This window comes from Melospiza georgiana, chromosome 3 (assembly GCF_028018845.1).
Source record: "Melospiza georgiana isolate bMelGeo1 chromosome 3, bMelGeo1.pri, whole genome shotgun sequence".
NCBI classification, from domain to species: Eukaryota; Metazoa; Chordata; class Aves; order Passeriformes; family Passerellidae; genus Melospiza; species Melospiza georgiana.
The window spans coordinates 53,062,043-53,350,400 of record NC_080432.1 but is presented as its reverse complement, the minus strand read 5'-3'; the positions used below and the strand labels follow the sequence as shown (position 1 = coordinate 53,350,400).

Sequence of the window (288,358 nt, the reverse complement as noted above, 5' to 3'; positions counted from 1 at the left end):
TCAGTCATTATTGACAGAGCCTGAGCAAGGCTGGCTGGGGAGCAAGCACAGCATCCGTCCTGCCTCTGCCCTGGAGGGAGGGATGCTCTGCAGGGAAGGTGGGAGCAGGCAGCTGAAGCCAGGGCAGCTTCAACAGGGGACATTGAGCTCTCCCTCGTGCACAAGGGAGTGACGAGTTTGGGCTCCCAAGGTCAGACCCAGCCCAGATATCACAGAGGGGACTGCTGGCTCTGTGATTGCAGCAGATTGTTTCTCTTGGCACAGCAGTGTGCTGGCTCTCCTGTCTAATCTTTTCCATTGTTTTTCTTAAAGTTTGCTACTGGAATAGGAAAGGTCACAATGTACTATCAGACACAAACGGGACATTATGAGTGTTTATATGTAAGCTGGAGAATGTATTCTGTGTTCATCTAGGAGAAATCTGAGACTGTGTCTATTCAATGTCTCCTTTTTGTAATTAATTTTTTTTTGTCTTGAAGTATATACATGTTTGGTCTCAAAGGCTGACAAACATTGGTCTCAGTCTGCTTATAACTCTGTTCTTTGCCAGCATGCCAACATCATCACAGAATCCTTCATCCTAACCTCCTGCTGCTTAGAGTATTGTTGGAAATATATGGCTACAAAGTCACCCTAGAGACATATATTACTGCCTAGCCAGGTTCAGTTTGTGTTTTAATACAGATAGTTTAGTTCTGCTTTTAAGAGCTGATTTCAAATTAAGACTTTAGTTCCCTAACTAACTATTTCAGTTTAAGTCTCTCCAAGGGATCCATCATTGTGAGAAAACTGCTTAAAGTATTTAAAGATAAGATTTATTGTACCCAAGGCAGCTACGCTTTCCTTGTTCTCTTTCTGTACTGTGCCTGTCTGGCATTTTATTACACTTCTTTATTCCTTTTTATCTTCTTCCTTTGCTCCATCTCCAGTAACAGAAATGGATATCAGATACAGCACAAACACCACAGCAACACAGAGTAGTTGGAATTTCTGGGATTTCCTCTTGCCCGTCCACCAGCTATTTCAACATGGAGCAGTGTTCAGAGTGCCACTGAGAGGCAAGTTTGCTCCAGTGCTCATCCTCATGGGCCCCAGCTGTGCAATGCTCATTGCCTAGGCTGGAGCACAGCTTCAGGACACTCTCCCACTCCAGCACTGCAGCACAGCCCATCTGCCTAGGGCTCATTCAAAGCTGGGAAGTTTGTTGTGAACAGGGCTGCTGAGATGGAGCTGGGCTGTCAGTCCCATAGATGAATGGGTTAAGCGGCTCCAAATCTTCCTTGTTTTCAAGTTTTCCTCTTCTCTTTTTTCCTGAGATATTGCAGGTAGTACAGATACATTTGAGAGGTGATGTGATAAAAATACTAATAAGATAAACCCACTGAACAATATCGTCCTGAGTGGAAAACAACTGGCCATTGTTTCAGCCTCCTCCTCTGCTTTCTTATCTTGTGTGAAAAATACCTGTGGTTCTCAGAGCACAAACATGCAGGATAGAGTGGGGCCAGGTCTGCAGCACAGGCTTCTGCTTGGCAATGATACATCTGCCAAAGGTGTGAAGAGCAGTGTTCCCTGACAGACACAACCCTGCTGGTCAGGAGCTCCTCCACACGTATGGCTATATCAACAAATCTGCACTTTCCTTGATTTTAACCACAGAGTTTCTGACCAAATCTGGTGTGTATTAGTCTGGTGTTATGACTGGATTTACCAGGACTGCATGGGAAGCTGTCACCCCAGTGCAGTGCCACCAGAGCATGAGGCTCTTGACTCCCACACCAGGCCTGGGAACGGGCTTGGAGGGAAGGTGGTGTCCTCCTCTCCCCTACTGCTCTCTTTGAGTCTTTGGAGGGAAAGCATTTGTGTCTGTCCTGTGTAAACATCTGCAGGAGTGACGACAGACGAGACCTGTGTGAGAAACTGGGATGGCAGCAAAACCAGGGTGTGATTCTGAGTCTGTACATCCTCCTCCCTGCCAGAGTGCACAGGCACATGTGTGGGGTCACACACTCACATTGGGGTGACTGTCTGCCTCACAGGTTTACAAAGCCTAGTCCTTGCTCTCACAGATCTCACCAGCTGCCAGCAATGCCCCTTCATGCCGCAGAAGCTAAGTTTTTTTCTCTCCTTCTCTTCCACTGCAGCCCAAGAGAATGTTGTTCGGCATGAAATGCATCAGCCTCGTGCCAGGCACAAATCCCAGACATCTGTGGAGAGGAGCAGAACAGAAAAGCCTTCAGTGAAGGCACTGGCAAAATATTTGTATCTTTAGCTGTACTGTAAAAAAAAGAGGAAACAAAAGGAAAATTACAGTTTTGACAAAATTCAGGTCTGAGCTTCTTGCTCAGACTTCTTGCACATTTTTCTGAGCTCCTAGGACTATAGTTGAGGTCTGTGAGAGAACACATCTTACACATGTAAGACTCCCAGGCAGATTTGGTAACAGTTACCTCAGCAGCCAAAAATGAAAGAGCCCTATCCCTTGCTTGTAAATTGTGTCATTTTCATAATATCTTTAAACATAATATTGTTAAGTTACTTTTATGTCAGTTATGTCCTGCAGCCGCATTTGGGAAGAGGCCATGTGTAAGCAAGGAGGGAATGTATAGGGAATAGAAATATATGGAGAATTCATTTACACCTGTACACAGCATACACCCTGTACATTCACAATGTACACAGATGGGAGAACTGTGTATGCTGAAGGGGTGCTATAAGGTGTAACCTGGAGCCCCTGCCATGACCATTGCAATGGTTTTTCAGTGTTTTCTTCACCACCTGTCAGGAGGACTGAGGGGTGCTGCTCTCAGGGATGCAGGGCTGTAGCACTGCCAGTTGTGCCTGTCCCAGTCAGATCCCATTTCAGCCTCCCCAGAGCTTCCCACTCTGCCCCTGGCACAGGATCCCATGTCAGTGAGTCCCTGGCAGTCCCTGCAGCAGCACTGGTCTCCAGTTCCCCTCGGTCCTGCCTGCCTGGCCAAGCACCTCAGACATCCCTAGATATAACAGCACAGTTAAAACTCAAAGCCAAGTTTCACACCTCGTTTCACTGCTGTTGACAAGCACATTCACATTCTGGTCTCATCCTCCTCTTACTCCCAACTGAGCGTCTGCACCACCTCAAATGCTGGATTCACAGCATGTGGTGCACCAGCCCTGGAACTTAACTGGCTCAGAAACTGTTCTGGCTGCAGCCTTATTATTTTTATACTGTTTGGTGTCTGAAAAGTTATAACAATGTGGCTAACAGGAGCTTCCACACCTCTCAGATGACAAAGAGCTGAGATAACCCCAATCCAAATAATTGTCCAATAATTTTAACAAATATGTAAATTCAGTGAGGCTCAAAGGATTTAGATTTAAATAGCCAGAGGATTGAAAATTGTGTGCTTCAATACACTGTGTAGGTCTGGGAAGGCTCCTCAGAAGCATCACAGATAACAAGAGTTCAGTTCTAGGCAAAGAGAACCAAAGTTTCAGTATCACAAATTAGTCATCTTGTGTATTATTTTATAATCTCCAAAGAAAATTGGAAAGTTCTTGGGATCTTTTTATTCCACATAGTTTTGTTTGCTTTGTTATGAAATTTCAGCTTCAATTGTGCTACATCAACACTGGTGCAGAGCTTCAGCTCAGCTGCCTGCACAGTGAGCCTATGAGCACTCTCCCAGACAAGTTCTGAACCCAGCATGTATGGATTTGAGCAGCTGGGTATCTCCAGACTGTGCCAGGCAGTTCCAGGGCAGAAAACAGCCCTGAGCATCCCTCATTTGCAAGAAAAACTATAGCCCTCGAGTCTTCATTGGCCTGTCTGCCACCAGCAAGATTTTCCAGAGGCTGAGAAAGGCAGGGTTTCACCCATGGTTTCACCCACAGTTGTGCCAAAGGCTCTCACACTCACTTGGGATGTATCTGTTCCCACTGGCAGAACATCAGTGCCAAGAGCGCTGCTCCTGACGCACGTAGCCCTGACCTCACCAAACAGGTACCAGGGCTGTGCACAGCAGCAAACTGCACTGGAGGCTTTTGCCTTGGGCTTTCAAGAACAAACAAAAGAAGGGGAACAGAAAACTGTGAAACTTCTCCATTGCATAGGATCCATATAGCTTCAGACTTATCTTTTGTTGCAAGGAAGGAGGGGTTGACTTCAGTGTTGAATGCAAAGAGGGTTTGGGACAGGAGTGTTGTTTACAGATATTTGCCATGCTCCCAGTGGTCAACATGTTGCCCGATTGATAAATGACACAAAACTCGGATAAGTTTTGTGGGTGCTTTATTAAGGGCCCGGGGAACTGGGGGACTCACGTCCCTAAAGTCCGAGCCCCCAAATTCACGTATGGGTGCTTCCCTCTTATACATGCGATTCACAACAAAGTCTCCAAGGAACAGTTTCCCCGTTCCCCTTGCCTAGCCTCCAAGGAACAGTTCCCCGTTCCCCTTGCCTGGTCACAGACCCCTTGTGATACATTCCTTGGTTCACAAACAAGATCATTAATCCTCTGCTTATCTTATTCTAAGAGCATTGTATGCTGCCTCTAGACAGGTTAGCATTCTTACTTTCTTGCACTAGTTTAATTATTTATTAAATCCCTAAGACTACCTGCTAGGTTACACACAAAACTCAACACACTTTTCAACGGCTACAAAACTGCTTTTTAACAAACCAGTTCACACACAACTCACTATAATTAAATATTTTGCTAAATTTCATTTCTTTTCCAACATTTCCCCCCTTTTGAGCATCCTTCAGTCCTGCTGCAAGGATGCTCAATCAACAGTATTGACAGTAACATCTTCATAACGAGGTGGGGAATGTTCTTCATTCTGCCGCCCACGGGTCATCGCCTTCAGCAACCGGAGAGATCGCCTCCTTTCCTTTTCGATCACACCTAAGAGGCATCTATATACAATCCATATAGTCACTAGAAATACTAAAAACATTAGTACATACTGTATAGCAGACGTAATCCAGCCAGACAGGTGAAGCCCCAAAGAATCAAATACTGCTCCTATCCAATTATGCTGTGCTTCCCTTTCAATTTCCTTGGTTTTTGTTTCCACTTCTGCCAGTTGAGAAATATCTTTCTCAACTTCAAGTGTAACATTTGGAATGTGTACACAGCAATGATCTATTCTCCTACTCAGGTAACCACAAACTCCATGTTCCTTTAACAGTAGCAAATCCAATGCCATTCTGTTTTGTAGGGTCATTCTTGATGTAGCTTGCAATTGCAAATTTAGATCCTTAAATCCCTTCTTAGTAACTGCTGCCAACCTTTCTGTCTGTCCTAACAAATTGTTGAGCATTTCCCTGTTTCGATATGTCGCTACTGGAGGGAATAATGACTCCAATATCCATCCAAATTGCACTCCTGAGCCAGGTTCATGCCACTGCTCCTCTAGGGATTCTTCCCTCTTTCTGAGTCCTTTCCTTTGGATCAATCTGTTCTGTTTCCAGTATGGACACAATGTGGGAACCCCTAGGGTGATTTGTGTTACTGATCCATCTAGAGGTAAATGTGTGGTCCACTGTCTGTGTCCCAACACCCAGACTAGATTTCCAGGGCTATGCACAGTAGTATATCTGCAATCTATAGGTCCATCCATGGACTCTCTGCTAACCGTGTGATCATACCCCCTACACTCGCATCCCCACTTTAATGCCATTTTCACCAGTACCAATCCAATTCAGTCTTCCGGTGTATCACATGTAAAAACCTCAGTACAATTCCAATCCTCTTTCTGCGGTCTGAACTCTCGGGAAGATGTAGACGTGATAAGGGCCCTATAATGTGACTGATTCTTTACTCCTGACCATTGGATGCACCATTGTACTTCCCCAAGGTAATTATAGTGTTCCAAAACACTAGGTCCCCATAATGTCTTCCAAATATTCCAGGTGTCAAAATTCTATGTGACATTCTGACAACTCATCTCATTTTGTTGGGATTTCGTTCTATTGTATCATTAACCTCTCGTCTACTCCTACCGTGTCTCTGTAAGGATAACATCATTCTGTCATGCCTCCACCATGCATTTCCTATTCTAGGATTAGTGACACTCGACCACCCACAACCTTTGTCTTCCTTTCCCCACCAATTGGTCCCGTCCTCTATTCTGTCCCAGGTCAGTTCCCTATTTTGCTTCCACCATTTGACCCAAAGGTTCCTTTGATATCTTGATCTTACTAGGAAGGAACAATTTATTCTGAGAGGTGGCCCATCCCACATGTCCACTGCCATTGATACTGGATTAACCTTTATGTTTTCAGCACAATCCCCTGTCCATGGCAAAACCCTCATACTCACTCTTTTGTAATCAAAACTATCCCGTATTTTGACCAAACATGTATATTCTCCCGTATCGTTTGTGGTTACCTTGGTAAGATTCAGTACCGTGTTTCCTTGTTGTTTATCCTGATCCCAACCGACTCCTATCTTGCCTCGGCTTCTTTCAGCCCCCCGTTGCCATATTGCAATAACTTCACCGGCCTCAACTCTCTGGCTGTCAAAGATAACACAAGTTAATTGAACATCCATCCCTTCCATGACTGTAACCTTTGTTTCTTCAACCTGTACTAGAGTAGACCCTTGAACGGGTAATAGTCTCATGATCACTAGCAGTAATATAATTAAGAAGGCGGCTTTGCGCGGAAGATCATCCGGGTTGGAGACACTATCTGGGTTTCCCACTGGAACGGTGCCTTCTTTACCCTGGTGTAATGGATCCAAGCATCCATCCCCTGGACCTTCACCGCCGTGTAGGTCGTCATCATCACCTGGTGGGGTCCGCTCCATGATTCCCGTAGCGGATCCGTGATCCACTTCTTGACGTACACCTGGTCCCCAGGCTGGATGTCGTGGACAGAATTCTCCAGCGTGAGCGGTCTATTCCACTGTAACGTATTTCTTAAAGAATTCAAGATCTTATTAAGTGACATAACATACTCTGCAATCGCCTGGTCCCCACTCACATGTACCTCCCCTTTTAATACAGTTGCATGATATGGTTTGCCATATAATATCTCATATGGACTTACGCCTACCTTTTCCCTTGGTTTAATTCGAATCCTGAGTAGGGCCAAAGGCAAAGCTTGAGGCCAGTGCAGTTTATCTTCCTGGCAAATCTTTTTGATTTGTCCTTTCAGGGTTTGATTCATCCTTTCCACCTGCCCACTAGACTGAGGTCTCCAGGGGGTATGCAAATTCCAGGTTATATCTAACATTCGTGCTAATTCCTGCACTACCCCGGCTATAAAATGTGGACCCCTATCTGATGACAATCCTAAAGGTACTCCAAATCTTGATATTATTTCTTTTAACAAGGTTTTTACCTCCTCCTTAGCATGATTAGTTCTACATGGAAAAGCTTCCGGCCACCCTGAGAACGTACATACGTACACTAACAAGTATCTGTATCTCTGTGCCCTAGGCAATTCAGAAAAATCAACTTGCCAGTAATCTCCTGGTTGTGGCCCGACTTGCAACTTTCCCATTTGTATTTGTCTCCTAACTACTGGCTTATTTTTCAAACATACTGGGCACATTGCATTAACTCTCTTTGCCATTGTTAACATCTGATTAGAGATTATCTCATTCTTCAAAAATTTTACCAATACTTCTGCCCCCCAATGACATTTATTATGTTCTGATTCCAAAATAAATTTCATTATGCGGGTAGGTACCACTATTTGTCCCATTGGTGTAACGTACCACCCAAGTTGATTCCTCTGTGCCCCTAGCAAGTTTATTAGTTTTCCATCTTCTATTGAATATTTGGGCTCCTGATTCAGGTATGGGGTAGCCGGATTTGTTCTTACCGGTACCAATGCCATTCGAGTCCATACTTCCCGTGCCACTTGCCGAGCTGTAACATCAGCAAATCGATTTCCTCTGTAAACGTCTCCTTCCGCAGTCTGATGTCCTCTAACATGCATTACTGCAACTGCTTTGGGACTGTGTACCGCATCCAGTAGCTGTAGCACTTCTTCCCGGTGCTTGATGTTGGTTCCCTGTGAATTCAAAAGCCCCCTTTCCTTCCACAACGCCCCATGTACATGAACCACACCAAAGGCATATTTAGAATCTGTCCAGATATTAACCCTTTTGTCCTTGCTGAAATACAGGGCTCTGGTGAGTCCAATCACCTCTGCCTTCTGGGCCGAAGTTCCAGGTAACAAAGCCTTTGCCTCTATTACCCGATCCAATGTTACCACTGCATACCCGGCATAGCGAGTCCCATTCTCGACAAAACTGGATCCATCAGTGTATAGTTCCCATTCAGGTTCTTCCAATGGTTCATCCTTTAAGTCGGGTCTGCTGGCATATACTTGTTCAATTACCTCTACGCAATCATGCACCAGTCCCCCAGCTTCCTGGTCACTGCGTAAAAACTCTGCTGGATTAACATGATTAGTAGTCCTTATTTCAATATCATCCTGTTCTCTCAGGATGGCCTGGTATTGCAACATTCGACTGGATGATAGCCAGTGACCCCCCTTTTGCTCCAGAACGGCCATGACCATATGGGGAACAAACACTTTCATTTTTGCCCCCAAAGTCAATTTCCGGGCCTCTTGAATAAGAATTATTGTTGCCGCCACGGCTCGTAAACACGAGGGCCACCCGGAACTTACCGAATCCAGTTGTTTAGAGAAGTATCCCACTGGCCTCTTCCAGGATCCCACCTTCTGGGTGAGGACCCCCAATGCCAGTTTTTGCCTCTCATTCACGTACAACTGGAATTCCTTGGTCACGTCAGGGAGTCCTAGGGCTGGGGCCTCTTTTAGTGCCTGCTTCAATTCCTGGAAGGCCTTCTTTTGCTGTGTCGTCCACTCCAACCGATGCTGCTTCAAGGCCTCATATAGTGGCTTGGCTAGGAGACCGAAATTCATGATCCACAGTCGACACCATCCCACCATTCCTAGAAAAGATCTCAATTCCTGATGGTTACGAGGCAAAGGAATAGCACATATTGCCTCTATTCGGTTTACTCCCAAACGTCTCTGCCCTTGTGTGATCTCACAACCGAGGTAAATAACGCTATTTTTGACCAATTGAGCTTTTTCCTTAGAAACCCGATACCCTGCTTGGCCAAGCATGTTGAGTAATTTAATTGTTAATTCCACGCACATTTCCCTTTCCTTAGTAGCCAGAAAAATGTCGTCCACATACTGCAGGACTACATACAAGGATGGGGATATTGTTACCTGGATTATCTTCCATTCCTCCAGCTCTTTGGCCTGCTGGCTTCCAAAAATAGTAGGGGAGCATTTAAATCCCTGTTGGAGTCTCGTCCACATAAGCTGCTTCTTTCTCCCAAAATCAGGACTCTCCCACTCGAAGGCAAAATATTTCCTACTCTCTATTGCCAGTGGGATGCAGAAGAAGGCATCTTTAAGGTCAATCACTGAGAACCATTTAAACTCCTCCGATACAGATGTTAACAAAGTATAAGGATTAGCAACAACTGGATGTATGTCTTTCACTATTTCATTAATAGCCCTTAAGTCCTGTACCAAACTTACCATTAGGTTTCTTTACTGGAAAAATTGGAGTATTATACTCCGATTCACATTCCTGTAATATTCCTTGAGCCAAAAATTGTTTAATTAACGGGGCTACTCCCCTCCTTGCCTCAAGCTTCAAGGGGTATTGCTTTATCCTCACTGGTCGGGCCCCTTCCTTTAGTTCCACCTTTACTGGCTGCGCAGCTTTAGATTTTCCGGGGACCCCTGACTCCCATACCCAGGGTACTACAGCCTGCTCAATTTCTTCTGGAATAGGAGAGGCATCCACTTCCTTGATTACAAAAATGCCTGCTATATGTTCCTCAGGTATTTCCAATTTCACCCTTCCCCCTTCAAATATTATTTTCACATTAAGTCGGGACAACAGATCTCTGCCAAGAAGGGGTGTGGGGCAGTTTGGCATATACAAAAATTGGTGATCTAATTCCTTCCCCCCAAACCTAAGATTTAAAGGTTGTAAAAATGGTTGTTCCTCTAGCTTCCCTGTTGCCCCCACCACCTGTACCATTGTGTCACTCAAAGGTCCCAATCGTCTATTGAATACAAAATAAGTAGCTCCAGTGTCTACCATAAATTCTTGATCCTTTCCATCTATTTCTAAACTACCCTTAAATCCTTTTCTAGTCAGCTTTGATTCTGATAGTTTCCCAAAACTAGTGCTTGAGCAACTTCTGCTGGTCCTCCCGTGAATCCTCCCACAGGGGCATTTTCAATTGGGGCTGTCCTTAATCCCATGTTTCCCATGCCCATACCTCCTCTAACCGGGCATTCATTTTTCCAGTGTCCCAATTGTCGGCAAAACGCACACTGGTTTGGATCCAACCTCCCCATGTTAAGTGCAAACCCAAATCCTCCCCGACCTCTTGGCAACTCCCTCTGTCCGTGATTAGCTCCTCCTCGACCCCTAATGGGTCTTCCTCCTGCCCCTGTCTGTTGCATTACAGCCAGAATACTAGCTTGTTGTCTTTTTGCAGTTTCTTTTTCCCTGTTGTTGTATACCTTCTTTTCACCATCACCACCATCACTATCACTCTCACTAGATCCCGTTTTTATAGCTATATCTGCAGGGGGAGCAGGGGGCACATTAGGAGCAACCGGAACCCTCGGAGGTGCTATACAATAAGACAAATCTTCCTCGACTGAAGGATACAAATTACGCTCCTTTCTTTCTTTACATCCCACACACTCCCTTTCATCATTCACTTCTAAAACCAAAATACCACATTCCTTTTGCCATTCCTCTTTCCGATATAAAACGAAAAACAAATCCAAATATGGTATTTCATCCCATTTCTCATTCCTCCTTAAAAATTGCATCAAAGATTCCATTATCCCCAATTCCAGTGTACCATTCACCAGCCATCCCGCTTCCCCAATCTCATATTCAGGCCACCAATGATGACAATAATCTATCATTTTGCTTTTATCCAATTCTTGATAATACCCCTCACTTTTCCACCGTTTCAATATACAACCTAATGGTGTATTTCCAGGTATTTTACCATTGGCTTGCACTAAGGTTTTAAAAGTTTTAAAAGACATCATATTACAACGTTTAATTCCACTATTAATCCCAATAAACCAATATACCTTAAACCAATATACCTTCTCGCCGTCCTTCCCTAAAACAAACAGGAGGCGAGTTCCGGTCCTGCGTCCTTAGACGTCTTATGGCCGGAGCCTAGGCTTTTTTTACCAACCACCAAATCCAAATCCAATTATCACCTTTTTCCAATATAAAGCACCTTCGGGCTTACCTTAATGCAGTTTGTCCGACAGGCGCGGGGGGTCGGGCACGACCGATGACTCCCCGAGAAGTGCTCGGTGCCGGCTTGGAGTGGATCGGGACGCGAACCGCCCCAGCAGCCCTCGGAGTCCTGCCGCGGTCGCCAGAAAACTGTTGCCCGATTGATAAATGACACAAAACTCGGATAAGTTTTGTGGGTGCTTTATTAAGGGCCCGGGGAACTGGGGGACTCACGTCCCTAAAGTCCGAGCCCCCAAATTCACGTATGGGTGCTTCCCTCTTATACATGCGATTCACAACAAAGTCTCCAAGGAACAGTTTCCCCGTTCCCCTTGCCTAGCCTCCAAGGAACAGTTCCCCGTTCCCCTTGCCTGGTCACAGACCCCTTGTGATACATTCCTTGGTTCACAAACAAGATCATTAATCCTCTGCTTATCTTATTCTAAGAGCATTGTATGCTGCCTCTAGACAGGTTAGCATTCTTACTTTCTTGCACTAGTTTAATTATTTATTAAATCCCTAAGACTACCTGCTAGGTTACACACAAAACTCAACACACTTTTCAACGGCTACAAAACTGCTTTTTAACAAACCAGTTCACACACAACTCACTATAATTAAATATTTTGCTAAATTTCATTTCTTTTCCAACAAACACACAGGTATTTCTTTAATTCTATAGAGCTTGCTTACAACTCTACTTAAGTATGTGAATATATAAATAGCAGACTGTAGCCTGGGCTCAGCAAAACAGATATTCCCTGCAGCACAGCTAAAACCAGTTGTGACTCTCTTCAGCTCCACTGATAAAGTATGAATCACAATGAAGCAGCACAAAATACCTACCTTGCTGGTTTTGAGGTTTGTGACTATAAAAAGAAATGTTTTATTCCACATCTGCAGAACCTAAACTTTATGCAAAAATCTTTAAAAAGCAACTGAGTGACCCAGCATTTAAAACTTCATAAAAAATTTGAAAACATAACTTGATAAAGTTTTCAAAAATACTAAACACGAGGGGTAAAAGAAATATTTTATATAAGGTGAAATCCTTGGTTTAAAGTGCTACCATGTCCCCAGGCATCCTTCAGCTCCAGGCCAGTAACAATTGCTCCACATATCTTATCTTCCACACATTTCCTTCCTGGACTACAGCAGAGCAGCATCCCTGGACTGATTGTGTGGAACAGGGCCTGATTGTCATCCTCTTGCACCTCACTTTTCATATTCATTCAGCCCTCCAGTCTGGCATATGATGGAATACTCATTTTGTACTACCATCCCTGTGTCATGAGAGACCCAGACACTGCCTGAGCCTGAAGATGCCTAACACTGGACTGTGGAACTGGTCGGGCTCCTGGAAAGCCTTCCACCTTCCCTGCAACTTTCCTTCTGCCCTCACAAAAGCCCAGGAAAGTGTTATGTACAAAACATCTGAAGGACAGTCCTGTTGCTTTCTCAATCAGTAAAAAGAAAGCAGCTTTATCCATTCTCTAGGCATCAACACTTCTTTAGCCATCTAAAAAGGTGTTAATGTAGTTACCGGAGTTTCACCTACAGTCAGTGGAGACAACATTAAAAGCACCTCGAAAGGACAGTTCTTCCCATATTTACTAGACATCTGTTTTAACAGGATCAGTTGCCCTCTGGAGAAGGTTTTTGTCTTCATTGATTAAAAAGACAGACAAGTAGCACAGACCAAGTGCTTGACTTTTAGAGGACAAAAGCTAAGCAGATCTTATCCCTGATCACATATTTTCCTACCTAAAGGGAGATGCAGCAGAGGGATAGATTAAAACTCTGAGGTATAAAAAAACAAAATCCAAAGATAAATCTGTTTGATGCCAGTGGTGGACCAATCAAATCACTAGCAGGCATAGCTAGGTTGTACCAGGTGGGGATTGAGCAAGTCCAGGCCCTGTGATTGTATCAGGAACGCTGGAAGGGAAGTTGGAGAGGTAGGTGATTACATCAGGATGGTTGGGATGATTTACAGCCAAGGTAACAAGAGCTCATTCTCATTATGTCATTTTTTATGGCAATCATAGACAACTTATTATATTAATCATTAATAGAAATTGGAAAAGCAATTCTGTGATGTAGGAAAGGCTTTTAAGCTGGCACAGAAAATTCATGAGAAACTGGTATGACAGCAGTGAAATGGGAGAAGCAGGACAGAGATCACTACAAGTCTTATTAAAAGAGTCCACTACCACATCAGCTGGGATTGCTGCAGCCACTACGTTGTCAATATTCTGACTTTGGTGATGATGGCCTCTCATGCATGGATGAGGATGTGTAAGAACAAATTTTGCTTTCTAGAGCTATGTTGAGGACAGATCTGGTCAGATCTGGTCAGATGTTCCTCCTCCAGGAGGGAAATCTTCCTGTGCCAACGAACCCTACAGGTATTACACTCCCAGAGAGAAATTCTAGACTGCAGAATAAGGACTTTGGCAATAATCACAAAATCTACCACTCATGTAGGACATTTGCTAAGAGGACAGGTCAAGCTTGTTCACTCAGGTGAGGAGCTAATAGTCTGAAACCAGCCTGTGATGGATCCCCACTCTGCTTCTCCCCAGGGCCATGAGAACCCCTGGCAATCTCTTCACAAAAGCTAGTTACTGGAGAAGGGATGCCTGGAATTCCTGCAGCAGGGCCAAGGTGTTCTTTGGCTTTTTATCCCTTGCAGGAGATAAACATAAATGGGATATGACAGTAGAATAATTATGACAGTAGAATCATTTGCAGACCTTGGTGTTTGAACCAATATAGCAAATTCACTGAAAATAAAAATTGGCAAGAGAAAGAGGGTCCATCACTGGCAGGAGAAGCTCTCTTTCCTACTCTTTACTGTTCCCAAATACCTCATAAGCTTTTTACTCTACAGTAGAAACTCTGGAGTAACCTTTTCAAAGTGCTGCTTTGCCATTTTCCTGAGTATTCTTGTGTCATACAAGGAGGAGTAAATGCTTGTCTGGAGATGAATTTCAGCTATACCTTTGCTCTTCCCATGCCTTCCTTGCATGCTGCATTCCTTTCCCACTGTCTGGCCATTCCCTGGAAAAGATTCATTTCTTTATCTCTCAGTTTCACTTCAGATGGGTTTCCCCATGCATGGTTTGATTTCAGCAGGGGGGACCTGTGTGCTGGGGACCTGTGTGCCAGTCACAGCTGGGCTCAGCCATTTGTGACACCAGTCTGTGCAATCACCACCCACCAGAGCTGCAGCCAGGCAGGCAGGGGATCCCCAGCATCCCAGCTCAGATAATCTCAGGAAGATGAGCAGCCATTGCAAGCAGGAGATACACAGATAACACTTTTAGGGAGACAAATGAAGACAGAGATAATTGTGGAGACACTCTTGGAACGAGGAGCTCCACGCTAAAGGGAGGCAGCCTGTGGCTTATAGGCAACCCAGAGTGGGCAGGGACAAGCCTGTGGGACTGTGGCAATGGGGGATCAACACCAGGGAAAGGACAGCTCTGAGGGACTGTGGCCAACATGCAAAACTGTAAGAGGCAAGAGGGACAGAGAAAAATCAGTAAGAATGACAGATGGCCAAAGGAATACCAGTAAGGAGTGTGGGAAGGTAGCAAGCCTACTGTGTATAAGGCCCCAGCCTCTGGGATTATTCAGTGTAATCCACATCAAAAACAGAGGGGGGTGACACTAGGAAGGAGGAAAGGTGTTTTGCTGAATAGTGTCTGGGGAAGAAGAGTCAAGAAAGATGCTTGCCCAAGTGTTTGCTTAATTGTTCATGGTTTCTTTTTCTCAATACCCAAATCAGTGATTAGAAGCTTCAGTTCATTGGCAATAAACTGAAGCAAGTAAAAATTCTCTGAGTTGAGCCTGTTTTGCCAGTAACATCACACATGCAGAATTTTCTTCCCTTTGCCTCTTTCACCTTTGGCAGATAATCTTGCTCACACTGCCCTGGTGACACCAGAGGACCAGTTTTTCCACAGACCCGCCTTTTTTCTACCCTCTCTTGCATCTGACCACTTCATCCATGTTTAGTCTTTGTTCCACCTGGCCTGATCAGCTCAGCCTTGTGAAAGCCTGTGCTTCCAGCTAACAAAAGACAAAGTCACAGCAGGAGTCTGGTGAGCAAAGAGCACCTGGACACGCTCAGCAAAAGAGGGTAGCTTCATCTCTGTGCCCGTGTTGTGAACTCAGCCAGCTCCAACAAAGGACAGTTTGGGACTGAGAGCAGCTTGTGGCTTCCTTGTCATGAGTGACAAGCTGTTGGAGCCCATGATGCTTTCTCCTGAACTGAAGCGTTACATTTAAGTAATACAAACAGTATTAAATACAAATAGGAAGGAAGTGGTTTGCAATACTCTGTTTGCCTGCGGCATCTCTTCTTACATTTTTCACAAACAATTTCAGTATATTAGACTCCTGCTGACCTTTAGAGACTCCTGAACAATTTTGGTCCCTCTGCTCCAGAAATATTTGATAGCTTTACCTGAAGGTGCTTGAACATTCAAACATGCTCTTTATTTCCCATTTGAATTTATCTGCCTGCCTTTTCCATTGCTGCTCACCTACCACTCTGTTCAGAAACTGGGGAAGAAATTTCACGTAGTGTAAAATGCAGCATTGTCTCCTTACTGTTTAGCCAGAGAAAATCACAACACTGCACTGCTGTTATTCAGACAAGAAACAGAACAAGCAAGAAGCAGAGGGTTGGAATAAAGGGCAAGCAATGGATTTCACTAATATGCAGAAGGCCAGCACAAGTCTTATATATTAATTACATGCAGGTTGAGAAAGAGTCTGAAATCTGTTTGGGATCCAGGCAGTATTCAGCTTTGCACTGGCTGTTACTCTAGACGGTGAGTTTCACCCTTGCAGCCCCTGCCCTTCCCTGTGAAAGCCCACGGGTTCCCCCTGTCTGGTGAGGGTGGTGGGTGCCCAGCCCTGCTGGGATCTGCATGGAAAGGCAGGCAACGAGGAGCTGCTGAGTCCAGTAGTGAGATCTGTTGAAAGATATGAGCAGCCCGAGGGTAAGGAGACGCTGGGAGAGACAAGAAAACTCCTAGGGAGTGGTCGAACTAAACTAACAAAATTCTTTCCCATGCACATGCCTAATACTTAAAATAATAAAAACACCTTTTGGGGACTACTGAGCCATGGGAAAGCCAAACAAAATCTGTTTTGGCTTTACTTTAGTCAGCAGCTCAGGAATATCAGAGACCCTGCTACATGAACTGGATATTTAAATACTACAAAATTCCAGAGAGTGCGATAAAGATGGGCTTTTATTTGGCAAGAGGGGATGTGCTTGTGCAATGTTCTCAGCAGCAGTGCATTTACCCTCACCAATGGAGTAGTCCTTATCCCAGAACTGGTGGGATTGCCTGCTTTACTCAGGCATTCAGCCCAGTGCTGAATCCCTTTGCAATAACTTGGCCATAAAGCAAACAGCTCAGCTATGGCCCGGCCCAATCTCTGCCATATTTACACACACAGCAAAGCAGCTTCTAAATTTTGCATTAAATCTTGCTTCTAAATTTTGATGGGTTTTCTCCAGGCTGTCCCTACTCCCTGCAGCACTGCAGTCACAGCTGGACACCAGAAATGCAGCAGCTGCAGCTGCCAGCAGCTGCCACTCCAGGGTGGGCTGCATGGTTGGGTCAGCTCTGAACAGTGGTAGCTGTTTTTGCAGCAGTGCACAGGCAAAAAGGCCATGGGGAGCAGAAGGGCCTCGAGCTGAAAACCCGGTGTGGTCTCCCAGTCACTGGGGAGGATTGCTCATCAGAAGGGTACTTTGTGTAGAAAAGGTGTTCTTCAATATCTTTGCCTCTCATTTGGCCTAGATTAGATTTTGCCTGATGGTAACATCCAGGCAGATGTCTTCAGGCATTCATTTTTCTCAATTCAAATATATGCTGGCTCTTTGAAAGACTCCACATTTTTGCTGATTGTGGCTTAGGTGGTGGCATGGAGACATCCCTGTGGAGACACGGTGTGGGACTGGCAGATGGACACTTTGGTCTCTACCTGCACTTTGAACAGGATAAATTCTTGAGGGTAAAGGTGATTGGGGGCAGACAATCTGGAGGACTGACTCCCCTTCTATGCTCCTCCTTTTGCATTGGGGAATGCTGTGCACACTGCAAGGTGCTCTTTGTGTCTGCCACCACCCATGGGAACAGAATCAGACACAGTGGGGAACACGATATGGTGACATCTGAAACTGTTAACTCAAATTCTGTGCAGTGTAAATATTGCTGGGCTGCTTCCAGACTGGTTGCAGGACATCTGTGTACGGCTGCACCCAGCCAGGCTTGGCCTCTCACTGCTCACCAATCTTTCTGTCTCGGGGAAGGCAGCCTGCAAAGATGTGCAACCGCTCAGCTGAGGATCAACTGGATGAAGAGATGTGTCAGAAGGCAAGGGACAATAGCAGTTTTCAGTCATGAGCAACATGGTTTGAAAGCACTGAACTAGAGATTTAAGGGATTTGCTACAGATGTGTCCCCAGATTCTTTGGGGCCACAGGAAGGATCCAGGCCATAGCTTGATGATGTTGTAAATACAGCTTTAGCGCTTTGATTAGGTCCAAAATGCTGCATCCTCAAGCCAAAAAAGTTCTTTTAAAAAAAGGGCGAAGTAAAAGCAAGCCTTGTATCTACTATCCAGCCTACTTATTGAGTGTAACAGTTTTACAGACATATGGCACAGCAATTTCTCTCCTCAGATGCTGTGTGAAAGCAAGATATAAAGAATCTCAGAAGACTGCAGGGGGAGGAAATAGCTGAACTGACAGTGCATAACATCATGTTTACAAAGTAAACAAACTGGGTAGACAAAAGCAAGGCTTCTCTCAAATCTTTAGTTGAAAGAGCCTTGTGTAGAGCATGCAGGTATTAGCACCAGCACAGCACAGATGAGACAGAGAGATTTGAAACTGATGTTCCTTTAAAGAGCTTGCCATGTGGTGCTGCAGAATTAGCTGTCTCTTAAAATCCTGATTTAGGAACAGACACTATTTACTGGATTATCACCAAGCAAAGGCCTGTCACCAAATTTATTTCCAGTAGTTGCATCAATGGGCACTGATTTGCAGGATCCAAGAACCACTGTCAGTGGTAGATTGAACCTGCATCCCCAACAGCCATCAACTGCAAACCAGCTACACAAACCCTGCCCATCACTTCTCCTGAAGGTGCTTTTTGAACCAGCCATGGAGGGGATTTGGAATATTTCAGTGCAAAAGGACGAGAGCTGCCTTGTGCAACTGCAGTTTGCCTTACACAGGGGATGTTGCGAGTTTTTCTGTGTGTAGAAGAAAAAATCCACAAGTAACTGCTGCACATGGATGCCTTGAATAATTAGAGGTCCATGAACAGTGTAAAAACTGGGCTCACTAATGCATCCTGCTAAGAGGATCTCCGCATCACTGTTCCTTCTGTTACACCAAAATGCTACAGAGACACAGAGGCTGTGCCTTGAATTACTTACTCAACAAAGTTACTGTTTAGCTTTTTCTTAAACAAAGATGAGTCAGGTTTGCCTTTGCTGAAGCCAGCTCTGCCCATAAGAGGGGGCTGAGGTGAGAACTCCACGCAGCCCTGTACTGATGCACTCTCACTTAGTGAATCCTGAAGTAGGAAATGGCCCTCAGTGCCTTCCTTGGTCTCACTCTTTTTTTTCCCCACAAAAGCCTTGTGGTGATACCCAGAGCTACTACCTTCTGGTAAATACCCACTGTTTTGCTCTGGGTACAGATTCTGGGGGCAGCCAAGCCATGTGCTCTTATTGCAGGTGATAATCTGCAGGAAAAACAAAAAGGAGGCTTGAGAAAGGCAGGTGGCTGATCATGGTCAGTCAGTGTCCCTGCTGTCCCAGGTGTTAACCTTCCACAGGAGGACCTGGCCAAGGATGCCCGGGTGCCCTGGTCTGAGAGACTGTAGGAAATTACTCTATTCAACACTAAGGCCATTCTTCTGCCAAGACGTGGAAAATTCACTCCTGGATCAGAACATATCCTTGGTTCGTTTTATTGGCAAAATACCCTGGAAATGAACCTCCTAGCTCTCACACAAAGGCCCCGAGAGCTTTGGTTTCAGAGGGGGGGTGAAGGCGGTGGGGAGAGGGGTGGGGGGGATTATGCCTGGCTGTTGTTCTGTTGAAAGTCGGTTTGTTTCTGTCTCATAAAGTATGCAAGAATGTTCCCATGCTCTGCCCGGGCCAGCCCCCAGCAGCATGCTTTGCACATTAGCAGCTGATGCTGGAATGCGGCGTTCCCAGGGCAACTGGGAGCCCCCCATGGGGCACAGCCAGCCCCCAGCATTGTGCGGCCCCGGCTGACGCGGCTTTGTTGGGTGAGGTAATGCCGTGTGTATGCAAACCAAGCCAGGGGCACAAATGGCGCTTGGAAACTGTTCCAGGACTTCAAAGGGCGGGCTGCCTGGCCCCCAGGAAGGCTGCCTCACTCCAACCTGCACCTCCACTACTGAATTTCACCTCCTCTCCAGCCCTGCTGCTGCTGTCACAGTGACAGAATCCTGGGCTGCATCATTTGCACAAACCTTTGTGGCGTGGTTTACTGGGCACATTGGAATTCGGTCGAAGGCTGAGCTTAATGATCTTGGACGTCTTTTCCACCTTTGACAATTCTATGATCCTATGAAAAGAAGAGTAACCAACAAGTTGAGGGAGTGGTGTCTACTCCACTCTGGTGAGAGCCTGCCTGGAGTGCTGCATCCACCTCTGGGGCCCCCAAATGTAAGAAGGACATGGATTTGCTGGAGAGAGCCCAGAGAAGGGTTGTTGTGGTTTAACCCCTGTCAGCAACCAAGCTGTACTAACCACTCTGAAGAAAATTAACTCTATCCCAGCTGAATCCAGCACATTGGGCCACTAAGTTGGTCACAGGGCTGGAGCATCTCTCCTATGAAGACAGGATCAGAGAGCTGGAGTTGCTCAGCATGGAGAAGGGAACCCTTCCAATACCAAAATTATTGGAACATGAATTCTGGAGAGGCACTTTTTTACAAGGGCATGTAATGATAGGCCAAGGGGGAATGACTTTAAACTGAAAGAAGGTATATTAGATAAGATCTTTTATTTACAAAGCTGGTGGTAAAACACTGGGACAGGTTGTCCAGAGAGGTGGCAGATGCCCCATCCCTGGAAACGTCCAGAGTCAGACTGGATGCAGTTCTGTGCAACCTGGTGTAGTTGAAGATGCCCTTGCTCATTGCAGGGTTGTTGGACTAGATGTGCTATAAACCTTTCCAACCCAAAATATTCTGTTCTATGACAGGCCTATCAGAAGTGTGGCAGGAGCTCTGCAGTGGACAGGACTCAGGTGCTGCTATCAGTTTGTCAGCCCCAACTTGCTCACCCATGTCTCCCCACATGGATCTCTAGCACACAGCCAGAAGGCTTTTTTCAGAATAGTTTTATTTCTAGATGCTGGAATCCCCTTCAGTGTGGGACTGAAAAGAGTGCTGCACAGTAAGGAAGAAGAGCTGTCCTCTCACATCCATATTCCAGCCATGGACACAGCTGAATTCCTGCTCACCGCCTTCAATAATTCAGCTAATTCTACTACATTGTATCCTCAAGAGATACAGCTTCATATTGATTAGAGGCTTAGGCTCCAGTAAGCAGTGACTTGATGTATATCTAATGCTGTGTAAACGTTAAGACATTATTCTTGTCCCCAAAACTTTGCTGTATTCTACAGGTAATGAATATTGAGAGAGGAATTGGAGGTTTGCCACCAGATACAAAAAGAGAGAACAATGTTATTGTTACACATAAAACTCTTTTACTAGATAGCTGTCTAAATTACATGCAGAAACAGAACACATCAGGCCATTAAAGGGACAAATCAATTCCTTAACACCACCCTGAGCTTAACGAAAATGTTGGCATCAGACCATGCACCTGCCAGATTGATTGAGAAACAACAAAAATCTGCCTGTTCCGTGAGCCTGGTTTCTGTTCTCAACAAGAAAGTGGAGGAGACATTTCAAAGGATATTTTAAAAACTCCAAGTGGAAAATATGCAGTGATCAAAACAATCTTTATGGTATTCTTTGGTTGTGCAACAGCAAACCAATATGTAACTACAACTAGGACTGAGAAAACTCCTGCCTAGGAACCAAAGGCATCCCAGTTCCACACCTATTTGCAGACTGCAGAGTGCTTTAGCACTGACATTGTGTCCTAGTACATTTTGGCCCAGTTTTTCAAATATGCATAGGGTGTCAGAACATGCACATATGCATCAGTGAATTAAGTGTCTAAGACCATGTGTCTTTTACTACTTTGACTTTGTCAAATTCTCAGACATTTCTGTAGCACTTCTGAGAGGCAGGCAAGTCAAGTGCACCAAGGATGTTTTTTACACAGTGCAAAATCAGTAAGTGAAATGGCTAGGACTTTGTCAGTGACAAAAAAGAGACAAGAAATCCTCTTGATTCCAGGAGGGTGAGGGCCAACATTGCTCCCTCAGCTTTCTAGCTCACCTGGCATGCATTGAGGTGATTTCATGATCACACAGTGCTTCTGATGGGAGTGAAAACTGAATTACAATGTTCTCTGTAGTAAAGATAAAGCAAAATCAAACAAAACTACATTCTTGAAAGCCAAGAAATTCAAAGATACTCTTAGAGCAAACTTATAAAGGAGGGCTTCTGCATCAGTTATTCGGCTCCCTGAAAATAAAGCTGAGTAGAGAAGTTTCCTGACCTGCTCTAGTGGGACTCAATTCTGCTTCTCTTCAGCTTATACAAAGCTTCCATTACTTTCAGTGGGAACAGCTTAGCAGTTCTAGTAGAGTGAATGGATGCATTATAATGTCAGTAATAACAAATGTCATGCACATTCCATGATTAGCTAGAAAAATGATTCCAGGGTTAAATAGGCATGTCTTATTCAGATGCATGTCACTGAGCTGGGCCCATCACCTAGGTACTGGATGCCATCTCTATTTTTCCTTCTCCTATTGCTAAACATGCTAATCCTGGGCAGCAACCAAACATCACTATTGCAGGCTTGTCCAAAAACTGTGCAGGGACAATTAGCCTCATTGAAAAAAGGTATCAAAGACCTCACAGTATCAATTATCTGTTTCCCAGTGCACACGCACACACACAGGCATCCAAGGGATTTTAACCATAGCTAAAGACAGTTCACTGTGAATGGCAGTGACTTCATGCATTAAAAACTCTGCATCTCCCCCTGTGATGTAATGCCTGTGCCCTGAGATGAATGGCTTTGCTGCAGCTTTTTGTCCTGAAAGGCCAGGAGAGAGATACTCGCAGTCCCAAGGGACACTGCAGCTGACCGTGCCCTGTTACAATCACCCTGGCAGCATCTGTCGATTGCAAAAAGCAGGTGGCAGCATCCTCATCAAAATAAACACAGGGATGAATCAAACACCTCAAAGTGGACAGCATGGAAACTGGGAAAGGAGAACTTAGAGGAATACCACTGTTTTAGTAGTCTGCAGCAGTAGGAGTTTGTACTTGCAGACTGCTTTAGTAGTATGAGCATCCACAGTGCTCCTGAAAAGAAGAAATGACATCCTGTGTCTATTTCCTTTATGTTATAAAGGTAAGAAGCAGGATGTTCCCAAATGTAACTCTCAGCATCCACAGAGCCTGAGGGGTCAGAAAGATGAAGTTAGGCAAGGGGGTGCAATAAGGATCCAGATGTTTGCAGAAAACTCCAAGTGATCTGATGTGGCTATACAGTTGTGCAGCAGTTTCCACATAAAATTATAATATTAAAGGAGTATTTCTTCCTTAAAAATGCTTTTAATGTATTTTGAAACTGTTTTTTATGACCACAATGAATATATTCTGCGGCATAAATTATTTATTTTCTTGTTCAGTGTATGTTTATTACAAGCATATGCTGTAACACAGTTGTGACAAAATGCCTGAACCACCAGAGTAAAACTGAGTGAATCAGCCAACTGAACAAAGCACTAAATCACTTCACACTTTTTCTTGGCAAGAACTTGTCAACAGAGAATGTGAAAAAATCCCACAACTACGGGGAACTATGACAACTGTAATTTTTGTTGAGGACTTGGCAGAGCAGTCACACATCCACAAAAGTCACAGAAGCTGAGCACTCAGGAGTAGGTTACTCTCTGCAAACCTGCTGAAGAGCCTCTGGGCCTAAAAGCTCACTCACTTTTTACAACTATATGAGCTCTTAATGCCACATAATAGCCTTTCTCTGGACCACCGAGGCTGCAATAGTCTCAATGCTGCAGCTCTTCAAACAGGTGCCTTTCACAGGATGATCCGAAATTGATGGCCATAAATAGGCACAGCCATTCTAAAAACTTAACTCTTAAGTCTGCTTGAAAATAACAAAACCAAATTATCCTAATTTCCTTTAATAAAAATATTTACATGCTCTGAAATAATTTACAGACTACTACCAGCCCTGTAGAAAATCACTGCTCTTCCAGATAAGTACGTTTTTACATCGAGCAGCTTTTTAAGGGCAAATTAAACCACACTGAAGAGGCTGTCCACAGCCTTTAGGAATCTGCTGTTGTTAATAATTAAACTACACACCATTTCCTAAAGGTGGTGCTGCAGCCAAAATGCAGTTCATAGGTGGGCAGCAGAAACCAGGCAAAGTAACTGTTCTTCTAATAAGGAACGATTACTGCCTTCAGGCATAATGCTTTTGACAGGCTGCTGTAAACTCTTGTCGGGGTCACAAGGTTAATCTCACAGCAGCCACAGGCCCCCTCGCTGCTGAGCGTGAACAATATGGTTAACATTTCTGGAATGGAGTTAAATTTCTTTGTCATTCCTAGCCCACACCTGACAGGCACAGCCCTCTTCTCTGCTTTCATAACCTGCCATCTGGAAGATAACAAATCCTTATCTAGCCGGTTGATCTCTCCTTCAATCGCTATGAATGTTTCCCACCACCGACCAAAAGGCCAGAAAACAGGGTTTACCCACCTGAAATAAACTCTGAGCTTTCCTGAGGCTAATTCCTTCAGATCCTGCCAAATACAGGAATGTGTGACACAGCAAAGAGCTCTTAATACCAGCAGCATTCCTCCGGCTCATCACCACAACCACCACAGCTCTCATTCCTGGGCTACTGACTAAACACAAATAAATTTTGACATTGTTTTTTGTCCACTATCTCATTGTATTTGGCTTCATTCACCAGTTTATCCCATGAAAGGCTAAGGGTAAGTTAATACAGGATGGATGATGCTACTTATTTTACATCCTAACAAAGAAGAGGTTGCACTTTGCTTGAGCTCCTGCAGTGACAGTACAATATTTGCCTTTAGTAAATAGCATGTAAACAACCAGTTACTGACAATTTCAGTGAGGGAATACACCTGTCCTCATAAAGACTTGTGTCCCAGGCAGGGGGAATTCTGTGGATCAAGTCCTTGCAAATCTCTGCAAGTGTTATTTACAGACACAAGTTTTACCCAAATGTATACATGGCTCATCGTATCTTGCATTTGGGCAAGCTTCTAGTCCCCAGAACTGAAAGTGTCACAGACAGTGTTTCATATCCCAACCTCTCTCATGCCACCTACAATTAACCAAAAAATTCCAAATTTTCTTTGCTAGCAGTGCAATCAAGTAATTAAGGTCCAGACAACTGTGGTCTTATTTACATGTCCAAATATATTCAGGTGTTTGACATCAAGTGCCTATGCAGACCTGGAGAGCTATTATGCTGCCCAATTTTAGGTGAGATGATCTGCACAGTAACAGAAGAGAAAGGGGCCCCTCATGGGCAGTCAGAGATTGGGGTTTTTGTTTCTTTATTAGAATGGCTGATGTGCCCCATCCAGAGAAGAGGGGAAGAGAATGTACACTGGGAAAGGCAGGTACATGTGAAACCCCAAAACTCCTCCAGAAGAGGCATGGTATGAAAAGCTGGAGAATTCCCTCTGCTAAATATCTTCTCTGTTAGAAACATGGATAGACTAGCTCCCAGTTGCAACTGCCCCAGCAATCCATTCCTCTTCTTCTGCTTCACATTGGATCTAGAAAGCAGGAAATTTTAAGATTTAGTCCTTTTCTTTCTATGAGTTAGGTGCCACTTGACATTTCAATAAACCCTAGTAAGCAGTGGGTTTCTGCTGAAAAGAGAGAAAACCACAAACTGCAACTTCAACTGCAGTTCCTGCCATCCCTCCCTGCATCTTGTTGGAGTAAAGTTCTTCAATTCAGCGCAGAGTTAGAAAAATAGATCAGTTTTTCTAGGGTAGGCCAAATGGACCAATTCACCCTGCAGCTGTGCCATCACTAGAGTCCACTCCAAAGAAGCAGCAGAAGAGGACAGAGAGAGGGAGAGGAGCAGAACATTGGTTTTGGCTGGACCAGCTTAGCTGTAACCTGAGACCGTATCACAAGTTAGGTGCCTTAATAACAGAGAGCAGGAATTTGCCCCTTCCCACCCAGGAGCTTAGACCACAAGGCAGGGACACAGTCAGTCATGAGTCTGCCCTCCTTGCTTCCTCAGCAGGTCATGACATCCCTGCTTTCAGGCTCTGTGTGGGCACACAGAAGAGCCATCTTTACCATGGGCATCCACCATGCATCAGTGCCAATGATGCTCCCCTCCTTTGAAATGGAGGATAGGCCTGGATGCACACATATGGATATTTATGGATGAAGTAAACTGCTCAAGTTCAAATACTTTTGGGAATACTGTTTTCTGTTTCAGAGAGGTGAGCTTGCAGGGGAGAGAGGGGCTAGAGAGCAAGAATGCTGTATATATGTGAAATGACCTTATGCCTGTCAGTCCAGGGACACTGGACTGGCTTTCTACACCTGATATGTGACTGAAAGCATGACAAAGGTATCTCTATTTACTTAAAAGTACTTACCCTACTTATTTTTACCCCTGTAGAGTCACAGTAAAGTAAAAACCAAAAAAAAGATGAGCATAGATGGCCATGTAACTGGTACGTGCATGGTGATTGCCAATTACTATCTTTTTCTAATTTTCTTATAATTCTTTTCAACAAAAAAACTGAAGAAAAAATGTATTTATCACCTGAAAGGAAGTTAAAAACTGAAAGCAATATGGGATGGGCATTATAAAGTGCTATGTACCTTAACATGAAATTTCTCAGTGGCCTGAAATGGAAGATACTACAGCACAGGATGCCTGGTTGAAATGTTTTGGCCTCTTCAGAAAAGGCCTCTTGCAGCAGCTTGCTCATGTCTACATGACCAAGAGCCACTGCACCCCCTGAGCATGAGACCCACCCCCAAGGAACTTTGTGCCAGCAGGATTTCCCTCTGCTAGAGCTCAGCTTTACCACTGGGGATGGCAAGGGTAACTCCAGAAGCTGCTTTTAATGCTACTGAGATGAGTATTTCTTCTGTCATTTTAATGGAAGGAGGAGAAACAGCTATTTTTAAAAAGTAGGACTCCTCTGTGGGATCATTTCCAAGAGGCTGTGGACATCGTCCCCATGGAAAAAACAAACAGTCACACAAACCCCCAAAGCTCAATCCTCAACCTTGAATGAAAAGATTTCAAGAATCATTAACAGTAACAGTATTTATGGGATATACAGAGAATTAGAGAGTACTTCCTATCTTTTACAGATTTTGAACAATTTTACATTTTGGAAGTAACTTTAAGTGAACCAGGCTGACTTCTGTTTCTCATCTTTACTTGATGTATGATGACAAAAGGAGATAACCTTGGTATAGATAGCATGATTTATTCAGAACTGAAGTCAGTGAGACATGCTTACCGTCATTGCAGATTAGCAACCCCTGTGTGTACATTTTTTATTACTTTCGCCTTTTCTCCACTTCCCAGCCATCATCTCCAGCTTTTACTTTGTCTTTGCCTGTCTCAAAGTAATGTCCTTTCTAAAGGACAGAAACCAATCCCACCAGGGATTATATTTCACAGCCACATTCTTTATTTACAAGGGGGTTTCAGTGTTCCAGACTTTTTATACTTACAAGATACCTAAGTTGTTTTTATAACTTGATGAAATGTTTATAATGTGATGAAATAGCTTTCAATACAGAAATAATTTAATAAGATGAGTTCCAGAAGACATTTAACACTTCCAGGCAGCCTCTAGAACTACTGAAGTTTGGTGAAATGCGATTATTATTTCTTGATATAAGCTTTCATATCAGCTCTGTTTATTTTCAGGAAGAAGACTTTTTTTTCTTCCTGAAGAATGACGGGTTGAAACACTCAATTCCAGGTAAATTGTTTCATTCTGGCAGTAGAAGAACCACCTCCCCCTGCTGAGACAAGAAAAACATTAAAATAGGCAGGAGCTCTTATGGCAGGTGAGTAAGGCTCTGCCCAGAGTGGTGCTGGTGTGAAGGGAAGGGGCAGAGCCCTCTCTGACAGAAAAAGGAGGGCTGTGTGGAGGTTGTGGAGCACCTTTAAACCTGAGCCCATTTTCAGAAACAAGAGCAAATCCGGACTAACTCCACCCTTGGGCACCCACCCAACCACTCAGCAGGAATTTCTCAGGAATGAGGGGAGATCTAGATGCCTCTTTTTCTACTATACTTAAAAGTATACTCTGTGGGTGAAATAAACCCCATACTTGAGGCACTTTTCCTAATCTCACCTCCTGTACGGACAGATATCATAGCACTCTTCCCAGTCATGTCTTGCCTTTGCACAGGAGCTGGGAATTCATTCAGACCCCTTACTCAGTGCCAGGTAAGGTAATGAGGAAGAAAGGAGGCAGGACCTACACATTTAGTAATTTTATCCAGAACATGATGGAGAGAAGAGCATTTATGGAATGTGTCTGTGCAGGAGATTCACACTGTGCCGCTGAAGATAATGTTTTGTGAATTTCAACAGCATTTCAAGTCAGGTACAGGCAATGATTTTCCTTCATGTTTGGATCTGTTTTGCCCCAAGTAATGCAAAAATTGGATTTTTTGGCATTTTAGCTAAATGTACCACATTTGACTTCCATTTTCATTGACATAGTTGTAAATTCAAATTATTTCATTCTAAGATCTTAATTTGTTAGAACATACCTGACTTCTAACGACCATTTTTACGACCCTTTGTTTACAGATTTCACTGGTTCTTTCCTGTCATATAATATTCTGCTTCTGCTGCCTAATTTCAAAGCCCTTGCTGCTTTGACACAGCATACCAGTGTTAATACATAACTGATGCATTTACTAAATGGGCAGGAGGGAAAAACAGATGAGCAAGAGCACGGTAAGCACTTGACTGTAATTATCTGTGAATAGGCTTAGGTTAGCAGTGATAATGGCAGAAATAGATTTTACACGTCAGGCTAAATTCATCCTGTGGGTAATTCAAATGATCTTAGTGCCATTACTTCATGGAAATTTTCAGCCTAAATGTGCCCCTTCTCTTTTCTCCTTTCATCCCCCATTTCTCATTAAAGAAGCAGGATGACACAGCACACAAGGGTATCCCTTTGCTTCCCTTTAACTTGCAGGATTGTATGCTTATTTTTGGCTTTCTCTCCATTTCCCCCCCAGTATTTTCTTTCCTAGGCACAAGATTTCCCAAGGTAGGGAAATCTGCAGCATGCCTGGTAGCAGAAGGCAGAGAAAGGGCCGCCGGGGCATTTGCAAGCGGTGTCCCCTGTTCAGCCAATTGTTTCCGGCACGCAGGATTTGGAGCTGGTGGAGCTGCTCCCAGGCACGTTTCCCTTGCCCTGCGCTCCAGCCCCCTCCCCATTCCCCCTCCAGAAGCACCAGCTCTCCTTTGTGTGCCCGGGCAAGGTGCTCCCCAGGCAGGACCCCAGCAGCCAAGATTACATTTCTTCCACATCCCACTTTGCTGGGGGGTGGGGATCAGAGGGAACATGCAGGATTTTCAAAAAAAGAGGAAAGGCCAATGCCTTGGGCATGAAAAAATCTGTGGTTTTGTAGAAAACCCTTTCCTGGCCCTACTGCCTTTGTAGCTGGATCCTTCCTGACTCTACTGCTTTTTTATTAATACTCTAACACTTTATAATTGCAGAAATTTCTATTATTAGAACTAGGGAAGAGCAGATAAAAACAGATTTAAAAAAAAAAGAAAACCTCCATTTAGTATTAGAAAAAAGCTTAACTGTGGAATATTCTTCCAAATATTTCCAAAGCTGATTAGTTTATGGAAAAAATTCCACCCTTCCCTATCATCTACTGGTGTTATTCTTCCTTTTGTACCAAGAATATATAACTCAGCTAGAGAGAAAAAGTTAAAAATAGGAAAACAATATTACAGACAGTATATCTAATCAAAACAAAAAGCAAAACACATAGCTGAAAGGAAGTAAAATGAAGTGAAAAGCTTTTGTGAAACCCACGTTTTTTCAGGGACAGCAGAAGCCATTTACTCCTTTGCAAGGTATGCTTTGGCAGGATTGATGTCTTTAGGGGTCAAGAGAGGAAAACTTGCAGGGAACAGACAGCCAGAAAGAATTCTTTATTAAGCAGTGAATGACAATGTGTGTCACATGTTTTCCACGCCGAGGACATGAAATTATTTTAGCATTGTGATGGAAGCCTATCAGAGACCTGATAAGCACTGTGAAACCCTGGGCAGGGATTTAACAGCTCTGGCATGGTTTCAAAGTCGTCAGAAAGTAACCAAAACTTCACAGTTTGAGTTTCAGTGTATGGTGAAATCAGCAGACAATTCCTGTCCCCAAAAAGGAATTTGTACCAGCAGCTTATGTGCTTTGTGTGTATTTAGCTGCAGATACCAACTTGCCAGAGCACCTGTAGAGGCAAAGATACATCAAATGGGTTCTGTCAGAGAAAACGTGACAAACTCACTTGGTGGCTGTGCCACCACCAGCTGGGATCTCAGGAGGCTGTGTAATGAACACAGGTTTGGGCTTGATTCGAGCTTGGGTTAGGAAATCTTGAAACCAAGGGCCCTGGGAATTTGGTCAGAGTTAGAATAAAACCATAAGCCTATAATGATGTTAAATGATTTTGTGTTACTGAAAGATTCTTTCTCTTTAGAATGAAATGTTGCTTGTGACCATTTTAGTAAATACAGTCCCACAGAGACTCTGTCAAAGGTAAGAGTTACAATCTCTGTGCTCTAGGGCCAAATTTGATTTATGAACCCATTCTCCCTACCCAGATTACCCACCTGGTTTTCAAAGGTTGCTGACGGAGCAACATTATGCAGCTGTTCCCTCACTACCTGACGGCGTCTCTGTTGAAATGTCAAATGAAAAACTTACTGAAGAAGAACATCAGCATCCTCTGGGATGAAAGATGCAATGCACAGTGACATATATGGCACCAGAGACAACAGGGTATAAAGTAAAATCTCCCACGCCCTCCCCAGTCACATGGCACATCCCTGGCACAGGAGCCAACCTTCAAGTGCCCACAAGCAGTTTATGGCTCCAGACCTGTACCTTTGGCCTCACTTGCAGAGTAATGTGGTCAATGATCAGCACAGCAGCATTTGACTTTTATTTAATACAAACTGGTGTCTTATACCTCCCCAGTTATACCTATACCTTGTATATGGTGTTTGGTATAAGGACTAATTGTTATCAATAATGTAACCAATACTGTATCAGCAGATAAGCCACACTGCAACTTTATTTTTACTGTTTACATGCTATTTTAGATAAATTTGATATTTCATACGTTAAAAAATAATCAAAAAAATCCTGACTCTGGGGCTCAGAATTAAACTGATTTTGCAACATGTTAATCATGAAAGCCACAGCATGATGAATAGTCCCACTGAAGCTATTGATTATTTTCTAGGAATAAGGCTAGAGCCAGCAAAATCAAGCTGTAACATGCGCTGAGAACATCACCAAATACGATTTTGCTCCAGCATGTATGCTAACAGAAAGCAGATTGTTACAATTAAACGTCTAATACCTATGATGACTGTATATGCAATGAAAAATACACAATTATTATTCCTGCAAGAGCTGCAATATGGCTGGAAAGTGTCTGTATGCAGCTGATTAAATCTGACTCTGAGAATGCAGTTCTGCAAATAGCCTTTCATGCAAGACATTCAAGTAATTTTTTAGGGCTCCCTGTCTGCCAGCTCGCTGCAGACACAGTTAGCTCAAACTTTTCTTTAGGATTCATTTCATGCCCTCCTTTCTGCTAATATCCCTGAGATCAGTCCTTTCTCTAATGAATAGCTGACCTATTCTTCTTTGATTTGCCATTGATTTCCTCCGCTCACCTCCCAATGCTTTGCCTGTTGATTAAACGCTAGACATAGGAATGCCTCAAATTTCTGACTTCTGAGTCATCCTCTCATGACTTGAACAGCTTGAAGCCAGCTTCAGCTCCCCGACATCATTAGTGAAAACTCCTTTTGTTTTTAAACTCTACAAGCAACCCATTTCTCTCCAAGCTGAGGTGCTGCTTGTGAACTGGACAATAAATAGTGGCAACAAAATTATCTCCTACATGCACTGTGATAATTATCGTAAGAAAAGGAAAGGGATAGTTTTTCTGAGACAGAGGAGGCAAGCCGCAGCTTTCCCTTTTGCACTAGAAGATCTCTTTGCCTACATGCAATGCAGACAAGACCATGAGTAAAGACACCTGCTTATGCAAACTTTTATTTTTGCATGGGGTCCCTCTGACTCCAGTATGACTCTGCATGAGGCATTGGCTTATAAAAGCTGCTCTTTTTTTCTGAAGACATCAGCTTTTAAGAAGCAATCCACAAATCCCCCTCTCCTGCTTCCACTTTACAGAGCAAGCTGGATGAAACTGCTTATCAGCACTGCAAGAAGGAGACCTGGAGTTGATGCTTTGAAAACTTGCAGTGGTATTTCCTTGGAACACAGATATCTTCAACACTTTGATGTCTCCTTCAAAAACAAACAGGCTGACACTATCTCAGTTTTGCTGCAGTCCTGATGTTTCTCAAAACGCAGCTTGTTTTCTCTAGGGTGCCACACAATCCTAGAAGACCAGCTATGTGCGATAATTGCTATACTTCCAATTAAGGTAATGCTACCTGACATTCTGTGCTAAATTCCATTTCAATCATGGCTACATTGAGAACACCACCTGCACATGACCCATGCTTTTCTCACTCTCCTACTCAGATTCTGTGGGAAGGAAATAGCCTTCAGGATTCTAGTGCAAATGATGAGGAGAGCAGGTTAAGGTGGTGTGCCACAGAGCACACCCCTGTCTCAACAGCCTAGGCACAGTGCTGGCCTCCTGTGATAGCTAAAGCACCTTCTCACAGAAACTGGAGCCATGAGTTTGTAAGGTACTGTAACATTTTATTTTTCAAACTATCAAAACCCATAAGAATGCAGCAGAGCTGTTTGCTAACATTTCAAGCTCTCCACTAGCTGTCAGAGTATGGCAGCAAGTCCCACTGTGACTGTGCTGGCTCTGCTGCAGGCTTCATGCATGGTACAGGGCAGGATAAACAAGAACAGGTTCAACAACAGAGCCTACACTTGGGCACTAGGTCCTGTGCCCTTGCATTCAGTCCTGCAAATTCATGCTGGAAAATATATGACGAAGAGTAGGTGATCTTACAAGATATCCAGCACTGGCTGGACCAGTCCGTGAGACAATCAAATCCACCAATACAGCAGACCACTCTTCCAGCAAAAAAACCCAAAAAACAACAAAAAGCTGGAATTTTCTGTCCATTTAGTGAGACTGACCAGTTAACAATCTGAAGTGCTCCAGTGCTGGCTTAAGGAAAGTGCTACAACCATGAGCAAAGGGAGTGAAGGAGACAGAAGATGGTACAGAATAAAAATGGACAGTGTGACATGTTTCTGTGGACAGAAGGAAGATGTCATGCCAAGTCAGCTGCCCGTGCAAACATGCATTAGGCACCTCAGAACAGCATTAGAAACAGCTGGCATGCTGAGAGGGCAACTACATAGATCAGTCTTGGCTTAACAAAAGGACAAGCCATGAAAGATTTCACCTCAGCCATTGGGAGTTGCCTCTATTCAGTTAGGACCCACAGCCCTGGAGCCACTCCTGAAATGAGGTGCCTGTCCATTTGCAGTGTTAATGAGTATGACAACAATGTTTTCTCTCAGAAGATTGTTGTGGGATGAGATGTTCCCTCTGCTCACAGAGCAGCCTTACTGTTACAGTCCAGCTGGGAAGAGGCAAAAGTAAGCTGTCCTCTTTATTATCCATCCTGGCAGGGCTCAGATGTTAGCTAGTCTTGTGTCCAATCTCAAATGCAAGATTAAAACCTGGGGGTCATTACAGGTGACCTGGTGCCCTGCTCACATCACCCTGTCAGGTGGCCATGCCAGACCAGCAAGTCAGGCTCATTCTTGAGGTTCCTCCCGGGCAAATCTCCTTTTTTTTTTTGCTATACAGTTGAGCAACACTGTGCAAAAGCCTTTCCACCTGCTCCCCTTACAGCATGCTGCCAGCCCAGCTCCCGTGCCGGCTGCAGCCTCACATGGAACTGGATATGTGGGGAAATTGAGTAACAACCTGCTCGTGAGGGAGCAACTCAACAGAACTTGAGATGATGTCCGCCTTCTTTCAGAAAATTACTACATCAAAAAGCAGATTATAACACAGATGAGGAGGGAAACAAGAGGGTTTATGCCATGCGTGCAGCACAGCACCTCCCTCTCGAGCACTGTGGCTCCCAGCGCCCGAAACTCCAGGCGCGGAGTTCCCAGATGCGATCCCGACTCTTACACGGCACCTCTTTACGCTTTGAGCCATCTCCCCCTGCCAGCATCGCCGGGCGGCACAGCCACCCGGACCGAGTTCCCGTGACTTGCTGTGGTCATTCTCAGCTGCAATTTCCCCTAGGCAAACTTCATTGCTGCCCGTACGACGGACTGAGTGCCCACCAAACCAGAACGGCCCGGCAGCCCCGCCGGCAGCCCCCCATCACCGCGGGCAGGGCACACACCGCCCGGCCCGTCCGTCCGTCCCGCCCCCGCGGCTCCCCCTCCCGTGTGCGGCCCCGCCTGGCCCCGCCCCAGCGCCGCTCCCGCCCGGGGCTCCGGCGTGCGCCCGCCGCCCGCCCCGCTGCTGCCGGCGCTGCATGCTGCACCGAGAGGCCGCAGGAGCTCCGCGGCCGGGGCGCCCCCGGTGAGTCCGCGGGCTCCGCTGCGGGGACAGCGGCCAGGGGTGTCCCAGGGCTCCCGCGGCACCGGGGGGAGGCGGCGCGGTGCCGGTGCGCTGCCGGGGGACAAAGGCGAGCGGGACGGGTCCCGGGTGGGAGCGGTGCCGGTGCGGCTGCGGGCGGCGCTGGGAGCGGAGGGACCCGCGGGGCTCCGGCTGCGCCCGGGGCAGGGAATGGCGGGGCCGGGACGCGGAGCGCTGCCCGCCGGGCCGGGAGGGCTCCGTGCTGCGGCCGCCGGTCCCACGGCGCGGCTGCGGCTGCGAAAGTCTATTTACAACTTTGTGGCTGGATGGGCGGTGCGAGCGCCGGCCGGAGCGATCTCCGGCTCTGTCACGTTGTCAGGGGGTTTTCCCGTCGGAGCCGCCGCCGTGGGTGTCCCTGCGCGGTCTCGGGCGGAGGCAGCGGGAGCGGGCAGGCACAAGGTGGGAGCAGGAGGGAATGGGGCTCTGGAGGAGCCTGGGGTCGTGGTGATTTATCCGTCCCTCGGTGTCGTGGCCCGGGCCCCGCCGGTGGGTCTCGCTGACGCTGGATGATGGGGTGATGCTGGGGCGGGATCAGCCGCGCACCGGCTGCGCTCGGGAGACACCCGAGGCGGCTGGCCGTGTCCCAGAGAGCCCCGTGGGGCCCTACGGCGGCACGAGTGTGGGACGCGTCCCAGCTGGTGCTCGGCTGGCTGCCACCTGCCCCGCAGGTGCCGAGGGACGCTGGCAGGGACGCGGCCCCGCGGGTCCAGCCTGTGGGGCAGCCCCTGGGCCGCCTCTTTCCGTGGGGCAGCCTCGGGCCGAGGGGCTGCAGGCATCCCGTGGGGCTGCAGGATCCCGTGGGGCTGGTCTGGGTGGTCCGACTGCCCCGAGGGACTCGGATGCACCGCACGGGGCGGGACGGGACGGGAGCAGAGTGTCCCCGCAGGTTGTGCTTGCGGGAGAGGCGGTGGGCGTCAGCAAGGCAGAAATCCCCGTACCTCGTTGTTCCTCCGCCTCTTGGAGTTGTTTTTTGGTAACGATTTCCAGGGAAAGGCTGTGGGTTTCCTGTGCTGAGAAGTCGTCATCGTCCGCATCGAGAGATGTTTCTCCTGCTGTTCGGCAGTGACAGGCTCTCAGGTTAACTCCCCTGTGGCATTTAAAATGCACATCTGTGTTTTTCCACCCCACCAGAAAACTAGCACACTGTCTGAACCTTGTCCCCTCTTCAGAGTACGGCTGTGATGCTCGGGCCCTGACAATAAGTGCTTACTTCAAAAATGTTTTAAAAAACCCAAACCAACAAACCACAACTGTTTGAACATTGGTGGCCCATTAATTTGTGTAGCGTTTTTAATTTTTATTTTGTTCCTGGAAAATTTCTAATGACAACAGAATGCCTTGGCCTCGCTGTTGTTTATTCCTCCCATTTAAATGTACAATTAAACACTCTTAATCTAAGTGTTCTGCTTTCAGCACTGGTGGTGGTGGGAGTCTGTGTAGTAGCCAGTGTTTTGGCTTCAGATAAGAAGTGTCAAATCAGAAAAAAATGGGATCTAAGAGGTGAGTGGGGGTTGTGTTTCTTGTAGAGATCACCTTGAGGAAGAAAAGAGGGGAGGAAACAAAAAAGAGTAAGACAAAAATAAGTCTACACAATACTGTTGAAGAACATGAGTTTTAGTGATTATTTGCAGTGGTGTACCGAAAAATGTGTCTGCTTTTTGGGCAGTTTTTTTTCCCTTCCTTAGAATTTTTGTTGTTGTTAACTGGATTTTTTAATAGAAACTTGATAAAATGGGTTAAATACCAGTAACACCAAAATGGTTTGGATTTACATGTGGTTTTCTCATCTTTTTCTGATAGAAGGTTTTAGACCCAGGGCTATATAATTTAGATTTTTTTTAATGGGTGAATTTTTATAGGGTTTTGGGGTTTTTTTTCTTTGTTATATTTTAGGTTTTTTAAAAAAAAAATCAAAGCTAATAGTACTTTAAAGCTACAGACTTTTGTCTTCCCAACACTGCAGGTAAAAAACATATGAATCCAATGATTGGCTCTCTATCAGTTGGCTTTTGTAGTAAAGTCGTTGCCCTACTGTTCCTCCAAAGTGAGACAATGAAAATGGCTTGCATGCTTACTGTGCTCCAGGGTTACACTTCTTTTCTTGCAGAAAGTCCCCTGTTACTGCGCTGCTGCTCGATTATCTCGCTGGTGTTAAGCAGTGGTACCTTAATTCCTCGTGTGGTTAGTAACTCTGCACAGACAAACGGTGGGCTTGGCCCAAACGAGATCCTCTGGCAAGGAGGAGCTGCTCCCTGGAGAATCACAGAAGATAATTTGCTTCTTGTTTAACCATTTCTTATGTTTGCCTTTTCCTTTTTCCCCTCTATTTCCTCTTTTTGCACAATTCAGCATCACCTCAAAAGTGCAGCACTCTGTAAGGCTGGGGGATTTTTGTTCTGTTTCTTTTTTTGTCTGTGTCTTCCCCATTGCTTTGCTAAAGCTGATGTCTGACAGTGCTGTGTGCAGTCTCTGAAACTGCATCTAATCATAAAGACCCTGCTGTTTGTGTTAATTTTATCAAGGTATTGGCAGATTGGCATTTTCACACTAGTAACAGAGGCAAGCTGTGTTCCAGGTGGAGTTTTATCTATTCTTTTTGTCCACTTCACATAAATCTGAATATTTTCAAGATTAGCTGTACACTTTAGGGGGGGAAAAAGTTAGAAGCAAACTGATGCAGAAACTGCCTGGTTGGTCTGGATATTTAGATAGTGATTCAAATGCAATGAGATCAGCAGTGGACTTTCCCCTTCCTCAGGGGAAGCAAGCCAATTTATTTTTTTACATGGTTATTACTGGTGGCGAAGCTATTCCTACTCAGAAGAATTTGTTACATAGTTTAAAAAAAATACCAACCCATGTCTCTCCTTATTTGTCCTGCAGCTCAAGGTATTGCTTGTGAAATTATAATTACGCTTTGCTCTTTCTTTATTTATTTAATAAAGACTTTGTAGTCTGCTGCTTCTGTAATTGTTACAAGATCTTGGTGAGAATAGCAATGAAGAAATTTTTGGACAGTTCTGCAACAGACTTCTGGAGTCTTAGGGATATATTCCAAATCAGTCCAGTGTAGCTCAAGTGAAAAAATATTATCCCTGTAAAATAACTTGTGCAAAGACAGACTTGTAGAAGAGTATCTCTCATCTGTTGTGCTTGAGGCAAGACTATAATGGATCCCCTTGGGAGAAATCCTGTTTATAGCCTTGGCAGACTAAAAATGGAATATGTTTCCAGTTGGAGAATTAACTGATAGGCTTTTGGGTCAGGACGTGTCGTGCATTTGCAATTTGCACAGTATAGGAAGGTGCTTCTCTTCTGAGTTGCCAGTAGAGAATCCATGTCTAGCTGCTGCTCTCCTGCTCCTCTGAAGTTTCCTGGCAGTTGCTGTGCCTGTGAAGGAAGCCTGGCTTTCCCTTATTGTAAAGAACTTGCTGCCTGTACTTTGCCTCTCCCGTTTCCCATAGATAGAAAAGATGAATGGTCTTTAGTAAAGAGCTGCAATTTACAAGGTAGAATTGCCAGGCACTGGAGTGCTAAATTGAGGTATCTCAGTTCTTGTTCTTATGCAGATTCTGGACCAGCATTGTCTTTGCTGCACTCCTAGCTGTGCACTTGTATGCCCATAAATGAGATTTCCCTAAGGATCCATCTCAAAAGGGACATGTTGGTGTGTTTGAGGGGTGACAAGGTTGCTGTTACTGAACGGTTATTCCAGCAATTCACTTCTTTTAATTTTGCAAGGCCTCATGTGATGTGTGTTGGAGATCCAGCTGAGAAAATGGAGCTTGGCATTTCTGGCCAGGCTTCCTTTGCAGCTGCTCTGTGTGAGGTGTAATGGATACTGAGGCTGGCTCATGCCCAATGCCATATTTTGCTGGTTCTTTCTCATGCTTCTGCAGTTGTCTAGGCCAATTGATACCTTAAATTGCCACTTACTCTTAAACTTTAATTAATGTGCCTGATTTATGAAATATGAGAAAGACTTATAAGTGATTGGTATTCAATAAACAAGTCCATTAGTAGATTATGCAGCAGTAATGAAATTCGTTGCGATAGAAACTGTTTGTCAATACTCAGATGCTATAGGGTACAAAAAAGTACTGTATGTACTACAAAAATAGTAGTACATACTACTACATTTACCATTCAGGGAAAAGGAAGGATCAATTGATCCATTTATCTTCCCACAAGAAGACTGTCTTCCCAGGTAAATAAGCGTTCTAGAAAGGAATTGCATGCTCTAGATGCAGACTTTACACTTTGGGTGTTCTTTAAAATGTGTACATTGCTAAGTTTTGCACGTAGTACTGATAAAATAATGTATTTTAAAAGGCTGCCTGTTTTTGTGTACAAAAATTCAAAGCCACTTTCCATCACTTAAAAATAATGGAAAAACATTATCCCTGTGAGATCCTAATTCATCCCTTTTTGCCTCAAGCCTTTAATACTCATTGTCTGTGTCTTTCAAAGAGCTCCTGAACTCAGTTTTGCTTCAGCTAAATATTAAGCTCATGAAGTGATTCATGTTGTGCTGTCCTCAAAGGGAGCAAACTGCCGGGGAGCTTTCTTCTTCCCATGGGAGAGGTGGATGGAAGCGTGGCAGGTACCCTGCGTGGTCCTGCCATTGCTGCCCTGCCCTCGCGCTTCCATGTGCTGCAGGAGCACCTCCTTTGGTGCTCTGTCCTTTGTTGGGCATTTTTTCCTTTCCTTCAAGGACTACTTTGTGCACCCAAAACCATGAGTCACTTTGATTTGGCTGCAAGAGAATGCCAGCATCCCTGGGTTAGGAGAGTTGTCCCTATCTTTGAGTTTAAGGACGAGGGCAGCCAACAGTGTCATAGCAGCACGGCCCCAGGTTAGGAAGGGGTGCCCATAGAATTTTGGGAGATCCCTTCTTCTTAAACTCATTGTGTGTGGCTGCAGAGCCGAAGAGTTACAAGTACTAGAGCATGTTTTCTGTTCCAGGATTCACTTGTACTGCTTGATGTGGGACAGGAAGACTGTATAGCGCAAAGGTGGGGAGCCTGAGCAGTCAGGCCTAAGAACTGCATCTAATCCTGCAATGAAGACTAGTGAGAAAGCATTTTCCTTGCTACTGTTAAAGCTTAGTGTCACCAAGGAGTGCTGCTTGTACAGGAAAAAAGGATGTTGGCTGGTATCTAAGACCAATGCTCAGTGATTTCCCCATCACATCTGCTTGGGTTCACAGCCCTGGAGCTTTTGAGGGCATCTTGCATTGCACCTCTTGAGGAATCCTAAAGGAAAGGTGGGGGTCAGGCCCACACTTCTGTCCTGTGAGAGGACTGTGGTCACACCTGAGCAGGTGCAGAAAGCCTGCTGAAGTTGATCTCCCAGTTCCATGGGCTGAAGCCAGCTGTCTCTGCTGTCAGTGTTGCATCTGTCAGCCAAGCTGCACCAGTTCTGGAATCCAGTTCTTCAGAGCACCCGAGTGACTGGGAGGTGTCCTGGTGTTCCTTGTTCAATGGCTGTGAATAGGGATTTCCTACAAAGCAGTGTGCAGTGTTTGAAGAAAGGTGTGTATTTTACCCAAAGAGCAGTGTGTGGATACCAAATTTGGTACCTTACCTCCCTGTGGCATCTTTGCCCTTGGATGTGTTGTGCTAGTCCTGTAATGATGCTGAGGTAGACACATTTGAAAAGTCCATGTGCTCCTGGGAGTTTGCTGCAGGATGTGACCTAGTTGTCCTGACTGCTGGTCACAGGTGGCCCTTTTCACATCATTTTACAGCCATGACATAAAGCTATTTAGCTTCAATCTTGTTTTCTGCCCTGACAAGCAACTTTGTTTCCGCTCCTTCCTGGCTGATGCATCTTCTCAGAGAAATTTTCATCATTGCAGGGGTTAGTCAAAGGAGGTGGGTGGAGTTTTTTAAAATTGCTGAGAAAGGCTTATACATGCCATCATGACATCTTTTACTTGCTCAGGCTCTTTATTACTCTCTTTTGCAGATAGTACTGGTGCCCTACACTGTGCATCTGAGGGGGCAAAATACCTGGAAGGTGAGGGGGGTTTTCAGTTCTATGTCTGTGTTTCATCATGAGTACGAGGCAGCCCAGGTGTGGGTTGCTGCCAAAGGCAGATTTGTTTCCAGGCAGTTGTCTGTCTGTCTTGCTGCAGGACTGCCTTGATTAAAGCTGCTTAAGCTGTTTGTGAAACTGCAGCCTAAGAGTCTAGTGTTCTTAGAAGCCTAAGAGATCTCTGGATGGTGTCTGGAAAATATTAAGAAGAGTCTTAATGTTTCTGGACAATTTTTGATGGGAGGCTGTAGGGCCACTGTGGTAAGGTTTCATCAGGAAGATGCTCAGTGCTCATTCTCTATCAGCTCTAGCAAAAGCAGATGTTTTACTGTAATAAACCTTAAAAAGCATGCTTCCAGGTGTTTGTAAGAGAAGCACAGAATTACCTGTGCTTTTTTTCTTGCTAGATAAGAACTTTGTTCTGCTTTGCTGCTCTGAGTTGGTAAATTATGGCTCGTTCATCTGTTCCCTTTATCCCCCTTGAGATGAGGGTTGTAGCTGTACCTAGAGGCTGAAATGAGACTTAGGACTCAATTTGCTGTGGTGTTATGAACTAGTGTGTAAAACAAATGGTTCATTGCAAGTACCCACATGGTGTCTGGATGAGACCTTCTCCCTGACAGGCTGGCAGCGGCATGGCCCCAAATTCAGTGGTGGCAGGACATCCCTGTGCCATTGGGTGTATGCTGGGTGGTGTTTCAGTGAGCCATCCTGCTGATCCCTGAAGCAAATGGCTCCTTCCTTCTCATTCAACTCCTCTTCCTCCCAAGGGGGGCTCTGCTGCTCTTTTCTGCCTTGCTGGGGCAAACCTCATCCATTCCTGCTTGGATCCAGCAAGTGCTGAGGTTCTGGTCCTGTGCTGGGAGGCAACTTGAGGGTCTGTGGAGAGGGGAGGGGAAGATTTAATTGAGTTTTAATGACCATGTTTGAGCTGCTTAGTGAGAGAAGACTTGAAGTTAATGACAGGCATGTTTTCCAAAGATCCTCTGCATGTGTGTTTAGGTAAAATAAACACTGCTAAATAAGCTGTGCCACCACTCTGGGCACTAATAAGCCTCCTGTCTGATACCAGAAGAATACAAACAAATAGTGCCTTTGACTGTTTTAATTGATAGACTTGCTGGGCCTTTGACCAAGCAATTGCATCTCAAAATGCACTTCTTCAGGAGCTAAAACATGAATGTTAGTTAAAAAAAAGCAGCACAACAAAAACAAACAACCTGTAGAGTGTCCCAGAGGCTGATGATTGACTTCAGCTTTTATTAATTCATCTGCAGGGCATTTGCTGGAGCTTTTATGGTTTAATTGAGGTTAAGAGGTTGGAATTTGTGGTAAACAAAGGAATGGCATATGGGCAGTCTGAAATTGTGTATGTTTAAGTAAGAGCATTCCTTCTGGTCACTTGTTTTCATTGGGCAGTTACTCCTGACTCACAACTTTGTCAAAAAAAAAGGAAAGGTGTAAACATGCATTGCTAGCAAGTTAATGATTCATTATGTTTTATCACATCCTAACATACCTCTAAAGAAGAGAAGGTTGAGCTGAGCTTGTGTTTGACCTCCCCCTTCAGATTAAGGACATTTTTTTCTTTAATCCCTTACCTGTTGTGGGATGGTCTACAAGCTCATTTCTTATTTGAATCATAATAAGAAAAACACTTTCTCTTCTGCCTTTCTCACTTCCCTCCTCCAAGGGTCCACAGCTGTTCTCTTAAAAATTCAAATGGAAAAAGCAGGTGTGGGGAAAAACTCTCCAGAAACTTTTTATTGTAGAGGCTACAGAGAAGTGGGAGTCAGTTTCTTCAGCTGTCCAAAGGAATCTGTGTGCCTGTGTTTGTGTTTTATGGTAACTTTTTTGTCCTACTTTCAGTTCTGTTTTGAGCCCTATGAGTGTCTTCACTGGCTGTGATATCCCTTGTGAGAGGGAACGTCCAGTGCAACCGTTTGACAATTAAGATAAGTTCATACTTGAGGTCTTTATGCTGTTGATAAAGTTTATGGCATGAATTACATCAGCTGGCAATAATAGTGGTGACCTGTTGCCCTCAAGTCATTCTGTAGACATCTGTAATTTATATACATCTGTTAATAGTGTGTAGTCTGGACCCTAAGAGAGCATGTGAGTATAATTATTTCAATGAGAGAAGATAAATCAGAATTTTTCTCTTAATATTTCAGTTAATAGCAGCTTTCACATGTCCCATAAAGTCAAATGCCTTTTCTCACTTGCTTTAGAGCAATCTTTTAAAAACTCCTAGGTCTTGTTAAACTAAATACTTGTTCTGAAAAAATACTTTAATAACTCCCTTGTCAGCATTTTTTGGTGCACTTCTGTCTTATAAGGAATGCTCTACACAGATTGAATCAAAAATTGCTTTGTTAAGAAGCATTGTATATGCTGGCTCTGGGAAGGTGGTGCACGGAACAGCTTCTGTATTTGCAAGAAAACACTCTTGGATCTATCTTGTATTTGCTTTAAAAATAATTTTTAAAAATTGATGCTTGAGCACAGAGTTGAAAGGAGAGGGATAGATCCAAGTTCTATTTGCTGTACTCTACATTATTGTTTGCTTTTCCCGTCTCCCACACAAGAATTTGATTCTGCCATAATTTTCTCCTGAACCTGGACAAACATGATTTTAAACACAAAACAATGCTTTTAAAACTTATTTGTAGTGCACAGGCACACGAGTACATGCATATATGTGTATGTGTATACAGGCAGGTATAAGCAGGCATAACATGGCCTGCTTCCCTGCTGCTTGTGATCCCTCATCTTTTATGCGTTGTGGAGGGTGAAGGAAAAACCCATGGATCCCTTCATAGCCTGTCCCCTGAAGGTGTGCTGGGCTCTGGGTGTGGGAGAGGGTGGCACTGCCACAACCAGTGCATTGGGCTGCCCTTGCTGGGGTCTGCACCTGTCCCCAGGTGTGCGGGGACTTTGGGGACAGGCATCAGCCAGCAGCACCTCTGTTGCTGTGCTGCAGGTGACTGCTCAGGTGCTGCTGGTGGGAGGGAGTCAGCCTGTTTGTTTCAGGGCAATTGGGGGTTGACTTACGTCAAAACTTGTACTGGGATGGACTGGACCCCATGGCTGGTACCTTGCTGGTTTAGGTCTCTGCTGGCATCGCCTTGAGGAGCCTCTCCCCTTCCTGATGGATTCATCAGGTGCCACAGGATCCTTCCTGAGAGGAATGCTGAGAGCATTGGAGAGGAGAGGGCTATACATAAAATGGTACAAGTTGCTGAGGAAACTAGCTGTAAAGTCAAGATGATGTTGGCTTCTCTGCATTTGGCTGCAAAGAAAACTTCCATCTCTTATTTCTGTTAATATCTGAACTTCAGCTGTAAGGTGCTTGTGCAGCCTGTGCTCAGTGCTCGAGAGGAGGGCAGTGCTTACCTCACAAAAGGTGTTATATGGTGGCTGAGTTTGTGTTCCACCTCCTCCTTTGAGTGAAGTGTAGAGGATTTCAGGCAGTGGTTTCCCAGGGAGCAGGGATGGAGTGAGGGGGAGGACAGCACAGATGAACTCCTGTGCACTGACATGTGCCTGTTGACAGCCCATTGAACTCTCTGCTTTGGGAGTGAGCGAGGTGCCTGGCTGAAGGATGGGCGCTCCCCCATGTCACGGGTGTTCTCAGGCAGCAGCCCAAGGTGGCACCTGCCTTATCGCTTACACGAGTCTGGAAACCTTGAGCCTGGTTTGTTATTCCAGGGAGACCTCATTGCTTTATGGCACTCTCATGGGACTTTCGAGCAGTTTAAAAGGTTGACACTGCCTGGTGTGTGCTGTGATGCTGGTGGAAACATTGACTGGCCCTGGAAAATGGATGACTGTTGGGAGTGGTTTTGTTTTTAAACATTTCACCACACTCATGCTGTGAGCTGCTCCCAGTGCCAACAGAAGCACAGCACTGATGCTCTCGCCTTTTCAACAGGTACATGGGATGAAGGGAGCCTGACACCAGTCTGGAGAGGAGAGCCCAGCCCCCGTGGAGCTGCCCACCATGAGCAGGACACTGCTGGCAGGCAGGATGCAGCCAGAGATCCGCAGCGTCTGCGTCTTCCTGCCCACCCGCGAGCAGCTCAGCCTGGCCGTCGGGGTGAGTGCTGGCAGGTCGCTGCATCGCGGCCGCGGTTCAGATTTGTTAGCTCCCATTGTTCTCCCAAAAGCCTGGTGCTGGTCTGCTGACCAAAAGGCTATTAGCCAGCTTAGGGTAATTGGTGCTCCATTTTCTAATTGGGCAGCTTCAACTCATTCGCAGAGTTTGTTGGAAGTCAGGGCTGTGTTTGCAGGGTGGGGGTCTCCTCTGCTCTTTTTCTGTTGTTATTTACATTTTTTTATCTCTGAATGGTTTTGCTGCTTGTAATAATCCAACAATTTTTAAAAAATTGGACTTGAAATACCTTGATTACTTAGCAAGTGTACCCAACATATGGCTGTTTACTCTTGTAAAGAGTCCAGCTGTCCCTGGTTTTGACAGCCTGCAGATCCCTTCAAAGAGTCTAAGGCAAACAGCCATTGAGGCTAGGTTTTTTCCCTCCTCTTGAGTACTCGTACACACAGAAAATCGAGGCAAGTCGCTTCATTTCTTTGATTGCTGCCTCGAATGTCTCGAAATGTGTGTGAGTGACAGCAGGGCCAGCTCAGCTGGCAGCCCAGGGTGGCACGGTGTCTGCACAGCACGGTGCCTCTTTGTGCAGTGCCGGCTGCTCCTTGAACTTGTGAGAAACTGAGCTGACAAGAGGCACTTGGTGTTCAGAGGACCAGCGAGTTTCAAAGATAAGTGCTCTCTTGTGAGCGTGTGTGTGCACTCGTGTGGGCTGGGGAGATTTGCCTTTGTTTTGGGTAGGTTTTTTTCCCCTGCTTTGGGATGAGGAGGGGGAGAAGACAGTTGAGGTGAACTGTTATTTTAAGTACTTGAGTGAAACTGTGGCTTTTGAAACTATGCGTGCTAATCTTCAAAATCCATGTCGGAATTTTCCTACCTGCTATGTGTAAGTGTAGCGTCCTTAACTGAAACAGCCTCGAGGGCTGGATGGAATAAAGCTTTAACAGAAAAATCTGGGACACTCTGCTTCTAGGTTACTGGTTCAAACCCAGCCCATCCACTGCCCCAGAAGGCTTCTGCAATCTGCTGGCTTTTGTGCAAGGCAGAAAACGATGATTTAATTAAGTTCTTGGCAGCAGGTGTACGGGCCTGGGTAATGGTCTGTTGCAGTTGACCCTAAATCTCACCTTCTTATAGCTCTTATCAGGGAGGCTAAAGATGGGAGATAGCAGAGCTGCTGGCCATGGGGAAGGTGCAGGAGGGCAGTGCACCAGCCAGGGCTGACACTATCACTGCTACTCACTCTGCCTGTGTCTAAATGGAGCACACAGCTGTTCCTTCACCACTAGATCATGCTCTGGTAAATCACAAAAACCTGCAGTTTATTGTAAAAAAATTTGGGGTGAGAAAGACTCTTAAGACTGAGTCCAGCCATAAACATGATGCTGCCAAGTCCACCACTAAACCAGGTTCCTAAATGCTACATCTGCATGTCGTTTTTATTGCCTCTAAAATATTTAATAAGCATAAGAAATAGTCTTGTGCATTGAGTGCTGACAGGAACAGAGGAAAAGTGCTGTGTCCCATCCTGTTTCCCTGTCCTGTCCCAGCCTGCTGCCCCTCCAAAAAGCTGGGGTGCCTTGTGCATCACTAGGTTGTCCTGCAGAGGAATCCCCCACAGCAGCCCTCTGTATTCCTGTTAAAGACATTTGCCCTTGTCATTTCTGATACCCCTTTCTTTCGTGTCTGGGAAATTGGGAAAGTATGTACTTGGAGATGCCTGTGTGTGAAAGGGAATAGCTGCCTGGGCCAAAACATGAGACCTCGACACATGGTTGTGTCCTAATTGCATAGAGAGTGAAACATGACCTGTTACAGCTGGGCAAGTCACCAGAAACAGCTTTTCATTTGGCTTCGGACTTTACCACAACACTCATTCAAAACAGCAACAAAAATTAAGATTTCACAGCTGGAGAGATCTTTCTTTTTTAAAGAAACATCAAGGCAATTTTCTAGTGATGTTGGTAGAACCCAAATGTAATTAGCACAACCACAGATGATACTTTGTGCATTTATTAGAATAATAATGCTACTACTAAAGATTTCCAAAGCCTTTTAACCTCTTCAGTGTGGAATGCAAATACTAAACAAGCTTGCAGCTCATTGAGGTAGGTAGGAATAGTTATCTTTCCAGCAGAATAAATTATAGATCCTTCCCATGATAAGCACAGTGTTTATGCAGGTAAGTCCTCCCTCTCCCCTCCCATATAAATTCCACCCTTCCAGATAAGAGTTTACCTATATGTGTTTTATGTGGTCACATACAGATTGAAGCTTGCTCTTTAAAATGTGTTTGTCTTACACCATTCAGAGATAGTGCAGTTGAAGAGGGAAGAGCAGGAGCCATTTTAATTTCTCTTCCCCCACAGTCAAGTAGCTCTTAATTAGCTTCAATGTCTGCCTTTCTGAATGTACAGTGAATCTGGGGAGTGGTGCACAATAAATCTGCCTTCTTGGGACTAGCTGTGGATGTGAGGAGAAGCAGAGCTGTGAGGGGAACTAGGGGTGCTGCAGCTCACCAGCTGCCCTGAGGAGGGCAAGGCAAAGTTGGAGAAACTTTTGGAGTGGAGGAAGTCTGGTGAGGGCATGTGGGTTGGTGAATGGCAAGCATAGGTCTGAAGTCTTTCAGTTGTTCTGTGAACAGGGGAGCCAATGTTTCAAAACATGCATATCAAGAAAAGCAGATATAGGCAACTAATGCACGTGAATATCTGTACGCAGAATGACCTTGAAGTAGCAGTTACCGTCTGTAAACCTGCACTTGATTTCATTTGGACTAAATTTCACGTGTAAAGAAGCCCTGAGCCCGACGTGGGACAAAGCTAAATATCAATGGAAGGAATGAGTCATAACATTTCTGAGATCAATCTTGGCACAGGAACCGTATGCATAGGGAGGAAAGTCCAAAGATGAAAAATGCAAAGGAAAGTATTGGTTGCTTTGAGCAGAGGGGAAAGTAGGAGGGAAGAGCAGTTGCAAATGTAATTGGTATTGCATAGCCTTTAAGGCTGGGAGTAGAACTTGATACAGAAGGGAAGTGCTAAGAGGAGAATGGACAAGGTTGGGAGTAGAACTTGATACAGAAGGGAAGTGCTAAGAGGAGAATGGACAAGGTGCTAGTAACATACCTGCTGTGCTAGAACTCTGCCTAAATCACTGTTGAGAGCTGTGTGCCACAAAACTGTCACTTGAAGTACTCAGTTCCCTAGAATTAAGTATCTTAAAGCAGGTTTTTCTTCCCTTAGGTATGAAAGCTTGCCACTTAGAAAATTCATTTCATTGTGTAGCATTTACAGAGAGCCCTGTGCTGCCAGTGACTCTTGCATGCCCATAACCATTCTGGCTAGAGGTAGGTCCCATCTTTCTTAGCAAATCTTTCCCAGGTAGGAGGACATGCTCAGAGCTTGCTTCTTTGGCAAAGGAGATTGCTCTGTGCCCAACTTTCCCTTCCAAGTGTGTGTTCTGAGTGTCTGACCAAACACTGCATCTAGATGTGAGACTGAAAGGGTGCAGTCTTACATGGAGACTCATTATAATAAGACCCAGATGTGGTTTGGGTCTTATCAGACCTGTACACTACCTCCTCCCTGCTCAAAGCTTACACGTGTTTGCATTGGTGTAGTGCAGGCTTCAAAGCTCCTGATAAAGCAGCAGTGAGTGTCTGGCTACTGATGCCTTGTCAAGTAGAAGAAAATGAGTACTTAAATGACCTCCTGTTTCCCATTGTCCATGTCTAGTGACATGGTACGGCCTGGGGCAGGGAGGTGAATGCAAGCCAGTTTCTGGGGTGTGTGGCATGCCTACACTATAAGAGCTTTAAAAATTAGGATGGTGATTGGTTTGTAGCAGTTAAACAGTCGACTTCTGCCCTGTCCTCTCTGTTGCTCGGCAGAGAGCACTGCACTGTACCCCTGCAGGCAGCTGCTCCTGGCACTGCCAATCTGCATGGTCCAGCACTGGGGTAATGAAATTCCAAGGTCTTGGCCCATTTTGCAGCTGCAGCTGGCTGCACCATGGCCTGAGCTGAGGTTGTCTGTGTCAGTCCTGTTCTGTTCTCCCCACCTGCTCTTTCTCTGGACTCCTTCCCCTGTGTCTCTGTGGGCTGGGGGGATTTCTGTGTTTGTCTGTCAGTACTCCTGGAATGGTGCAGTGGGACAGGGGGAAATGAGGCTATGGATGGGGAGATGTTTAGTGGGGGAATCTTCCTATCATAGTACACATCCAGGTCTGCACATGTAGTTAACCAGAACCATGCTCCTTCTGGGGCAGTCTGTGCATTACAGGAGGCAGGGATATTGGAAGGTCTCAGTGTGCAGGGAAACAGGCAAGGTCTCACAGGCTTTTGGCTGCAGCTGCCAAAGATAGAGATGTTAATGGCTGTGTGACTAGAAGTCAGCAGGAGACAGAAGGAGCTCCTCTCTGTGGGGTACAGAAAAACCACATCTCTAACCTATGAGCTACTCAGAGTCTTTGTGTTTGTTTGGGTACTTTTGTTCCTGGTTCTCCAGAATGAAACTTTTGAGTTTGGTTTTTTTATTTTCTCAAAAAATTGTAAGGGAGTGGTATTTTCGTTTCTGTAAATATTAATGATTATTATTCTATGATAATAGCAATAATACTGAAAACAAAGGATGTTCTCTGGTGTGGTTGTGTTTGGGTATTTTACTTTGGTACCCAAAGATGTATTGGCCTGCAACTCTTCTTTAGATCTCCTCTTTAGAAGAGTTGCTCCATCCAAGTGCATGAGACATCTGTAATGTTGGATTGGTTGTGTCTTTCAGGTCAAAGCCACTGGACAAGAGCTCTTTCAGCAAGTTTGTGATTTAGTGAAGATTAAAGAGCCTCACTTCTTTGGCCTCAGCATTGTTAAAAGTAAGCAAACTCAATGCAGGAGCAAGTGACTTGGCAAACATCCACAGACCCGCTTGTGTATTTACAGTGTGTGCATATATACACAGTGGCTGTGCCTGCAGGGGGAATTTGATTGTAATAAGGTCACAAAGTATGTAGATTATGCAGAGCCTTCCCAGAGCTCTTTTGATCTTTGGTATGTGGACAGACAAATTGACTAAAGGGGGGGCTTTTGTTCTCCACCTTTGTTCTGGGATTCCACCTCTTTGTGGGGCTTTCTTTCTCTCCTGTAGTGGGAGTTGCTAGTCAACATATTTGTTACTATATTCAAAACTATAGGTATTGAACAGGAGGTGGATTTTAAAAGGATTTTGGGGCTGAAAGTGTTACTTATATTCTGAAGTCACATGTGAAGAATGTGGCACTGGGGAGGAAACTCAAATGATTGTAAGGGACTGAATGCATGCATGGGACACATTGGGTTTTGAAATATCACATGGGAAATACAAAACTTCTAGTCCATGAGGTAAAATCCAGTTTGCTTGGTCCTATGGCTTAGTATTGGCCAGGAAATGGTGTTAAGATGATGCCTTAAAGAAGCAAATTGATATGAGAGATCACATTTCTGGTATGGTGTAAACATTGACATTCCCTCCCACACCCCAACTCTTAGTAATTAGAAATGGATCTGTTGCCTTGTTTATCTTGCCTTGCCATATTTCCAAAAGCACTGAAAGACTTGTCTCTCCTCCAAAAACTGTGTTATTTACTACTGCAATTCTAGATATTTCATTGAAATTATAGTAGTCTTATAGAAGCCCTTCTAAATAAGGTTGCTTTTGCCTCTTTGTAAATATGTAGGATAAAATAAGGTGGTTTTTTAAAGTTTGTCTCATTGCTTTTATGCACTCATTCTGTAAGAACTGCTTTTTTTGAGTGCAGCGTTTAATCTGAGAGGAGCACAAGCTTTTTATCCTCCATAAGGTTTGTAGAGTCTCCAAAAGATTCCTTAAACCTAATACAGCTGTGCTTTAAACCAGAATAGTTTTTTTAATGTGAGGAGACCTGAATGCTCTTAACTTTTCACACAAATCATCTCTGATTCTGAGGCCTCCCCTTTGCAACATTTTTTAACACCAGGTTTTGCTTATTCCACTTGCAGGACATCTTGGCTGAAATTGGAACCCTTGTCCTCTCCTGTAAGACAGGGCAATTTCATTCCTATTTTCTCTGAATTCTTCTGTTTTTCTCATGTTCTTTCACTTTTTCCCCCCCCTTCACATGTTTTTTGTTTCATATTTACCATACCCTGCTTTTGCCTTCCTTCACACCTTTTCTGTGAAGCAGTTTCCTTCACCCTATCAAGCACAGGGCTTCTGGTCCCAGAATACCCAGTAGTGGCAGCTATCTTTCAGCCTGTTGGAAATGTATTGTAACCACTGCATACCAAAGAGCATAATAAAGCTGTTCTGACTAGACTTCAGAGTATATTGTCCACATCTTTAAGTGGAAACAGTCTTCTCACTTCATGAAAGTATTCTTCCTTTTTATAGCAGCTAATTCTTCTAGAAAAAGTGCTTTAAAAATTAAGGAAAAGAGTTACAGGCGTCCAGTAGCCTGAATTAACATCTCTTTTTTGTTTGTTTTGGAGGCTGGTTATTTGCTTTCCTGAAAGGAAATACTTTTTCTGTTCTACAACTTGGTTTCTCTCCACCTTGATTTGGTCAGCAGACTCGATCATCTCCCTCGCTGCCTGTGGCAGCTGAGATCTTGCCTCTAGAGCAAATGTAGCACTGAGTGTGGCATTTGGAAGTAGCCTTTAAGGTATTGTCTGCTTTTCAGGGATTTTTGAATTCACAACAGGCTCTCATCTCAAAAAAGGGAAGTGCTCAGGTCAGGTAGTGGGGAGGGCTGGATAAGTGTTGCATTCCCAGGTTGCCTTGTGGATGCTGAAGTCGACTGCCTTGGCTGAGTAGTTAGTCAGTGTACATCCCACAGAGGCTGGGAATGGGGGAAGCTTGGGCCTGGTCCCTCAGGAAAGGCTGAGCTAGGTGTCCAAAAAATGGAGAGGAGGCATCTGCATTTTTCAACAAGGTAATCCTCTCCTTCATCATGCTTTCACCTCTGTGCTGCAGCTTCAAAGAGACATTTTTTTAAAAAACAGCCACCCTGTTTTAGTAATGATATCTTTCCCACTTTCTTAATGTGTATTTATTTTTGGTGGTCTGATACTGCCACATGCAAAACAAGGTATTCTAATCCACCTGCATCCATTACTTTGCTGCTAATTTGTCAACAAAACCCTGACTGTCAGCAGTAGCAAGAGAATGAAAATTAAAGGATTTCTTCAGAACTGTAGCCAATCACACTGCATGGATTATCTGGATTAGGAGCCCATTTGACCTGCAGACGTTGTGCAGATACACTAATGCTCAGTTGGTCTCATACTAAGTATGTGTGTGGGGGGAGAGGTTGGGGTCCTTAATCATAAACAGAAGTTTAACCCCTAAATGTGGCGAAAAGGGAAATGGCACCACAAAGCACCATGCAAGCTGCAAACCATGAATGCTGTAAGATCTAAGCTGTAGGTCTTGGAGCATGTTTCCCAGCATTTGATACCTAAATATGTTGCCTTCTCATCTGGCTGTTGTAGATGCTGAGGGCAAGCTTCAGGATTAAGGGTAGCAGTTACATTGTCAGGATAGCATTTTTCATCCCTTCTGCTCTTAAACTGTTTTTTTTATTCTCAAGAGGAAAACCGCTTGGACCCAATATATCTGAGAGGAAAAAAACTTGTTTCTATAAGAAGTTGATCCCTTTGAAAATCAGGTTCAGGAATGTGCATTAATGGGAGGTCCTACAAACCTTGGGACATGTTGCTCTTCTAGTTTTGTCATGGATCATCAGGCAGGCTATACCTTGTGTGCTCCTGCTGCTGAAGTGCTTGGTTTTTAATTTTATTTTTTTTTTTAACTTGTAGTTTGCTCAGTGAAAGATCCTGCGACCCTGCCAGGTTCAATCTGGTTCCATAGGCTTCAGCAGCTGGGTCTTATATGGCAAATCCTCCTGTGGGGTCAACCTTATCTAGTTCCCTGCGGGAGGTTTCCCTCTTGTTATCGGAAAGTGTGTGCAGAGACACATTCAGTCTTCTAAAACAAAACTAAATGTCAGCAGACAAAGAACAGTCAGGCTTCCTTTGTTGTTATAACCCAGATCCCTTCGATCCTGAGTTTTGGGCCATGTCTTTATAGGAGCAAGCCTTGCTTGACCTAAGCAGATGTAAGCCTTCAACTGGGAAGGAGCAAGACTGCAGCTCCTATACCTTGCCACTGTCTCTGTGTCCTCTTATGAATTTGTCAGGCTGGCTTTCTTACAAATCAAATCCCTCTGCTTCAGCTCCCCTGCCTCAAGAATAATACTCTGTTTTTTTAAAGCAATGGCTGTTCACCTTGCCAAGCATATGCTTCCCAGCACATGCTTACCAAGGAGCTCAGTGATTAACTCTGCCAAAACCACTCTGCCTCCAGTTAACTCTTCTGCATCTGTATATCCGCCAGTACTGAAGTTCATGGACAGAATTTGCTAACAGGTTATCTTTGTATTACCTGAGTGTGTCTTATAACAAAGGGTCTCTTAGGAGACAAATAACAAAAGTTCTCTGAAATACCTTATGCTGATTTCTACATACCTTGCTCACTACACAGTCCTTCCTCACTATCCATGCTTCTTGCCTGTCCTCTCTTAAATCTGCTTACATAATTGAATCTTTGTTAGGAATTTCTCCTGAATTCTAACCTGAGGTACAGCTCTATTGCACTTACTTTGGTACCTCAGATGAGTTAAATGCAATATAAGAAACACACGTGCAGAAATATACCACCTAGAGGGAGTTGCAGGGGTTCAGATGTCCAGAGAGTACAAAGTACTCCTTGAAAGGACCTACATGGTCTCTTCCTATGAAGACAATTTTTTGCCTGTACCTGCTGCCAGTTGTTTCTCCTTTGATATCAGTATAACATCCAGCCAAGTGCTCTCTTGCCTGAGAATTGCTAAGGGTTTGTTCGCCCCTGAATGAGCAGTGCTGGAAATGGCTCTGCAGCTTTTCTTGTGCAGAAGAATCCCCTGTGACACTGCTGAAGTCTGGAGATCTCTGCCTGGGGATGCCTTGTTGCTAAATGTAAGATGCCAATGTAAAATTCTGGCAGTACCTATCCATTACCAGGAATGACTGAACCTTTATCTCAGTGTTCAGATCTCGACAGTTCCTAATACCGCAAGATCTCAGGCTTCTTGATATTGTCTCCTTTCATACTACCCTCCATAGCCTTGTGTCCATCCCAGGACACTTTAGTGACCTCAGCCAGGACCTCCCTTGCTTTACTCCCAGCCTGGGTTGTGATTCTTCCCTTCATTGGGATACATGTACTTTCCAGCTAAAGCTAAAAACACAAGGTTTTCCTGAACCAAGTTCTTTTAGACCCTTTAGTAAACTGATCAGAAAGTGAACAACATTTCTTTCTATTGGCTGGAAAGGTAACACCAGGAGCATTGAGAAGCTCTGCAGAGGTGGTGGGAGCAGGTGCCATGTGGGTAGTGATTTTCCCAAATCACTAATGCTTGGAAGCTTGGGGAGATCCACATGCAAAAGGGGGTGTGTAGCCAGCTCTTCTTCAGTAATCAAACAAAAAAATCCAGGCTGGTGTTCAGGTTATGTGAGGGCTACAGCATGTGTTGTGAGGTATATTTTAGTGTGGGTTTTTGTTGTTTTTTTGGTTTTTTTAAGCTTCGGCTCTCCCCTAACCCTAGCATCCCTCTGTTCTGCTCCTGCTCTCTTTCCTGTTGCACCTCAGGGGACATAGTGGTGTTGCCACAAAGCTTCTTGAAGCATCTGGGAAAAGTTAAGCGCAATAGCCATGGATAATTTTTTTCCTTGTCTTTTACGCAGAAAATGCTTGCTATGTGGAAATTTGGCTTCACACTAATTCATATATTATTTGAATCCTATTCTTCTGGACTGTCTAGTTGCATTGCTAAAATATACATGACTCAGCCAAATTTGTTAATGGGATCTTCCTGGCTGCCTGTGGGGCTAAGCACCGACTCTTGGTAGGACACTTTTGTGGAATTAGTTAGTGCTCCTAGCCCACACTGGACACAGGAGGAGAACAAGTTTTTGGCATCACCATTACTTAGCTTTTATGTAGAGAACTTACTTTTCATAAAAAATGAGATGAGGAGGAACTGGTTAATGCAAAATAATGGCCTTTAGGTTAACAATGATTCAAAATTATTTGACCCTGTATTACAGCTTTAATTTTCCATTCCCATTTTTCCTGCAGTGTAAATAATGCCTATTGTAAGTCTGCATCACTCACTGGAACTGTGTCATTTTTTTCTAACTGGGGACCTGACACATTATTTTTTGCAACAATGCGTGTCCTATGTTTTTTTAAATACATAAAATGTGCTCAGCTAATTTTGCAGAGTAGAAGTGTTTTACATTTCTGGTAACTGCTTATTTTGAGATGTGATTTTTACAGCATGAACTTTCAATCTCATTTGAGAATTCTTAAAGGTGAAATTGGGAGAAGTGTGTAAATTTCTCTACTGCAAAGGAGCTAGCTATCCAGATGCATTTCTTGGGATTGCAGTGCAGTGCACTGGTGGGTTGTGCCGGGTCTGGTATCTGTATATATGTACATAGGGGAACCTTTCAAGAGAAGCAGATGCATTTGTAAGATCACCTGCAGTGCTGAGATGAGATTCATGAACTGAGTCAGTAGCTGCAGGTGGATGAGAGTGTATTTTTATGTGAGCATGCTTCTCAGTCAGCTTCCTATTACCTTTCACTTGTCCTTCAAGTGAGACCAGTGTAGCAATGACAGTTTGTACCTGCTGAGTATCCAGCCCTGTTTGGATCCACAGATCAAATTTATTCTTCCCTGGAAAGGGGGCCATCTGTGCATTTCTATATTGTCCTTTACAGCACTGCTCAGAGATGCTGCAGTTTGGTGCCCTCATATCTGTTAAAGATGCTTATTTTCAAATAGGATCTGGCAAAAGATCTCTTAGGGTTTCATCACTAATCCAGTGTGAGGAAAAATAAAACAAAGCCATCCACAAAGAAGTAGGGCTGTGGAGGGAAATACCTCCTTGTTTTTGTGGATGGAGGCTTCCATTGCAGGTTGACATTCCAGCCATATTAACTTCATTAAGGCAGGAATGCAGTGCTGCATTCTTGCACAGGAGGGAGGATGCTGAGCTGGAGGACCCCAAGAAGAGATGTACATTGGGGTGTCCTCCTGTAGCCTGGCTTATTCTTGTGGTTTATGTGTATCTCCCAGTAGGCCTGATAATAACCTGGAATCCTCAGGTGTGACATCTGTGCCCTCACAAAATCATCTCTGACCTAATTAACATGACAGATAAAGAGGGGCTCTGGGGTGTGGGTGACAAATTGCTTTACTGTGGTGTAACTGTTCTGTCACACTTTTCCCTTTCTGACGTACTATTCAGGGGTGATGGGATGCTTTGGGGTATGTCACTGTGCTTGCTATTGAAATTTCCCCTCTTGTTTGAGGAATAATTAATGTGTTTCTCTAAATGCCTCTGGGCATGGGATCATTGTTGAAGTAGAAAGGAAAACTGACCCTTCAACTTGTTATAGCCACTTAACAAGGTGTCAGCTGAAGACCACAGTGCTGGCAGAGCTGATACAGGGTTTACCCATCATTGCTGTGCCATCAGGACCAGCCCCATGGCATGTGGGGAGCCCATAGTGGAGGGCAGGCCCTGCTGCAGGACTGCCAAAGCCCAGGGAGGGACTGGGTGGTGTGCTCATGTTATCTCACTCCAGTCACTTGCTGTGCATTGATTCCCTAAATGAGCTTTTACTTACTTTTTAATAAAAGCTTTATGGAGTGATGCTTACCAGCTTGGTAGCTGATTAGGGACAGAGACAAGCCTAACATGAGCAAACCCTTCTCTCACTCACTGACTAGGACTTCTATCAGCCTCTTCTAGGCAGTGTTATCTGATCTTAATGGACCTAGAGAAGGAAGGGCTGGGGCCAGTGTAGCCCCCAGCCACCCTATCTTAGACAGAAGCAAAGAGGCAGGTACAAGATGCAATCTCTGTGATGATAAAAACTTCCTCTCCTTGTCAAAGCAGCAGAAATAACTTCCATATCATCCTGTGTGCTACAGCAGTTAAATTGGCCACCACAGACACTTTCAGAAATTCTATACAGCCACTTCGATGGTGCAGTTAAATATTGGTTTGTTTCTGTATGTGATATGTCAAGTAATGTGATAAACAGAAGTGTAGGTATATTAAAAGTACAGCTGCAAGTACTACAATGCAGGAAAGAGCATGGAGAGGGAAACACGACTTTTTGGGCATTGTACTTTTTGTATCCAGTGTTAGTGCTGTTTTACAGGAGGTTTCCTAGTAGGGTGATGTGTGGGCCAGTTCTGGATAGCACCAGATGTGGTTTCTTGAGGTGGGAGCTGAAGGAGATGGCGATAGGAGGTTGTTTTGCTTGCTTGTTTTTTGAAAGCTAGCAAAGAAAGTATTTGTATCTGCCCCTGTAAGGATCTGCAATGCTTTGGAAGGGGTGTGAGGTAGCTTAGAGCCCCCTTCAATGCCTACTGTAACACTGACCATGCCAGGCCTGCTTCTGCCATAATACAGACATGAGTGCAGGCTCTCATTTGGAAGTCTGGGCTGGTCTTAAGGGGCAGGAGTTTGTTTTGTGAAGGGTTCTTTTTTCTTTTTTTTTTTTTCCTCTCCTTTTTACTCCTGCTCCTTTCATATTTAAGGAGCAAGCTCTTCATCTTGGCACTTGTGTCACCTGTCAAAACACTGTCCTAAGCAAGATCAAAGTGTGGAGAGACTGGTCAGGTGAATGTGCTCAGCTGGCATTGCTACTGCAGCCTGAAACACCTGTCAGGTCTTGTCTTTTATTTTTTTCTTAAGAGACTTGAAGACTCAGGAAAAAAATCTTTCACTGGCTGAGTTGTTTGTATTTGATAATTGGTAAGCAGTGTTATGAAACATCAGCTTTGAAAGCAGCACAAACCTCTTTCAAGATGATGTGCCATTCAGGCTGTGTCTTGTTCACTCTCTCTAGGGTGGAGAGCAAGTCCTGGTCCTTTAGTGTTTTGAGGCAGGCCAGGTTTCCCTTCCTTTCATTCATCCTTTCTCTATATGAAAAAAGTTGGGTGTGAGCAGGACACACCAGACCTTCTGAGAAAGGTGTTTGTGTTTGGTCCTCTTGTTTCTCACCCTTTCAGAGGATCCCCTTCACATGCAGAAGATATTGGGTACTGTTAAGTACCCAGCTCTCTTTACTTACTTTTGCCATGTTGGACCATGGTGCTACATGATGGCAGAATACAAGCTTGGGGAGGGCTTGCTTGTTTAATAATAAAAAACTGCCTCTGGTAAGCTGCCAGTACAATTAGCTGGGTAAGATGATGTTTCTCTTTTTGGAAATGGCTTCTTGATTATAAAGCAGGAATTCTGCATTTCTGGCTAAGATGTTTGGGAACCTTTAGCTCAGGATCTCTTGAAGAAGTGAATGACCTTCCTTCCATGCTGTCTGGAATTGCACATGTACTTAAGAGTACTGTTTTTTTTTCCTCCCCTGCCCTGTCTATTTCCTGGTCAGCAAATGTATTGCTTGGAAATAACTTGTAGAGTGACCTAAATGTTTAGTGACTAAACATTTCCAATTATTTTATATTGAATTCCTTTTTTCTTATCTTTCAGATAATGAATATGTTTTTATAGACCTGGAGCAGAAGCTTAGCAAATACTTTTCAAAGGAATGGAAGAAAGAGACCACCAAAGTAAGAGAGGTGTTTAACTTTGGAAGCTGCTGCTTTTTTATTGGACTGCACAGTGAAATGAAAACTCTTAAACTAAGGTCCATAAAGCATCTTTTGAAGATGGTCTGCAGAATACTTTTCATTAGCAGGATGCAGTGACTTTTGCATAGTTGTACAATTAGTTAAACCAGCCCCTTATGCACCTTTAGCTGAGCCATAGTAACCACATGGTTGCTGCTTGGCTGCTGCAGAAGTGGAGAAAGTCAGTTGGTCAGTTTTCCATTTGAATTTAGCCTGGAGACCTCATTTTTATCCTTAAGCAAAACAGCCTAAAATAACCTTTTGTGACTTGAATCTGGTACATGGGAAATGACTGGAGCTGTGACTCTTCCCAGAGCACGTACAAAAGGACACTGGAGGGAGAGGAAGGATATTTTGTTTGAGACAAGTCCTAGTTCTTAAGGCTAGCTAGCCCTGATAAGGGAGGGAAAAACTACATGAAATAAAGACAAGCTTACGTAATTGTTTAATACTGTTCATTCAGACATGATAATGCCTGTTTGTGTGTGCCATTAATAGAGGAGCCATAGTCTAGAACAAAGTATAGCATGCAATTGCTTCAGATATCTTAATTGGGTTGTTGTAAAAGTTGTCAATTACTTTTATCCACCTTGCCTAAGCATTTTCTTTTGCAGAATAGGCACCCTTGCCATTTCCGCTGCTAAGTTTGTAGATAACTAGTGAGGTTTGGACATGTCTCTTATCCCCAGGCATGTGCTCTGCTTTTCCCAAACAAGAGTTACTTCAGAAACAGCCAGAGTCATGTGAAGGGGCTGTCTGTCCAGCCAGCGAGAGCTCCCCAAAGCAGGTGTTTCTGGTCACCTCAGGATGGGCTATGCTTTGAGGTCTCTCTGTGATTGGATTCTTGCTACACTTTCCTGGTCAGGATAAGTGTTGAACCTCTGGTGTGATGTGAATCACAAAAGACTCAATGAGTTGCTACTGGCAGTACTACAGTCTGAGATGAGTTAGCCTTTTGGACTGGGTTAGTTGACAAGGTTACTTTCTATGAAGAGGTTTCAGGCGGAAAGCCCAGTCCAGCTGATAAAATAGGGTGGCTATGAACAACTTCCAGAAATGAAATGGAGATATTTGCATGGTCAAGAAGCTGTCTGCCTCAGATGTGGAGGGCGTGGACCTTGTCCCAGTGAGATGGATCTGACCAGTAAAGCCTTGGAATTGCCTGTGGGAGCAAAGTTACCTGTGTGAACATGAAAGTGACAAAGTAGGAAAGATGAGAGAGTGAGTTAGTAAGATGTTCCTTTATTCTTTTTCCCTTTTTTTCTTTTTTGTTCCGTTCAAACAAGCCTGTAAGTCTGAAGGATAGGCTGTAGCTAAAACAACAGGCCTCATGCTGGCTTTCTTCTAGCAGCACTCCTCAGTATGAAGCAGACACCACCACTGCCTTTTGCTCTATGGCTGCAGGAACGTGTGAATAACTAAGCAGGAGCCCTGCCAAACAAAAGGCATGGAGCTGATACCAGGCTGGTGCTCCTGAGCCCCAGGCAGTGAGTGCTGAACATGGCAGTGTGTCTGTCCGTGCTGGGTGATGTGGTGTGGAGCAGGGATGGATGGTTGCTCCTATGAGTGCCCTGGAAATGCCATGGCCATGCCAGGGCGGCACACTGCGCTGCTGCCTTGCCTGGCGCTGTGAGGGAGGCTGGGTTAAACTTGCTGCGTTCAGCACGAATGTGTTTGTGGTGCTGCCAGGTGCTGAGCTAGGTAATTCTGGGCCAGCCTGGGTGTCCCCAGGCTACTCTGGGACTCTTACACCAGCACATCCCTCCTATCCAAAAATCTTCTGCTCTTCCTAGGAGATTTTGTCATTCAACCTGTCTGATTGTTTTGTGATGCCTCATTGTCATGAGCCTCCAAGACAGTCAGACTCCCTCCTAAAACTTGCCAAGAGCTAAGAGTAGAAAATGAAAAGCAGTATGGGAAGTAAATTTCAGAGGAGAGAACATTACCAGATAGGGTAACAGGAATTTTGGATGCTGATCATAATTTAACTCGTCTTCTGTCTTTGCTCTAGGGGACAGAGAAATTCAGCCCTCCATTTGTTGCATTCTTTAGAGTACAATACTATGTAGAAAATGGAAGAGTAATAGGGTAAGTTCTCTTCTGTGGTAATGACTGTGTTTTGAATTATTCAGTGTGTTCTTAAAATGAAAGAAAAAGAATGTTTCTTTGTTAAGCTCATCTCTGTGAACTCATTGAAATAAGCTTTAAAAATCAGCTTGGATTTTTTTTAAGACTTTCACAGATGTCCTCACTCAGCTATGAATGTTTTCTGCCTGAATCATACTCCATATCCCTAGGAAAATTGTGACTGCTTTTCCATCTGTGTTGAAAATGCAGGTTGAATGATGACATTAGCAAAACACTCTTTTGCTCATGTCTTTTGGTTGTATGAAAGGCACTGGATGCATATACCAAAAATAGTTATTTATACTCCAAAGCACGTGCTTTGGATCTATTTTTTGTATTTGAGCAGTGCTCTGTGCAGTCTAATCCTGGAAATGGACTTTCATACATGGACAAAACAAATTACTTCATAAGTTAGACTTTTTCATTTGTAGTCCATTCACATGGAATATGGGCTGCACTCAAAACAGCACCACCCTCACCCATGGTACAGAACAAAGGATGAGGTAGTTAAAAATGAACAACTGACAGAGTTAATTTACATCAATGCTTCTGGTGTGGCTCTGTCCCTGGGGGAAGCCAGGAGCTGGGATCATTTAGGTGGATTAAAATCTTTACCAAATTTTTGGCATTTGTTCTTGTCTTGAGCAAAGCTTGTGGTTTTCTATGTTTTCTCTCTCCATAGTCTTTCACTTTTGGATACAGGGGACTCTTTCTTATGGAGTCTGTCTGGCTGATAAGTGTTTTTTGTTTCATTTTGCCTTTTTTGTACAGAGAGAGATTACATATCATTCTGCCACTCCCAAGTTACATATCCTACACCATCACAGGCATATTTCTCTTGCACTAGTAGTTTAATTGGAGAGGTTTGTAGAGCCATGCAGAGGTAGTCATCTGGCCCCTTCAAACTATACTTGCACACTTTTACAAGCAGACTGTAGTGTCCAGCACCTCATCTACATGCACATGTCAGCAGCCTGCTTCCCATGATCTCTGAGGGCAGGGGGTGTGTGGGTTATCAAGGCTATGCTATAGTAATTCCTTATCAGACAAACCCTGTTTAGCAGCTTGAGGAAGAAGACAAAAACAAGCCCAGGGCTCCCATGTCTTTTGATCTACCTTGCAGGGAATTAGCTGTTAAGAACTATCATGAGCCTAAGGCAAGGTGAAACAAAAAGCAGCGCCAAGTTTAGAGGGAAAAGGAGGACAGGTGTGCAAGAAACAGGACTGGGAGTCCAAGGGAGTTGACTATCCTGGCTGCTACAGGCTTTCCAGGGAAACAGAAGTGCTTGATTGTAGTCAGTCTCCAAAACAGGTGTGATGTGATTTTTCTTTCATCTACCTTCTGCCCTAACTTCTTAGATCTCATGCTCCTCAAGGTAGAAGCTACCATTTCTTGTGTTTGTACAACACTTAGTGGGAGAAGACCTTGATCTTGGTTTGGTGCTCCTTATACACACAACTGTATCAGGGTGGCATTGGCACACATCAGGCATGTCAAAGTTTAATCCCTCTTCTCAGCAGGATGATGTTTTTGAGGGTCCTTATCTGAACTTTGTTCTTGAAGTAAATTTGCCCTTGTCTTGCAGCGATAAGGTGGCACGGCAGCTCTACTACTGCCATCTCAAAGAGCAAGTGCTTATGTCTCATTGCAACCACAAAGAAGAAATCTACTTCTTGCTGGCTGCCTACAGCTTACAGGCAGACTTGGGCAACTACAGAGAGAAGGTCCACGCTGGCAAATATTTTGAACCTCAGGCTTATTTCCCACAATGGGTAAGTTTGGGGGGGTACCTTTCTGTCAACAGATCATGCCTGCAGCAGGAGCTATGCCAAGGTGATACCTAACTGCAGCCATGCAACTTCCCCCTCTCCTGCTGCAATGATCAGGCAGATGGGTAGAGTATCACCCTGAAGGTCCCTCAGGGAATATCTCTTGTCTTTCCACTCGATGTAGATGCACGTTCCTGGGATACATCCTTCTTTGGTGATGGCATGTGTTGGTGTCACATGAATAACTCTGACAGTGCAGATGTCCTTGTTTAATTCTTCTATGGCTTAAAGGGTTGTGTGTTTCCAGAGGTACATCAGCAAGATCTCCACAACCCAAGCTCTCCAGAAAACCTCAGGGCTGCAAAGCCAAGTCTAAGTCCCTTTGTTCTCCTCTCTGTAATGCTTGCCTCAGGGTTGGATAGATCCAAACCTACGGGGTAATACTGCTGTGCAGTGCCTCTGGTGCTTGCTTTGTCATTAATCTCTGCCTCAAGTGCAGTAAGAGGAAAGAGAAAGCGTTTGCATGTTTGTTTATAAGCATGTGACTTGTGCCCTTCAGGACTTTCAACCAAGAATTGATTTAATTGTCAAATGAAGGCAAATTAGCTAAGACTTTGTTAGTTGGCTGCTTGTCCCCGGCAAGTTGCATCTCCCCTGTAAGATGGCACTGTCCTCTGCTTTGGGGAGAAGGTTCAGATCAGTGACAGGACTTGTCTTGACTGGTAGTCTCTTTTATGCACAAATCCTAGCCTGCCTGCCTTACTGTGCAGCAGTGTGCCTTTCTCCCAGACAACAGGCCCTCATCCCATGCCATTCCTTGTTACTGGGTGCCTGTCAGGAGGTAGCTAACAAAGGGCTGGAAATGGTGGGTCTTCTGTGCTGTTTCTGAGGCAGCTAAAGGGCTTATCACAGACTGTTGCTTACCTGCACTGAGCCACAACCCCAAGCAAGTATGTGGGTGATTTATTACATCATTACAAACAGCAAAATCTGGCAGGCATGGGGACGCTTCTCTCCCTGCCCCTGGGGAGATAGTGAGTAATCTCCTCCTCCAACACAATCACTTCCTTCAACACGTGCTTCATATCATTTGGCCAAGGGCTGCCCAAGTCTCGTGCCAGTGAGGAGAGGCACTGCTGCCCTGGGCTGACCCACCCAGCTTTGAACTGTGGAGCTGGCACCTCTCTTTCTGCTGACACTGCACAGCTGATGGCATCAATATTGTCCTCCACCAAGGCCAGCCTTCCTCGTGGGAGGGCAGCCAATCTGGCAGGGCATGCAGAGGTGTTAGCAAACAGAGTAAGCAAGGGCTTTAATATTAAATGTAAGTGGGAGCTGGGTGGTGATGGGGTCTGGTTGGTTTGAGCCAGGACAGGTTGTTTCTGGCAGGATGTTCTCAGGTACCTGGTGCAATCTAGTTTTAAATGCTCCTGGTGATGGGGGATGTTGGGAAGTGAATTCAGCCAATCATCCCTCTTACCTGTCACTGCCACTCACAGCCTGAAAGGAACCAGCTGAGTATGGGAGAGGGCTGAGCTGCCCAGTAGCCTTGTATGGAGAGGGCATGTGGGTAAACGTGGGAACTGGGCACTTGCAGGGCAGGAGCAAAAGGCCCAGGGCAGGTTTTTCCTACTGCTTAGTGAAGCCACGTGCCTGCCAGCCACTCCTAATAGATAAAAAATACCTTGAGATAGTGTTATCCACCGTTTGAGAATGGAAATGCTAAGTAAGCCTAATGTGTAGTTTCTGCTCTTAAAAGGAAAACCTAGTATTTCTGCCTCTTCAGAGATGTTGCTGCTGATTGTGCTGGCATGCAGAGGAGTATTTGTTATCTGCCCATAAACATTTATGGATGCCAAGAGTTAGGAAAACTAATTCCAATACTTAAAAGTGAAAAGAGCTGACAAGACCTCTGTAGTCTTGGTCTGTTACAGTTTTGCCACTAGGATCTGTTTGGAGACATCAGTGTCATCTGGGCTGCTTTAAATGCTTATCCTCCAGGGAGGCAGAGGCAAACACAGACCAACATCTTGAGGGAATATATGAACCTCCTCCACCTCCAGCCACTGCTTTGCTGTTGATCACAGCTGCCTCTCATGGGGATTGCTGAAGAGTTGCTGACCTGTTTGTTTTCTTTGCGGTTTAGATAATTGCAAAGAGGGGGAGCGACTACATCTTGAGACATGCCCCAGAGATGCACCGGGAACAGCAAGGGCTGAGCGCTAAGGAAGCGGTGCTGAAGTTCATTAAGGAGTCCTGCCTGCTGGAAGATGTGCCCGTCCACTTCTACAGGCTGCAGAAGGTTAAACAAAGAGCTTCTTATTTTGAACTTTTCTCCCATCATTAATTGAGTGCACCATGGCATTTTTCTCCTTCTGTTTGTTTGAGGGACAGTTGCCTCTGATTCAGGGAGGCCAAACAAATCTAAAATGCTCAGCCAAACGACGGCTGTCCCCACAAACAAATCCGTCGCCAATGTACAGATGTAGCTGGAATTTAGTTGTGTTCCTTAGCCAAGAAACTGGCCACAGGAATGGCAAAACTTCATATTTGTTCCTGCCTGTCAGTAGAATTGCACCAGGGAAATCAATAAAGCTGCTTTTTTTCCCATTGTAGTTCATTGAAATTATGACAAGAGGTCAGCCAGCTTTCACACAAATGTCATGTAACAACTGAAGGTGACACTGAGTCATTCCAACTTTCGTATCCCATTCATTCTCCAACCTTGCCAGAGCATTTGGTGTTTTTTCAGTTACATGCTTTTCTTGGCAGTTTTGGATTCCTACACTGTTGCTTGTTAGACTCTTTACCCAAACCTGCTTAAACAGAGGATGCTTCATTTTCACATGCTGAGTGCTTAGATCTAGAAATGAGAAGTTTTCTGTTCCACTTAGGTGAGTGAAACCTGCCTATGCAATTAGGAATGGCTTGGGTTTTTTTTCCAAATGGAGATACATTCCTCTGTCAGACTCTAATTAAACTTTTTGGGTTTTTGTGCTCAGTGGCAATTATATCTGAGAAGTATACATGTCCTCTGAACGTATCTAAGAGCTCTAGTTACTGAAGAAACGTGCATTTTCTAGAGAAAATAAGTTTTGATCAGTAGTCCAGGCTTAGTTGTTTGCAAACCAAAGATGCTTGCCTACCTTTCTTCTGTTCTCTGTTTTTTTATTCTTAATGCTGTTAGTGCTGTTAGTGATGCAGTCATGAGAGAGTTAGTTACACTTGAATGCCATAAGAAGTCCAGCAGGCAGGACATGATACATTTTATATCCAAAAGCATCAAGACTGTGAAATTGCTTGTTCTTAATATTTAAATTCCTTGTTGACTTGGAATTTAGGCACCATGTACTCTTCCATGTGTCGTTTGATTCTTAATAGAGTCTTATTCCTGCTGTGTGACACAGTTACCTCATTTTGTGGTGAGAGATGCTCCTCCTTAGGTGATGCTTGGGTCACCGATTGCCTGAGCCAAGTGCAGAGGAGTTGGTGAAGGTGTTGGTGGGTTGGTTGCCCTGAGATTTCAAAAGCAGTCACTTTCATCTTAAGGTGGCTTCTACTGAATTTGGGAGCTAAGGAAAACACAACACCCCCCCTATCTCTCATTCAGACCAATACTGATTTACGAAGCTCTTTGTCCTTAGGAGGCAGAAAATATTTCTTATTATTTCTTAATATTTCTTACTTTGAGCTGAAGACAGGGATGGTACCAGGGATAAAGGGTGGGGTAATGTGATGGCATAAGGCTTGTATCTTGTAAGCCAGATGAGGAGAGACATGAATAAAGATGAGTTGTGACATAAAGTTTGAGCTTTGTGAGCCCATACATTTTTACCTCCAAATTTTCTTTCTCCTTTTCTTCCTAATAAAAAAAAATGCATGCATTCCACTCCCTAACTCTGTTGTGTTAGGAGAGGCTGAAAGAACTAGCTTATGATGTTTTTGGTCTTCAAGCAAAAAAATATGAATAGAGACCAAGTATGTCATACCAAGATGCAGCAGGAGTTAAAAGACAGTATTTCAACCCAGGTAATAAAACTCATGTAAAACCACCTACTCCCAACACCAGGATAGAATGTTAGAATGAAAGTCCTAATAATTGGGCATCGATTAGCTCCCCTCCAGCCAAAAGCTACCTAAGATCTAGCAAATCCCTGGATGGGAATAGCAGTGCTGTGGCAAGGAGAGGGAAATGGGTTCCCCTTCTGTTTTGGGCTCTCTGTCACCTGGAGAGCAAGAGTGGTGCATGTTCATGGGGACAGCAGAGACAGCATGTGGTTATAAGAGAGGTTACAAGGTACCCCTGAGAACAGTAATTGTCCATATTCTCAAATCACTAAAGCTACAGGATTCCCTGTCCAGGACAGCTAGGACACATGCTGGTGAAATGCCTGAGCTCCCAGCATGAAGGGATTTTAGGTGTAGGTATTTCAGGGGTCAACAAGGCAAGGTGCACTTTACAAACATAATAAAAACCAAATGAGCTGATGGCATCTGTGTGATGAGGAGTCCTGCTACCTCTCCTGCAGTAGGTGCCAGAACAAGAGCGTGGTCTTTGTAGATTAACCTTTGACTCTTCTGTTCTTTTAGGATAAGAAGGAGGATCGACCGACAGTTATCCTGGGCCTGACCCTGAGAGGAATGCACATCTATCAGGTAACAGACTGCTGTGAAAGCCTTCTGGTGTAGCATTAACTCTGCCCAGTTCCCTGTCCTCCCCCCTCACCGTGGCTCCTCTGCCTCCCCTGCAAACCCCAGGCTCCACATATCTCAAATTCTTGGTTGTTTGCAAATTCTTTGCACATCGCTGATTCCACCCTGTACCTGCCAGTCCCTGTGTCACTGTGGGTTTGATGTGTTGCAGGAGGTGAATCACGTTCGCCAGCTCCTCTACGACTTTCCCTGGTCACACATTGGGAAGCTGGCCTTCCTGGTGAGTATGAGGGAATGGAGGCCATCTGCCAGTGGCTGCCAGCCTGGGATGTGGCAAAGCTGTCGGCCTGCCTGTGCTGCTGCGTCACGTCCTGTCACTTGCACGCACGAGACCACAGCTATCTCTGGTAGCTGTGTGGCTGAAAACGTGCTCCTGCTCATCTCTTTGGCATCTCTCCTCTTTGTGCAGGGGAAAAAATTTGAAATCCAGCCAGATGGTTTGCCCTCTGCACGGAAACTGGTTTACTACACGGGTTGCCCCTTCAGGTCACGCCATTTGCTGCAGCTACTCAGCAACAGCCACCGGCTCTTTCTGAATATTCAGCCAGTTTTGAAGCAGATCCAAAAACTGGAGGAGGCTGAAGGTATGTTAAGGAACACCCTAGTGAGTTTAGTAAGAGGAAGAGTACAGTGTGTTAGTCTCTTCTGTTGTTTCATGGTGCCTACTCTCATCTAATTAATGGTGTTTCTGCCTTATTGGGGAGCCAGTGATAGAAGCAGAGGTGTTAGGTACCTTTCAAGTCCATTCCTAAGAAGTAATTGTGGCTCCCATATTGTTGACTGTGATCAGGAAGAATGTTTGTGTGAGAGCAGTAGAGGGATATCTCCTCTCAAGTGGTTTCTGTCTTTCCCTTCAGTGGGGTTACAGCAGTGGCCTTGAGCAGTGTGGGTGCAACCAGTGGCATGTGCCAGTCACTTGTAGAAAGGCTGACTGATCAAGTGCCTGTGGGCAAAAAGCCCTTGGTTGTTTTGTGTCTGTTAGTGTCACATAGATTTCTCAACCACCCTTAGCACATACATGCCATGGGAGAAATAATAAATCATTACTAAATACCAGCCACAGAAATCTTGTTCTTAGCTGACTTCACGTAGTGGTGGGTATTTCAAGAACCAATCAGCACATCTGATTTAAAGATTGAGCACCAAATTTCATTAAGTAATTCCCTTTTTTTGTTTGCTTTTGTTTTGCTTTATTGTTATTGACCTTCACTCTGAAACCTACTGTTTTCTGTATCATAACTGCCTCTACCTGCCTGTTCTAATTTAGGAGATGCTGGGTTTACTGCGAGTATGAGTAATTCTTTTACAACCACCTGAGCATCCATCTGTTGAGCAAACAAAAGACAAAGCTGTCCCTGTATTTGTTCAGTAGCTGCAGCGGTTGTTTCTTAGCTGTTGGCTGATGCCAGCAGAACTTCCTGAATATATTTTGTTACCCTTTCTTAAAGTTCTCGCTGGTTTCTCCCTCAGAGAAGAAGCGCTACCGGGAGTCCTACATCAGTGACACTCTGGACATGGACCTGGACCCGTGTGACAAGAACTCCCGTGGCAGCGGGAGCAGCGGGGGCAGCCGCAGGGATAACCGCCTGTCGCGCCAGTCCACCGGGAGCCACGGCAGCTCCCACACCTCGGGCATCGAGGCTGACTCCCGGCACCGCGTGTCCGTGGAGATGTCGGTGGATGAGCCCTTCGGCATTGACCGCGTGCACAGGAAAGAGCAATCCTGCAGCTCAACCATCAGCTACGGGAGCTCTGGCATTGACAGCGGCAGCAAAGGGCGGGCTGAGGATGACGCGCAGGATGATGGTAAAGAATTTGGATGTGTGGAGCAACTTCTAAGCCAACTTTTGTCTTCTCCTGCAGGAGAGCAGGGAGTAAGAGACTGTACAGCAGCTTGGAGCACAAGTGTAATGCTAACCATTCTCCTGCTGCTCTCTTCCTCCTAGAGCTTGAGCTGGCAGTAGATGAGCCAGAGGAAATGCCTGTAGATGAGCCTTTAGAGGGAGACCAGTTAGAGGAGGCCACTGTGGGAGAATCTGTTGAATCCCTGCCTCTAGATGCTGCTAGCTGCCAAGGTGAGATGGCTTTCTGCTGCTGCTCAATGCTGTTCTTTAAGGCTCTAGCAACAGGCATGATCTGAGGGATCTACAAGAATTCCAATCTCCTTCTAAACAGCTGCCAGTACTATTTACTGCCCTACTGCAACAGGATTTGCAGGCAGCTCATCTAGAATTTACAGGCCAGCCTTCTGTATTGTATGTACAGTGCTGCTCTCCTCTGTGCTCCTCAAAGTCTCCCTTCTCTAAATGTGCCAAGCTTATATTCAGTTAATGACAAAAAGATAACTGAGGTAAACTTTATGTAGGGAAGGAATATGCTTTAATATCTTGTATGCCACAAAACAGCCAAGGGGCTCAACCACAGAATAATGGGATGGTTACAGGAATTCTTAAGTAAAGTTTTGTGGCTTGTGATACAGGGGATGCTAGGCAACAGGGTTATGCAGGAGCTGTCTGGCCTTAATATATACATCCTTTATAGGAAAGCAAGAAGGGTAAAAAAATGGGACAAGTTGGCAAGAAACTGTTTGCTTGAAAGTTTTCAAATGTTGATCTTCAGGGCCAAAAATGAGTACTTGGGAGCAAAACTCCTGGAGCATTGAGGGTGCTTAGTGATGTACATTTGTCTTAAGAGGACACTGTTTGTCACTGTTTGAATGTGGCCTGTGAGAACAACTTCCCTTTTCTATTGCCCACAAAACCTCAAACTTGCAATGCTTTTCACTTCATGCTTCTCCTTTCCAGCTGTAAATCAGGAATCTCTGTCTGTGGTGCAAGTCACACTAATCAAAATGAGAGGCCAAAGTGTGGAATCCCTTCACCAGGTAAGGGAGAGGTTGCTCAGCAGGAAGGTCTGTGTGTGGGCATTGAACCGAGGTCCAGTGTAATGGAGACGGCTGTAAATCAGGACACATGGATTAGTTTGGATTTGACTGATTTTTACATGGTGTAATCAAAACCAGCTGCTGCTCAGCTACTGCTCTCAGGAATAGGATAAGAGCAGCATTTGGGGTCAGAATAGTATAGAAAGGTTTGGAGCAATCAGCAGGGAGATCATGCAAACCAGTTATTATCTACCTTAGTCTTCTGGATGAGACATGGAAGATCAACCACATCAAAATTTTTGGTGCAATACAGAGCAAAAACCATCTATGCAGTTTGGATGTAAGTTGCAAACTTGATCATCTTGAAGCCAGAAGTAGCTTACATCAGAGCAAAACCAGATGCTCAAGCTCTAGTTGTTATATCATTTGTGTGATTATAGTCTGTGTGTACGGAAGTCTTTGTTGTCAAGATTTTCTTTTCACCAGACACTTGAGAAAGGGAAACTATATATGGTAAAGTACGTCAGAGAAGAAGATATATTTGGAAGAAGCTCATTAAAATGGCTTTTTAAGACTTCTTTTCAAAGTATTGCTGTACTCAGTGGGGTAAAAATGTGGTTTTTGAAAAAACCCAACCAAACAAAACAAAAATCCCAAAAAAGCACCTCTACCCTTTCTTCCCTCTCTTAATCCAAAATTACCTTATCTGCTGAGAGAATTCTAAAACTCTTAGCAAGGTTTTCAGTCACTTCTTAGGACTTTGTTTTTAATTTTCCATGTTTCTTTCTGGACCCAGTCAAAAATGATAAGAAATTTTCATTTATCAGCAAAATAGTCCATAAAGTGCTGTAGGAGATTTGAACAGAAGCTAAAGACCATACAGCTAAGGACCATAGAGTACAAATCATAATTAATTTATTCCTCTATTGGAGTGGAAGACTTAAGAGCTCATGGCTGGAAGTGGGCATCTTGCTTAAAGCTGTAATGTTTTTAGTTACTGCTGTTATCGTGCTTACACTGTTAAATGATCATGAGACATCTGTTTTATACAGGACTGTTAGGAGTGTCTATATGATAGCAAAGACCTGGCTGCCACTTTATTGCATCACATACTTGGTGGCTCCTTAGAAAACTGTCAAAATATTCCTTACAAGGCCATGTAACTAAATGCTGCAGGGTTTCATTAGCATTGACCAGACAGTGCAACATATTCATGTTTCTGGGAGTACAGCTGAGCCAGAACAGGATTTCCTCAGGGTAGTTTTTTAATTCTTCTCCCATGGCAGTGAGTGAAATTATACTGGGAATAAGATTTTTGTAGTGCCAACAGAAGTGTCTTGGTTTCAAAATTATATTCCTGAAATTGGCCTTAATATTAGCATTTAACAGGTAATTATTAAAGAGGCAGAGCAAGAAAAAAATACAAGTGTTGAAGCTGGAAATACTCTCAAATGGTCAATAACTCTCAAATGGTCAATAACTCCTTCACAGAGGCTTGTGTAGCGAGATGGTGCCTCTGGGAATTACTGCTGATTTGTTGCTACTCTTTATGGAACAGTGCTATGTAGATGAAACTGTTTGTGGCAATTACTGGACACTGTAACCCATTAGTTTGCATGGTTGCCTTCTGAACCTTCCTTTCAGCTCATTAGACTTAATGTGTTCGAGCACTTGGGGTAGTTTTTTGTTAAGGGCACTTCGTCCATTTGAGGACAACTGCTTGGGTCTGCCAAGAAGTGTGAGGTCATTCAGGTGTCAGTATCTGTCAAGTGTTTCATCCATTGTACTGGACACTTGAGGACACAGGGCACACAGATCAGGATCCATCTCAACATGGCATGGCAGCTTAATGCACTTGTATTTTCTGAATTGTTCACAGCTCCTTGTTTAAGCCAACATCCTTCAGAAGGGTGGTGGGGCTCTTTTGAAAGTGGGGAAGAACAACTCTGAGAAACTTCTGGCATGCCTAGCCAGAATCCTTAGGCTGTGTCTGAGCTCTTTGTTTTTATTCACGCTGAACTGGCAGGTCAGATCGCCCAAAAGCCGGAGCTGCATGGAGCAGCACAGCCAGAGTTTGGATGACATCCGCCTGTACAAGCGCCGGCACCCGTCGCTAAGTGCCACGCTGTCTTCAGACACGTCCCACAGCTACACCTTCGGCTGCAGCCTCGAGGACAAGCTGTCTGTCTACGGCTGCGTCTACTCCACAGCGGACTGCAAAACCAAGTCTGCCCTTTACGGGAAGCGATCCATGAACTGCCTCTCCTTGGATCTTCTGGGAGAGGACCAGCTCCCAGAGGAGTTTGTGGTGTAATGAGATTGGAGCTCTTCCATACCAGGAAGCAGCTCATCATGGCAATATATACCTCATTAACACGTGTGATGTCACTCTGGTTCTTGCAGGAGATGGTGAGCAGCTTTGTTATTCAGCTCTGTATCAGTAAGTGGCATCACTTCTGCAGAGCTGGCTACAGGGCAGATCAACTGGAGTGTAGCACTTAACACTGGCATTGGTAGTGTCTATCTGAGCAGAAAGTGGAAGTGGCCTGCACCCTTGGAAGGGACACAATCAACATAAAAACCAAAAAACAGTGGACCAAAACTGACACTGAGCTAGTAAAGCAAACTTTGTCAATATGGATTAATCAGAAATTTAAAGTTTGTCATGTTCCCGCCTTTCTGTTGTGGTCCATGTCTCTTAATTTTAGTGTACAGATAGTTTGTCTTCAGTTTGTGCTGCTGCAACATTGCCAACAGCTGTCAGGCCAGGATATACTCTAAGCACATTTGGAGGGCTGTGTATGGAAGTGTCTGGCCTGTTTCAGTTGTAATGAACACAAGTTGCTTCTTCACTGCCCTGGGAACAAGACCTGCTCTGCCAGGAGTTTCTTCTTCTTTTGTTGTTGTTATTTTGTTGTAAGCATCCAGCCAAATACAATGTGTGGTCTTTTTTTTTTTTTTAATGGCAACAAATGGAGCTGACTGTCAGCTGTCTACCACTGCTGTGATGCAGACTGGCATTATATCCTTGGGGAGATAGGGAGGAGATAAAGCAAATGACTTGGCTGCTTCTGAGAGTATAGAGGGCAAGAGCATTAATTGACAGGCTTTTGAAGAGAGGAGTGTGACTGGAGAATTTGTCCAGGCATGATCACCCCTTACATTGATTCATACTTTAATGCTGTTCTTTTATTTGTTTTTAATAAATCTGTTCCTTAGATTTTTTTTTCCCTTCTGCTTAGGAGGCAAGTAAAATTGGAGAAAGTCACTTTGCAAGGACAGACAGAGTGACTCTGTCCTACTTAGTCATGGATAGGTCATGCAAATATGTGTGTGTGGTGCTGCAGGGCTGATGATGGTGCAGGTGTAGGGTGTTTGTGTGCCAGACCAAGGGTACTTGTTTTGGTGATCTTGAGAGTGGTGGATCTGGCTGTACTGGCTCTCACTAGGGAAATAATCATAATTATGCTGTTTCATTCAAGCATTTGGTGTGGAAAACATCCTGCTACCTTGTTACATGCAAATGAATATGTGTTTGGTTTCCTTCCTTCATCAATTGCCAGCATTGGGAAGCTTGTACTTGAAGGCCCAGCTTTGTGCCCAGCTTTTGACAGCCATCTAGGTGTGTTCTGGCAAACTAGAAGGGAAGGAATACTGTTCTGCTGGCTGGGGAAGTGTGTGTTGTGCAGTGTTGGTCATCAAAAGCTAAAGATAGCCTTATTCAGAAAAGAAAGGAAGCCAGCCTATGACAAGGAAGGTTTGAGCTGCTGTGTTGATGGTGGGCATGCAAGCTCAGTAGTTGTCTGGTAAATTGCATTCCCATAAGTCATTAAATAGCAAATCCTTGAAGTCCATCATCTTGCTACTTGTGTGTGAATGCCATGTAGAGGCAGGCCATGCAAGTGCATCTGCACTCACTGAAGTGGGACCAGCTGCTCTACATCCTCTGAGATGAATCCAGCACCAAACCCAGGCTGTGTGTACTGTAGCCACGACTTAATTGACTGTGCCCTCTTTGATCACACTGTTTTTCCTTGTTGTAATGAACAATTAGAAGCTGTGTGTTCACTGTAGCCTCTTTTCTTTTGTTCCAAACAAAGCCAAAATGCCTTTGCAAAGTACTTGAGGTATGTTTACTGCATCCAAAATAAATTCTTCTAAATGGATTTGAATGGGTAAAGGAAATCTAGTTGGCTGCTCTTGATCAGTCCAGCCAAGCCTCCCTCTGTCAGTCACTCCCTGTCACCTGGGTCCTGTTTGGCCATAAGCCACAGGGCATGGCCAGGATCCAGGAGGCCAGTGGCTGTACAGCAGGCAGCAGCCTTGCAGCAATGCAGGAGCCTTGCTCTTGCAGCTACCACAGAGCTGGAGGGATGGCTCTTACTGCAGCAGTGCCTGTCCATGCAAAACATGAGGGAGGTCTGGAGGGAGGGCCCCACTAACCTGTTGCTCTCCCACCCATGTAGATGTACAGTTACTTGTGGTTCTGGGAATGGTTGTTAACAGGAAAAAAGGTCAAAATTCAGCGGGTATAGTCGTTTGGAAAAGGGTCATAAAATGTGTGTGCAGCATGTGCACACTTCTCTCAAAGACAATCACATCCTTATCTGCTGCAGCCTAACCACATCACAGAAGTGTTTATTGCCACCAGGCAGCTCAGTGTGCTGGTTTTGCAGTTAGCAGGCATCCAAAGGATTTGGTGAAGCACTACAATCCTGTAATCCTGCTGCTGCTGGTTACAAAATGCACCAATGCCTGAAAACAGCGTAACTGACTCTTGCATGAGCATCCACTGCCTTGTACGTTCCTGAGGAGTTCTTGTATTTATTCATGGCTGGTAGGGAAGGCAAACTCTGCAGGTCTGACTGTCTTCTCTCTGTGGTCTGTGCAGCTCCCTCCAGTACTGTAAGTGACGTATGCATATGAAGGGGAGACCAGACACTTTGTGTATACACTGAGAATGAATCCGTATCTTATGAGCACTGTGAATATCTATTATGCAACTTTTGTATTCATATTAAAAAAAAACACACCTGTTTCTGCTAGTAATACATTTATTTTTTGTTTGGATTTAGAAGATTTATTATTTTTGGGTTTGATAGTTTGGTAGATGTTAGTGTGTAAGCATTTATCAGCTGATGTTAGAAACTAGCTGCCAATATTTGTACATATTTGTAAAATACTCGTGTTATAATCACTCTATTTTAATGGTAAAAGTTTCTCCTTTCCATGAAAGGATTTTCTTGTTTAAAATAAAACATAAATAATTATATATACACCTGCAATAAAGAATGGATAGAAAAAAGGTAACTGTGTGGCTATTTTTGTGTCCAAGGAAGACTGTTTTTTCCATTTGAGATGGGTTGTGGAACTTAATTTGCTGCCAGACTAATCCATACGAGCTCAGCTTGTGATGACGAACCCAGAGGCACTGCAGTCGCTGGAACAGCTCCTTTTCCTCCTTGCTATTCTCACTAGCACAATGCCAGAGGGTCTTTGTCAGGTATTAAGAACACAGCTGAGCAGGTTGGAGTCAGCAGGACACTCAGGGGGGCTGAATCTGACTGAAGAGACAAGTTAAGCTGCTCCTGGTGGTTAGTCAAGAAAACCAAGCATGAACTCCCAAGGAGGTACAGAGATCCTGTCAGCATCCTCTGGGGGCTGCATCCAAGGACAGCTGCCAGCCCGCAGGATGCAAGGCGCTGCTGAAGAGCACTCCACCAAAGTCACCTAACCTGCTGGCCTGGAGTCTGGCATGGATAAAGGAAAGGATTCTTTCCTTGGGTCATAAATCTATGAAGGACTGCTGCTGAGCTATCTGGATCTCTTCTTGAAGAAGCTTGCTCACTGAGAGCCTCTTATAAATGTGTTTTGTTTTTTTTTTACCTTTTCTCTGGAAAAAAAATTACTTTTTATGTACTTTGGTAGGGTAGTATTGCCTCTATTCTTAATATATCCTTTCTTGTACTTCATATTTTTGTCCAGTACCTGCTGTGTTTCCAGTACACAAATTTTCAAGGACTTTGGAAACTCATCCAACTTTGGCTTGGGGATCCTGAGAGAGGATGATTTAATTGCACATGGAGCTTTGTATGGAGATAAAACCAAGTAGCAGATCGACATCAGGTCACCCAAATTTGAAGGACATGGTCACTTCTCTTTGTTTTGTTGTTTGGCAAGTAATAGCACTCTCTTGCCCTCTAGGGTGGAGTCCTGCTGGCCAAGGAGTCTGTCTCAGAAGGTGGGGCTTCTCGTGGTACCAGCAAATCCTGTGTGGGTTCAGTCAAGTGCTGCAGTGTGAGATGGGGACAATGTGGTTACTGCACTGCATCTGTTATGAGGCATGCCACCTGTGGGAGCTGCATGGAGGTAAAGCCTGAGGTTTGTGTAAAGCTGATGGGTAAAACAAGCCAGGTGTTTTGGGTGAGCTGAGAGCAGTTCTTCAATGGATTTCTTGGCGGCAAATTCTGAGTCACTGGAGGCTGATAGCGTATTTTAAAAGTCCGAACATTTTTGAGCAAGAACTGGTCCTAAAGCCTCTCATTGTAAAGCTGTAGCTCCTTGTTCCTCAGCAAGGTGCTTCCTCTGTCTGAGTCGGCTGGCTCCTAGTTGCTTTGCCCAGGCTTCTCGTGGCAGCTCTCTTCCCTCATCCCCACCCTCGTCTGCTCTGCCTCCACCTCGGAGCCTCCCCTATGACGCCTCCCCTTTCTTAGAGCGTATTCCTGGGCTCGTGGTGCCCAAGGCCTGGCTCCTGCCTTCATGTCTCTCCTGGACGCCCACCAGTTGTGGCGCGAGGAGGAGGAAGGGACCCATTGTGTCCCCTGGCGGTTCTGCCCGGCCCGTGGCGGCAGCGGCACGCCATCCATGGCGCATCAAGAGCCAGCGCGGCGGCCGCCGGGCTGGGGTGTGCGGCAGGGCAGGGCCGGGGTGTGAGGCAGGGCCGGGGTGTGAGGCAGGGCCAGGCCGGGGTGCGAGGAAGGGCCGGGGTGTGCAGCAGGGCCGGGGTGTGAGGAAGGGCCGGGGTGCGAGGAAGGGCCGGGGTGTGCGGCAGGGTCGGTGCGAGGAAGGGCCGGGGTGTGCAGCAGGGCCGGGGTGCGAGGCAGGGCCGGGGTGTGCGGCAGGGCCGGGGTGCGAGGAAGGGCCGGGGTGTGCGGCAGGGCCGGGGTGTAAGGAAGGGCCGGGGTGCGAGGAAGGGCCGGGCAGGGCCGGGGTGTGAGGAAGGGCCGGGGTGTGAAGCAGGGCCGGGGTGTGAGGAAGGGCCGGGCCGGGCCGCGCGGGGGCGCCCAAGGAGCGCGGCGGCCTCAGGGCCGGGCCGGGGCCGGGGGCTCCGGGCAAGTCGTGCCGATTCCCCTCGGGCAGCTTCCGTCAGCATTCTGCGGGGTCCAGGCTGACCGTCTCCCCCGGGACAGTGCAGCCCAGGGTGATCTGTACTTGAGTGAGCAGAGCCCAAAGCCAGCGGTGGCCATTCCTCACTGAATGCCGCACAAAAAGCCTGTGGAGCGGTTCCAGGTCTCAGTGGTCCAGCTCCTGCAAGGAGGGGTGTGTACCCGAACTGCACTGGGGAGAAAGCTGATGCCCTTTCGCCTCTGGTCACCCTTAGCCGGGCATAATTTAGCCGTGAAACGCTGATACAAGTTGAGAACCTTCCCTCCCTCTGTCAAGTTGGTTTAAAAAAGGCAGAAAAGTTTAAAAAGGTGAGAAGTCCCAGGGGCCCAGGAGCTGCACCCTGAGATGCTGTAGCTGGGACAGCATGGAGGTGTGTGTGTGCTGAGCCAGCTCTGCGCCTTCTGTGTCACACATGGTCCCTGAATCATGCTTCTGCATAAGGCTTACAGCTTGTAAGAAGGAAAACAAGGAAAGCTTTGCAGCATACCTGGCTGATGGGAAAATTTGGCAATAGGAGTGCTTAAGGGGCCCATGCCAGAAGGGCAATAGAGAGCCTTGAGTACAGGTATGTTTTGGAACATCCAGATCCAAGCCCACACTTACACAATGCCTTGAGACTGGAGTGGGGACAGCTCCCCTGGAGCAGCTGTGCCCCCAGCCTGTCCCAGCCCAGCCTGGCTGGCATTCAGCTATAGCCACATCCTGCAGTGGGATGAGCAGCAGGGTTTGCTGTGAGAGCAGCTGGGTATAACTTTGCTTAACATGTGCTCTGCAAATAACAGAGAGGGTACAAACCATTGCTTTTCGGTCTGCTTCAGCATAAACTCATTTGAGCTCCAAAATTTTCAGCATTACTACTGAAAGACATAAGGCAGCTTAGGCAAACTTAGGGAGAGCTCCACAGCCATAATGTCAACTTTAACTTGTTTTCAGGAAAAAGAGGCAGATAGGAGCTCTTACAGACTTCTTTTTCCCAAGGACACAGCTGAGCTTTTGGACAACCCAGTATCTTTAAGTTTAACAAACTTTAGAGACTCCTCAAAGCTGCTGCCTCAGACTGCTAGTGCCACCACTCTGGCCCTGCTTCATCGAGGCCATCTTTAGCTCAGAGCTGCCTCTCTGACTCCAGGCAGGTGCCTACAAAGCTCCAAGTACAATTTCTTCCCATTGCAGGATGAATGGTTAAAACAGAGATCCCCACAAGGCATGGTGACAGCAGGGACAGTGAAGTGGTGACATCCCAGGTGTGGAGGAGCATGAAGTGGTTTCTGGCATTTCTAAGCCACTCTCCTACACCTGACAGCAGGAACCACAGAGTGTTCCTAGTGGCTCAGGCATTTAACTTGCTGCAGCTGGTGGCAGGTCCAGGAGGAGGGTGCTCCAGAGGAAGGCAGTCAAGGCACAGGAAATCAGCTGTCTTTCTGAGGCAAACAGCCAAGTAAGAGAGAAGGGCTCAGCAGAAGCTCTGGGAGAAGTGACCAGAAGGCTCCATAGTTGTGGTCCTGTGGATGAGCTGCCCAGGAGAGAAGTAAGGAGAGACTTGCTGGGGTAATGGGGTAGGGCTTGTTTGCTTCCTAGTATTTTCCAAATGTTGTTCACTCTAAGAGCCATATTAGTTGCTGGGATGTGTCCTGCAAACTGTTTCTACCTTCCTCCTATCTGGTGTTTCCTAATGGTGAAACTGCTGACTCTTCCCTGGGATGTGGTGGTGTAAGGAATAACTTGCAAAGACTACAGGCAGCAATGGCATGGGTGAGGGCAGCAGTAAGTTGGCAGGACCTTGATAGGCCTTCTGTGCTCACTGCATCATTAGGCCAGGGCCTGTTTTACTCCTGACTGCCCTTTTGTGGCTCTTGTGTTTCCTGGAGCTTGGGATTCTCGTGTGAGAGCAGCTCTGCCGTCCTGGTCTTTTGGGCTGCAAGAGGACCTTGGCCTCAAACATGTCAATTGTCCAACAGTGTCCTCTCTCGGGGCACTTGTGCTGTGATTGCTGAGCAAACTATGAGCAGCCCTGTCTGGATGTGGGCACAAAGGCCTGGCAGCATGAGCAGCTGGGTGAAGGGGACAGCAGGATGTAGCAGTGGGACACCTGCAGGGACTGACCTGGTGGCAGTGCCACTTGGTGAGAGTGGGTGGGAGACACTGGAGCCCTTCTTTAGGGGCTCTCAGACCTGCTCTGTCGAAAGCAGGTGCCTAAGCTGAGACTCTGGCCAGGATCTGGCAAAATCTCAGCAATGAGGATGGGACCTCAGCTGTGTGGTGCTAAGTGCCAATGAAATCTGATCTGCCAGGGTTGTTTTCAGGACTTCAGTGAGTCAACATTTGTATGAGTCAGTGTCACAGCATCTCCATTATCTTGTGCCTGCCATTACTTTATCAGAGCTCCTTCAGGACTCTGTGGCATTTTCCATGTTTCCCTTTCACTCCTTTTGGGAAGTACATGGTGTCCAAAACTCCCTGGCCTTTTTGAGGCTGGATACTTTTACTTTCTTATGTCTGTGGTGAGGTTGCCTTGCCTTCAAGCTTCCCATCACCACACCACCCTGTAACACTGTGTGGCCCAGAGCACACCTGGCTGCAGGACTCCTGTGCGCTGTCCTTGCCTGGCCTTGTAGTGTGTAACCTTCTCTGGCTCTCCCAGAGCATTTGGGGACGTTGGGATCCTCTGTGCTTGGCTGGTCTCTCCAAAACCATGTCCTGGGCAAAGGCAGTTGTTCCTGCCTTGTGCAGCACCAGACTTGCCTGCAAACAGGCAGAGGCATCCTCAGTGGCACTGCCCCTTCCGTGGCTCAGCAGGGATGTTCTGCAGAGGGACCACCTCACCGTGCCATGGCAGTTCAGGGCTCTCTTCAGGAGAGTCACAGCAGGAGTACTCACCTCCAGTAGGAGGAGGTGGATGGAGAAATATGAGTGGAGAGAGCAGCTGCTCTGTTGGCCTGAATATGGCTTGAGGTAATACCTGTAGTTACTTCTAAACTCATACAAGGTCCACAACCAGACTGGGTGCAGTCCTGGTGATGTGAGGATCAGGAGCAGTACCTGTGTTGCACTTCCCTGCTCTGGAACTTGGGAAGATTTCTTTACCAGGATCCTTCCAGGGACTGTGCAGGTAGCTTGCTTATTGTCCTCTGCTCCATGTCCCCATGCAACTACACATTTTAACAATTTTGTTATTCACCAGTTCTTCTGGCTTTTGTCTGTATGCCACAGGACCTGAGCTCATGACATGCAGCTGGGCCTGCAAAGGTTTTTTTGCCCTTCAGAATGCTCCCATTTCTGAAATGTGTGTTTTCCCTGAAGCTTGTACAATTTAAAACAACAGCTCAGAGACAGTGGTGGGCAAAGTCTCTGTGTATGTGTGCATGCTCACAAGGAGGTGGAGGAGGCTCATGCTACAAAAAACCCAGACATCTGAAGTGAGGGAGGAGCTATCATCTTCTGTCTCTTGGATCTTCAAAGCTTCTGGTGTGGCTTCCAAAACTTTTTATAGTAGTGGGGTGGGGCTCTTTTGTTGGTGGTGCCTTTGGTTTATTTGTTTTGTCTTGTTTTATGTAGAAGAGGGACAGAAGTCATTAGTAAAGTCCAGAGGAAAATGAAAAGGAAAAGCACTCCTGGTGCTGCTTTTAAGTGAACACTGGGCACTGACTCATCGCAGGCAGGATAGCAGTTTCATGTAACAGAAAGAGTAAGAGGGAATACGTGACGGAGGAGATACTTGCAAAAATGAAACAAGGGGAACTGGGAGAAGAAGGGGGTGATAATTTGACTTAACTGAGGTTCCCCAGGGAAATGAGCAGAGGTGCAACTTTAGGCCTGAAAATCTGTGGACAAGATGTGCTAATCTCATGAGATATGTGCATGAATTCAAGAAGGCTCAAGAAATCTTAGATTTCTTAAAAATAAACAAAATAAAAAGGGGAAGATGCTTTGCAAGACAAAACTTGATTTGATAAAAGTGGGTGTACAAGAGGGTAAAAATAGTTGTGGGCAATGTTTCCTCTCTCTTGTGTCCTTCAGTTAGATCCCCCTGTGCCCTCCATTGTATGATATGTGGCTGGGGCTATGGTTAATGTCCTTGTTTAACTGCCAAGTTGGTTTTGTGAAAGGCTGTGGAACCTTTGGTATCCCTGCACTCTGGGCCTGTTTGCTCCTCCATGATCAGGTGCTGCTGCTTCTGGGAGGGACTTGCAAGCCCATCAGCTTGCGACTGTTTCTTCTCAGCAAGAGCCAGGAGCCTTTTCCAGTAACCGCTTCATTCTGCCTGTTCCTTGCATTTTGCAAGGGTTTGGAAAAGTGCTTCATAAAATGGAATCAGCAATTTAATAACAAATTTTTGTGAACCTTCCAATGCTGATTATGGTTTTTCTAGCCTGGTTAAAAGCAGTCTCTCTTTGTGGTGTGGCTGCTGCCAAAACACGAAGCCACACATGGAAATTAAATATATAATTTTCCAACGTCAGCATAGGTCAAGGTTTTGTTTAAGAGTGGGCTAAAGGCACTGTCTGGTTTGATTACTGGTTTGTTTTAACCCCATGATGATATGCAGCTCTCTTAAGCAATGGTGGATCACAGTGCTTTTTTGGGCTCTGCTGATAAGAGTGTTCCTAGGTGATGAGGAAGATTAAGGGCTTGTCTGGAGGGGGTGCAGAGTGCTGTGAACTGCAGTGTGGGTTTAGCACTCAAAGCTAAATATGGTGAACTGCCCTGCACAAAGATGTGTCTTGCAGGTGCCAAGTAAAACATCTTCAGAGGGAGCTGGTGGAGACCTGGTCCCGTGCTATGTGATCTGCTCTGCCTCATTTCATGCAGCCTTGCCCTGTTCAGAAAGCTGGCTGCTGCAAGGGAGCTGGGGGCAGATTTGCAAAGGCTGAAAGGTACGTGAACCAGCAATGCAGAGCTGGGCAGGCACAGCAGGGTACAAGGCTGAAAAACGTAACTGGAAATCCTCCACAGCAGTTGTGTGTTCTTCAGGATTAAGTGCTTGAGCACTCAGTTTCCCTGGCTGTGGCAAACTGGGAGCTGGTGCTCTAAACCCTTTGCCTGGACTCCATTGATAGACTAGGCAGGCACAGTTACTGCTGAACGTGGATCTGTCCTGTTAATCTCTTTCCTTTGGCTGCAAGGCCAACAACCAACCTCAGCTGATAAATTCAGTCTGTAATGATAAATCCACAGAGAAGTGGGCACCAAACTACTTTTGGGCCAAATTTTGGACTTGTACTTTAAAGGTCGTTGTGTGATTCTAGGTAAGTCTAGATTTCTGCTAACTTTGTGTAGGTTTACGTGTACACATATCTCTGTATATTACCTTAGACAAGCACTTGCTGCTATTAGGCCTTAGGGATTGCTCTGGTGGAGTCCCATTTTCCTTGCTCCATCTCCAGATCTGCTAAATGACCTTCAAGCCAGAGCATCCACATGCACTGGGAGAGACAGGAGCTCAGAGATTTGTCTTTGAACTGAATCCAAAGTTTCTGCTGTTTGGGAGGATGCTTGGCCCGCCTATGGGTTAGGAGTGTGGAAGCTGCTTCCACTGCTCTGGGGTACATCTGCATGACTGTGGGACCCTGAGCCTCCCAGGCAGGTGCTGTGCTGGTTGGGCTTCACACTGTTGGCTCCTCGGCCTCCTGGACACTAAACCAGGATGCCAAGTACTGAAAGTATTCACAAGAGCAAATTCTCTTGTGTTTGCTGTGGCTTCTGCAGTGGGCAGGCTCTTTGAGGAAGGGTTGGAGGTTTCTGGATACTGTTGCTGATATTACCTGCTCAGCTCCTCTACAGGGAGCTGTGTAAATTCAAGAGGATGTCCTGAAGGCCAGTGCCGTGGGTGGCTGGGGTTTGTGGTGCCTTGCAGCATCACCTGGGTGTGTGCCTATGTCCCAGGGCCAGCCAGGGGACAGTGTGAGGTGTGACATCGGTAAGCACCGACTGAAATTGAACAAGAGAAAGCTGGGGCCCAGGGGAGGAGAATGAGAGCCCAGCAGTGGAAGGTTAACATGTTCACTGCCACCAAGGCATGTGGATCATGGATGGAAAACAGCACCCCTCTGTACTGAGCAGCACTCAGACCCAGGGACTTGTCAGAAGCAGGGTTGAGAGTGCCCCAAGACACCAGCTGAATGCTGCATTATGCAATCACAGACTTCACTGAAAGGATCTCCTCCTGGTTTATGTTGTTTTTACTCTCATTTGGTTGTGCTCCTGCCCTTGAAGAGAGCAAAGCTGTTTTAGCATGTAGACTACATGGGCATTCTTAAGAACAACCACCTTTTCCCTGGTGCTTATGCCCTTCTATCTCAATATTTCAGAATTCTTTCAAACATCACTTTTCTTTCTTTCTCCCAGTGTTGGTATGTGTGTTTCAGCTTGACAGTGCCAAGACATTGAGGACTGGTTTATCAGGATAGGCTGTAGTCAACGAGGGAAACCTCGAGGTCAGCTCTATGAATATCTGTCACATCTGCTTTTCTAAAACAGATGTAATTTCAAAGCATGAAATATCTAAGTACTGAAAAATGACAGCAAAGAAGTACAGGGCCTTGCACATGCTTGCTCCCCAAAACATAAGTTACATGTCTGAATATCCTCCTTTGGCAGGCCTGAGTGACTCTTGGGACAGAAGGCAATTCAGCTTAGACATGTGAGTAAAGCCATTTCACCCTTACAACTTTTACCCTTCTTCCTTTCTGACACTGGGATTGAGCAATCACATCTCTATAACCCAGGAAATTCCAAACCTGAAAGTTGTTAGGACAAAATGTTAACCCTGCTGCCCTGCATATCCTGTACACTCTGTAGTGCAGGTCAAACAGTGAGCAATATGCTATGCTGACAAGGAAAACAGGAGTAGGGAATGCTGCAGACTCTCAGTTTGGCAGAGTTAGTGTTGATGTAGAAACTTAACCTTTTTGCTCGTATTTGAGGGGTTTGTTTCTCTGCTTCAATAATAAGTACTGCTGCTTTTCTCCTACAACAAAGATTATAAATAAATCCAAAGTTTTGAAGGGCAGTTTTTCAGAAAAAGAAAAGAAAGAACAGCTCATGACAAGTTCTGCTTCTCTGTAACACTTAAAAATGTCAAATCCTTAAAATACTTGGACTTACTTTTAACTACTGGTGGAATTAGCCCTTGTTACTTAACCTCTCTTTGAGCTGTAATCCAGGCTGCTTTAGTAACCCAGCTGCCCAGAGACTAAGGTGAGCTTGAAGCTGCTCCTGCATTTTGTTTACCAGGCTGACATTCCTTGCTCTGACACTTTTACCTGAGATTGTTTTACTGACCACTCAGCTTCCTGAACTCCTGTGACCAGATTTGTTTTCAACCCCTCTGTTACTGCTGGAATCAGGTAAAGTTAAGGCTTTTTTTACCCTCATGACATTATTTAGGAAAGCAAGTGTTATTGCAGCTCTCTGGTTCGATATTTGTGTTCTGAGCACTAGAGCACTGCAAGCAACACAGCAGCTGTTATATATTCATGGGTGAAATTCCAATAATAGTATGCTACATAATCTCTGGATAAATATTTGTGCTTGTGAAGGTTAAGTGACTTGGAGTACTATAAACTCCAGCTTTTGGGGCAGGCCACTGCAATTTAAGCCTTCTTGCAGTGACCTAACAATGACCTCTCTCCCAGTCTAGTGGCAGAGTAATTGCTGGTGGAAAAAAAATTAAGAGTGGCTCTTGAGGCCTCTGCTGAGCAATAATTTAGTGCACAGCTCTTGCTTGATCCCATTTGTTCACTTTGGATCTACTTCTCACCTCTAACATTGCTTAAACTTCTTGAAACTTCTCCCAGTGTCCCTTCATTCACAAACCTTGCATGATGTTGTCTCACCATTGGTGTAAAAGGGTGAAAGCCTCTTGCAGGTGACAAACAGCATATCACAAGCTGGTGTTTGGTGTTTTATTTGTGTGGTTATCCTCTTTTAATCTGAAGGCACAGCATCAATGTTGTGATGTGTTTAACTTTCTTCAGAAACGCAAGTGAAACAATAGGCCAGATTACAACAACAGTTGTACAAGTTGGGTCCCATTAGGATCTGTAGTTCAGGGCCTCTCAGCATTCATGAAGCAAAAACACCCCCCAAACAGGCAAAGCTGTGGGTTTAATGAACTCAGCAGAGCTGGGACTCATTCCAACTATTTAACTTGTGTGTTTTCAAAAAGTTGTGTAATCCCTCATTTGCTTTCTAAGCCACATTCCAGAGGGATAACAGATATAGCCTACTTATTTTTCTCCATCTCAGTAATGCCATTATTTCCTACCTAAAACCAGAGAACAAAGCTCCATTCAGTACAGCTCATGGGCTCCTTTACACTCATACCTGTTGCTAGTGCATTAGGAATGAGCCCATCCATGCTGGATAGTAGAGCAGTCAAAAACTGATGTGTCTCATTTTAACACACGGAGGACATATTTCACTTGCTGCTATGAAGCACTGGAATGATATTTAAACTCCTGACTTCTACTGAGAAGACAGAATGCACCCTTGGCCTGTCAGAAGCAAACCACCCTAAATCAGGGTCCTGTTGATTTAGGGCAAGTAGAATTAAAGAAACACATCACCAAAGCTATGTCTTAAAGCCCAGTTTATTTCTCTACCATTCCACCATGGTGGGTAGCTGTTGTCAGTACTTGCTATTATCTTTGGAGCAAGAACATCATTAGCAGGTTTATTGCTTACTAATGCCATGTTGAAGATTGTTTATTTTATCTGGCAGTTGATATCTAAAAGAATGGCTTAAGGACAACAATATACATTTCAGTCTGAGGAACTCATTAATGATACTTTAATCCACAGGAGTCTTAGGTTTTATTTTCCTTTACTCGGCACTGAGAAATTTTTTTTCTTGACTTGTCCTCTCTGAACTTGCCGAGCACGAGTTCCAAATCCCAGAGACTGCATTGATTCTGTTAAGTACTTTTGGCCAGGAGAGATGCACAGCATCACCAACAGTTTAGCATCACCTCCTAAAAGCAGGGGAAAGACAAAACATACTTATTTACCTCATTATTTTCAGTAAATTATACATTATTACCATACTGATACACAACAGTGAGCACAGGTTACTGATGCTTTCATGAAGCAGAAGACTGCTTTTGAAAAGGGCTGTTGAAACAGACAGCTCCTTCATGGGGAGTCTATATCCAACAATATATTTGCCCCAAAATGTTTCACAATTTATAATGTAGATTTTTTTCCCCTATTAGCTTCATTACTTAATCATCATGTATGTTATGGCTCTGGACACTTACTTAAGTTCTGTCAAATATTTGTAAATTTGGGGTAATGGCAAAATGGCTTGTGTGACAATTAAACAAAACAGACTTGAAGTTTATAGACAATGGTTAAACACAGGCAGAAATGGTCATTTTCAATACTTCACAAAGTCATACAACAGACTTAGTTAAAATCAGGCTGAGGGCCTGTACAACATAGCTCTCACTTCTCTTTTTGGCTTTCCCTTCTCACAGTAGGGACTCCAGTACTAAGTGAAAATCAAAGCTTAATAGTATTTCAGAAACTCTGAAGAACTGTTATCTCATTCACTGTCAATGCCTTGAACTGGAGATTAAAAGCATGGGGGCTAATATTTTCTGGCTGAAGAAAAATGGACTAATGTACTACACATACAGACACAAATCTAACATTACTGCAGGCATAACACTTGCTTTGAAACTGCTTCTGCATTGATGAGGAGCTAAAGAAGAGGAAGCGACCCCAACACAAAAGGAAATTGTAGCACAGTGCCAGTGACTTGTCTTTTTCCTTTGTCTTGCTGCTACAGGGCACAATGTTAAGGAATGTGCAAGCAGGTGATTATACCCTGTAGTAACAAAGATTGAAGTTTAAAAGTTAAACTGTACCTGACATGAAACATTGGTGAAATGCAATTTTTACCCTTTACATGATCCTATTGAGATATTGTTCTTCAACGGAGCTTTGGAAACAGCACGGTTTAGCCTGATTCAGGAGTTCAAAAGTGTTACTGTGTACTCACACTCCCCTGAGCCAGAGTCTTTGAAATAGAGGGCACATTCAAGCAAGGAGTATAAGATCATCTTCTAGTTTTACACAGCAAAGGAGAGGAAAAACCAGGAGAAGAAATCTGTATTGTTGAAGGGTCAGAATAATGCCTCACCTACGGAGTCCTGCAGCAGGTGTGTAAGTTTGCTGTTGCGGTACGGGATGTGAGCTCGCTGCTCTGCTATCGCTCCCAGAACGTCGGCCAGGGCGGACAGGCTGCGGTTGATGAAGGAGGTCTCTCTCAGTGCTGCCCCTGTCACTCCAGACATACCTGGTACAGAGGACAAAAAGGCACTGGGAACACTAAGCAAATCTGCCTCAAAACTGTAAATGTGAAGGAGAGGTTAGAGAAGATTCAATGTCTACAGATGGTCCAAAGCATCTCATGGATAAGTTGATCTCTGCAGGTGTACAATGCATTTTTTGCTCTATATGTATTAAGAACAAGGAACCAAGAAAGCAGGAACACCTTTAGATCAGACAACACTGCTTTTGAAAAGACGAGTCCACAATGGCCCCAAAGAGAAGCCTGTTTTATTCCACCATTTTTTAATAATATTTAGCTGCCCCATCTGTATCCCTTTGGAAATAAGAGACAAGACACTGATGGCACAAGCTGCAGCAAGAAAACTGTACAGCAGCCACAAGTGTGAAGTGTTTGGGTTCACCAAAGCCTGTGGAGTGATGTTTTATGGCATGATTTGCTGTAAGGAAATGGATAAAGGAAGTGGTAGAAGGTACCCTTCTACCACCCACCCAGCATTCTTTTACGTAGCTATGCTGCCCCTGAACAACACAAAGGTTTGGTCTATGCAACACATTGCACCAATTCAAAGAGGTGCTGCAAGCTCAACTTTTTGATCAGTCTGGATGAGGGTGCAGTTAAGAGTAATTAATTCCTGCTGTCCTTACCATTGCCATTTGGGGACAAGAAATTTGCTGTTAGCATTTAGCATCATATTATTCAAATTCGAGCTTTCTTGAGGATAGTGGATGAGGTACAGATACACCCTCAGTCACTTCTTACCCAGAGCACATGATCCACGTCAGGCAGAGCTGATGACAGTGGGATCAGATGAGGCCAACAGCTTCCTCTACTGCCTACTCTCCTATCTCTAGACAGGTACAGAGAGTGGCTAGAGATCTTGTTTTCCCCTTAGGCCAGCATTTTCCAGCAAAGGGGAGCTCAAGAAGGAAATGTGGAAAAGTACAGTAGTAGCAAAAACCCCAGGAGTCTGGACAGGGAGAGCTGTAGAATTGTGACTGTGGGAGAGGATGAGGTTGGAGTGGTAGAATCTCCAGTTGTCAGAGTCACAGCAAAACAGTTTGGAAGACCCTGCCAAAGGGTGGATAACAATCCAAGACGGGATGAATCTCCAGGTAATTTTACTGGCGTCATTATATATAACAGCCATCCTCAGGCTGCTTGTATATCAAGGAAAAGTGGACTCCTGGGATAACAGTTATCCCCCTAAAGAAGAAAACTGCAAATAGGGGAGGGGTTACATGTTTAAACTACTGATTATCTGCATTTGGTTAGATGAACTTTGATAAAGCATTTAGCTGAGTTCTCAAAGTGAAACACAGTTTGCTAAAAAGGGACTAATTGGATTGTAAATGCTACAAATTACCCAGGCCAGCTGTAGAGCCAACAGGGCTGGGTGCTGACATGTGTGAGAAGCTTGGGGTACTGCTGCTCACTTAGATTTGCCCACATTTTAAAACAATTACGAGTTAACACTGCCCTCACTTTCAGCAATATGTCCACTAGCACATCTGATGGCAGAGGTCAGTCTGCCACTAACTAACTCATCTAACACTGATGTGAGCACAGCTCTTCTGGCTTCACTGGAGGATCTGGCCTGCTGAGCCCCAAACCGAGGAAATGTTTGTCCTGATTTAACTGAGAGAACAAACACACGCCCTGTTGCTCAATTACATGTTTTCAGCATTTAGAGCAAATGAAAAAATAATGGATTATATTAGGTTTCTCTGTAGAACAAAAGTTTAACAGTGAGCAACAGCAAGAATTCTTGGCAGTAAAGTAAAAGACTCTTTCATAATACTGGTTCACTTTTCAAAACATTATTTCTGGAATGATACATTTGGCTGCATGGTTTTTCTTGGTAAGAAAGCTTGTCCTTTAGGAAATAATCAAGTTTTTGAAATTATTGTGTGCATAGAGGAGGCAGGAGGAAAATGCTTTGAAGAAACAATGAAAACAATATTATCTTTTCAACACTAATTTCCTCCAAGACTTTTTCCACAATAAAGCGGAAAAATCCACACATGGTGATATCAATTATTACAGATATTTGTAATATTTAAATAATTTATGCCCTTTAAACATTTATGTACCAAAGACATGCTAATTTTCAGAATAGAAAAACAGGCCTAATCAAAGCAGTCTGAACAAATAGTGTATCTATGATAGGGGTAGCCGTCGTGGGCTTATTTCAAGCTTATACAGCCATACTTTGAGTTAAACTGTACCAGTGTAAAACTGGATCAATCAGCCCTCAAAACTTTGTTTATGCGTCTGTGGGTTCAAACCACCCCTGTGTGAGCAGCATGCATCCCTCCATAAAGGACTAAGGCATTTATTCTCATCTAGATCCATGAGGATCCATGCCGATGAACAGACATGTTCACTTACCAACACACTCGCTCCCAGCCAGGTCCACCAGCTGCAGTCTTGTTTTGACTTGCTTCATTTTCTCAGTGGCTTCAAGCTGCACCGGTGAAGAGGCTCTGGAAGAAGAGGTGGATTTATTGTCTCTCATTTTTTGTGGAAAGGTGAAGGAAGCCTCTTTATTTAGTCTCTGACTGGTTTGTTCATCTTCCCATAACGTACCTGGTTAATGGAAAAAACAAAAGAGAGCTTCTCACTGACACTGAAAATTAGGATGGGGAAAAATGGGGTATCAATAGGGAGACGTGCAGTATCTGTTGCTTCAAGCTATTCTAACAGAAGCAAGGTACAAGCCAGAATCCATGGCACAGGCAGGCTGAATGACTTTTTCTATCTTTAAGTTTTACTCATCAAACTGATTGTACCAATAGGTAACAAGCTTCGGTGTAGATTGTGTTGTATTCAATATCCCCATTGTTCACACATCTGTGTGGAAAACAAGAAATGGGAGTCCAGTAAGGACTTTAAAGAGGCTTTTAAAAAAGTTTTAGACTTATTGCAACCAAAATGCAGTTTCGGATGCTTGGGAGCAATAGGCTCTGAAAATAGATTCTATGTATTTGAAATTACAACTGCTGGTGCTGTGGCAAAAAAAAAATCCTTATCCTGCCTCTTCTATTTTGTCCTTTGCTGCTGCTCCCCCTAGACTTCCTTCAGCCGTCATACCCCACTGCAAGATCTCCACGTGACGAGCCATTAGCCTCAATAGTGTTATTTCCACTTGTTCAGGTTGGTTACATACTAGTATCATTCCTCAGCAGAAGCATCTGGCTTTCTCTGTTTGCTGGGAAGGAAGACAAATACTGTCTGGGAAAGCTGCTTTCACATTAGCTTAGCAGGAATATATGCAAAATGGAATTCCCAAAGTAGTTTGTTTGTTTTTTTCTCTTAGTGTTTTGGTTTTCATCTATCTCTTTCTTTCTCTCTGAAAGAACAAAAGAATAAAAGGCACGTATTCTGCTACAGGTCATAGAGACAACAGACCTCCTTGGGTGCTTACAGAGTTCTAGCTGGAATAGTAGAAAGTTTGCAACTGCAAAACTTGACTAAGGAGCAGACTGACTTGCCTTACAGAGCTCTGTACTTCTCCAAGTAGGCTGCTGCTACACCCTGAGCCAGATCTTCACAGTGTAGGCAGAGCAGCTGTGTTGGCTTACACAGAGTAAATGGCTTCAGGCCATAGAGTGTCAAAGTGTTCCCACTCCTCTTCAGCTTTAGACAATGAAATTAAGAAACAGCTCTCCTCAAACAACAAATAATACTGATCAAAATGCTAAAATACCTTAATCAAACCTGTAAAAGTGCTGGCTTGTCAACCTTGGCTTTAGGTGCAGAACTCATCACAGACTTTACAAGTTTTTCTTTAGTGAGTAAGATATCTGACATTGAGATATTTGACAATAGCATCTGGCTTTTAAATCAGGATCCTTTACTTTTAAACAAGTCACGCTGCTGCAGTGAGGTCCCAGGTGCAGTGCTGCTCTCTCTGCTTCCTTACAGTGCACATCTTCACCCATGTGCTGTGAGTCAAAAGCCAGAGTCTGCATTCAACCACAATTAGCCATTTCTGCAGAGCTTTGCTGCCAGGCAACATGGCACAGTGGGGTGGCTGCAAGTAGAAGTGGCAAAGGAAATTCTGGAGCAGACAAGATGGCTGCTGTGCTAACGGTGCAAGCACTGAGTTTCAAAAAGTACCATCAGTTGAATTGACAAGAATCTGGAGCTGACTAGAGTTAACATTGGGAATGCTGGAGCTGCAGCTTAGAAATTAACTGTGTCTTTTGGCAAGGCCCACGGGTAAGAGAGGGCACTGTCTGTTCTGCTTTTTTGTTGGTTTAATTTCTGATAGCAGTCTAAGGGAAAAAATGTTAAATATATCCCACTTTCTAAAATCATATTGTTGTTGCAGAATATGAAGGAGATGGACCACAGTACTGAAAGCAGAGAGTCTAATTATAACATGAGCAAAAGAAAACAAAGTTACCTCAAGAGCCCCAAAAGAATGTTGTTCCTCAACCAATAAACTGGTAAGTCTTGGTGTGGTAGTGGAAAGCAGAAATATCAATGTTGCCATAGTAAATAGGACAAGTATTTTGTCTTTTCGTGCAGTGGCCTATTGCTAACAGTTCAAAAGATTCTGAATTTAAAGGGCATTTTTGCAAGGCAGAGAGTAAGTAAATTTCATTCTTTCTCAACCAAAAGCATATCATGATCCCTAAAATTTACAGTTAGCTTAACCACAAACTTTCTATGACATGTAATTATTCATTCTAAGTGATTTAACTACTTTATTTGAGTATGTACCTTATGAAGATAGTAAATATCTTACACCTTATCTTATGACTTTCTGATGATACTTATTCATTAGTTACCTCATGCAATAAAACTTTAACAACTTTGGAAGTCAAGGCATGCAAAGAAAGGTGCTAGAAACATGAAAATGGTCTGTTATTTAAGAAGGAATGGTGAAGTTAGAAAAATGGAAAAGAACTGAAGGCACGTATCAAACATTGGAAAAAGGAAGAAAAAGCAATATGAAAACCTCCCAGTCCACAAACTGTTTTTCTAAAAACAACTGGCTCCAGATGTATCTTAGTTACATCTTACTTACCAAAGTTATCTCCAAAGACAACTGTGGTTATGGTCAATGTCACTACCAGATGAGAGCGAGAGGAATGAGCATGGACCAGTGTTGGGTGCGTGACTCTCAGCTGTAGGCCTTTGTTGACTAGATGCAAAAATTCAGATGCATTTTCAACAGTCCTAAGAAGTAAAGAAACAGAAAGGATATTTAACTGACTTGCAGGAAAAAAATCACACAAGAAAGCTGACAACTTGAATGAGAACCTCAGCATTTCCATTTCCCTGCTCTTCTCCTTATACTGCTCTTAGTTTTGAGCTGCACAAACAGACTTTTTCAGGTGAGATAAAGATGACAATTCAAGGCAAAAGCTGTGATGCAGTCCTTAAAGCACTGCAGAAGTGGCCTGCCAGCCTTGCAGGTCCAGAGGTACTATAGCTCAGCTCTTGAAGCAACAGACATTTCTATATCTCCGCACTTTGGAAGAAAAGACACAGGTTTAGACATTGCTGGAATCTCTGGTCTTACAGAAGTAGATTTCTCCAATTTATGCTGAGATAGCTCATTTTCTTAGTTACAGAATTAGGCAAAACCCCCCAAAATTTCTCTGGGCCTCTGGAAGTCATATTTCACACTTGGAATTAAATCCAGAATCCCTGGAAAAAAGTCCAGTTCCACTGTTCAACGAGCACAACGTCAGAATAAATAGATGTGAATTTCTATAGAGCATTTATCTCATACTATCTGTTTTCTTTTCCTGTTAAAAGAAATACTGCAAATATGAATCCAAGGGCAAAGACCTAGCACACACAGTGAAATAAACACAGACAGTGAAATAAACTGGTTAGGTAAAGAAAAAAACCCACTATGATTTTCCCTATGTTTGCAATGTTTAAAAGAAATTAGATAAGAATGCCTACCCTTTTCTTTCACTTGTTGCCTTCTTCAATAATCATTGAAGGTAGAACACCTAAACAGTTGTTTTTAGGTGGGGGTATAAATGATGACTGTGAATCATAGCCTGGTCACTGAATGCTCTGTAACAGCACAACTATTTATAACACTTACGACAGGCCACAGGCTTGGTTCCACAACGCTGCAGTCAGCAGCAGCTAGCATATGATAAAAGGCAAGGTCTTTATGAATTAGATTTGGCTGATTTCAGTAAAAGTCACACCAGGCACAAACTTATTTTATGCTAAGAGCCATACTTGAAGAGTTTAGAGATAGAAGAACAAAAGAAAACAAACTATACTCAACTAAAACAATTTCTTTAAAAAAACAAAGCAAGGGCATCTGAAGCCCAGAAAAGCATTTGGCCACACCATATCTATAGGCACTTAGGAGAAGCAGCCAGCTAAGTGCAGTTCCCTGTGTATCCAGGCCTGCATGAGGTAAACAATCACTATAGACTTCCCCTATCAATCCTGAGCCACACATGCCAGCCTCCACAGTGACCCTCTACCTCTGGGCAGCCACTGGGGATGCCTCCTGCTTGTTTGACGTGGTACCAGCAGAGAACCAGTGGCTCCAGCTCCTGCAGTCAGAGCCTTACTCTGGAGTGACCTGACTATTGCCTCACGTCCAAGGAGGCACACATCCTGCCTTCCCAAGCCTTGAACTGCATCTTCCAGGGGCTGGTCAACCAGGACTGGAAGGCCTAGGGGGGAAGCAGCCTTGGCTAGGATGCAGCACCAGGCTGTTGGATTCTGCAAGCTGCTGCTGTGAGCTGGCAAAGGGTCAGTGCTCCAAGCTGCTGCCCCATCCCTGCATTTGCCAGCAAGACAGGGCTCAGGGTGTGCTGTCACTGCTGGTCACCTATGGCTGGGAAGCTGCAGCTGGCTTTGAAGACAAGCAACACCCCCAGCCCAGTGTGGTGAGCTTGGCACAGTAGCTCCCCCACAGGACTGACAAAAATAATATTTTAGTGTAATCTCTACGACTTCATCGAGCCTTATGTGCCGCACGTTCCAGGACCAGATTCTACAAAGAGAAGCCCTGTTGTGGTTACGTTAAAAATTTGATGCTGAAAGTTCTCCAAAGTCAACCAAGCTATAAAAGAAGAAAGAGACTGAGGCTTTCGTGATTCAGTAAGATGAACATGTTAGCAGGAAAGAGACTACTGTAACTTTAGTGGATATATGGAGAGGCTAATGAGACCCAGCAGGCCAATATATTCTAGATGAAATATTATCATAAATGAGGATGTGTTTTTATTCAAAGCACCAGCTGTTTACTTTAGATTTCAGGCAGCTGGGTGGCCTCATTCAATGATTCCTTTACTTTGTTTGGGTTTGTTTTTTGTTATTAACCTTTCTATGTAATTATTAATATAACCTGTTTATGAATTGGACTTTTTTCACTGCTTGCATTGTAATTGAGATACAAGTCTGTATTTTTATTTATGTTTGCATTAGAATTTAGCATTAACTGATTGAGATAAGTGGCTTTTAAGAGTTTTAGTTCAAGGTGCCAGGTTCCTTTGCCATAAATTAAAATTTACAGAAATAAACAGGACAGCCATTTTATTAACTAGAGGGACAAATGAAACCTTACTGCAGCTTCTTTTTTTTTTGTCTCTATGGCACAAGTCCCACTGCTTCTCACCTCTCCCTTTCCCAAAACCTATGAAAAGAGATGGGTCCACTAACTATGCAAAGTTCCCTTGGGAAGTGGAACAGGCATTTTTCAGGAATAAAGTTATGCTAGGCCAGCACCTTAGTTACTGAAATACCTTAATTAAAAACTACTTGGAGGTTTTGATGAAACAGGGAAAGTTCAACTCCCAGCATGCCCACACTACATGCACCCATCTTCACTTTCTACATCATATGGCTCCTTTCCTGTCTAGTCAAAGGAAAAAGATTAGCTCCTCCAATAAAGATTCAGCACACACAGATTGAGTTCTGCTCCCAGCATCTTCTGGAGTTTTTCATTCCTGTGACAGCAGAGCCTTAACTAGACACTAAAAATCGGAGTAGAGTCACAGTTGGGAAATACAAGAATAGAGACATAGAGAAACCCACTAGTCAGCATAATACAGACAGAAAGGGCAAAAGGATTCATCACTTTAAGCTCCAGTCACTTTTCATTCATTCCATGTTCTTATGGAGCATGCAGAGTGCAATCAAGCTTGCAGAATTTCTATGGAAATTGTATTTAATCTCAAGACCAAGAGCAGGCAAACCCCAGATACAAATGTTAATCCTTCCGAGAATATTGCAGTGCTTATTATTTCACAGAAAGAAAGGAGAGTCCTATTGCTCCTACAGTGAAGAAAACTACTTGACAATTTCTCTGGGCTCCTACTTTTCTATGAGCAATTAAATTGGTAGAAAGTACAAATCAATAAATGTGTATCACTAGGTAGAATAAAAGTATGTTTGCACAATCCTCCAGCACATTCTTGTATTTTTATCAAGGCTTGCTGGGAATAGCATTAAATCCACATAAACAAACTACTGGTCTGCTTATGTGACTAAGTCCCACAGGACAAAATAATCTCCACTGATAGTGCATTTTATTTAATTGGCATGGGATGCATTTCATATCTGACTGCTAATTCCCCTTGGAAAAGTAGAGATTAGACTATGATAAGAATTATTATAGAGAGGCAAAGAAAAACATCACGTTTCCTCAGAAACATAGAAAACACTAATGCTGTTTTAAACATTTCAATAGAGCAAGATGTTTCTTTTCACAAGCATTATTTACTCAAGGAGCAGGACACTTCTTTATGTGACATCTCCATAATGCACATGCTCCTTTTGTAATCTGTTCTCATGCTGGGTGCTCACAGAGAGATGTCCACTTTAATTCCACTGGGTACCATCACCTCTCTAGTGCCACTAGTACTGCTTATTCTAATTTTTTTTTTTTTTTTTTTGTAGCTAATATTGATATTCCTAGCATAAGGCCCAAAGAAAGGTCACAAAAATGGTCAAAGGCCCAGAAAGGAAGCCACAAAAGCAGAAGCTGTGGTGACTTGGTCTGTTCAGCCTGGAGAAGAAGAGACTGAGGTGAAACCTCATTGTAGTTACAACTTCCTTGTGAGGGGAAGCAGAGGGGCAGGAATCAGCCTCTTCTCTCTGGTGACCTGAGGGAACAACCAGAAGTTGTGTCAGGGGAGGTTTACATTGGATATTAGGAACAGGTTCTTCACCCAGAGGGTGGCTAGGTACTAGAATGGGATTCTTGGGGCTGTCCTGTGCAGGGCCAGGAGTTGGACTCAATGATCTTGTGGGCCCCTTCTCACTCAGGACACTCTATGGTAAATGACACAGCCATTACTAAAATGAAGCATCTGAAACAGATTCCCTCTTGTTAATGGATGAAATTTTATGAACATTTTATTTTTAACATCTAATTACCCAAGGTAAGTTTTTTATATATAACAAGAAAGCACTGTACATTTGCTTTGTATGCCACACTTACCTAATGCCAAGAATCATTCCCATGAGTACTAGAACAAATCTTCATAATGCTTAGTAAGTAAAAGAAGGCATTAAAGTAAGTATAGCTGTAGCCTTAAATACCCTAGCTCTCCCCTACACTGTCAAGTTGTGTAAACAAGGATCAAACCTGGCATACACCAATGCTGGGGAGGGACATCTTACAAGTGAACGGTGAGAAGCTTTGCTGCTTAGCTTTGAGTTTGAAGAACCGTGATTTTCAAGACCTACCAGTTCAAATGCCAACATAATTCCAGCTTTAAAATCTTCAATTATGAAAACAGAACATTAAGTAATATTAAGATGAGAATTTGCATTAAAAGATCACTTAAAATCTTATTCTAATTTTTTGTAACTCCAACCTAATTTGTAACTCCAACTTTCCAGCATAAAGGGAAAGCTAACATCGTACAGCTGCTTAACTATTTGCAACTGGTATGTAAAATTCTATGATAATCTGTAAATTTTATAATTCAATGAGGCTGAATGGAAAGTGCTTTGTGCCAAGATTATCCCTTCTTTTTTGACAGCTGACAAGATGCCATAGATCCAGCAACAACAACATATGCTGCAATCTTCAGGCATTCTGAGTGGAAGGCACTCAGCACAGGAGTATAACAAAGTAACTGTACACTTATTTCTCGAAGTATTTTGACATTTGCAGCCAACTGCAGTCTAACAGACTGGGCTAACAGAAACAGAACTGTTCTTTTGCATATGGTAAGGACTCATTGTTTAGATATTTTGCATATGGTAAGGACTCATTGTTTAGAAACAATCTGGTGCCTATAATGCAGTTTTGTGACAGCTCTACACAGCGTTAACACCAGATAGTGTTTGGATGGCAGGAGCAAGCTCTGTACTCACTCGTGCGTCAGCGATGGCACATCACTCTTCCCTTCTCTGGTTGTGACAACGTCACGCTTGACGCCAAACACTTTTCCACAACTGTCTTTGGCCAGAAGATCAAAAATTTCATTATTATACACTTCTACAACAGAAACCTCAACCCAGTAACTTCCTGGTGGCTTTTCTGAAATAAGCCTGGCAAATAAAAAAAGAGAAAAAAATTTGAAGAAAAAAGCCCAGAAATGTTGAAGTCAAACCCCAAATGAACAATCTGTAAATAGAGATCTATTCTTTAATTGTAATATAATTACAATCTGATAAAAGCATTTACTAAGTATCTGCAGCCTTGGAATTGCCTCATCCATATTCTAATGTTAACCTGAAGAATCAGAATATACAGTTTATTTATACTTGAGGAAGTAAATAGAATTTAATTTTCCAAACAGCTGTGCCAGCTTGTTTTTTCCACGAGCCTCCCATCTCACGATTTTTTTTAATATCATTTCTCTGCTGGCAGTTACTGCACTCAGAGCTCAGAGTATAAAATCTGGCAGAGCAATGAACAGAGATGGGAAACTATATCTGGAAGAAGTTATCTGTTCACAGCCTGAGAATATCCATAAATTAAGGGCTTCTCTATTCAGGACAGTATTTACATTTAGACAGTTATTCTCATACAAAATTGGTTCTTTGATTTAGCTTATACCCTTCTCCAAAACAAACAGGCTTAGCTGGAAAAACTTCTAATGGCTCTTCTACTATAACATAGCAGCATATCAGTTCAATCCTGTTTTAGGTTCAACTGAAAAAATCCAAGAACCCTTAAAACAAGAACAGATTGTAGTTAAAAATTCTACTATCCTTCTTCCTTGGGACTAGGTTCTAATCTGAATCCTCTTCATCTATTCCAGTTGTCAATTTTCACAGGACTTCTTGGAACTTCATTATCTTTTGGACTAACACAACTATGGTTGAAACTTTTCCAGAAGTTTAATTAGAGTCTGAAAGCCAGATAGACAGATAACACACAGTAAAACTGCATAATCTAATTGTCTTAGAAAATTGGATTAAGCAGGAGAGAGACTAGAAATCTATATGAAACCTCAAGTGTCAAATGGTGGTCAGAGAAGGTATAAATATTAACAATTTTGAAGCTGAAATCTGTAATAATAAATACACTACAAACATTATTTCATCCTTTCCATACAGTTTAAAGTGACTGCCACTGATAGCAAGTCTTTACTTAGTTTTTACCTGAACACTTCTTGGGTAGCTCGGGGAATAATTCCAAGTTCTGATTCCTCTTCTATGGCGAATGCTAAGTTCCCCTCTAACTGTGGTCCCAACATTGTGTATGTCTTCCCACTTCCAGTTTGCCCATAAGCCATGATACACACATTGTACCTGAAAAATAGAAGTGCTGTAATTTATTTTATCATTACCAAATGTCTCTGTTAGGCGGCAAGTCAAACTCCAAACAATATGGGAACACAAACTTAAACAAGAAAATAAAAGCACTGCCCCTGATTTCTTTCTGCAGATCTCAAAGTCTGACAGTAATTACTGTTCATAACATCACCTAAACAGATTTTATTTTGTAAGCAGAGTTGAAGGGATGCTTTTAAGTAGAAGTTTAAAGGATCCTTAGCTTGGAATGACTGGTGCTGTTAGACCTCCTTGCCTGCCCAAATTGCAGCTTTTGCACTACTGAGCTGCTTTTTAATCAGCTCCTGAACCACTGCAGTTTACAGTACAGCATTTCAAAGTAAACCATTTCTGGGCTTGATTTGTGCAACAGTGCTGTGCTGCACACCACTGCACTTGTATCCTAACAGCTGGGAACTCTTCATCTCCCTTAGCCTTCTTCAGGCAGGCTCATCAGTCATAGCCCTCAGAGAAGACAGCCCTAAGAACAGGAGGCACAAATTTTAAACCAAGAGCACCAGTTGAGAATGAGTATGCACACAATGACTACTCTGGAACAAAGATGGCAGGAACTGCTCTGATAGGACAAGTAGAAAATGAAAATGTACAATATCAGTACAGAGGAAAAAGGACCTATAAAACATCATCTTCTGAAGCAGACAAGTAAATATGTCTAATGAACAGAACTCTGAAAATGCCTCTTGGCTGCACTGAAAATAATAGAAAAAGAATTGTTCACAGCTGTGAGCACCATTGTGGATGTCTGCGCCACAGGGATCTGAACTGAAATGTATGAAACCTATCCAGAAAGTGTGTTACTAACACAATCAGATCAAAGTCAACATCTTAAGCAAAATAAGTGGGTGGATACAGATGCATCCAGCCACAGTACTGCTTTGTAAGGAGGACCAACACTGTGCTGTGCAGCTGAAGTTTTGCCCCTCCTTGGCTGTGCCTGCTCTGCTGCTCCTGCCAGCAACTGGAAGATGTGCATTTATGCTGACAGGACTGCTCTCTCCCTGGACTATCCTGTTTGTTCAGAGATACGACATTAGCACAACCTTAATACACAACAAGTGCTTCGCAGTTTGCAGAAACTTCTGCTCTACTAGAGTTGCAAGAATGGGCTTGCCGCTTTTCTGCCAGAGAATAGAATTTCACTGCCTAAGCTGCCTCCTCTGTGGCAGACCTGAAACAGCTGGTTTTGATTATCTGATGCTTTTCCTCATATCAAAAATGTAGTTTCAAGCACATGCCAGCATATTTCAATGAACACCCCTCATCTAATTGTTTTAAATGTATGGTTTCAAGTCATGAAATACTTACATGCATATTAAACATGCCTAGAAGCAATTATTTCAGGATGATTACTTTGAAAACTTTCACTTGTTGGAAAGAAATGTGGGCTGATAAACCACAGGAAAAATACCTGGGTACCCTTCCTGAAGTCATAGTTGCAGTCAGTGAATCTATAGTAAGGTCCCTCCAGATTTTAGCATGCACTGCAGAGTATAAAATAAGAGCCTTGTCATAGATTTGATGAAGTAAAGGAGATGATATAACTGTAATTGAAAACAAAGAGCACTACAGTAAAATTAAATGTGATAGCAATTAGGGCTGTAAATCTGAAGTGAGGGATTTCTTGAAATATTCACTGCTGACATAACTCAGCAGAAAAGCTCACACTAATTTTGGTAGTTTTTAGCTAGACTAACCATGAGTAATTTTCACAGTTCCATCCCTCATACACACTGCCCAGCCAGCCAGTAACTTATTGAGACTTCTAGCCCTATTTCAAAATTAAACAGATCTTTGGAACCAAAAAAGGAGCCAGATGTTTTTCCTTAGGAAAAACAGAATTAGTCTTCTTAGAAGTCTCTCCTAAAGGACTTTCCCATAGTCCAGCTGTTTAAATTTTCCTTAATTGCTGCTAGTTATAAGACAGTAAGCATCATGGACAAACTAGTTCTGACAAGAGACAGATGATATGATTAGAAGTTAAGTGGGCAGAGGATTGGAACATTGAAGACAGGGGTGCTAGTCATGTATCAATCAGTGGTAACTTGTCTGCCAAAGCCAAAACAGTGTTTCAGTCAGCCTAAATGAGCCAAAACGGGCCAAAGCAGTATCATATCTAAGCAGGTACAGGAGATAATGAATTGTTGGGGGATTCAAAAATAGGACAAGCAGCAGATCACCTTATATTTATCTATATAGTAGTTATTTATTATAGTTTACTTCACTGGAGCTCTAGCTCCAGCATAAAGCTTTCAAATAGAAAAGTCTGAAGAATTTTTACTATAATTCACCTATGTGCCCTGATATTTTTCCTTCTCCGCTTTATTATTACATATAACTGTTATAGTTTTCTTTAGAAAAGTTCTTATTGTCAAGCTAAAATATCAATAGTTTTGTAGCACTTCTCTCCTGAAAGAGTATGAGTGTTCACTCCAGCAAAGTTACCCCTAGGAGAGAACACTGTTAAAGGAAAGTAAAGGAGGAGAAATACATTCTTTAAAAATAAACAAACAAGTTGGATTCTTCAATGCTGTAAAGAAAAGAAAAGTTATCTTACTCCCCTATTGACCCGGTATGGCTAATGGTAAACTTTAAAGCCTGCTATACTTTGTCTGGTTTACATATGGAACAATCTTTTCTTGCAGTATATTTGTATTGAAAAATGAAACAATCCATTAAGAAAGAAAAACAGAAAAAATAAGGAAAAGGAGAGAACACTCCCTTCTACTTGAGCTAAAAGTTGTTACAGACCACTTTGGAGCCCAGAATAAAACAATCAGAAGCAGCAAAGAGGTTGAAGGTTCAGACTAAGTATGTCTGTTTCCCATTTACAGTGGGAAGGCTGCTGTGCTCCTGTGCACAGACTCGCCTTTCCTGAGAATCTGCTTCTGTTTAAACAGCACTTCTGGAAGAACAAGACAGGTCTATCGTTTTCAATAACAGAACATTTCCTAACTGAATACAAAATCTTAGCTTTTAGGACAGGATTCTCCCCATGTAAAAATTAGTGAGTGGGAAGTACAGCAGATCAAAGTACAGATCAGATGTGTCTGAAGACACTTGAAGGACCTGTTGAACTAAGACAAAATTATGATCATTGCAAAAGGAAAAGCAGAGAGAGAAAGCAGTTGTTTTAAGACTTAACTCCTACAACATAGTGGTCCCTAGGTTGGTCAGCTAAAGAAACTGTGGTTACTCATCACTGGTAAACAAGAATAATGCAATCTATGACTTCCGTCAGCCAGGGAGCCCTTGGGGGCTTCTCTGTGGCATATGGAATTCCCAATATTTACAGTATCTTTAGATATCTCTTCTAGGATGCTTTTAACAAAAGGAACCTTGGAAACTTCAGTGTGCAGGCTGCCGGGAACAAGGATTCCCACTGTTCAGCTATGCCACTGTGAATGGAAAGGGACTGTCTTCTCCTCTCCAGGGAGCCAAAAGTCCAAGACAGCCCTACCATATAATTAAGTGGTATTGGAACAGGGATGAAAAAGGAGCAGAGAGAAAGTTATGTATAAAACTCAGCTTAAGCCTCAAGGATTATAACAATATGCACATCAAAGCCTCTTTGCAAGAGTAGCTTAAGTTGGTTCAGTAGTTATGAAAAATCACACTTTATGAGCTTCAGTAGCTAGAAGTAATTCCATGTATTTGTTAGTGCTCATTACTGATCAGTTTTGTATTCAAACCAGAATTCTGTTTTACCCCAGTGCCTGAAGGAGCAGCAGAATGACTGAGAATGCTCAGTTCTGGTTCAACCAGGAATCAATTGCCCCACCTCCTATGGCCTCTGCTGGACACAAAACCAGAACAGAGAGTGGCTCTGGCAGGCCTTTCACATTGCACACCATGTTCACAGTGAACACACTGTTGGAAAAGATGTATCATGCAATGCTTGCAGCTGGAAAAGTTATAAAATATAACCTGAAGAACACAAAGGAAAAATACAACATCTTCCATTAGAAGTATTAGTTTGACAGAAGCAGATCAGAGGAAAAAACTGGGATTTTTTTTTTTATTTTTACAAATTTGTCGGCTCTGCTAAATTTTCTAAGCCCTATTTTCACTGTTTATACAGAGAAACAGCATTTGCTTGGTGCTGAGTAGAAAGAAAACAGGAAAATGGAACTGAAAAGCCATAAAACTTGACTAGGTCGTGATTATTAAGTATTTTTTTTAATTGATAGATTTCAGTAGATTACAGTGCTTTAGTTTTCTTACTGCAACCTTTTAACTTACCCATCCAGGAGAGATGTTAGCAAAGGGGCCACATCTGCAAATACTGCATCTTGAGATTCCAACTCATTGTAAACTCTGAGGAACAAAGTGCAATGATTAACCAAAGAAAAATATAAATGTTGTCACAAGAACACAGATCATAGAAACTGTAGGCCAGTGACATATAATCTGGGACCTGCAGAGATTTCTGTGACACAAAACTGAAAATTTGAACTCCAAAGTCCTCACTCAAATTTTGGGAGCAGCTGTTGTGTGTTTTGGGGAAAACAACACATATGTGTACCCTTGTGGATTGAGCTCATCCTAAACCTCCTGCCTGCCCCTCTGACACACGGGGTCTTTTTATAGGCTGTACTGGATCCCTGTAACTTTTTCACACCTACCAGAATGTGAAATATCCCTGCTGCCTGGAATTCCTATGTATCACTTTATGGAAGACAGTGGTCAGGCTATACTGCCCTTTAGATGTGGGTAAAGTTTGGGGGGGAGAGGGGGGAAAGAGGTACAGAGATTGCAAACTTGCTGAGGACTTGTCTCAGAAGACTCAGAGGCACAGCAGAAATCAGAATGCTCTTAAGGGTAATGTTTAAGGATGCACTGTCTTTGTGGGCAGTATCAGCCTAAGGTATTTCCATCCCCAGCCCTGATGAACTACGTACTACGAAATCAACACTTCTCACTCAAGGGAAGACTTTCTTTTACATAATGAGGTGGAGTGCAGACCTTTTTAAACAGAATGGAAGACAATTAAATTGCATGAGTTACTCTACCTTTTAAAAAAGAGCAACGACATTTCAATACATGGGCCAATACAATGTTGTCTGAAACAACTCCATATGTTTTTTGAATGCAAGGAGGAAAAAAACCCCAACAGTTATTTTCAAAGAAATCTTTCCTCCAACCTCTTCAGGTTTGTACAACATAAAATCAAGACCTGAAAATAGGAAATCATCAAAGAGGAAATTCTAATCATAAAACATGGATATCCTAACTCATTCATTTCTTCTGTAGCACACCAAAAATGTATCCTCCCCAAGATTACAGCCTGCAACACCCATTGTTTATACAATATGAACAGAATCCAAAACATGAATGTCTTTACCCACAGTTAAATATTTGAGGTATGAATGTTTATATTTTGAAAAAGTTTCCTTTTCTGGTATCTTTCCGTGGTGATTTTTTTTTTTGGTCTAGCTCTTTTTTCCAATAGGTGATATATGCTCTTTGTAGCTCACAGCAAAATGGCTAATTAGAAACAGGAATTTTGGTAGCAGCAAATGCTACAAAGTGTAATCATTCCTCTGTGTATACAGTACAGCAGTACAGTTTAGTTAACAGTATCCCACAGATTGTACAGGATACTGCAGGGTTAACTGAATAAAGACAAAGTGTCCTCTTCAGCATTTACTCAAGCCTCTTTGTATATCTGACCATGATCTGTCTGCTACAGTCTATAGACTGCACAAGTAGAGTTTTTGTATTCATGCTCTACATAAATAAGATTATACAGAGGGACCACTGATAAACAGATACAGAATTGGAGCCAATGCACTCAACTCAGCATTTTTCCTGACAACAGACAGAGGAAGGAGCAAGAAACAATATGGTGGTCAGCGACACAATAATTCATCTCTGTGTTTCATCCTAATCCTTAAAAGCTGTATACTGGCCTCAAAACTGAAATATGAGTTGAATCTCTGTTTCAGAAAAAATATTATTAGAATTAGCATTCAGTTTCTTTCTCCATCTTGCTAAATTCTTGGCCCAGAGCAACATCCTGTGGCAATGTGTTCCACAGACTAATTGTAAGCTGCATGAGAATGTACTCTCTTTAATCAGGAAAGGAGCACTTGTCTGGCTTGATAGACAAATACTGCTTGTATTGCCATTCCACTGATGTGCCATCATAGTGCACTGAGAAACCAACAAATATGCAGGGATGTGGCACAGTTCAGACCAGGAGGACACAGGCACTGAATACTCTGTCCCTGCTTTGCATGCACATGAGCATATGCTTCAGTAAACTTTGCACATTCACTCTGCAAGGTCAATAAAGAAGACCAAAAGCACTTGCAAACACTTTTCTCTGCTTCATCTATCATCTGCAATTGATGAAATATTCATTAGCACCCAGTTACCCATCTTAACCACCTAGGTCTCTAACTCAGTCTGTGTTGAAATATTTTTTCTTTGCACAAAACATCTCAGAGCTATTATATAAATTTAAAAAAGAGAAAATGCTAAGAAATGCATTTTAAAGATTAAAACATTTACAGTTAACGACTTTTGTTGCCTAAGAAAGCAAACACATTGCTACTGGCCACAACCCAGGCTAGAATCAATCAGTCTTAGCAGTTCATTTGCACAGCAAAGTAGAATCACAGAATCAATTAGTTTGGAAAAGACCTCCAAAGCCATCAAGTCCAGCCTTTAACTGAATGCCACCTTGTCACCTAACCCCGTAGGTACCACATCCAGTTGTTTCTTGAACACTTCCAGGGATTGTGACTCCACCACCTGCCTGGACAGCCTGTTCCAGAGCTGAAGCACCCTTTCTGTGCAGAAAATCTTCTTGATATCCAGCCTGAGCACAGGCTGGACACACACCTAAGCCCTAGTGCAGCTTGAGGCCATTTTATCCCCAGCCACAGCTGGGGTCGGTACAGTCATGGCAGGGTCAGGCTCCGGTAGCAGATCCGAGGAAAGGCATGTGATTCCACGTTACAGTAACTACTCAAATATTTACTCGACTTCCTAAAGGGGTTTTACTGCCACAACTTAGCTGCTGTGGTTCAAATGCTGTCCATACTGAAATAAAGTGGTTTAAAGTAGTCTTGAACTAGTTTATGCTACACTGTAACCACAGCCTTGGCTGAAGCATGGACACCCACTTCATTAGCTATTTGAAACCATGAAAGACGCTGCAAATCCAAAGAATGTCTTTCTAAAACCCCATGTATTTTTACCCGAATGATAGATTTGTCCCTGTGCACTGATTAATGTGAATTTCACATTGAAAATTCTGAGCTTCCTTTTTATTTTGCTAACTGATTTGCCAATAAAATTATAAAAGCATAACATGTTGAAAGCTGGAATTTTCTTCCTGAGCTGAAATCAAATATTTTGACATTTATTAGTTCCATAAAACATTGCTAAAAAAAATAAACATTCTAGAGTTCATAAGAAACATATGCTTTTCTGTTTATAAAAAAATAGCTGTACTGGGACACTAAAAAAACATTCCTGGAGAACTGCATTCTTTGGGGGATTTACATTTTTTTAACCCTTTTCCTGATTACCAGGATCTACACCACTTTTCCAGAATCACAACACCTCTGGAACAGTCAATACCATTAACTGTGCTGTTCTACAGAGTTGAATTCCAGCATTATTCTGTGTTTACTTCAACTGGTATGGCTGGGTCAGGTACAGCTGAAGAGTGAAAGGAATTACTTTGAGTAGCTTACCAACATGTGAGGGGGCCATGTACCCTAAGAGAGCTCATATGCCTTGAATCAAGGAAGTCCTATAACCTGTGGGATCAGTAAAGCTTCCCCAAGATCTGCATTATCTCAGGATTTTTCAGGTGCTTGGTGGTCTGCATGGCAGCAGTCCCCATTCTCCCGTGAGTAGAATACTGCAGCAGTTTAAAAGAATGCCTTGGGGAAAGTGTAAATGACTAACAGTGTTTAGCAAACCTACAGGAATTTCAGCTATGACTAACAGTGTTTAGCAAACCTACAGGAATTTCAGCTGAACAGGCTCAGACATTAAGTTTAAACCAGGACAGATAATTCATGCTGGGTACATCTGACTTTAAATCAAGTTTTGCCTTCAAGCAAGGAAGCATGAAATTGTTCTCCTGTATTCTGTTTCCAGAAGGTTTTGCATCATGGTTCAGGGTAGACAGCCTCCTGAGTCATTGCAATATACGGATTCAAAGTTTGCATTAGAAAGAGGCATTGGGGTAAAATTTTGTATTTTGTCATTTACAGAGTTCTCATTGTATTATTACACTCTTCATTCCTGTTTTCAGAGGTCCAAGTCAGCACTATTTTGACAGAACAAAAGGCACCCTTCAGCCTGACTCCCAGCAGTTTTTTCTGTGTCACTGACAGAGACTGGCAGTGACTCCAGTGTCCCATTAAAGCCCTTATCACAAATGGTGCACTCAAAATCCAATTCCTCTGTGGGGATTTTTGAGCATCTAATATGGAAAGTAGTCCCACTGTAGCCTTTCCCTTGGGGAGCACTGATTTCCCATGCCACTGCTCTGCCTTCCTGCCTCTGGTCAGGCTGTTTGAACATCAACTTGTACAAGTGCTCAGTCCAGTTTCTGCCAAAGTCATCTCTGTCTAATGCTGAAATCTTGCAATCCACCTCAATTCATAGAACCATTGAATTGTCTGGGTTTTAAGGAACCTCTAAAGGTCACCTAGTCCAATCCCCCTGCAATGAGCAGGGACACCAACTAGATCAGTTGCTCAGAGTCCCATATCACCTGACCTCAGATGTTTCCAGGAATCTGATATCCAGTCCCTCTATGGGAAACCTATTCCGGCTTTTCACCACATTCATTGTGAAAATATTCCTCCTTATATCTAGTCTCAATTGACCCTCTTTTAGTTTAAAACCACTACTACTCCTGTTTCTACTGCAACAGGCCATACTAAAAAGTTTGGCCCCATTTTCTTATGGGCTCCCTCTAAGTACTGGAAGGCAAACAAGGCTTCCTTACCTTTAAAACATTTTACTATGTTGCAACACGTTGCAAGGATCAGGAGCTACTCGTGAAAAGAGTCAAGTCTTTATAAAGGTTTCAAATTCAGCCCTATCAGCAGTCTTTACTGAGAGAGAAGACTGTTATCCATTCTCTGAAATGCATTATTCTGTCCTGAGAAGAACATACTTATCACACTAAAAAACCCCAATAACCTTCCTCCCACCTGCCCTACTCAAAAATCCCAACCAAAAAGAGCATTATCCTCTAGCTAATGTCTACTAAAAATATTAGTCTTCATTACACAAATCTTCCAGCAATCCAGATTTCCAATTATTATACAGGACTACCCACCTCTCAAACTGAAAAGTCTTGTTTACTGAGGCATGACCAGGACGGCTACACTTGACAAGGATGGTTTCCTAAAAGAGTAAATGAACTATAGTTAATATCACAGGCACACACAAAGCCAAATATCCATCAATCTTAATGTATCAGCTGACAGCTTTAAAGACCAGGAAATCCAAGCAGCAGTCACCAATTCATGAGGCTTTAGAGCATGCATAATGCAGTGAACTTGCAAAACCATAAGAAAGGCCCTCAAAACCCATTCAGGTTATTAAATAACAACCAACACAAAACATGCACTTAAGTTCAAGAGAAAGATCCAAGCCCTTACCTGAACTTTTTATTGGACCTAGAGAGTCACAGCCAAGTAAACACAAGCTCCCCAGCTGCTACTACAGGCACAAAAATTTGCAAAAATAGGGTTTTTTATTATTGGGCAAATTTTCACAGTGCCCTTTCAAATTGATTTCATAGATAGCTCTTTCTAGAACTGAGTAAAAGATACACAGAAAAAGCTGCACTACAACAATCTGTAGAATTCCACGAGTTTTTAGTGGAATGCACTTTCCAGATGAGTTATACAGTAACTTTGCAAGTCTGACAAATATGCAAGCAGCCCTTTAAACTATTACCAGAGTACAAAAATCCCAGCAGTCTGATATGGCTTAGCTAGCAAATTCTGTGCTGTTCTGCTCCTCATAGCCAATGCTGCTTAATTGCTGAGAAAAGCAAAGAAAAAGATGTGGGGGCTTACAACAAATTGGGTGGAAGCTCTCTAGCACACAAAATACTTCATCCAATTCAAAGAGATTTTCTAGCTTACTAACCTGTGGTTACATTACTGCATTTGATGGAAGTGCTGAAATTCCTAATGTGCTTCAGACAAGTGAGTTGGAGTGCTGAACTAGTGGCCTCAAATAAGTATTGCCACAGACTGAAGTTATAAAGAGCTGAGCAAATAACAATCACATAACAGTATGCCCAGTGTGCAAAAGGCTAATAAACACCAAATTTCTTCTTTTGAGTTCATGAGTATTTCTACCTCTTTGGAGAAGAGAAATGTATAATTATCAGACTAATGATGACAAAAGACTTACTGTACAGAACGAGCTATGTTACCTACCCCAGTACTGGCAAATTTAGCTGACTGCAGATTCAGTACAACACTGCTACTAAATGGCCTGACACAAAGATTCTAATAGGATCAGTAACCAACAGGCTCCAGGGGAAGGAAAAAGGAAAAAAACCTGAAAAATATAGAATGACAGAATAAATTTCTGATTCAGATATCTAATAGACTTGCAGACAAGCTTTCTCTAAGGTGAGAAATAAGAGAAAAAAACCTCTATTTGCATAACATAGAAACAAAAGAATTGACTGTTAACAGGCAGAAGTTTCATATGAGCATTTGTAATGATCATGTCCAGTCAGGCTTTGAAAGTCTCTAAAGATGGAGATCCAAACCCTCTCTGGACAGCCTGTGCCAGTATTTGACTACCCTCACAGCTTGTTCTTGTGTTTAGGCTGCATTTCCTATATTTCCCATTCCCCCTTGGGCTGTCACCACCAGAAAGAGTCTGTGCATTCAGTGTCTCCTCATCTGCTCATTTTCTCAGGTGTTGACAATACCAGCACTGTTCAGTGTCCTAATCTGTGTGGAGTGGTTCAAAACCTGATGTGTGCTGTGTACTCACTCTCCACAGTTATTGCACAATAAGCTTCAGAAGAAAGGCTCAGACAGTTGTTAATGTTATGTTGAGGAGCAGAGCATATACAGGACAGCAAAAAGAAAACTTCAAAAATCTTCAAGTAACTCAAAAACTGAAATACAATACTCTTCTGGTACACTTAGTAAAATCTTAAGCCTTTTTTAGACTTAAAATCAGAATCATGTTTCTCTAGACAAGATGAACAATATGTTAGAAAAGATCATGTGTCTTAAGGATTATATGAATTTCTAAACAAGCAAACAAAAAAACCCCACTCAGAAACTAAATGGAAGTTATGTAGTCTCTGTGGATCTGGTTCTCAAATGTAGCTCTGCTTTCTAACACAATCATGGCAAATAACTGCCTGGTTATGCCACACACAAAGTATTTGCAGGAAAAAATTCTGGAGAGGCAGTCATGATTTAAAAAGCAAAACTAATAAACTCAGCGTCTCTACCACACACAGTCTTCCTTCACCCTGATCTAAAATTTCCTTTAAATCATTATCTGGGAAAGGGTTAACTTGTTTCCAGAAATACAATTTTTGACTGTGTTGCAACTAAAAGCTCAGCATAAGTCAAACCCTGTATTTTAATCTGAAAATAGCACATTTATCCTAGCCACTAGCATAACATCTTCAGTTGTTAACAGCAAAGTAAACAGGCAATAAAACATTATTTTCTTTTACTTTTGTAAGATTAGTCTAAATTGACTGCTTTTTGTGAGGATTTTTGCAACACTTCTTTTTTTCTTAAAAAAGATAAATTCATATTAAGAAACTGACAAAGGCTTCAGGTCTGGCAAGTATTTTAGGTAAAAAAATGTCCAGGCAAACCAATAAAACATTTGAAGTCTATGTTGTGTTTTCCAATCCAGGAAGTTAGCATTTTGCAAATTTCATTTCTTAATCTTGTGCTTATATTTATATTCCTTAAATATTTCATAAGATTATCATATTGAAGGTCACTCTTTCATACAAAATCAAACTCATAAATTGGCATAAGTAAGCCAACACTGCCTTGCCTGTAAACATGTCAATACTGTAATACTTCATATATCTCTATGAAATAATCCAAAACCTAAATATTCCTATATATGCCTAATTTCATCCTTCTGCAATAAAATTTAACAGGCCAGAAATGGCTGCAGTATTTTATAGTACAATAAATGTGTCAGGATATCCAGAATACTATGTCTACCATTACAGGTCCCTGTTTTTTATCTCCTGATATATTGACTTTCTTCATCTCTTTATGAGCTCCATTAGTTACCTAATTGCACACATATAGATATAGATACAGATAAATACACATAAAATTATCCATATTATACAAGTGAGATCTGCCTAATGAAACTATAATTTGGGAGATTTAAATGCATAATATATTGTAGGTCACTTCAGCAATATTTCAAGCACTACACTATAAAAGAGAATTTGGCTCATCACCATGTAAGTAACAGAGAGCAGGCAACTAAGAACTATGGCAGCTATGAAAATTAAAACCCAAGTTAATACTTTGACCTTAGCTCACACTACTGTCCCTTTTTAAATTTTATATCTTGGTAATGGCCTCAGTTGATGCTGGAATGTCATTTGCAACCTCAATGACCATTCTTCCTCCGATGGATCTAAGCCAGGATGCTTTAACATGCTTGACTGCAGCACCACATAGGCTGCTGTGGTTCACGAGGTGTCAGATTCCTGTCCTAATGCATTAGCTGTGTTGCAATAGTAATATTTGAAAAAAGCCTGACATAATTTTAGAAATAGCTACAGCACATACAGGTGGCTCAAAGGGACTGACAGCAGGAAATCAGCAGCAGTTTAACTGTTGCAAGCATTCAACCTCCAGTTAAAGGATGGCTGATCTGCAGAAGCTCCAAGCTATTACCACTACAAAGAGTCAGGATGAAAACAGCACAAACCACCTGCTATTGCATCCATGGGTAATCAAATCTCAGTAGCACCTGGCCTTGTTGTTTTGGTTTTTTTAAACTCATGGTTCTCATGTCCCTTTTGTTTCTTCTTCTGCCTCTATGAATGTGCTGTTGAATTCCACCATCAAATACTTACATCATCAGCTGCATATGCCACTTTTTCTGAAAAGTTTCTTTGCCTGTAAAGGAAGAAAACAGCATCAGTAGGGGAAGAAGAGATACCTTTCAAACCATAAGTGTTCCACTTAGCTGAGAAAAAACAATGTTTAAATGTGAACTGTCTGAAGAGTACTTTCCAGAATTGCCACTATTATTGTACCCTATGTACATACTAACACCACAGCTAATTTTGAGTAAATAACAAATTAAAGTGCAATTGAGCAAAATAATCTGCTTTAGAAAACACATTTAGAACAAACCAAATTAAGATGAATGCACATGCAAGCTATTCTATTATTTTGTGATTGCTGCATGAGCTTGTAACAGGAGGCTTTCACTTTAGAAAATTAAAGTGAGAAATACCCTCTTTTCAGGAATTTGTCCCTGAGCTTGAATCCGTGATTAGTCCAAACACCGACTGGGATTACTGAGGTGTATATATCTATTTATGTGTGCAAGATTTTGGACATTCAGTCCATAGTTTTAAAGATAAGTTTTATTTAAATTACTTTTTGATACATTAATAAAGTTACCCTTGACAATGTTTGTTTGGCCCAATCCATCCTGTTTTACACTGCAAGTCAGCACCTGATTGCACTATTTCATACTGCAACAGAAAAAGTGACTAGGTTCGTTCCCAGGTGTACAAAGCACAGGCTAATGCAAGTTTCAACTTCAGGCTTCTTGAAATATCTTGTCTGTTATTTTTGACATTGTTTTAATTAAAACAATCTTTTTTAAAAAGATTTGCCAAAAAATAATAAACTTTAAAACACTGAATGTACTCTTTTAGAGTTACCAGGCAGTAAAAGAAGCCTCAAATCAGCTATTTACTGATAAAGCAAATGACAATGTTATTGGTTTCTAGCCACCCACCTAGTTTTTCCCTTCTTTCTTTCCTTCTTTGTATACACTTCAATCCCTACTTTCTTTCATGTTAGTCATCTATGGAGAATTCAGCCTGTTAAGCAGATACTTGCATCTAATCCCTCTTTTCCTTTTGGATCTTGAAATGTTTTGACACATCAGTTACAGTAAACATTTTTTACATTAGGGCTGCAGAGCCAAATTAGACTGAAACAGAATTACCAATGTTTGTGGTGACAGCCAGTGTGTTCTATAGCATTTCAAAACAACTGTAACACTGAGTGTGTGTCTCTACCCACGTCTTTTGGCAGCTCTCACATTACTGCATCCCAGAATTTGTATAGGATAGTGAATACACTCTAAACTGATTGCAGCTGTGTTACTTCTGCCAAGCCAAGGATAATCCTGGCTTGGCAGAACAACTATGGCTTTCTATTGAGATGGACATACTTTTAGACAGGGAGATGAGGTTGGCTAGAGCCAATTCAGCAGGAGAAAGAAAACAGCAATTAGTTTTTATGATACCATCATTGTCTCCCCACACACATAAAACCAGAAAAATCAAGGACACAGTTGTTCTCATACAAACATAACCATTGTTTTCCCTGTATTTGAATTATGAGTCAGATAGGCTCTAACACAATCAAAACAGTTTACCTGTCTTGTGAATGTCCAGCAGCATCATCAAAAGGTAGTAATGGTCGAATCCTGCAGTGGACTCTGATATTTCCTCTCAGTTCCTGGGATAAGAATATTGAGCTGTATTTAACACAAGTTAGTGGAGAGATAAATACACTGAAATTTGTCAAACAGACATGAACATGTTTAAGAAAGCCAGTGTTTACCACATCAAAGCCCTATACTCTGTGGGGAAAAAATAGAATCAATATAATTTGTCTTAGTAAGGTTGGACAAAGTACTTGAGGAAGTATGAGCTCTTCAGAGCACTGGAATTGTATAGCCCTCCCTAGGTCATATGGACAAAAACAACCCTTCTGAGACATTTTCCTTTCCCTTCCTTTTTCTCCTTCCTCTTTACATGAGCTTTTTCAGACACCTGTATTAACTGAACAGACAATGTTATACACTCCATTTCTCTTCCACCAGTCCTGAGGAAGATGTGGAATTCAAAATATGTTGTATATTTTCCTCTCTACTGCATTCCTACATGATTAAAAAGTTGATTTTTTTTACTGTAGGACATTTTAGACCTGTTTATCTCCTCCATTTTGTTGGTGATCTGTTCTTCTTATTTTGTATGACTGAACATAGCTTGCCTGTGAGGACTAATGACCACTGGTATTAATGCCCCATTGCTCTGGGGAATATTCTTTCAGTAAACTGCAACACAAAGAAAAATTTAGAAGCTAAGTATTTTTAACAAAGAGATTCATTGTCCCAGGTAGAAAAACTTTTAAAAAAATTGTTTGAAGGAGGTTTGTGTTTCTAAAAATCGGGTCCAGATTTGTGGGGAAGGGAGGAAGAGTAAATTTAAAGTACAAATAGGAAAAATTTAATCCCAAATGAACCATAACTAATGGCTGAGCAGGATACAGCTTGAGATATTTGGAAAAATAAAAGATGACTATTTTGCAATATCAAGTTATAATTTTAAGAATTTCAAAACAATTTCAGAAGCTGCAAATTTAGAGAAGAGGAAAAAGAAACTCAGCTTTTGTCCACTATTCAAAATGGATTATACTCTTTAGAGCAATAGGTCACATGAGAGCATTTGGAAGATCGTGTGTAAAAAGAAAGGAGTGGGATTTATTATAAGACAAATGTGTCTCAGCCAATAAACACATCATATATAGACAGCTGGGGCAAGTGATATATCCATGTGAAGTATATTCTTTACTTATATTGGTGAGGAAATTATGGGAATAATTTCAACAAAATAAGCCAATGTTATGTTATTAAACATACTTACAATTAAGCTGTTATGTAGAGCCTTCCTTTTCTGCTTTTCTTTCTCATATCTCTCTGTCACCTCTTGTAGAGACTGCTCAAGATCAAAAGCTTTTATCTGAAACACTAGAAGAAAGCAGTTTCAGAGATATAAACTCCATGACTTTACAAAATGAATTGTTCAGTAGCACCTCATGAAATATGATCACAAACCTTCTCAACTTCTACCAAATTTCAATTAGGAGGCTTAGTTTCTGATTTACTAGACATCTATGAAAAATCCCATCATAGTCCTTGCTATGTGAAGCTACAAATTATTACCACAACTATACATGTGAAGTCTTGAAAAGCAATCAATAATGCAAGATATTTAAAGGCAGCTCAAATGTGTCAGTTTAGAGTGCCAGTGATGCCTGAAACCTACATTTGAAGCAGCCTGCTGCTAGATGGGGATGTCAGTTGCAAGGCTCACACCACATCTGCACTTATTAGACTCATGTGGGCTAGCTTTACAAGAAGTTAACCTGTCATTTACCCTCAGTCTCACAGTGCTACTAATCCTTTACAACAGTTTTAAGGTTCCTTTAAGACAGGTCCATCACTCCATGAGGAATTCATAGGAAAGATGGATAATTTGAACCCTAGGGAGTCTCTTTCACCAAACTGAGAAGGCTTGTATGGGTCATTATAAAAGCTTTCTAACTTCACAAATGGTTTTATTTCAGCCCAATTACATTAACACTGAGCAGGCCTAAAACAAACACACAGCCCAGAAGACACATTATGCGACTGTAAGCTTGTGTAAAAAGCAAGCTCTTAGGAACCCCAGTTCAATATCCCCAGCAATCAGTGAGCAGTTTGGAGATGTAGAGTATCAAGCAGTCAAAACCAGGGTCTGAGAGGTGAATTAGCCAGATGGCCACCAGCCTCAGTATGTGCTACCTTGTAGAGCAAAGAACAGACTCAGTTATCTCAGCATGGTCACACATACAATTTAATCTCTCTGGTAAAGACTAAAAATCAGATCATTTCAAGGGACATTTGTGTACACTAGAGATTTCTCAGATCTCTTTTTTCTAATACCCATGCCATTCATGTCCAGCTCACAGTATCCTTCCACAAGTGCATGCATGCAGGGGAAGCATGATGTTAATAGCTGGGGAATCAATGTCTAGGAGTTTCACTATGAAAAATCCTTCTTTTGCATCCAGCATGTGGAGTAACACCAGCATGCTTTGGTTTGGAGAATCCCATGAAATTATGTTACTGTAAGTTTTCAAAAGGGCCACTTACAGTCACTGACCCCTATTATTACACTGTAATTTTTAAAACACAAGGTTAAATTCCATTGATTATTTAAGTAATATTCTATTTATTATTTAAGTAACTTCCACAATAAGTATCTTCATTTACATATTTGTGTACACACACTTTGAGTTCCTAAGTCTCTGAAACAAGCAGTAAGATAAAGCAATAGATGTTGAGAGTACTCTTCCATTATTCCAGGACTGAAAGAACAAAAGTTTCCTGATGTATAAATTATTTCTGAACTTCTACTGTTTTTTATGAAAGTAGAGTTATGCAGTTACAAATATAAACATTCATTTAACATTCTCCTAGTTTTCTGCTTGGCATCAGATGCAAGCAATAAAGGCATTACATCTTCATCTTTAACCTAGGGGTAGACATTGGGTACATCTGTTTTAATAACACACTCTTCATTAGGCAAGAGAAGTAGTCACCACATGAATGGAGCCATTACGGACATCCCTCTTCCCCATCCTTTGTCCATTTCACTGATTGATATGGAAATTTTCTGGGAGCTGGGAATGCCAGCAATTTTTCTGTTTAAATATTACCAACCACAGTAACATCAGTCTAACAGTTGTGATGTCTTGCAAGTGTATTCAGGACTGTAACCATTACAGTCTCCTTCCTTCAATTGACAGTCTCAGCGCTTTATATTCCCTCCCCTTCAGTGCTGCACTGGACATTCTACTGTGCTCACACAATTGCTTCCTCAGTCACAGAAGGGTCTAAAAACAATCCTTCCTTCTGAGCAAATTCTGTCCTGGCTCAGCTCCCTGATCTGTTCTGTGTGTGGTTCACAAACAGTTACACAAACATAACAGGGACATGAAAAAGAGGGGCAGCATAACCTAGCACAGCCACAGCAAATCTGAGACATGGATGTGTAGCAGTCCCCATAGTCCCCTGGATTGTTTCTTGCCAGTCTAGAGCCCATTTTTAAAAAGAAGATCAATCTAATCATGTCTCCTAGGACAAGCAGCTATGATGCAATAGACTTAATACCAAAACTTCTTTTGAATTCAGCTGCATTTTATATTCCACCCTGGAACATTATTTTTCCCATGGTCTCCTGTAATAGATCAACAGGCAATGGTTTTAAACTAAAAGAGGGTTGACTCACAACAGCTATAAGAAAGGCGGTTGTTACAGTGTGGGTGGTGAAACACTGAACAGGTTGTGCAAAGAGATGCTGGATTCCCCACCCCTGGAAACATCCAAGATCAGGCCAGATGGGCCTCTGAGAACCTGATCTAGTTGAAGATGTCCCTACTCACTACAAGGGGAATGAAAATAGATGACCTTTCCAGATCCCTTCCAAACCATTCTTTAGGCTGCTACAATATTTCTGTTACTGGATCCAAGGTCCTGCTCGTACTTCCCTATTCTACTAAGGGAAATGCTCTCAAAAGGCAGCTGAGCTGGTGAAAATCACCTGTGGAGTTGAGGAGAAAAGATAATGGTAGTCCATGTTCCACCAATACAAGTCATTAGCACAGTGCAGAGCTCAGCTTTCTCCAGAAAAAGCAAAGAACATAGGTGGTAGCACATGGACAAAATGGGAAAGCTCCTTTTTTAATCTTTTCCATCCTAGAGAGAAAGGGCCCTGGAACTACAAAGCATATCTAAGTCATGAGGCTTATAAGTCACCACAATTTCCTCTTTCTGATAATATCTGCATGGTGAAGCAATCTAAATCTTAATCTCAATTTTTCATTAATTCCTACCTTTCCAAAAATCTGCTGAATTACTGTATCTGTCTCAGTAGTATCATTTGCAGTTCTGTGGCCAATTTTTTTTAGCAAAAATGATATCAGCTTTATCCCTGAGGGAAACAGACCTATAACAACATAATAATGAACACCTCTCTCTCTTTTGAACTGCTACTGCTTAAATTCAGTGGGAAAGGTGGCATAGCCTGGTTTTCAGGTTGTGAATAGATATTTCTAAGCAAAGGACTATTCAGTTATTATAAGAAAGTTTTACAGTTTGTTGCATGTCAACTACAACCTTGAAATTTACCTACTCAAATGCTTCTTCTGTAATTTTCTCCCTTGTGTTCAATCTCTATTTTAAGATTAAACTGGTAATATATACTGTCTCCAGAATATATACTTAGGGCTTTCTGTCTACAAAAGATTACATGTAATTTAAGGATAGCAATTCCAATGGTCACATTTAACCTAAACAATAGAATCTCCATCTAAAACACTTGACAGAGAACTGAAAACTCAACAAATTAAAACAAAAGTCATCCACCAAAGTGGATACTAATTGTGTTATAGTTAGCGAAGTTTCTCCTGCTTATGATTTCAAAGAGCAATGCACCAGGAAATGCAAATTGAGAACAATCAACACAATATTGCCAGGTCTCTGAAGGAACACTTATTACATCACAATAGCTCAGTGTCAAACTCTCATATCTGCTCACTTAGCCCCTGTTTCAATAAGAGAAAAGTTCACTTTTTAGATAAAGTTATTTTCAACTTTGGGATTTTTTCCTTGAAGGAGCATTTTTTCTACAAGAATAATACAGTAATCAAATAAATTTTATTTATAACTGCGTACTTGACGTACAGGAATAACTTCTGTAAACACCCATCACCAAGAGTGCTGCTTGTTGCTATTGACATAGCAACAGTCCATCAGAACCAAATCAGTCCCAAAATGAAATAATTCAAGGTAAGAAAACATACCTTATAAATGGTGACACATGGCTTTCAGAGCCTCACAAAGAGCCTCTGATTGGAAATTTGTGTATTTGTTGTAGTTCACCAGGCTGCCACACATTCAACAATTTAAGCATTGCATGTGTCATGTGATTCTCAGGCCTGGTAGGAGCTTCACCAGACTCAAGGAGATTGGAAGCAGGTGCAGAGATCCCACATCATGGGATCCAGGTGCAGGACCCATGCACTTAATCCTCAGGGATGAGGGCAGAGTGCACCTGTGCACTGGCTCTCTTTCCTATGCATACACGAACAAGGAAGTGCCTGAATTCCAAAACAGCAATCCATGTACTGTTAGTATCTACAGTCCAGAAGATGCAACTGGTTTTTGAATAGGAAGTAATTTCTTTTTTGATAAATACACAGAAATATTAAAAATCAAGTCTATCCTCATTTCAGGCAGTATTTTCAGAAACCTCTGAAATAAGCCAAGTCCTTTCCTGGAACAGTCAAAAACAGACAAATTTCAGCTTTATAAAGCAATGCATTCTTTATTTGGCTCTTCTAAAATAACCAAGATAACAAGCCTGAGATCATCAGTTTAAAAATGCTACAGCTGAGCCAACTCAGCAGCAGTCTAATAGCAGCTGTAATCCACACAAAAGACAAATTCAAATTATCAGTCATAACCTCTGCAGACTTATTTGTACTTCTTCTAATGCTTCAGAACTCCTTGATGATTTAATGTCAAACAAGAAACAAATGCTACAATTTCAGTGACACATTTCTCAAAAATAAACCTCAACCTTTTAACATTAGTAACATCGAACAATTACATTGTTGATGTTACATGTTTGAAATCTAAGTGCAATGAGCCTTACTTTTCATTGCTTCATTCTGCAGCTGTATCCCCTGGACTGCTGCCAGAACTTGGTAAAGACAAGTCTTGCTTTGACGTTGAAAGTCTTTTGAAAGCTCAAGAGCAAATGAATGAAGGCTCTTCAGGTCTTGCTTAAGCCTCTTCTTAGCAAGAAGAAAAATATGTTATAGACACAGAACCAACAGTTAAGAAGAATCAATATAACAACCCAAATTATTACGGTGAGACACCACAAACAGAAAGAACCCTCTACTTGATGGAAGGAAGCCTTCAAGAGAATATCTTTCAGTGTGTTTAAAGAAGGATCCTGCAAAATATTCAGCAATGTAATTTCCTAAAAGTTTCAGCAAGACTTTATGGATCCTTATTATTTTATCATACCTATTTTGACTGTAGCACAGCTTCAGGTATAACCAAGTCTCTGTTATTTCACCAGACAAAAATAAGTGTGTGTGAGCATGTGTGGGCTCTGTCCACTTTTAAGTCATACCCAGAACTAGCAATGAAAAACTGTGAACTATATATCCCTTACTTTAATTTTCCACACTTTGATCAGAAGTTATTTGCTAGGATTCACTTGAGAGATTTCTTGTATAGGCTTGTTCTATGTCTTACTATGAGAACAGATGTATTTTGAAAAAACCCAGAAACTGATGTTGTTCAGAAAAGTACTTGTACTATGTTTGCAATTCAGTGTAATATACCTGATGAGGCTTTTAAATGTTTGTAAGATCGACCTATATTCATTTAAAAGTCTACCTAAATAAAAACAAATTGACCTGATTTTAGGATTAGTAAAGTTCTTGACATCCAAGTCGTGAAATGGACATGCAAAACCATCTCTAAGGTGAACTTAACGATACCTTATGCCACAGAAACACTGTGGTATTTCATTGTCAGCCTGTGTTACAAAGTGTTACATATTCTGTGACATTTTATTTTTCTAACTGTGGTACCGACCTTGAATTAATTAAATAGTTTCAATGATAAAAAGGCAATCTAAACTAAAGGGACAAAATCACTGCATTTCTCACTTTCAAAGGCCATACAATGTAAATGGGAAGGAGTATCTTTTTGTTAGTATGGGCATAGGATGACTGTTCATCTAGACTTTTATTTAGAGAGCTTTGCTCCTCCTAGTATTCATTGACATCTGATAGTTTACTACCTCAATCCACTGATATTGCACCACAAGCAGTTCTGCCACTCTAGCTAATCAAAAATGGAAAATACTACTACAAAATTTACAAAGCAGAACTGCTATAACTAGAATAAAACAGTATAATTCTATTGTAAGGGACATACAACAATCATCTAGTCCAACAATGCTGCAATTAAGTTGCATCCTTCTATCTGTTAAGAATCAGATTTTTTCCTGAGATACTTTTTGGTCATTTATGCAGGCATTTGGTGCTGCCCTGAGAAAAGCTGATATTTGGTAGTGTCCCTAAAAGGAACTCACTACTCTGTGGAGTAACTTCACAAAGAAGTACTTTGACAAAGCAAATATTATGGTACTGGCACTAGGAGAACAGTTTCAGTCTCTCTGATGCAAAATTAAAACCTGAGTGAGCATACAGCAACTTCTTGTGAGATCTGCCAGAGAACTCTTAGTAATCAGTGGAGCTCTAAAATGACTTTTTTGAAAGATTGCCTACCTGGGTAAGGTATATTACAATTACAGTTTCTAGGGATGTCTGTATGACGGTTGCATGGAGAATTGTAAAGTTTTGACTACAAAAGTATCTGTCTCAGGTATTATTAGCACCCTATATGTAAGATCCTGGAGCTCAGGACCATCCACTTTTACCAGCCTCGCAGGTGACTTTGCAACCTATCACAGCAAAACCACTATGAGATCACTGTCAACTCTCTCCAAGCTCTGTTGTGAATACAATAAAGCCACAGATCAGGTTCATATCACACCATTTTCTGGGGTTTACTATATTTGATAATCATGTAAATGTTTGGGGCATTGATTATGTCTATGTTATCATTAAATGCCCTTACCTTTATTGCTCCATGTAGCTGGGTTACAACAGAACTCCTCTGAAATTTCATCTGCTGGCCATGAGCAGCATAGAGCTGCAATACTTCATTGGTGCTTCTTCCAGCCAACCCTTGGTACTATTAAAAAAAAAAAATCACAAAAAATCACTTTAAACACTCCTGTCTCCTGTTGCATTCTGTCCCCTTTTTCTCTGTAAATATTGGTAATTCAACTATATGATAACATAGGATTTTGCTAATATTTAATTTCTTTGCTTTTACCTTTTCCTGAGTTATGTGAAGAATATGAGGCCAACATCACAAAATTCTACTTTCTTGGGTCATAAACCTGAGCACCAGACTACTAAAATGCTTTTGCAGTACCTAAACCCCTTACTTATGCTTGATGTGGATCTAAAGGGTTAAAACTGTGCCTTCACTTAGGGAAAAGGGCTGGTTACACAGCTGGGTTAAGTGTCTCTGGAAACCAGATTCAATGCAGAAAGCACATGGAAGGACATGAAACAGAACAAAGACAAAGACACAGGTGTTAACCACTGAAGTCCTGAACACACAGCCCCCAGCTTTGTGCCCCCTGACAACACCAACTCCACTGCAAGCACAGGGTTGCAATGGTGCCAAGCTGGGCCAACAAAGCCCTGCTCTGGGTCTTCAGAAATCACAGCAACCAAAGCAATTTTTAAAGTTTGTGGAGAAGAATCCTGTCTAACAGTCTAAAATTACCTATTATGCAAAAGCAATTTTTATGGCCAACTTGAGAATTTTTTGAGATGTTGAAATCAAAAGGAAAACAGAAATAATGCAACTTTAAATATTTACAGGCATGAATGCAAGAAGAGTCATTTTGATAGAGACTTCTCTAAAACACTAAAAAATGCATTTTTGTAATTTTCTGACAGTCCTGGTGCTTAAAATGAGCTGCAACTTCAGCTATTTTCCCCTGACACCTGTTCACATCTATCATACATTAATCAGTACCAATTACTTCTTTATTTTTGAAATGCACTTGTCTGTTGCACAGACTTATTTCCTTTTTTATTCACGTCATATATTCTGTGACTGTAATTCCCTGTTTAAATTAGCAAAGCATAGAAGAGACAGAAGACATGAAAGAGCTAAACCTACTCACACAATGGATTTGATTCAATTCCAATCATCTGATAACATTTATCAGGTGATAAAAAGCAAACATTTAATTGCAGTTTAACTACAGGCAATATGGACAAAAACAGCACAACATCCTGAAGCTGTTAGGATAAAGACAGATTGTATTTTCAAAAAAAGAAGTACTTCACTTATCAAAACCAATGTTTTCATGTGGCTTTTTCACCTTCACAAACCATGAATCTTCTATTTACACATGCAATTGGAAAGTCTGTAGAACAATGTACCACCTTAGCACCTATTAGAAAAAGTTCTTACAAGAAATAGCAGGAAGAAGTTTGGTTTTTTTTAATTGTTACAGGCTTTAAGGTCCCAGACATTGAGATTGATTCTATGCAATGCTTAGAAAAGTTAAGCATATGTATATAAACAACTGCTGTACTCAAGCCTTGTTATTAAGTAAGCTTAGGGTAGCTAAAACCTCCTTTTAGCACCTAATCTGCACCATCTGCACAGGCTCCCCTTGACCCTCCACATTTCTCAACACTAAGACAAAAGCAGAAAGTTCGATGCTACTGTTATTGCATCACTTCGTTTATTCATCTTCATTGCAAACGCTGCCTTGATTTTGGGGTTTTCTCCACCAAAACAGTTTTAACATTCACCAGAGTTGTTCACAGGCCAGCACTTGCAAACCTGTGCTTGAGCATAGAAGCAAAAAATGGACCAAAACATTTTTACAGTCAGCTTTATTGTAAGCAGAAGCAAAACAATTATTCAATAGCATTCTCCAAAGTGAAATCTCACTTTTGCAATCAGATCCATTCTGGCAGACTTGGCTTTACATAAAGAAGGCTGCAGGGTTAGGCCCTCAAAGACTGCTAATAAAAGATAAACAGACTTCCAAACAGGAAAAAGCAGGGCAAAGGGAGATCTACCTAGAAATCTGCCTGCCTGTGTGCAGTAACAGCCCCCCCAGGATGCTGCTGGGATAACCACACACCAGGCTGCAGAACACAGGAGAAGTGCTCAAGTTCATCACTGTCTCAAGCATGCAAGGGAAGGTCTGTAGCAGGAGATAACATTTTAGTAAGAGTGATGCAACCTATAGACAAACATTTACATTGCAAATCCTAATTTATGGCAATCCTCATGAGTTTGTCTCCAAAGCTTCCCAACTCACTCCAGACAAAATGAATCCAATTAGCTTTTACAAGTTAAGGATGAGAGCTCTGTTAACCCTGGTCCCTGTGACTGGACCTGTTACAGCTCAATCACTCAGGCAGCTCCACTGGCAGATCTGAAGGATCAGGGATACAGTCGAGGGCAGCAGCTTTTCTCTCCAGCATAGCTGGTGGAATATTAGGACATACTGTGGAATATTGCACAACCTTAAATAATACTCATTTCAATTAGTATTGTTTTTAATAGAGGGTCTTCAATTAAGGTAAAACTATTTCATAGATGTCAGTTCAGCCTGTATTTTCAGATTGCTGGGGCACATTCACCAAGAAGAGGCAATTTTTTAAAGTGTACTTAAATAACTGCCTGAATCAGTGTAAGAACCATTAGTGCAAGGTTAATTGCAAAGGATTTCATTTGACATTGTTTCTGACTGGTGGTGGTAGCACTGCCCACACTGCTTGTGTGTCTGTAGGTGCCCATTTCTTCCAGCACATTTTTCAATAAAATGAAGCAGTGCTTTATTTCAAAAACAAAGCTTCATTCTCTGATACACAGACAACTCCTTCCTACATCTGACACACCTGATTGGCTAGAATAATTAATTTATTGTCCTTGTGAGGATAATAAAAATCTGCTGAAATACTTAAGGCTTTCCATGAATATTGTAGAGAAGAACAAAGACAATAAACACATTTCCTCAGAATAAACTAGTGTTCTTCTGTATACCTAGCAAAACTCATTTCACATTTACCACCTGTTTTCAGTTAGACTTTGAAAAATGTTAAACCCACTTTTATCCACGGGTGTTAGCAAACCCACAGGGAGGGCAAATGGCTTCCCTGAGGTCACCCAACCAGTTAATGTCTCAGCCCAGATTAGAAACTCTTGGCCAACAGTTTCCATCACTACTAATACTCACAGCTGGCTCTGCTCTAGCAGCCTAGATCTACATTCAAAATTCTTTAAATCTCACAAATCCCCTCCTTTGAAGACCCCAAACATTACCACAGGCTGCTCCTTATTTTAGTGAGGATCTAGGAAAAGCCTGTACTTATATCCTTCTATCCTATAGAAAGATATAAGGCAATGAGGGCTTCAAGTTATTGCTGTATGCTGTGTGACAAGGCACACATGGAACAATACCAGCACTAAAACCACAGCAGGGCATCCCTGGTAAGTCTACTCCTAATGAAATGTCTCTCCTGCACTTTGTGAACAGTTCCTTTCCAAGCATCATCCCAGCTGTGTCTAAAAAGCATTCCTGAAAAATCTGCCATTGTCTTTTAGACAAATATGTTCCCTGTAAGAAGAGATATTCCACATTTAATGCTTCCAGAGTCATTCCCTCAGTTCAGCTTTCTAGATTTAAGACAATAGCAAATATTTAAATTCAAGCTGACTTCTAGTTACTTGATCAGCCTATCATTACTGCTACCACTCATGATCTTGAAAAGAAAAGAGATGCTGAGCCTTAACACTTCATAGATTTTCCCAACTGGTAAAGAGGGCAAAACCTGAAAAGAGGAAGGCAGATGTCAGTGTCTTTTTTTCTACTTCCATATTAATTCTTTCTGAAAAATATAAGCAACAGTCACCTCTGCAAGCTTTAGATGAAGAACAGCATTTTCAGTTTCCAGGACAACTATTCTTTCTTCTTTGGCCTAAGGAAGAAAATCCACCCAAATACACAAAAATGAAAATTAAAAAAATGAGTCTGATTAATATAATTCCACTATGATAGCCTTCATTACCATATTCCACTGTTTCTCAAACTTCTGAGATCAATGGACTACCTACCCCCATCTCCTAATCACAACAATATTTGTATATGAGCATGAAAAATTAGGATAAACTCTTAATATTCCTTTATTTCCATCTTTTCTGTTATGTTGCTTGCTTGTGTAGGAACGCACAGGTACACCATTTAAAGCGCTTTTGCTTGGCGAAACCACCTCCTCCTGGCATTTTCCAGACCCGCGGTCCTTACCAAAGCACTATTTTATTTATTTATGCATAAGCACGTAAGTTTCCATTTCCAAGGCAGTACCATCAGAGGTCTTTAGCGTCGCCCCCAGACGCTCCCTCAGCCCAGGGGCGCTTCCCGAGAGCGCCGAGCGCCCGCCCTGCCCGGCGGTGGGGCCCGGGGGAAGGAGAGCCGCTCACTGCTCTGACACTGCACTCCCACCCCAGCCCCAGCTCCTCCGACACGAGGGAGCCTAAAGGCGGCCTCGCACGGCGGGATTGGCGATGCCCGCCCAGGAGGAGCGGGGATGGCAGCGCCCTCTCGGCCTTCCCTTCCCTCCCGCCCGGCAGCTGAGGCGCGGCCCCGCAGCACGCGCCCGCCCGTGGCCCCGCCCCGGCCCCGCCCCGGCCCCGCCCCGGCCCCGGCCCGGCCCCGCCCCTCGCCCCCTCACGCGCAACCGCTGCTCCAGCTGCCGCAGGCGCTGCGCCCACACGGAGCTCGGGTCGAGCCCGCGGCGCGGCCGCATCATCCTGCCCGGTCCCGCGCCGAGGCGGAGCGAGAACTCCTCCGACTCCGGCTCCGGCCGCGGCTCCGGCGGGGATTTAACCCGGGACGCGTCTGGGGCGGTAGCGCGGCTGCCATGGCGACGGGCCCGCCCCTTCCCCGCCCGGCGCTCTGCGCTGCGATTGGCTGAGCGAGCGCCGCCGCCTGCCAGCCGCGCCCTGTGCCTGAGTGGCAGGGCAGTCAACCAATCCGCGAGCAGGAAGGGGAATGGGGCGGGGCCACGGCGGTCGCCCGTGTCGGAGAGCGCCCCCAGCAGGGAGGCTGAGCAGGGAACGGGCGTGCTGTCCGTGGGAGCGGGGGTCCCGCGGGACAAGCGACCTCAGAGGTCCATGCCCATTATCCATGGGAGTGGGGGTCCCTCCGCTGCAGCGTCCCACGGGACAAGTGACCTCAGAGATCCATACCCATTATCCATGGGAGTGGGGGTCCCTTTGCCTACAGCTTCCCGCGGGACAAGGGACTTCAGAGGTCCGTACCCATTATCCAGAGGGTGGGGGATCCCTGTGCCTGCAGCGTCCCGATCTCAGAGACCATGGCCAAGGATCAGGGCATGGAGTGCAGGAATAGAAGGAAAGCCTGGAGCTCCTAAGGCCGGTGTAAGGCTACCCTGTTGCTGGGCTCAGGGACACAAGCCTCACATCAGCGCAAAGGGCGAGGAGGAGAAGGACAGAGTTGAGCTCTGATATTGGCTACACGACTTCCCCCTAAGCAGCCGGTGATGTGTGCTTGGGCTAAGGCTGTCAGGCCACAAAGAAGATTAAGGGATAGGAACATCTGTCACATGGAGTGTGCTGGGGGAAGTGCAGCCCGGAGGAAGGGAAGGCTGAGGGGGACCAGGATCACAGGATGTGCAAATACCTGATGGAGAGTATGGACTGCTCAGGCGGGAGTCTAAGGACAGTGTGAGGATAGTCAAACAGTGGTACAGGCTGCCCAGAGAGATGATGGAGTCTCCATCCTTGGAGCTTCTCAAAGACCCAGCCCCATGCAAGCAGCTGTAGCTGACCTTGCTTTGACAGGGAGCTGGATGATGCCCCACAGGGGATGTTCACTAACTGCAAACACGGCCGCCATTAGGGCTGGTCTTAGGACAAGCACAAAGCCTGTGGGTTCAGGTCGTGTGGCACTCCTGAGGAGCTGCCCGGAGCAGGAACTATTCATCCAGGCTATGGCTGGGGGTCTTCCACTGAGGTTTCCAAGGTGAAAATGTGACATGCATTAGCAACATTACTTGGTACTCTACTGTATTGCACTGAAAGATTTACATGATCTTGAAAGCAGTCATTATACTATTTGGCTATAAAATATGTAAGTATACCAGATACAGACATGTCAGCTTCTTGGAAGTGGGAAATAGCACTATTTTTGCACTATAGTTCTTTGGGTTTCTTTTTTTTTTTAAAACCAAAACCAACATGATAATTACAGAGGAATCCAGTTCTGCAAAATAGCAGTCTCAAGTTATTCTCTACTGAACATGGTAAATGTGCTCTCATGTGGACAGTAGAAAATCCAAAGACACAGAGCAGTGAATTCCTCCATGTTTGGCACAAAAGAGATAGTGTTCCTTTTCTAAGGAACCCAGATACAGCCCAGCTGTCACAGACCAAACCAAACACCCCTGTGCAGCTCTTTCCACCATCTTCTGGGATCCTGCATCTTCAACAAGTTGCTACTATCTATAGCCTCTGAAAAAAAAAAAGACCCATCTGGCTGGTTGCAGTTAGGTTTGGCACACAAAAGTGTAACTCAGCAGTTCCTCCTTGCAACTAGCTCTGCTCTGATGGAAAAATGAGAACTGACAAATGGATACAGGCTAAAAAACAGTTCAAAAGAGCTGCAATGGTGCAGATGTTACAAGATGTTGGCACTAAGTAAGGCAGACAGGATTTTAATCAACATCAGCTATTTTGGGGAGGATGATTTAGTTGCTTGCAGGGTGTGACTCACTCAATTCTTGACAATGAGCTGTGATTTTCTATGTAATGCTTATCCTGCAGCAGCAATCAAGTCAGAACAACGTTATTTACCAGCGAAACTCAGCTTCATCCCAGAAGGATCACCTCTGAAGTGTAATGGTTAATCTCTCCCTCACTGTGGATTTTACCTACAATTAATGAGATTAAGGATCTTGTTTCTGTAGGTTGTAACAGACAAGACTTAATTTACTAGCACTCTTTGAAGTAGTAACCTAAAATAGCATCCACTACTCCTATTTAGTCATTTCTCTGTGCACCTCTGAAGGTCAAATAGTACTAAAAATTGTCCCATGAGCAGAAAAACAAAAAATCTCAGTATGATGTGTAACTCTTCATAACAGCAGCAAATCTCCTTAGGGATCTTCCTTCTATTTCCAAAGCTTAGGAGAGGTTGCTTGATGAACGAAACAGCCTGTTGGTGAGACCTGGGAAAGAAATTACATCCAGCTGTCTTCTAGAAATGCTGCCAGACTACTGCAGCACACCCTTCTACACTGATTCTCTACTTTGAAGAATAATTTTACCCCCAACTTTCACCAACTTGATCCCATATTCCCCCTGCAGATGCAAGGCCCTGCCATATTACAGACCCTTCTGTGGAACTTCAGGGCCAGAAATGTCATGGAACTGTCTAAACCCACATTTGACTCTTAATTTTAGCTTCAGAGAAATACCGTACGTGGATTATAGTATCTGTCAGTGGATTACAAATCTTAGGTTACTATTAAGTAAGCATTGTCTTGAATACTTCTGATGCATTTCACTTTAACTCCAGTGGTGGAACCAACAAGACCTAAGAGGTCGCAGCTCCATAAACTTCTGATGAGCTGTCCATTGCAACATTCCTAAATGCAGAATGAGTAGAAAAGCATTTGGGGAAAAAGCCCAGTAGAGAAGGCCGTTATCCCTCTTCTGCCAAACATAGAGAGATTCTGCTGTACACCCCTGCCCTTTCTATTGCCTCTGCAAGGTGACGTTCTCCATACTCAGCAGATGGTAACTTGAGACTGCTGTACTGCACACACCCTGTAAAAACATTATTTGGTGAAGCTGTAAATATCACATTGCACATTTTTTGGGTAACTGTAGTTGAGTTCTGAGCACCTGTCAGTAACAATAAACTGAGATTCTCTGGGCAAGTGTATTGCACTGTGGTCTCATTATGTTTACCTGCTACTGCGGCTGGGAGAGAAGTCAGCCAACTCCAAATTTTTAGCCTGTGAGGCTTTGCCTTCTGGAACACACAACCAGTAACTGACCCTGAGACAGCAGTATCATTTGACAAAACAAGAGGAAGAGCCAATTATTATCATACATGAGTCACTGCATGTGTTTTAAGACTGTTATTACTGAAGCTCATTTTTTACCAGGACTAGGTTTTGTGTTATCTAATTGGATAAGGAGGTAAAGAACAGTCTTGTTTATTCTGCTACTTGTGTACTCATTGCTTGACATACAAACAGCAATCTGTATGATCAAGTGTATTGCTTATTATTTCAGGGAACAGGATGCATACTATGGACTTGGTCAACATCTTCATTTCACTGCCTTTTCCTCAAATCCCAGCAAGATTGTAGTACAGACTAGCTAAAGGAGTTGAAAAACAGTGTATATGGATGATAGGTGCAGAAGGGAGAATTTAACACAGATTTAAAATTATTTGTTTTGTAGAGAGCTGACTGCATATGCAAATATAACTTCACACAGTTATCACTCTAAGGGCCATCATCAGAAAAGCACAAAGAGCTGTGGTGCCAAGGCTGACAGCTCATGTCCCTAAAGCAAAGCAGGTGCTGCAATGCCCAACAGCATCACACTAGTGTGCTCACTGAGCAAACCTGACCTGAAGGCATAGCCCAAAACATTTTTCCCACTGAAAATGCATTACTACTGCCCATCACACACAGTTCCTCTCATAAACCCTGGAATAGTTTGGTCTAGAATAAAGTTGCTGTGACAAAGTTCACAGCTGCAATAACTACAGACTCAAATACACCACTCTGTTTGTACTGGCTCTTTTGTTCAGACTGAGGGGACGCACAGAAGAGCAATGGATTGTTTCCATTTTCTTCAGGCTAGACAGTCTACATTCAAAATTAAAAGTTGTGTTCTTTTGAGGTTATAGGTATACATCTTCACTAGACGTACACCTACAGCAGAAGGCATCTACAGCACTTCACTGGGGCAGGCTCCCTCCCCAAGCAGAGTTTGAACTGCTGACTCCCATTAACCACAGCAATCCCAGTGGAGACTCTGCATACACTATTTACTTTTCCAAAAGATGCCATGTTCTAGGTTCCTCTTTGCTGTCAGAAAAATGACTTTGCACTTAGGGAAGATACAGATACAGTGTGACGCGTCTGAATGATCGACACCACTGGTATTTACTACTTCGTAAACTGCTGGTTAAGCTGTAAAAATCACTTCCTTCATGTCAGCACTATAAGTATCAAACAGGCTAAGAAATTCTCCTCTCTGATTAGTGAAGGTCAGCCTCTGTTGATTCTCCATGTAAAATTAATGTGCAGTTTTCATATGAGATACACTGACTGCTCATAAATACATTTTAAGAGGACAGGCAAGGCAAAACATATTAAGAGCCCTTCTGGTATATTGTTGTTAAGAATGCAGAATTAAATAAGAATACAAAAAAACATTAAATGCAAAGTTAAATACAATACAAACTTTATTAAAAATAGGTTGCAAGTGAAATACAGTAGAAATGGGAAACTACAGCAGTTTTGATGGTTTTTTTTTTTTTTTTTCAAATAATGCACAGACAAATATGAAAAGCACTTTTACACATATTCACACTTGACCTGAATGCCCAATAGCGGCCAAATCCACTCAACTGAAGGTTATAGGTATTTTTTTGCTAAGCCTTTTTCAGAGTCTAGCAGCAACAGTAATTCAGCCACAGCATAAGTTTTTTTCTTCAAGAAAAATGTGTCACTGTAAGGCTGCTAGTGTTCTCAAGATAAATTGGGAGAGGCTTGCTTTTGCTGATGAACAGACATAGCAAGCATGCAGATCCTTCATTAACACTTTGAACCAGTTTAATCTTCTACTTCATATTTAACAGGTGAAACGGTAAAAGCACACTTTCAAATAAGAAACCTGAAATACGTAAAAAATATTTACACTCCAATTTTCATTAACTTGCATTTATTTATCATACAACTCTTATTAAAAGTGATTTCATTCCTAAGGCAGTGAAAGTCTACCCCTTTGTATTTGGAAGTGTGCACAAATCCCTAAATATATATTTATAAGAGAACAATATGATACAGGGAAAAAAAATCATCTAAAGCCAGTAAAGGGCTTTGTCAAATAGAAAATTTGTTTGGAATCACAATATATATTGTCTTAACATCACACAATGAGAAAGACTCTGATGAGGTCCTTATTCCCAACATCATCAGCCACATAAGCATAGCTGAGGAAATAGTGGGAGGAAAAAGATTAACAATTAAAAATTAAATAAGGCTATAACAGTGTGAAAAAATAGCTTGAACTGCCAAAAAGGCTTACAGTACAACCATAATAGGATGTCAGTAAAGCCAGCTAGACGGAATGGGAGCTCACTAGCACTGCTCCTCAGCATGAGCAGGGATGGTTCCTTGCTAGCACACCAGCTCTGTTAATGACCTTATGAACGTTCCCACTTCCAGACTGCAGTACTGTATTTGACGCTTTGCACTTCAGTCTTCTTCTCTAATATGCCTGTTGATATCTCCATAGGAAAAAAATCTATTGCTGAACTGATAATAACAGACTTATCAATGCTGTACCAGGCCTAATTGCCCAATCACTTCTGATATGAATTTCTCAGAAAACATACCCACGTGTTCTGCTCACCTTCTGTAATCCTTGCCTTTAACACACTACTAACATTTTGGTCCTAGCTGATGAAGGGCCACTAAGTGTAGCCTACTATCTATTGCTTATGTAATTCTTAGTGAAACAGTTATCCAAAGGTTGTTATCTTCACATTTTTTCAAAGTCTGAAGCACATATAGTGGGGATACAAGAACGTAGACTTTTCCATAACTACAGATAAAATCTTAGGCATCCATTTTAGACCCAACAAATACATAGGAATAGAGACATTTTTATTCCAAGATTCTATCTAGAGAATGTGTGTTATGCCAGTACTAAGTAATGGTAAGATCTGTATTGATATACTGATTCTTCTATGAACACCATACAGTATGTCACACTTGCATATGAAACCTTATTTAAGGTGGCCCAGACATTGGCTTCTTGTCAAACAACCTAAAATACTAACTTCTAGTGCACAGTTTAGTTTAGGCAGTTCAAGCTATTCTCACTCTCTCTGCTCAGCAGCTAAAACAAAAGTGTGTCTGTAAAACACCAGGAAACAGAACTTATCTTTGACAAGTGCTACTTGGTCTGGTGCAAAAGAACTTCACCCCCAAAACAGAAAAAAAGTTACCTTCACGTGATTCGCATCTTTAAAAATTTACAGTGCTTTCATTGTATAAACCACAAGCTCCTGGCAAAGTAATCAGTTTTCTTGCTATTGCAACATCTCTAAGTCTTAATTAACAGTCTTAGATATAGAGGAATCAAAGTCACTCCTTTCAGAAAACATTCATTTTCTGTTCATACTTAGTAGTGTGCCCCCAATCTCAATCCCTCAATTTGGAGATCATCCATTACATCTGATAAGGTGCTTTAATCTTATTTTGTGTTCAACTCATTTTCCAGTTCCGTTAGTTTCCTAGAAGCTTTTACTTTATTGGATACATCCTGACCCTGTGAAAAAAGTCGCTGGCGTTCCTTGAACGTCAGGTTTTCTGGTGCTCCAGGTAAATCTGCATCTTGACTGCAAAGGAAACAAAAAATATTTTTTATAATTCTCATCTACAAGATCCTTAAACATAATCATTCTTGATGACACGTAATTACAGCTTCTTTGACTACAGCAAAGCAGTCTCCATTGTGTTCTGAAAGGTTTTGTTCCTCACATATACCTTTAACTCTGACATTGTGCTGTCACTTGAGAGAAATTCATGACTTGACCATGGAATAAATAGAAATGCTTGTCAATTTCAACATGAATGGCAGGTTATAAACTAAGGCTCTGCCTGGGTTAGCACAGCATTACTGCTTGGCTAAACTAAAGTAGTTTTCTGTGGAGGCACATTTCTAAGAAAAAGCACTGGAAGTGCTTTTCTCGTCCTTTTCTTGTCCCATCATCAGTATGATACATGGTAAAGCCTGCGTGAGATGTGTACACAGCTTAAATCTTTAATGCTTATTACAAGTTTTGTAGGAATCCCACTGTGGAGGTATCAGATTTATAAATACACCTATACCAGGTGAAGTTACTCATTTACAGTGATCATTTTGTTTACTTGTAGTGCCAAAACTTGTTGCTATTCAGCAGTGTTTCAGATCATCTAAGGGCTTGTGGAGAGAACTTAATTGTGTTTTATAGTAACCCATAACAGAGCCTACAGCAGAACTCTGGAGCAGCCCCCAGAGATACAACGATGACAACAGAAAACACTGCAGAAGTTGCCAAGTTAGTTGTATAAAAGTCAGTGGACTCCTGTATATCACCTTTTAGATCTTTTGTCTCTTGGATCCCGATAAACTTCCCCAGCAGCTGCTCCTGTAGATCCAGTGTATGAATTTAATCCTTATGCAAAAGAAAGAAGTAAGTTTAAGTATAGCAGCAACAACACGGAAGATTTATACTGTATTCCTTCAAAAAGGTGCAGTGCTTCTTTCAAGAAACAATTCAAATGAGAATCATAAATTATCAGAGGTCATGTGACCTAGAATATTTAATCCCAGTACTGTTAAATTCAAATCCTCTTCAAATGGGCTATTTTTTTGATTCCTAATTTTGAGTCAAAATCCATTTTGTTTAGATTGTCCAGCACATGCCAAATCATGGTCTTTATCTTAATAAGCCTTATTGTAAAACAGATACTAGAAGCTGTTCAAGAAGACCAACAGAAAGAGCAACACTCTTCATTATCCTGTGACAAACTTCACAGGAAGTAAGTTAGCTGTAGCTCCTCTCTTTCTGAGGCTAAAAGTAAGCAAAGATTAGTGTATCCCATCTTTGCAATTCAGCAGAATCTAAATTTTAGTCCCTGTTAAGTCTGATACACAAACTGTATCACTGAGATGGCCCCTCCCTCCCGCCTCTGAATTTAAATTTCAAGTCCTGCAGCACTGCACCTTTAAGTTGATATAACACACAGGTTTTACACATTATATTAATTCCTTGTAAAGGCCACAAGACAAAACCTTTTATTTCCAATCAGAAGTTTAATAATTTAATTTATATTTAAGACCATATTCTCTTAATAACTGTCACGAAAAGAGTAAAACGAAGTGTAGCACACTACTCAGATTTGTCTTCAGACAGTTCTGATCTCAATATTGTTCATGTTATGTCTTGTGAACCTTCTTTGGTACAAAAGGAGATGTTTGCTTCTTCCACTGGTACATCTAACTTCTCAGAAATATTCAGTAATTCTGAGTGAGGCTAGAACACATAAGCCAATTTAGCTAATGTGGCGTAGGACAAATTTTTTCCATCAAAAATTTGCAGCAAACCAAATCATACTAGGTATGCCAGGCATATAAATTTTTTTTTCCTCTTAGTTGTGAGTCTTACATTCCTGTAAGTACTGCCTTTCCTACTTTGAAAAGCTTGTGGCTGGATCCACAAGGTTTCATTTGCATTTAGATAGTGTTTTTCATTTGGGTGTTGACTTTTTCCTTGGTGAGCTGACAGACCCAATGGTCTTTAAAGACCCAGTGGAAGAAAGCACAAGAGCAAAATTTGCAGAAGCATGGTTCACTAGAGTTAACACTCAGAACAGGAAAGAGCTGTAAAGGACAGGAATGTAACAGAGTCAGCGAGATGGGAGATGGTCAAACTGCACAGTGAATTCTGCATTTTGTGCAAACGGCTTTGTACGTTACGCAGGCAGTCTTCAGAGAAGCTTGAGCAATCAAGTGAAGTTAACCTGTTCTCATGGCTATTTTAAAAATTATGAAATAAGAGTATTCATAATTAGTTGTATGGCTTATGAATTAGGCTATTAAAGGCGAAGCATCATACTACAATATTCCTTAATTGTTACCAAAACCCTAACCAAATCTTTGTAAATTGTCCTTTGATTGTTTTCCACAAAAAACAAATGTGCACAAACAATACCACTGAACATTTCACTTTCCTGAGATTCATTTTTCAATTAATATTAACAGAAAGCAGGATTAGAAATGCAATCATATACTAAATAGCGTTCTGGGTTGTGGATGATGGGAGGCAGGGAGAGTGGTGGTGACAACTAGTGACTGATGGCTCTAGGGTTGCCTAACTGATTACATGTACAGCCTTCTAAGTGCCAAATAGGGAAGGGAAGCAATGGCTTTTGCAAGCCTACATGCTGTGATGGAAGGCACATTTTACTTTTTATTACAGTCAATTTCAAATAAGAATTCCTAGAAAGTCCTTTGAAAAAAAAAAAATTAAGTACAGACATAAAGTATCCATGTTTCATGTCAGAAGCCTGCCATTTCAGAATATTTTTAATTCTTTGTGATATCTGGTGTTCGAAAGCTGAAGTTCTTCTGGTACAAAATTGGCTGTGGGTTTATCAGTGATTTCAGGTGCACAATAGTAGGCATTATGGTAGTACACAGCATGTAGCATCCAGAATTATACTCCAGTTTAATGAAAACACACTGAAAAGCTAAAACCTTCCCTCACTTTCCTTTAAGATTCAGACCTATTACAGAGTTAGAGAGGAGTGACAGTGGGTTTGCAGAAGAGAGGCTATTACCACAGAGACTACTAGATCCTGAGATCTCACAGGCAACACCAGCATAAATTAGCAGGCTTCTCCTGACTTTATAGGAGAATCACTGTAGATACTTTTTTTATGCAACTTGGGTGTTGTGCTGACCACAAACAGTGGAACTACTGATCATCAACTGCACCAGTGGGACAGTAATTATAACTGAGCTAAACTGTCCCTTCAGTAATATTAAAAACTACACAATACAGTGCAGAGCTTCTCTTCAGCACTGGAAGCAGTTCAATGGTAGCAGAAGCTTATCAGCCCTGCAAAGGAAAGAATGCTAATTTTCATTGCTGGAAAATGATGACTTGAGCCTCAACTGAACAGGATGTGGATAAGCAGTTCAGTAGCTTTGTATATATCCTAAATCAGATTCACATATTATTGCAGCTGGATTAGAAGTGCTTCTAATACATGGAACCTATTTGGAGGCTCATATCTTCTCAATGCCCAGGGCACACTGCTGAATAAAGCAAGTGAGTGATTTTCCTAATTTGTTAGGTAGCCAAAAAAGTGATGAGGGATGTAACACACTACAGGATTCCATTTGTGCCACTGAGACTTGAGTCCAGCAAACAAGCTGACCATTCAGCTAGAAGCCAGCATAAACACCTTCCCTTGGGATCTCAGGTGACTTGCTACCTTTTTCATTTTAGAAGGATGAATTGATCACATAGAGTTGGTTGTCAGGCACTTGTTAACTGCCAGTGTAAGTAAAAAGAATAAACTATGAGAATGTCATGGCCATCACCTTCAAAAGAACATAGAAGAAAGCAAATGTAGAAGTACCAGTAGATGCTGGTTTAAAGACAAAGTACTATATCAGTAAAGTGCAATCTTATCAGAGTGAGACATACTCAAATAGTCAAGTATACAAGATTACTCCTATACAGCATCAGTTTAAAAAATATCCCCAGACTTTGGACTGAATAAGCTTTGAATTCAAGAGTATAGTTCGACTAGTACTCTGCAGGTAAAATATGGTGCTGAAGTTCCTGGCAGCTAGAACTCTAACTGAAATTAAACTTCATTATGGTTAGCTTGGAGTTATACAACAACAAGATGAGGAGTCAAAGAAACATAGAGGTATAGAAGGGAAGGAGTAAAACAGTACTAAGATGAAATTTAGATTTTTGTCTCTCTGCAAGGAAACTGCACTGTACAAACCAGAAATTCAGGAATGGTGCCTAATACATGAAACTGACTGCAAGACCTGTATTTCTCTTGGTGCTTGTGTATTTAAGATCTACATCTACAAATACAAATTTTAAAGCCATTTGCACACACTATTAAAAGAGAGAGAACCCTGGTACCAACAACAAAGCAGAAGATAAGATCTGTCCATGAACCCATTAGGAGAGATTTCCTGTGTTCAAGAAAGGTGCACTTCCAGATGCTCTGAGTAAACAGCAGTCAGTCATACAAAACAAATCACTTAGAGATACAGAGTGAAAGCCAAAACCAACAGTACTTCAAACTGATTGAGTAGCAGTTAAAATCATTTATGATTCATACATGAAAGATGGAATTTTTGCTTTTGAAAAGTTTGGGTAAAGAGCAAGAAAATTTGAGAGATCAAAATAATTAAAAATTGAAGGATTCATATTAAGGTCAAGATTTAAGGTAGATCACCAGAGTGAAAATAGTGATTAAGGGAGGGGGGAAATCACAAAAAAAGTGATTAAGTCTAGAACCCTGGAGTTGAAAATACAAGGACAGTTTTGAAGAGATGACTTATTTCATTGTTTCTACCTTTAGAGCTGCTGGCATGGACGAAACTTGGTTTGTTTGATGGGGGCGGGGGCTGGCTTTTTTTGACAGTAGTACTGTTGGCATTGACAGAAGATGACTGGAATGAGTTGGAAAGAAAGATGCCATCTGAAACTGGGCGAGGCTGGCGGGAGGGCTGCTGTGGCTTAAGGGTGGCAGGAGGAAAGTCACCATAGGATTTTCTTGTGCTGGAGTACTTATCCTGACCTGCTAGATTGGAATCCTCCTCCTCATCATCATCATCATTGTAAGCAACAAACTTGGCAGTATAAATCGTGTCAGGGGAGAGGACCTGTGTTTTGAGGTAAGAGGTGTTTCGCTGAGGTGGGGGAGGAGGAGCGTTAGATGAAGGGGTTGGGGATGGGAGTTCATATTCCCGTGGAAGCGGAGGTCTGTACAGACCAGGCTCGTCAGGTTCCAGCAATCTTCGCTCAGCTTCATCGTGCTGCCTGCGCCTTTCAGCCTCTAAGCGACTGTAATACTCCTCTTCCTGGCGCCTCTGAAAGCCCAGAGGAAACAGAAACACAGTGGTCAGACATTTCAATCCACGAGATTTAAGCTTTCCATCAATGAGCTACAAACATCTTCCGTCAATCTTTTTTGTCTCCTTTTCTGGCTATAAGCAGGGCATCTATATGTACTCGTACAGAGAACATTTACTACTAAGAGTGAATGATTTTCATGGGTGCACTGGTGTTTGGCCAGTGTTCAAATTGTCACATTTGCAAAAAACCAGCAGCTATCCAGTAACAGAGTGTAGCTGTTATTTACAGATTTACCACTGCCTGTGGTCACTAAAGCAACTGCCTGCGTAAACTAAGGGCATTCCAGCATTTATTACTCAAACTGTAACTAGAGTTAATAAGGTGCAGATTTACTAAAGCTGTAGAGAATCTGTGGGAGAGGAATATAACTAAAATTAACTACTGCCTTAAAAAAGGAACTTTGTGATTTTGTTTCATGCTTATACAATGTAAATTAGTCAACAGAGCCTTGGAAAAGATGACTCCTAACCAAGTTTCTAGTGTAAACACCAGGAACACTACTTTCACACAAAAAAAGTATTACGAAGAATTTTTCCAAAACAGGCATCAAACAAAACTGTTAAAGGCATTTAAAGCAGAAATGATGCTAATGATATCTACATGAGGTTACTGACCATTTAAAAGGTCATTAAATACCTTCTGTGTATTCTTCCTCTTTAAAAGACTGTTCTGTTTTTAAACTAAATAACATTTAATTCTGTTCAGCTCTTGTCTCAGACACACTGTAAATTAATACAAGGGTTTATTCAGTAGTTCGATAACAAATGAGGTGTATTTGGGAACTGTATGTACATTACAAAACCCTTTGCGTATAAGCATAGAATAATTTCTGCTGGGAATATATGGCATCTGAAATAACCTTAACTTCTGGTTTTAATCCACATGTTTAAAAAAATCCACCTTAATGCTTATCTGTCCAATACTGAGTCAGTTATCCTGAAAAAATAATAAATAGATCTGATCTTGTTAATCTGCAGCAAAGACATGAAATTCATCTCCTTGTACTACTCTCTAAAACCATTTTACTGATGGTACTGAGTTCTGAGTTGGTAGAAGTATCTTAGTCAACATCTGCCAGTGAAAACTCTTTCAAGTGTGATCCAAATGTCATTTGGCTGCATCATTTTCAGAAGTAAAGAAAGCCATAGTTGTTTTCTGTTGGTTGCATTTTTTAAGGTGTCTACAGTCTACTTTTAAAAACTTTCCGCACTCCAGATACACCTTCCTCACTTCTCTCTTATTACCACCTCTTCCACTCATCCAACCATACTGTTTATGGGAAACAATTTAACAAAGCCTGAAAAATAAATGAACAAAGTTAACGTATCTAAAGTTTGGAGGCTTTTTAAACGTATTTGCTCAATCTTTCAAGATGAACAACTTTAAAATCCAGCTTTCTTTCTGAAGTCAGTGTTACTAACAGGCAAACTGAACAGAAGTAACTGCTTTCTCCAGGAACAAAAAGGTCTTAAGAAACATGCTGAGTCAAGTAAGTTGCTTTGTCTTCTAGTTTGATCAGTTAAGCTTCTCATATTTATGTATAATATCTCAGCAGAACCTACAAACCTGAATTTTTATAATTTGACTGCACACTTATCTGCTAAGATTATTTACTTGCTTTCTAGAAACCACTTCCCTCCCACAGTCCAAACATAAAAAACAATATGGAATATTCATCACTACTCCATCGTATTTCACGCTTCTCTCTGTATCTATATTAAAAAATACTACAGAAATATGTAACTGCCATCTACTGGGACATAAGAAAACCCAATAGCACTAACTGAGCCATGATAATAAAAAAGGTATGCAATTTATGATGGGAGCTGAAGGGAAACAGGAAGTACCTGATTTCTTCCATAATTTTCAGAAAGGCTCTGAAGTTAAGAGCCTTGCTCCTCCTAAGAACTGTCAGGCATTAAGCCTGCAGTACTATTTCTGCAATACAAGTCAACTCCAGCCAGCAGGAATGGGCTGTTTCTTTAATTCCTTTTTGGTTTGGATAGACAAACTGAAGCCTTGGGCCATGATCCCTACCACCAGGCTACTGTGTTTAAACCCGGCAGACCCAACACTGAGCTGGTACTGGGCAGGCTGAAGAGGAAAGGCCTGCAAGAACCCCTGTGGCACTCAGAAGACCACAACCTTTTCTTCAGCCTCTCTCCTGGTCCGCTCCTCCTCTTGCTGTCTGCGCTCCTCTTCCTGCCTGGCCCGGTCCTCTGCTTCTCGTTTCCGCATTTCTTCCAATTGTTGCTGCCGTCTGCGTTCTTCATCCTGTAACTAACAGAGACACAATTTTAACTGGTCACTCACATGGGCAAGATGGGTCAAAAAGGTAACTAAAAATGTAACTAAATACTGGCATGTAAAAGTAACTCATTCAGCAGAAAATGCTATGCTACAGATCCATCAATACAACTTCCAGTCATTACGAGTATGCTTTGTTACACTGGCTTGCCTAAAATCCCTAAGGAAAGAAGAAGCAAAATAGAGGTGCACAGAACTACATACATAAAAGCACAAATTACAGAGGGAGACATTTTTAGCAGTCATGTATGAACCCCCAGTAGAAGACTGATGTGACTATGCTCCAAAGACCTTCAACAACATAGTCTCATAGGTACAGTAAAATGAAATGAAATACTTGGAACCAAAGTCCACAGCTCCAGCAGTCAATTGTTTTTTTCATTCTGGATTAGAATTTAAGCACCGGAAAATCATGACTCATTAGTCAAAGGGTCAATCCATTTAAAGTAACAGGCTCATTCAGCAAGTCTGCAAATAGCCTCAGGAAATAAAATCTCCCACTGTATCTGCAGCAGATGGGTTTTGGAAAAAGCAGAGAGCGAAGGAAAGAAAACCTTTGACTACTGGGATGAAACAGCGCACAAGAACAACTCATGTCCAACAGACAATACTGGTTTATATACGTGTATGATGCTGCACAGATAGGAAAACTGAGCACTATCCAAAATTTGCATGATTCTTTAAAGCTAGCAGCATGTAAGCCCTTGATGGACAGGAATATTCACTGGCACAGTAATACAAGTAGAAATTACTGGACTACATGCTGTGTTATTTCTTACTGCTGCATATGTTTCAAAGTATTTTTTTTTTCCTCCACACAATTAAAAAAAATCCTTATTAGATTAAATCAACAAATGATTTGATTTTGCTATAAACTGCATGTAACAGAGATAGTTTTCTACTCCTGGATTTTATTTTACAATCCAAATTCACTTGCAGAAAAAGACCCTTAAGACACAAAGCAGTACAAGAGAGAAAGAGAAATTAAATCTTAATAGATTTTGTGAGGACAACTTTAATGCAAGTATCTTCCTCCCCAATTAATTAATAAAAAAGTATAAGCAGTTTGGCTAATTTTCTTCCAATTATTTCCCCCCATTGCTCATTTTTGAGCATGAAAGCTAAAGAACAAAATTAATTTGATGAATGTATTTTAGAGGATGCTACTTCCAAGTAAATTTCCCTTATTTAGGGCTAAAATTTTGCTGAAAACAACAAAGATAAAGATCAAGCTCAATTTGCACTGCAGAGCAGGGAACAGAGTAGTTAACCAACTCCCTGCTTGGATTAAGACTTGATGTCTTAGTTATTAGAAAGACATTATTTTAGCAAAGGAGATAATATTGCTGTCAAAAGGAAATACAGCTAGTAATTCACAAGCATTTATACAAGAGAAGTAATTTCCTCTTAATAATAATTAAAAAAAAAAGAAAAAAAAAGGCAAGCAAAAACTGCACGGTGAGAAAATACAGGAAAATTCCTGTCCCAACTATATTAGAAAAATACTCTGAACATGGAAGTTACTGCTCCCAGGTTATGGTATGGATGCCTTACTGCTTAGCAGCAAATATTCCTATTCAAAAGCACTTAAATGGTAAAGAATGTCCAACTAAATTATCGAGAAAGTTAGCACTGGTTTGTTTAATTGTCTTCTGACCATAACTAAAGAAAGAAGGCAAAAGGTACCAAGCTGCCCACCTGGTAATTGTTGTTAACATCGGAATTGTAAGAATTGTGAAGACAACTGTATTCAGGTCAGAGGCTATTCTAGACATAATATCTATAGGAAAATGGCTAAAAATTGTATGGAAGGCAGAAATGAGAATACAGAAACTATTAAGAGGTGACATTTAATCTCCTGATGATCACTAACTAGTTTCTATTTTGGAGCAGTCCCAGACCAAGGCAGGGAGTGGTAGGATGATGAGATATGCCAGAGCACATGCAGGGATGTGTCTGTAATTCTGTGTGTTCAACAGTACCCAGTTCTAACTTCACCCCAAATTTTCAAGATGCAAAGGAAAATCAGCTTTGCATCTCACTTCTAGAGAGAGGGCTGTAAGATTCCCAGGTTGAGTATTTTGATTGGATGCTTCTCTATCCCAACCAGTTTCTCTCTTGTTTAAAAGACATGTTTTCACCCGATTTACTGTACTTCCACTATCTCCTCCAAAGCCACGTGCTCATATTTTAACAGGGAAGAACAACTAATTTGTACAGCCAGAGTGATGGAGAAGAGCATTCTCCCAGCTGTAACCCAGCAAAGCAGCTGAGCACAAAGCACCCATTCTTCTCCCCTGCTTTGACCCAGCTCTACTGCCAAGTGCCAAGCATTTGCTCAGTCACACAGCTTTGTCTCCCTGTTGCCAGCATACACTCACAGCACTACTCCTACGCCCCGGAGGGCAGAGAAGTCCACCCTTCCTCTGAGCTACTGATCCTGGTAAAGGGGTCAGTGGGCTGATCCTATCAGGAATGTTAAGATATCCACAGGCCTGGCAGGCCATTCTCAAATCCAGGAAGTCTCAAATTTCAAAAATCGTTAATTTCTCCAAGCACTGCTTATAACAGTCTAAAAGATGCTCCAGGAGAACGTTAAATTTATACCTATTTATTTAACAACAGCTAAAAAGCTGTGTCAGATCTCATAGATGCTAGGGAATTTAATAAATTTATACCTATTTATTTAACAACAGCTAAAAAGCTGTGTCAGATCTCACAGATCCTAGGGAATTTAAAAAACAAACACTATCTAAGCTGACAATTCTTGTATTAACTGTTCATCACCTTCCTTCAGCCTTGTAATTAGAAGAACAGCTATCAACCATGCTCACCCTAGACATACAAAATAAGCATCAAACAAGACATGGTTTTGTTGTTGCTGGTTTTGGGGTTTTTTTAAAAAACAAAGTAGCAATTACTTGGGTATATGAAGTGGCATTGTTTAGATGCATTTATGTCTTGAAAGTCATGTGAATGGGATAAAAATAATGAAATTATGAAAAGTGGTATTTTCTGGGGGTAGTGTTCAACTATTTTAGTATTAGCTTGCTGCCTTTTTTTAAAACTAATTTTATGAACATCATAAATCATCGACTGACTCAGGCCATGCATCCATCTAGCCCAGTATTCTTCTGTCTCTGACCAAGGCAAAAAGAGCTGCACTTGAGCCTGGCCTTCTCTTCTAGCATTCCCCTGGCATTTTGCACACTACTAGAGATGTCATCTGGTACAGCCTTGTCTAATCCTCTGAGCAGCTGCTTGCAGGCGTGATGTCTATGTATTTGTCTAATCCATTTTTCAAGCTGCTGATACCGTCTGCCTTCACCAACCTCCTGTAGCTGAAAGATCCAGATGTTTGCTGTCTGCTTAGAAAAGCTTTCTATCTATTGAGCTGCAGCTCCAGGAATCAAGGTTTGAGCAAAAAAAATACAGATAGTACTTTGAAAATATTGGTAAGATACCAAGTCTGAAAAATCCATGACTCCTGGCTTGTCCTTAAATTCAAGAAGGTGAAATGCTTCACCTGTTCCACTGTTGTAAACTGTTTAACACTCACTAGCACACAGATACAAAACTGAGCACCTTAGATTTTATAAGAAGTATGCATTTTAAAAGGTGATTTTTTTTTCCTAAGGCAGTGCTGAATATTCAAATCCATATTTTGAACCAACACATTGACAGTTTTTCCAAGCAGCACAAATTAAATTTTACTAACGTCCCCTTTCTTTTAGAACTGGTACACTAATTACACAGAAATTGACTTTGAAGGGGGATGCATTTTTGCTGTGGAAGACTACAAAGCTCCTTTTCCATGCCCAATGAGTGCAATAAAATACAAAATTAGCTGGAGTCATAGCAATTACTGTTGCAGTTTGAAAGCCTGTCATGTCTTAGATGCAAGAGTATAGTATTAACCAATTGAAACTGAAATTATATTGTAATTTAACGATTGCATGTTTATGCAACCAACTTGGAAATATCAGTTTGGAAGTGATTTCTGAGTTTACAATCCATTTTTACGTTAATCTGCCAAAACCAAACACCTGTAACACCTGCAAACAACAGGGTGTCAGCATGTGCTGAAGAAGTGTGCTGTATTATTAGGCTCTCAGTACAATTTCCCTTCAAACTGTAAAGGAAATGTTCTTAGAGCTCTTCTAAAACCTGCATGGGTGCAAAAGGGAAAGGAAGCAATCTTACCTCACAGCCTGTTCATTCAAAGTTATTAGTAAGATTTTATAAACAAAATTGCACAAATCAGTAGATACAGTTTTTATGTTAGATCACTGCTGCAACAAACAAATCAAGTCTGCAAGCAGAACACAACATCTAAGAGGAAGGAAACACAGGGAAAGGAATCACCATATCTGAAAACATTCAAATGCATGCTTGCAGTTAACTGACTGCTTACAGTACCATAATGATCTCTGAACACCCAAAGAATGCCAGATCATCATCCAAAGCACACAGGGCTGTTATCAATAATAATAAGGAACTGAAATGGGAAAGAGATATTAAAGAGAAAGAAACAAACATACCAAATCTAGAACAGAGATTGCTGGCACAGCAGTCTGCTGCAGGTAGTAAGAAAGGGGAAAAAAAAGAAAGATGCACAGTGTGAATAAAGATAGGTTAGACATGTGTTATTTCAAAAGCATTTTCTTTTATTTGTTTAGTTGGCTGTTTTAGAATGAGGAACTGAATGGACATAAATGTGAACTACAGAAATTAAAACAAATAATCCAAAATATCCAAATAATCCACCTCAGTAGTTCTGCAAAGATGCTACTTAACTGCATCTCTAAAAGAGAAATGTAATCAAAATGAAAACATGAATTCAGTTCATTACAACTGTTTTTTTTTAGTTTCAAAATGTTCCAAAAAGCTGGAAGAACTTCATGCACAAATAGTGTTTTAAAGCCAGCACTTGCAGAGAAGACTAATATTGTTATGCAATACAACTGGCTTTTTTTTTATTAACACGTGGCTTTCTTAGCCTTGCCACAGTAAAATTTTTAAGACACGGTTTGTTAAAATGGCAGTTACACATTAATTTTTTATGCCCATAGGTAACTGTCTATGTGCCACAAACTGCCTGTTAGCAATGCTGGATTTTAGGGAATCCTGTTTGCCGAATGCATATTTAGCTTTTTCTTTCTTCAATTTCCAAGTTTGAGGTATCTATTCTTTTACACAGTAATAACGTTAGGCATAAGGGGGAAAAAAGGAAAGCAATGCAGACTGCAGCGAATACGAGAAGAGTAAGTTTAGGAAATGAAGCTGCCAAAACAATCGTGAACTTAAATCCCACTCAAGCCACCAGCTATTTCTGAATGTCAAAACAAGCATGTCCAAACATTTCTCAGGAATTAAACACTGCTTATCACAGAATGAAGTCAACTCTTCAAGACAAACACACAGAAGACACTGAACATATTACAGAGCTAGCTTTTGAGCCTGGAAAAGCATAGCTATTAGTATGTAATTTTGGAATCCATGATGTTATTCAGGAAAGAACAGATTTTCCTATAGACACTTTTTCTCAATAACAGTAGATTTAGCAGAGTCTTGGGAGACAACAGCCACCAGCAAGAATGGTTAAAAATTTCACCATACTGTTCAGTTGTATTATCTCATTACATATATTATGAGCTTTCACAGAACTGAAGCTAAGGTAAGCAAACCTCAGATGCTGATTAAACTGGACACCATGAAAAATCCAGGCCTCCGATTAGGAGGAGCTGGAGCTCTAGACATGGTGTATCAGCTATTGCACCATCCAATACCACACAGCTCAAGCAATGCTCCCTCCACTGCTGAGGTCAGCACTGAGGGGTGGTAAAGGTAGAGGTAGCAGCTGTATCAGACCAGCAAGTTGGAATGTCTGTTCAGCTCACTACTCCCTGGAAACAGTATGCATTCAGTGTCTGTGTTCATGACCCAAGACTATAAATGAAAACTTTTAGAGGTAAATACACTGGGGAGGAGAGGGAGAAATCACACTATTTTTTATTCCTGATTCTCCTACAAACTTACGTAATTTCACATGTTTTTGCTTACCTTTCTCCAAGCAAATTTTAAACATAGTTTACCTTCTAACCATACTCTAGGTACATGGCAAAATACCTTTATCCAAAGGAAACTTTTCTCTCCCCAAAACCAGAAAAATAAATTCAATTGCTAAAATTGAATTCTATAAAAGGTAGCTTTGATATTTTCACAATATATTACTTAACTGATGAAACCACTCTAAGTTACTAATTTTAAAATTCAAGCCATTTAAGAAAGTCTCATCCCCCTTTACTGTCTAAGAACATCAAAACACTCAAAGCATGAAAACCCACCAAGCTAGAAATTTACAGTATTTTTTTCTAGAAAGGATTTTACCCTTGCTCTTCTTTCTGCCTCCAGTCGCTGCATGATGAGCATAGTATCCACCTCATCATCCTCTTCTTCATCGTCATCCTCATCCTTTTGCTTTGATTCTTGCAGTCGCTTTTGGAACTGCCACTCAAGCATGAGTTTGCGGAGGCGGTCGTTTTCTTCTGCTGTACGATCAGGTTTGTTCTGCAGGTCCTGAATCTCTTTACTCAGCATGTCCACGATGTGCATCTGTTGCTGCTTTTCCAGCTTCTCCTTCGCATCCCGTTTCCACGGATCTGGAGAGAGGCTGTCACCAGAGGACAGTTCTTCCTTGCTGATGGTAATGTACTGCAGGTCTCTCCGCTCAATAGTCCGCGGCTGCTGTTGGGGCTGCAGCTCTCGAATAACTGTTTCTTGAGGCCTCTGCAAAGTTGAGGGTTTTTCTGATTTCACTTGTTGAAGGGAGACAGGAGGAACCACAGGCTGAGCAGGAATTAGTGTCTGAGAACGCATTTGGCCCAATTTTCTCTCCTGCTCACGACGTTTCCTTTCTCGTTCTTCTTCCAAACGTGCCTTTTCCTTTTCATACCACCTCTGATGCTCTTCTCTTTTTTTACGCTCAGCAGCAGCTACCTGGGAGGATGCTTGTGCTCCTATCTGGTTTGGAGGAGGAGGTGGAGGCAGAGGCAAATCCATTTGTAGTTCATCAAATTCAGCAGCATAATGCACTGGAGGAGGTGGCGGCGGAGGGGGAAGATCTGTTCTGATGGGCTGGGAAATGGCCACTGGAGTCGGCTGGCTAGTGGCTGGAGTTTTCCAACGGCCAGGTCCACTTTTAGTTAAACAAGAACCAGGCGACACTGGTTTGGAGGAATGGTTCAGATGTTCCTGGCTAGATGTGCTGGAATCCACAGATGAATTCATCCACTGATCACTGTCTGACTTCCGATCAATATACTCCACATCCTTGCGTATAACAACTTCCAAACGATTCCTCTCTGGCTGGAAAACTTTGTCTCTGAGCTCTTCCTGAGAACGAGCTACACGCTGAAAAATATTAAACAAGGCATGTGTATCATAGTCCATCCACATTAAAACATATTTGAAAATGGCTTACAAAACACATTCTTATTACTGAAAGTAATTACTTTTAACAAATTTCAGCATTTCCATAGCCAGTAGGTTTCCCAAAACCAACAATAAAATATTTTTCTCAGTCTTCTCAACTCATTTAAGCGATGGAAGACTTAGCAAGCTCCTGGGAACTGCCTGGTAACTGGACTGGGAGGAATGATGAATGCAAAATGGAGTTTAAGCTGAAAACCTCCCCAGCTTGCACAGTTTCTCAGGACTATCCCTGACACCCCCTCCCCCATGTGTGAGCATGGAAGTCCTGGTAGCTCTGAGCAGTGGCTCAGTCATACCAGCTCTGCCATTCAGACTTCAGCTGGCTTCACTGAGCATCTTTCCTATTGGGAAAGCAAACACAAAGGCTGCAGACAGAGAGACAGAAGAGCGCCTCTGCCTACCCTCCTCCATTAGCAGGAGAGATGCCCTGCAGGAAGCTCCCATTACTGACACAATTCAGGGTACAGAATCCAGGCAGGCAGTCTAATTCTACCTGCTCCTGGAACATGAGTATAATGGTCTGAGATTTTTGTCACGTTAGTGCAACACCAAGTCTTTTTCTATAGAAGCTCTGGGTCCCATTGCACTGAACCTGAAAAGGAACACTGGACCATAAACCAGGCTTATTAAATCTGTTAACGATTTTCTTGAAGCAAATATTCATACTTTGAATGTTAGGAACTGCTAAGCACTGAACACATAATGCACCAATTATCAACAATTGAGAGAAGAGTAACAAAGCAAACTCCTTTTATCTTCCTCCATCAATGACCTTAACCATGACCTCTAAAGAATGCCTTCTTTGAGAGGAACAAGTGTATTTTTTATGCTCTATTAGTCCAACAGAGCTGAACACAAGTTATTTGTGGTAGATTTGCTGTAAAGATGCACCTAGCCAAAGCTTGCTAATGCCTTCAGAATAGAAAACAGGCATTTAGCAGCTTTTTTTACAAGCCCTGTTTTTTCTGCAAAGATTAAAGTGTATATTTTTATTTTTGTAAAAGTTTTTCTTCTGTTTTCTTCTAATTTTCAACTTAAAAGAACTATCGTCTGGCAGGGAAAATCTATTAACACTTTCAGTGCTAGTAAGGAGTTAAACCTTCTATTTTGCTTTAGCAAAATCCTTTTCTGCCCTGCCTTCAGCCTTAAGGCTATAGCTCAAATTCAGTGTCTGTCAACAACTTTAATAGATGGGCTTCATCTTTACCAGTTTTAACCACCTCATCTAAGCTAGTCACTTAAGCTTGTTTTAAGCAGGGGAGAGATGCATGTCCAGGCAACAACTATCATAGAATTCAGTTAAAACAAATGGGTAGGAACTGTTCTCTGGAGACACCCACCTCCCTTTCTCCCATCACTGACAGAGAGCACGTAGATGTTAGCTATGCCGCTAAGATTAAGTGAGAGGAAATCATGAAATGTGTAAGAGTTAAGCATGGAAATTCAGTAAAATATTTCTGTATCTATTTGCTAAAGTTGTTCAACTTGCAGCATTTCCCTTTCAAAATGACTGTCTTACTTTGAGCAAAACATCTATTTTTTTAACAGCTCAAATATCAAGAATTTTATCTCTAGAATACTAAAAACCACCAAAATAAGTGACTTTTTACTGAATACACTTGCCCATGCATGTGTGAGCAACCTATAAACAATTTTTCCTTTGCTTACTTAGACAGAATCTCGAGCTAATTTACACAGCATTTTTCCAAAAGTAAAAGATAAGCCTGGTGTAAGGCTCTGCTTTTATCACTAATTAAGAAATAGCAAGGAAAAAAAAAGCTCTCTATATTTTTAAGTCTGGTAGATTAGAGAAAGAAGATGATCCAGTAACTAGATTTAGGAAATCTAGGTTTAATTTCCTGCATGGATTTGAGAGAAGTTCTCACTAAAAGGAGCAGAACAGCACTGTGTTTGAATTTCTAAAAGTACAATGGGAGTAAATTCCTTCCATATCAAGATGCATCTACACTTTGATAATAGATACGATTTGAAATTACATATTTCTGTTTTTTAACTAGGAGCAGGGAATGTGTTTCAGTGAACACCTTGGATAGGCCTCAAGAACTGTTTTATTTCAATTTTAACACTTTATCACTTAAAAACCACACCCTTCAGGCAAATATTTTTTGACATAAACCTTCTTGGAAGAATGGAGATTTAGTTTGCTTTTCAGAAAGCCACAGAACATTTTACATGATGAACTCTACTACCACTTACACCTCATTATCTCCAACAGGGGGATTAAAATATCCCAGATAACAGGTCTGCAGAACATGGTAACAAATTCTGTGAAAGGAAGAGGAGGGAAAAAAGGCAAAATGCGAAGGAAAAAAATCCAAATCATAGGGTTCCTGAACTCAAGCCCACCTTGGCAAAAGTACAGTTGTTCCCATCTTATGGTATAGTTGTAGAGAACTGACTATTCTGAAAAAAGTCTCTAGCAGTCCAGGAATGGAAAGCAAGCAGTTTTCTTCTGATTTGTTTCCTCATACTGAAAAAAAATTACTTCTCACCTGCATGGTAGTATTGATAGAATTATTACTTTCTGCCTGAAGCTGTGGTTTTTCTTCATAACTTGGCCACTGACTCTGAGCTGGACCCATTCGATCCTGCGACTTTGAAGCTGGAAATGTGAAATATTCTCTAGTATAGGTCTGTGTTGGGATGGGATAAGCTTCAGGTCGTGGTGGCAGAATCTGTTCCTGAAAAAGGGAGAAAAAAACAAGGTAGGATTCTCTAATCACATAGATCTGTATTGAAGATTGCTCTAAACATGCTTTTTCCAAATATTTTCTTTTGGCTCCTAAGAGCATTACTCATGTGGGACAGAAGATGAAGAGGTTGCCTAGCATCAAATATAACTGTAGCTATGACTCATGTTTTTATGGTCTCAAAGCGAGTATGCAACATTGTACAAACCTAAAAATCACAAGGACAACTTCATGAACAAAATTTAATGAAATCATTGAAAACTTTCCAAACCTTTCATTAGCTGTAATAAGCAAAACCCCACCCAGTCACAAGCAATGGCACTGTGGTCAAATAGTTCAGTGAGACACTGATTTGAGTCAAGCCCACTGACACTACTAATAGATAAAGAAAGTTTAATAGCCAGCATTTTGCTTGCCATTTCTGACCTCTGTACAAAGATTTCCAGTAGAGACTGAGGTTATTTTGGTGGTAGTTCCAGATGCATAAGCATTCTTTCCCCCAGGGCTTGGAGGCTGATCTGTTGGAAAGTTAAAGGAAGCATTTACATGACTGTTAATAATAATTTACAGGCCTTAATAAAGACTTAATAAAGTAACAGTATTCACAAAATAACTATTTTGTCTTTAAGTAGTTCTAGCAAGAAGCTTGCTCCAAATGTTACCACTACACTGGTATTTTAAACTTAATCCATTTTTAAAAACAGTCACCCCCTTTTGAATACAACAGCCTCTAAAACTACTGCAGGAGGAATCTATCCCCTAAAGAAGGATAACTTTTCTTACTTGCTACATTGGGACTGGAACGATGATCAGCCCTGTTCTTCATCAGTCTGTCATCCCCTGGCAGCTTCTTTGGTTCACTGTACTCCGTCCAGGGCAGCTGGGGACTCTCAGGTGATCCATTTTGCGTGGAATTGTTGTACAGCTCAAAACCTTCACTCTTTGGTCGGGGTTTACCTGAGCCACGGCGGTCAAAAACTGTAACAGTTGGATATGTAGTTTCTCCTTTTCACTTAACTACTGCCTAGCGTATTTTTTTTCAAACTAGAGCTACCTTGAGCTTATATTTAAAAATTAAGTTCCCAGTAAAGCAAATGCTAGATTTAAAAATCTTTATTTCTTCAAATACGTAATCCCAACCTTCTATCAAATGTACAGAATTCCCTCCATCTGTATTCTTCAAAAGAACTTCCGACAAGGTACCACAACAATTGGAAAAACTAAACATGTTATACTGAGAGGTCTCTGGATGTCTGGGACATATGGCATCTGGGATGGTGGTGTCAACTGTGATAATAAGGATTTGTTCTTTTAACCCATTCTTTCCTATACTGGTACTGTATGTAGAAAATGTCTTCATTAACAAAATTATTTCCTTTACAATACTATTTTATATTGGACTTTAATATGTCTTTTGTTAGTACCCTGAAGTAGGATGATAAAATAAAACACTGGAGAAGCATCCAAGAACTTCTTATGATCAGACACTAAGAACTTCTTATGATCAGACACTGAAACTTAAGAAGATACATTTCAACATTTCTAGTTTAAAAAAAAATTAAAATTCAATGGCAAAATACATTTCAGGGCTTCTGTTTACATTTATTTCTCTCCTACTAGTTATACTGCACTCTGTGGTTACAAAGAAGACATTCTGAGAGGAGAGAAGCTCTTATAAAAGGGACAAAAATGCCATTGAGTTTAATGCCCTTTATATTAATATATTCCATTTGTTAAAACAAAAATTAATTCAAATCAGAATTGTGTTTAAATGCATAGTTAACTTTTAAAAGGTACACATGCAAAGGATTTATTCATTACTAAACTAGGAAAATTTCAAGCAGTATTTAAAACCAGATGAAGTTCTGATAAGAAAGGAAATTTCTTTTTTTCTGTGCAATTACATTTCTTTTCTGATTTAATATTATAGTAACACTTGGTATGATACTGTAAATTATTCTATTTTCTGCATTCTCATGAATGCAGAAGACAGACTTCCAAAGCTGTTATTAACATCAATATTAGTATCTTTACCTCTTTGCATCATTGGGGATGGCTGATTAAGCAGGGTTGCCAGGCCATGGTAAATTGCTCCTTGTTTTGCTACTTCTAGTGTTACTACAGAACCTGTCCTAGTCATAAGTTCTGCTGCCCTGCAAAAAAAGGCAGAGCAAATAAAACAAAATTAAATTAGACACTGTATTACTTAGTTACCCTTATTATCATTAATCTGTTGCTTGACAAAGCAACACTCTTTTTCAGATTAATACTTAAAATCACTTTGAAAAAAATTACAAGATAATGACAAGAAGATAGGCTTATGCATGCAGACAATACCTACTGGGAAGTACTATTTAGTCCCAGTTTCTGCTTTAAAGGTCAGAAGCCAAAGTATTTAAAATTAGACTGAAATAAAGATTGTTCAAAACCAAAATCCAAATGTATAATACAATCTTACAATCTCTTCTATATAAATAAGCCATACTGTATGAAAAGAAGAGAAAAATACTACACAAACAGTTGAATTTGTTGCTAAGGTTATCCATAGGCAGTTATCAGACACCAAGACAAAGCATAAAGTGTAAAAATCATGAGCTTCTGCCCATTTTGGTACATCATTAAGCTAACATTTTCTTTGTATAAAAACAACCAAGGAAAGCATTCCATACCTCTCCTGGGACAGGCCCACCAAACTTCGACCATCCACACTAAGCAACTGATCCCCTGCGGCCAGACGACCATCCTAGATACGTGTTCAAGAGAAGGAAATTCATACATCAATGCTAGCATGATCTCCACTAAAACAATCAATCATTCCCAAACTACTGAATCATACAAACTAGTAAACAAAAGATTTGCAAGCATTTCTGAAGGCTCTTACTACTTTTGAAATTGATGAATTAAGAACATTACTGACCACATCTGCAGCACCTCCTTTCACAACAGACTTGACATATATTCCAAGTTTGTCTTGACCAGCACCCTACAGAGAAAGAGGCGTTAATTTAGTTAATTTATATTTGATCTCTTAAGCACTCCACAAACTTTAGAAAAGTTTACATGGTTAAGTAAACCTCTACTTTCTCATTACTTTTATATATTTTCAAACTGGAGAAAAACCAATTATGCAGAGAAAAGTTACATTCAATTAAAGTCACATGAAAAATTCAATAGTAGGCCTATCAAAACTGCAAGCTTTGTTAGAAGCAAAGAATATTTGGTCTTAATGCAAGTTTGAATAAAAAAAATACATTAACTAAAACTTATACTTCAGAAGTTTGCTCTAGTCTCCTTCTAATAAGAAATACTTCTTTGCACTTTTACACACATGTTAATTATAACTCTTTGTATTATGTTTTTAAAGAGAACACTGTACCCCAGTGAAACAACGTAAACTGCAGATTACATGAAAATGGAATAGAAATGTTTTTTTACATTCATTAGGACTGTAAAGGAGCCAGTGTAAAGAAACAGAGAGTGCCTTTAGCTTTACATAAACAAGTAAAGCAGACATAAGTATTTTAGAATTGACAGAGCCAATATTTAAGTCTAGTGCAAAACCATGCAATTTTGTTCATAAAACATCTTTCTCAAAAGTGTTCTGCTACATTTTGAAAGGACTGTTAACAATGAACTTATTGCAAGACAGATACCAACAGATACCAAGATACAAGAATGGAAGCATCTATTCAAGCCATGCTGTTGTGTCATCCACATGCTCCAATGTACAAGACACCACACAAATCAGTCCAAATGTTAGTATCACAAACCTTTCAATTGTCTCTTATAATGTAAGACTATTACTTGTCATTTATCTACTTCAGCAAATGGTGCCATTTCACTCTGCAAGTCACTTAGGAGAGTGCTAAGTACGTTTTCAACAGAGCACAGACTTAATTGTAACATCATTTTTCTTGTACAACCCCCAAGTTGCTTTGATATTGAACATACAGCTTACTCCTTTTTTGCCCTCCTCCTTTGCAACTCTTCTGTTTTGGTAGCAAAAGCATGCATTGCTCCCATTGTTTTAATAGAGTAAAATAAGAACCAAGGTGAAGATTATTCCAAAGCTAGTGTTACATAGACATGGTTTTCTACACAAGTGAAAGACCTATTTTCACTAAGTCTTAGGTTAATCCCAAATGTTTACGCAAAAGACGCAGAAAAATAATTCCTTCAAGTCTTATGATTCCAGATTGACATTCGACATGTCCATATTTTTCATAATAATTGCTTAAGTCATACTTATGGGTAAAAAGGAAAAATGCAAAAAATAACTGAAATACAGATACTTTCTTTATCTAGAAAGAATACAAAGAAATTAAGAGAGTTCAGTTTCTTTTTGTTTTTTTTTTTTTTTTAAGCTTTAAAGAAACACTGCTGTTACTGCAGAATAATTTTAACTTTATACCAGACAAATTGGCTAAAGTTATGAGAAACACAAGTCAGAAGATAGCTAGATAAATGTAATGGAAAATGAAATCATGCTTCACAAATCTCTTTTTTTTTCCCCCAAAGAACCAAGATGTGTATGAGGAAGGATGATCTAGCTGAACACCTAGACTTCCAAGAGGGACATCACAAGATCTTTTAGCAGGAGTTCTTCAAGACTTCAAGGTGACACGCAACAAGAAAGAACCTATCCTTGTGTATTAATAACAGGTTCAATAATGAATCAAAAGTTGTTCGTTTTCACAAGGAACAGAAGTTTGCAGAGGAGCCCTAAATGTATGCGCTGTTTACCATGCTCCTATGTGTTCCAAAAAAGTGGCAAATAATAGTAATGTAACTAAATGTACCAAATAGAAGATTCATCAAGTAAGTCAAAACCAAGAGCTGCAGATGGATCACCTGATGCTGAACACTGGAGCAGTAATGGGGTAAAGATGTACTTCACTGGTTTAAATGTGATGTAATGTTTCAACCTTCTAAGGTGCTGGTTCCCACCAGGGCACTGTTGGCAGAACCAGTTATCACCTTTCCTAGCTGGGAACTGAAAATTAAATGACAGCATTTACGTGTCCCTTCCTATGCCTCGAGTCACTAAGCATACCTGAAGGCAAGAACCTTGAATTCCAAAGGGCAAAGTAATCAACAGCAACTCACCCACCCACCCTTGAGCTGTAACCTCATGCATCACATCTGTCATTGCAGGAACCAAACACCAGCTTTTCTCAGTGGCCACACTGACCAAGGCTAATCAGATTCCTCTTAAGCCACCTGGAATTGATAGCATTTTTATTCAGTACTAACTTCAAAGGATGCTAAGCAGGAATCTCTTACCCTTAGGTCCCGAAATTCAGACAAAGATCTGTCTCATACCATGATTAGGTAAAAACAAGCAAGCCTTTGGAAGAGCACTGCCACTTAAAACAGTGCACACATTAATCACACAACTTTGGTACTCATTTATTGCATTAGACACTACATTCATCCATATACATCACCTTTGTCATGCTTGATTATGACTCTTAGGCACATTAAACAAAGCTGAAACCTTCTCTATAAGCCCATGATACGTGGGTTATATTGGTTTGCAGATAATGATGAAATAAACATTTCCAATTGCACAAATACAATAAAGAATGGTTTCTAAACTGACTTTAACGTCTAAAGTTTAATCACTGTTTCCAGAGCCATCTTATATCAGCTCAGAAATCTGGAAGCCAGCAGAATAGAAAAGAACAAAGCAAAAACCACCATGGTCACTAAAAATCTAAAAGAGTCACATTTAGAAAACCGCTTATAATTCTGATTACTCCCTTACAAAATGACACTAACAGAATCATCAGAAACATGGAATACCTTTCTTGAGAGAACCAACTAAGAAGACACATTGGCTCCTCAGCTCAGCAACAATCAAGGAACTGAAGGCCAATGGGATTATGAGTTGCACTGATAGAATTATTTATCATCTCTCTGATCAGCCAGTAGAAAACATGTTCTTACCTCTCCTATCACATCTAGAATGCTTTAAATAGTAAAACAAAATGCAACCAATCTCCACCCTGCAAAACATTTTCCATAAGATTTCATAATTAAATTGGGAAACAGCCAGGAACAAGACTGCTGAAAGACGCCAAAGTGTAAAAAGAAGCCAGGATTCTCGGTAGAGCTCTTTGAGGCTTTAGGGAAAACACCAACCAACCAAAACAGAACCACCACCCCCCCCCCTCCCAAAACAGATACAAGGCACTCTGAAATTATAGAAAGCTAGAAACCAGGATGAACCACGGAATAATTTGGGTTGAAAAGGAACTTAAAGACCATCTAGCTCCAACCCCCTTTGCACAGACAGGGACACCTTTCAGAGTGAGTTGCTCCAAGCCCCGTTCAGCATGGCCTTGAACACTTCCAGGGATGGGGCATCTGCCACTTAGCTGAGTAACCAGTTCCAATCCATCACCACTCTCACAGTAAAGAACTTCTTTTCACCATCTAATCTAAACTTACTCTTGTCCAGTTTAAAGCCATTCCCCCTTGTCTTGCTCTTCTAACAAGTCCCTCTGCAGCTGACTGGCTGGCACCCTTTAGGTATTGTAAGGCCACAGTTAGGCTACTCTGGAGTTTTAACTTCTGGCTGAACAATCCCAATTCTCCCACCCTTTCCTCACAGGAGAAAAAGATCTTACACTTTTGTTATGTTCTTTGGCTAAAGGCAGCACAGCTGGAAGATACCATATCAGTCAGATTTTTGCTTTAACTGTGCCTATAACCCTGACAGTAATTCTTCATTATGATTCAAAGGAGCTGGTATTTTACTCCTCATTGCTTCTTTTACAATGTTTTTATGATATCTATACAGTTTGTCAATCTCTTTCCTGTTCTTTTAAAGGAAGTTATGAGCAGATGTATTAGCTCCAAGTCATCTCACTTAAATACAAAAACAATGCATTTTGAAAGCATAAAAATTACTTAAAAATAAATCTCTGTTCAGATTACATGACAAGAAAATCTCTATCAGTTAGCACATTTACTCATGCCTTATTAGGACCAGTGAGCTTCTCCTCTAATTCACATGTCATTTAACATGTTTCTAAGGATATACATGTACAAGCTTGGGAAGACTTCTCACTAAATACCTTAAAATCAACTCATCACCTTCCCTTCAACTTTCACCCTAAGCTTTACAGTAACTTGAATCCAAATTCCTAATTTCTACTGAAATAGACTTGATTTTGCTTTGTTTCTACCTTTCAGAAGGCTGCATTAGAAGAAAATATACAATTTTTTAGAAACATAAAATGCTTCTTAATATGTAATCAGTCATACTAAACTCCAAAGTGAATAAAATTCTTATATGCTCCACATGGGTTTTCCTGTTTTCATTTAAGTCTTTACAATTAAACAGATTTCTTTGTGAACTACTTATTAAACTGCTTTTCTTTCAAAGGAATGTGAAAGTCAACATAATTAAAACTATTCCCCCACAGATAGAGCAATAACATGTATGTATCAGTAACAAAAGTATGATAAACCTTCTTTTCACTTAATTTTATTTTCTCCAATCTTTAATACCAGAAGCATGTGCATCCATATGGCTTTTAGTCCAAACAGAAGAACACAACTGTAAAGGAGTCAGATGACTGTGGAAAGCAAGAATGCAGTAAGCATAAAGAGATGGCTTATTCCCTTTCCCCAAGATCAACATACTGAAACACACAGCATATTTTCTCAAATATACATAACCAAATAAAAATCATGAAAACCTTTTCAAGGATTTTTCAAAAAATAAGATAAGATATTCTATATTTAAAAAAGCCTCATCTGCTGTACCACACTTTCTAGCGCTACCAATCTACTCATTTTCTTTCACACTTGATTCAACTTTTTCCCACAATCCTTGCAGAAAGTAAAAGATACTCTTTGAGGGAAAAATTTGGGAAATCCTCTCCTTTAAGTAATACTTTAAGGAAAAAAACCACTAAACTGCTAGTGCTGCTTCAGTTCACCTGGGTGACAATATTCTCTAACTGAACTGACTATAATACAACTCTGAGGACTTCTAAATGACACCTACTTTTACAATGCATAGCCAAAACAGGTCCCTAGGGGAAAAGAAGTTCCACAAGGAAGATATTAGCTGAGCAGAATTCAACAAATACTGAACTGGGGACTGAAGACTGAAGAAGGGAATATGGTATTTAAAAATGCTCATACCTGATGCACATCAGACCTAAGCTGCAATATGAGAAACACCTCCATTCTGTGCTTTTACAGTCCAGTTAAATAATCAATGCACAGAAACCTTTATACACAAATAAAGCGCATAAAGCCGACAGAACTAGTTTGGAGGCCAGCAAAGAAGCACTATCCACACATTTCAGGATTTTAAAAATCCTATAATAATAATTTAATTACAGTGACAGTGGTAGTGTACTTATACAGAGTGTCAGGAAGAAACCCACCTGTCTGCTCCCATGCTGTCTCACACTTGGAGCTGTGCAGGCACTACTGTGTTGTGGCAGGTCCCATGACAGACCTGGCTGGAGACTCAGCTGATCCCTGTCTCCAGTTCCCCTCCTCCCAAATACAAGCTTTTCAACTTAATCAGCTTCCCTAAATTGTTTACAGCACAGCATGATTTGTTCATAACAGTGCAGGAAAGGAGGTGGCTAGGAGGGGCCTGAATCATTAAGGGAGGTTAATTCCTTTATTTGGTGAATAACGTTATTTTCAACCCAACAACTTAAACCATTTGAAATTCCTAAATCTTACAATAGCTCACCTATTAACTTTTCAAGCAGCTCTGTGTAGTGCCTGCAAAACAACTGTATTCTAGTGGGAGCTGATCCCCAAAACAATTGCAAAACAAACACCCACATACATGCAGGTTCCCACACAGAGAAGTAAACTACACAGTGGAAAATGTCTTAATTTTTAAGCCTTTGAATGCCTGCATGGTAAACGCACTGAACCAGTTACACTTCCCAATTTTGCCAAGTCCCATCCATTCTCCTTCTAAATGTAAAAAATTTCCTAACTTTAGCAAGGGATGGAGATGAATGACACATGTAGAACTGACAAAAATGCATCTGGCTAAAAAGTACAATGCGCTTTTACTCATTTAATTGCACAATGGGATATAAATATTATGTTCCTGCCCTCCTCTTTTTCCACAGAACTTTATTAGATCTCTGAGGCCAAGCATGAAAAGATTCTTGAAAATAATCTTCTCCATGCTTGGCTTTAAGATGCATAAAGCGAACACATGGGGGAAACTGAGGCAAGCTATTAAATCCAGTCTCCAAGATGAAGCCACACATTTGCATGAGATGCAACACCTGTATAAAGATTTTCTAATCATCTCACACTTATCTTAAGAAGTAATTGAATGTTTCAAAAGAGCACAAGTTGAAAGATGTTAACACATTGCACTTGGAGTTCAGTCAGAGTATGAGAATAATTAATCCTAAATTTGCTGGGGTTTACAAGTTGGAATTCTATGACAAAGGACAACTTTTCCATTTAACTGGAATTTTAATAACTGGAACTCTAAAAGATTTTCTAATCCTACTTGGGAGGTAAAAATAAAGACAGGACACTTCTGCATACAGATGTCTGCTAGAATAGTAACTTGGGTCATTATTCTAAACCTAAATGAAGAAAAACTATGGGAAAATGTTTAAGTGTCCAAACTACCATGTAAACCATGTAAAAACAAAATAAACAAGGAGTCCTCCCTTACTGATAGACTAAATGGAGTTACAAGTCAAGGGGATAAATGAAAAACTGATGTAAGAAACACTATCAATAAATTCAGAGATTAAAATTCACCGGGAGTTCTACTTTCCGTAGACCTACCTTTATCTCATCTGTGTGCCCCTGTACAGGCTGTGACAATATTTAAAGTTGGACTGAAGGTAAGAAAATAGGAGTAGCTCTGTTTTTTACAAGGCAGGCTAGTTTGAAGCCTGCAGAACCACAGAACAAAAGCACGTTTAGAAAAATCTTACAAGATGGAGTCTGAAATTACAACCAAAGACTATAAATTAAAACCAAAGGAAAAGAAGCAAGGAAATGAAACACAGAGAGGGTTTAATAGGCATCTGGCTGACGATGACTGTTGAGTTTTCTATCAGTACTGGTCACAGGCCATGAGTTGCAGAGTCCATGCAAATCTAACTTCACTTGACTATAAGACCAAAGACTGGAGCAGAGAACAGCTAACCAGCTGGAACTGCAGCTAGAGCTTCCAGTTATTTTTTAAAAAAACACTACTATTTATCTTGGAGATGAATGAATTCAGACAGACTGGAGCCAACAAAAAACCCATTAAAATGCAACAATTAAAGTCGACATTAAAATCTCACCTAAGAGATAACCTCTGTTCAGCACACAACTTCAGTCTCTATAATGCTGATATATTATATTTAAGATGGCACTGACACAGGACAGGGGAGCAAACAACTAACCACTACAGTACCTCACTAAAACAGAACCTGAAAGGTGAAGAAAATAAACAACCTCCCCCCAAATTATAGGATTTTCATTCTTCAAGTCACAAAGACTTCAATCTCAAAAAGAAAAAAAAAACCTACAAATTCACTGAGAGCAGGAGGATGGAAGAAAAACTAACTTGATACAACAGAGCCAAGTCAATTTAATGCATTAAAAAAAAAAAAAAAGTTCAGCTGAGACAATGCTATACAATGATTTCATACCTGTTATCCAAAAGGGTATTTGCCTCTTTTAAGCCTGGTACAATTTTCTCCTTAATCACAAAAATTCTGTCATGTTAAAGAAGCCGAAGGACCAAGATGGATAATGTAATCTAACTTAAGTTTTTGAGATAGCCTAACAAGAAACAAGTCCTTTTCCATCACATCCATTTTTAATATATTAGTACACAGTAGCCTATAACTGTTTGCGCAATTAGGATTATTTTGCAAGCCCCTCCTTGCTCTGAAAGGATTGTGCCCAAAATACTGCATTTGCTTAAGAGTATCGCTATGAAAACTGTAGAAATAAAAGAGGCACCATTAAAGAATACCTGACCAAAACAAACCATTACAGCTACTTCTATAGAATATTCAGACTAATGAAGACAAGAACAAGATAAACTACAGTGATCTAAAAAAAGAAATTGCTACTCCTACATCAGGAGGATATAAAATTGAGGATGTACAAAAGTACCACAGTAACAAATTAATAAACATGACAGATTTAATCAGAAAAGTTAAGGAGAACAGATTTTATTGCTAGTCACAAGATGAGTTTTATAAGACTTCCTTGTCAGTAACAGACACAGGGAACTTTGTCTGACATACATTCTATTGGCCATAAAACTAGAGAACACCATACAGTGCAACTGTGCAGAAAAGTCACAGTTTGAGTAACAGGAATATCCGACAGACTTCCTTATGGCAGCAGCACAGCTATCCATGAGCTGGTGAGTCACCATAGAAGCATGAAAAGCAGGCAGAAGAAATTCTGCTTGCTCCTCCTTCCCATCTGGTATTTGCCAGGACAAGCAGCCATAAAGGCATGGTGAAAACAACAGCCAGCTCCTTCTAGTGAGAATCAACATGCAGCTTCATTCCCAGGTGAGCCACCCATGCTGTGACACGCTCATGAGGACCTGCCACCTGCAGAATGATGGCCTGGAGGTGCTGAGACACCACACAGCCCCACCAGCATCCCAGCGTAAGGAATAAGAGGGAGTGAAGGTCCATCTGTTGACCAGGTGCTAACCTCTTAACAGTTGAACCACTCCCATGCCCACACATCCCCACCCAACATAGGTGGATCACAAACCAGCTGTACTTTCTGTGAGGTTAGCAATATTCCTGCAGTTTTAGAAGACCTGTAAAATGACCTGGTTATTTCAATACCTATAATGAGAACTAGAACTACAAAAACTATTATAGAAACAGTTTTACAGTTGTTAAAAATAACAGAAGACTTGTATTAAGTAATTAAGGAAAAACTATGCATCTGCAGAGCAGATCTGCAGTACAGCACCTAACCAAACCGGTGCTGCTCCAGACAATTAACAGGAAGGTCTTGCCATTACTTGTTCTGAAGCCTCTTTTGCCCACACCCGTTGAGCTTCATATACTTTGTTTATCACTCTGATAAAACTAAAGCAATGAACAGCTTCCAATGAAGTCTGGCAAAATTATACCTGATTAAAAACATACCCTTCAATAACAATTTTTTAAAAAATCTTAGATGCTTTAATACAAAAAAAAAGTTTCAATATAAAAGCTGGGTTTAATTTCCATAAAATGTCAGAATGTCTTCCTAATGATCTTTCAATATAGAAATGTACATTTCCATCTTAAGTATATATACATGTAAATGGTTTCACATTTCACATAAATAGTAAAATGAAAAAGTAGTACTGAACTGAAAGTATCTTCGCTCTCCAACTATACTTTGAATCCACAAAAGTGTCATACAGTCACCAACCTTTTTAAGTAATACTCCAATTTAAGTGGCTTCAGATACCAAGACTATATGTCAAAACATTTCAGTAGTTCACATAACCACACATCTTTTAAAATAAGTAATTTTCAAGATTTTCTTAAATTCTTCATATTTATGCAAACATGAAATAAGATTTTATTTTAACAATGTAGGTATCACATATATGTGTGCACACATCTTACACATATATATGTGTACAAATACATTTTAAGAAAGGTATCTGGGATGTCTCACAGCTCTTCCAAGTCACTTAAGCTTCTGTGGTATTTTATAAAAATTAAACAGTTTGATACGCAACAAATCAACTGCAAATAAAATGTGTTTAAAGAAAATAGCACAGAATTGTCGCTTATCAGGCCTGATACCAGCCATCAAGCCTTTTATCTGCCTACACCCAGAGTAGATTTCACTGATTTTTATCAAGGCTAATTCCTGATCCCAGATTCTTAAGCTTCCACAGCTTCTCTGCTTCTCTGTTGTAATAAACATCCTTAAAAGCAAGTCTATGGAACAGAATCAAGTCTCATTCTGACTGCTCTGGAAAGTAATTTATCTAGAAGCAATTAAGTAACCCAAGCTTGTAAGCATTTTAAAAAATAACAGTTTACTAAACTATGCAGCACATTTACAAATTCACTCTCTAGGAGGCAAAAGCAAAGGTTTTTGACCACCCACCCACTCACATTCCATAAAGCTGCATGTGTTCTTTAGGTTGTATCTGGATGAGTATAAATTTTATCTTCTTTAGGTACTAAATATACTAAGTCTAAGACTCACTGAACTACTTGCTGCGGGCCCAGAGGCAGAGAAAGGCCAACTCTGTAGCTACTGGTCCCACCTCTAGCAAGTGCACACTTTTCTGGACTTGAAAATCACAAAAAGCCCACTTTGTCAGAGAAAGCTAAGGTCTGTGTTGTCTCAAGACCCATGCAGACACTTCAGAAATCTGTCATCATTAGAGAAAATACTTTTCAAATATAAATGAGGTGAACCAGCCTACTGTATCTAAAACTGATCTGTTAGCTGTGGTTAGTTACAGCTGCACTGAGTCATGTTGTACCCTGACTCAAAAAGAATTTTAAAACTGACCCATGCTCTACATACAACATACTTTTGCTTTCCCCTCTCACATACTCCTCCATGTTGGGGGCCAAGACCCAAATGTGTCTGGAGCAAGGAAAAGTACAGTGACAAATGGGCAAAATATTTCCAATTAAACAAACAAAAATATTTCCAATCAAAGTATTTCCAATTAAACAAAACAAGCACAAGGTTCTCACCAAAACTTTGGTGATAATCAATATTATTCAACAGGTAAAGATACTAAGCATTTAAATGCTATGACCAATTCCACAGCAGCTTTAAACTGCACTGAGTAGGAAAAACAGATGAGAAGTGCCTTAATACACAAAGGAAAAAAAAGGCAGATTGGCAGCAGTACATCCAACATCTGACACATCCAACAACCTAGAAACTTTATGTCTGGTGTATCCAGATGCTCTACTTATAAGAAATCTCTAAGGGAGTAAAGAGAAAAGATTGAAGAGTTTTGTTGTTATTTTTAATGGAATAAGGGTTACATGTTACTTTTTAATAAAAGAATGTTTGCAATCAAGATTGACTTGCACACAAAGCAAGCAAGTGAATATACTCTCGTCTTTGAAATGTGCTTCTCACAGGACAACCCAGGATGTTCTGAAGTGGATGTCCTGAAATGGCATTAATAAATTATCCTGTGCTGTACTCTTGTGCATATGTATGGGGATTTTAACAGTGTTCAGCATGGAAAGCACGTACACTGACACAAAGAGCTCTAGCATCTTCTGTGCTAAACAGAAATACATAAATTTACAACAGCATAATTGCTCTCACACTCCAGGAATGCAACTGACCTAACATTTAACCCTAAGATTGGAATCAAGTATGCAACAGCTCCAAACTTACTTTACTTTATTCTTACTGTCAAGAAATGGGAAAAGTGGTAAGTAAATGCAAAAGGTTTCATATACAACATTTGTAAAACACTAAGCAAATTTTGTTCATTAGTCTGTCTTGATCTTTCTGGAAAAAGTCATCTTCTTTATTATTATAAATGCTGTAACAATGTAATATACTAGAAATGCATTAAAAGCAATTTAATTAAAAAACAAAAAAAAAAAGAAATTAAATACATGAGCATGTTTGATTCCACTTCTCTTTTGTTCAAAGGAAAACCCTTTCACTGAGCTCAAGGAAAATTTATTGCTTGAGCTCTATTTCACCAGACAAGGGTTAACTTTTTCATGTATATTTGCTATAAATACTCCATGAGCACTGACACACTAATAGAACGCAGAGTTATGTACAAATCCACAAGTTGTGCTGCAGGTTCTCTGATGCTCTTCCTCGGTAAGTCAATTCTGATCCTATGGCTCAGCTTAATTATGTCTGCATTAGGCTTCACAGGCAAGACATACCGGGCAATTTATTTTGGGAAAAAACCCACCCTGTATCTCTGCACTTTTTCAAAGAAATGGCACTTGCCTTTATAGCTAAGGATAAATTACAAACCAAAAAACCCAGAGCATTAACTTCCACATAATGCAGGCTCTGCAGTTTCAGGTGGATACAAAGTAATCCTGGATCAGTGTGTACACTAACACATACTATTAAGCACCTAAATTCCTACTCCAACTGAGAGTATTACTCATACAGCAAAAAGTCAACACAGAAATTACTAAGTTCCAAAAGTTTTTTCCATTAATAGGAAAAAAAAAAAAAAAAAAAAAAGGAAGAAAAGCTGTATTAACATGTATCTAAACAGAATTTTCAAAGTTATTAGAATGCCACAATTTAAAGAAGCCTGGTACAGGAATTCTAGCTAGAGTGTATGTGCGCTACAATTTTGGCAGGCATGCTAAGAATTGCCTGCATACACAGGGTACTAGTGCAATGAGGAAATGGCACGTGAATTTTAAAACTCACTTTCTTTCAGAAGGCCTATAATACATGTCTGGGTCACCTATTTGCAGTATCAATCTAAATACCAGAGAATAAATAAGACAAAACCCACTCCACTTCAGCAGAGCTGAGGTCTCACAGCTACTGAGAAGAAAAACCACACTGTGACAGTGTAACCTTCAGATTTTACACAGCACATAAAAGCATTAAAAAATTTTTGTACAACATCTACAGGGCACTGAAATGTAAGCAAAAACTCTGCTGGAAGCTAGGAATCAACAAAAACCAAGCAAATTGCTAACACACAGCTACTTATTTGTTCATTATGAAAACTAAACTGGCAAACTACATACTATTTTATTTCTGTGGGATTGAGAAATCTGTTCTGAAAATGAGAATTATAAACTGTGTTTTCCCTAAAGTCCTCCTAAGAAGCCTGTTAAGGCAACACCAGTAGTTTAGTTTAGCAGTTTAGTACTGAACATTAAAAAAAAAAAAAAAAAAAAAATAAAAAAGCACCTCCACAAAATTTTAAATCTTATTACTGAAACATTTCAATTAATTTATGCTGGGAGAAAAGGCCAGAAAATTTCCTTAAATGCTTAGAAAACACAGTCACAGGAAGGCTTTAAATGCTGAGATATTTGAAATCCTAAGACCTAGAACCTGTAAAAAGCTGAGAAACTAAAAAAAAATAAAAAATTCCATCAACTGTCTGTATTTGCAAAGACAAGTTAGATCCACATTTGTAATTTTTACCAGTATAATTAACTATAAGCATAATTTTCAATTTTGGGAAAAAATAATTAAAATCATGTTTGGACCTGTTCCTTCTACATGGATCTCCTTCAAGACATTTGTCAGAAAAACCTTCATAAAAATTTTATTTTAAAATTGATATTCCTGTAGACTCAAACCCTCCTTAAATTTAACATCTTGAACTGACTGCTAAATATAAAATGACAAGCAGTGGTTTAGAAATTAAAGCAACTTTAATTTCGAATCATTTAACTCATCCTTAAGAACAAACAAGGTTGCCAAATAATGCAAATTATTTCTGGGTAAGATGTTACAAATTTGTTTTACAACAGTAAGTCTGTTCCCTGGAGTATTTACTGCTGAACTGTCATACTCATGTTTAAAATGCTTCTATCAGAAAAGAAACACCTTATCACCTCTCACACTATTTCAGTAAGCACTACTTAGTCTGCCTACCTGCTAAAAAATCCTAGAAAATACACTCTCATTTATGTGCCAGTGGGGCCACATACATGTGCATTTTAAGGTCCTTGTATATATCTTAAGGTAACTTTTTCTGTTGATACTACTAAAAGATGACTGGACAAGAAGTAGAAGTGTGCCATACTTTAAAGTAGTAAATCACAATATACTAATGAGTATAACCAGCATGCAAAGATTAATCAACAAAACTTCCTGCAGGACATGGGAATCCTTTCTTTCGTGCAGTAGGAATCTAAACAGAATTGAAATGCCTCTCCTCTGCGAACACGTTCAATAATACGCCCTAACTGCAACAAATTTGAATGTTCTGATCTTTTCAGAAGGGTCTAGAGAGTATTAAAAATCTTACACTGCTTGGGACATTGATTTTAATTATTCCACTAAGATTTTTTAAGAGGAAAACAGACTTTTAGAGGAACCTGGATTAAAGCCAACTAATATGACAAATAAACAGATCACAGGTCATGCTATTCATGCTCTGGCACAGTAAAATAGTAGTTATCACACCTGAAACTTTAAATATTAATAGTCACTTCCACAAATTTCAGAAGTACATATGAAGAAGAAGCTAAAAATTAGTTTTTTCTTTCTAGATTTTAGAAAGTTAGCTACTAACATCTGACTATATTTAACTGCATGCTGTATTACATAGTTGCTACATGAACAAATAACTACTGGCAGGTTTAAACAGGCAAGAGAGCAGGAAAAAGTACAGGGATAGTAAAACTTCAGAGAAAAACAGTCCCAACAGAAACCTGAACGGACTTACCATGGATTCTGTTCTTCCAACAACAGAAAACCACATTTTGATCTCCGGGACTACAGATCCTTGAAAGAAAAAAAACAATTCTCCACTTCTCTTCCAGCCCTCAACAGCAACCACCAGCTCTAGTCTGCTGGATTTTCCAAGATACCCATCGAGATAACTCGGAGCTCGATGCTATGACACAGTGTAGCATTTATCAACACCAGCTATAACCAATACAATATTCAGACTCTTACGTAATCAGTTATGCCGTTCTGACTTCCATTTACTTGAGAGGCTTTATTAAACTCTGAAAACTGCTAGAAAAAACAAAAAGGGAGCCCTTTTGTACTAAAGACAAAAAACCTCCAAATTAAACAGGAAGTAATGCGCTGGCCCACAGATGGCTAAGAAGTCACATGCGAAAGCCCCCAAAAAAGTGATATATTTTTAAAGTAAACTGCATGCACACGCAGCTTCCAAATCATCTGGATTTCATAAAAACTTAACCACAATGTGGTTGGGAGTCTGGCAGCTTTTAACATCAAAACATCTTTCAGGGTTAGAGCAACCAAAGTCTGCACACAACCTCAAAAAGCAACACTGTTCCCCGTTCCCTATGCCCGACCACTCCTACCAACTACATTTCCATATTCCATTACAAAAGCTATTGCTAATAAAGCTACAGAGTATTGCTGTAAGAAAACATGCAATATCTACCAAAGGGCAGAACAAGAAGTTGTTCTTCTGGATCACATATGAAGCTATACACTTTAATTTTAAATAAAAATAAAAATTGGTTTAAAGCATTCAGTTTAAGAATTGTTATTAGGTATTTTCTCCATTTATAAAAAAAACCACCAAAACCCAAACAAGCACAACACTGTTTACAGTGCTCTGGAAGTTAACAGCAGTTTCATAAGTAAACCTATTTTCTCTATGCTCGCATATAGCATATGCACTTACTACATATTTGCTCAGAGGGACTGTCCTGTCTCAGATAACACCAAAGTGAAGTGAATTAGGTGATGCACTGAATTTCTGCTCTCTCTGGCACTCCTAGCAAGCCTTTAAAACTTCTAATTAAATAAAATACAAGTAGTTGTGATTAGAAAGTGAAAGAAGTAATGCACTTAAACATTTTACCTTTCTCTAGGTGGGAAGATGATCCAATAGAGAGTTCTCCAGAGACCTGACACTTTCCTATACTCCTTGACTCACCTCTTCAGGTTTCATTTTGGTTTTAATTATAATAATGTACACGTGTTTGCAAACACCTAGTATCCCAAGGTAATACTTCTATCATAAGAATAAACAGGTGCACAGCATTTCAATGCAAGCTGCATTCCTTCTCTGCTTGTACAACCTTTGTTTCAACTTCAATCCTTGTTTTTTGATTGCAAAAGAGAAGGCGTAACAATCACTTGATAATTAGGAACATTTGGTGTAAAGGTATTATAAAAGGTATGATTTCTAATTTTGTCATTATAAACTCTTAATTGGCACAGACTTTAAGCCAATAAAACCTCAAAACTAATAAAAACTCAATCATTAGATTACAAATATTTTAGATGTTTCCTTGGAGATGAACAGAGATTTACAAGGAAAGCACACATTTTTTTGCAATGGGTAGAAGAAAGAAAAACAGTCCATTGGTATTATTTTTCTTTTTGATCTCCTGAGAATCTGCCCATTTTGTCCATCTCTAGAATAGCATCAAGCTACATGTTAACAAACTCAATCTAAAGCCCATGACAAGTATGAGAAGCCCCGTAACAAGTAACAAGAAAGGCAGGTCAGCACTGACATGCAAAGGTATTCTCACAACAGGTTACTGAGAGCAAGTATTCAGGAAATACATCACAGGAAAAGAACTGCTTTCCTAACAAAAGCTAAACAGAGTCAGGGTTGTCCTTCACTGGTCGGAGCAGGGCCTGTTGACCAGCTGCACTTGCTACGGCTACAGCCCCTTGCGAAGCACTGTAGAAACCTACAGTTCATTAAACACAACTGGGTCAGCAATCAAGCTGGGCTCCTGTGCAGGGCAGCAGCAACTAGGTATTTCTCAAAGTATGAGCTCTCATTTCTTCAACTTTATGAGCACCTAATAGCCAACCTTTTACTATCAGCAAGTTTAGAAAAATCTGAATCTATTCTAATACTTGCCTCTCCCTCTCATTTCAGGCATTCCATCCAGTTAATGATTACAAAATTTTAACAAATAGTCTATTGGACTTCTTCCTAACTTTTTGAAGTTAAAAATGAGAATTTTAACTTTTATGCTGTTAAAAGATATACTACTTGAGACATATAGAAATATATGCTAGCAAATATCACCAATCTAAGGAATAGAAAGAAAAAATGCACCAACCCTTGCTAGCTTCTCAGTCACACTCACTCAGTTCTCTAAGCTGTTCTGCCCTGACCAGATTGAGAAAATTAATGCTTGTGTATTCTTTTTATTCTTCTTTATTCTTTTTTTTAATGAAGCCTATTACAGGAAAAGCAACGCTGATAATTACTCACAGTAAGCAACTTTGAACCTCTTGAAAATAATCCTACTTAACTACTACAGCAACTTGTTTCAAACAATGCATACAATCATTTCTATCCAATGAACATTCTAACGACTTCATATTAAACAGAATTTCTATTGTATATACACCAAAACTAAAACAATCTGTTTCTTGCTTATTTCACAGCAAAATTTAAAACATGACTGTTTTTGTATCAGAATTCCAATATTAGGGCAGCACACAGTGGTAAGATAAAATGGGACTGCCTGAACCACTGTTTCCTGCAACTGTGCAGATGAAAACTCTTCCTTCCATGACTGATGAGGTATTCCTTTACAGATGTCAGAAATCATGAAATGTATTAAATAACTTGTAAAAAACTTTCAGATCAAGCTTACGCACTGACAGTAGCATTATTGCATACTGCTAATGAAAGCTAAATGTCAGTTGTTAAATCAACATCTAGAAGCCAGCCAGCTCCAATGAAAAAGGAAATGTTCCCCCCTGTGCTATGCTGCTTCACTCTAGATGAGAAATTAGATTTCACAGAGTAAAGTGAAAAAAAATTACTTCCATGGCACATTTGAAACATTCAACAGAAATGCAGATGGCAGTCAGAAGTCCAATACATATTTAATCCAGTGTCAAGAACAAGTATTTGCTTCTCAGATTATTAACCCACTCCACTAAAATCAGAGCGGAAAATTGACTTTCCAGATCCTGAACTGTTTCCTCAATAATTGCTAATTGTTTAGAAGTATACACCTGACACCAGATATTTCTTACAGATGTCAGAAATAATTCTTAAAAGCTGATACCATGCAAGACTACCATTTCAAGGTCAGACTATTAAATGAGTAAAGGTTGTAAAAATAACCAAAAAACCAAACAGTGCTGTTTAGAAGCAATTAACTGTGAGGTAACTTAAAAGTGAAACAATCATGTTTTCAGCTCATGCACTAAGTGCCAAGAGTACCACATTATTCTGAAGTTTCACATACTACACAGTGAAGAGAAATTAGGAAAGACTTACTCCATCTATTGTAAACCACCTAACCACAACATAGACTTTTCAGTATCACTGTTGCATAATTTATAACAAGTTTTAAATGCAAAAGATTATGTCTGCTATTTGACTCAGTTAATAAAGCAAAATCAACCAACTAGTGGAGTCTTCCATCTGGTGGCTGGAGCTGTATGTGCATTCTATACATTACTATGTAGTGCTACAAGCTACACTACACCCTAGCTACTAGCTACAGATACTAGCTACAGCATACACCCACAATTTTAGCGATTACACTGTAGGTCTCCACTGTAAAGAAACAAAACTGAATCCATTCTTGCACCTCTATTCTGTGCAAAAGAAAAAGTGTTGTGTTCATGGCAGAAAGTATTCCAACTTTATTGTATACCTTTGAATTGTTTTGTTTATTCATCAATTAACCCACACACACATTCTTTGTGTTTACCTCTTGACTTTCAGCAGAAGTGCTAAATACACCTGTTTATTAATCCCGTTTAATAACACTGCTAACTTTCGGCTCTGAAAAAATGGAATAAACCTGTACCAGAGGTTTGAATCAAAGTGTTGTAATAACTACATCCATATTATGGCTTCCCTTGTATTGTCTCCATCTGTGTATTTTACAGAAACATTTCCCAATCAGAATAAAAGCGTGATCAACACAATGTGCACAAACAACTTAAGGGAAACAGACTTTTTCCATTAACATTTTCCACAGCAGGCTTTTCTCAGTAAGACTTAAACAAACTGACTTCCATACCTTGGCAGCAACAATGCTCAGTCCCATTCCATTTTGCTTTTTTAGTGTTACAGTGATAATTTCAGGTTCTTTTCTCAAAGGCTGAGCCTATCAAATATTGAAGGGGAAAGAAGAAAAAATTCAGAAGTTCATATTCACTGCCAGGCTAGTAAAGTAATTAAGCAAAATAGTTCATTACAAACAAAACTACGTTGTTAGAGCAGCAGGTCCCACATCCCAAATAATATATCTGGTATCTATTTTACAGGTAGAAAGGTAGAATAGCTAACATTTAATTAATATGGATTCATATTAAGTACTACACCTGTGTTATACTACACCGCTGAAACCTGAGGTCTACTCATTGTTCCTCCTTCTTTAATTCAGTAAAGAGATTATTAATGAATCACCAATCAAAACGTAACTGCTCCATAAAATTGTAGTACCTTTTAACGAAAACTGACCTTCAGATCTACACAGAGAGCTCAATTTTTAGTGCTGCATCTAGAAAATGATATTTTCTTTGCAGAATTATTAAGAAGTCAATTAATTTCAAAAGCAGAATTAAACCTTTGAAATCAAGTTTAAAAAAATTTCACTTCTGAATACTCTTGAATACAGCCGGAGTCCCCAGACATGTTTGGTAATTTTTTTTTTAAATATCTTTTAACATTGCCAGTTCCTCAACTCAAAAAGTTGTCATCACAATCTTCATTAGCTGAAGAATGTCAGTTGGAGCACACCAGCTTGTATTCATACTGAAACATAACTGCAAGTTCTACAAGACCCATGACAAGTAAAAATATAAGCCAAGGAGAGTAATTTAAAAAACTTGTACTTTCTGACTGAGTTCAAGTATTAGAAATGCAAGTAGTTTTTAAGCTGAAAATACTAATTAAAATATGATGCTATATCGCTTTAGTTGCTGTAAAAATTATTTCACATACAGACACCATCTTTCCAAAACCAAGCTGTTCTGTAACTTTGATATTCAAACAGACAAGCAGAAAGAACCCACCACAAAACAAACAAACAAACCCTTACAACAGAAAAGAAAAAAACCCTTACCTTGCACTGAAGTGAGACTCTTTTCAGTAAGTACAATGTAAAACTAAAGTTTTTGGGTTTTTTTCAGGAAAAAGCATCAGACTAGAACTTAATATTAAATATTTGGTTGGTAACTGCCAATTTATAAATAAATCAGCCTAGGGTTCTGTAAGTTATTTATAGAGCCACATCCATATATTTTTTTGCCTGTGTTCAGAAGAAATTTCTTCACTGTTTATTCTCAGATGGGGGAATATGACAAAGCTTACTTATGTGAAAATTATAATCATGCTACAGCCTAGAAAAACAGTGACTTCAAAAAATATCCAAACAGTTCCTTAAATGCACCAAGTCACTGATGAACTACATGTTTAACAATGAATCCTATTCTTCCTAATAAGGGCCTGATCACATAAAACTCAATGCCTTGCCAAGATTGCAGTCAGTACTTATTCACTAAATCAATACTTACCAGCTCAGCATTCTCATGGGACAGGTGACTTTCGTAATCTGCACCTTCAAAGTATATTGTCCATGTGCCTGGTGACCGTGGATGAGGTATTAGTCTACAAAAGCCTAAAAGAAAAAGTAATGTCAATATAGTCATGGTATTTTCTCAAGGGATTAATTAAAATAAAATAGAATTCACCTTTTTATGTTCATTAACGTGTCAAATCTTATATCTCAGATGCCATTATGGCCTTTGCAGCAATTTTATGCTACCACCTGCAAAATACTACAGTTCTATAGCTGCTGCTTCTCAGAAACATACTTATTTAAAAACACTGCAAGCTCACAGAAAACTCCAGGGCTACAAAATATTGCTTTTACCAACCAGATTCAGAAGAGACACGAAACACCAAATAATTTTTTAGAATACAAACTATCAGAACTCTGATTAAAACAGTGCTACAGAAATTTACTTTGCAGAGGGTCTAGCTAACCAGTCTTAGCATAGATTTAGCAGAGGAGAAGCTCTGTGTGCATTCAATATGGTTTCAAATGCAGCACTGCAATTTACAGGTATTTAGTTTGATTTCCTTTTTTTAACTTGAAAAATTCCTAGAATTTTGAAAAAGAAGCCACAGCAGTTCAGAAATATCCAACATTTTCTCCTACATCAGGGACACTGAGAACACACATCACACAGAAATTATTGATCACTGCATTCAAATATATGATATTCTCCTCCTCATCAAGACCATTTTTCTGCAATTCAGTTTACATTGTTTCACTCCAAAAAGCCCCTCAGCATAATTTAAGGGATACCCAAAAAGCAAAATTTTGAATATATGCATTTTAAAAGCCTTACTTATAATGAATATACAGCCATTTGTATGGCAACGAATTATACTTACTAATTAAATAATTTATTCTACTAAGCTCCTTTAGTTTCAAAATTGCCCTCTGCTACTAACTGGACTTTCAAAACAGTGAGTTTCCTACTTTTTTTTAAATGCAAGAATAGAGCTTTTCTATAAACTAAGTTGCAGGCAACAATTGCAAAGGTTCACTGTAGTACAGAGTGAGTTTGCTTTTTCAATAGCCTCCTTTGCTACAGCCTCTTATCTACCCTGACATTCCTGTAAAAGTTTTTTTAAACAACTGCTTTTAAGCAGAAAATTAAGAAATTCTAATAAAATTGAGGAGCACCAAATAAAGATTATAACTTGCTGATTTACTGAAAATGCTCAGACAGACCCTCTGCTTTACTTCCACAGGTTTAAGTCAGTTTCATGCAACCACAAGATCTATCATCCACTTGCCATTTGAAATTCTGTTGGACTACAAATGCCCAAACCATAAGTTCTTACACTGATCAACAGTGAAAGAATTATTTTAACCTCATAAGGTTTTTTAATGTAATATGGAAGCAGCTGATGAGTAAAGAAAAATTAGATTCTAACTATTCAATTCACAATAGTTTTAAAAATCAAAAATGCTTTGGAGCTAAGGCACAACAATATTTTGGCAGGCTCCAGAACCTTCAAACTGAAAGAAAGGGACAGGGAGAAAGGGTAAGGATTAAAAAAGCCTTAATAATTTTAATGGCTTGCAAAAGCAAACACTTGAAGAGCATAGAATAAAAAGACTGAATCATACACAAAGAAAAAGTGGCTTACACTTTACTAAAATATATTCTGCATTCTGTGTTTGCTACACAGATCATTGCAAAACAACAAAAGAACTAACCTCTTTGACAGAGTGGATCTAAAAATTCTTGTAACCCACTTGGAACATTTCTGACAACATCACAGGAATAGCCATCTTCTGGTAAGAGAAAAGGTAGCTGTAAGTCAGGATCCTCTTCCAGCTGGACTTCTCGGCCATCGCTGCGAGCAAGTTCATCAGCCGTATTTTCTGCAACAGTTACTACATTCTCTATCAATTCCTGGACAGAAGGCAGAAAGACATTATTACTACAAAGAGATCATTTTATGAAGTTAAAAAACCTTACATTAAGATGATGCTAAGACTGCAAGAAAAATCAACTTCTTTGGCTCTGCTATGTACAGTCAGTACACTGCATTGCTTTATTTTATGAAATCCCATAGATAATTGTATTAGCAAATGAGACATAAGCTCTTATTTTTACTTCAGTATTTTCCAAACCTGTGGTGCATGTTTTTAATTTTATTATTATTATTAACAATAATAACAATAATAAAAAAAGCCTAAGCAACTATGGAATTCTACCTTTGTGTAAACAGGTAATATGGGTTATGTTCTTCAGCAAAAGACATTTTAGTTTGGTAGTAGCCAATACACATTCCAAGCTACACATCCAAATACAATTTCCAAGCTACACATCCTTCCTCCCATTCCCCCAACACCTTTTCAGTTGTTTTATTAGTGCTTCTGACTTAAGAAACAAATGTATCCAAAGTTCATAAAATTATTTGCAAATAATGCATTCAGCTATATAAATATTAGACTACCTCTGCCTTTTTTTTCTTTTCTTTTTGAGATCAGTGAACTATCAGAGTTTACCCAAAGAGTGCTTTTTACAATTCTGCAATAACACAGCTGCCTTTTTAATTTTGCCATGGATAAAACTTAGAATAGCCAGTCATCTTAAATATCAAGAAAAAACACAGTCCCAAAACCAACATTATACATATATATATACATACAAGTTGCAGGTATCAGTACGTTAATCAAAGAACAATCATCCGCTGCTTGTATGAAGGGATTCAAGATGCCTCAATATTTACCTCCTACATGTCAAAAAGTGTATTGTTTCTGATGCTTTCCTTTATTTCTACAAATTAGCAAACCTTGATCCTTCTGGTTACACAGAACCAGATTTTAGGGGTGCTTTGTTCTCTCTTCTAGCACCTTTCTGTATTTCATTACAAATGGTGTAAGATACACTGACACCTCTGAATATGTGCAACATGGAATGGCACCTTCCTTTCCAACTCAGTGTAAGAGATTCTTGTTAACACCCTGCTTGAGTCAGTGAAGTACATCCACCAAAGGTAAGATAGTTATTCATGGCCAATGGCTTTTTATCTCCAGTACGTTAAAACTGGAGTGATAGAAGAGACTTACTGTTGGGATGAGTGGTTCGTCTGGAGCACAGTGATAATTCTGCAACAGGGCTTGTAGCTGCAGAGAATTCAGCTTAAAACAAGTACTGTTAATATTTGGAACATCTGCATGTGAGTATTTGTCCATGGTAAGCAATGTGGTTGCCTAGAGGGGAGAAAAAAGTCCCAGATGACAAATTAAAACCAGAATAAAACTTTAGGCCTTATATCTAAATGATCTTTAGACATGGGAAAAGAGAAAGCAAGAAGACAGATCTGTAACAGAAGCAACATCAATAGCCTCCCCAAAAAACCACTAAATAAAGATGAATTAATATTGAAGCTGTAATAAATTTTTCAGCTGCTCTTCCTGTCTCTGTTTGGTATAGTTACAGCTCAGTCTTACAGCTCAGTCTTCTTTCTAATAAATGAAAATTTAACAACCATGTTCACTATTAATTTCACTTGTAACTTAAACATTAACGATATTGAAAACATGTTTTGTGTCTTTACCTCAATGCTATCTCAGCATTCCAGGACTGACTCACTCAAGTCCACATACTATTTTCTAGGAACACAGCATAGGCAAATATTGTCTTTGAATATATGAATATGTGAGAGGTGTTAATCACAAATACACTCACCTGTACTATTCTGCTCAGGTGGCAATCAGCAGCCAATTCCAAACCCTGTTTTTCTGCCCAGGCTTCAATGTGGCCAAGCTGTTGGCGCATGATAGCTCCCCAGTAATGTGAACATAACCCTGAATCTGGGGCTGTAACTAATCTGTTAAAAAGCCACATGTTGATAAAATGAAAGAGCTGGGAGAAGAGCTGTATGGTCAGAGCAGCATTTACTCTGCATCGTCGCAACAGGGACATGGCTCCAGTCAAGGTATGCAGCACATCATCTACAGAGATAAAACAAAAAGTCACTCATGTTCATAAACTGCAGAGTACACCTGGTTTAGGCAATAACACGAAGACACTCAAGTCAGGCTGGTGAAAATCTAGGTGGAACCTATGTGTATTTAATTACACATCTTTCAGAAATACACTTACTGGTCCATGATTTTAAAGATGGAACAACATTCAAATGCTAGGTGGAACATAACTCCTGAAATGAAAATAAATTCTTGGGGAAAATATATATCATGCAAGTAAACAACTGGCTATACCCAATGTTTAAATCACATTCTCACTTCAGTAAACTGATTTTTCTATTAGTTTTTATAACAAGTTCATATTCTGTTCTTCTGTGCAACCTTTGTATTTTACTGTTTCAAATGCATATTCTAATTATTCCATAGCTTCTTATAAGTATCAAATTGTACCCAGAAATTTCAGCTGAAGTTATTTGCACTGTATGATGCAGTTAAACTATAGAATGCACCTTTTTTTCACACATCAGATTTTTAAAACACTTCAAAATCCCATTTTCCAATTACTCCCCAATATTACCTAACAAGCAAGAGGGACTTCTATTAGCATCACCAAGAGCAAACACCCTCATATATTTCTCAGTGGAAGCAACACACTTATCTCCAGGTCTTCTTTAAAGCAATACTTTTCAATTGGAAATCTCTTTTGAGGAGACCATTAGTTTTTTTAGAATTGAAACTCAAGATTGTGTCTGAAAAAATATCTATAATGGTAATGAGAAATCTATAATGCAGCTCAAAAATAACTGAAATAATAAACAGCATCTGCTTTTATTCCAGTATCAGTTTGCTATATTTTCTGGGTTTGTGCCCCCAGAAGTACTCTCACAGTACATGGCCCTACAAACATAGCAGTGCCTCTTCAGTCTTCCTTAAAGGTTCAATGCAGGAGAAAAAGCAAGAACAGAAAGCTTAATATCTAAAGTACCAGAAAGTATCTATTAAATTTTTGTACTTCAACAGAATGCTCTGTTTAATTGCTCTGTAGATCACTTTTCATTCAATTATTGAGACATTAGAAGCCTGAGTAGAGTCACTGAGCACGGATTACAAACGCAGGGTGATACAGCACACATTGAGCAGGGTGCTCTGGTGGCAAGCATCATGTTTCAAGTATCACAGCAGGGAAGCCTGGCAGGAAGCTACATGGCCAGCCAGCCTGACCTTAGTAGCTGGGAGGCTCTTCATCAGGTTCTCCCATAACATCTCTACAGTTATGGGAGGAAACTGCCAAGGTGAGGACTGGATAAACTGATGGCAACACGTGGCTGGACAATAGGACTCGGTGCATTTGCAATGTCCAGCTGGCAATCACAGATTAGTGGCTTCCCTCATGTTTTGAGGGGAGACTGATACTGTTTAATTAATGCCTTCAATTACTGATCTGAGCAATGTGATGGAGCACATTCTCAGCAAGTTCACAGATGATACCAAGAGGGGGCAAAATACTGATACACTAAAGAGCAGCAGCATTTTTCAGGAGGGCCTCATTAGGCTGGAGAAATGGGCTGACAGGGATTTCATGAAGGTCAAAGGCAACTGTCAAGTCCTGCACGTAGGACAGAGTAAGTCTGTGCAACAGCACAGGACAGGTGCCACCCAAACAGAAAACAACCCCAATGAAAATTATGGAGACATCCTAGTAAACATCAGGATGAATGTGATTGAACAGTGTGTTGTTGCTTGAAAGGTATCCAGTTGCACACTTAGCTGCTGAGTCAGCAGCAGTGCAGCTGGCAGGAGGGAGAGAGGGAAGCAATCCTTCCTACGCACTCAGCATTGCCAGACTGCCTCTGCAGCACAGCATCTGCTTTCAGAAACCCTGGCACAAGGAGGATACAGGTTTAAGGGACCAAATTCAGTAGAGATCAAACAGTCTAACCTATTTTAGGCCTCTGAGGATTATTTTCCTCTGGATCATCCAGGAATGCTGGCATGTAGTTATTAAGCTCTGACTGCAGACAATGAACCAGGTACCTGGAAGGGAATGGGGGAAAAAGTGAATTTTAAATCCTCCATGTGTTCATTACAAAGATTCTAAAGAGAAGAGTTCTACCATATTACAAGATTCCTGAAATTTCTGTGTTATGAATGTGATTATAGGAAACCCAATAATACTTTTTAAAAGGGCTGAGATACCAATTTTCCCATAAATTTCCTAGAAATGTTGCACAAATAATTAGGTTGTCTGGGAACAAGCAATATGCATTTACATGCAATATTGCCACCACACTGGTAAGAGACAGTCATATGCTACACAAAGAGATGCTGTCAGGCCAATCTTGGGTTCCATCACCAGTGGCTTGGGGAGAAGGAAAAAATCTGCATATGAACAAAAATTAAGCTTTTATTTTGATTAATGTTGTGCTTAGCCAATACTGTTATCTTTATTCAAGAACACTTTCCTCTGAGGGTTTCCCCTTCCCATTTGGTTATTTAATACAATTTTTCCTTTAATCAGTACTGTAATTGCCTGAGCTGACACGTATAGCTTGATTTTTTTACTCCAAACCAAAACCTGTCCTTCCTTTTTAAAGAAAAAACTATGCAAAAAAACCACTGTGAAAATTGCTATTTAGGAGAATTATGAAATTAGATTATATTTAGAAGCCTTTAATGAGCACAAGATTCATTACTTTAAAGACCCAGGAATATTTAAGCCTATGTATTTACATACTAACAGCAAAACTAAACTTACCTCACAATTTCACATTAAATTAAGAGAAAGCAATCAACACAAACTAAATTTCCCTAAAATTATCATTGGCTGCCTCAACTATCACAAGATTATCTAAGAGATAAAACTTGTGCACAACTCAGTGATCCTTATTCACAAAACAGGGCATCTGTCTAAAGAAGTAAGTCTAGGCCGTTCTTTTAAGTTTTCCTCTCAGGTATTTAAAAATACTCAAAGGATATTATTGCAATATCTAAAATCTGGCAGAAATGTGAAGTTGTTCTATAAATCAGAGAAACAAAGAAAATGGTAATTGAAACAGAAGTTTGATATCCTTACTTGAATGCCATTTGAACCAAGTGCGCCAAAACATCTTGTGCATCCACAGTAATTCGGCTAAGATCTCTGTCTTGCTTTATGAAATTGAGTAGTTCAGATGCATTTGCCATCCAAAAGGCAAGGGCCCCAGCAATATTCTTCTGTTTCTGTAAGTGGAAAGAAGCAAGAAATAATACAGGGAAATAATTTTCTGATAAAGCATGGCAGCTTAACAAGGCTCCAAAAGATAGACCAGTACCTCTTCCCATTTCACCAAACATCTCTCAGATACCAGATATTTGCAAAATGTTTGTACGTAATACTGCAATTGCTGTAACTGCTATGTTTAATTTTAACATGTTCACTGAACACATGAAATGCTAATAAATTGCCAATAGCCACATGAATGAAAGCCACAGTGTAAGCATCAAATTACACAGTGTTAAGAGCTTAGCAGATGCAGTATCTGGTAATCTGTGCACTTTTAAGCGCATATTCACTACTGCCCACTGCCACACTGATACTGTGCTCACTGGCTTTGATACCACGTGATTCAGTATCAAGTACTGATCTATCTCACCATCTCCCGACCACAAATGCCAGGCCAGGCAACCTCAGATGAAATCCAAAGAATAGGAACCACAAACAACAAAAAAAGAAAATAAAGGGAAGAAAAAGAACTTTGGTCATTTCATATCCACATTGAAGTGCGTTAAGCAGAAATTATGGAATGCCGTAAAAGTTGCAAAGTCAAAAAAGGATTTTAGTACTGCATGTTCCAGTTGCTGAATGAGTGTTATGAACTGTTCAAGTCCAGCTGTTTGAGTATTGTATTTTGATATGGAAGCAGCATGAGAAACTGAGCTAAGCCAACATAGCTAGGATCAGTTCCCAGCAAATATATCCTACCTGATCAACCTGGTCTACCTCCTGGAGAAAAACGGACGAAGGAAATCAAACAGAATAGAAGAAAGAAACTTGTGAACAATCATGAAAGCTTTAGAAATCAAACACTAAATATGAAGGTACAACACATGTTCACAGTTATACACAGATGCATTAATCAGTAGCCACAATGCAACTGAGCTTCTTCTAAAAAATTAATGATTTTACTAGGACCAGTAGCACAACAGCTACGAACTGAAGTGCCTACATGTCACAATTAATTCAAGGAATTAATGTCTTAAACTAGTTGCCATCACAGACTGGTTATTCCATGCTCAGTGTGCCAGAGAAACCTTGCAGAAATTTTTGCAGGCAATGGGGTAACTAGCCATCCAAACAACAGATTCTGGAAGCCATTTGCCCACACTGCTGCAATAGAGACAATATACAAACACATACAAAGAGAGAACAGAAAATCCCCATCCAAAATGGAAAAAAAACCAAAACAACCCAACAACAACATTGAAAAGCAAACAAAATACACAGAACACCTAGGACAGATTTAATACATAACTTTTCAATTAAAGAACAAAAAGATTGTTTGAAACAACAGAAGACTCAAATGAAATACCATACTAAGTTTCTTAAATGTTGGTAAATATAAAGCTACACTGAGTTAAAAGAAAAAAAAGAACCCACCAGATGTTTGTCTGATTATTTAGAACTGAGCTCTTAATTTTTTTTTTTCTGTTCAGATCACTCTCCCCCACCTGCAACACAGTGAGCTTAGATGCAAATATTCGAGGTGTTACTGTTTTAATTTTAGTTAGAGCTCAAAACACCAAATTGCTGCTTTTTTGTTTCCTCGCCCTTTTCAACCAAAGCACTCTTAACTGACTGAAGATGTGTTGGCACAGAACAAAAGGAAATGCTCCTTCTACAAACAAATGTTAAAATTTAAAAAGGATGAAAAATGCCACAGAATGATTTGGGGAAAAAAAATAAGGATACAAAAAAAAGGGCTTTTTAATATGAACTAAATTTCTAATCCTGCTTTTTTTAATTGAAAGCACTGAGCCTTCTCATAGATCTCTCCTATTTTATTCTGATCTCATACAAAGTCATCTATAATATTTGGATATAAATACTATATATGAAGTCACAAATTTAATTTGTCAGCAAATACTTCTTGAGTAACTTCACAAAGAGACTTAATAGCTTTCTGATCTAGGCAGGCAAAATTAAGATCTCAGTCATTAATTTACTCCCACAATACAGCACAGGATTTTGTGCACCTTCTCACTCCTGCTTTGGGTGCCTCTCTCCATTTGCCACTCATTTGTTTTCTGTGTCTCTCACACCATCAGATCCCCTTCAGTGCAGGAACACTTTACACTTGAGCTATTGTGATACAATTTATTACATGGTGATCTGACTGTGACAGCCATAAATACACCACTTATGTTACACCTTAGATGAAGTAATTTGACTTAGCTAATCTTGTACTGTTTCTACTCCACTAAGATAGGTCCAAGCTAAAGACATTTTACTGGTCCCTAGAATCAATGTATTTCTTTGCCTTCAGACTACTAACCTTGAAATTCACTAAATTTTTTCTCTTTTGTCCTGGGTGTATTTTCCCCCATTTCCTCTGGCTCCTTTCACCATGACATTTGAATGAACCTCCTCCCAATTTCTATGCAACCTCTGACTTCTTTCAGGTAATTTCTTGCAACTAGGCAACATCTTTCACAAACCACAAATACTGCTTCCTTGCTGATGTGCTCCATAATATTTAGGTTGGAGATTAGAATGCAGCTGAAGTTACAAGGCTGTAGAAATGGCCTTCCACAAAGGATAGTCCAGACAAACAGCTGGGTTTAACAGTTTTGTAATAGTATTAGCAGGATTATAGAAAATACATTTGCTTACAAACACAAGGCTGCATGTGACTTGGGAAGTCCTTCTCAGTGCAATAAATGAGGTTTTTTTCACAGGATAATCTACTTTTGAGCTTTGATTTGTTTTCAAGTCAAACTGATGTTTGAGTCCATCCCTCTAGTATCTTCCAGCAATCACCCTGTCAGCCATTCAACGAGGAACAAAAAACTTTATCTCTGCTTTCCCACTGTACCTGCCTCTGCTACTACAGGTCTTTTTAGGTTCATTATAATTAGTATACATTAGTTCTATAAACTGAGTGACTTTCTTTGATTCAGACCTGTAATTTCAAGTTTATATTTGAAGCCTACTTCTCTCTGTTTACTTTCCATTCTAGCCACTGAACTGCTGATGTGCAGGCTCTTGCTAGTTCATGTTCTCCCCTGTAGTCAGTCTCCTCTCTTACAGATTTAATTTCTTTTTTTTTTTTTAATAAAAGAGCCTGATATTAATTTTTGATACCATTTCCATATCCACTGACTGTGACATCAAGATTCAAAGCAACATACTAGTTCTTCAGAACTAGTAGCATCAGAAGCAAACTGCTGTTCTGTCTCTGATCAACTTTGGAACGTACACAGATCTTACTTTCTTATTGCAAAGTGTCCTCAACAAAAGCATTTCCTCCCAATCTTTCTTGTGAAAGGGAGCAGCTTGTTGTATAAGATTACACAAGTGTCTAGAGCTAACATTCCCTTGCTGAAAACTTCACTAAATCTTTCCAAAACCTGAACAATTTTGGTTTGTTTTGAGTTTCATGCCACTCCTGTTGATTACTTTCCTACTCTCCCTTACTCAAGCTGTTGTGTAACACTTGCAATGTAAATTCTCTAAGCAGGACTGACACATTTATGTTTATGCCTGTGTATTATGTTATGCCTGTACAGCACTTAGTGCAGCAGGGTTCTTGCTGCTACTCTGGCAGCACTATTTGCAACGAACACACCTGTTTTAATAAACATAGAAACAGATTTCAATTTTTCTTCTGAGAAAAACCTGCAGACAAAGAAGTTTAATTAATTAATTACTGAGGATACATGAACTAGTACTCCTTTTTGAGAAAATGACCAGTCTGTTTTACCAATGCAAGGTACACAATGCAAGGTACTGTCCAATATCACAGACAGCCCAGTGGATTTTATCCTGAATTTTTACACAAAAGAGAATTTCCCCTGTGATTCTGTAGAAGTCTTGCACATATAGTACAAGAGTGTTAGACTAGATATAAAACATTGGAACATATGAGAACTTATATTTCTCTTTACAAAGCAGTTGTGTCAGCTTGGTTCAAGATGCCCAAGTTTTACATCCAGCTTTATGTTCAAGACATCCAACCATTTTTGTGGTTACAAAAGTTGTAAAAGTGACAAGGTTGGAATTTTAAAGTTGTGATTCTTTTAATACGTTCATTTCAAGTATCAGTCAGTGCAAACAAATGCTACCTATACAGTATTCTTTAATAAGGCAATCCAACTTGTTTTACAAGGGTTCACAGCCAGAAATGTTTCCAAAGACCTTACCTTCTAGAAAGGAGTCACCTCTTGTCAGGGAACATAATCTTCAGAGCAACAGCCACTCCCTAACTTCCCACATTGCTCAGGAGAGAGTTTCTTACCACAGACACTATTCACTGACATAAAAGCAGTGACTGCCCCTCATAAGGGCAGTCAATGCAGGTACTACTGTTTAATCAACTACTGTTAAGGGTCAGACTAAGAAAAAGGCTAAGAAGTTTGCTCGATTATCAACAAACTGTAGGTAATTCCCTTGACATATTTTGCAGACTAACTCACCTGTATCACTCCTTCCATCATGTTCACCATCTTGTTGACTATTGCAATGACTTTGTGAGTACGCTCAGCAGGAGTGATGTCAGGTCTGTATTGGCTGGACAATACATACCGACATGTCATATACAAAACATATGTTGGGGACAGCTTAAAATGAACTGTCGAGCTATTTGTGTAATTTATAATGGCAGATAAGAAGGCATCTTCAGCTGCAGACAAAGAGGAAAAGAAACACTATGTCATAAATCCAAAGACAGAAAGTAAATGAAAGAAAACCATTTCCTAACTTGAGGCTTAAAGGATTTTCTTAGGGAAAAGAAGAGGAAGGGAGAGCAACTTACAGGCATTTGAACTCTAAGTTATCTATTATGTACTACAGTTAGACACACTTACAAAACACTGCCATATAAAGCCAGAAAATCTGATCATTGGGAAACATTTCTGTACTATTTCCTATCTACTGAAAATTTGCATCTTCAAGGGAACAGGAAAATGAAAGATTTCTCTTGCACATTTTACTCCAACAAAGCTCTTGTACTAATAAAAATCAATCTTTGCTTGCTCACTAATCTATTTAGTTTCAGATATTTGAAGCATGGGCAATCTCTAGTATGTTATTTTGCTACCAAATCTGAGGCCTTTAAAGCCTGGAGACCAAGATAATAATAAATTAAACTCTAAATGACAATGTAAATCTAATCAGACTTTATAGAAAATGGATTTTGACCAAGATGCAATCTATTACACAAGGCACAGAGAACTATATAGAAGACAATGAATCCAAGGTACTGGGGTGGAATTAAAATATTTTCATATTTAATCTGAAAATCTGAAGGTGTTGAAATGCCATCAGAATTAAGATATGCATGAAGATATGCCTCAATATCTAAACTATCTGCTCACCCTCCCAACAAAACAAGTTATACTGTTTATACTGTCTAGCATCTGTATAGTCATAGTTTCTTTCAATGTTTACTTATATCACCCTTAAGTTTTTAAGCTGACTGAAATATTACAGTATAGAAGAATGCATTAACAGGTTAGTATTGTAACTTCACAATTTACTCACAGCTTTCCCTGAATTCAATACTGGCAGGCAGTATCAGTTCTGGTCCATGAGTATCCTGAGATCTAAAGAAATATGAGAAAAATTGAAACAAATAATCCACATCGGTGATATTAATTAATTACTGTAAAATTACATATTACTCCAAATACACTGGTTCCAAATATTGGCACAACAACCTTCCACAGAACGACACTTTTTTTACCTTTCCTCCAGAATCATTCAAGCTGTATTTGCCAGCAACACAACAGACTTGAACTGTGGAGTCTGTGATATTAATGAGCACCCTCTTGTGTGCTGCACAGCAGACTGATAGGATCAGTTTGCCATCTGCCATTTACAGCATTCAAATAACAAATTATTCATGGACACATGAAAGAAATTGAATGAAGCTTTGCCTGAAACATCAGCTTAGTTACAACAAATGTACTTTGCTGCCTTTTATGCCTTCAAAATTTATGAAGACTTTAGTCAACCTATTGGATCTTTTCTTCTGGTAAAGGGCAAAAGGAGGTCAAACCCCGTCCCTACCTAGCTGTTGCTACATTACATCAAGAAACAGCTATTAGCCCCAGAACTGTCCTCACTGAAACTGACTGCAGAGCTATTTCTCACCAGAAACCATCAAAATCACCAAGCAGAAAACTGAACAGAGATTTGACTTTTCCGGTGCCTGCAAAAGGTTAAGTGTGTATTTCACAGAATCACGGAATATCCTGAGTAGGAAGGGACCCATCAGAATCACTGATGCCTGGCCCTACACATGATACCGCAAGAGTCACAACTTGTGCATGACAGCATTATCCAAATGCTTTTTGAACTCTGTCAGGCTGGTGCTGCGACCCCTGCACTGGAGAGCCTGTTCCAGTCCTCAACCACTCTCTGAGTGAAAAACCTACTCCTAATTTAATAAATCATTACTGCCTTAAGCAAATACATTATCTGAGCTGTTCTCTACAGCTGGGCACCTGTTATTAGGGAACGAGTAAAAGCTTAACAGCTTCTGTATGCAATAACCATTTTAACCACATGTAACACAACAGGCAGCTTTCTACTTTCCCCAACAACTTTGACAAAGAAAAGAATGTAATATATTAACATCGTTGTCCTGAAGATTATTAGTTATGCCACAAGGCAGAGATAACTGAGCAAAGGCTTTCAGTGTTGTATCTCCTGTAGTAAAAATCCACAATATAATTTTGATGGCTGTCAAAGATGTAAACTAAACTTTAGCATACTGAATCCAAAAATTTGGGGTACCTTTGGGTTTTGGTGGGGGTTTGTTTGGTTCCTTGTATTTTACAAACTTGCAAAAACCTTAAACCAGCAGAGAACTCAGGTTATGCCACCTAAATAATGCATTACTAGAAGTGTTCAGCAAATCCAATTTCTGTGTAAGTTAAAAGTTAAGGAATAGCAGGCACAGCATGGCAGTATGTACACAAATTTCTGCCATTTCAGTTACATTTCAAACATGACAGCATGCTGTCTTTATGAAAAGCACCCAGCTGGTGTGTAAATTGTAGTATTTTCTATCTTTTTACACTATAAATTTAAAATTAATTAATTTGTTACTACTTCCACACTGTCAAAAGTGCTCCTCCACTGAGAACTTAATGACTTCCACAGAAAAATTACTAATACACAGTATTATAAAATGGAAATATAGTGACAACTCCAGAAAAAATTTTAATCTTTCATTATTGGAATAGTAATAAGAGATAGAAATAGTTCAGCAAACTGGCCAGTAAACCAGTGACAGATTTCAGCTGATGATTTATTCTATTTTCCTTAGAACAAAATGATATTGATCAGTTTCAGCACACAAACAGAGGAATTGGATTCCCAGCCAATAAGAGAAACTGTGTCATGAATGATGAGGCCTGATATTAATGCAAGATTGCTCACAGACTCCTGGAAATTGGCCGCAAGAGCTAAATTAATACAAAGTATTCTTTAAAAACTTAAAATTTAATTCTATCTGTAAATTAGTTGCCCAGGAACTGATGCAGTAATCAATTATTTAACTACCTAATAGGAATTCCCTTCAACAAATCCTGGAGCCATAGGATGGTCTGGGTTGGAAGTGGCCCTTGCAGATCATCTAGTTCCAACCCCTGTACCATCTTCCTCCTTTCCCTAAAAGCACACAAAAAAAATACTCTCTAATTAAGCCTTGCACATTAGAAATCTAAGTTGAAGTCATTCTCTGTGCTTCTGATATAACACATTTTAATGGATACACTTTAAGTGTATATTGTTATTATGCTATTGCTCTTATAGATAAAGCCTCTCTGTGGTGATGAAATTGAGCTAAACCAGTCTGAAAGTCTAGTTAGGTTTAGAAGGCCCATAAATATTGATTAGGCGTTGTCTCCTTTCTCAGTATAGTGTCAGGTAACATTACATTTTAAAATCACATTAAAAGCAGTAATACATTCTGATATTTCGGTATTCCCCTAGATTTTGTCTCTGATAAACCACATAAAAAAATGAAACATCCTTGTGTGTTTGTTCCTGTCGGCATACTATGTAAAAATTTTTAAGGCATGTTAATTTTTAAGGCAAGGAATTAGGTAAGCATCTGCATTCAGTTAGCACCACTTAGATATCACCACACTCCTTTCCCACCAAACACACCTAAAGAACTCCTGAAAGCTATCGAAGACAAAAAAACCTCTCTTTTCTCATTTTTATTATATTGTAGTCAGTTACCTAATGAGCATGTATGACCACAATCCTTAACTGAGTAGTCATTATGCCTGATTTCCAAGAATCCTGTTACAATCAGAACAAGCATACCCAGTAAGTAAACTGGAGTTATGCTCTCAGATGTCAATTTTTTTCTTTCTAGAAATAAAAAAAATATGGCAGCCAAGTTCTAATCTTCAGTCTCAACCTATTCAAGTGAGTTCTAGAAGAAAGTCTTATTTGTGTTATTATTCACCTTTACAGAGCAGTGATGAACACACAGAGTACCCACAAGAACATTTAGTGTGGGCTGGAAGTTGTACAGTAACAAGAACCTGAAACTTGCCAGTGAAGAATTTTTGGTTTTTTAAACCAATAAAACAGTTCACAATTACTGCCCTTAGAGTTCACAAAATGAGACCAGAGTATCCCAGAGGAAACCTAACTGAAGGAACACAAAATACATCCATAAAGGGGAATTCCATGTATTCAGGCAACTCATTGTCCAATTTATCAAGTCCTAATCTGACATCCTAACTTTGCTAATTTGTTATTCTCATGAACACAGTGAATGTATCTGAGAAAGAGCACGTGATAGAAGGGCTGTGTCTGGATGAATAAGACTCATTACACAACACACACTACATACATTTAAGATATATACAGAAATAAAATATCAATGTCAGGGCTGGTGATGATGATCTCTGAAGTTGTAGTTGCCACATATTTAAGTGTGATTTAGATGCCTCTAAAAATAATTTCTGCACACAGGAACCATGGTGAATAAGCCTTTATAAAAACTAGCAATGAGTACTCTCTTTAAAAGGAATTTAAGGCAACAAAAAACCCTCATCAAAATGAAGCCAAGATACTGCTCACAGATGGCTCTGTGTTTTTGAAGTACAGAACTACAGCACAAGATAATCCTCTTCATAGAAATTTAATAAACTTCATACACATACAGAAGCATAGTTCAAGAAATATTAAGAATAGAAGCCTCAAGAACTTCTGACAGGCTATAAAAAGTTCAGAAAGAAGTTACTCTTTTATGAAGAAAATTACAATTAAAATACTAGTATTACAAGAAGAATCTTCACAATCTTAATAAAATTCTAAAACAGAATTTTTTTAGAAAATTCTGAAGATGGTCAGGCGCTCTAACAAGGGAGTGTAGAGTAGAACTGAGTTATATTCTAGTCTAACTTCACTGAAAGTATTTAAAATATGCCCCTGCTATAAAACACTTGAATATTCAAATTCAAGTGGAAGCACAATTTTCTGCTCTTTTTTGGTATTTTTTTCCTGCCACTCACATCTCTGAATTCTCTTTTCTGTCTAGTGAATAATATATCAATTTAAAGATACAAAAAGCTTCATACTGCAAGCTTTACAACTTGGATCACTGTACATTTTAACCCTGCAGCACATTTACCTTACCTTTCATCCATTTATCACAGCTGTTCATCTATATTTAAAAGTGATTTATTTACATAGCAATACAATCTTGTATTTGATTAAAGATTTGAAAAAAAATTATATTCACATTCTCACTGATTTGCTGAGGTGTGATAGAAGACACTAGAGATCATCTGATTCAACTTCCCTGCTCGAAACAGGGTCAACAAGAGCAAGTTGCTCACTACCCTGTCCAGTCAGGTTTTGACTATCTTAAAGTATCTTCAAGGACAGACTCCACACCGGCTGACAACAGCACAGTAGACATAGCAACGACCTGGTTATTTCACTCTCCAGAGAAAATCACATCATCTTGCCACTGACAAATGAAAGTTTTACGTAATTGTACTTTTCATTTTAAATGACATTCCTAACCAGAAATCAACAATGATGTGACATGACTGTCAGCCTGACTTTACAGAAAGAGAACCACAAGTAACTGAATATTGAAGCAAAGGATTACTTTTATGGGGTTTTTTAAGTATTGCGAAGTTTTTTGCTTTGGTTGTAAATTCTGGGGCTTTTCTGAAGAGAGATCTCATTCTCCATATGGAAAACCAGATAATTTAAAATACTTTAACACAACACTTGATCCACTGGAAAAACAAATCCATTTTTTCAATTTTGAGCAGTAATGGATGCCATGTTTCCTACCTGCTGTCCTGTCGGCGGTAATCCTGCTGGTCTATCCTAATCATCGGCTTCACCATTCCTCGCTCGGCCGTGCTGGATGCGGATGATGCTCTGTCACCGTCCAGCCTGCTGGTGCTCTAATTCAAAACAGCAGGACAGGTGCTTAGCATGCATGAGCCACTATTTGTGCCTAGCAGCACTAAAATGAAGCTGAGGTCTGAGGCTTGAAAAGAGATGGGGAAACAGAAGAAGGGAATGTGGCACAGAGAGTGACAGCTCAGCGGGCGTTTTCACCACAGTGAAGCACTGAAGAGCCTGCTTCCAACTCCACAGACAACAACAGCCAGCCAGGAGCAGCTCTTTGTTAATGCACTGCTAGAATTATGCAGCTTGCAAACATCTTTAATCAAAAGCTGCATAGCTACAACACAAAGTAAGAATGAGTTGGGAATCAAAACTTTAGGTAAGAGACAAAGTTAAATGTATTTACAAATTTTAAACTGGTCATGCTCCCCCACTCTGCTTCTGCAATAGTTCCAAGTGTTTGCACTACTGATCTGTAACATAATTTATCCTGATCTTAAGGAAAGTCTGATCTGGCAGGCAGTACATTTTCAAGACAAGAAGGGGTAATTCAAACTGTTATGTTTGTATATAACATTTGATTTGTTTTCTTTTGGTGTCTCATGTTCCTTAATAGGAAGCTTTTAATTTATGATTTCTAATTCAATCAAACCCTATCAGGAATGGGACAAATACGCTGCTTTAAGCAGCAAAATAAATAGCAAATTTTTTCAGCATGAAGAGTAGAAAACAAGACATCAGTAAAATAGAAAGTGTTTCAACATTTCTTAAGAAATTTCTAGGACTAAATAATTTGCTTCAACATAGGAAAACCTGCCAACAAGTGCATCTCAAAGCAAGAGATTGAACTAAATCACTTTTCACCACCACGTCTCAGAGAACTTTCATTAAACTTACTGTCACCCCTTTTCCAAACAGAAAAGCAAACTTAGAAGAGAGCAAATGTTAGAGAATGAGTGATTCATCAGTGCTTTAACAAGATGATGTACACAGTCTCAAACAGCACAACTGAAAAAGAAACTAAATTTTTCCATTAATCCCTAAGTCGACTAGAAGTATTTTTCTAATGACTGTGAATAGGATATGAAATAAACTATATAATAAAGCCAGAAACGCTTATTCTGAGAAATTTTAAGACATTTTATTAATTTACAAAGTTTCTGTTCTTCCTTTTAAAATATCACTAAAATTCCTATCAGAAGTAGGTGAAGAACATTTATAAGATAAAAGCACTACCCAACAGTACAAAGAAAATAGAGAAACTGAATCAAAAGACTGTGGTAAGAAAACAAATAAGACTAAAAATACATTCAAAAACTATCAGAGTTATTAATACCTACACTGCTACATTAATATCACTAAACAGTTATAAGTATTTCAGTTTTGTAATAGCAGAAATAAAACATAAAAGGGAATGCTACTGGGAAGATTACTCCATTTCGTACTGCTGAAATAATTCATTCTCTCATTTCATCTGAGGCATGCGATCATAGCAAGTAAGGCATTAACCATTGTGTCATTTACTCTTTGTTTGCTCTTGGAAAGTGCAATTCTGACACAAAATCTATTAACAGAAAGTGCAGAAAGAAAGCATGAAAAGATTATTACCTCATAAAATGTTTATAATTATGACTGCAGAGACAGTTTGTTTAGTCAATGTGTGTACAGGAGCTCTATTGAAGTCTGAAGTCACATCCATTAAATTTTAAAAGCCTAGTTAAATTAAAATTGAACACCCTTTCACATTTTATATAAAACATTTATTTACCCCATCACAAATGACAACAGCCATATGCTACACTCACAAGGTAACAATGTACCAGTTCTAACAAGAATCTCTACCTGCACGTAATCTGCTTTCCAGAAGTCAGTTTGAGGAGAAACGACTTCATCTTTGGAGAGCTTCTCTTTCTAAAAAATGTTACTACCCTTGACATGAGATGCATCCCCAATGCCAATACAAATGTAAACAAAAGGTTTTGGGGAAAAAATATACCAAATCTAAAAATGCATATAATATCTGAGCCCATCCACAAGGAAAAAAAGCTGGGGAGACTGATTAATTGGCCACACTTCCCTAAATAGTACTGCAGTTGTAATTTTGATTTAACTTGCACATGCTGTTATTTATTGCTAGCTTAGCCATAATACAATACCTTGCTTGCTGGTAAAGCTGTTCCACTGTGAATATCTCCCTCCAGATCAAATGTGGTTTCCTGGACAGTTCTACAAGCAAGATAACATTTCCAGTATGTTTTACAGATTATACTGTTCAACATTTAATAAACAAGGAACAGAGTAATTAAAATTACAATTCAAGGATTATACCATGAGTCCAGTTAATATTAACTTTTTAAAATACTCTATTACTTCTTCATATCAATAAAACCTAAAAATATTTATACAGACAATTTCATTTGCAAAACCAGATTCATAGCTAATGATCCCAGTCAAGTGAGAAACCAGATTCATAGCTAATCTTCCCAGTCAAGTGAGAAAAGAAAAATACACATTGCATTCACTACGATAGACTAGCTACAATTTTTTACTCAGGTCTTTAGTATTAAATGTGCAACATAATGTAAATAACTCATAAATCATAGTAATGCATATTACTATCTCCTTATTCTAAAGATTAAAAAAAAAAAATTGATTGTTCAAGCTGCAACAGCCCTTTGCCATAGATTTTATTGTCCAGATAAAGCTCTGCAGTAATACAATGCTTTCCAGTTGACTGTAAATCTGCAAGAGCACTTATCTATTGATCTGCAGGCTAAATGCAGGATGAACTCAAGATTTAAGCAAGAATATTACATGACAACCACATGGCCGGAGGTCTTCCTGCAGACAGGGCCTAAAAAAGCACAGTGTCCTTCCATAAGAAAACACAGTGGAGAAAAAATAACAATACTTAAAGCATACATCTATATTAATTCAGCAGATAAGCTTCTTTTTCTAGGTATCTTTCATTCATCCCAAGCCAATTTGTTACTTTTCTGAATAACATTATACAATAATCTGTATATTAACAACAGTAGCCTCAGTTGGACTCAGAGAAGATGGAAAATAGGATGTTGCTTTTTCCCCTGCTATACAAACTGATTTTAAGATTATTTCTTCTGAGTATTTCTATAGACATTGAACAAAACATCTGAACCCCTATGAGTCACAATATCCATGATCAGTATTTTTACTATGCACCTATCAAAAATATGAATGAGAAACAACAGGGTAGACTTCTGGACTGTCAGTCCTTGCAACACAGAAACCACTACAAAAAGTGGTTGTTATTTTGAGACATATAGTTCCCTATCTTAACAGTCTCATTTCATGATTACTTCACTTCCAAATCCTTTTAGAGGAATTTTGAAAGTTATTATCTGAGAAAAAACAAAAACCAGACTCTCTGAAAACATTCAGCAACTTCTAAACTTTTCCTGGAGTTTGGATGAACTATGAAATATGAAAATAAGGCATTATAGTGTTTTTCAGACAGAAGTGAGCATGAGGAAAACTTGTTTGAATACTTCATAATGAAAAAGACACTTGCTAATCCTACATAAAATCACAAGGTGGAGCTCAAGTATTAAAATTATATACTTAACACTTAAATGAGTTCACACACTAGTCCCTGGCCATTTATAATGCTTTCATTATGTAATTTTTCCCAAGGCTCTCATTCTAACCTCAATAGGATGAAAATAAATTTTACTCACCCAGTTTTGTGTCTTGGACCTTTGACCATAAGACTTGCATCAGTAGATCTTTTGGAAATAATATGGTCCTGAGTAGGATCCACAAACTTAAATACATGAGAAGACCCAAACTGAACCTTCATTCCACTTTGCAGCATGGTGGTTTCTGAAATACGCTGACCTTCCACATAGGTTTCAGCATCAATGCTTCTTGGGGTTACAGTAACAACACCATCCATATTAGTGAGGTCACAGTGATGAGGCTGAATTCCTGGACCAAATAACTGGGAATAAAATTAATTAACATAGAATAAATTTAATTATACTGCAGCAGAAATAAAAAAAACCAAAGACTAAGATGTAGCTAGACCTATTTACAGACTGGTTATTTAAATTTGATTATGAATTTACAGAGATGAGTGGTACTAAAATCAGTGAGTTTCACTTCATTTTTCAATGCAACACGAATAATAAAACATATTTAACTAACATGTGCAGCAGACATCCCTTAATGAAAAACTTTTCACTGTTTTGGTCATATACTGTTTTCTTCCACTTGCTGTTTTATATGCAATCTCACAGTGCAATTAATTATAAATCAACTAAATGCATTAACATGGACCCAGGCTACTGTAAGGAACTCCCTGGCATGAACTTCATACAAATATGCTTGTTTTATACTCTTAAAAAATCCTACCTCAATGGGATTGAGACAAGGACTTGAAAGCCATTAAGCAGTACTGCTATGCACTTTTTGATACAGTTACAAAAAAGAAAACCCCTTAAAAAATAAAAATTTGACTTAATAAAACCCTTCTCTTAAATCAAGAGTGCTACTAAATTAAAAGATAATTATTACCATTAATACAAAATTTCAGCAATATTTTACCCTTTAAACTTTGAAGCACATTTACAGCATATTTTATTGAGACTCCACCATGACATATAACACAGCAGAGACCAGCTCAGTACTGTAATGTGAGTCTGCCTTTTTCCATACCTGAATCGAATTGTCATCAAATTTTTCAGTTCCAACTTCAGTGACACTTAATTGTAGGCGATAGAGCTTTGGCTTATCTCTGGAGTCAGAACCATCTGTACAGCAAGTGACAAATATTAATTTGTAAGTTAATAAGGTTCAAATATTCACACAGTATCTCCACATTTACTGCAACTTAGTCAGAATAGCAATGTTTACAAAAAAAAAAGAAAACCCAAGTGATATTCTTTCAAGATTGTAGGGACCTTGCTTGTTCCTCATAATGTAAGAACCCTGAAAGTAGAGAAAGCCTACTTGGAGCAGCTGTTCACTACAAATGCAAAGAATAAAGTAATCAAGAACTACTATTCTGAACATACCATGAAAAACCTTTTCTATTTCCTTAGTACTTTAAGCAATGCAACAGTTTTTGTAAATATCTAAGATTTTATATGCGTATACCAGTATGGGTTTAGAAAATAAAGAAAATAAAACACCTCCAGATCCCACATTAATAGCATCTACTGATCTTACTAAAGTGCACGTTATCAGCAATATCTGCTGCCGAGTGATCCACATACCAAACTGTTTCTAATTCATCAGATACTGAACTAGAGCAATATTAAAAGACAATCCTAGAAAATGTTTACCTATGATATTTAGTCTTAATATATAGGACTTTAGAACTTCTGGCCTTGTCTTTATAGTTCCATTGACTTTTCATCTCACAGAAAATTAGGTAAAAAATAAAGTCCAACTTCCTACTCCCCTCAGAAAAATGCTGGACATACAAAGTGTGCACAATCTAGCTGGTGCCTTCACAGGCTATCACAAATGGGTTTTGTCATACATATAAACCCTCTCTACTTCCGAGAAAACTGTACAACTCTAAGTATGAGCAGAAACTGAAATAATACTGTCATTTCTAACTACTCTCCAATCTCTTCTCTAAAGCAAAGTAAAAGACAGGCTGCAAGACAAAGAATGTCTTACCTGTGGAAATGAACAATGATTTTAAGTAATTTCCAAAAAAGCAATAGAAAATATTATTAAAGCCATGGCACATACATTGATACTGTCTGCAGTAGGCTACAAGTTTTCTTCAAATTTTTATGTGAAAGAATATAAACAGAAGGTCTATAAATCTAGTTGTAAACTCCCAGAACACCTTGTATTAAAACCACAGCACAAGATACAAATGCAATATTTCCTCCACAAAAAGGAGAAAAATTTAAGGAATTATTCAGAGATATTTGGGTTATTTGTTGTACTCCATCAGTATTAAAAGCCAATTTCTACAGTAAAAGGTATCTTAATCTTGAAGATAATTACAACAACTCCTAAGAATGATGAAAGGCCTTTTTGTTCTAGGGGAGGGACGCATGAGGGAAGGATAGTTGTGTTATACTATAGTGTAAAGTGTATTTCCTGTTTTCCAACAGCTGGAACCTCACCTAAATAGTATTTGGAGTGTATCCCTTATAACTCACTGCAGCAGGATAGATATTCTGCTATACCCATGGTGAAGGCCCTACTCCCTACTCCCCAGGCCACAAGAGTCCACAAAGGCTGATCTTAGAAAATGATGCACTACAAACAGATTTCATCACCTGATTTATGCACTTAAGAGTCACAAAGTCAAAAACACTTTAAATAGTAATGTTATAAAAAAAGCCTGCAGTGAACAAAATTGAATAATCACTGTAAGGACATGAAGGACATGAAGTCAGTGGTTTAGAACACAAACATGTATTTTTTAAACAATAATAAAAAAAAAAAAAAAAAAAAAAAAAAAAAAAAAAAAAAAAAACCAAGACAAGGCACTATTCATGGATATATATTTTCAATTTGTTACTTCACCAAAAGGTGAATCCTACGCCACTTTGAAAATTATAACTTCAATTGATTTCACTGGTCCAGTGCTTGAAACAATGCTGGGAAATAGTAATGACTTAGCACAGACCAAAACAAATGATGACGATCAGCTCACAGAAAACAAGTAAGCCCAAAGTTGAAGAAAAATGTCACACAATGGACTTTACCTATTGAGATAAAATTAGTTTAAGTCTACACTTTTAAAGCGTATTTCCTCTACAAGTTCCTAACTACCAAGGGTTTAAACACTAATAAGCTTAGCAGATGGTTGGGCAGATCTGAAACACCATGTTGAACTCAGGAGATAATTCTACTCTCAAATTTCAGGCAAGATATGCACTTCCAGCAGAAAGAGCCAATAGTAAACTTTTTTTTTATTGTAACAAACTCATGTGCAGAAGTATTACACAAACTGCAGTTCTGTTCTCAGAAAGAAGCTTGACCAGGAAAGCTCCCTGGTCAAGGCTTTTCACTTCTCCAACCTTCTGCAATTCTTCTGTCCAAGTTGCTATACCTCCATGTCCTCCATATCTCTCACTGCTATTTGTTCTACAGCTCAAAGATGCTCTTTTTTTGTGATGAAGCAAGGAAAAAAGCCTTATGGGTTGCCTTTTTATTTTTTATGTATGCTTTGTAATTTTAATTTCAGGTTTGTAGAATCTGAGGCTCACATCTGAAAATACGGGGGTTTGCTATTTTTCTCAGCCTTTAAATATTATGATTGTACAACCGAAGTTATTAACATTCCTGAACTCATCAAAAGCCATATTCACAGATAGGACAGACAGAATCAGCTATTCAAAGTGCTGCTGAATATCATTTCAGTCTACTCAGTTTATTTCTAGTACTATCAGATTCATGTCAGTTTACTGTTTCATTCACATGACCTGGATACAGAGACAATTGCTGGCTGCCACATGTACAGCCACAAGCTACTGAAGTGTATCCTCTACCATACAGAATCTAATCTTCAGTCAATGAAACAGTGGTACAAACAGCAACATCAGCAGCTGTGGAGAAGTGGAAAAGCTGGACATACTTCACTAGCAAACTTCATGAATTTGTGCAATTGCACAGGGCATGAAAGTGAGTCTGCTTGGTTCTTCTGCAAAAATATAAACAGCCTCTGTTTTGACAGGAGGACATTTCTACTGGAGTTATTTCTATAATAAATAAAAGTATTCTGAAGTGCTTTTTTTCCAAAGACAGTCTGACTCTAGAGTATGAAGTCCTCTTTTTCACACACTGAGATACAAATTTAAAAAGCTATCTTTTTTTCTTTCCTCCAGTGACATGCAACCAAATTTCAATCTTCCTAGTTAATGGTCAAGTGCTCCTGCAGAACCCATTCATGATTTTTAGTTCAGCACACTCTATGAAACCCTTCTGCTCTCTGGAATAACAATGTTAACAAAATGGAAGTCTGAATTCAATTCACATAATGGAGCACTGGACACAAGTTTGAATACAGTTCTTTAAACCCCAGTACTGCACTCCACAACCATAAAGGAAAGGGTAAGCAGTGCTGACAACCACAAGTAGTTCTTCTACAGCAGTCTAGAAAATAAAGTGAGGAAACAAGGGAAAAAAGTAATAAAATAAAAAAATATTTTGGCAGACATTTCACAATGAAAAGAGAATGGCTTTGTATTCTTGTTTAATCGGTCAAACCAGAACATCTCTGCACATTACTCTAAACTCTAAGGAGAATTGAAGATCCATAATGATTTGTACATTGGGCTATCAATTTTGAGCACTACAAAAAATGAACAAGTCTCTACTGTCTGAAGTGCTAAATCTTTGACATACACCATTAATGTCAGACAAACCAGGCAGCAGGAACACCAAAGGATGCTATGGAACACCACAGAGTAGAAAGCGAAGTAATTTTGCCAGAGGTCAAAACACTATTTCCCATAAAAATCATCACAGACTTCATCTACTGTATCAACACAGTCAAATACTCAAATGGACAGGCAAGTTCCATGCCATTTACCTAATAACCATTTTAACTATGATTTCTGCAAGCAGATAGATCAAAGAACTTTTAGTTCTACTACAACATTGCCTGTAAACCACCCACTGAAATTTAGCTTTAACTCTAGCTGGAAGGTTGAACTCTTTGGAAAACAACATATTCATGACCTAGTTGATGTTTGTTCACCAATCAAATAATTAAAATAATTAAATGGCAACTAACAAACAATTAAAATAATTAAATGGTAACTAACAAAATAGATAACTACATTACAGAAGCAATCCCTTGGAAAAAAACCCTTAAGATAAATAAGATAGTCCTTCATTTATCATGAAGAAACTCAAGATTTATAGTTAGAGAAGTTTTTAGTGGCTAATAAGAGAAGATTATCAAATACAGCGTTACCTTCGTAAGTGTGATAGTTGTAGCAGGCAAAGTGATTCCTTCTCCCTGGGGTTAGAAACACATGCAGAGGACCCAGGTGAAGGCAGCATCAGCAGGACAGATACCATGCAGAACATGCGCAGGAGGGCAAGAAAAGAAAAGACAGGAAAGGGTTGAACTGTAGCCAGACAACACCTATTCAATTTATAAGGATGAAGTTCATTAAACTCTTTCAATTTTAGAAACTGTGCAGAATCAGCACTACAAAGCTACTGAATGAAACAATCCTTATTGTTTAGAGAAGTGATAACAAGCTGTTAGAAGAAGAACACGAACAAGAGGTCAGTCCCACAAGCAATGTGTGAGGCTCAGCACACAGCACTGACACCTGCGGCACTGCAGACGGGGTTTACTCTCTCTGTTAATGGGTATCTCGAGCCACTGCCTGAGAACATTTTAATGATAAAGCACCAAATCCCACAGAGTAAGAGAACAAGAAAAGAAATCAACAGTACTATTAAAAGAACTCAAAATATTAATATGGAAACCAAACCTCAATCTGCAGAACATAACAGTACGTTTCATATACTCTGTGTACTGATAATTGCATCTGGATTTAAAACAAACCAAAAAAAATTCCCACACTATTTGACCATAAACTTAACCTTTTTTTTGCAGTTCTGATCCAGCAAAGGTTTCACCACCAATTTCCAACCTTGATTCCCGAAAGGTACACAACCAGACTTCAAACTGTAACATTTACTTGAATATCTGACTGTACTCAGGTTACACTTAATAGGAAAAAAAACTCCATCACCAAAAATAAAAGTCCATATCCAAATCTATAAACATGAGGATGACAGAAATTAAGAGCATAAATCATGTATGTTTTATCAGTAGTTGTGTATACACAATCACCCCAGCTGTTCCTAGATCATAAAATTAACTGCAAATTACCACAAAGCCTGGCAAGTTCCAATTATGCCAAAATAAAACTCAGCTTGGTAGTGATTAGAAAGTTCTATATAGGCTAAAAAATGTTTCACATCTAAGTCTGATTTAAAACTTCATGTTCTTGTCCTGTTAAAAAATGTGATTTTCCACGTATGGCACTGTCAAATACCACATATGCTACAACATACTTGTGAATGTAAACAAAATCAGGTAAGCTTAGTAAATAATTTCTCCCTTTTTTCACTCCAAACATTTGCTGCTAAGATTTTGATATTACAGCAACATGCACCTCTACCTTTAGAACTGTAACCTCCAATTCAGAATCTGACATCAGAAGAACAACTCATGTGGCACAGACTTCCTGCCACACAGAGTTCCTTATACTTACAAAGAATGTCTGATTTTTGGAAAATACAAATCAATACATAATAATGTGATTTAGCTTATTAGACAGCCAGAATTCTTACCTGGGCTTAATTCTACCAGGTATGGTAGTTTCTCAGGAGGAAGGCAAGAGCCATAGCCAGACCCGTCAACTCTTTCCTTCCCCCTCAATGGCTTTCCATCAGCAATCTTCCTGGTTTTCTTTGGGACATAATCAGGAGGCCGCCTTTTCAACTGAAACACCAGTATTCCTAAAACACAGTATTAATCATCCTTTGAGTCACACCACCACTGCATAAGCACACAACCAACATCTATTAATCTGCAAGTGTCCCATAGGATTACTTTCAGCTTACTAAATTCCTGTCACTTCTTTAGAATAGTTTTAACTTAAAAATAACTACATACAGATTAAAAGGATACTTCAGTATAGTGAATAATTTAGAAAATTTAGGACAAAATGGAAAACCTTTCTACCACCTAATGGTGTAATAATACAAACAGTGCATAATGAAACAGTAAATAACTCTAATACTCCCTAGTATTTTAAGTGTCCAAAACCAAAACACACCCAAACACACAAAATATATGTTAGAATTTCTTCCTTTACAGGGGCTCCACAACATGGATTACAACCCAAGGCACAAAAATATCTTAAAGGTTTTTGGACATACCTTTATCACTAGGCCACTCCCTGAATATCTGCAGTGGACACTCATCATCATCAAGAATAGTTTCTTTAGCACCTTTATCATCGGAGTGCTGAGCACCAGGAGGCAGCATGACCTAAAAAAGAATTGTCAAGTTTTCAGAGCTATTAGTGGACAATTAGAACATTCAAGGATATATTCTCTGATAACTTTTTTGCATGTGTTATTTATAACAAGAGATAAGGCCAAAGAATTCAGTAACTTGGAATGTATTTTGTTTCCAAGATTTTCTAACACTCCTCTCTCGCCTCTTGCTACAGTTAAATCGCACTTCCTAGAACACCAAGTGAGTCTAAAAAGCAAAGAACAGCAAGTTACACTTAAAAGTATGCAAGATCTCCTTTCAGTTAAAAAGTTATTTCAATTTCTCATCAGCTAAGAGAAAAAAAATCTGTGGAGATGATAGTCAAAAAACAAAACTGAACTCTCCGTTATTATTTCACACACTGGAATCAGCATTTCATTTTGCTAATGCCATTTTGCTATATGTAACATATATATATCTTTACAAAAGACACAGCAAAGACTATGTTACACCTGCTGCATCCTTGTCTTACCCAAAATTTACCTGTTCTACACAAGGGACTAAGGGCACAACTGGAGCATTTCACACAACTGCCCTCATGCTGCCTAGCTCTAAGGAAGAAACAAAACCAAGAATACTTTTGGGACAGAACTGCAGACTGTTGCTACCTTTTACAGCTATATCCTTACAAGGCAGAGGAAGGGGGAAACTTTGATTCATGAAATCTGATCTTAGAGGAGACACAGCCTGTAATTTCATGCATTACTGCTCCCCACAGAGATCAAGAACAAGTAACAATGACAGGCAGCATTACAGTTATTAAAGACAGATCTTTCAAAGCTGAATCAAAAAATAAAATAAAATATGTTGTACTCCCACACTTGTAATCCTAATAATGTTATTTAAATTCATAGACAGTTCTATTTTAAACAAACTACTCCAAATTATTCCCATCTCTGAACTATGACCAAGGTAAGACCTTCTGAAGTGATGTAGCCATTGGCTACAGCATCCTACTACACTGCAGCCCTCTAAAGACTTTGCACTCTCATTTGTTCCCTTCTTTCCACACCCATTTCTGTGTTAACCAAGTTCTCATAGATCTACCTCAAACACCCTTTCATCTTCTTCCAGGCAGGAAACAACTACATTTAAGATTAAAAGTATGCAACCCCTAAACGATTTTCTATGCAAAACATGGCTAAACATAGGACTAATTAAATTATCTTTAATTAGATTTTCAAACAGACAAGATATTATAAAAGAAGGAAAACATTAAAATGTATAAACCAGAGGGAAACAGAAACACATCTACACTCAAACCTTATCCTGCTAAACTGCTCTATTTCGCATCTCAGATTTTAAAACAATTACACATACAGGATAATTAGGGTAACACTGTGTTTCAAGCTATGTTCAAGAAGCAACAATCTTAAAATTCCAAAGCCCTTGAGACAGAAGGTAGCTAGTTACAAAGCACGAAATACATGCAATACTAGGACCTGACCAATACTGGACTGGGAAGGAAACCAAAGAAAAACCAAATGCAGTGAAACATGCAGAAAATACAAGCTAAGAAATTTAAATGAAGACCACAGCAACTTCAGACTTTCATAACATTTGTTGGAATAAACAAGTCAGAGAAGGCATGTATTTGAGTATTAAGCCTCCTGTGATAACTAAAGATCAAATTATCAGACCCATCCTTAAAAAAAGTCTCACATGAGAACACTCCATGCTGCAACAGGTCTTCAATAAGCTCTTCTGTAATTTTAATGTTTAAGTAAAAACACTCATATCTATAGTATATTTGAGTATATCTGCTTATCATGATTAATCTACAGTTTTCCTTACAAGCTGGGAATGCAGGCTCCGTGCATGCACCTACTAAAACAAACCAAAAAACAAACTCCAAAAAAAAGAAAACCTAAGAAAACAACAACACCACCACCACAAAAAAACCCCACAAAATCCCCCAATGGATCTTGCTAAAATATTTACTGTCTCATGTCTGTAACGACTACTTCTTAAAAATACCCAATAAAACTACTCACCATTAAATGCATATTTTTGCTTGACATTACAAGAAGCCATATAAATGCCTTACCCTCAAGTAAAAAAATAAGTGCATGCTAAAAACAAAATCTAATCAAGATTCTGCTTTCAAGAGTTAACTGGTTTGCTGGATGCCTGGAGTCTAATGCCCTGAGTGAATATGCACAGGTAGCTTGGAAGACTGTCTAATTAATTTGACATCTTCAGAGAAGTGCAGTGAACCCCACAATACTCAGGGAAACTCAAACCAAGCAAACTGAAACAAACAAAACACACACACTGGAACAAACTGGTGTCTACTTGCTCACACAGAAAAACACTTTAGAACGAGGAATAAAAGTACAGCCTGATACACTGCAAACCAATGTATAAAAGCAGACAACCAATAGGAAAATGCCATTTACAATAGAAGTTGCCAAAAATGTTATGAAAAAGTCTTACAATGTTTATCTTTCAACTGAAACTTCAGGAGTGATCTTTATTACAGGTACTTATACAGCCTTATAATGGTCTTGTCCTGTAACTTAAAATTCATCTTAATAATTAAGTAAATGCCAACTGCTTAAATCTTCAGAGAAGACACTGTACCTGGCACTCAAAGAGAACAAAATGTTTCAAAACCCCAACCAGTAAGAAACTGAACTTTTATGTTCCACTGATAATAGCTGAACTTAGCAAAATGTAAAGAATAAGAACATGTTCAGGACCTGTCTAACACCGAGTAGCATAAAGTGCCAGAAGAACAGGGGCAAAAGCCAAACCAGGGACAGAGAACAGCTGTGAGACTTCAGTATAAAGGGAGTGCCATTGGATAAATTTAGTGGTGCATTTCTGAGTTTCCAAAAAAGACAACAGTGATTAAAGACACATCAGGCTAATTCTTGGGTATTTTCATGTTTCAAGCAAGGAAAGCAGCTTTATAAAACATCAGGAAAAAAGTAGATTTTAAAATTTAGACTTAAAATACTCAACTTGATGAATAAAAGAAGAATTAAGCAGAGGATGGCCAAGCAGATTTTAGCCAACTACAACAACTTACTGTGAGCAAATAAGGTCTCCTATACGCAAGACTTACTGAAACAGATCTGCTATTGGTCAATGCAGACCATTCCTGTATGTCAAATGTAAACATAAGCACACAACTGACATCAGTTCAGACACACTGTATGAAGATGTGCTACTCAGGAAACACAAAATATTTTCCAGAAGTACTTCCCAAAAAACTAATATAAAAACATTTCTTTTGCAGCAATGACTTCACTAACCTTTGCCAAGATCAAAGCAAGGTTCCCCAGACTATTTTCTACATTAAACATCCCCACACAAGATCAGAAAATAGGATCTAAGGGGGAACACCACCATTACAAAAAGAAAAACTTTCAATAGTTTCCTGGGTAAAGGTGCAATTAGTCCAATAAATTCCCTAATACTCAAAGATTTTTTAATTTTTTAGTTCAGGCATCATAAGTCTGAACTAAGCAGAAAAAAGTAAAACTATCTTCCAAATTTAGTCTCAGTGTCTCTGCTGTAGCCCACGATTCTCCCAAACCACCATAGTATTGTAAGAAACAAAACTTTTTTCCCATTTTTCCAACATTTTAAGGAGCAAAAATGCAAGTTTATTAGACACGTCATAGCCAAAAATGTAATCAAACACTGAACTCAAAAAATATTGTTTTCAAGCCTCACTGTTCTCCCTGAGAAGACAACATGGTCAGAAGTTTGTAATCTTTAATCAGTAGTGCCCATGGGACTTTTTGATTAAAGCCACTTCTCTAAGAAATAACAATTCTATGCAATTCGTTTAGAACTCCTAAAATAATTAAATTCTGAAATTAAGAGCGTCCCTTTAATCTTTTCTGATTTGTAGTGAGGGTCAGCTACCACTGCAAGGTTTAAGGAAACAGCACACAACATACACCTTTTACAATGGAGCTCACCTCAGCACTTCCACTTCAGAGAGGACATTCTTAGTTCAGGGAAATAGTTTTGTGCACAGATTTAGGTATCCACAGGATGAACTATTAGCTTACACATCTGTGAATCACCAGCACATTTAGTGGTATAAAATCCATAAAAATGCCCAATGAAGAAATATGTCATTTTCAGTATTAATGTTTTCCTGTACAGCAAGCAAAACAACTGGAAGATTAAAGTTTTAAAAACAAAAAATTTGATATGTCACTACACAATTCCTGAGGCTGTTAGATTTTGGCGGGGAGGGGGGGGGGGGGGGATTTAGTCACAGAACTATCTGAGTATCTGAGTCATTCTATTTAGCTTGGAAGCTACTGCAAGAAAAAAAAAACAATCAAACTTAAATGTGAGAAGATTGTGTTTTAGAAACTTACACGAGCAATACAATAATCCTTGGGATTTTCTTTTTCCAGGCCATATTTTTCCAGTGCTTCGATAACTGCAAAGTCTGCAGTATCTGTAGTGGACAGCAGGATTGTCTTGTACGGTATATTTGGTTTTAAACTGTCTGCATAAATTCTCAGCGTCCCACCTTGGAAACCAAATTGAATTAACAATTAAACCACAGAATAAAATGACAGACATGAAGTAATTCATTATGTTTCTAACAAAATATAAGAACAAACCCTTTCAGAAATAGCTTCATTATTCTACTAATAAAAGAAAAATTATGTAATATCCTCAAAATAGATTTATCTCTCCACTGGTAAAAATCTCCAGGGATATTTCTGTAATTTATCTAATGAAGTGTTTTCCTAATGTTTCACCATGGTTAGTATTGCATGAAGTTAAAATGAAATAATGCCAATGACTGGTTGATGAACAGACCTTTACCATCTTGTCAGGAAGTCTGTGCTGACCTCTCCTTTCTTTAACAAGCCCATTTAAGATTTCCTTCAGGACAATGCTCCCTACACCTCTAACTCTTTCTTCACTACTCTTCCATGAACAGATAATAATTTCAGATTTTAGCAGTTCTAACATAGCTTCACTTGTTGTTTTCTAATGGTGTATATACAATCATTGTTATGTCCCCATTGCATGAATGAGAAATACTTAATCACTATTATTCACAAGATCTACCAGAATCCTTTAGGCAGAACAATCAGTCCTTTACATCCTTTATTTACACTACTGATTGAATTTTCTATCAGGTCATTCAGCTCATTCTTAGTACAAGGAATGTCAGTTATCTAAGCCAACCTCCTCAGTTTGCCAGGCTAAGTCCATCCTTCCTTTTTCCCAGTTTAGCACTACTGTTAGCAAGCTCAATGAGCACACTCTGTCTCAATCTGCCCACCACTGAAAGCTTTGACTTGCACTCACTATGGAACATCCCCCTGTGGAATCCTACCTTCACAAACCCTTTGTTCAATTTCACACCAGATAAACCAGCCATGTGCAAAAAATGTTGGAGAAAGCAAAAGTCAAATTTACAGGAGTTGCTGGCCTTAAGAATATTCTCTTGGTAAAATGTTTATAACTTGAGCAGAAGAACTTCAGCTACCTGAGTCTGGCCTGCCATCAGAACTGCGAAACTCCTGCATTCTCTTCTCTAGTTTTTGCTGTCGTCGCCGTTTCATGACCACCTCAGGATTGGATATTGTGCGAGTAAAGCTGGTCTCAGGCATATCTTTGTAAACCTCAGCTGCAAGGCGAAAATTCTCACTGCCAAGTTAGTTTAAATAAAAAGAATGTCATTAAGAGCTTAAAATACATACATCCTTATTATTTCACATAGGATAAAAAAGAAACAGGATTCATAGACACAGGAGCTCATTTAAGTTATTGTAAGATGGTTTCTACATGAATTTCACTTTTAATACTTTTGCTACATAGTTAATGCTGTTCGTATACCCATGCTCACCTGATATAAATTTAAGGACTACTAGCTGCTTGTTTTTAAAGAAAACAAGAAGTCTTCTACCTCTTAAACACAGGGACAGGAGGAAAGACATTAAAGAAACTTTATATAACTAGCTTTATTGTGATTTACTTTACTAACTTTATTCTGATTTCCAATACTGCAAAGCATGGGAAAGCTGAGTTAGCATGTGTGTGCATGTCACACTTTCTTTTGCAAATGCACTTAAAAACAACTATCATTTAAGTTTTAAAAAATAAGTTAAAGCCACTTACATATCATCCCCATGAAGAAGTCTATCATCTTTATCTGATGCTTGTCGCAATGCCTCTTTTTCACGCCTCTTTTTTTCCTTTTTTTCTTTTTTTGAGAGAGTTCGTTTGAAATTCTGAATTACTCCCTCTTTTTCTTGCTTTTCAGGCCCATTACTCTGAGCTTTCTGAAATAAATGAGTTTAAAACAGCTTCCATCAATTTCAATCCAAAGAAAAGTTAGCATTGATTTTAACTTTGCAGATGAACCTGTTTAAGACACAGTATCACTGACCCAAAGCCAACACTCCATTACACAGTGATGGGACTAATGCTCTCAAGGGAAACACAGAGAAGGCAAATATAATGTCACATTCCCAGGAAGGTACGAACTAATTGTACCCAACCAAGTGAATGAACTGCAGATTTTTACTTAAATAATGCCTGCTATCTACTTGGCCTCAAAAGATTAACTGAAGCAGCAAAAGAAATTTTTGCTTCTGAGTAAAAATACTCTGTAACAGTGCTGTGCTTAATCTGCTTTCAAGGCAACTGTGTTGGAGCACCAGATAAGAATAAACTGCAGAAGGAAAAACATTACAGAAGACTTTTCCCCAGTGGTATATTTTTCCAAGCTGTCATTCCAGCATTGTGTTCTTCAATTCCTGCTCCTTGCATACACATGATACCTGCAATCCTAGGCTCATTTGCCTTCTGTAAAGACTACAGAGCATGAGAGAAAGAAGATGCAGATTTTCTCATTTCTATCAGGAAGCAAAGAACATAGAGAAGGAAGATTGCAAATCGCTTAATTCAATTAATAGGAATAGCAGGGCTGGTACATGTAGTGCAAGGCATCATTAACTTTCCCTTCCGCCCTGTAACATGGATGTATCCTGTAGTCAAATGCCCAGTACAGGCTCACATCCCTATACCCAAAGCACTTCTAAAATTAACAAGCTTTAGTTCCAAAAGCAAAGGAAATTTAGTGCTCAGCACAAGATCAAAAACTCGCCTTAAGATAGCGCACACTGAATAGCATGTTTGCCATAGCTATAGGCAAACAAGCTACATATAATATATATAATTATATGACTTCAGGAGCCTAATCTAATCTAATCTAATTTAATGTTTAAATTGCTAATATGAAAGCAAATTTTTGTACAGCTGATGTTGGCAACTCATTCATTTTGCATTTGTAAGAGAAAAAAATAATCAAAAAACAAAAAAGCAAAACCAAACCAAATCAAAAAACCCTGCACAAAAGGAAAAAGTCTTCCATCATTTTTTTCAAGAAAGAGAATGTTACCTAAGGAGGTAATAATTTTTAGCTCTATAACTCCCCCTGGCACTCCTTTTTAAAAGCTTTGCAAGAGACAGGATTACCTCCTGGTATGCAGCACCATATACTATTTGAGGCATTTTTCAAGTCATCATAATAGAACAAAGCAAGCTTTAAGTTCTCTAGGCATGCTCCAGTACTAGACAGCTACATGGATCACAGCATCACCAGCCATCTAAAGATAACAAAAGAGCTGTGTCGCAAAGATGCACTTCAAGTATTTAAAAATACTTGCTCCAGATATTGAAGGTCATGAGCAGCAGTTGTTTTCAGGAATTAGAAAAGTGAAAGTTATGTTTTCCTATATAACCAAACCCCAGAGATTTCAAAACTGCTGTTAGCACTAGCATGCTCTGTAGAGACTCACCTTTGGAGGAAGTGTATCATTTTCATTCTTGAGGACAAACCTTCCCTCGCGATCATCTTTGTTCCAGTTTAACTGTACAACAAGAGGCTTCTCATCCACATCTAATCTTCTTTCTTCTTCAAAAAAATGAAAAGCAGAAACAATTACTTGGTATCTCAAGAGCACAGATAGTTTGAAGTAAGTTAAGCTTTCAATAAAACCAAAAGGTTTGCTTAACAGAACACATCAGTTGATGTTTCCCTCTTAAGTGCAGGGACAGAAAGCAAGCTTGGGAATGTAGAATTAATTGCATGTCTCCTTTCCAGCAACAAGCCCAAGTGTTCCATCTATCTACATAAGCTAAATGTCCCCATAAAGTAGTCACACATAACTCCTTTGTCAGAACTAAGTCTTGGAACACAACATTACCACTCTGGAGGAGAAGTCAGATTTAGAGTTGAAATGCTTAGCACTTTGTAACATCCTGGGCCTTGTAAATACTCATTTTTCTTGTTTTAAATTTACTTTTAAATTTACTTTTTAAAGTAGACCACAGTCTGGTTGCAGCCCAAAAACACTATCCTAAAAAGACTGCACAAAAATAAACAAGATTACAAAATTTAAACAATAAAACAAATCAAAAGCCCCCACGACATTATTCAGATCCAAGACAAAATTTCATTTAGAGTATTACATCTATTTTAAGTATATGAAAAAACAACTGACAGAGTGGTTAAAAAACTTAAGAAGTCTTGCCATTTGACTTTCCCTTTGAAAAGGAGGAGACAGTACATATGCCCAGGAAAACAACGATGTCTTTGTGGTTATTTTGTTCAGTAAGAAACACTCCTATTGACCTTGTATGCCTCAATCATCTTTTAAAAATCAGGAACTTGTTCCGCAAAGAAAACAATTTCATTTTGACTATAGGTACAGCACTAACAGACTTTTAAAGAAATCTAAAGCAGAAAAAAAAAATTCTTTTCAGTCGTTCAAATGCAGTATTTAAGGTTGTTCAAGCACTTGTGTATACTTTTTAAGTACAAAAAAAAAAAACCACAACCAAAAGATAGTTTCTCTTTTATCTGTCCCCACCACCACCACCCACACTATCACCTTCTGATCTGAAACAGACAAATTTTAGCAGTACCAAAGACTATTGAGATATCCAAATTCTCCACAGGTAACATCAGAGGATCTGTTTAAGAAACACAGTGGCTTCAAACAATATTAAGCTGAACTTCCCCATTTCAGCAGTAGAAGAACATGAGTTACAAGATTACCATCACAGGCCCACAATGTCAAAGAACAGAAGGTGTACTCTCAACTGGTCAATTTAACAATCCTAGTCTGCCATTATAAATTTAGTCTTTACCTACTAATCCTAAAAATAGCAACTCTCTCACAAATGTCAACACACTAACCGGATGTCAATCACAGCATTTTAAAAATCATAATCAAATCCTACATTAACTGCAGGCCTAGTATGTATAATCAGGTTTTGAAAACCACTCCCCAAAAACAATTAATAGCAACATATTTAAGAACAAAAAACCCAAGTCTCATGTGGTTCAGAAACTGAGGGCAAATATAAAGATACTTTGGCTGGGAGTAGATATAATGGTGGTGAGGATGCAGGAAGGACTTAATGAATAAATACAAACCTCCACTGACATGCACTTCATAAAGTGAGTATTTAGGGGATGACAACATTCGCATGTCTGGTCGAAACTTCTCTGCAAGAGTTTCTATGACATCTTGAGTTGTGGCTGTACTGGAGACACGGATACATTTTGTTGCAAAATTTCCAGCTGCTTTGTCTTGAAAGTAGAATCTCATTACTCCATGAAACTCGAGATCCTGTAAAGAAATAAAAATATAAATCTGAGTGCTGGCTAACATTTATAAGGTTCAGAGTTCTTTTATTATTTGTTACAAATTTATTATGAAAATATCAGACCTCCAAATATTACACTGGTTTTCAAAATTTTCATAATAGTAGACTTAAAAACCAGGAAACTATAAACTTGAAAAGCTATCCTGCAAAAAGAAATTAAGGACTATCTATTATTGAAAATACTGAACTTGAATCTTTTAAGTATTCAAATTTACAGGTATATTCAGGAGAATTAATAAAACCTCTTTTCTAAAACCTAGAGACATCTTGAAGACTGAGAAAAGGCCCCTGCAGCCCAAGTCTGTAAAAGTGCATGCTCAAGGAACAGCAGCATGTCTTCATGAGAACGGCTTGCTGTCACAGAACTCACAGGATCATCTTTTCTCTCCTGTTTTCACCCCTTCAGGCACTCCTGTCTCATGGTGGCATCTGTTTGTCCCAGAAGCAGCCTTTTAAGGAAGCTAAACCATTTGACTTGCTTCTACTTTTTCTTTTAAGAAAGGTTATTCTTTGGTACAGCTCCCTAAGCACTCAGTGGGGGAAAAAAGCTTCAGCACCAACACGAGGTGAAGAAAGGGACTGCAGCTGTCAGCCAGGTGGCTACACTACAACTGCAAAGGGAATTTGTTCAAACTATTGTAATTTCACATCCTCTAGTGATTTCCATTGCCTATGCTCTACTGCAGCACACCAAACTTCAGGAGGATACTGTCTGCTTATGCTACTCCACTACCACTCTGAACAACAACTCCAAATCCAAATTTTAGTTCCCCAGTGGTGTCCACCTGGCCAACTTTTGCCCCTTGCATAAATCCCAGCAATCATGGGGCCCTGCACTCAAGGGAAATCAAGGATATTCAAGTCTCCAGCTGACTTTGTCAAGTTTTCTCTACAGTTTGATAATCACTGCTCCTGTCTTCACTCTCCAGAGGCTTTGAAATAGGCAAATCCTTAGGTGTTGAGCACAGTGATAGATTTTATGCTAGGCACAGCCCTTTCCAGTACTACATCTGATCACAGGACACGCATTACAATGCTTCTTTGAACAGCAAAGAATCAAGATATTTACTGAAGCTACTCTATCATTCAGAAGACCTTTGCAAAAAGAAATGAAAACATAAGAATATTTAAAAAGGAATTAAGAAGTCAAATAATCTACATTTAGACAAACATCTGTGTCACCTAGATACATGCAGAAATAAGAACTGTTCTGCTCAGGATATTCCCAAGCCTGCACCAACACAGCAGTCCAATGAAATGCACTATGGACCTTGACAATGGCCAATTGTGTTTTATTCTCTGTTGCTATCTGAACAATTTACAGAATTAATCTTTCAGAGCCTGCACTGCTGTTCCCACAGAACTATGTATTGTACTTAGTAATACAGTGTTCCTTCCAGAGTTCCTTCCTGCAAGAAGTTACAGTTTCCACATTCCTCCAGCTAGCTCCCACCTCTACAAACACTCTGAATTTAACTGCAGTTTATACGACCATGGGTATAATTCTTCAGCTGTGAACATTTTTGTAACAGCTACTACTCACCTCTCAAAAGCATCCTGTCTACTTCATTTCTTGTCTTTAATTATATATATCGAATTATTAACTAATTATCCATACAAGGACTTACCCCTCTCATGCAGAAGGCTACTAAATGACTTCTGGAAATCCTAGCTATCATAGTGAATTGGAGCTTCCCTTACAGGTACTCTTGGTAACTCCTTCCATGAGTTCCAAAAGGTCTGAAGCACAGCTTCTCTTCTAAGTCCTGCTGACCTTTCTACAAGATGTTATAACAGACACCACGTGTCCATGAATTCTGTAGGTTAATGCAGTTTCTTCTCACACAGAACATCAGTGAACACCCTTTGTAATACTGGTTTCACAGTGCATTTGCATCCAACGACCTCAAGGTGTCCACCTAACAGAGCCATTACAGACCACTTAGAAAATTACTTCATCCCTCACTTCCTTCAGTTATTGGATGAAGATTCTCTAGTTCTAGTAACTTGCTTTCCTGCCTTTTTCTCTCTCAACAAATGCTGACTAGAAAGCATTCCTCAATTTTTTATATTTTTTTATCTCATGCTTTTATATTCTACTTATCAGATTTTACATCCTTACAATTTTCCTCATTTGGATACTACTTCAGCTTTTTTCCTCATTTGGATACTACTTCAGCTTTCTAGTAATTATCTTTGCCTGATGTTCAGTCATGCCAGCTTCCTTTCACACTTCCCTCGATAGCTGGCATGCTTTTGGTCTGTACCTCCAGCACAGCATCTTTAACTCCCAGCAGGCACAGGCACTTGGCTACTTACTTGCCCCTTTTAGCTTCACCAAGCCTTCCTAGGGCTGGTATGCTGCATCTCCAACTGGCTTGGGAAATTCTGTACTTTTTGCCAGAATCTAAGCATGTCATGATCTCTAGAAAGCAGAGCATTCTCACAGGTAATATTCCAAGCCACATTCCATGCACAGTTTTGTATAGATTTGGTTTAAATGGTTGCCTCTCCTGCTAATACTCCTTAACCGTGATGCTCCACAAAACAGCCACAGTATTTTTATAATCGATTTCAAGTTTCAATCCACTTGTTTGATCGTTGCAAAAGACAACACATAAGCCTTCGGCAGAAGTATCATGAAGCAATCATGTCTCACTTAGAACACTTATTTCCCTTTATACAAGGGAAATAAATGTTCTAAATGAGACCCCATCTCACCCCACCACCATCTCAAGGTCCTGCTGAAGCAAGAATTTTAAAAGAGAAAAATGAGCACATTCCTAATCTTTTCCATGCAGTATGTACTGTGTGAGTACATAATGAGACAAGATTCAAGTAGCTTTTTTTCAAAGGTTTTTTTTTTTGTTTGTTTGGGGTTTTTTTGTTTTTGTTTTGTTTGTTTGGTTTTTTTTAGGGAGAGCAGATTATTTTACTGAGGACACATTCTACTGCCAAGTAGCCATGCTTTTAATCTGCAGATAATTTAACAACACAGTACAGACTGAAGAGCAAAGGTCCATTCAGAGAAGATGTAAGAAACAATCCAGGAAGCTTTCTAAACTACCATGTTGTTTGTTGTTGTTGTTAATATTAGTAATATCAATAATATTGCAAGTTACAACTTATTTCTGCTTCCAGGTACTAACAAAGCAGATGAGACAAAAGTGTATTCTGAATTCTCAAGATACAATGTCTGTATAAGCAAGTTTTGTTTTCATTTTCCAAAATGAAGTAATGTGTTTTCCTAATATTGGCATTTGACAACCTGGATATAAAAACAACTGAGTGCAGTGACCACTGACTGTCCATTATCCCCCAATCTCTTCTACAGCAGCTTCTCAAGCTGTGTCTCCACAAACCATGTCCTTGTCCCCTCCCCTCCCCTCTACTTTTTCCAAAGTTTTCTGCTAAAAACAAAAGACTGCACAACAGCATCACAATCTTCTATCACTTCTCCATATAAAAGTCATTTTAATGTTTAATTTCCATTACATTCCAAACTGTACCTTGGGGCATTGCTTGGATTATTATAGATTTAAATAAAAGTATTTGATGACATGGAAGTAATTGGTTTCACATTTCAAAAAAATCAGGAAATAGGAGACCAAAAAAACCAGAAAGATCCCTTCTAGTCTTCATCATTTTTTTGATGTAGTGTTTGTGTGTGTGTGTGTATAGCTGCAGTTCAAGCCACATTTAAGTTTGCAGCCACATGCTTAGCAGATAAATCCCAACTGCACAGAAACGGATGCCACCACTCACACTCAGACAACAAGGCAGGCACTGCACTTAAATTTCCACTCTCCACTCTAATTCTGCATTAAAGTATTTATTTTTCAGAGTTTTGTGTTTCATCCTCAAACTCATTCACAACTGAATTTCTCTGTCAAGAATGCTAGGCACATTCACTGCAGTTTCTGCGTCAGGGAAAGAGGCTGAAGAACAAGAATTCCTTGTCCTAAACCAGGTAGATACTTCTGTATCTATTATTCCCTGATATATTCTTGTAGGTGAAGGAATCTCCCCAAAACACTTACAGATCTCTTGAAACTATCTATCTTTCTCCAAAGATAAGAACTGTCCTTTATCAAAAAGAAATGAAAATATTTTCTGGATTTTAAGAGTGACTGATTACTTAAGTGTATAAACACTCCTAAATTCCTCTCAGGAGTTTATATGCATGATAAGCAATTTAAGCAATCTAATATCGATCACATTTGGTATTTTGTGTATCTGCAGTACAAGTTCAAGGATCATGCAGGAATGCAAGGATACAGACCAGTCTTCAGCCACACAAGTACAGTCAATTTTCACAAAATTTTAATTCTGATCATCTAGTCCGCAAAACATATTTTGGAGATCACACAGCGAAAGTCAGCTTTTTAGGCCTTTCAAATAATAAAGGCAACTTTCCTCAAATACAAAGCACAATTATTCCTTTTTATTAGTATCAAATGAAGTTATGGTAGTTTCCAAAACATATCCTACTCAAAAGGTTTCAACTTACATAATAGTTTCCAGTTAACCACTGTTTTCCTGTTTTACAAACAAAAGTAAGCTGCACCTCCTCTTCATTAGGCACAAAGGAAAGAGTTCATAGAAGCATTTCAAATGTCCAGTTATGACTTTTTGCATAAAGTCAATGACAGGCAGCAACTGCTTTAAAACCAATGGAACAAATGTTCCAAAAATGTGTCTTCAGAAAACAAAAATACAAACGCACAAAAGCATCAGAATGAAACACCTGAAACACTTTCATAAAGTGAAACTACTTCATAATTCTACAAAATCTTGTGAAAAACTTCCATTAAACATTCTTAGAAAACATCTGCCTTCTCCATGCTATCACTCTCCTGACATTCCCCTTGAGGACCTCAGACCGTCATTAAATGAAAAGGAGCACTACAAAAGCAGGAAGCAAACAAACTTTAATACATAATGAAGTCAGTCACACAGAGCACCCAAGTCACACTTAAAACTGAAGATGTGAGGCATAAGTTATCATATAAATTCCCTTCAACTTTTTCCATGAGGCTTCACAAAAGTGACTCTGGTTTCTCAAAACAGTTTGATCTTTAAATCTAGTTCCCAGTTACTTACTGTCAAGGGTGGATTTCTGCTTTAAAGCAGTAAAGCATTATTACTTTAATGAGTAATAATCAAGATCACTCATTTGAAGTTATGCTACAGAGAAATCCAAGTAAGTAAAGGATGGAGGGAAGAGCATCTCAAGCTCCCCTCTCCAATTACAAAGAGTGGTTATATATACATGTGAAAAGTGTTAATAATTATGGAAGGCAAAGGTGTTTAATACTTTGGCAATCCAAAACAAAGAAAATCCCCACCAAAAAAAAAAAAAAAAAAAAAAAAAAAAAAAAAAAAAAAATCACGTCCAAACCTCTCCTGCCAATCATCCCACGCTTTTTACACATGAATATAGTAGTCAAGAAGGTATATGGAAAACAAGTAGTAAGAGATAAAAAGACTGAACTGCACTGTACATGAAGCTCAGAAAAAGCCTGCAATGTGACACAGTGGGACTTGCAGCAGGGAAACGTGAACTTCCTGAAGAATCTGAGAAGCTTCTGCAAACAAAACAGTAATATCCAGGAGCCATAATCTACAGCCATGCTCACATGAGAAAGGAAACCCCTGCTTTAAAGTGTCAGAGATAATGAGAGTATTTATCACAATGTGTAGGGCACACCAATGAATTAACTACTACTCCCACAAGCCAGCAAAGAATACCTATAGGCTGTTAAAACTCCTATCCCACCTGTATGCATCACAAAACACTACATACTTCAATACTTAAAGAGTACTACACACTACCCATTCTGTGAACTATTCAGTCTCTGGAGCAGCAGAGAATATACAAGCTTCCCTTCAGAAATCCTCATCTGCACCCCCTCCAAGAGGCTTTGATCTCTTTCAGCTGCATTGATAACATTGTTTGCCTCGCAAGCACATTCTGCATGACTGCATCTAGAAAATACCGAAATCCAGCACTAAGAACATCACATCTTTCTTCGTGCCCCATTCAAATTCTGCAAGCAAAAATCTACAGAGAACTAAGCTGCAATTACTATTCAGGTACATGTGCTTGCTGCTCAGGAGTTTTGCTAATAGAATATAAATAACAATAAACCAAATCCACAGTGCAGAAAGTAGAATTAAAGCACATACAAGTTGCTTTCAAATGAATTCGGGTCACAATACTGATATAACAGGTCAGCATAGCAACAGTATTATCACTGCAGAATATTCTGAAACATTCATATAATGCCTTTGTATCTGACCTGTTGTCAGTCTACAAAGTAAAATGGAATTGCTTCCTTTGCCTCTCCAAAAGCCATATGTACGCAACAATGTGGAATTCTAATGAGTACAAGAATATTTAAAAAAAAGTTCTATGATATTTTAAAACCCATTGAAATCAGTAAGGCAATAAGCACTGTGAAATTACATGAGGGTGAGGTTTCTAGCACTCATTCCCAATTCTAGCACTCAATTCCAATAATGACCCAACTTGAAACTTGAGGACAGACAATACTATTAAAAAGGAATTTCAAATAGTTGGGGTGGTTTTTTTTTAAATCCTGCTAACTGTTATAAACTGTTTCTTGTGTAAAAAAGAAACACGATGCTCTTGTTAAGTTACAGTTTTTGAGTTAAGTTCAAAAAGTGCAGCTTCATGATAAAAGACTACCTTTAATCTAACAGAAGAAAGGAAGGACAATACAGATGAAAAAACAGCTCCTATAAAAAAATAATTTTCATCAGCTTTACTTCCTCTTCCACACCTCTGACACCTGGATCAACAAAGACTTGCCACTACAGAATGACTCATTCTGCCACACTTTAGACACTGTAATGTTCACAGAAGCAGGACCAACAGCTGACCTTTCTGTCAAAGAGAATTACCAATAACCCACAACACGAAGATCATAACTAAGTGAAACCTCCTCTTTATTTTCCTGAGGAAAATTGCATCTTATGAACCAACCCTACTACATTTTGAAACAAAACCTCAAAACCAAAAGATAAGAGATACTACAAACACTTTCACAATATAAATGTAATGCAATGAAGTTAAGGCAAAAGCCACTACACTGTATAACAAACAGTACAAAATCTTAAACTAAGGCCAAAATTCAAGTCTATAATTATCACATCCAACTAAATTTCCTAAATTTAAATGCAGCTTTAATGCCCATATGAACCCTGAATTATCACAGATGTAGATATTTTACTGTATACATTATATGCATTGTCCCTGCTTCCTGTTGCTTATCTGTCCCCAACAGCAAGACTAATTAACACAAAAACTCTTGGGATTAAACAAACACTATTGTAATCTTCAATATTTTCCTGTTAACTTACATCTCACAGATCAAAAAACTAAGTTTCCATCTACACCAGGTAGATGAAGCGACTCCTACTGACTTAAAAATAAAACAAAACCTGTTGTTTTCAGAGTAGTCTTTTACCAGAGCCACATTCTGTGGTGCCATCAACCCTACTTCATTCTGAATACACCAAAGTTTTCATAGCCTTTTACAAAAGATATTATTACACAAGCAACATGAACTGTCTTCACATAAGATTTATGAGTCGAAAAGCAACTTTTCATTAAAAATTTAAAAATTTGCCAAGGGCACTCCTCAAAAGCATGACAGACATTACCTCCCAATCCTTAATTTTCAAACCAGCAGTACTGATCAGCAAAATCAGCACAGCACTTGCAACACAGCTGCTGCCTGCCCCCTGCAGGGTGTGCTTTGTTAAGCTGCGGTGGACAGCATTTACACAACCAACCAGAGCACATCCATATCTGTTCTTTGTACAAAATGAAACCTGCAGCCAACTGAAGAAATCAAACAAAAAATGCTTTCAACAATAAGCACTACCAACAGCTTGGTAACTATTTAATCATTCATCAGCCTGATTACATTCAAAATAACAATAAAGCTACAGAAGATTTAAATCATATCCTCAAGTTAAAACATACCACCAGTTACAAACTATATTAATGCTGGTATCATATAGAGACTCTCCCAATACCCTTATACTGAGGGCCTTGCAGCAACTGTCAACACATACTCTGAAAAAAAATATACCCCACAAAAGCTTGTTAAGAAAGCTTTTATTATTATTATTATTATTATGATTAGGAAAATTGTTTGAAGGCAGTGATGTGACATTAAGGAAACAGAAAAGTGATTGGTGTATATCTGATGTATCAAAACACCCTGAAGGTCTCCAACAACAGGAGAGAGGTACAGGCAGAGCTCAATCATACCTGAAACCAGGTAAAAAGCAAGTCAAAACCAAACAAAGCCTCTTTTGAACTAACATGACATATTTAAAAGAGGAAAAATAACAAAGAGCAATGGGCCTCAAATAAAATATTGCTTACCTTTCTACTATTTATTTACAACCTGTTGTGCAACTAAGACAATTGCTAAGGAGCAACACCAGAAAACTCAGAGAAGAATTAAAAGTACGGACAATCCCCTGTAACACTTTTCAGATGCATCCTCAAAACCCACTGAAATAAATCAGAGTTCTCCATACTATTTACTGTGTTAAAAACTGTTCCTCCTTTTGAACAGTTCCATTTAGAGGAAAAGAAACAGGTTATTACATCCACCTCAAACCAAAATACAACAGGAAAATTGAAGGGTGAGAATGAAAGCTCAGGCACTAGAAAGTCTGATTTTTCACTGTCATTGCTACTTGCAGAGCTGCAATCCCTGTATTTAAAATATCTTCAGACATCAATCAGGCCACAAAAAAGACTGCCCTTACTCACGTTAACATTAAAAGTGCAGACACACAGTCAGCAACAGAAACTCCAGTGCTGCAGAAAGCACTTCCTCATACTGACACACTCATTCCCACCTCCTCTCTTATGCCAGGCACCACCATCCTGCAGCTGTACAGCAACATGAATCAGGTTAACTCGGAAGATATTTCCCTTCCCTTCATTCAGTGTGCAGGAAATCGTCAGAGCCAGCAGCTGGGGCAAACTCTCCTGCTGGCACCTTGTGTCAGTTTGAAGGAACCACGAAACAGCAACCTCTGCCAAGCTGGACACTTCATTCCCACTTCTGCCCCAGCCCCAGCACGTACCTGCCTGCAGCACGATAAGCCAGCGGGCTCTTACTGCTTTTGTCTCAGGCTACGCTGGCTCGGCTGTGAGCCTTGACACAGCCAGATAAGCACCAGACCAAAGAAGGCAGCAGGAATGCAGCAGCCCAGCACAGAGAGACTGGCAGTCCTGATGAGCTGAGTGGAAACTGTAGTTTGTTACAGGAATGGCAAATCTCTCAAATATTTTAAAGACTTAGTCCACAATCACATGGCATTTAGATAAATTATTTTCTACAGTCACAAAGTAAAATTTAGAATATTGTAATCTTAAGGCTATTTCTATAACAGGCACACAAACTGTTAGATTCCAGAGTTACATGATAATTTCTCTAAGCTTAAAAAGATTACAGTTTTTCCTCTGTAATAAAACTCTGATACTGGAATATCTTAGGAACAGTCTTAAACCCATAAAAAATAACAATACAAGTAGTTGGCAAATTCATCTGTGAAACTACTAAAAGCTGAAAAGATACTTCTTTTTGAGTGAAAACTCAGTATTTCTAACAGAAATGTCAATCTACTTACAGCAGAAAGCTGCACTACAGAAAAAAAACATTTCCACCAGCAATCAAACTCATGAAGCCTGGTTTCTTGTGGCCGTCTTCTGAAAGCTGATCACAGTTTTATTGTAGATGGCACAAATAAAATTATTCTTAACATTTCCCTCCCGTACAGATTCTCTAGTGTCCAGAAGTACATATACTAGTTAGTACAAACTAAATCAAATTTCTTGTCTGTTTCTGACCTCTTACAGTGGCAACTTCACACTCCTGACATAGGCTGAAGATTCAATCAAAGAACCAACAGACCAAATAAAACCCAGATTTGACGAGCTGGTGCCCATTGATAAGCTGTCACCAGCTAATACGTAGAGCAGCTCAGAAACCATGCCCACTTCAACCACCTCACATTCACTTGACAAAACATTCATATTTATTTGCTTTCAGTATAACCTCTGTATTTATATAGGAAATAATATAAACAAACTCTCACTACAGGACAAAAAAACCCCGACACCAACAATCCTTTAAATGAACCACTGTCTGGATTAATTTCTTGTAATTAGCACTGCATTTTTACTATTTCAGGATCAGGCTTTAGTATGATGAGGCTATCAAAGGAAACTATAAAAACAGGATCAATTTTACATGATGCAACAAGGGTCATGCCATGTATCTATGCTGACACAGCCAGTAAAGTTTGAGCCAAGTTCTACTCAGTAATGATAAACTTGATTGTGTTACCCTGGCTTCTCATTCCTGTGGGATGAACTGGAATCAGCACCATACAGGGTTAAGACATCCAGCTACACTGTCTGAACTAGAAAAACGCTGGTGCTATCTGATACACTGATGGAGGAGCTTTGGCAACCAGGCTAATTAGTCAGGAGTTTGAAGCAGGAATGCTAACAAGCCTAACACAAAAAACAAGCACCTGATTCTCCTGAAGCAGACAAACTGCGGCCCAGAATGTGCATGAAAAAAAAATAAAAATACCCCAAACCTCAAAACTTAACATTCTGATTTAAATACAACCTCTGAGTAGACTTCAAAAAGTTATTTCCCAAATGAATTACGTTAGTCAATCAGGTTTTAAGTAATATCATAACATCAAAATATACCCCTAAATGCAATTTTACTGTAACAAATTCTAGAGAAATGGGGCAAAGGATCTCTTTTTGAACTACTACTGTTTATCTTCCCTACCTGAAATACTTTCCCCTTTGCTTTTTAAGGGCAAATCAGCCATACTTCAGACTATGGAGTATGGCTACAAAAACAGCTCTGAAAAAAACCCCAAAATGAAAATCTGCACTGATGACTGAAATTATTGAGATGATCTGTGTCATAGCCAAAGACACACAACCTCTCTGCTTTTATATGCAGCTTTGCCTAGGGTAAACATACACATACATGAACCAAGACATCCTTCTGGTTACTTCTACTACACACACATTCAGAAAAAAAACATATTCATTCACTACAACCAAACACATTTCAAATTAACACATGAAATTGCCACACAGTTTTCAACATTAGAAAGCATTAACTTGAATACTAAAAAGAAAATACAGGGTTGACATTACAGCTTCCAAACGGGAGCATGTCCCCCAGAGAGTTGTGGTTTTGTTTGTTTGGGTTTTTTTTTTTTAATTCGGTCACTCAAAAACTCCTCCAGGAAGCCTCATTTTTATATTTAAAGGAATCAGGTAATTTCTTAAAACTTACAAAGCAGTTTTTTAACGTCATTAGTTATCTTAATATTGGTTATCTTCATGTTGGACTACCAAGGCCACAGACAGTTTGTGAAAAATCTATCCAGTAATTCTAATAGTTTGGTAAAATTCATCTGTTGATAGCCTTCTCTCTGCAAATCCTACTTAAACCTGTTGTATAATCTTTGGCAACAATTTCATCAAGCACTGTGCTTCGTGAATGACATTCAGCCTCAGTTAGTTGCATTTAAAAACAACCGCTGACAGCTAAAAAAGGGCTTTCTCTGCAGAAACACCATATACAACATCTTCATACTGACAGTGGTTTTGTACTCCCTGTTTTGTGATGTTTTCTTTTGACTGTTCTCATACTACAAAATCCTCCATTCCATCACAAAAGCTAGCTCAAAGCACTCCCCAGCATATAAAAAGGTTTATTCCTAAGGCACCTGCACGACCAAAAACATTACCTTGCTTCTGATTTTACTCCCTCAATGCTCTGTTTACTTTTAGATTTGAAAGAGAAGATACCATGTAGCTATCAAGACAACAATACACTTTAATGTTTTGTACTTGAGCTGGCGCCCATCTCACTGAAGAAGGATTTTACATTCCAATTACCACCAACTTCCTTTTCCCCAATGGGATTCCACATTTGCTCCCAATCTACAACAGCGTCTGTTTTGCCAGACTGGAAGCAAGTTCATTGGCTGAAAGGTCCTACTCTCTAAACAGGCTTATCTAACAAAATCTCTATACATGAATACTTTCTTCTTTTATGTATCTTCCATATTATTATTATTATTATTACAGAACACGGAAGGGCATTAGTCACATAGACGTAGAAATAAATTCCCCAAAAAGTCCCTGACTGTTGATTACTGGATGGCTATCTCAAGAGCAAAATTACTCTGTAAATCCTGCTTGTGGCAGCAAGGGAAAATATGACATTAAACTAATCCAATGGCAACTAACAGTTACATTGGAAGGGGCTTTCCTCATCCTTTTCTACCCCCACTCCAGCTGTGTGTCACTATAATTGTTTCAACACAGGCATTTAGGTGAACTCTAATGAGCCAGTTCAGAGAGAAAAGCCCAACAAGAACTAATCCTAGTCTCCCAGCTTCCCTAAGAACTTCACCATGGAGTCACATAAAACCAAAAGCCAGCATAAAGAAGGCATAAAAAACCCAAACAAACCTGCTCAATTGAAGAAGGGGTGAAGGGAGCACTCTCTTGCAGCTAGAAAGCCATTTTACCAACTTCAGCTATAAGTGTGAAACCTCACCCACGAACTTTTCTCTTGGGTAGCTTTGGCACCCAAAATAAAACTAACAGCACTAGTTTACAGAGGCAAGGAATGCTTCTGCAGACCCAGAAATCCAACCAATCATGAGGTTTGATAGAGATATGATAGAGGCTGGCTTCCAAGTGGAAATAAACTGGTTATCTGTGGGAATGCAGAAATTTCATCATCCCTGTCTAAACATCTGTTTCACTTGCCTAAGGATGAACAAACAGAACATTATGAAAGTAATACAGTATTTGAAATTCACTATAATAGACCTAAAAAAGGCTATTAAAATAAAATCAGACTGTAATTCAATTATTAAACCATTTAACTGAGCAGAACTTTAGCCATGGTTTTGTTCTAGTACTAGAGGACATAGCAACTCTCACCTATGAGTAGCACTACACACAAATAAATATACATAGTTCTCTACTGTTTCAACTAAAAGTAACTAAAGGTATCAAAGACCAATGTGGCATTATTTTCTATTGTAAATAGTATTTTCTCCAAAACATCAGGAGCCACCAAGTGCAAAGTGCATTAGAGCTCAAATCACCAGCTAACTCTAGCCTCCAATTTTTCTTTACATGTCCTGAGCATAAAAAGGCAAGGGTTCAGCTCAAGCAGGAATGACACAAATGGTACAGGAATTACTCAGCAATGCCAAGAGATCTTCCACAAAACACTGCTGCATCAGATGTTGTCCACACACAAACACTGGCAGTTTTTACAGAGTCTCCCAAGTCCTACAGAGACCACAGTAGCACCATTCCAACAAAACAAGCCAGAGGAGGAGAGGAAACAAAATTATTAAAAGGCAATGAGAGTTTAAAAAGCAGTCAATTAACAAAGTCAGTTCAGAGACAGGGTGGGCTACACATGTCTAAAAAGCTCACTTAGATCTGCTAAAGGTAACGTTTTATTGTGCCACCATTCATTAAAACAGAGAAGCACTCAAAAGCTGAACTATGGGTGTAAAAAGCTACTTTCTTTCTGTAACTGCAGTATTCCATAAGTGCAGGGCCACTGTATTTCCCTTTTTTTCTACTGCTTCACAGTCTCTTATTCCATGCTCAGGACAACAATGCAAACACAGCGACTGTGAGTAATCGCCAACACTATTCCCGATAGAGGAAACAGCAGCTGACCAGTTGATTACACAGGAAGCTCCTCATTTCCTTTGCAGTTCTCTTCATAACAGCAGAAATAATCTAGAGAAAGGTATCTTGTGGTAGTAGCATAAAGACCAACTCCAGCGATTTTCTGTCAGAAGGAATTCAGTCAGAAACCACCAACAGTTTTTCAAACAATAGTCGAGATACACATACCCCAGTTCAAAAAAATAGTTTGAATTATAATTGTTATCATAACCTCTCAAATATTTTGGAGTTGAGTCTCTCATTAGAGTAAGTGTTCTGTGCAAGACTACTCATGTTTTATGAAAAAATATGATTCTCAAAAAGTAGAAAGGCAGCTCTTTTCCCAGTCGTAAACACTAATATATCATTACTTCTTTAAAATTATATAAGACATCTTAAATTATCATTCTGTTGCAATATAAGGTAATGCAGAAATCTAGCCTCATTTTTAGTCTTGATGAAGGGTTGAAAGGCAAGTATGGGATTAATTCAATTGATTAAGTTCCCAAAATTTGAAGCAGTCAAGAATTGCTTGCTCACTTCTCATTTTAGCATCAGAACAAATCTAGTCTGGTAGGTCAGCAAGCAGACTAATACTGCCCCCTCATTTCGCAGTGCCTTGCTCTTTGTTTCACAAAAGGTTGCCACCGCCTGCTCACAGAAGAGTGAGGAAGTTTCAGAGGGCAGGTCAGTCACATCATCAGTTACAAGACTGGGTGTGTGGAGCTGGGAGGAGATAGAAACAACAAAAAGACAACTGAAGAGCTGAATACTTAATCATCACATAGGCATCCTTCACATTACTACTTTCTTCCTCGCCCTTCCTACCCACCCTAGTCTGGAATAAACAGTGCAATTCTGTATTTGTACATTGCTTACTCTAGGTAGCAGCTTCATTTCTAGAACTAAGAGAGCAGATGATTACAGATATTAGAGAATCCAACTCAACAGCTCCCTTCCAGAGTTTGTTCACCCCTAAGACTTCATGTTGTCATAACCTAGGCAGTCTCCCCCCACTCACTGCAATGACTGTCTTCAGCTGAGCACATTCCACTTATGAAAGGAGACCATCAGAAGGGTATTTTTCTTCAGGAACTCACAATTCTGATCTCTGAACTTCTGAGGCAAACCAGTCCTGATGTAATGACTTCCCAGGGTGCAAAATAAACCTTTTAAAACATGGTTTTTTGGAAGGAAATCCTAGAACAAGCATCTGGATGTAGGGATTAACAGCTAAAGTAGTAGTTCAGCTACTTAAGAATGGCTAGCAAGATTGCATAAAAAAAGATTCAAACACAACATGCAGAAAAGGTGACTTAAAGCTTCTTTAAACTTAATATCAACATATACAATTCAATGCTGAGTTTCTGAGATGTTTCTTATTTGGTTTATTTCAGTTTAAAATGCCTATTATATTAAAACTGGCCTAAGAACATTTGCAGTATTAACAGTCTAATGCTACCCAGGTTTCAAAACAGCAACTTTAATTTTAACAGTAAAAATGCTCCATTGAAGTAACAAAGTTGTTACAAATATCTGTGGCCAGGCAAGATCATAGTCTGCTTTCAAACTTCAGCATTTCTTTTATCAAAAATGGTACACTACCAGCATGGCCTATTTTTCAGCATCGCACAGATACCAATATCACAATAGCAGAACTCAAAACAAAGAACATGATGCTGAGAATGAGTAATTGAACTAGTCAGTACACCATACTGTACAAATACAGTTTTATACACTAACAATAATCAGGAGTGAAAGCAAATCTTTATTCCCAAAAAACACATATCAACAAAAATAATCCAGCACAGTTCATTCACTGCAACTATCCATTCCAGTAACTAATACAGGTGTTTCACCTGGAGAAGGAAGAAGCACTGGAACAGAAAATGGGAGCAAAACTGTGTGCAATTTACACAACTTGCAAACACTTCCAGTCCTGCAGCACTAGGACCTCACCCGATCTCCCCTAGGCAATCCCTCACACAGGATACATTGACAGAACATAGTTTGATTAGGTCATGTATGAAGTGATCCTGAAACATTAAGGTATTTTCAGTCTCAAAGGTTGTGCAGGATGGGTAGAAGAATGCTGTGCTCAATTTCAAGAAGAATCTAAGCATTTCAATACTCAAAGCTTTCAAGCACATGCCTAAAGGCTTTGCCAAAGGAAATTCTTCAAAGTGGGGGTTTAGGTGGGGTATTTTTGCTTTGTTTTTTGCTTGAGGTTTTGAGTAGATTTTCAGTTCAACAGAATTCAACAAGGGCAGAAGTCCTGACAAATATGAAAGGTAAAATATCTTGCAACAACACAGACTCAAGAAAAGACTGGCTGGGAAGAAGCTCTGCTAAAGAAAACCTGAGGATCTTGGTGAACAGCAAGCTGAAGATGATTCAGATGCATGGCCTGGCAGCAAAGTCAACATCATGCTTAGCTGCATTAACACGAGTAATAGAAGCTTTAGGTCTAGTAAAACAATTGTATTGCTCTACCCAACACTCTGTTTTTGTGCTGTCAGTACAGGAAGAACAGAAATCAGCTGAAGTTCAGCAGAGAGCTACAGAATGTTTAGGAGGCTGAAGAACCATCTTAGGAGGGAAGACAGAAGGAGCTGAGTTTCTGGCTCCTGGAGAAGAGCTGGCTTTGGGGAGACCTACAGAGCAGCTCAGAGGATCTGCAAAGAGGCCAAGAAGGCAATGAAACAGTGATCATCAGGGCATGGTGGGAGGACAAACACTGGACGTTAAGTTGAAACAAAAGCAGCCTTGAAACTGACTATACAGAAAACTTTTTTCATCCTTAGGACAGTCAAGCCAATGAAGGAGAGTGCCCAGAGCTCCTGCAGTTACTGGTCCTTAGGGGGTTTTCAATACCTTATGAGAAAAGCCCTCAGGAGCATCAGGACTGACACTTCTTCAAGCAGAAGGCTGGAGCAGAAATCTCCTGATGTCTATTCCAAATCAAAAGATCATATTTTAACATCTTTAATCAAAGGAACATATTTGAACATCTGTAGAGGACAGGCTAATTTTCCGAGACTGTTCAGCTACAGAAAACACTAATTGTTACAGCAGGCAGGCAGGCAGATACCCTTAATTTAGGCATGACCTCCAACCAACAGGAGAGCTCCCAATACTGAGATGTACCAACATGTGTCTCAACAAGAACCATGACTAATAAAGGGATGAAAAAAGCTAAATAAAGTACTCTAAGTGGTAGCATAACATTTGTAAATTTCTCTTCAGGTACAAGCCCAACTGGCAGACAACAGAGACAGTAAAGCCTATATAAGTGGTTCTACTACACATAAGAAGAGTAATTAATAATGCAATGCAATCCATCACAATTGGAAATAAACTGGAATGGGTATGTACACCATGGAACCATCTAAGGTTACAGGATAATTCAGGGAGAAAGGAACTTCAGGAGTTTCCAATCCTAACTACTAGTGAAAGAAAGGTCATTTCTGAGGTCTTCCCAGGCTCTTTTGCAGCTTTCTCCAGCCTGCTCTTAGAAATCTCCATGGACAGAAACTGCACAACCTCCCTGTGCAACCCGTTCCACTACTTGACTATTCCCTGGCATCTGAGAAGTTTTCTTTTGCAGAACACTTTTGTAGTTAGTGAACTGCATAATGATTTCACTTTTAATATAGATAAAATGACCTGTATGCCTGAAATAATACTTCTTTTAACATAGAAGTTCATCCTTCAAGAAAGATTATATAACCAAAAAACAATGAAAGATCAGAAAACTCAAGAGATACAGAAATTTAAGGCAAAAACTCAGAAGAAGTGGTTTTGAACAAAAAAAAATTCAATATTCCCCACCCTCCTTACATCCTCAAACCAGTGAGATTTCCATGGGTTCTACATGTTACTTTTGAAAGCAGTTCAGTCCTGAAGCTCTAGACAGGCACCTGAGTGGAACAAGGGAAGTGATTCATTACCATCAATACACATTTGTTGCTAACCTATAGTTGCTATAGGGCATGTGAGGCACAGGAGGGCAGGAGTGGGTGGAAATATTATTATTATTAATAATAATAATAATCACAAACTAACCACAGCAAACAGCTTGATTTTGAGAACACCACAAAGCAACAGAACATCAGAAGAAAACAAACTCAGAAAGCAGGAACAAAAGGGAAGTGGGATAGACCAAGATAAAAGAGAGATCAGGAGAGGAATTATCAGAAGGCTGGAGCACCTCTCCTATGACAGCTGAGACATTGGGGTTTTTCAGCCTGGAGAACTGAAGACTTTAGGGAAGCATTTTTATAGCAGCCTTACAGTACCTAAAGGGGGCTACAAGAAACATGGAGAGGGACTTTTTACAAGGGCACTTAATGGACAGGACTAAGGGGAATGGTTTTAAACTGAGAAAGAGTATGTTTATATTAGTTATTATGAAGAAATTCTTTACTCTGAGGTTGCCCAGCAAGGTGGTGGATGCCCTACCCTTGGAATAGTTCAAAGCCAGCAAACACATCTTTTCCCCAAAGCCAAATTTTTCAGAAGTTCTTCTGAATGACAGAAAAGAGAAAGCATAATTTTCTCTGTAAGGATGTAGATGTCCATTTTGTAAGCTGTTCTCCTCGGACCAATCCATACTAACAAACGTAGATGGAGTCATTGGCAACATCAAAGTCAGAAATGGTAGTTCCAGTAGCCATCCGTTTTTAAGCTGTGATCAAGAACTGGTGAACTCAGACGTGCCATTACTCCCTGTCCCACATGCTACCCCCTCTTCATCATCAGTAAGGTTTACAAAAATAAGCACTGAAAATTTTCATGCTTGTTTCAAGAAGAAAGTCATCTCAAGGAGCAGATTTTTACAATAATCAAGCCCAGATCAGATGCATTTTTATTAAAGCAATGCAATTCTTGTTTTTTTTTTTTCCTAAGTAAAATTTGTTCACTATTTAAATTCCAATCCTCTAGAATATTCTACAACTTCATGAAAAAAAAATGCTTGAAATGCTTTTATTTTGAAAATACAATCTAATTCTTTCAATACATTGAAGTAAATTTTATACTGCAATTTTATTCTTGCAACTGGCTTTTTTGTAATATGTTTCAAAGACACAAAAAATATACTTTTTTATTTGCATAGACTATTATTATATACTTCTTTAAAATATAGAACAAGAAAGTGAGAAGTATTTCCCAAGCCAGGAAAGTAACTCTGCTCAGGGAGTCTACTTATAAAAATGCTCATTTCACCTTCAAATAGCACATTTGGTTACCAAAGAGCTGTGTTTTAAAAAGTGCCACCGGCTCTACTCTACAGATTTCTTCTAGAAGAGAACAAATTACTGTTTTCATCATACAACATTAGTTAACAAAACTGGTCTCTACAGCTCTGTTAATCAGGAGCTGCCAGAAGAATGTTTGCCAGTGTACTGTGCATGAACTCTCACTTTTAACCAAGTTCTGCACCCCTGCCCAGTAGTTAGTTTTGCAGCCAGTGACACGGCTTGTATGTTTCGTTAACTTCACTTAAATTCCCACCTTTCATTTGTCATCTCTACATTGCAAGAAACTATCAGAAAATTAAATGGTTGCTTACTTTCAGGCATTTTCTTGCTCTGAAACACAATTGTATCAAATACCCTTAATTTTATCCTTATCAAGGGCCTGTCAGTTGAGTGGCACACAGAGCAAGGACAAGTTACAATGCAAACATTAACGCAGATGATTAACCGTGAACAGGACTATTTCGAGTTTAAACAGGTTCAGATTACAAAAGCATTCAGTAACTTGGTTTGGCTTACTCAGATATTAAAACATAGTTAATGAAGGCATAAATGATACTACTGTACAAGATTTCAAGTACACTCTGACTCACAGTGAAACAATTTAGGCTTTAACTGCTAATATTAGCCAAACAATCTCTGCAGCAAATAATCAGAATTAACACAGCTGAAAAGTTATACCAATGAGGTCCACCCTCTCATTAGTGCAGGAGTATGACACAAGAATAGGAGAAGATGACCCAAAACAAAAATTCTGTCAGGAAGCAAAGACAGGATCATGCAGAAGTGGAAAAGAATTTACAAATCTAAGAAGTCTCTAGCTTCTTTTCCTTTTAAATAACAACCAATGCTGTCTCCTAGTGCAGTATGCATCCTGACTACAGCATGTGTGTTTCTCTACCACTGAGGACAGTGAACTTTTCCAGACTTATTCCTACAAGCTTATTTGTATAGAAACAAAAACGTATGAAACAAAAAACCCAAACTCCAAGCAAAAGCACAGGCACATTTTATATAGTCTTAGTTAACACCGTATAATTTGTTCTGTGCATTTTTTATTACTCTCCACAGTGAGACACAAACTTTCTCTATGATTAGATACTTAGAGTAACTCATTCAAATAGATTTAATTTTTTTAACTACTATTGCAAAGCATTTGGGGATTTTGAATTTCTTTCTATTCAGTATTCACTTCAAAAATGTTAATAAAACATATATGCTTGCCTTAATTAACAGCTTACAAGATGTTAGAACACCAGAAAGTTACACATGTGGAAAAAGGAAATTGCTGGGGAAAAAGCCAGGGCTGTTCAGCCTGGAAGACAAGGTTGTGTGGAAATCTCAAGCAGCCTTCCAATATCTGAAAGGGGCCTACAGGGAAGCTAGAAAAGGAGTCTGACAAGAACTCCAGTGATGGGACAAGGAGTTAAACTGAAAGAGGGGAAAGATTAGATATTAGGAAGAAGGTTCTTTATTGTGGGGGTGGTGAGACACTGGAACAGGTTTCCAGGGGAGGCTGTGGGTGCCCTGACCCTGGCAGGGTCCAAGGCCAGACTGGATAACCCAACCTGGTCTAGTTGGAGGGGCCCCCCCCATGGCAGGTGGGGTTGTAACCAGGTGATCCTTAAGGTCCATTCCACCCCCTCAGCACTTTGATTCCTCACATTTGGAACTAAGGTTACCTACTTACTGAAGTGAGGCAGTCTCGTGTACATTTGATACAGAAGTATTTCTGAAACAAACAAAACCCCAAATATGAGAATTATTCAATTTTTCTAGGAAGATACATAACTGTTCCAACTGTATGCAGCTCCCCAATAGAGAAAAGGGGCAATCTTTGCTGCACCATAGAACTCATGCAAGAGTTAAACCAGAGGTGGTGTGATGGTGCTGGTAGATGACACTCCAAGTGTGATTAACTCCCTTATCCCTATGCCTTATAGGGTGAAATCCCAAATTAGGATAACCTAGAGAATTGCATACATTATAAAAATCTAGCTTCTCTTTCTGCCTCTGTAGTAACTAAATTTACAACAGTTTTCAACACATTTCTTCATGTATCTGCATCACTTTTCCCATCCCATTGTCCTGGAAACATTATAACAAAGTGAGAATGTTAGGTTTCTTTTATACAAACCAAGACAGTTTATGAAGATGATACAGCTATTCACACATACAAGCTAAGCATGATCTAAATAAATATCATCTTAGAACCACGGCATGGCTTGAGCTGCAAGGGACCTTGAACACCATCTAGTCCCAACTCTGAATTTTGCTAATAGCAACAACTTGGAGAAGCATTCCAAAGGGAAAAAAAAAGTCAAATCAAGTAATATGGCTCAGTTCCAAACACACTTGAATGACCATTGCCCACTTTCAAGAATTAGACTTAAAATTGCTCATTGCGTGAACAAAATGTATCCTAAATGTTCTACTTATAAAACTGGTTTAGACAGATAATCAACATAAGGAAAAGTCAGACTACCACATTATTTTGTAATGGCATATACAAACAGGAAAGCTCAATAATTGAAAAGTCTCCTTGCATACAAGTAAGCAGCTCTTCCCAAAAACAAATGCAGTAAGCTTTAGCAAAACCTAAACTTGAAGGTTTTTTTTTTTATTTTACCTAAATTTCACATATGTAAATATAAAAAATAAATGCTGAAATAAACTAAGCAGCAATTTTAAAATGTTGTCAACATTTAATGACGTTTAAGTCAGACAGACATTGGGGGTGGAGAATAAGGCAGAGAAAGGGCTGGTCATGCAAATTTAACGCTACCATGTACTTGTGGTTGCTGTAAAAGTCAGTATCATCAACACCACAGAGCTGGAAGACAATCAGAGATGGGCAGTCCTGCGTGGCAGAAGACAGAACCCCATGACAGCAATCACATGATGGCAGGGATGGCAGGAAAAGGGTCAACACTGCCCACTTCCTTTCTGTGCCTCAGAAATGCTGAGAGGTGGATGAAGAAGGGGCTGCAGAACACAGTGTGTGTGTGTGTGTACCTGTGAAAGTGTTCATCCTCTCTTGCAGTTGCTGGGGTGGAAATAGCTTCAGATTACTCACACATCCATCAGCCATGACAAAGAACACTGCTATTCAACATTTCACTTCATAAATTAAGGATATAAAGGTATCAGAAATATGTTGGTATCTCACTCTACTTGCAGGTTTCTACTACTACTGATAACATCATGATATTGCCATAGAAGAACACAACAGACACTAGGAGAAAGGCATGTACATCAAGGATCAGAGAAATTGTCCTGACCCTTTTGCAATGTACAGCAACATCCTATTTATCCTCGGGATTTGGATAAATTAAGCTCTACATGCTCTGAGTACCATCCTTATTACCACTGAGGTGGTTAAGGAAGGCATTTTTCCCCTTGGAGCAAGATTTCCTTCTCAGCAGCTAAGGAATTCAGTTAATCCAGGAAACTCACTCTGTCTCTACTGAACAGATACCCAGAAGAGATGACACAAGCCAAAAGCTTCTTAAAAGGAATCCTCTCCAAAATAAGGGAGAAGTATCTATGGTTATAACAGTACAGCAAGCACAAAAGCACTCCCTCCCTTAGAAGAAAACGCAGGTGTCACAGCCACCATCAGCACACAGACTCGCTGGCTATACACAGCTTCAACTGCAAGGCCACTCCAAACTCCAAAGTCCACATGGCAGCTGTACAGGATCTAATGGCTGATCTGTAACCTCGCGGGAAACTTCTCACAGAGGCAGACAATCATAAGGCTGCTCTCTGAAGCCAGTGCAGCAGGAAGAACACATTTGAAGATTGCTGTAATTGGTATTTTTCCCTGAAAGTAGAAGTTTGGAGTGTCTGGTTTAAGGTTGTGGATGTGAGAGTTTTGGCACAGAGTGCATGTGGGAGGAAATGAGGGGGAAAAGGTCTCAACACAGGTAGGTTTACTGAGAAAGCTAGATCAGTACATTTATAATTATATACATGGATATTTATGAGCATCCATACACACAAGAATGTCAAAGACCCGGAGACAAATGTGGAACACTGAAGATAAGACAGGCCCTTAAGCAAGTGCTGAGTTTCAAAAGTTTTTCCAAACCACCAGTATCAGAACATTGTACAACACTTGAGCTTCAATACGTGACTGTCTCACATTGGTACATGCTACCAATTTTTGTGCTGCCACTTGATCACTCAAAATGAATGAAGACTTCTTTGAGAAGGCAAAGTTTTCAAATGTGTCTAATCTATCAAAAATTTGAGGCACCAATTTTTTGAGCTCAAGCTTAAACTTAATGCAGGTGAGAAAGCAAATCGTGAAACAAAAGTATTCTGGAGCTTGTAGCAGACTACAAACAATTTATTTACAACAGTAAGAATTAGTAGCTCCTTCAGAACATCTAATACTTAAGATACTGAGCCAGTATCAGAATGTTAGGAGATACAGTTGATTATTGCTTCAGAAAATTCTACCAGAATTTTGAACACTGTAAAACTCACACACTCTAATTTCATCACAGATCCTACTTTACAGGATCCTACTTTAGCCAAAAGCTACAGACAGGCAGAACTCAGAAGGTAATAGAAAACTAGATGTTTTACTGTAAATCCTGACAAAGGCTCCAGGAGAGAGATAAATCCTCTCTTCTTTCACTTTTTTTTTTCCTGTTAAATGGACAGAACACCTGAGGCAGACTGCAAACCCAGCTCATATATTGAAAACTTCCCACAACTGCAATAATGTCACCACTTTGGGTTGGTTAGGTCTTTGGATGTTGGTAGATGGCTTTGGTGACTATACCAGTAGTCAGTGCATAAAATTACTTCATTGTTCTCTTTTTTTTTCCCCATTCTACATATCAATCCTTATCTGTCTGAAAACAGTTTGCTATAGGCATAACAAGTGAATTTATTGAAATAGTCTTTGCTGCACTATGGCAACAAGAAAAACTCTCATGAAATACTAGATACAGTTTCAGTATTGCTGGAGACTTTATCAAAAGCATTACAATACATCTCACTCAAAACAAAGAAGGGCCTTATTAGAGCATTTCACTGATTTTTAAAGAAGGAGACAGTTGTTTGGCCTTTTATTTTTTAGAGGTTTCAAAAAGCTAAAAAATTGGATCACAAAATGCAATAATCTAAAGTAATTCCAGTTCTGACCTTCTTCACTAAACAGCAAACACTAGACCTAACAGGCAAATCCATCAAAATCAATTAGCAGGATTGAGCAGTGTTTTCATTAGTAAACACTGGCTTTCCATCACCACTTTCAGATTATTTTCCTTTTCCAGATATGAAAATAAACTATCCTAATCTTTAAACAGCCAGAAGCCGTACAGTGAGTATTGAAGAAGTCTTAAAACTTTCATTCTGTCTGCACTGAAAATAAGTAGCAGCCATGTTCAGTAAGGCTATCACTTTAAGTGGCAACAAACTACATGTTTCCCAATAAAACACACAACATTCTACAGGAAATATGCAATGCTTGGATACGATCCGAACGCAGAAAACATTATCAAATTATACACGGAAGGTGAATGCAAACCAGATTTCTCAACATAAAAGAAGTGATATTATGAAAAGCATTTTAGCACTGCAAAGCTTTCTGTAACACAACCTGGTTCAATTTTGTTTGTTTCCACATAGACAATTTCCCATCCAGGGCACTGTATCACAGACAGCATTGTCACAATGTTTTTAAAATTAAGAACATGGCAAAATTGTTTTTACTAAAATTGAGAACAATAACAAAATATTTAAAGGGACCTTCTGAATTTCAAGCTGATGTACTGCTCATAGAGCACCTTTTGGAGGACAAAGAGAATGAGACCTTTTCTTGTTTTAGACATTGGGGCAGGGTTTCTCTGTCCTTTGAACTCTTGCCCAACCACAGGTTATCCAACAGCCCCTAATTTTCATTAAGAAGTGAGATACTGATTTTCCATTGGGTTTTGTAAGCAATACAATATATGAAAAAGCAAAATGTAAATATATGTAAAAGCATGACACTGACATCAAATTGTATCTTGCCTCTAAAAAAATAGAAGAGTGTGGACTGACAAATCAAGTCATCTAACCAAGAGAAAGCTCTACTAAACATCATGGAGTGCTTGAAAAGTCTACGCACTGAAATCTTAGTTCACAAATACTGCTCTGAGCAACATACTCTGTCAGCCAAATAAATACTGTTGTCAAACAACTTATTCTTTTTCACTTTTTCACACTATAAAAGGTTCCCTTACTACACAGCAGGGCCATGCCCTGGGACACAATTCACCAAGGGGAAGCCTTAAACCACATAATCAGGACACTATCATCTTTCACTAGGTAGTGAGCTTTTGTGAGAGCTTTCTTATTTCTGAGTTCTAGTCACAAGAGTGCAAATTATCATAGTAAGAAAAACACTGACCAAATAAAAAACCCCACCCTGCAGCCATTGTTTCAGTCTGCCATCACTCTATAGCAACTAGTACTGCAGTGCATAAAAGCCATTCCAAAATATTTACCCAGGAGTTGACCTGGCAATAGGGGTCATAGCCAAACACATACAATTGCCAGTTCCATACCAAACCAGCCAGTTTTCTAACATCCTTGAATAGAATCACTATAGTAACTCATATTTTTTTGAAGTTGAATCTATTTCATAATCTTGTAATACAGAAGTAAAATTAGAAATCCATTTATTATTATTCTTAAGATATACCAAGCACCACTTAATAAAAGTTTAAAATTTTCAAAAGTAATGGTGTGTAATTTCTGCTCTTCACTGGAAGAGGTGACATGAACAAACTTAGAGCAGTGTACACAATTTCATCAGTACAATCAAACTCTTACAGACTCTTCTATTAATATGATGAAATTCAAACACAAATTACAAATTCATGTAACCAAGTAAAGTTTACATTTGAGTGCAAATTTGCACTTAAAACTAATGCCCTATACTGATCTTCTAGATGACAACCCTAGTCCTAGGACTTTTTCCAGTTCTTACAGGATTCCAAACCTAAACAAATTTCCCAGAGTAATGAGTAATCTACAACAAAATTCTGCAAGACAGACCAGGGCATTAAAGAGCCCTCTTCTACTCAGTTGCATAGAGAAATGAAGCAAGTAGTATCTACATAGAAGGCATCTTCACAGGAGACAAGAATGAGCAAGAATCAGAGGAATGGCTCCCTAGTAAGAGGGAGCCCTCTGTGCTAGATGATGATCTGTCTGAAGAGGAGCTCTCTGACTTGAGCACGCAAGGGCAGAAGAAGATCTAGAAAATTTAATTGAATATATAATAACAATAAGTTGATAACCTTGAGGGCAATGCCTGTAAGAGAAGGAGATGACCATTATCCTGAAGCATTAAAGAAAACAGTTTTAGCAAGTTACATGTACCTAACACAAGAAAACATTGAAGCCATGCATAATAAGAAGGTATGAGAAAAACAGGTGATGGCTTAAAAAAAAAAAAAAAAAAGAACATTGGACTTCTTCATGTCAAAGCAGATTTTTTAGTCTTTCTTGAGAACCAAACTAGACAGCAGCAAAAGGCAGAACTGCAACTGAATGACTGAAGGCAACCAACCACGTGGAAAACTTGAAAAAAGTTATGTTACAACGTTATACATCTACATTATGCAAAAGCTCATGAGGCAGGATACAGTCCAGGAAGATAATTTGACTGCTACTGCTAGGTCTGAACTACTACAGAGTTTTGTCTCTGTTGACTCAAGTTTTCATCTTTGATTCTTAAGCTTCCAGACAGGGACAGTTACAAAAAAGCAGTGATTTTTATTCGCAATTAAAGACCTGAGGGGAAAGAGGAATCTCTGCAAGAAGTTTAACACAATTATGAGCCAAGTGATGCATGCATCCAGAACAACTATCAATTACCTCTTTCATTTATCTACTGAGCAATCTTAACAGCAGAAATTAACAAGCTTCAGTCTTTGCACAAGATGAAATGACCATCACTCAATATCTATTTTACACGTAAATATTCTTCCAAATCTAGCCAAAAATCTTGAAAAATAAACAATTACCTAAATAGTGCTTTACTCAAACACACTTCAGAAGAGGCTTCCATTAGCATAAAGTTCACTTTGAAAAACAGAGTAGACACTCCATTACGTATCTGTAATATCTGCTAAATTAGACTTCTCTAAAGTTTATCACAACATTTAGTTCACTAATTCACACTGTGAGTCTCAACTCCACCTTCTTCAGAACCACTGCTCAAAACAAGGAGTTTTCTTTATGCATGTTCTGAATTTTGCACAGCTACCATTTATTTCCCTTTATTTATAACAATGCAACTACTTCAACAGATACTGACACAAAGACAAACTCAGAGTGGTTTCTTATTATCTACAGCCTTCCCACAAACACCAGTTCATTTCAACTTCTATCACCTTCCAGCTAAGTTTTAGCTTTTGTTACCCCCTTTAGATGACAAAAGCATCTAGACACAAGAGCAGAATTTCATTAATCATAAAGCTAAGTTTTCCTCAAAAATCATGACAGTGTGTTCCATTCATCTTGGTTTAACCTCTCCGAAAGAGAAATGGTTTTGACAGAAAAAACACACTTGCACAAACAAAGCAAATCCCTTACATGTCTAGATGACTGGGGGTTTTTCAGCTGAAAAGTAATGCTTGTCAATGGCATTTCAGGCAGGGAACAGATCCACACATCAGGAGGGAATTCTTAAAGCCAGCATGTCTGAATTGAATGGAACTAATTGGCCACTGGCTCAAGAAATAACTTATATAAGGAATATTAAAAGCACAGTCTAAAACTTCTTCCTAGAATTATTTTCATTACATTATGATGTCTGTAGACTGTGGTCAATATCTTAATTCAAACTTATAATTGGGATTCTCTAGAGAGCACTAAGACTTCATTTGTAATGACTATTCACTTTGACTCAGTTAAAGGAAAACTGGTCTCCAAATACTCCTCCTGATGCACGTGAGCAGGCCTGCATCCCTGACTTCTTTTTTCCAACCATTTTAATGCAGAGCTCAACAGACTCAGTAAAGTGCAATTAGTAATCCCAAACCTCTAACTAATGCCTCAGTGTTTTTATGTCCTCTTGAACTGTGCTTGCTTAGTGGTAGCAATTATTTGAAAAACATTCTGTTCGCTAAAAAGCACAGGCATCAGTCCTCAGGATTCCAATCACCCTCCCAGACTGACTAAACAGTAGTTTAAACATTTGTTGCAAAGAGAGTTTACTTTCCACACCATGGGTTTGGCAAGCTGAAAAGGACAATACCTTCAGATATATTACCAGCTTCTTGAGGTCTATACAGTGTGAAGAGTTGCACTTGCTTAAACTACTGAAAGTGGTACAATCCAACTGGTGGAGAGGGCACAAGTATTTCCACCATTTAGATGGTGTTTCCTTAGCTCCAGACTCGCATTTCCACTACTAGTATCACCCATAACACAATAGATTACCAATTTTAACAACAGGTCTTGAAAAAGCCTCAGAGCCAGATTTTTAAAGGGTGATCTTTTTGCGGGTGAGCAACCATGCAGATAAACAGCAGGGGGGTTAAAACCTAAAAATTCCCATTTCTTGTTGCTTTAACTAGATTTAAATAACAAACTTGCATGACTACCATTAAAAGGCTGTAAAGCTTATACCTTCCCTGTGACACTTAATGAACCAGAAACAGATCTGAAACCAAAAAGTTCAGAAGAAGACCAGAATTCCATCAGCCCTAAAAAATCCTGCCATGCAGTGTACTGTGCAATATTTTCTGTTAATAGATTGCTTACCTGTATTTAAAGCCAAAGAAAACAATATAAAACATACTGAATAGACCAAACATACATAACACAACACATGGAAAGTCAACATTAAAAAAAAACCAAAACAAAGCAACCTGGAAAAAAAAAGCCCCGCCCACATTCTGAAGGGTTATTTCTAATGACTTGTTGCTAAGACTAAGTTTTTTCACACATAAAGTAATCAAATAACCATGAAGACTTTTGAAATGCCTTCTTTTTTTTTAATGAAGGCCATTTAAAAGTCAAAGTCTCAGGAATTATTCTTTAATGCAAAGCATGCTATTTCTCTAAGCTTTTTGATTAGACCTTTCTACTTTTGCTGACACAGAGGTATATTAGTCTAGAAGAACATTCTCCATCAGAAAACAAAACTACAACAGATCAATGTTTCTGACAACAATCCTCCAGCCCCTGGGCAATTGTTATAAAAAAATCCCACTTGTTCTACAAAGTGTCTGTCTCAAAAGAATTAAATGCAATTCACACTCCTAGTCCACAAACCATGCTTAGAAAAAACACAACACCTCTCTTCCTCTCATATAACAGCTATGAAAGCATAAATTAAGGATGAAACCTTATTTTGTCATCAACAATAATTGTAACACAGAGTTCAGATATGCCATCTTATTAGATGCATTCAAACAGTGATAAATGCATGGTCTACAGTACCCCTCCATTCCTTCCTCTCTCCCAAAACATCCATTTTATATAACAATCAACTCCAGTTCGCACTTTTATTAAACGAGGAGGTTAAAAAAGCTAAACTGTATAAATGCAAATCATTTCCTATCTACAAGTTCCCAAAAAAACTCTGCACTTACTACAAAATCATTCATTCGAACTCACTCCTTTTTGAAAACTTTGGATGCTGTAAGCACCCAAGACTTAAATCAAGATCAAACCATCATTTTATCTCCTACTGCAAAAGGCCAGAGTCTTTTCTAAGTCTCTCTACTGTGTTTCTATGCCTGACAAAAAAAATAAAGAAAAAGGAAAAAGCATCCACAATACTTGGACCAAGGGCAAGGAGAAACAATTGAAGAAAAAGGTTAACGCTCTGCTTCATTTTGAATCTGTTAATTTATCTACAAACAAAAACACAGTTCACTCCACCTTCCCCCAAAAAGCCCAGTATTTTTTTAAAATTGCCAAAGTGAGTAGCTGCCTCACGTAAGTAGAGACATTAAAGCTTAATCAAGTTTAAATGATGACCAGTATTACAGACATCTTTAACAAAGGTCTGTACCTAGCAGCACTCCTGAAACACTATCATTTAAACTTCTGCTAGTAAATGCAGAGTTTTGGGTTTGCTCAATTATAAGTTTCTCAAGCCACAGAGCTTCTCTGAGCTACTTTCTGAATAAAAATAATTTTAAAATTTCAGAGTAAAATAGTGCAAATTAACAGGTTTCTCATAACAGCAACAATGGCTCAAATAGGTAAATATCTAATAAATTTTAAATTATCACTTTGCTCTCAAGCATGAGTCCACAAATTACTTCAGTGAAGGCCAGTGAAGATATGAAATCCTCACTCCCAAGAAGTCTTTCAGCTTTCCACATAATACAGAGAGAGGAATACTCAACTCTGAGCATGCAAAAGAAAGTTTTTATTTTTGTTTTGCTGGGATAAAGGCACTCTGAATGACTTAGTTAACTACTAGAGTCAAAGAGAAGTTAAGAAACAGTAACAGAACTCAACATGCCCTATCCAGGCTTTGCTCTTCAATGTCTTACATACCTTAACAATTTGTTCCTGAAGTCTCTCAAGAGGCAAGTAAACAAGTAGATTTCTAATCCCCTAGGACTAGTCTACTCAATAAAATATTAACAGGAATTCAAACAGATTAATTTCATGAACCAATTCTCCGAATATAGCCCCACACATTTGAACTACTTTCAAAATGCCACCCAACCTTCAAAACAAAGTCACTGCAGTAAAGCCAAGAGGATCTAATGGAGTTGGAACAACTGCATCTCACCAAAGAATCAGACCTTCCAAACTAATACCAAGGTACATCAGTTGGTCACACTGAATTCCTTTCACTGTCACTGCATAGTCTATACTGTCAGAACCCTAGTCAATTTACACTAGATTTCACTTTTCCTTTGCTTTACCAAAAACTCTGAACCCCACTACAAAGGCTGTGATTAGCCCTCTGGAAAATCTACTCTCTTACATAGGAAAGTTACAACTCCCTTAAACCAGGTCACTTTCACTGAGGAAGTGCCTGAAGAATCACTACAAGGCATCAACTCTACTGATGCATCCAACCAGCAGCTCCTGGATGACAGTCTGCAGTCTGGGCTACAACCCTGACCCAGCAGCCCAACAACAACGCCTGGACAGCTTAAAATGACTCAGTTTGACTCAGCTCAGGCACACACAGCCAAAAGTCATATCCAGGTTACTGCACCTTCACAGATGCCAGACTTGCTGCAGTCCCTACAAAAAGCAAGATATGCCTTATGATCAAGCTGAGCCTGGAAAAACAGGGAAACAACAGAGGATTGTCAGTTCTCAAGCAGTCTAGTAAAAGGGCTTCATTTAAGCTGATAAACAGTACAAATGTGAATCACACCATGATCTAGGTTGAAAATATTGCCAAATTTGTGTCAGCTCAGGGAAAGAGTGAAAATAAATGCGAGCATTTGTAAATGTAATTATCTGGAAGGAAAACATACTTTATCTATAAAATTGTTACCTGCTGCCAGTTTGATGTAAACTCACCTGCAGTGTTATCAAATGCTTTTAGAACCAGTAAGCTAAAGACCTCACGTATTCAAGGATATTATGCATGCACTTCATTTTTTACATTCAGTAGTTCAACTCAAATGTCATCACTGACAATGGTGAGTATGCTCCTATAGAGGATGCTTAAGTGCAGAAGTGTGGAGTGAATGCCAGTAAAATTATTTTTTCTTTCAATAACATTTATAATGAAGCTGGTGACTTTTGTGCAAACTCTAGTTAACTACAACAACAAACATGCATGACTGACCTAAAGAAAGTATAATTTGTTAAACTACTTACTAACAAAACCACAGAAGCACAGTCTGCCATAAACACAAAGAAGACAGTCTGGAGTTAGAACGTACTGGGAATGGACAAGCACATCAATAAAACAAGAAGTTCAGCCACAGGCAGTTAGCAGTCAACCTGCAATTCCAAAAAGACCGTGCCATGTTCTCAAACACAATCATGGAAAGCTTGACACTGGCTTTAGCCCACTTTTTTGAGACAGTGACTGTCAAGCAACAATGACATTGTTAAAACCTAAGCAATGCAATCAAGGAACTCTAATTATGATAAATCTTGGAAGATGTAGGGAATAATCACAGAAAACCTTCATCTTTGTGTTCAAGAAACTGTCTGCAATGAGCAGAACTGAAAATACCCGAAGGTGTCGTAGTTCCTAATCTTAGAATTGCTTTCAACACTTTTTCGTGGCTCTGCGAGCAGTCAGCACCAAGGTGCAGAACAGGAGCCAGCTCCAAGACCAAGCCAACGTGATTTCTCAGAGGCTTCTGTTAATAAACAGCCAGGGCCAGGCCAAGAGCAAGTGTGAATTTCCTCCTTTTCCCCGGGAACACGCACATGATCAGCCTCCACCCTGTGAGCAGGGAGCCCGCTGTCACACACAAACAGGGCTGTAACCTGCGTCCCCAGCCCTCCCCCTACCCCCCCTCGCCGCTTTCAAACCAGACGCGCAGCACGAACCAGCCAAAGGGAACATGACAAGGGGCAGCGGGAGGGTGTGGTTTGACTATTACATTTCTATTTTTTTTTAAAAAGGACAAACCCCAGCCTCTCTAGGCCATCAGAAACACCCACTTCATTAGGCAGAAATTACCCGCTGTGTTTTTCCAGTACAACATGTAAACTCGGGTCTACGAACCTGCTCCTGGTATTTACTTTAGGCGGCGGGCTGGCAGCCTGCAGGCTCGGAGAGCCAAGGCGCTCCGTCCGTCACGCCCTGGGAAAGCCACTCCGGCGATTGCACCAGCAACCCGGGAGAGCCGCCGGACTGCAAGCGGCAGGTTGCTTTGTAAGGGGCGCCTTCCGCACAAAGACGAATATTTAAAGAAACAAACAAGCTAGCAACAAAAAAAGCGCCTAGCACCAGGCTCCTCAATCCTCCTCCACCAGCCGCCTGTATGTACTGTTAGAGTCACAGACAGACAAAAAAACCCCCAAAAACCCACGGAGGTACCCGCTGTCGAGCTCGGGACGGGGGCAGCTCCTGAGCTCCTGTGTTGTCGCCCTTGCCCGCCCCCTTTCGCCACCTCCATCTCCCAGCGGGTTTCTCCCCTGACCCGGAGCCGCCCGTCCCGCGGGGTCAGGCCGGCATGTGCCTGCGGGAGGGAACAGAGGGAGGAGGGGAGGGCTCCGGCCCTGCGCTCCCTTCCTCTCCCCGGCCGCTGCAACCTGCCTCCACCCGGGCACGGCCAGGGGCCCTCGCTGCCCACCGAGGAGCGGAGCCCCGGCCGCGGACAGCGCAGGAGCGCCCGTGTCCGAGCCGCCGGCCGGGGCGGGGGGCGGCGCGGGAGCCCGGCGGCCGCGGGGCGCGGCCTGGCCCGGGCGCGGCGTCTCACCGGGCCGGCCGGGCGGGAGGCCCTCGCCGGGGTCGCTCACCTCGGTGGGGTCGCTGATCTCGAACAGGTCCAGCCGGTTCGCGTTCCAGTGGTTGATGATGTCGGCGAGTTTGCGCCGCTCCTCCTCCCGGCTGCCGCCGCCGCCCGACATCCTCGCCGAGCCCGCCGCCGGGGAGCCGAGCCGGGGCCGGGGCCAGGCCCTCTCAGCCGAGCCCCGGACGGAGCGGGGAGTCCCTCAGTCCCGGCCGGGCAGGGCAGGCACTGGCTCTCCCCGCGGCCGCTACCGGCTCGGGCGCCGCGGAAACGCCCCGGGATCGTGCCGCCGACAGCGATCGGCCCCGGCGGACAGTGGGGAAGGAGAGAAAGAAAAGGGGGAAGGGCGGGCAGGGGGCGGGGAGGAAGAGGAAGGATGCCCCGAGTCGGCAGCGCCCGCCGTATCTCCCGGCTCGGCAGCGCCTGTGGCAGCTCGCCTGCCCTGAGCCGAGCGAAGCCGCCGCTGCCGCCGCCTTTCTCCGCCCCGGGATCGCCCTCCCCTCGCTCTCTCCCTCACACACCGGCCGTGCGCGCCCCCGCCCGGCCGCCCGCCCTCCTCCTCCCCTTCCCGGGCGTGTGCGCGCCTGCGCGCGCTCCCGGCGGCCGTCGCCTCCCGCCGGCGCGCGCCTCCGGAGAGTGCCCTCCGTGTCCCGCCTTCCTCTCGCTGCCCTGCTCCCGCCGGCCTGGGGGGACGGCCGGGGCCCGGCGGGGGCCGGGGCGGGGCGAGGCGCGGCCAGGTGCAGCGCGAGTGCCCGCCCGGCGGCCGGGGACACGCGGCGGCGGGGTCAGCGCGGCCCGGCGGGGAGCGCGGTGCCGGCGGGAGGCCCCGCGGGAGAAGCGGCGGGAGCCCCGTGCGCCGCCTTAGCGCGGGGCCCGCGCTCGGGCTGTGGCACCAACAAAGAGCCGCCGCGGCCGCGGGAACAAAGACCCTGCGGGCGGATCCCGGCGCGGCCCCGCCGGAGCTTCCCCGCGCTAAGGCGGAACGCCGGCGCTGCCCAGCCCGCCCTGCCCGCGGGCGGAGGTCAGGGCGCACGGCCCGGGAGTGGCCCCGGGTTAAGGCCGCCCCCTCGCCCTGCGGCCCCCGGGTCGCCGCGGTGCCTCGGCGTCTCCCGGCACAGCCGGGGGAGCGACGCTCCGCTGCTGCCCCGGTCGCTGCTGCGTTTGATGATGGTTATGGAGTGCCTTGGGAGCGCCGCGTGGAAGGAATTGTCTAAAAAGACCGTATTGACAGAAATGTCCACAGCTTGAGATAAACCTGATAAGAAGTTAAAACATCAGATACGTTTTAATGGATTTTAGACGCGTCATTTTTCTGTGGTTTCTCACAAAACGTGTCAGTCGGCCCTACGAGGCATCGCCCATTGTGTAGACGTTGGAATTCGGTCCCGCTCTGGGGGTTTGGCTTTGTTTCTTAACCCGCAGAAGTAATGCATCCTGATAGTTCAGCGGTCATATTTGTTGTGCTTTGGGCATCCTCTGAAACTTACTACTTGAACTGTTTGAACTTGGTTGTCCAAGTGTGTATCTTTTTTGGTTTCTTTGAATGGTTAAAAAGGGGGAACTACTGTTTCCTTTTAGCATACCTGGCAAAGTATTTCAAGTTCCTCTTTGCTGAGGGAGTTCAGAAGAGTGAGTTTTGCTGATGAAGTTTTGATTTGGCTGGGTTATTTAAAGAAGGAGATTCCTCAGAGGCCTTGTCTACATTAAGCAATTAAATTATTGTTTTTATCCAGTGGTACAGCACCTGTATAACTACCAGAAGTTCTGGTTTTACAGGTGAAGGTCAGTTATACTTTTGCCCTACATATGTAACTGTGCCATATTCAGAGTTTCCAGTTCCAAGGGTGGAAGGGATTCTATTTCCTGGGTCCCAGATTTTAGGACATGTTGAAAGCCTGTCTGAGCCCTTAGAGGACTTAGCGGGAGTCAGGGGAGACACACAAAACCTCAAGTTCTTGTAGTGCTATCATACTAAAACTATACTGTATTCCTTTTAGATGTAAAGTGTAGAGAGAAGAAAAAAATCAGACAAAACCCTTCTTACATAAAAGAAAGGGGGAAAATAAGCCTGAAATTTTTTTTCCCCAAATCCAGAGTGTGCTACCAGATAGCATTTGATATTTTGCAAAGCCTCCCAGAAACCAAGTATCACATCTGTGATGTGATAGCTCACTACCCAAGGCAGATATCTCTGTGCTCTGTCACAGATGACATTTGCAGAGTGTTGTGCTGGTTTGTATGCTTGGTTCTGTCTGCATATTGGTGAAATGGGTTGGTTCAATTCACAGGGTGAGAAACAGTGGCTGTATTGCTTCAGGATTAGAAAGGAGGCTTAGGTACAGAGTGTGCATAGATGGATGTTTTGCTGTTACAAGCTACATAGATAAAATTTGTTTTCCTGGGGAAAAGAGGTGGTTGCTCTGGGAAAACTGGCTACTGAAAGTAGTTGATTTAGCATTGCTGGCCTGTCTCGTTTTCAAATGCCAGGGAGCACCAGGAATGAAATTATCACTGTGCTGGATCCACATGGTGGATATAATCAGCTGAGAATTTATTTATTTCTATTTTAACTATGTCTAGTCAGCATTTCTAAACCATAGCTAGACTCCAGCCTGGATACAAACAAATCCCTGAAATGGAGCAAAATTGGAGCAGGCTAATAATGTTTAGATGTGACTTCTCAGAAATCCTGAGTGACTACAACGTATTTCTGTGTAGCAGAAGCAGTGGAAATGCTACTGATGGTCAGATAGCAGCAGCAACTATGCTGATCATTAATTCTGCCATGATCTGGTCAGTGCTGAAGCAGCATTGGAAGAAACCAGGCCTGCTTGTACTTGCTGAACAAGTTGCCATCAACAGGCAAATGACAGCATCTTTAGTACAGAATCAGGATTTAAGGAAAATACTGGTGTAGACAAAAATTTAGATGTCTGAGTGAACCAGCAGGACCAGCATATAGAGACTATACTGTGGAAGATAAAAAACATAAGCCCTGATTTCCTTGGAAAAGCAAGTGTGCAGGGAACTAAAGCATTAAATTACAGTGTACCAGCTAGTTTTCCGTGGAAAATGTGTGCTGTTTCACTTACAGTCCCTTTTTTTTTTTCACAGGGCCATTGCAATGAGAAGTAAAACAGCTGCTGTAAAGCCGGGAGAGTGACATGATTCCTGTGAATAATTGTAAAAAAAATTAAAAGATATTTATGAATGGAAAGCATTATATGTATAAAATGTATTATAAACAGGATTGTGTGTTAGACTGTCATCAAGACATCTTCCATTTAAGGTTATGCGTAAAGTTACTTGAAACCATTAAATTAAATTCTCCTCTCTATTCTTCATGAGATTTTTATCATTTACACAGTGAGAAGACAATCCTGTTTGAGGAGTTTCCAATTCAGACTATCATTCCTGCAGGTATGCCCACTGAAGCTGGTCGAAGAGTTTAAGTCCTTAGAAGATGACATGCTTGATAAGAAATAATAGAGTAAGTGAAGCAAAAGAATGGGAAACAAAAACTGCTCTCCTTGCAAGTGATGCTTATTTTTTAAAAAATTCTTTTCTTGCTGAACAGTGTTCTTTTCCAAGATGCTAAAGATAACTAAGGTGCTGTAAGCTATTATTCTGATTGTTTGTTCAGCACTCAATATTTAATATGCATTTTACAGAACAAATAAGATAAATGCCCTTCCCTGTAGAGCTTGCAAGCTGAATTTTGTCACAGGTGAGAGCACCAACTAGAAGAGAGCACCAGAAAGGAGAAACATAGATATACAAGGAAGGCTTTACAATCCTCTTCGTTCCCTGGACATCACAAAGTCACAAGTGCCCATGTGATTACCTGCCACAAGGGTCTGTCTGCTGTCTGTGCAGATGTCATTAATCACACTGGCATATGCTGGTCCCTGTGGGATCTGATGGTTATGAGCAACAACCACGCACAGGATCCCTTTACTTCTGCTCCTTGGCTAGTACAGCCCATGCAAACAGCTCTCCTGCATCATCGGGAAGGCTTGCATGAAGGTAGGGTCATGCTCTGCTGGTCTCCTGGCTGCTTGCCAGCTGCCCATATGGTTGCCAGAATGCAGCATTAATTTTCCAAGGCTGCATGCATCTGATGTATAGTGCCATGCTGTGTAAGTCAGTGCACTACTGAAAGTTATAAATTCATATGTAAGACCAAAATTATTAAAGTAACCCTTCTCATGGCTTCCCAAGCATGTGTGTGTTTTGAGAGCAGAGGTACCAGAGCTGTAATTTGGCATAATGCAGTGCAAAACCTTATGTTACAGCAATATTAACAAACCTGGGTCATCAAACTGCAGTGTCTGCATAGATGACACACCCACTGAGGAAAATAAATTATCCAGAATAAGGATTGCAGCTTTGGACACTATAAGCACACATAAATCAGGGAGAGAAAAGAAGTTTTTTAATGTACCATTATCTCACCTAGAAGAATTGCACACACTGTGGACATCAAAGTATCAATTTCATACCCAAATTGGTAAACGTACTATATACAGGCTATGTGAGCAAATTCACGTTACATTAAATGTATGTGCTTAGTTCCTGCTTTTCTTACTGTATTAATGCAGAAGACTGTATTTAATAACCTTGACCTCTTTGAAATACAAGTAAGAGGGGAAAACAGAGGAAGTGTGGCAAGTTATGTAATTGGGTTTTGGAAATCTTTAGGTTTTTCAGTTCAATTATCCTCGCTCTATTTTTAGGGAGGGGGAAGCACAGAACTGTATAAAATGGCAGCTATCTTAATAAATATATCTTACTTTTTGGTTTCTGTATGGATGAAAACTGTCAAGAAACTTCCCTTAAGGAAAATGCTTAATTTTTATTATGTATAGATCTTTCAAAATAATTTATTAGTAAATACTTCCTGGATCAAAATATCCAGAGTTATATTTGTACTAATGAAATAGGCAATGTAAGGACCTTTCTCTAGTCCTACAGCCAGCTGACCTAGCTTGACCACCTCCATGGTTTAAAATTGTTTTAGCTGTAAAATAGAGTGGCTGTGTGCAGATTGCCTGCTGGAGAGGTTGCTGGCACGTGCTCTTTCCTAGTCCATGCCCAGGAGTTGTCTATGAGCTATCCATTTCCCCGCCAGACTTTGCTAACCACTTAACTTACAGATAGTTGGGCAATAAAGGAGTGGATCTGGATGCTGAAATGGCCCAGGGGACCATTTTAGAGAAAGAGCCTGAAAGCTCTTCTTGTGCATCTGGCTTCAAGGCAGGGTCTCCTGCTGGATGGGGTGCTCAGGCATACCTGTGTTTGTAGGTTCAGAGCACAGAAGCCTTTGTCCTGTCTTTGCTGAGATCCATGTTCAGCAAGGGGGATGAGAGTCTGACTGTCTTGTAGCACACGGGCATTCAGACTGACTCCAGCAAGATGTGTGTTTGTCCTCAGGTGAATAGCTCCTGGAAATCAGAAGCACATGGGAAGAGAGGTGAGTCCCAGTAAGAGGTGACCACTCAGTCTTATCCTAATACTGTAATATCTGCTGGATTATTTTCAGATAAATACTGACTGTTTTTCTTGAAGACTCTTTACATCTAGCGAGTGGTTTTTTTCAAAGCAGAAGTATAGAGGAGAGATTTAATGACTGGTATACACATTAGATTATCGGATGATATCTCCTGGCCTTTTCCGATATAATCTAAAATGAAATCAGTTAAAGCAAAGTTCAGAGCCGCTGCAGGATGAAAAAAAGCATTCTGATAGTTTTTATTTTTAATTACAGATCTCTACTTTAAACTATTTTCTTACCAACTGCTGTGTTGTGAAAGAAGATGAGAAATTGGCTGGCCATAAGAAATAGAGTCTATGTAAAATCCTCAAATGGACCATGTAAATAAACTGACATCTCCTGTCTCCAGAAATGTAGCTAGTCTCTTTGTGGTATACAGCATTATTTTTTAAAATAGTAAAGATTCTTAGGTAGAAGTTATGCGTTCCTTTTAAGCTGAGGGTAGCCCTCCAACCAGCAGTCCAGACTAGGCTATTAGTTACAACAATGTGTAATCATTTCAGGGTCCTTTGAGCAAGATGTAGTGGGTGTTTGGTCATGTAATTAACCTCCTGCCATTGGCCTCACATTCTCTCCACCCTGTAATTACTTGACTGAAAAAATAACACCTTTCAGAGCATACATTGTATAGAAAATTAAAAGAGCATTAATTTTAATCTTCCTTCACACTCACACCATGAATATAACTCCTGTGTACATTTCACTTATTAGCAGAAGTTGTTTGGCCACATCTGGGCAGTTTTTGTTAGAAAAGTTTCATTTGGGAGCAGACTGGGTCAGCAGGCTTTTGTCTATTTTGTTTTCATTTCACTTTTTAAATGAAAAAGGTGAGGTCCAAAAGCACCAAAAGGATTTTCATGTAGAAATAATCAGTGAGCTGAAAATGTAATGGATATTCATTTCTTTGGTCCAGCACTTGCAGTTCTTTCAACTCAATATGTGTGAGTTCTGTATGTGGAGAACTTCAGCCTTAAAAAAAATGCTTCTAAGTGAAAACATTAATGTAAACCTGTGAAATGAAAGCAAAAAAAAAAAAAAAAGTAAAAAAAAGTCAATCTTCCCCTCTACAAGTTTCCATAGTAATGCTTCTGCATTTTTGAGGCCTTCATCCTGAACAAGTATGGAATAGAAGTGGAGTTTGTATGTAAAAATGAAAAAGTAATGGAAAGCACCAGGGAATTCCTGTGTAGAAACCTGGAGTGGGATTTATATTAGCAAACCTGAATTGTCTAAAACTTACAACAAGAGGGTAAGTATAGACCCCTCTATCTATAAGTAATGGCACATATAGCAAGATTAAACCATAATTTTAGAAGGCTACAGAGAAGTGAGATGAATCCTCCTTTGAGGGTAATTCTGCTATCCCCCATCTTCCTCAGAGCTTTAGTCTGTTGATTTTGGCATAGGCTGCACTTCCAAGCCCTGCATTGCTTTAGCCAATTATGCTATATTTCTATCAGGTATGGCACAACTGTATTGATCATCTCATTTACATGAAGTCCAGTCTCTCTATCTGGGTTAAACCAAATGTCACAAACTCAGTGAAGGACCTGGGTTTCAATTTACAGGTGTCACAGCTCAGCCCTGCCCAACTGGGTAAAGAAGGAAATAGCCATGGGGGCATATTAGGAAATAGGTTTACACTGCAGAAATAGAGCTTCCCGGGCTACATTTTAAAGCATGTCCTTTTCATGATATGCTGAACTTATCCAGGTAAAATTCTTTTCTGTTCCACCTTCTGGACAGCTCTCTGTGATATCTGTGCCCAATACTGCATCTGTCAGTGCAAGAATACTCAATAATCACACTTTGAAATAATGGAGCCTTAACTCTTCTCTGTGAGATCAACCTTTAATACCAGCTTGTGCTTTTTTTTATTGCTATTCTTTCTCAGCCAGACACCCTCACCTTTATCCCATGCCACTCCTTTATTGAGGGAATACATCCAGCCAAAATAACCAGGTGCTTCCTTCAGACCTTTCTAAATTCAGTACAGTTGTGAAGCTTGTCAAGTACTAGCATATGGATGATGCACTTGCTGTGGTGTGACCTCTGTTTGCTATGTTAACCACAATCCTCACATTTTTACCCGGTGTTCCCCTTTCTGTTTGGTCATTATATTCCTTTGTACATTACTGTGTTTCAGTATGTGCTGGGATTTCTGTATTGGTTTGAGGCAAGGACGAATTTTTTTGTGTACATGTAGCAGTTAGTAGTTAGCACAGCTCAAAACAGCAGGGGAAGGTTGCATCACCATGTGATTAATATTAAAGCTTGCTGGAAAGCAAGTGGCACTACCAGACCCTGGTACAACAATCATCAGTATTTTGTATCTTTGGCTCTCTCTCCCATGAGTGCAATTTTGTACAGTAACAGGGAATGGAAAAATCAGACCATCTCCTGGCCAGTACAGTCAGGCTGACACAATAGCAGCTACATCTTGCTGTTAATGACCCTCATAGCTCAGATAAGAAATGTGTAAGAGTGTCCTTACTTAATGTTAATCCAGCAAGGCACTGTGGAATTTATTCACTTAAACAAATACAGCATACTCTACCTTGTAACTACCTTCAGGGTCAACACCTCCCAGACAAACTTTCCCAAATGCAGTTTTTCTAAATGCAAAGTTTGTCCCTACATTGTTTTCACATTGTAAAAGTGCACTTAGATGTTACCAGATGAAAAAGAAATCCAAATTATAAACAGTTTGAAGTAGATCTGACACAAAGAAAGTACCGTTGCCAAGGCATATATCCCAAGGAAGTTTATTCAGGTCCAACCCTGCAGGCCAATCAAATGAGAAATCAAAAATTCAAAGATGATTATAGACAAAGATTATGGAGGAGTACAGCTCTGTAAGTGAAGAATCCTCAAATACATTACTTGTACGTTTCGAAATGGGAATTTCTTGCTTTCTGACTAAAGTTAGAAACATGCACAGAAATAGGCACCTAGATTAATGACCTGTTTTCGAAAATGTCATAAATTCCCAGTCATCAAAGGCACCTTCAAGTCTTCATTTACAAATTTAGACCATGAGGCTTGAAAAATGTGTCCTTTGCCTCTCAACAGCCCCTATCTGAATATGGGAATTCAAGAGAAAGGCAAAATTGCTTCACCTGACATGGTTATGGCAGATGGATGTAAACTGCTTAGTGTGACAAATCACCGGTGTCTGGAGGCACTGCTCTGAAGCTGGGGCATGTGCCAGGCTGTGGGTTTTCCCTTTCAGGGGCTCTGCCTGCTCAGCCCTGGCCCCCGGGCATGGTGCCCAGCTGCTCTGGGCCCATCGATGCTCTGCTCTCTGCCATGGGGCTGCATTGGCCGCTTTGCCTGTTGCTAGCAAGGATGCTGTGGCAACAGGGAGCTCTGCAAACCTCACTGAGCGTGATGCTGAGCCAAGGGGTCAGTCTGGTAGACCTCTTTGCTGCCAGGGTATGCTGGTAGCAGCATTTTACAGCTAGGACAGTGTTGTCATCCCAAGACATGGGCAGTTCAGTATGAGTAAGGGTGTTTTGAAGTCCCAAGCCTGGGATTGGATATTGGATTTCCATGCAGTTATTGACCTTAATCTGACAGTGTCTTGTGAGAAGGCAGTATGAAAAGATTACAGCTCCTTCTCACTATAACTTTTGATTCACAGTGAACTAAGTAAGCTTCATCTGCTAAGGAGACAAAATATGAAATGTTCTGCTGCAGGCATGGACTGTGGCACAAGTGCCACTGTGTAGAGGAAGCAATGGAAAAACTCATCCATATGAGGGAGAATGAGCAGCAGATTTGTTCTGGCTTGTTTAATGCAAACTGTAGAATTTAATTCAGCTGGTCTTTAGAGTAATTCAGTGACTTACACTTGGTGAAGTCCCATCTTTCATAACAGCTTGAACTCAAGATGGCAAGAGACAGAGGATAAAGAACCTCATGGGGTTTGTTCCAGCCATTAATCATCCTTGCTGCTGAGAGATGCATCGTATCCAATGTGCCCAAATCCAACTTCCAGGCACTGGTACTTGTCACACTTCTCTGTTTTGTTGAATAGCCCTTTGGTACATTCTATTTTCTCACTTTTAAGACACTCATATCTTACCTGCTGGTTTAAAGGGACATCAATTTATCTTCTTTTTAACAAGCTAAACAGACAACCCTCTCTCTCACCATAACACCCTTTTTCTAGCTTGGAAGTAAGCACTAAGGTTGTTCACTGCACTTTCAAGCACATTTTGACTTTTCAGAAAGGAGATACTAGCATCTAGCAGAACAACTGTTTATATTTCTGGCTGTAGGAGTTGGAGCACAAACCAAGTTCTTCAGGGCCTCCTGGCACAAAGGTTAACTCTGCATATATCAGACTGTACTTCTTGTATCAAGTTCTTCCTGAACTTCCAGTGTTGTATTGTTTCATTTGAGAGTACAAAGCATTCCCAAATTAATTTTAAGAAGTGCATATTAAGGCAACATTCCTCCATGTGCACAGAAGCATTCTTTCTAGCCATATGCCTCCTTAAAAAACATTAAATATCTTAAGGAGAAATAAATTCTGTCTGCAATGATACAACTAATTTCATTTCCTAAAATCTGTCCTTTGATGTCTGAAAGTGCAAAGAAACTTCTAATCACTCACAAATCTCTCTAAATAGAAATAAATATGTATAATGTAGGGATTTTTTTCCCATGTCAAGACTATGTGAGTGTGTGTGTATGTATATATATATATATATATATATATATATAATAACTCTTCTATTGTTATTGTTAAACACAGTCATGCAGGTCAGAGAGGACATGGTTAAAAACTCCTGTGTTCCACAGCATTGTTCAGTGGCCAGTTTGGGGGTTTCTTTCTCAGAGCAAGCTACAGCACATACACTTCAAAAAGGAGAAAAATTATGTAGGGGTATTAAATGTGCTTTCAGAAATATTTACAAAATGTTTCAAAGTCCTAGTTACTTGCATTTGTCCCTGGGAAGCAGATATATCAGTGTTACAGCCTTCAGCATTTCAGCGAGGGTAAGAAAGTGAAACAGATTTCAAAGAAAATAGCAATTTCATACTGTCACATACAATAATGTCTTGAGCTCAAGGGGTTCCATTAGACTGAGCAGAGAAAAAAAAACAGTCTTCAGAAAGTATTATTCCTTTTAAATATAATTATTTTCCTTAAGAAACATCTTAAAGTGACTGCAACTGCCCAGCCTTGCTCTGATTTCTGTACAGCAGCCTGTTGGATTAACTCTACAAGAGATTTAAAAGGGTTATTCTAGGTTCCACACCACTGGTGGAAAAATAAAATTACACCAGACCCAAACTGAATTAAGTAGTTAAGAACCCAGCCTAACACGTTATAATCACCTTCTTGCTACTGATGCAATGTTTTTCAAGCAAAGCCACCATGCTCTTTAGCCCCTGATATAAATGGATTTGCTAGTGACTGTAGCAAAATCAAAATTGAGGCTCATTTTTGGTTCAAGATTTTTGCAAGGTGATTTGGCACACTTAATGCTTAGTGATAAAGCAAAAGCAACATAGAACCTGTAATAGATATACAGGGAAGGGATGAGGGTAAAATAAAATAAAACCTTGTCCATTTTAGAAGTTCCTCTTCTCACTCTGCTTTTTCTGTTTTTTCTGTTCTGTTTTCCTCCTTTCTTTCTTTCTTTCTTTCTTTCTTTCTTTCTTTCTTTCTTTCTTTCTTTCTTTCTTTCTTTCTTTCTTTCTTTCTTTCTTTCTTTCCTTCTTTCCTTCTTTCCTTCTTTCCTTCTTTCTTTCCTTCTTTCTTTCCTTCTTTCCTTCTTTCTCTCTTTCTTTTCTTTTTCTTTCTTTCCTTCTTTCTCTCTTTCTTTTCTTTTCTTTTCTTTTCTTTTCTTTTCTTTTCTTTTCTTTTCTTTTCTTTTCTTTTCTTTTCTTTTCTTTTCTTTTCTTTTCTTTTCTTTTCTTTTCTTTTCTTTTCTTTTCTTTTCTTTTCTTTTCTTTTCTCTAGCTTTTCTTTGCCTAGCCTTGCCCATTCTAGAAGACAGTTACATACTTGCTGAGTATCCTCTTTATGAAGAACATAGCTCATTCTAGGCTTAAGTGTCTTTCTTGACTACAGATATTTAGGTGAAGTCAGACCTTAATTAGAATCTTCAAAGACTTCTCCAGCTGATAACAAGATGCTCACAGAGGCTGGGAAAGCCACATTCACTGCAACTTCTTTGTTGTTTAAGAGAGACTCTCACTCACAAAGGGCACTTCAGGACAAGATCTTCTCCTTACTGTTCCGAATCAACCCCTGGAAATTATTCTCTTCCTTAATTTAGAAGCAACAGTAGGAAATCCTTCCCATATCACACACTTCAAGTCTCATCCCATGCCAGACCCCACACCCTGTGTGTGGAAAGTCCCCCACCCCGGAGCAAGATGTTTCAGTCACTGTTTCTGCTGTTCATGGTGTGCTGTCTCCGGCCCCCATGGGGCTGGAGTGGGCAAAGGAGCCTGGTGCAGGGCAGGAGAGCAGTACATGTGCTTCAAGCTCACTACTACCACATCCCTGGGAGCTGAGTGGCACCCAGGCCCTTAGAGTCGGGTCAGCTGCAGCAAATATCCTTTTTCTGGCCTTCCTTGGGGGAGAAAGCTGGGTAAAAACTCAGGATGATTAATCCACCACATTTATTATACTGTTTTCTTACAGGATGGGCATGGCACACACATATGTGAACAATGAAGAAGAGGAGAAGACAGATGCATGTTCCAGAGTCTCCTGTCATGCTGTGATGGATCCTCCATTGCTTGACATTTTCACAGCTGTGCCCCAATCTACCCTGTTTTGGCACTCATCTTGTTCCTGCACTGAAGTACCCAATGCTGTCATGTTCCTGAACAAATGCCTGTGCTATTCCTTACACAGGACAGAAGGAAATTCGCCTACTGCAGAGGGAGATCCTGATCCTATCTGATAAAATTTGAATATCCAAGTCAGGCAAACAAGTTCCCTTGTGGGAATCCTACTCTTCTCTGACCTGCCCAGCCGGGGAGTTTGGCTGCATTGTTGAAACTGCCGTATCTCAGAGTGGGGTATAAACCTGCCACATGAGAAGGTTCAGTGTCCACTGACTGCTGAGTCTTTACAGAGCTGGGGAAGGAGTCAGATCATGATCTCAGTTTGATTTTCTCTTTGACAGGCCTTTCAAAGCCATGAGCAAGCCTAATAGCTGCTTATGAAAATTAATCATAATGTGCATCACCTCTTTTCATCCAGCTATCAAAAGTGGGAGTGTGCTTAGAAACTCCCATTGTGCGAGAAGGAAGCAGAAGCTGAGTGACTCAACGAAGCAGAAAGAGGAAGCAGTCTCCTGACTCCTCCTGTCCACTCACCCCCTACTACCTGTCTTGCTGTTCTTGGCTGTCATTTGTGAGAGGTGTTAGTAAACACAGCTATTCTTAGCTGTCCCTGGGCAGACACCACCCTGGGCTAAATACCTGTCAAGTACCCTAGATATGTTCAGGGAACTCGGCAAGAGCTGATACAAATAGTTTCCATTCCAGTGGAGAGGGTGGATGGGAGGTGCAAGTGCCCTTCCCATATTCAGCAGCAGCCCCAGCACACAACTTGCCTTGTCAAATTCTCCCAAAAAGGACTTCTGGAAGACCTCTCCACTCGTAATCTGTTCCTGTGCTGTACTACTTGCAGGTGAAGAGTTTTGTTACAGAGGGAGGTCAGCAAAAGTGTGTTTGAATCTCAGCAGCAAAAACTCCACATTTGAAGGCAGGACTCCACCACACTGTTGTCAGTTAGTCGGTAAAACTTGAGTTACAATTAAAGTAAAAAACCTCAGTTTTAGGCACCCAGCAGAGATGAGATCCTAGAAGTTCAGACTATGCCTGAGAGATCTTGCTGGAAAATGTCTGGTAGATGAGCCAGCAGCTAAGTCCACAATGCCAGCGTGGAAGCCAGAATAGATTGCAGAGGGTCTTAAGGGCTGCTAAGATTATGTGCTCATTTATGTCAGCAGTGCTGGCAATTTGCCTTCTACATAGTGGCAGTGAGTATCAGATTAAATCTGCTTTGTAGCTCTCTAAAAAATGAATGCATTTTCTTGCAGAGTGTTTAAAAAAAAAAACAAACTAAATACAAATTGACCTGTCCTTTAGACAGGAAGAAATCAGCCAGTTATTTCATTACTACATTCAATATAAGTAATTCCTTTACCAATACATAATAGAACTCTGACTCTAGCTATCAGATAAACAAAACCTTAGTCATATGGATGAGAACTGGAAGAAGTAATTAGCTGCAGAGAGGCAATCTTAACAGTTTTGTGTTTGATTCCCATGGAGAATTTCATATGTCAGCCACATTTTCTAAACAAAAAAAAATTTGGCAGTCCTGTGGAAAGTAGTATGTATACAGATAGACTCATTGGCTTGCTTTCACCCAAGCTTGTTTTGATACAAAGAGATAAATGCATTAGTTGTTTTATGAGTGTCTTAAATTTAGACTTTCAGCTGGTACAAGTCAGTGGGCTTTCAGTGATTCAGGTCTGAATTAAATTCACCAAAGTCAAGGCAATGCACTGCAGTGAAACTAAACTGATTTACACTTGCTGAAAATCTGGTGCATTTTAAAAGCCTCTTTTGTAGTGATATAAATACAGCGCAAAGTCAGTGTGAAATCATGGATGCATAAGAATTTTAATACTTGGCTGTAACACATACGTATGTGGCTATGTAACTAAATATGTATGAATATTTATTTTACTCCCCAGTGTTTGTCACAGGTTTTACAGAAGGGAGCACAACTGAGTGACCCAAAGTCCGATTGTTCCTTACAAGTGACACTTCTGGTGTCACTTTATCTGTAGATAAAGGTGGGTCCTTACACTCATGTTCCCTTTGTATTGTGGGAATTGTAGCTCAGGCAGGTGTAGAAATTCACAGAGATATGAGCATCAGCTCCAGCAGTGGTCCATCAGCCTGGGCTTCCCTCTGTCCTGACTGTTGTAACAGCCCTAGTCAGGGGCTCCTGGCATATCAAATACCCCATGCTCAAGCCTTCTGGTGGAGGAAGAAGAAACATAAAGAGTAAAGACTTAAAAGTGAGGGACAAGAACTAGGACAAGAATTAGTCCAGGCAAGAGATGCAAAGTAAAACATGTAGACCAAGGAGGCATGGGTAGAGATAAAGATGACAAACTCTGTCAGGGCAGAGACTAAAGAAATAAGAATAATTTTAAAGCAATTCTGGGGGAACGCTTCTGCCCAAATCTTGGAACCACAGCTTCGAAACTGTCTCTGAGTCATAGCTCCTGATGGTGTCTCTCTGTTAATCTACATCTGCAGCCTGCAGAGTCATTCCTTCTTAGCACTGGCAGTTTCTGAGCAGTTTTCTGTTTGCTCTTCTCTTCTTATTGTGGGCAAATGATGAAATCTGCCTTGCAGAGACTCTGTCATGGGACAGTTTCCCTGTAGGAGTACTTGTAGCACTAGTAGTTCTGCCAACAGGATGATTGAGCCCTGGTTTTCAGGACAAAGAATTAGTTGGCATTTATGCTTCTATTCCCATCTAAGAGTCACCATGGCTGTAATGTTTTATGCCTTGTTAATCACATTCACCAGCACAATATTTATTTTCTTCTGTTTGCTCTGACTTCAGACAAAAGGTGGTTTGCTGTGGGATTCAAGGAGGGAATGATGTAAATGTCTGTGTGGATTCATGTAAATAATATTTTCTACTGCTGCTGGCAATGTGAGATGGTAGCATTCCCATGAATGCAGCTCCCAGTGAAAGTGACATTATGGAAGAAACTTCTACAGTATTTGCTATATTTGCAGTATTTGCTATATTTTTCAACCATTCTCTGTTCTCAACAGCACAGAGCTGTGAAGTCCAGATTTCCAGCACAGGAAGATGAGCTAAGGAATACAAATCTGCTATGTAGAGTTTATTCCTTTATGTGAATTTTGCTGCTGAGCAGCTTTAAGATACTTTTCTCTTGCAAGATGAAATGTCCAGTTGACAAACAGCTTGACTCGGAACCCATTTGAGTGCTAGTAAAACATTATATATCATCTGTTTCTGGGAAAAAAAATCACCATAGTGAAACTTACCTTTAAAATAAACATGCTGAATATCTCTGATGGGCACATGCTTAGTGATGAATGCTTATCATAGTTCCTTTTTAAGTAGTGACTTCTATTTTTATGCTGAACTTTCTCTACATTAGTGACACAATGTTATCTCAAGACCTTTCAGCCAGATAAGACCACACCAGTTTCCTCAAAAAGGTCTTCTGTCTAAGGATTTTGTACATAACTGGAGTAGGGAGGCACTGTGGGAAGCAGAACACTGACTATATTTAAATTAAGAATTCTTAAAAGCTGATACTAGTTAGGGAGTTGACTTGAAAGTTTTGGTAACTGACATGACTTTAAGGTAGGCCTCATACCAGATTTGTCAAAATGCTTTGGACAGATACTAGGGAAAGCAAGAAGAGCTGGCCCAAAAAAGAATAAGAAGAAGCAAAAATCTCTGTGACCATCTACCTTGGATAGAGAAAAGTCACAGCACCAAAAAGCACCCCTACCAGCCTGTGCCTGGGCATCTTGAATGGAGCTAAAGTCTGTCCAGGAGATGTGATGACCAGCAGATCACCATCTGCCTTATTGGATGCAATCCTAGGTTTTGCTGTGTACGAATCCAGAAGCCTGAAAGAGTTGATATATTCTCAGACTTCAACTATGTTCAGAAATTTATTATTACTTCTCTCCTCCTTCCCCCCCCCTCCATTATTCTCTGCTGTGAAATGCCATGGTCTTTTTATGTTCCCTACTCTGATGTGTGAAAACAGGCCTATCAAATGCGTGCATATGAGCACATGGCAGGTCAATCTAGGGGAGGCTTTACTATCCAAATCATATTTTATAAAGTTGGTTTTAGCGTCTATTGTACGTTTGAAAGTCTGAAAAGAATACATTATCTACAATTCTTGGTAAATAAAGTTTTCAAACTTCTTATCAAATTAATAAGCATCTCTGACGGTAGAGGCAGGGAAAAGCAGCAACTAGATTTTCAAGGTTGTCAGTATGATTTTTGAAAGCACAGAGAAGACTGTCTAAGTAATCAACCATTCAACAACACAATTCTAAGAAGAAAGCTTTAATCATGGTTTCTAAGACAATCAAATTGTCAGATCGTAGTTTTATTTCAGCACACAGAAGATTAACATTTTCAATGACAACTATACAAGTTTCAGCAAAAGTGTCTCACTTTCTAAACAGAGGACATCCCTCTTCTTTGATTCTTTTAAAAATGCATAAGGTAAAATCTGATTATTTTTGAATTTGACTAAATTCCTATATAATATTGAGGCTCATCTGACTTTGGTATGGCAGTTGTAATTAGTTCTAAATTAATTATATTGGAGCCAAACCTGCCAGTGTTTGAAGGCAGTGTCACTGGCTGTCCATGTGTCCACTGACATGGCAGTGAAATCACTGTGTGGATGTTTGGGAGTGGCTTAGCCATTACTTAGTCATTTGTGTGACTTACAACTTTCTTCCTCACTGCCTCTGCTGTCCTGTTTGTCATGCAGATGCTGGAACTGCTTGTGCAACAGTCCCTCTGCTGCTGTCTCTCACAGAGGGATGTCTGGAGCAAACCAAAATCTGCAAGGCTTCGCTTTTCACTGCTTGACTGGAAATCACAGAAGCTCAGACCTGAATAATGAGCAGCACAGGCCAGGTACAGCAGGCATGGGGAAGACATCTAGAACATTATTGTCTCAGGCATCATTCCCCAGGACAGTCCACTCTTAAAACAGAGGCTGAGGCTGTTGTCCTGATTCTGCTCTGGGGATGGTGACAGCTGGCAGAGGTGGCAAGAAACAGAAAGGCGGTAAGAAAATCTTCCAGTGACTTGTGAGAAAAACATGAACCAAAATCCTCAATGCTCCTTAACCTGAAGAAAGGGTCTGCAGATAAATCTGGAGCAGCTGGAAATGAGATGAGAAAGACCTGTAAGGAGGGAGAGCCTTGCTGCAGCCTGCCTGTCCCTAAAGCAAACGATTTTGGACAGCTGGCCCTTGCCTGCGCTGGCAGAGCCACGTGTGGGCACAAGCACAGGTGTGTTTGGTGGCTCCCACTGTGTGATGTAGTTCAGGAGCAGACATGAAGAGCCAAGAGTGTTCAGGTGGCTAAAACCAGGGCATATAAAATCTTGCATCTAAACCAATGTTCAGGGGCTTGGTTGCCTAGAGGGAGCACAGGGAAGGGTCAGTGGCTCAGAACAGGACACAGACCAGCCAATGTCAGTGTGCTGCTGCTAAGTGTTCCTGTGTAGAAACACTGGATGCAGCTGCCTTCTCATATTCTTTCAAAACCTTCAAACCCTGCTTGCAGCTAAATGTTGATGAACAGTGTGCATCTCCTATGTGTAAAATAAATTGGTGGCTAAGAAAGCTATAAAACTACAGAAGGATTCACACACCCAGGGGCTTGCAAGCACAAAAACAATGTCCTGCATTCTGCTTAAAGGAAAATTGCTCAGTACTTTTCATTGGCGTGCTGTTATGTCAAAAACTCATCATCTGGAGCATGAGTATACAAGTATTCATTTGATTTTATATCTGTGTTACTGATTTCTGGGATGAAGATTAGTGCTTCTGGCCTACTTTATGAATTCTGAATGCCATCTGTATTCCAAAATATCTAAACAATGACTGTTCATTAGATGCACTAAGAAGATGCTAGTATTTTACAGAAATGGTTGCATACATTTCACTGAAGTGACAGGCAGAGCATACTTCTACTTTGTTTGGTCCCCATATGTCATCTACTTTGAGCAGCAGAGGGGGGAACTAGGAGATTCACAGAGGTTCCTTGCAGCCTCAACTGTTCTGTGATTCTGTGGCTTGGAGGTTTTGTGCACAAACTACTGCTTGAGGAAAATGCTGCTTTCTAGCCATGTTTCATTTTAGACTTAATCTGTTTGTACAACTGGATTTGCTTCTGAATCAACAGCAAAGTGAAGATGCTGATATAAAAGAAAGACAGATACTTTCACTATTTCTGAAGAGAGTGGAAATGAGAGAAAATCACAGTTGTCTCACTTTCACCAAAAGGAGAAGTAAAAACCACAGGGGAAACCATCAAAACTGATGATGTCACATCTTCCTGTGTGTAATTGTTAGCTCTCTTACTGTTAACTCTCAGTGAGTATCTGGTGCATTTATTTGATCTGATTACCTGTTTGAAGACAGCTGTCAAATACAAACTTCCACAAACCATCTTTTGTTTATGGTGAAGACATCTTGTCTCCCGCTCAAAGCCTAAATTCTACCAATTTGATTAAAAAAAAAAAAGAAAAAGTAATGCTCTTTTTCATTTAAGAGAAGATAAAAATGGAGATAAAGGAAGGTAATTTAAACTACCTTTATATCAAACCTGAACTCAGCTGTATTTCTAACTATATAACTATATATCCTTCCTCTCTGGAAAATTTTGCTTCTCCCACTTAAAGTTAAATAATAAGAATGATGAATTAAATTTCGATCATTTTTAATTTGTCAGAACTATGACTTTGATTTCAAAATTTGTGTTGCTGTATCTTCTGAGATCAATTTAAAAGGTAAGGTTTGGGCTTCTTTTTGACTCTTTGCCTGCTGCTTGCAGACAGGTGACTGCCGAATTCCTCTGCAGAGGACTGGTGCCTGCAGGGTCTGGTGTGCCATCCAGCCACAGTGGTCCCCAGCCAGCAGCCACTCTCTCTGGCCCCTCCAGTGACATCAGAGTGACCTGCCCGGCCTGAGCAGCCCACTGGTCACCACACCATCCCTTCCTCTGCTGGGAGCCCCCAGCACTGGGCAGATGTTGGGGTTGGTGCAGGGAGGCTTTGCCCTTCCCCTGCTCAGAGGTCTGAGGTGACCTGCCTGGGGATCTCTCACACTTTTCCTTTCTGCACACCCTTCATTTCAGCTGCCCCATCTGTGCCATTTCTTCATTAGACATAATTAGTCCAGCAAATTAACTGAAATTAGCGCTGTTCATTTGTGCTTTTTCTGGCATGTGCTGGGCAGGAGAAACAGCTTAAATTTTTTATGACCAAAGTGCTGCCTTGCAGCACTGTGTTGGCAAGTGCAGCTCCCACTAGAAGAGGAAAACTCTTGGCTGTCTTGTTGGTCACCCATAGGTATTTGCTTGGAGCCTGTGAACTGATATCTTTAAGCTTCTCCATGAGAAGTGGAGCTCAACATGGTCTATTTCCATCATGGGTCAAAAGGAGGAGTGAAAAACACGTGGACTTGAGCCAGGGTCACCCCCCTGCTGTCTGCCCCTTTGCTGCACTGCACAGGTCAGGGACCAAAGGTTGGACCTTGCTGCTTTGGAAAGGGCCCTATGAAGCCAGAATGTGGACAGGACTGTGCACTTCTGCTCAACACGTGGCCTTCCCTGGAAGTGCCACTGCAGTCACAGGGATGAAGAAGCACTGTGCTGGGAGATGAATGCAGCCAGGAGGAGGAACAGCTTAGACAGAGATCTGCCAGTCCTTTCAATGTGGCATCTATATAGCACTTCTTGTCGACACATCTCTAAGTGCTTCCCTGCCTTTGATTCCAGATCCTTGTCTGCTCTTTTCCTTTTTTTTTTACACCTTGCTATCAACTTTCCAGTAAAGGAAGATCTGCACTATGATAATTTCCAAACCCAAGACTATTTTTAAAGGTTGAAGAGCAATATAACTCCTTCTAAGACATACAGGAGTGCAAGGCTCGGAGCTATTAAAATGAGCCCCTTCTTACAGTTTTGTTTGTTTGTTTGTTTGTTTTTGTTGGTGTTTTTGTTTGTTTGTTTGTTTTTTGGTTTGGTTTTTTTTCTGAGCATTCTGAGTGTTCCAGGTAGCCTTCCTTTGTTTTCTGTAGTGTCACTGGGACTGGGCACCAGCCAAAGGGGGGTGCTGGGGGCCAGTTGCCTGTGCCCTTTCCTCCTGTCTGTGAAGTAACATTCATGCAGCACATTGCTGCAGTGACAGCCACCACCTGGGAAGGGGACACAGTGGCTACCAAGCACATATGGGAGTGGGAAGGCAGGTGAGGAGATGCACAAACCTCCCTGGTGCTGATCCATGAAAGGCATAAAGCTGTGGGTCATGTCTGAACATGCTGTCCCCAGCATATCTCTCTTGGGCTTCAGCTCTCAGTAGCTGTACCCTGCTGTGCAGAGGCAGCCCTTTCTGCATGCTGATGAGCAGTGCTGAAGACAGGTGTGCTTGTTCCTGGGCTGCATTCTGGCTGGGCTCGTGTCAAGTGCAGCAGAGCATGCTGGAGGCTTACAGCCCTCAGTGTGCATCCACCAGCATGCTGCTGCCCACAGTCCCACTGGCTGTCACCTCCTGAGGTCACACACGTGCACCATTGCCACCGTTGTAGAAAACTGTTCACACGCACCAGCTAGAGGCTCACTACCCAACAGAAAATGTCTGCTCATTTTTAGGTTTTTTCTTACCAGGACTTGTGTCCTTATGCTGGCAGCCACAGTGCAGGTCAGCAAAGGGGTTGTGGAAAGTACTCCCACGCCAAAGCACAGACACTGGCCACCTTACTCCTTGCACTGAAGGAAGGCCTGCTTTTAACTCTTGCTTGCTCTCTCTGGTTCACCTGGTGCACCATGACTTGCACAACTGAGCTGCACCTGAGGAAGGGCTCAGGACTGCACATCACTCAGGTGTGGGCTCAGATCCCTGCATTCCCATGGGCTGTGCTCAGTGCCACCCCATCTGTGTCTCCTGAGAGCTGCTGAGGGCATGAGCAGCAGGGGTGAGGAGAGACCCACAATACAACACAGAGAGGCTGTGGTGCAGACAAGTGTCAGTGAGAAAGGAGACTGTGGCAAACACAAGTTTCACCAAGACCATGGCAAAAAACAGGCTTATGATGTAGTAGAGTAGGGAAGTAACAGGAGGAAAAGAAAAGACATGGGCAAACAGAGATTTGGAAGCGAGAGTAAAAGGGGAACCAAAAGGACAGAAGAGGGAAAGAGAAAAGCTGATGAGAAGACAAAGAGCAATAAAGAGTGTCATGAAATAAGTAAATGTCAACAGCAATCTGCTCAGGGTACTGGGCAAAGGATGATGAACTTGCAATCAATTAGAGGTGGTGAATATGCTGTATATTAGAGTCAGCCAGCCAGCACACAACCAATCAATAGCAATGCAGAATTGCACAGTACAACAGAGGATGGGGAAAAATTCTAATAGCAGACAGGTAACACATACATTGCCCTCTTGTTGGGATACTCCTAGGAGGACCATAGACTTGCATGTCTGGAAGTCAGAGGCATGAGGAGAGAGAGTGTCTGACAGTACTTTTGCACATCAAAGAGGTGTCAAGCTGGAATTGCTGTCAGGATACTCATACAGATTCTCTATCAGATTTCAGATGTGCTTTGTATTCATGCCACACCTTGAGGAAGAATACAGAGAGTTGTCCATACAGTTTTCTCTCTCTGGAAGGTAGGCCTGGAGTGCTTAGTGGCAAAAGGTCAGCTCTGATAAATGAGAAATGAGTGGATTATGGCTGGGATGTCAAGACTCTCCTCTACCCCCCACCCCCCAAAATATATATATATATATATACACAGAGAATTGCAACTACCTTTTTTACTAATTTTGCCTACAAAATAATGTTCAGATGCTGCACATAAAATCAGTCTAACTGTCAGTGGGCAAGAAAGCATAGCCTAGATGTCCCTATAATTGCATCGTTCTCCAACCTATTCCTTAAAACTGCTGGCATATATCCTCCAGGAGTTTGGATCTAAGAGTTCCTTGTAGAACACAGGGAGGATAATTAATCTGAGAAGAAATATCTGCTGATCAAGGTAAAATACAGGTCAAGAGAAATATAAGAGAAATCACAAAACATCTGCAGAATTTTTTTTAGTTACAAATTTTATCCACAGGGCTTAACCCAAGTGCCTGGTACGTATCTTTGAAAGACATCCTATCCCATTTTAGCTTTAATCTCTAACTCCACTGGATTGCTGCCATGCTCCCAGAAGTATGCTAAGTGGCATATGCATGTCTGTTGCACTATCTCCCAAAATGTGTCAAAAAGACATATTTTATAGAACATGCCAATAGCAACCCGGCATCCTGTGCCACCCTGTCTTCCTCCCAGCCAGGGCTTTCAGGCTGTGGGATTTGACTGCAGGAACACCTGAGCACAGCACCCTCACCTCCTCCCACCCCTCTGTGCACCAAGCCTTGCCATATGTACCATGGCCAATAACGAATGAAGAAGGGATGGGATATATTATCCAAGGAGGGAAAGAAAGCTCAATCCCATGAACAATTTGCCATCTGAGCCATAACACATGGCAAACCTCTGCAGAAAGGAGCAGCAGTCATCTTCTCACAGTTTCCTTGCAATGACCTATTCCAGCTCATCTAAATGATGGGGTGAGTGAAGGCTAGTTTGAGTTTTCTTGCATGCCATTCATGTTGCATGGGTCCTTTGCATCTTGTGCATGCTCACAGGAGTGCCTGTCACTAGTTTGTGACTTCTAAAGTGCTGAGAAATGCTGCCTGAATACTGAGCTGGGAAAGAAGCTATGCTGTCAGGCATAGCCTTAATGCTCTTTTCATGATGTGTCCTTGAAGCTGCACAAAACAGCTGCTGCTCAACAGCTTCTCAAGACCTCAGCTCACAGGAGTCACAGCGTTTCTGCCTCACCACCTGCTCTGGCTGACTCTGGGTCAGCAGCGTTTCTTGGCATTTTACACTAAGCAATTCGAACGGAACAGAAAGCCTGGAATGAGCTGTGCAAGTCGGCAGCATGGCTGCTGCTCCCCACAAGAGCCACCTGGAATGGCACTAGGGGTACCTGGCAGGGAAAATGCAGCCACCTTTTGTAAAGTTCACCTGGAAAGACTTTGGTCCCACATTTCATGGCAGACCTGGAGGCTCCCAGCATAGGTACCAGTCAGCATCCTAAGAGAATGACCCTGGAAGCTGTGAGAGCAAGGAGGATGTGGTCTCCACTTCTGTGCTTACAGGCTGCTTGGCATCCTGCCAAACAATAAACAACATGTGAGACCTATAGGGTACTCTTTAGTAATCTGTATTTCACACTGATTGGGTGTAGTTAAGATCAAAAGCAGTGGATCATTTCTCCCTGCTCCATACAGCTGATGACAAACATTTGTCTTGCTTTTGGGGAAAGGTGAAAAACTCAAATTTTCCTTGGATCCATGGTTTTTCTCTTGGTGACTAGCCCTTTGAATGTGTGTCCAAGGAAAAAAGAAGTGGTGTTTTTTTGTCTTGTGCCAGTGTGGAACTGTATGATGGCATATTGCTTATGAATTATATCTAAGGTGCAAGAAATACTTGTGTGTCAGTAAGGCAGACTGCCATCCTGGTTACAGCTGCTTAGTGGATGACAAGTTTCAGGACCACAGAAGAAAAGGAGAAGGCTGTGACCCAGGAATTAGGGGCTCCTTTCCAGTGGCAAAGAAGTATAACAAAAAGGGGTAATCAGTGTCCCAGCACAGTAAGTTGAAAGACCAGAGTATGGCCCAGAGTGGAAAGTATGGCCTTGCAGAGAGTTACCATTTTTCAGCTTATACTTTCTCCCACAGTCCCTCAGAACAGGGAGAGAAAGAAGACAAAATAAATCTTCTGTTTTTCCTATCAGAGCCTTGATACATCTCTGCAGACAGCATCGTCCTCCTTCTTGGCAGTCTGATCTTTTTTCTCTCCCAATAAAAGAGCCTCTGGAGAGCAACTAAAAGGAACAACTTCACTAGAGCAGCTTAGGACAGCACGTGCCGCCCCACATGGCCAGATTGAAATCTGAACTTCTGCCCCTTCCTTGTGCATGAGTTCATATTTTGGCAAGTTCCGTAGAGTTTCTAAACAATTATATGTTTAGTTGACTGTTTCAAAAGGGGAAGCCACTCCAGACGAGTAAATAAGATACAGAGATAAGTTTCTTGAGAAATTAGGGTCTCAATGAATACACAAATATACAAAGGATGTATAAATAAATCACATTTATAAATAGTGTACTTGTGTACCATTATTCACACTAGCTTTCCTCTCCAGTTACTGTTAAAAAGAAAATCGTTCTGTAAGCATATTTTTCTTAACCATATTCAAGATGGTCAACATGATGGCTTGAAATCATTAGAACACACAATAAAAACATGCTGCTTCCCTACAGTAAAAGGAAACATTCCTGTATAATGTCTCTCATTTTTATTAAATGCATTCAGAGAAGTTATTAGTCTTGGTCATCATAAAACAATAGTTTGTCCCATTTTCCCCTGACCAGTAGCAGGGAGCAACCTCAGTTTCCAGTGCAGTTCACCTCCTCTCACTGTCCTCAACACCAGAGCCTGTGCTTGCTGTGAGGACAAACAGGAAAGGAGCAACCAAAATAAGCTGCAGCCCTGCTGTACTTTTCAGCCACTCCATTAGAAAGCCCAACTCAGAGACATTCTTGGGGTTTCTTGTCTGGTTGTTGAAATATAATCTGGAAAAAAAAAAATCTGTGTGTTATTATGCCCTGTAGACCTGTGTAGGTCTCACTGGTCAGTTTTACATGGGGATGGTGCCAAACTCCCACTCCTTGTGCTGACAGCACTCCTCTGCAGTAGGAGGAGGCTTTGCAGATCCTTTCCAAGTGGGCTGTAAAGCCCAAGGGACAGGCCAGCAGAGCACCTCTGAGACACCTAATACAGTTATCTTGCTCAAGGGCACACTAGAAATTGGTACCAGACCTGATTTTGAAAGCTAGAGCATCAAGCTCACATCTATCTTCCTAACTGGTATTTTTCTGGCAAGTAACAGGGCAACATATCATTAATTGGAAGGAGATGGCTTGGGATTCTCAGAGTACACTGTTCATTACTGTGATGTTTCACGGTTTGACTTCCAGTTTGACAAAAGATCTAATTTTCAGAACAAAATAAACTCACTTGCAGCAAACAGACTTTTTAGATTCTGTTAAAGTGGATACTTCAAATATGAGGCAGCCGAAAATCATTAACTGGCTTTGCAAATCTTTCTGCCTTTCAGCCATCATTTGCCTTAAAAAAAAAAAAAAAAAAAAAAAAAAAAAAAAAAAAAAAAAAAAAAGCGCAAAGAAAAGAAACAGAATTTCATTCATTTTAAGAAGCTTATGATGTCACATGTGAAATGTCAACAGATAGCAACTTAGACTAATCCCTGAAAGATGACCTACTTGAAGGTGTTTGACATACCAGGCAGTCTCTCTATACTGCATCAATGAATGACATTTTTATGAAGCCACATTTTAAATGCATCAGATTTTGTGCCAAGCAGATGATTTAATGTTGGATCAAACTTTGATTTCCTAGTCTAACATTTAAGACAGAGACTGTTAAAGACACAATAATTTCACAATAACCTACAGACCTGAAGCTTTCACATTCCTTTAATTCAATATTATCTGATCTGTTCCGTTTCATTACTATAGATATGAAATTAGAATTCTCTTATAATTGCTTTTCTTTCCACAGAGGTCTAACTCCCTCCGGGTCAATGGCTTGCTTTTCCTGCTATCAAGGGAGTGTTAGCCATAGACTCTGGTGGGAGCAGAAGTATGAACTTAACAGATAGAGATCAAAATTAGAATGAAATATATATCATGTGGATAATGTTAGGGAAAAATAAAATTCCACCCAGTTTAGATCTTTCAAATAGTCAGGGAGGGTTTTTTTCTCCCAGCTGAGGTATTTTTGCATGTGGCAAACCCAAGAGATTGGAGATTACTTCAAGATAATAAAGATGTTGGCAAAATTCAGCCCTGCCCAGAAGGCCAGCCCAAGGTCTTAAATGATCTATAGGCTTTGTGCTGACCCCTGACTGTCTATGCAAATAAAATGGGTAGGCATGCCTGCTCTGAGGCTGGGAAAGGGCACGGGCCAAGTGTGCTTGTACAGGCCACTCATTTCATGCTTGTCTTCTTAATTTCCTTGTTTCATCAGTGCTTTTTAGCTTAAAGTTAATGACTCCTGGATGTGCCTGTAAGAGGTCTGCCAATTAAGAGGAATTTGGTCGGGAATGGCTGCAGAGATCCCCTGGAGGTGCTGAGAGAGGCATTTTGACACCTGTTAGAGCAACCTGTGTGTGGCCAGATGGGTTGCACTGGAAATCAAATCAAACATCACTGCAGCCCCCTGACACACTCCCATGCCACAGGGTGGGTAGGCAGAAGTGCTCATTAGGACCTGAAAGAGATCCATATTTTAGCTGCAGGTTATTAGGTATGGAAGCCTGTTCCTCTGTGTGATGCCTGATGTGGAGACACTTGGGAGGGGTTGGTTCCAGGACCTGCCACTGATGGTTTAGTGAAAGTGGAAAAGGTTGGTGAAAAGAAAAAGAGCACTAACTTAATGGAGTCAGCACTGCAAAATTAGGATCTCCCAAAAGGCAAGATAATTATGGCATTATGTGACAATGCTATATGCCTAGCATATTTTATGTAACATTATAACATTAAAAAAAAAATTTAAAAAGCCCCACCAAGCAATCACAATAAAGATGATGGAGTAAATAAAACCTATTTAATATGAGCAAACCAGCTATATTGACAGTGACTACTACACAGACCAACTTTGTATTCAGGGACAGCTTCCAAACCTAAGTGAGAAGTAGGGGGCATAAACAAATCTTGCAATGCAGAATCAGATTGATGGAGGTTTAATTTCTTGCCTGTGTCTGTTGGTTTCAATCAAAACTGAAAAGCAAGTGAGAATGGATGCAATTCTTCTTTAAAATGCAGAAGGAGTGCAGAAAAATGAGTCCTTCTGAAATGTTACTAGCTCTTCTCCACCTCCACAAAGGGAGAATGCTTATTACACATCACTACTACATTTTTCAATAAAAGTAAAGCCTGGCACTTTTGTGAATGGTATGAATATTTTATTGATCTTATCCACCTACTGTGGATCTGACAGAAATAACCTTTTAACCTAAAAGAATATTAAAAGAAGAAAAATAAAACTGAAACACTAGATAAGCAATTGTCAGAAAAATTGGGACTTATGTGCTTATCACATTAAATGAAATTATACTGGGTCTTTACTATGATAAGCAGTTATCAAGGTGGTCTCACCTGCACCTACTTGGATTTGGTTTAATATTTTACAGGCATTTTTCTGCATACAAAGGAAAAAAGCAAATGGGGGACAGTGGGATAGAAAATCTTGTAAGCCTGTAATAATGGAAAGCCCAACAAATCTTGCAGTAGACAAGCATGGATGAGAAAAAAAAGCAGCCTATTTATTATAGCACTACAATTATCCAGGCTGCAGGATCAATTTTAGACAGGCTAGCTGGTTATTTTCCTTAGGTCTATAATCCTGTTTGACTTTCTGTGTTATGAACTCCAACTGCTCAAATGAACCAGGGAAAACCTGCTCTGGTGTCTGCGATGGTCTGTGTTCTGGGGGACCATCACCTGTGGCACCCTCTTAGTATTCCCAGCACAATCAAGTAGAGGGTATGGATTCTGATTCTCTTCCCTCTTTTCAAATCATGGTGTAATTTCTGCAGGGAGAACTTCTTATGACCTTGTGTGAACTGGAATTTTACTGACAACTCACTTATTTTGGGAACAACAGAGAAAGCGTGTGCTGGCAATTTTGCTTGACTGCAGAATTGTGTTCACCTTTGAGTCTTCTTCAGAAGATATGCCTTTTGGTTTGTTTTGTTGTGCCAATATTGCCTTATGTCTAACAAGCAGATAGAAGTTCAGGTGTGGGCAGTGAAATACTATGTTTAATCCTTTTTGCTAACAAAAGTCTCTTATAAAAGATAGGAAGCAAATACAAATTTTAATTGCAGTCTTTCTTTGATACAAATTGTTATGCAAACTTGGCTTTCTTATATATTAAATTTCTACTGTAAGAGATAAGGTTTTGCATGCTCTCATATATGCTGCAACACTTATTATTTATTTTGCCGTTTTTGTATATATGTATGCCCATATGTACATTCATACACACACACAAAAGACAGATATGTGCATGTATATTTATAAGCAAGAGTAAATGCACAGGACAGTTTCAGTGTGATCTACTCTCCCTCAGAATATTTATGAACTTTTTAAGTTGTTAAATGAAGATGAAAAATACATGCTCTAAGAAAGGACATGAAGTGACTCAGTGTTGTAATAAAGTTTGGGCTATTCAGCTTAGGGAAAAAACCAACAAACTACCAAACTTCTTTTTTTGGTGAAGAGGCTATTTTCCAAAATCCTTACATGAACTGGGAACCAGTTAAATTAAAGCTTCCTCTCAGTTTTCCTAGTGTCTGAAACGTAGGTCAAAAGAGAATGAAAATGAAAGTCATTACTCTTTGGGGTGGAGCCAAGATGGGAGATGTTACTCACATCTCTTGCAGCAAACTGCATGAATTATGACCAGGAGTGAGCCCCTGAGGACATTCTGCATTTTTCAATTCTCTCAGCCCCTGTCCTCTCTGAACAGGCAGAAGTATTGCAGGGCTATGCTGCAAAATTTGTAAGTGATGATATTTTGTAGGCAGAATAAAGGATGCTGAAATACAAATATTTTTTAAATGTGTGCTTATACATAAAAACACACATAATGTATAAATAATATTTTATTTATTTATCGATTTATTTGTTTGTTTGTTTACATAAATAAAAGTGACTTCAAAACTGAGCTTTGCATAGAAACATGACAGACTTTGCAGGGGACATCATAGTGCAGTTGAGCTGGCCACTAAGGCATCTTTTGAAGATTTGTTGCAAGTTTTCTGCTTTTGTCAATTTAATATCTTTGTCCCCTGAATGGAATAATCACTTAGATTTCTGAACTCTGGGATTTCTGGAGGATGGTTTGGTTTTATTATTTGATGCCAGACTGTGAAGTTTGCTTAGTGGTTTTGGGGTTTTGATTGGTTAGGGGATTTTTTTTTAGGATTTCTTTAACAGCATGCTTCTAGTCCATCTGTTTTAACACAAGTTCCTGATAAGTCCCTGCCAGGTATGCTGGTTAACTTTCTGCTCCTAAACTTTCTGCATCTGGGAAATGAACAATCTCCAGCAGCAGCAGCCTCACTCCATCTTTTGTGTAAGTGAGCAATGAGCAGAGTCAAATGGAATGGCTATGATCAATTGAGGGTTCATAGCAAAGTAAATATTACCTAAATATTTGATGATAAACAAACTAGCAAAGAATATCCAGAAATATATGGGTGAATGTCTTTGTGAAATCCAACAAAGACTGATTTATTCTAGACTAAGTTAGAAAACCCTACATGTTTCCAGATAGCCCAAATATTCCTATTTTCTACCAGAGTTTTGGCCATATGCAACGCTGAAGATTGTTTCAGGACAATAAATGAGATTTGGACTGATTATTAGGAAAAAGATAATGGAAAATGCCTCAAAATGAAATTAATTGCTTTTTCTTGCTTCAGGAAGAGAAGGGCAGTGACTCTGGATCAGAGCAGGGGTCACCATGGCCTTGAACAAGAAGTCCAGGTGTCTAGGGGCCTGCATACAGTTATTTTAAATTTTTAAAAATAATTTCCCGGTTTCCAATTATTTCTGGTCTTTCATGAGAAAGAGAAGGTGCATCTGTATTTAATTTACAGTGGAAAGTCCATGGAGGAAAAATCACTTCTCAAGCCCCTTTCTCCTCAGTCAAGGTAGGGCATTATCCAGAGTTGGACATGAGCCTCTGTTGCACACTTCTGCTCTTGCAGTGGTTGGAACATTTGCAGTTCTTGGCAAGGGCCGTTTACTCACCAGTGATTCAGCATTCAGTAATCAGCACAATGGCGAAACTGTTCCATCACAGCTCAGGGGCAAACTTACAAATCCTACCAGCACCTCCCTTCCCTGTCCATTTTCTTCCTTTTTATGAGGTGGGAGGAATGATGTGAAGCCTTCTTCTGACATTTAAATACATGATCTGATGAGTTATTTCTGAAAAACATCCAAAATAAAAAAACTTATGAGGAGACAGTTCTTCCTACTAATCAGCTGTAGCAACTTTTTATCTCCTAGCCTTTTCTAAGCTTCTACATTAATATTAAATTCCTTACTTTTAGCATTTAGACTAATTATGTATTTCACAGTTAACATTTATGTTACTGCATTTTGCTTATGTTTCAGATTTCTTTGGAGAATCTGATTTCTGCTTCTAAAACAGAAGTTGACTTATGTTCAATGGCTCCAAATCAGTTGCTTTGGATTGCCCCAGGCCATGCTTCTGTCAGTCCATAAACGAAATCTTGGGTACCTGGTCCTGTGTCAGAAATATGTATTAAATTATGTATTATTTTAATCCATTTATCAGCCTAAAGAGACTGTACTGATTGGAGTGCTCATGTTTGATAAGACTTTCTCAGCAGATCTGCAAGCTTTTTGTCTGTAGGTCTTTGACTGGACCTCTCAAGGCCTTTTCCTGCCATCTACACACCAATGCTGTGGTCTCTGGCTATTGCTGCTCTGCTCTGTAAGCAGGTTTGGACCCAAGGACTTCCTCTTCTATTTGCACACTCCTAAGGCATGAACTGTGATCATACTTCTCCTTTCCTGCTGCCAACATGCCTCAGTTTCCAGTTATGTTAGTGCCTGGATTCACTCACGCACAGCACGAGCAGTGTGGCTCCACTGCCATAGAGGCAGAATCCAACTTCCACATCTGAACTGCATCCTGACTGAACCCAAGTACAGGAACTGGCATGGACATATCAGGACACAAGTCCATGCAATTGGCTGTCACTTGACACCTATGGAATAATACAGTCTGCCATGCCATCCCACACAATTGTTCCAGCACCCTGAATAAACACTGTTGGATTAACTCCCTTTTCATGACCCCATGAAAAGCCAGTGGCAATGATGTGTGGTACTGAGTGTTTTGCTTCTCTTGGGGCAAAAGAGTTGGACTGCACTACGAGCTGGGACCTAACACAGCACTTGAGTAGGACAATGATGCTTTGTGGGAGCATCTCTTAGAGGCTGTTGATCTTTTCTGAAAAGGAAGGGGATACAAGAGCCTGGATCATGGCCATCTGTACACACTGTCTCCATTTACCTCACGGCTCTCGCTACCAGGAGCGCACCTGCTGGTTTCACATGCTTTAGTCAGTCAGGAGTAAGATAAACCAGGGGTTGTGCCTCTTACCAGACCAGCAGACCAAACTCTCAATTGCTGCCTAAGGTGATCCACAAGGTCCTGACATGAGGTAGGCATCAGCCTCCTCCAAAGGGTCCCAGCCCTAGAGGCACCCATGTAAACAAGCCCAGGCACACCATCCATCTGTACTCATACCCTGCAAAGAGTGTGAGCAGAGACTCTTCTGGGCTCCAAAGTTATCTTACTAGTAGTCCAATTTGTGCACCAAAGCCGAGTGGCCATTTGTGACACTTAAGTTGTACTCACCAACAGAAAAGGGGTCAGGAAGTTTAGCTTAAACAACAGGATCTAAGTGAATCACTTCTACCAAATGTAAGGACACAGTTAGGTGTGGATTTATCCTGCAGTTTCCTGTGATTTGGAAATATTTTGCTGACAACAATGCTGAGCTTCCCCTGAACACATGGACTACATGGGAAACACACATGACCTGTCCTTGGAACCAGAAGGATGGCCCCTTGGGGTGCCACCACCAAGCATCCTCTCAATGCAACTGGGACAGCATTCTTCAGTCGCATGGAGACGCTGAAAAAAGAGGGAGAATGCAATACCAGGGTCATGATGATGGTGCAAGCTGGCACAGACTCCCTAAAGCACACAATTACTAACCTGATAGAAATGCAGCTGAGGGGTTGTTCCTGATCTGGATTAGACTTGTACTGCCAGATGATCTGGTAGATAGAGTTGTTATTAATGAAGGTTGAATCACAGACTAGGTGAATATACCTGGGTCAAGCCCACTCCAAGCCCACAAATTGCTACTGCTGCTGAATGTATCCCCTTATGCTACTCAATGAACCAATATGATGAGATAGAAAATATTTTATTATTTATATTGCCTCAGGCAAGAAAGGGGATGCAGGTAAGGAATATCAGAATGGTTAGAGGGGCAATTAGAGCTAATATGAGTCTGACTGACCTACCCTGACATTAAATGCATTGGAGAGTTCACTCTGCCATTATAAAATGTGCTTTTCTGCATAAGTCTGATTAAAAGGGGGCGAGTTTCATGCATATGCCATTAGAAATATGTAAGGATATCTCTGCAGGTCCAGGCTGATCCTGGTAGCAGCAGAACCAGTGTGGAGGTACAACATGACCACTGCCTTCAGAAGGAAAAAAACATAATCTACACCATAAAGAGGTGGGCTGCTATTTAAATTAATAGAAAAAGGTGACCAATATTAGTTTAGCCTAATTTCTGTCTTAGACAACATAGCAAATAGTTAATGGCAGCTAAATTTGAGACAGATCATATTCTGCTCATCCAAACTGTTAAAAGGATATGAAGAAATAGTGAAGGGCAAGGTCCCCTCCACTTTCCAGCATTTTATAAGATGTGCACTGCTTTCCACCAGATAATAGAAATCAGAGCTCACCCTTAAATTCTGCAAGTCTGTTTTCCACTGCAAAGCCATATCAGTGAGCCCATTAAATGCTTGTGCATATCTGCAAGTTAGCACATGGGCCTGTCAGCTTCTGTGCCTCTGGGGAAGCAATTGGCCTTCCTACCACCAAGACCACTGCTAAAGTAAAGAGCATGGTTCTTCTCAGGATATCCTATGGGAAAATCTAAGTGTGAGGTAAGTCAGCAATGAGAGTGAAGAATAGCGCAGGAATTTAAACAGTTCTCAGATTCTGCTCTCCTCTTTTGCAGCCCAGCACCCAGGCTAGTGGGATATTTGGCAAGTGTTCTCATTCTGATGGCAGCTTGTTTATCACAACATTTGAATTCAGCTGGTTCAGCGTGGTGCATATGTTTGCTGTTAAGCTCAGCTGGTACAAAACGTTCTGTGTAACTGGTGTGCTGGGTGTAAGGACTCAGGAAGCAACAAACTGGTCCAGACTCAGAGGGTGTTTAGATATCTATAAAGAGAAGATGAGCAAACCATTAAAAATGAAAAAAATTTCCAGGATTGAATTCAAAGCACTTTTTCTCTGGTAGTTAATTTTTTTTACCAATTTGCAGTTAAAAATGCATTAGGGCTCATAATATATACTATTGTACAAACAATAAAGAGTTAAAGCTTGTGGTGAAAACAGAATACCATAGTGCTGCCATAGCCATTCCCCTGGAGAGGATTTAGTGTGGATAGAATGGGTCTGCTTTAAGCACAGCAGACCTCCTGTGTGGCACACATATTCCTTGTCTGTACTATCAACCTTGATACAGATGTCTTGGCAAGCCTTCCTGCTGCCTACAACTCTTCAGTATTTTTACAGATGAAAAAGAGGTTGCCAGCAGGGAATGTCGCAGCATGCAGGGAATTAATTATAAGTGATAATAATCCAGCAGACTTATCCTGAGATTGAAATGTCTCACAGAATCGTTTTTGTCCTTGAAAGGTGGATACTGGCTTTTTTGTACAGTCTAATCTAGGGACACACAGCAAAAAAAGCTTTCTTGCAAGTCCTAAAATGAAACAAACCGTATCAACAAAAGCACTTTCCCACCAGCAAAGTGCCACAGGGCATCAGCTAACAGAGCTGCACCAGTTTGCTCTGCAGACTTTCCACACTACTGGCAAAGCTCAAAGATGGATCAGGTCCCAGAAGCTTCTGAAGGTTTTCCACAAGTGAAACTGTAGCTTTCCAGTCTTTTGGCTAGCTGTGCTAGCTGAGTTTTGGCAGAGGGCCTGGTCTAACCAAAGATGATGACCTTGGTGGCCAATGTATTGTTTCTAAACCCATAAAAATCCCTTCAGTACCTTACCAGCAGTTTGGGAAGCAACAGATAATGGCAGTCTCCTGCAAAATGCTTTGTGCCCAGGTGCCATCACTGTGGCAAGGTGGGTACCAGGCAGCAGCACAGCCCTTCTGGCATTGCCCAGTGCAACCCTTATCCTGTATGAGACCTATTTGTGGCATGGGAGGACTGCAGCCTCATGATCACTCCTGGCAAAGCCTGCCCTGGGTGCTGCACAGTGGCAGAGCAAGGGAAACTGTGGAGCTGCTGGCCCAGGGCCAGGGCAAGTGGCTGGGAGACGCTGGCTGATCCCTAAACTGCCACTGATGTGACCTCACTGTGCATCCCTCTTGTTTCCTCTGAGGCAGGATATGGTTTGACCTTCCAACAGCCACAGAAGGCTGGGGATTGTAGCAAAAAAGGGCTTTAAAATGGCAATTTCCAGCTTTTGTTATCCTCAGTAGTATGGGGATGATGGCAGGGATGAACCTGAGGTTCAGAGGGGAAACAGAGGTGCCAGGCCAAGCAGTGCACCCTAATGCTGCCCACTGCCCCTGGCAAGTGGGATTTCACCTGCAGCCTGCAGCAGCTGTGAGGGGGGACCAGCCACTCACTGCCTCCCCTTGCCAAAGACAGGTCTACAGAGCTTTGCTGCTCCTGGGTCTCCCAGGCCCTCTTTCAGCAAGGTATTCATCTCCAGTTAATGCAAGCTGCTCCTCACTGTCACACTGGGATTAGGCATGTGTTCACGGTTCTTGCTGAATGAGAGTCTTAATGCATTATGGGGAAAACATTAAGGAAGCTGGTTTGAAGGCTTGGAAAAATCATTACTGTATCTGCCCAGACTGAAAACACAAATTGTGTACCTATTTTTTTTTTATAGGTAATTAACAGATCCTAGTACATGATAATTAACACCTGAGCTGTCAAATCTAACACTGGCCATTTTTCCTATCAATTAAATGCTGTAACAGCAGATGCAGTTTAGAATTGATATGTTTATTAGACTTGGGATGAAACAGTACTTTTAGAGGAAGTATCTGGTATACTGGTTTGAGGGTGGTGATGAAACAGTGCTTAATAGTCCTGTTATCTTACCTACTCATCACACAACAATCCAGGAGCAATTATCTAGTATCTTATGAGAAGCTGTATGAGCTGCCAAACCTGCTGAGCGAGTATCTCAGCATCCAGATGGATGACAATAGGCTGGGAGCTACAGGACCTGTTGGGATGTTGTCTGTCCTGTCCTGGCCAGGAGAGCAGCAGCATCCCCAGAGGGCAGCCAGCATGGGCTCTCCTCATGGGGGATCCTGCACACCCTGATGAAAGCCATTTATCTTTCAGAGGCTGGGAAACAGACTAAAAAGCCCAGCCCCTCACAGACTCAGAAGTGCGAATGACCTTTTGTGAGCACATTCTCCTTTATCTTCTGCTCCTCAGTTTCAGTTGTATCAATTCCCCACATATTCAACCTACATTTACTCTTTTCTCACTCTCTTCAGACCCACTGCAGGCATTGCAGGAGAATGCACAAAAAGGATTTTATTCTCTGTGGCTAAGACTGAGGTGCCATGGGCATGAGCAACCAGAAAAAAAATTAAAATCTAGATAGCTGCTCAGCTGCATGGTGTAACACTCACATTTACAAAAGACAGGAGACACACCTAGAAGACCTAGTTTGGAAATAACAATAACAAAACAACATGTGTCCTATCCACCCTGTTTGAAGGGCAAAAGCACATTGAATTCTTAGGGAAGAAGTGCTTCTGAAACCCAGTTATTAATGTTGTTTACCCAAAACAGAGTCAATGGCTAAAGATCAACAAGGCTATGGCAGTTCTCAGGCTGGTCAAGGAGCTTGAGAATGGTGACACATTTAGAATTCAGAGCAGTAGAAATCCTGATGTTAACCCAGATGTTTAAACTGCATGGTGTTCATTGCTGTTGAGATTCAAGTTCTTTAGCAGAGGAGGCAAATAGTGGCTACCTTCAAAGAGCTCAGATTTTGAACAGAGCTTCACCAGGGGGTATTCTGGTTTGCCCTACAGTAAGAGGCTTTTGTCTTTAAGTCCTGGAATTTGACATCTTCTGCCTGTACAAACTTTGTTTCTAGTGTAAATCTAGTTGAGAGCTTTCCCCACATTAGCCCTTTTATTTAAAATGGCAACATTCACTTCCTCATAAGCATCTTTGTTTTGCTCACCCCATCTGCAATCTGGGCTATAATGTGTCCTTCATCTAAAAGCTGAGTATGGAAATTTGCAGCCAGCAGGGCAGGACTGGGGTATAACTTTAAAAACATTTCATCCAGCTGCTTTCTCAGTTGCTAGAACAAGGAATACATAAAGCACATTTTTCTTAAATCAGAGGATTTGGATTTCTTTTGGATTTGGATTTTCTTCTGGATAAGGTTAGTTGGTGAGTTGCTGGATTTGGAAGCCCTACTCATGCCAATTATTCTGTGGGGAAAGAGGCATGCTGGGGTTCTTGCAGAGTCTTAGGGGTCCAGCTCTACTGGGGCAGTAGCCAACTCAGGTATTTAGTCCAGCCATTACTGAGCATCAGACACAGTGCATCCCAGGGGTTTTTTTGTGGTTGTTGTTTGTGAATTCAACAACAATGCAAAGACTTTTAGGGGCACAACCTCCCTGTAACGCACATTGGTTGTGTCAGGAAGGCCTCCATGAAAAGAAGAATGACTTTGGAAAATATTATTTAAAATCCTGGCTTTATGAGGGATTACCAAACAAGTTTCTCAGTGACAGAATGAAACCCATAACTGAGTTCTGATGCACGTAGCTTTCTGCTGCCTTGCGCCAGCGTGCAAATATGCGATTACGTGCCACCACCAAGGCTGGGGAGTTGCGCACCTCTGAAATTGCCAAAGAGCTCAATTAGCCAACCCCATCATCACACACCTACCACTGCTTGTTCTGCTCCTGCCTTTCCTTTTTGACTCAAAAGGGTGGAGGAAATTAAGTAAGCACTTTGCTTATTAGCAGTTGCCATCTCCAGTTCCCAGATCTCAGGAAAGGAGGATTCTTGGTGATGACTGGCAACACAGGCCGTGTCTTTGCCCAGAGTCCCCTGTGCTACCCAGTGCATGGTGTGGGCTGGCTGTGGTGAGCAGGCTGTAGAGCGTGCCAGTTGTGCTTGTAGTTTACTCAGTCTACTCACAATGCCCCCTGTATCTCTGGCAGGGAATCCTGGATGGAAATGAGTGTGTAGAAGACATGTGCAGAGTGTGTTAGGTGTCTCAGACCTCTAGTACTTATCCCTCACAAAAATATAATATATCTGAAGAATTTGGAACAAACTGACCCTGTGTCATGTGTGCTGTACAGTGAAGTGTGGAAAATCAAAGGTGTCTGCCACATGTGGGAGTTGCTGAGGAAGTGGATGCCACTTTGGCAGCACAGACACAGATGGTCTCCCTTGTGCATAGTTGGTGTAAGAGTGAATGTGTGTGTATGTGTGTGTGTGTACAATGACTCTGGAGTGAGTGTGAAGCTGTCTGCTGAGACAAAATGTATTTGACACCTGCAAAATCTGCAAAAAGTCCAAATTCCTTTTCTGTTTCCCTATTTAAACAAAACTTTTATTCTGAAAAAGAGGGCATACTCACATAACCCCAGACTTACTGGACCCTAAACTCAAAATATTTTACTCTCCTGAAAGTGCTTTTATAGGTGGGAAGACATTTCGGTACTTGACCCAATTGCTCCCATGGAAAAGGGAGAGTTGTATTTGCTGAAGCTAGTGAAAATATATTATTCAGGCTATTGGTGTCTCTCACACGCCTGTGCTGCTCTGCTCAAATTAAGTTGCTGGTGATGGATGCCTAATTGTGTTTGCAGATGTGTATCTGATGGGATCTTGGAAGTGTTTGCTCAAGAACAAAAGGAGCAGCACCCAGTCCACTCCCTTTTGGCTGACAGGGCTTTGGAGAACTTGAGAAAGCCAGAGCTTCAGACTTGTCCAAGCCCTGACAGTGATGGAGATGGCTGCATTACCTGCTTTGCATTCAGCGACCCTGCAGGGTTTGCAGGGCTGTGACAGTTTGGGGAGATTTTAAGAGGTGACTTTGGACCTGCCAAGTGAGCAATGCTGATATGGGAATGCAGGGCAGACAGTGAACACCAGCCCTGCCCTCCCCAGGGGCTGAGGTTGCCACAGCTGCCCTTCCCTCCTGCCCGAGGCCCAGCTCCTGGATCCTGCTCCTGCCTTCCTGCACCAGCCACCTGCTCGTCCGCTCCTCTTCCTCCTCCTCTTCCTTCTACTGCTCCTCCCAGTCTGACCGGCTGCTCTGTGCCCTCTGCTCCCTGTGTTTCTCTGGGCAATTTCTCACATGCAGGTCGGTGGCTGCAGGCAGCCTGAGCAAGGTTTCTTGCAGGGAAGGAGGAAGGGAGACAGTAGCCCAGGGCTACAGAAAGACAATCTACTGTGCCTACAAAATTAATCTGTTGTGTCAAGGCCTGTATTAAACTATGCCCCTGTTCTTCTCATCACTGTGTTTGTCAGGCTACTCTGTGCAATCACGTAACTCATTAAGTGCCTTATCCACACCAGGTCCTTCCTGTAGGGCCTCTTCCTGCTCCTTCCTTTCCCCCGTGGAATAGATCAGAAATATTCTTAATTTGCAAGCTGTGACTAGTCAGTAATTCCATCAATATATTTTTCAAGGGCACAAGTGTATAGCAGATTCTGGGCATGTCTGCAAAATCCAATTGTTTTCAGTCGAGGAACCATCATTTTTGATTGCTATGCTCCCTCCACACTAGATAGTAATTTCTCATCTTATCATATTTTATTCTGCTTCTGTGTACTGATTTACAGCAGAGGGAAACCTACTCAGAGAAATATCCACCATCACTGATAAATTCTGCATGACATACATGATTAAATGTTATTTAATTTTTTAATGATGTTCATAAGTGTATATGAGTGTTCTCCCGAGGAATATAAATTTCCATGAAGCAACACTGAGCAATAAGCTACTCAGAAACCTGATGTGTTAAACAATTCAGAGAGGCCAAATGATCAAATGTGACTGTTCCAGGTTTAACATGGTTTCTGATGAACAGAAACCATTTTACCATGCCTGCAAAAAGAAATCTTTCCTTATTTGATTTTGCTACAAGCATCACCTGGCAACTTGTTTGTAGCCTTGCCTCTCATCCAAGTACATCCATCTTGATCCATCCTTCCACAAAAACATGATGCCTTTTACTTTGATATTGATCTGTTTGCCGAGGATTAGCATACAATTGTACAAACCTCTTAAGGCTTTATCATATCTTTAATACAAAACTCATATAAACCCTTTTCTATTATGACAGAAGAGTCTATATCACATCCCTTAATCTGACAGGCTTCTGCAGGAATGAAAGATGTAGATGTGATTGCAGAGTTTGAAAGTCCTGTTCTAAGCTGGTCCAGCTGCCTGGCAAAGCAATCTAAAAATGTATCTGTGCATCCTGCTTGCCTCCATACCTTTGCCAGAGTTTTGTAATGCAAGATGCTGGTACATGATGCTTTAAACACCCCATCTGCAAGTGTATCATTAAGTGTATTCTGTACCCTTTAGAATACGCTGATAAAAATCTCTTTTTTTAAGATTGATTTTACACCCTTTTGCCTTATGTGTATTATCAGAAGCAAATATTCTTTTACAAAGAATGGAATCAATCATTTGTGATGATAAATATTGGGACCACATTAGCATAAGCTGAAGACCAGTGGAACAACTTTCATGTGCTGCTGAAAGACTTCAGGTAGATAATGATGCTGGAATCTCTTCCATAGCAGTCTGCCTTCTCTGCTAAACCCAGTACTTGTTAAGTATGCCAGGAGAAGCATTTGTTCTCCTCTTCACTGCAATCTCCTGACCTGTCTTAAGCACCTGTACAATATTGCTATGGTTAACTGGATCAGAGTAAAATGTCAAATTGCTCTAACACAATAAATGAAATGCATGTGTTGCTGTAATGACCATAGCAGAGGAGACAGAATTAATTTCTTGCCTTCATAGACAGCCATGGGCTCTGCTGCTTCTGCTGCTCTGCCCTGCTGTCCTTCCCTCCTACTTGAGTGTCTCCTTCATTTTGCTCTATTGAATAGCTATTCTTTTGGTTGGAAGAAGTGAGAGGCAGGAGGACGGGATGCCAATGGAATCATTTAGCTGTCACACTGTAGGTACTGGGCTCAGGATGGAATTCTGACAGGCCTCAGTGTCTCTCATCCCAGCCTTGGCTAGAAAGTTGCCACCTGACAGTTTGCAAGACAGGGACCTTACACCTGGAACCTTCTGAAGTGAGGATGATGGCTCAGTTACCTGAGTGTCTGGTGAGGTGCAGACTGGGAAGCTGGCTCCCATAGGCAGACTGCAGTGTATCATAACACATGAATTTACTGAATAAATCCACTGATTTACTTGGATGGACTTCAATCCATTTCCTTTCCGTTTACTGGAAAATTAGTCTTACAGAGGACAGAAACTACTCAAGTTACTGTCACATGAACAATTACACCCTAGAGCGCATAATATGTCACTTTCTTTCTGTGAACAGTTAGCTCTTGCCGTTCACCAACATCTTTCCTATTCCACAAAAGAAATAAATATTGAAATCAAGAGTAGTTTTGCCTCCATTGATTTACACTATAGAACCACAAACTAGGCAAAACTCAGCTGCAATCACCCTTTTTTCTCACCAGGATATCCTAATAGTTTAGGACTCACAGGCTGAGATGGCCCAGTGTCACAGCGGTACTGGTGCTCATCCAGTGACACTTTAATGAGAGGTGAGAAGGATGTTTTCAAAGTGACAAACTCTGAATATAAATAGGAAAGTCACCCACACCCCTAGTTTCCAGTGAGTGATAATAATGACTGGTGTGGAAGCTTTGCTCTGTGTGGGCTCTGCAGAAGCTGGTGGAGAGGCAGATAAAAGATAATCCTCAGAAAAATCCTCAAAAGTGCAGGGGCTGTGCAAGGAGGGACTGGGCTGGCAAAGCCCAGGGACAGGGCACCCATGCAGCAGCCTTGTATTGAAACAAGGCCTGTTCCTGCATTGCCTTTACATCTGCATTTCTCTAGCAGAGAAATCATTCTATAGTGAACTTCCTCTGTAGACCTCAACATGTTTTCCCAAAACAATGTTATATGTAGGCAGGCAAGTGTTTTGAGTTCAGATCTCTGAGGGAAATGGGGAGAGAGTTCTTTCCCTGAAGTTGGCTCTGGGTAGTGTTGTGTGTCTGCTGTTGCTGGTCTCCTGTATTTCCAGCCTCTCTCTCTTCCACTGGAGCCCTTGGTCCCCATCTGCATCAGGCACACCATCTCTTCAGTGACTTCTCCTCCCTCTCCATGAGTTTGTGGGGTCTCCTTTACCTGGGTATTCCCTTCACTGGACTAGAGTTTCCTGTTTGAGTGTCCCCATTTTAAACTTACAGGATGATGCTTTTGTGCTGTCTGGGGCCAACACTTAGTCAGGACCATGCAGCCAAAGTCCTGCAAACAGGAACATCTTCCCTCACACACACTGTGATCCCCTTGGTTGTACTCCCTGGCCACCTTGTA

At 40.8% G+C, this 288,358-nt stretch overlaps 3 protein-coding genes across 23 annotated transcripts; 1 reads left to right on the top strand and 2 right to left on the bottom strand.

Moving 5' to 3' along the window:
- Positions 1–44,444: 44,444 nt before the first annotated feature.
- Positions 44,445–72,761, top strand: FRMD1 (FERM domain containing 1). Its single transcript, XM_058020639.1, has 13 exons — positions 44,445–44,540; positions 49,331–49,421; positions 58,173–58,252; positions 60,324–60,400; positions 62,026–62,212; positions 64,356–64,511; positions 66,800–66,865; positions 67,074–67,142; positions 67,332–67,506; positions 68,393–68,728; positions 68,869–68,997; positions 69,727–69,806; positions 71,833–72,761. Exons 1-13 carry the CDS (start codon positions 44,445–44,447, stop codon positions 72,118–72,120), a joined length of 1,830 nt encoding a protein of 609 aa, XP_057876622.1. The 3' UTR covers positions 72,121–72,761.
- Positions 72,762–85,765: 13,004 nt separating this feature from the next.
- KIF25 (kinesin family member 25) lies at positions 85,766–126,837 on the bottom strand. 2 transcript variants are annotated; one of them, XM_058021618.1, is made up of 15 exons: positions 126,699–126,837; positions 125,880–125,945; positions 121,996–122,112; positions 119,987–120,128; positions 115,151–115,254; positions 113,878–113,960; positions 112,331–112,373; positions 108,554–108,621; positions 103,480–103,554; positions 99,049–99,198; positions 97,813–97,989; positions 92,525–92,676; positions 89,878–90,075; positions 87,337–87,492; positions 85,766–86,164 (listed from the first exon to the last, which is right to left on the bottom strand). In XM_058021618.1, the coding sequence occupies exons 1-15, from the start codon at positions 126,774–126,776 to the stop codon at positions 86,007–86,009; spliced, it is 1,767 nt and encodes a 588-aa protein (XP_057877601.1). In that variant the 5' UTR covers positions 126,777–126,837; the 3' UTR covers positions 85,766–86,006. The 2 variants fall into 2 exon arrangements, with proteins under 2 accessions (XP_057877601.1, XP_057877602.1); XM_058021619.1 differs by having other exon boundaries at positions 119,987–120,125.
- A 4,618-nt stretch (positions 126,838–131,455) lies between these two features.
- AFDN (afadin, adherens junction formation factor) lies at positions 131,456–246,751 on the bottom strand. 20 transcript variants are annotated; one of them, XM_058019398.1, is made up of 35 exons: positions 246,374–246,751; positions 212,655–212,850; positions 211,012–211,127; positions 209,327–209,490; positions 208,695–208,855; positions 207,562–207,719; positions 203,095–203,206; positions 202,504–202,671; positions 201,104–201,148; positions 196,867–196,961; positions 195,888–196,150; positions 194,328–194,397; positions 192,109–192,224; positions 187,312–187,373; positions 186,246–186,451; positions 182,536–182,556; positions 181,648–181,793; positions 180,514–180,608; positions 178,336–178,601; positions 177,714–177,857; positions 176,352–176,550; positions 174,631–174,734; positions 173,133–173,219; positions 154,388–154,453; positions 154,140–154,213; positions 153,505–153,623; positions 152,254–152,448; positions 151,897–151,988; positions 151,273–151,461; positions 147,656–148,678; positions 145,807–145,842; positions 141,104–141,238; positions 138,621–138,912; positions 134,380–134,458; positions 131,456–133,639 (listed from the first exon to the last, which is right to left on the bottom strand). In XM_058019398.1, exons 1-35 carry the CDS (start codon positions 246,482–246,484, stop codon positions 133,495–133,497), a joined length of 5,550 nt encoding a protein of 1,849 aa, XP_057875381.1. In that variant the 5' UTR covers positions 246,485–246,751; the 3' UTR covers positions 131,456–133,494. The 20 variants fall into 20 exon arrangements, with proteins under 20 accessions (XP_057875381.1, XP_057875398.1, XP_057875384.1 ...); XM_058019415.1 differs by having other exon boundaries at positions 138,816–138,912; XM_058019401.1 differs by having other exon boundaries at positions 141,104–141,232.
- Between the last annotated feature and the right edge of the window lie 41,607 nt (positions 246,752–288,358).

Bases quoted from the DNA above. Each gene is read 5' to 3' on its own strand.
- FRMD1 (XM_058020639.1), top strand. From the start codon at position 44,445: ATGAGCAGGACACTGCTGGCAGGCAGGATGCAGCCAGAGATCCGCAGC. The intron at 60,401-62,025 runs GTAAGTTCTCTT...CTTGTCTTGCAG, and splicing joins GAAAATGGAAGAGTAATAGG to CGATAAGGTGGCACGGCAGC. The intron at 67,507-68,392 runs GTATGTTAAGGA...TTTCTCCCTCAG, and splicing joins AAAACTGGAGGAGGCTGAAG to AGAAGAAGCGCTACCGGGAG.
- KIF25 (XM_058021618.1), bottom strand. From the start codon at position 126,776: ATGATGCGGCCGCGCCGCGGGCTCGACCCGAGCTCCGTGTGGGCGCAG. The intron at 125,946-126,698 runs GTGAGGGGGCGA...TTTCTTCCTTAG, and splicing joins AGCTGGAGCAGCGGTTGCGC to GCCAAAGAAGAAAGAATAGT. The intron at 86,165-87,336 runs GTGAGGCATTAT...CCCTGCTTTTAG, and splicing joins CCTGCTGCAGGACTCCGTAG to GAGGTGATGCTAAACTGTTG.
- AFDN (XM_058019398.1), bottom strand. From the start codon at position 246,484: ATGTCGGGCGGCGGCGGCAGCCGGGAGGAGGAGCGGCGCAAACTCGCC. The intron at 196,962-201,103 runs GTAACGCTGTAT...CTTGCTGTACAG, and splicing joins CAACTATCACACTTACGAAG to ATGGTTCTGACTCCAGAGAT. The intron at 148,679-151,272 runs GTGAGAAGTAAT...AATATTTTTCAG, and splicing joins CTATCAATACTACCATGCAG to CGTGTAGCTCGTTCTCAGGA.